Source organism: Pleuronectes platessa, chromosome 18 (genome assembly GCF_947347685.1).
Source record: "Pleuronectes platessa chromosome 18, fPlePla1.1, whole genome shotgun sequence".
Classification (NCBI taxonomy): Eukaryota; Metazoa; Chordata; class Actinopteri; order Pleuronectiformes; family Pleuronectidae; genus Pleuronectes; species Pleuronectes platessa.
This window is the reverse complement of record NC_070643.1, coordinates 12,735,358-13,017,728: the sequence shown is the minus strand read 5'-3', so window position 1 is coordinate 13,017,728 and position 282,371 is coordinate 12,735,358. Positions and strand designations below refer to the sequence as shown.

Genomic DNA, 282,371 nt, shown 5'->3' with positions numbered 1-282,371 from the left:
GTTCTCTGTCACCTCCAAGTTTCAATTAGAGCTCAGAGCAAACTACAGGTATTAGAATCATTATTTGCCCAGTAAACAACTGCTACTCCTGTCCTACAAAAATATGTGTAAAATTATTATGAGTTTGTATTGTGTAGGTTGAATAAACACCATTTACTTCAGCAATGTCAGCACAATAAAAAGTAAACAGTCAAATGAATAAATGGGACACACTGCCAAACTGGACTAAAACGTTACATGACAAAGCCGAGCCCACTTTAATCAACATTGTAGTTAACTTTAATTTTCCCTAGAACAAATACACCACTAATCAAATACCAAAAGCAATTACCATGCAGTGAACATGGGGATTTCACAGCCTCTGGGGATCACGGGAATCCAGCTTTGATCTTTTATATAACTTTGCATTTTTCTCACACGCAAGCGCTTTTCAGTGAATCCTCAATTCAATCATTTCATTTTACCAGTTTAATGAAGGGCTGTAGAAAGAAGGTCCTGTGTTTTTCAGTCTAGACCGAGAGGATTTTACAGAACTTTCTGGTCTCATGCCTAATGTCAGCAGGCACGGGCTCCATCCCCTGTGACCCTGCTCAAGGATAAATAAGTATTGAGAATGAATTAGGGGACTTTTGTGATTGGCAGGAATTACAGAGTTAATGTCACTAAATCAAATTTTAAGAAGGTCTTTCCACCAATAAGAAATGAAGAAATCCACACATCCTTTGAGGGTCGTATGAGGAGATGGGTCCGACCCCTGCTGATATTGGACGAGAGGCCCATAGAGACAAACAACCATTCACACCTACGGACAATTTAGAGTCTCCAATAACCGCTTAACCCCAAACTGGAGAACTCAAGAAAGACAACCGGGAAACTGCTGCACCACTGTGCTGCATTATGAAGAAATACGAAATCTGATGTTATATCGAAGAGCTCTACGGAAACTGAGAGGGGAAGCATTACATGGAAATATTGTCCGAATTTCCTTTTAGTGTTTTCACCACCTGCTACTTGTGGAAGCCTTAAGAGGAACTGCTTATGAGCTCTAAATTGTAGCTTTCAACACAATTACTCCCTATTCTCCTCGGGAAAGTCTATTGCTTTCATTAGCAGCACTCTCACCACCCCCTAATTAAAGATGCAGTTCATTTCAACATGGATTAATGTGTATTCATTGACTGAAAACGTTGGTTCACTGGAAACATACTTTTCTCACTGTGGCCTCTCGTGCTTTGAAACCACGCAGACCACGTCCAGTTTTGAGATCCCTGGCGTTTCTGCTCACAACAATTATGAAATATGTGTTAAATTCAGAGAACAGACGATGAACATTACACCTCCCCGCAGTTCCATCACGCTCTTTGGATAATCCAAAGTAACCAGGACATTGTTGCTGGTAAGACAGAATGCTGTTGAATTATTTAGCTACTCTCTTTTACCGGCGCCGAGGAGAAATCTCAGACACATATATCTCAAAACCTGGTGACCTATTTGAATGACAAGGTGAGATTATTCAAAAGATGTACAAAAATATATTGGTCTTCACTGTGACTTCTCTCCTGCTGCTGGATTCGGTTTAAACTTAAGTCCCCATTCGTTTGCTCACTGAGCAGTGAGTGTTTAAACAAGTGGGTAAAACAGGCGGCCCGTGTTGGAAATGTATTTTAGTGTTGAACATTTAAAAGAGCTCACATGCAGACATGAAGTCTCGCTCTGGTGTTATCACACACCAGCATTAGCATGGCCTACATACCATTTCTAACCCACTGACATTAAAAGCAACCCTGTGCCCCTCAATGCTACATATGACAGAGCTGCTGTGTGTGCGTGCGTGTGTGAGTGCCTGTGTGTGTGTGTGTGTGTGTGTGTGTGTGTGTGTTTGTGTGCGTGCGTGCGAGTGCGTGTGAGATTTTATGCGTGTACGATCACAGCCTCTTAACAGCCCATTTACACATGCGTAACTCAGTGAAACCTCGAGGGAGAAACAGCCAGAGATGTTATAATTCTTAAGTAGTCACATGAAAATGTGCTTATGAAATAATTAGATAAACTGTCCTCTGGGTTTTTTAGAGCACATAGGAAGGGGTATTATTCTCCTCAGTTTACATTCTTAGTAACAAACCAGATGAAACCAAGGTCACTGGGAGTGGAGGAGCACCAGTGGGTCTGCAGATGGCCTTTCCCTCGATCCAGAGACGACGACAACAAACCATTCTGGCCTTGGTTAGTGGGCCGCTGCTACGGAAATCTGCCATTACCCAGACGACAAGAGGGGGATGATGCATGAGCCTTCTTCTGTTTGGGAGAATAAAAGCTTTACTACTCCTGGGTTGGGGTAGACAGGAGGGGGTGCCTGGGGTCCAGCTCATACCCCATCTGGTGGGTGGTGGAGGAACGACTGCAGTAAAGGCAATCTGACAGAGAACCTGATTTTAACCTGTAACTATTTCAATATATTTAACTTTATCTATAAATATATGAATCTTTTGTGTCTGGGTTCATGTGTTTATAAGCTTGTATCTAGATTTAAAGTGCTATAAGTACAGGAACATACAGTATTAGTGTTTCAACCTTAAATGAGAATCCAGTTCACATTAACAGATATTAAAGAACTATATTTTTGCAATAATTCATACTTTGATATCATACATTTGATATCATACATTTGATTTGATTTATAAGAGTTTGAGCATTTTCTACTTAAGCCTGTACATATTTTAATTTTAACTGTTAAAATAGTTGATTGTGAAATAGTTAATAGATAGATAGATAGATAGATGGATACTTTATTAATCCCGAGGGAAATTCAGAATAATATATGATATGAGACACATACTACTAAAACCCTGATCCTTTCATTGATACATTTATTTATATTTGTCACTCTTTTATTCTGATGTATTTTTATTTGGTGTGTGTGTGTCTATGAATGTTTGTTATTTTTTAGGGCCCGAGCACTGAGAGGCACCCTCTTTAACATGCTCAAATTCTTACCAAAATTGCTGTTATTTAATTTAATATTTTTATTTACCTCCTGCGCAGAAGCGAACTGCGCACATCCTGCTTTTTTTATGTGTTATTTATTTTTTAATTTACATTGTGTAAATTATTGTGCAATTAATAGGTGGTTGAAGTCCTGCCAATTTTAGGAGTTCAGTATCTTGCCAAGGACATTTCGGCATGTAGATGGGGAAGAGTGGGGATTGACCCCAAACTTCTTGTTGGAAAACGACCACTCTACCACCTAGGCCACATCGCCAGCTCATTCACATGAGAAAATAAGCACGCTAAGAACATGGAAAAATTATTGTGTGTGTGTGTGTGTGTCTGTGTCATTCTATGCTGCTTTTGATTTCATTGACATTTTGAATTTTCGCTGTCCAATGGCTATTTGTCCCATTACATTGATGTCACTCAGTAAAGCACACGTCCAGCATAAAGGTGATAAATAACATTTTAAATAGATACATAGTTAAGCTTAGGTTATTGTTGCTACATTCAGCTATAGATGGAATATATAATTTGACATTAATGGTCAACAAAGAAAAGTTTTATATAGATGAATGTATGTATAGTGTAAAGATGTACATGTGTATATTCGAAGTATATAAGTATAGATGTGTATATTTGAAGTATATAAGTAAAGATGTGTATATCTAAAGTATATAAGCATAGATGTGTATATTTTGTAGTACATATTTGTATACCTGTGCCTTTCTCCCCGTTACATCCTGGTTGGCCTGTTCTGGTCGCTGATTGGCTGGCTCGGTTTGACCCTTGTCGCGATACTTCTGCTGCTCAGCGCTCGTGAGGAGCTAATCAATCAATCAGCGGGATGATTAGCCTCCCGTCGGGACCAGCGTTCTCCGCTCGGCCGCTCGGTTAATTGATTATTAGTGAACGTTTATTGGTGTTTGACAGCGGCCGTTAATATGGAAGAAGACTGTGATGTGGCAGAAGACGTTGGTAAGGACTTCTGGGACTTTCGGGCTCGAGCCATGATGTTCCGGTAACTTTTTAGCCTTCCGAACAGAAGTACGGCTTGAGTCTTTATCTTTATTGTTCGCGTTGATTGACTTTTGAAAACTCCGTGTGTGCATTTAAAGCTCCTAATCTTCCCGGTGAGGTGCAGCTCCCGGTGCTGCGGGACCCACGGAGACAATTTCCGAATGAAAAGCGGTTTATTAACACGGACGACCCCGCTGTTTGAGCAGTGGGGACGGGTTAGCCGGGGTAGCAGCAGCTAGCCGGCCCCGGTTAATTAACGCGCAGGTGAGGTGGCACGAGGCGCCGCTCAGCTGGGACACTCATTAAGTGGCTGCTGTCCGCAGATCCTCTGGGGACCATGATCACCAGACCTCTGACCAGCTGCTGTCCACTCGGGGATCAACCGCTTCTCCAACGTTAGACAACTGTTATTAGGATATAATCAATATATACGACCTCCCCGGGGCTTTGCCTCTATGTCAAATAATAAAAGTATATCTATCAGAATAAATTATAATCAATCAATCAAATTTTATTTGGGTTAGGGTTAATAAAATTACCCTGTATAGACCATATTCACAAATCACAATTCGTCTCATAGGGCTTTAACATGGTGTGACATCCTCTGTCCTTAACCCTCAGCAGGGGTAAGGAAAAACTACTAAAAACCCTTTAACAGGGTACAAATCTTATATATAAGCAAAAGTCTTTAAATGAAGTTTTTCTAGCTTATTTTAGCTTCATTCAGACAGAAGATAGTCTGTTTGTAGTAGAGCTGAAACCTGTTGATTTACTAAAACCATATATTTTTCTGTCTATAAATAAGAAATGTCTTAGTAAAAAAAAAAAAGCCACAATTCTATTCCTTTCTATAGAATTGCTACATTTCAATGGTAGTCAACTGAATATGTATTGAGCTTTGACTGGGAGTAGATTTTTAGATACTAAAACATTATTAAACTAGAACAGTTCAACTGATTTTATACATGCAAAGATATCTGTGCCCTAAATATGCAGGTTTTTCTTTTCATGAGGATCCATGAATTATTCCCTGGGAAATCTGAAAATGTAAAAAAAAATTTAAGCTTTATCTCACTGTTCACGAAAGTAATAAAACGTCTTCCCTTCTGCCCTCTTTATCCCGATCTGCCCCAAATGGTCTCCTTCTTGCCCCATGTCATGTCTTTTCACCAAGTTTCCTGGAAATCAGTTGTAGTTTATGCATTAATTACTCCTGCTTTAACAAACAAACGTTGAACAGGTAATTGATCAAGGGATTGATTCAAGCATTGTAGAAAAGCTGTTCAGGTTGTGTTAGGTCTTTATTGATCTGTGGGAATCTGGTAAACTTTGTACAAGTAGGTTAAAGTGTCTCCAAGTCTGTTTTACCTCAGTTAAAATATGCTAAACTTAACATAACCTGCACATGTAAACAAGCTCTCTCTTCACTCTTGCAGACTGTCCAAGTCTTCTGTGTGAAGGACTGGATGATCTGGAAACAAATAATGATCAAGGGAGGAGGAGAAATGGAGAGGAGGAAGTGTTTAATCAGAGGGAGGATGAAGAGGCAGGAGAGAAAACAGAGCGAGATGAGAAGGAGGGGGAGGAGGAGAAAGGTAAGAAAATGTCTCGAAGGGAACTTATGGCAACAGAGGGAGAAGAGGAGGAGCAGATGAAGCCAGAGAGTAGGCTGGAAGAGGAGGAGGCACAGGAGGTGCAGATGGAAGACAATGAGATCGAGGACAACAAGGAAACAGGTTCTCATCAGCAACAGAATAAAGAATCAAAACATCCAGTGGAAAAAGAGGAGCAGAAAAAGAGTAACAGGAGGAGAGGTAGGAAGCAAAGTGAACGAGTAAAAAACAGGAGAGGAGTAAAAGCAGTTGGTGAGAGGATGGCGGAGAAAAAGAAGAATCAGACACAGGAGGTGTCAGTGAGCTCAGAGGAGAGCTCGGCTCTGTCAGAGCCTCAGTTTGGACTGAACAGCAGTGACGTGTCCGACCCCATCGACCTGGTTTGTGGGGGTACAGGGATGTATGGTCCCACAGTTCCCATTCCTCTGCTCTTCTCCTCACAAACTCAAGTCCCTATTCAACCTGCACCACCTCAGCTCCACGGGACAAAGAGGCCTCACAGCCCCCTTCCGCCTCACACTCTCCCCCAGCAGGGCTCACAGCCTGTTGAGGTGAGGATGGAATAGAATACAGTAATGCATTTCTATAACATTATGAACAGCTGAAAACTAAATAATCTATGCAGCAAAATCAGATATCATCTTTAATCCATCCATTCTTCCCCCTTGTCAAAACTTGGTGCCTACATTACCCACAAAGCAACACTTCTGATGGGGCAAATATTTAGTTAGAAGACATGACTTCTATAGTCTCAAGCGTTTACATTTTATTATGTTCAGGTTTTATTGACAATGGCAGACAAACGATAGATGAGGTAATGTTTGACTGGTTCATGGCAGATGGAGATAACACAGGTTTACTCCACCCGACGCTCCATCCGCTACAGCACCAGGGGCAGAGGCCGGGCCCTCAGTTTCCCTCTGCTCCCAGGGCTAGAGACTGTGGACAACTACCTGCTGCCGCCTGCACCGAAGAAGAAAACACGGACACTCTACAATACTGGTAACCAAATTATCTGTTTGTCCAGGTGTTTTCATATTATGTAAATACTTAACTGCATTGTGCGTGCATGTGTGTTGTGCATATGTCTACAGATCAGTTAGAGCATTTAGAGGCCCTATTCCAGGAGGACCATTATCCTGATGCAGAGAAGAGGAAGGTGATTGCAGCTTCAGTTGGTGTTACCCCTCAGAGAATTATGGTAAGACAGTCATCACTTTTTTCACTTTTGATAATTTCGCTTTCTATATGAGTAAGAATAGAAAAAATGTGTCTGGTCTCGCTTTCACTCTCCTCTACCCCACTTCTCATTCTCTTTGTTACCGTCTGTCACTCTTTCTCCATATCTATGATCTGCTGTTCTAATCCTGTGTCCCAGGTCTGGTTTCAGAACCGCAGGGCTAAATGGAGGAAAGTTGAGCGCTCCATCACAGCAAAGGTTGAACATAGGCAAAGTAGAGTTGGATGCAGCATCATTAGCCCCCCACATCACCAAATGAATCCCACAACGCCCACATTGGCCCCTAATAGGTTAGTAAATCCCTTCAGCTATTGTATGTTCTCTTGTTATTTCGAGATTTCTTTTGAATACGGCAATGATCAATCAATGACTTATTACCTGCTATGTTTTTCAGTAAGGGGGATCCCTGTTATCCTGGTCACTTTGCCACAAAACTGCCCCACCTTGACCCTGCAGCACCTTCTTTGCCCACCCTGTCCATCCAGACCCCGACCTCTTACGGCAACCTGCTGGCCAGCCCAGGTACACCTTCTCCAGAGCTGAGGGTTTAGTTAATGTAAATAAAATATGAACGATATAATTTCCACATGCTAACAAAGGGCTGTGTATTCTGTGGTATAGAAACTTGTTGTTTATAAATTCTGAGGTCATGTTCAGACTAAAAAAGTGACGCCCACTCACTCATTTTAATGAGGCCACTGTGTTGGCACAGTAGGAACACAGACGCTTAGGGCTTTAGCTCAAAACACAGTGTCGTCCAGCAAAAATGTTGATAGTAGCTCAGTTTTATGCAGATGTCATGTTACCTTGCTAATCACTGTCTTATGACAGGATATATGCTAACACCGATCTGGTTGATTATGAAATGCTGTAACTATAGATACATACAAGAGTTGTTATTGAAGACATCAATGGTTTTATAATCACACAATTTATATTTTGTAGTGGGACCAACGCTACGTTGAAGCTCAGTGGGATTCCAACCTGCATGTTGAGATTGTACATTTTCCCAGAAACCAAACTGCAGCATTTCTTTAATCTCAGTGTTTAATTTCCAAGGTCATTCGAGAGTGAGAGACGGGGGCCTGCATCAGCTGTCATCTCAGGGAGGGCTAACAGAGTACCACCCTCGTCCCATGCACAGTCCTCCCCCCCTGCGGCGAGCCAGTCTTCCCCTTTTCGCAACGACGTACAACCCCTCCAACCCCACTACACCCCTCCTCAACACCCCAGATCAAACCCCACCTCTGTTTCTGGATGCTCTGGAGGGCGGCTCCTCCTTGGCCCATCGTGACACTCAGTCTCTGCAGACTGACATCAGGTCAGCTTAGCTCACAACACACTGTGACATGAATACTAGATGATGATTTGAACAGGGACAATGAGTTCGAGAGATGACAGAGGGACAGACTGCAGACACGACCAGGGATCCTATGAAATACTGATATAATGATGGCTTATGCAGAGCGTGTCGTGGTAGGAAGTCAGTTTCAGCTGCTGCTCTGAAACGGTTTTCAGAAATCATGCTGATTAACATCTCAGTTGGTAATTGCTTTGTGCAAAAAGATGTTTGCTTATTTAACCACATCAACCAATTGCAACAGTAAAAAGAATCCCCAAATTCCAGCCGATAATGAAACAATTAATGACTAACTTTCCTAGTGGTGCTTTGAAGACACCTGAAGGCGTATTATAAAATTTCATATTTCAGTCGAATAAACAGGCTGACTGTGCTCTGTAAATTAATTGGGACATCAACTATCTTGAAAACTGTGCCTTTGATCTGAAATGTCAAAGATGAGCCAAAAATACATAAATGTCCACATTTTTTGTGTGGTGGTAAAAACCAAACACCATAGACACATTACCTTTTTGTAGAATATATTTTTCTTGAGAGTTACTAATTCTCTGAGGAATCACAGCCCCAATGTGATGAATCAAGTCTCAGTTCTTCATGCAGCACAGAGAGAAAGCCTACATGGTTGTTCTCTGTCAGATTATCTTGTTTTTATATACCCTCAGAAGAACAGTTGCTGGCTCTTGACGAGGTTGATTCATTCAGACATACTTCCAGGTATTAATCAGGCCTTCCTCAGTACAGTGGCCTTTTCCGGTCGGTTGACGTCACCTGTCTCTCATCTGGACACCTTACGGCTTTAACACAGTATCACATAAGTTTCATCTGGCATAGACATAATCAGAAATCAATACATTTCCACCTGAAACTCCAATGTTCATTTCCCACACCCAAAGAGTAATTGCATAGCTACAGAGGAAAATTAGATTTTAGCTACGCTGGTCAATTGGCGCCATCATCAGGTCAGAGTGTTAATTTGTCTAATACTTTGATTTATGACTAAGAACATGAAAAGCAAATCCGGACTATTCATTAATCTTAGAAAGAGGGCTGTATAAATCAACGAGTTGGCTGTCTTACTACGAGCATGTTTGCATATTGATAATATAATTTTGCTTAAAGCATCACTGAGACTTAATACAACCTGACAGAGCTGCCAGTGTAGCTCTAGAGTCTTAGTTTTAAAGAGAGAGCTGTCAACAGTTTCTTAATGTGAGAATTTAAAAATGGATTATCGTATAGATCAGAATATCCCAAACTCTTTTTGTCAGGCCTCCAGTTATTTTTGACAATCCCTTCACTGCATTGCCAGCCGAGTATTATACATCCCTCATTGAACACCCTCTTGTATAATTCCTGGACTCCCTTGCTCTGCAACAGTGTGACAAAAGACTGGATCAGATATAGAAAGTGTCAAAGTGTGCATGATCATATACTGTAAGTAAAGTAAGTGAGTGTGACTGAATTCTTCTGTGTTGTCCCCAGTTCTTTGTTTGACTTTGGTGAGAAGCTCGACTACCTGACGTCCAGCCAGCAGAACAACAGTCTCTCCTACTTGCTTCAGAACTCCTTCCCCAGCAGCCAGCCCCAGCACCAGGCTCAAGCATCTCTACCTCGCATGGCTTACCTAACCCCCTCCCCCTACCTCACCCCCAACCCTCCAGATTCCAACCCCACCTCCTACCTGACCTTTGGCCCCGGAGGAAACTCCACGGGGGTGGTGACCTATTCCACTGGAGGGCACACCTATTTCCAGTCCCAGAGTGCTGGACAAATCCTTCTGCAGTCCACTGGTCATCATGGTGAGTCACTGTGATTAATTGATTTATGGGGCCACAAAATAACACCCATGAAGGATTAGTATGTAAAAATGAGGGTCACAAAATAAAAAAACAAATGCAACAAAGTTATATAATGTAAAATCATAGTCTTCATCAGTACAGTATAACCCACAAATGTACCATCCATATGTACAGTAGTAACTCAAATCTCACCTCAAGGCACCTCTTAAAATCCTGCTTCTACTTCTCAACTTGTCAGGATACCTGCACAAAAGGAGCATCTGGATGCATTATTTGCTTGTTTAAAATGTCCCTGGTTTTACAACCACAGCACATTCAGTTTGGATAAAAATATTCAGAAATGTGACAACACTCGTACTCTATTCTAATTATTGCAATAAACCTCAACACACAGGACTTTGGTTCAGTTCACAACAGTATCTCAAAATGACACGCGTAATTACTTGGTTGATAATTTTCTTATCAGCTTCTTACAAACCACTAAACTATACTTCATGTCAATGTTTTTGCTCTGGTTATTGTAGTTGACTTCACTCCTCATTTCTTTATTAAAGATCTCATACCTACTCAGCAATGGGAACTTCCCCGAACTGCAGTAACGTAGTCTAATCAGAAAATGAAAAGGACCTTTTCTTCTCTGTTACATTCAGTTGACAAAAAAGAACCACATCCAACAACTACCAAAACTGTTGAATATGAATCTACTCTACTCTTACAAGTAAAGATGACTTTAAAGTGGGAAAGGTTTGGCAGATGAGCTGCCATTGCTCGTGGGCTCAGCTGACTGAGAGGAGGGTTATGGTGGGACACAGAAAGTAGTTAGTATTAACTTGGTGTTTGTGCTGAATGATCTCTAATAAAGCTCAACTGTCACATGTCTGTTTGGATCTGTGTCTGTGTTGTCCCACCAGGTGGGCTCACTGGATACCAGTCGTACCCGTGGGGTAACGTGTACAACCAGCCGTCCATGCACCAGCGCACTCAGTGCCCTCCATCTTACCCTGCCAGCTTGGGGACTGCTAGAGATCGCCAACCACCCTCCTCCACTACGCTGCCTCCCTCATTCTACCCTCAGGGGGAACTGGGGCTTTCCCAGCGCTCATCACACTTCCAGCCACACACCACCTCCACCGACACCAGCAGCAGCAGCTCCACCGTCCTCCCTCCTGTGTCAACGCTGCGACCCTCACACCTCAGAGTGGAGAGCACACCAACAAAGGTTACATCCCTGTTACATTCTCAGGTCAGCCCTGCCTCTCCAGAAAGCCCTCCAGTGCCCCCTTGTGTCAAGATTGAGTACGAAAGCCCCAGAGAGATTCACAGCCACTTCCACTGCGACTTCTCGCCCATACATTTTTGACTGTTTTTGTGTGTGTGTGTGTGTGTGTGTGTTTAAAATATCTGTGTAAATATAACATGTGTGTTTGAGAGTGATCCTGCCATTTCTACCTAGTATATTACTATTATAATGAATGTCAGGAGGCTTGTTTGAGCTGCATTTAGCTGTGCTGCAATAAATGTTTTTTCTTCTGTTAAGCTTTTATTTTTCTGCATTTACTAAACTTAGGGGGGTTGTGTGTGATTGAGTGTGTGTGTGTGTGTGGGGGGGGGGGGGTCTTGACTGAGTCATGATTACATCCCAACACAAAAAACCTTGATACCAAGTCAGAGAACGAGTGAGAGAACGAGTGCTCTAATAGGATGAGAAGTAAAGCAGAATCTTAACTTGATTTGAATGAGGTTATTTTGCATAGTCTGTATATAAATATGGATGACTTGCTCCACTTCCTGCCACTATCCAGAAAATGAAGCTAGAATACCCTGAATGCAAGCACTGCCATCTTGCGCACTTGGAGCCGGGGTCTGTGCAGCAGCAGTTTCTGTAGATGGAGCCATGATAGCGAAACACACACTCTGCCCATCAGGAGTCAGACTGATGCTGTCAATCACATCCCCAATCACCCTGCTTTTATAGCATCAAGTAACTAATTAAACCCAAACGTAGTGGAAACACTTTAAGGTGAATCATACAGAAAGAGTTCCTTTGTCTGTTGAAGGTCCAAACCTCTGGTGTTGAGATCATCTGAGTGGCGGGAGATATGCTGCTGATATGACTCATATCAGATGCGTCGCTAGACCACAAGGTGGCACCGTCCTTCAGTGTGAGACGACTGTGACTCTAGTCTAGATTATTTACTGGTGTGTTTTTTCCCAAATGCCTCTCTGTGGTGGTGGTGGTGGTATGGAGCTGTGCGACAGTCTTTGACAGTCCAAACCAGTGAAGGAGAATTAAGACTGTTGTTTGTGGGAAGAGGTTTCCCAGATAATCTCTAATACATCCCAAATCCTTAATCTGTGTTGCCATCTGCTGTGTTTACACATGTACTGCACCTTCTGCTGATTTTATTCTTAGTATGCAAGTCAGTTGCAGCGTTAGTGGAAACCTAATCCCCATACGAAACCTTCGTCTCTGAAATTGCTCAAGGCTTTTTCCTGAGACTAAAACAGACATGGGACCTGGCGTGTCATTTCCCCCTCTCAGTAGTCAAATGAAAAACAAAGTTTTCTTGTTTTAACTCTAGTTAATATTCCTAGCTGGTAGTCCTGCTGTATATGAAAGTAAAGTTTGAAGTGACGCTTGGATGATGTGGGAGTAAGAGAAGGAAGTGTTTGATGAGAGCGACGAGGAGGAGGTGGCAGGGACCAGGGGAGCAGATAAAGGAGGCTGGAGACAGGAGTTGAGGCGGCAGTGTGTCGGTCTGGGGACAAGGGGGGAGAGCTGAGATGAGCTGTTGCTATGGGAAGAGGAGAGGATGATGGGTGGGCTCTGCCAGCAGCCGTGGGAGGGAGAAGAAGAAGATGGGGGGGGGGGGGATGAAGGAGGAGTGTGTTTGTAGCACAGGGGGATCTGGGATGAACAGAACTGTTGGTTATGTAAAGGCTGTATTTGGTTTTTTAATGAACCTCTCTCTTTCTGCTCACTGGCTACTGAGCTGTTACTGTTGGCAGGGGGGGTGCAGTATAAACACACATGCTCATACATGTGCTTCTATCTTTGAGGGGACACTCATTGAAATAATGCTTTAACCTTCTAACACTGACCTTAACATAAACGTGTCAAACCTGACCCTATGAAACAATGTCCCAAATAGCCTTTTTAACATTTGACATAAAGTGAGGACTGTCTAAAAAGGTTCTTACAGTCAAAGCGGTCCTTACAAAGATAGTACAAGCACACACTCACTCACACATACATAAAAACTTCCTTTGCGGCACAGAAAACACTCTTGCATAAAGACACACACACAACACATTCATCTGAGGAGTGAAGCCGTGAGAGTGAGAGCTCCTTTCAGAGCTAACGCAGTCAGGTTTCTACTCTGCTCTGGATTTTACTTCTATCCAGTGGTGTAGGTGAAGCCTGTCACTGTGAACCTTTCCCTCTGTGCGGCACGTGTTTCAGATTTCCTCTCATCCATGTGTCGGTGAACTGGTATATGTGTTTCTGAGGCGGGTTTCATGTAGGTTTAAGTTGGTAATTAATTTTTCCAGGGCTTCCCTGGTGTGAACAGAGAGCGCTCAGAGCGTACTTGCAGGACACCAGTGTGTGTGTGTGAGCATGTATGTTCATATGTGAGCGTGTTTAAGCACAGGTATGGGATGCTTCAGTCCCCCCCCTGTCCCACCTCGTCAATATTGACTTAGTATTCTGAGATTTGAAGAAAGGGAACTTGTTTCAATATTTATGGATGTGGTGAAATGTGAAATCCTTGCAGTTTTTCCACACTCAGTATGTGTCAGAATGTACGCACACAGGCACACTGGGGAAAAAGGTGAAAGAAAAGCCCCCTACTGCTGGTTTCCAGTCAAGTGAGGGAGTTTATTGATCTAAGTGATTGAAACTGATAATGTTGGTTGTTGGGACAAAAGTGAAACTGGGTTTGGAGACCCTCCAGTCCTCTGACCCCCTGGTTCAAATGGAGCGAGTGTGTTGGAGTTTTAGTTTGTTTTGAAAAGATAAGAAATAGACTCGTGTTTGAAGGAGAGGGAACACCAGGGCGAGCGGCTGAGGAACACAACAATCTATTTGTTGAAATAAATAACTTTGCCTATTTTAAAAACGAAGACAAACAAACAGATAAAATATCCCTGCTGTAACCATATTGATACTAAATACGTGCACTCAAATGGACGTTATTTGAATGTGGTTTAGTATAAAGATTCCAGCGTCATGCAGTGGGACCTGTTTGTTTGTTTTAAACATTTACCTTTTGGGTCTGGCAGCACTATTGTGATGAATATTCTCTATATTGAGCTCCTGGGACTGGTTGAGCTGTTGGCAATGAGGAGAGGACTTACAGGAACATTTCCCCTTTTCAGTCAGAAAACAAATATGCCTTGATGTCTCTATTAGATTTCTATTTGGCTAACAGAAGGTAAATGGACAAGGAGACCAATACAGAAAATGACTTGGTAAAAGCTGGAGCTCAGAGTTGCAGTAAATCTGCTTAACTCATTTGTGAAGGTTACTGCATGACTATGTATTTTTGAGTTAGTGTGTATGTGAGAACCATTGAATTAGAGTTTAAAATGATGATTTATCCTCAACAACGAATGAATAATGAATCCGGGGCTGCAATTGAGACTTTTTTCATTATTTAATAATATTCCAATTATTTTCTCTGTCTATAGTTTGACTTCAAGTAATTTGTTTTCTCCAACCAACAGAATAAATTCATCGTGGTCCAATTAACCACAATAGAAGATTAAGAAAACCAATAACAAAGTAACATTTGAGAAGCTGAAACCATAAAATGATGCGTGTCTTCTCTTAAGAGTAGACATAAGTCACATCATTGAAATTGATTAATTATTGATGAACATATATCAGTCGTTCAGGTCTAGATTCATCGTCCAATTTCAAATGTAGGAATCTGCTGTTGTTTCACATAATGAAAGTTACTTTTAAAGTTTGCAGCATTATCTTGACCAAATGATTCAAAATTTAGTCAAAATTGTCTAAGAGACAGTTTGATGAACCAGTTTAAACACAAAGTGAATAGCAAAGGTTTATGACATGTTAGGCCATAGATATTTAATCATTGACGGTTTAATCACTGTGGAGCTCATTACTCCAAATTATATGAAAACACGTGATGATAAATTTCATAGTGAAGTGAAAAAGTTCACAAATCCTGATGGATGCTCATCCAGCGCCTGTTTGTGTTTGTCCCGCCTGCCAGGAGACCAGGTTACCTAATCTGTGTGTGTATGTTTGTGTGTGTGTGTACTTTATGTTTGTGTGTTTACACAATTATGTTGTGTGCATTCTGTCTTCTCTTAGAAACTAAATAGCCCATTCCCAGAGATGGAACGTCGTCCAGGAAAAACATCTCTAAGCTTTCATCCCCAAAACTCATCACTCACACACACACACACACACACACACACACACACACACACACACCCACACACCCACAGAGTTGATTTTGCTCTGTCTGGTTAGTTACTGTACAGCACGCGCCTCTGCTCCTCTTCCCCTCCCAGACTAAACCCTCAATTGCGGCTTGTTCGGGTTGTGTGTGGATGGAGGTTTGTGTGTGGAGGAGGAGGAGGAGGAGGAGGAAGGGGGAGTGTATAGAGGAATGCAGGGTTGGGTTGGGCGGAGTGGGATGTCGGAGGGAAAAGAGGGGTCTCTGTTTGGTGTGTGTGTGTGTGTGTGTGGACTCTATAGAGAGATTAAAGCTGTGTATGTGAGCTTATTGATGAAAGTGTGTTTACTCCACTGGGGCCCACTGCCTACCTGACAGTGCAAAGGGGAGTTATGGAGAAATACGCAGGAAAAGGATTTATTGATGTGGTTGAAATCGGGTTATCGTTAACTTTAAATTGGCAGTTTGTGCACTAAAATCTGTGATAAACTTGCGACACTCTGAAATACCATAAAGTCAAATATGAGGCTCCCCGTGAAGGAAAGATGAGAGAGAATAAGGACGAGAGAAAACGACCAAACAAGCGACAGAAAGATGCAGAATGTTACGTGTGATTAAGGAGCTCTGAACTGAACTGAGGTGAACTTACAAAAACCAGGAGTTGGCGCGTGTGTTTCCAGTTCTACAGAAACACATGCTTATGCAGAAAGCCAAGGTGCGGAGCAGCAGGAACACTGTGGGCTGTGTACGGCGGCTCTCCTTCACTTCCGCACCATAAATGTGTGTTTGCTATATGAGGGAACGCTGGGAGAAAAGAGGAATTCATGTTGGTGTTTATTTGAGTTTTGGCCAAATCCAACCTGGGGCGAATGCGTTGGCGGCTCTCTGCACCAAACCCCAGCCGCTCCTGTACCCCCAGCCAGTCACACGCACACACATACTGTACACACTCAGGCCATCGAGCGCACACACACATCACCAATTTTTCTACTTTGACACGCACACACATACCTGTCCATCCTACCCATATCAAGGTGTGTTTGTCTTTCCCTGCCCACTGGTTTAGGTCCTCCCAGAGCAGGTATTTCCCTTTTTTACCCACACGCACACGCGCGCACACACACACACACACACACACACACACGCACAGGAGTTGCAGAAGAGGGGAGGAGGGTGGTGGGGGGGGGGCTGTCTGTGGGCCGACTGTGTGGACCACTTGCATTGATAACCTGCAGCTCAGAGTCACTCCGTCTCACTCTGTGGCCGTCCCCCTCGACAGGAGCTCCCTTCGTCCTGCTCTGTCTCTCTCTACCTTCTCACTCCAGGACCGTCCTCACGTTTAGTCGGTCACCCCCGTCGCTGTCACCATGACGCCTACCCCGCCGCTGTTCATGCTGCTGCTGCTCGGGCTGATGGGAGCTCACGCCACCGTAGACATCCGCACCGCCGCCGCCATGGGTAAGAATGATGACCTTTAACCCCTGAAGATGAGCCTAGTTAGATAATGGTGTGATGTGTGAATACTACATAAAACTCTGTGAAAAATGTAGCCCCAGTAAGAGGAGCATTCATGATGCCTGAGTGAAATCTGGTTTTAACAGACTGAGACTAAGATTAAAAACTTTGTCTTAGAAATTATTAATTAAATCTCGAAAATAACTTTATTTATAGTCTGTGCTTAGTCTATTCGATATATCCAAGATGACAGATGTATATGACCTTTTTGCAGTGTCAATTTTAGATCTGTAGAGTAGAATAAAGACAGAAAAAAGGAGGATTTTTATTTTCTATTATTCCGTATTTTAGTTTTATTTCAGAGCTCTTATCGTTTGTTTTGTTTTTATTGATCTAAATGAATTGATTTGTCAGTATTACACAATGGTTCATGTTGTTGCTGGTGTTTAAAAATGTAAGTCTTCAAATATGTGTGCACAATTTGGATGAATGCTTTAGTGTGGAGTGTGGCAGTTGGTGCCGTTTGTGTTTGTGTGTGTGTGTGTGTGTGTGTGTTTGTGTGAACTGAATGGAGGGAGAGAGGTGAAGGGTGAGAAGGGAGATCAGTGACAAACAGAATTTGGAAATTCTTGTGAGCACTAATTAGTTTAATAAGTTTAATTGAATGAATTAGACCACAAACAGCTGAATTCACAACGAATAGCTTAATTAATATCAGACACTTCCACAGGATCAGTTCATCGGTTTGTCGTTCACATCACACACATCATGCAGCTCTGTCACGTGTTAGTTTGATAAAGTAAAACGTAAAGTTGGATCAGCACAGGTTAATCACAATTTTATGAGCTTTTTCTGAAACATAACATTTTTTGAGGTCTGAAAAAAATTTCAATAGTTCATATTTTGTATGTAAGATAAGTTGAGATGCTTTAAAAAAACAGATTTAATTTGAGTGGCTTCTCATTTGATATTTTTTCTCCTTCATCCTCGTTTTTATGGCCGAGCTTTCCTTCACCTCTCCCTCTCTCTCCACCTCTGTTGCCTCTGTACGTCCTGTTTCTCTGTTTCCACCTTCATTCACTTCTCTCCTGCCTCCATCAACCCTGCCCCCCCCCCTTTCCCTCTCACTACCTCCTTTTTTCCTCCATGCTCCTCCCACCCTCCCCCTCTTCTTCCCTCTTCATTAATCCCTGTATCTGAACATTTTTTTATTGACTTTTAATTTTCATACCGTCTAATAAAACTTTGATGACACGATAATCACATTTCTTTTCCTGTTTATGTGCAGCGGCAGGTTTGTGCAAAACCCGTCCCACAGACATCGTGTTCATCGTCGACAGCAGCCGCAGCGTTCGCCCTGCAGAGTTCGAGCAGGTCAAGGTCTTCCTGGCCAAGGTCATTGAGGGCCTGGATGTCGGACCCAACGCTACCCGTGTGGGAGTGGTCAACTACGCCAGCCGTGTCAAGAACGAGGTACGGGCAATGATTTATTCACACGTTTTTGTCATCGGTTGAACCACTTTGCATTGCTGACCTTTCTCTTATGCACCTGCAGGTGTCACTGAAGACTCACCGCACCAAAGCTGGACTGATCAAGGCCGTGACCAAGATCGAGCCGCTGTCCACTGGAACCATGACTGGACTGGCCATCCAGTTCGCCCTGAACGTGGCCTTCAGCGAGGGAGAGGGCGCTCGTGTCAAATCCCCAGACATCAGCAAGGTCACATACACATTTTATATAACTTCGTAATCCTTTTCATTGTACTGTGTCTAACTTTGCATGTCTTCACGACAGGTTGCCATCATTGTGACAGACGGGCGTCCCCAGGACAACGTGAAGGAGATCGCTCTCCGTGCCCGCGATGCCGGCATTGAGATTTTTGCCATCGGCGTGGGACGTGTGGACATGAGCACTCTGAAGCAGATGGCCAGTGATCCTCTGGACGACCACGTGGACTACGTGGAGAGCTACAGCGTCATCGAGAAGCTCACCAAGAAGTTCCAGGAGGCTTTCTGTGGTAAGTCTGGAGGAGAGGTAAGGGGAAGTGAGTGGAGGAGAGGGAAAGATGAGCAGTGGTGTTTGGGTTTATGTTTAAAGTTAGAGACTGGGAGGAACCGAAGAGGGATTAGTTATCAGTGATAGAGGCATGGCCGAAATAAATGTATTCATAATCCATGCCTTCATCCCCGTGGAGTGAGCTGTACTGCACTGAGGGTAAGGTGTCAGGACTGTCATCTTTTCATTCCCGTTTATTGTTCCCTCCCTTTTGTCCTCGCCACAGTGCATTCATTCATTCAGACTCATTAAATATTCCCAGTGCACGAGGGCATCAGGGCAGGAACAACCTTTTGGAAACCAAATTTGCTCCTGGTCATCATCAGTCTCACATAAACTGAGAGGCGAGACTGATCTATCTGTAGTTACCGATCCATTAGTGACAATCATTAAACCTCTAATTAGTGATGTCCTTCGGCGCTCACAGTCTGCGGCGGGTTTGACTGCTGCCTGCGTTTCCTTTCTGCAGCAGCCAGTTTCGCTGCAGATGTTTCCGTCCGAGGGCGGAGCTGCATGGTCGCAGTGTTGGATTGTTATTGGATGAGCCTGAGCATTCAATTGAGAAACAGACACACAGATGTTGCTTATTTAAGGCGACTCCAATGTTTTCCACCTGTTCATTTTAAGGATCCACTGGATTTCTGCACCATCCACCCATGCATGTTAAACATTGTTGAGTCACAGTGGATCATTAAAAAACGAGATGCTAGATTTTCAAACTGACATAGTTTCATTCTCTCCTCCTAACCCCAACCACCCCTCCCCACCTTTGTTTGTGTGTGTGTGTGTGTGTGTACCTCTACACATTTACTGTGTGTACGTGTGTGCTCTGCATCCACACATACACACACACACAGTGTCGGACCTGTGTGCCACTGGGGATCATGACTGTGAGCAGGTATGCATCAGCAGCCCTGGATCATACAAGTGTGCCTGCAAAGATGGCTTTACCCTCATGGACAATGGTCGCAGCTGCAGTGGTGAGTGTGTGCAAGTGTGTATGAAGGAATTAGTCCAAGCATGTTCATTGTGCTCCCACATTAACATGCTGTGTGTGTGTTTGTGTTTGTGGGTGTGTTGCCAGCTTGCAGCAACTCTGCAACCGATGTGGTGTTCCTGATTGACGGCTCTAAGAGCGTTCGTCCTGAGAACTTTGAGCTGGTGAAGAAGTGGATCAACCAGATCATCGACAAACTGGATGTGTCTGACACTCAGGCCCACGTTGGACTGGTGCAGTACTCCAGCGCAGTCAAACAGGTAAGGGTCTGTATTTTGCTCACGGGATCACAAGAATGATCCACTTCCCTCCCTCTCACATCGACATTCCATTTCTGTCGTCCCACAGGAGTTTCCCCTGGGTCGCTACAACAACAAGAAGGACCTGAAGGATGCTGTGAAGAAGATGGCCTACATGGAGAGGGGAACCATGACAGGTCAGGCCCTCCGCTATCTTTCCGAAAACAGCTTCAACACAGGTTACGGTGCCCGACCCGGAGTCGCCAAGGTCGGAATTGTCTTCACTGACGGACGCAGCCAGGACTTCATCGGAGACGCCGCCAAGAAGGCCAAGGAAAATGGTAAGGAGGAGAGGATCATTAGGGAAGTGTAAGTAAACTCCTAGAAAAAGCCTTGTGCGTCAGTGGGATAAGGGACCCATATGTGTGTATGTTTCAGGCTTTAAGATGTATGCTGTGGGAGTGGGCAACGCAGTGGAGGATGAGTTGAGAGAGATTGCATCTGAGCCGACTGCAGAGCACTACTTCTACACCGCTGACTTCAAGGCCATGACCCAGATCGCCAAGAAACTGCAGATTAACATCTGCAAAGGTCAGAAGACATCATTTAGTACAGACATAATAAATAAGTGCATGAATGATTTCACTGTACATTCTAGTAGAGCAAGTCGAAACTTTAACTTGTGCTCTCTGATCCCACAGAGGACGACCCTTGCGAATGCGACACCCTCGTAAAGTTCCAAAAGAAAGTAGAAGATGCTCTACAGGCACTGACAAAAAAATATATCCTTTAAAACAGGTGAAAGGGTCCGAGGGTGTGGTGTGGGGAGGGAGGGGTTCGATGCTGTCGTTTTATTGTCTTGATTGTTTTCATCGTTCTCTCCTTGACAAAATCTTACTAGAGAGCATGTCGAAGAGGATCGCCATGCTGGAGAACAAAATCGTCTGAGGACTCAAATCCCACTTTTCCCTCTACATCTGCACACACACTCACGTACACACACAAACACACAAACACAAAAATGTTTTACTTCCTGTAAAATGCAGAAGAGGAAACCGTGCCTGTGTTTATGAAGCCTGACCCCCTCCGTGTATCCTGAAAATCTCCCAAACCACCTCTGCCTCCTCCTTTTCTTGGTCTTCACCTCTTCCACTCTTTGGTCTCCTGGGACAGGAAGCGCCGGTTGCCATGGGGACCACACCTCTGTGCGCTCTGAAGGTCATCCTCCATAGCCAGCCTGTGCGTTTGTTAATAAAACTCTTCCCTCATAGGGAAATGGTGACAGTTCGCTGAAGTATTTTTTTCTTCTTACTTTCTGCCACAATGTTGAATCTTTGCAAACCCCAGAGTCTGTGTTGTTAATGTCAATGGAGCAGCAGCACCTCGTCACCTTCACTAGTCTGTCTATATGTCACTGTCATCTTTCCTTCTCTCCCTTCACCTGTCTTCTCTTCCCCACACATGATATCTAATATAAGTGTTATATATATATATATACAGGTAAATTAATATAAGGTATATGTCTGGAAATAAGGGTACAACATTCATGTTTTTTTTTTTTCCTAAATAAAGGTGATTCAGGAAGTAAATATTTTAAACTTGTGACACTATTGTTTACCAAATTAACTCGATCGACACATGCAAAAACACTGACACAAAAGAGTACTACACAAATGTGCACGGTTTCAGTTCATATATTTGATCTCTGTGGTCTGTGGCTATTGGAAGGTGGGCTTCAGGGCCCAGGAGGGCTCCATGGACGCTCCAAACAAAATGGTGAATGGTTTCAATTCACTGCAGAGTTGCAGCTTGGTCATAAAAACTACTGTGAAATGTGAAACTTCCTCTCAAACTGCAATGATCAGGACCAAGTTTAAAGTTTGATCAAAAGTCTATAGCTGATCTTTTGAGTTTCTGATCAATTAAAAATCCTTCATTATCGTGCAGCCATACACACAATGTGAATTCGTTTTTTGTTAGTAATTGGTGGATTTAATTGTTTTTCAAGTAACTTATTATAAATGCAAAATATTATATGCTACAATATTTATTGAGTTTCATATAATGAAATCAAAGCTTTTTAGCTTGACAGTTTAGGCTGTGGTCGGTGTGATACACCACGTAATCAGATTCATGGGAAATCAGCACATTAACCTGTACACTTATATAATTTGAATATTGCAAACAATATACTGTGTAAAATGTTATTATATAATTAGTTCATTACCAATATTTGTTGTTTGAAGTGTTTATTTATTTGGCATTTGGACTTTTATTCTATCACGTGACAACTTAACAACTAATAAACTGAATAAAACAACTAGTCACTGAGCAGGTGTCAGAAGTTTAGGACAGAGACACTTCAAACTCTTTAATCTGAGTGTGTTGGATAATAAATGTGAGTCAGATGCTTCATTGTGTTGTTCAGCTCATCAGTGAAAGTTTGAACCGCGTCACTGTGACGTAGCAGAAGTGAGACAGCGGCTCTGATGAGCAGCATCAAGCAGCTCCTTCCTCCCGGAGCCTCGCGAAAAGCGGCTTTCACACCGGAATTAGTTGGATGCGGAGCTCAGGGAGTCCGTCAGTAACACAACCCGCCGGCTCGCAGGCTTTTTATCATCGACACACCGACTGACAAGCTGCAGCAACACCGCAGCATCTGCTCGGGCTAGCGGGGCTAACTCAGCGAGCTAACACCGGCTTCTAGCGTCAGGCAGCGGAACAGCCGCGAGTTCGAAAGCAGGTCCGTCTCCGTTCATGATCTGTGGAGCAGAGGACTGCGCAGTGACCCGGGACAGACAGCGGACTCCTCAGGTACTCCGCAGCGGAGCAGCTCCGAGCTAACGTCCGGAGTTTATAGCGACCAGCAGCTAGCGGTCACGGCAGGTGCCTCAGCCCCGGTGCTGCCACAGTCAGTCCGAGGAGCTCCGGGCACTGAGACGAGTCATGGCCGGTAACCACTCTGCAGGCGTCAGCTGCCAGGCTAATGGAGAGAAACCCCCGGGGCTAGTGTCCGGCTCCGGCCGCTCGTGTCGCTTCCAGTCCCAGTCCGAGTCCGACTCCGACGTTGTGCCGACCGTGAAGAGCTTAGCTCGGCTGTGCAGCCGGGACGAGGAGGAGCGGGCAGCGGCTCTGGAGGAGCTGAGCCAGGGGATCCTGGCGAGTCTGGTGCTGGACAAACCCGGCTCGGCACGGCTCAGTAAACGGACTGTCCTGCATCTTCTCCGCCTGTCCCGCTCGTGTCCGCTGCAGGAGGTGCGGGAGAGGGTAGCCGGGCTCTTGAGGACCGCACAGGTAATGTTAGGATCGTGTTTATCTGCCTCCATCATGTTTACAGTTCTGTAGGACCAGGTTGATGTCTGATTCACAACAGGCAGGAGTTTGACACATTTTTAGGGCCATTACTTTCGCCTTTTATAACACCAAGCAGGTGATTGGTTAATATGTAGGGTGATAAAACAGCTGATCGGCGATCGGCTTGTTATGCGTTGGGTTGCGGGTTGTTTCATCAGACAAACTGTGGGAGCTGACGCAAGACTCAGCTGCGGAGTGCGAAAACAAGCAGGCCGGACACGCCCCCTCCCGGTGCCCTGAAAAACACCAGACACACCCCCCGGTCCCTGCTCGGCTTCTGGAAGTAAAGAGTCAGTCAGATCGCACGCGAAGCTTTACACGAACGATCCCTTCATTCCTCTCGTCTGTTGGAATCAAGAAGCTGTGACTTCTCTTCTCCTCATGGCGTCTGTGAGTCTGTCGCTCGGTCTGTGGGGGATTCTATAAAACCGCCTGTTATGAAACGAGTCGCTCCGGTTACAGCTGCTCCGGTCAGAGTAGGTCTGGTCAAGTTCAACGGAGATGGAGGTTTTGCAAAAAAAAATTCTGTGATCACAAAAATGATCTACAGCAAATATGTTTAACTCTGTTGAGAAAACAAGTGATTTGATATTAAAGTTCCAGTGTGTAAGATTTAGGTCAAAGGGATCTATTGACAGAAATGTAATCAAAAACAATCCTAGTGCTGTTTTCACGAGTGTGTTTCATCTAAATTATACAAATTGTTTTTATTAACCCTAGAATGAGCCCTTTATATTGAAATACTCTATATTTACATCAGGAGCAGGTCCTCTCTATTGAGGCTGCCATGTTTCTTGTAGAAGCCCAGACTGGACAAACTAAACACCCTTTGAATTTTATTAAAACTGAAGGCTACCACAGTTTCCCTTTCTTGTTTGGAAGGGGAGGGTGAAGTGAGGGGTGTTCAGCTGCAACACGACACTTCACCACCAGATATCACTGGATTCCACACACTGCAACGTTAATAGCTCTAATAATAAATATTATTTATTACCTTATATAAATAAGGCTATAAATGGCTTAAAAAAAATACATCGGAATAAAACAGATCAACAGAAGACCAGGCTATAAATAACAAATAGAACATAAAAGAAAATACTAAAAACGAACAACATCCATTAAAATCTTTTAAGTGATAACCATTTTTTTTTTTTTTTAGGAGAAAGGAGTTGATGTACCTCGGGCTCTGGTCTCCGGTCCAAGTGCCTTTATCCCTGCAGAACAGGTATGTGTGACGATTAATTTATGGATATTGTATTGATATTATATTTACATATGAAACACACGACCTGTCTTTATCAATGTTAAAACGTATATTCAGAAGACCTTTTTTTATTATAAGAACAAGAAATGGCCATTCTTGTAGTGTAGTGTTGCAGGTCTGATAAACTGTCAAATCAGAATATACCGCTTGTTCCAGGTGTTGCTGGTAACACTGAACTGCACCTGGGGTTGTTAAGTCTGTTCCACGGCTCAAATGAATGATATCTTGGATTGGAAAACAACTAACTTCTTTCTTGGTTGTGTGTGTGTGAGACATATTTTATGATATTCAAAGTGAAAGCATTGACTGAGGGGTGTAGATAATTATTCTGCTGCAATATTGCGGCGCCTGTTGCTTCATGTCATCAAGAGAAGCAACACCAGCGATGTGTTGCAGAAGCTGATGACGGATCAAGCTGCTTTCATATGTGACTCACTCCAAACTTTCCACAGGAGAAATGGGAAGTGTTGCTTTATCGCCCACAGGAGAACGTGTCCTCAAGTGTATTTGAAACATATCGTGCGCTTAGCTGTGGAGGAATCAGTTGTCAGTTGTGAACATGAACTCCTCTTTCAGACGCTGAAAGGAGAACTGGACCAGGACATTCTGATCGAGTCCTTTCTTTCCCTGGGTCGCGCGGACCACGCCACCATGGTGATGGCGCTGCACCCTGCGTACCTCAGCTGCTTCCTGAGGGCCCAGCATGCTTTGCTGGAGCTGGACGGCCCCTTGCCCTGTCACTGGAGACATTACATTGCTGTCATGGTAAGAAAGACAAAATATATGATTATTAAACAGCGATACCTTTCAGAACCTTAACATCTACTTGACCTAGAAATAAAGATTTTTTTTGTATCTTAGTGTGTATCCATACATACACAATAAACCCCACAATAAAAGTGAATACAAATGCATCAAATACATATTTGTTGGCTGTGAAATTCCTCTTGGCAATAAACCGAGCAGTTATAGTGTAAATGTGCTGCAAGGAATTTATGGCACTTTATGAATCTTATAGACCATTCAAAAGGCTTCACACATCCCATTCCCACACTCAGGGCACATCCCTCAGGTCTGTGTGAGGAGGTTTTTGTAAGAGTAACAACCACGTTTTGGCCTTGTGTTTATTACCACATACATTTATTCTTTTTGATGAAATAACATCAACTATAAATGCTTTAAAGCCTGTAACTGGTCTTTGAAAGGCTACAGGTTCAGTTATTTTAGGCTTTTAAAATAAACGTAAATTATTACAGGACTAAGAGTTTAAATATTCCAAATAATTCTCTCAACAATTGGCAGTTACAGCAGAAAGAACTGATAGTAATAACTATTGTCAGTGCTGGATCTTAATGGAACTTAATGGAACTTGTCTATAGCTGTATTTACTCCTGTGTGGACAAACAAGTATTCTTATTGTAGCTGCACAGTTTGTACAGTTTGGGCTTTTACACTTCAGCTTTTACAACAAACCGATGTTGTGATGTTTTATCATTATGATGCTCCACTTTGGACTTGTGTGACAGGTCATTGACTCATTGGAGTTTCAGTGTCTATTGCACCAATGATGCTGGACTGATTCCCGGCTGAAGGAGGGACAGACCTATGCCCTATATATTGAAGGATTTAAAATGCTTGTTTTCCAGGCCTTAAAAATGTAAACACATTATTGTGTCAAGTTTACAGTTTTAATGGCTCTCATCATGCCTCATATATAGAGTCAGTTGTCCTTTCACTTCAGAAATGCCAGTCATGACATACTGTTGGAAAAACTCAGTTGTTTTGTTATCGTTTTGTTATTGTCCTCTGTATGTATGAGCACAGACAGCACTTTACTAAAATGTCATTCTTATAGTGTTTTCATTAAATGACTGTGTACGGACCGTGTTTGTTTCTTCATGTGTGAACTTCCTCTTGATGTCTCGCAGGCCGCAGCTCGACACCACTGCTCGTACCTGGTGCAGCAGCACAGCGCAGGCTTCCTGGAGGCTGGAGGAGAGGAGAGCTGGCTGAGCGGCCTGCAGCACGCTCCCACTAAACTGCGCAGCCTGCAAACGCTCAACAGACTGCTGGCCCACCGACCCTGGCTCATTACACAGCAGCACATCCAGGTCAGACACAATGCACGCAGCCCACTCCCTGTTCCTCTCTCATCATTAACTTTAACAGAAAAGAGATTTCATTTCTGACTCACCCACTTCTCCTTGCAAAATAGACACCCATGAGTTCACCCAGTTGTGAGTAATAGATTCACATTTTACAGACGCTGACTAATCATCTTTTTGTGTTTATATGTTACATTTGTAATTCCACATCTATAAAATGTGATTGTCGTCAGAAACAGTATTCAGACTTATAGAAAGATACTTGGTGTGCAGCATGAAACCCCCCCTCCCCCCTATCCCATCATCTACCCTCCTGTCTTGCAGGAGCTGGTGTGTCCGGGGGCGGAGCCTCGCTGGTCACTGGCTGAACTCATCCACGCCGTGATCCTCATGGCACACGCCCATTCTCTCTCCTCGTTTGTGTGGGGCTGCGGCCTGAACCCGGAACCCGACCACATCGGAGGTTACACCTTCCAGCCTGCCTCCCCTGGTCACCTTCCCCACAGCCCCCACAGCCCTGCTCCTGAGGACGGCAGGCAAGAGGTGAGTCAAACGACCAGGGACGAGGCCCACCCTACAAATACAAATGTCCGCGGCTGATGTAACGTTGCTCTCGTGAAAAGAATCGAGTAAGTTGCTGAATCCCGTCTCTCTTGTTCCCTTCAGTTGGTTGAGGGAGCGATGGAGGTGGAGGTGCTGATGAAGAGGATGGTGGAGCTGCAGCAGCAGGAGGAGGAGTGCACACAGGAGGAGATGGTGACTCGCTTTGAGAGGGAGAGGAGCGAGAGAATTCCAACAGGTACCAACATGCAGGTTTATCCCGTATATCTTCTCTGTCATCCACCCTGTTGATATCTCTTTACCAACTTCTTCCTGTTTGATGTGTTTTTTGTTTTTGTTTTTCACAAGCGGTGGTGCGTGGAGCTCCACCCGACCTGCTGCTGCATCTGGTGGAGGATCCAGAATTCAGATACGAGGATTTTGCCCCAAGAGGAGAACAGTCTCCGCCCACCATGAGAGCCCAGGTGGTTTGAAGCTTCTTTTTTTCCCCATTATTTTTGCAGATCGGTGATGGATCAAGTTTATTGTTGATATATTCATTATTTGAAACAGAGTCGTGCTTAAATTACTGAAATTAATTATCAGTTTTCACAATACTATGGGATTTCTGCTTTATGGTTTCAATGACCCAACATGAACTGAATCCACCTCCTCAAATGTGCTGATTTTCCTATTCGTCTCAGTTTTAAATTGAATATCATCTGGGTTTTGTGACTTTCCACTATTAAAGGACACTTTAAACATACATGTTAATACAAAAATATTTCGCAGGCCTAGTACAGTTAATTGATAGAAAATATCTTACCGTCTGATGTGTGCAGGACTATTCGTGGGAGGACCACGGCTTCTCTCTGGTCAACAGACTACTGCCAGACATGGGCCAGCTGCTGGATGAGAAATTCCAGGTACCCACAAATTCAATGTGACAGAAATACCGTCAGTATAAACTACACAAGGCTTCCGTGTAGATTACATGACAGGTCAGCTCCAGGATGTTGTTTTAAATTAGTGACACACTGTGTAAACAAACCGAAACTTGAGATTTGGAAGAAAGATCTCGGGGGTTGAATATTTGCTCCTGAAGATGTTCGACCGGATTCAGATGTGTGACTGTAGAGGACACTTCACTGAACTAATGTTCATGAAACCAGTTTGAAACGACCTTTGCTTTGTAACAAGGTGCATTGTCATGGTGGTAGTGGCAATAAGAGGCTGGTAAATTGTGGCAATAAATAGATGCACAGGGTCAGCAGCAATACTCAGATAGGCTGTGGCATTCAAACGGTGATAAACTGCTATTCAGGGTCCCAGAGATGAAAACATTCCACACACCATTACACCACCAGCAGCGGCAGCCTGGACGCTGACTGGTCAGGCTGGTTCTTGGATTCTGACTCGACCATCTGTGAAACCCAGGTTCACCAGACCAGGCGGTTTCCAGCTCTCACCTGTGTCGTCCTGGTGAATCGGTGTCGACTGCAGCCTCAGACATCTTCAACGTTTCCAACCTGGGGATTAATATCTGTGTGGAAAAAAAATATATATTTTCTTCTTTTTAGGCTCTTTGCTGCACTTAATGAGGCCTCCAGATTTTTAAAATGGAATAGGGAAATAGAGACTTCTTTCACACATCTTACCCATATATCTCAGACCTTGCTTCACACTAACAGATCAAAGTTTGTTACCGTCTGTCGGAGACGCAGCTTCTGCTCAGCTCCAAAAACAGATTGTCAGTTAACACAGAGAGAACTTAATCTAGTACAATGTGGGAAAAGTATTCGCCCTGGAAATTGCTGTTTTACATCTTGGTCATGGTTTGCTTTACTAAAAGACGGGAGGGATGTTAATTATTAATATTCTGCTCAATTGTCACATTAAAGGTGGTGAGCAACTTGACCTATCACAGGATGGCCATGCATGAAGGAGTGGACACGCACACTCTGAGGAAAGCTCTGTGGAACTACATCCACTGCCTCTACGGGATACGGTCAGTAAAACACACACACACACAACAAATGTTCCTGCCAGCCCCCCTAATAGAATGCCTGTTAGAATACAGCAGAAAAAAAGAAAGCTAATCTCTCACATACACGTAGAAGATGCTGTCGAAGATGTGGGAAAATAAAGGATTCAAGAGTTTTCAGTGGTGAGGGCAGACGCTGGTGTTGATGTGTAAACAAAAACACAAGGTTTGCCGCAGCGGAGCTCTTCCCAGATGCCCCCCCCCCCCCCTCAGCTGAACGTTTCTACACTCGTAAGGAACGGGCCTAACCTTTGTTTTCTACACACGCAGATATGATGATTACGACTACGGCAGCGTGAACGTGTTGCTGGAGCGCTCTCTGAAGTTGTTTGTCAAAACCATGGCCTGTCACCCGGAGCAGACCACGGCTCGTATTTACCATTCCTTCTGGAGGCACTTCAGACACTCTGAGAAGGTAAGAATCAGTTCAAACACGCCCCTGCCGCTGCCTCTTCAGTCACGATGCAGGAATCATTTGACATTTTAATATGTCGTCTCTCTTTGGTTCCTTTTGAACAAGGAATTCATCATTTGACATTAAGCTGTGTTGCTTTTTTATATCTTTAAATGTCAATATAGAGGGGAGCATTACAGACAGGGCTTGAATGTGTGTCACCCAGTAACCTCAAAGTAACGTCACATTATTCTCTTTTTCTTACTCTATTTCTCTTTGGGTTTTTTTTTTTTTGCAGGTTCATGCAAACCTAATTGTGATGGAGGCCCGGCTGCAGGCTGCCCTTCTGTACACCCTACGAGCCATCACACATTACATGAGATGACGCACTCACTCATGTTTTTCCGCAGACGCTGAGCCAGCTGTGACTTGTCCACGGCCCCTTGCATTTACACGACATCCACAGTAAAGCTTGCACACGCAGAGCACACACTACACCGAATGTTTGTACATGCATATCTTTAAGTGTTCATGTTTTCATGCTGATTTGCGACTGGGATATCTGATATTTAAAATGTGTTACTTGTTTTTGCACTGAAGCGCATCCGCTTTTGTTTCACTGCCTGAGCCTGAGTCAGAGAAACGTGTTCCTCTCGTGCACAGACACGTCCACGTGCTGCACGTCAAGTGTTCAGGTGGAATTAGGTCTGGTATCCTTTAATCGTCATCGTTCATTTGTTTCCTTTGCTGAACGTTGGTTGTTTATCTGACCGATATCTTTTCATCACAACCTGACAACTCATACCTCAGTCCTCTCTCTCTCTCTGCAGCACATGGAGGCTGAGATACAAAAATAAAATAAAGACAAAATAACTTGTATTTTTATATGCAATAAAAAGTTACTTTGTTATTTAAATCAAACGTGTTGTCAGTTTTAATCTGTTCCCCACTTTTCAAACAGAAGTGTCTATAATATTGTTTGTTGCAACAGTCAACTACATTGTTTATGTGTCTACACCGGCAACAGCTTGTGGCCGGAGGCATTATGTCTTCAGGCTGTCCGTCCGTCCCCTTCTTGTGAACATGGTATGATCGCCTTGAAGACAACTTTTCAAATATAGTACAAACATAAGTTTGACTCAAATTTTCACAGTGACCTCAAAAACGCTTTTTTCTTCTCCTCCAGTGCGCGTTGTCGTGAGAAGACTCGAGAGAATTTCAAAGTCGGCACAAATGTGTACTTAGACTTCCTTCATGTTTTTGGCCTCTTGAACACGATGACTCAAGTCTGGCTTTCGGGAATTTCTTTCAAATTCGACCGCTCAAAGATGAACTGAATGAATTTCAGTGGTCAGAGGTCACAATGACCTTCTGACTTAGACTGAAAGTGCACTTATGGAGGAGTTATGCATCAGCAGTTATAGTGATTCATTGACTTGAAGATGAATGTAAGAGAAGGTTCATGATTTGAGTCTAAATCTATCTATCCTCTTATTAAATGTCCATAATAAGCAATGAATAAGTCCAAAGCTGAAATGACCACCTTCTTTGAAGCTGCACTGACAGACCACAAGATGGAGACAAAGGCTTAAAAACACATCCGTCAAATGGTTTATCACACCAGATCAGTGTGTGCGGTGAACTGGTGGAGTGTGAATCAGTGTGTCCTCGGCCGAACGTGCACGACTGAAGAGAGTTTAGTTTTTTCATACCATCATGAAAAAATGGCCTCACCCTAGTTTTTCAACTGTAGAGGTGAAAATGATTATAAAACAATTTTTAATGTCCGAAATTCCGGTCTGATGATAAAAGTGTTTATTGTAAAATATCTGCTTATTTAAATACGTTATCATTAATATTTAAAAATTATATTATTTTTTACACTAAGTCTAATTGGTCCCTTTCCACCATGTGCACGCGTGCCTTCCTCTGGGGCTGGACTCTTCCGCGAGCCTTCCGGACGGGGCGCGCGCTCACGTTTCATTTCATTGTTGCCGCGCGCTGCTGTACTTCGTCCCCCCCCCTCCTCCCTCCACCACCACTACCACCGGTGCGTCCCGCGAGCCTCGATCCGGTCACTGCTGCTTATTCACCGGGATAACGACGACTTCACTGTCCGGTACGTGTTGCTGAGTTTATTATGTGTTATTATTAATAATTATCATGTATTGATGGAGGGTGAGTGGTCGTTTGATTCAGCATCAACTGTAGGAATCTCACTTGACACATGAAATATGGAGAAGTTGTTATCATGACATGTAGCGTGTTGATTTGAACTGTGTCATTGTTCCATAACTAAGAAGAAGTTAGTTGTTCTAGTTGTGTTAAGAACACAGCGGGGTGGGTGTTTCCAGCTGCCCACCACCACCTCAGTCCACTCTGTTCATCTGCATATGTTTATATAATAGTAATGTATGGGTTATACAAGACTGTACATATATAAAATAGCCAAGTTAGTGTGTGAACATGGGGAAACTGCACAGTTGAATAAAAGGAAGTCTAGCCCGTTGATGAAGTGAGAAGTTCATATATGTGTGACCTCCACCACTTCCACTCTTGTGCTGCATGCTAACGGAGAGAGAGGACGATATTTAGAAATCCAACCGCACCAAGAGGTGTGATGAAAGAGACAAAGTCCCCAGAGAGTTGTCTCAAGTCAGGCGAGATCTCTGCATCTTTACAAGACCTATCAGATTTAGAAGATTCAAAAAGGTTCAAGTGTCGAGCAATGCATTTGAATTGGGTTTGGGTCGGTGGCAAACACCTGCTTCATGTGGGATCATAGCTGTAAACGTTCTGTCCGATTTCTCTCAAACTTTTAACTCTAACTTCATGCTGTCTGTCCGTTCTCATGCATTCATGTTCCTTTAGTAAGCGGCTGTGATTTATTTAGCATCACAATTACAGGATATCACCTTGAGGAAAAGGCAGTGCTTCCTTCACATGCCCGTCTACTGTATCTGAGGCGTTTCTGTGGCCTTCTGCAGGTGTTTGTTTCCTCTCCCTGACAGAAGATAGATGGAGGCTGTGGGATCACACCTCCGTCTCCAAATCTCTAGAAAAGCTCTTGTGGGTCCGCGTGAAGGAGTTGTCGTGGAATTTTGAGGGTCGGATGTTGGAGGGAAGAAAATGCGATTAGACCGTCCAAGGCCGCACTTCATCACTTCCTGTTTCTTTACGAGGTCAGTTCCTGTCTTTAGCCACGGGGTTAGGCAGGAAGGAAGGGGGCGTGGAGGCTTTTCTGTTTTATTTTTTGTGTGGAAGGGTTAGAAATGGTCACAATCATCTCGAAGCTTTCCCAGCGGACTAATGTTAGCACCCATGGGCGGAGGGTGTCAGCTGAGAGTGCTGTGTTGATGAGGCGTCACGCATGACCCCAAAAAGTATCTTCCTCTTTTTAAAACATGCCTCGAAGCTAAAGAAGTCAGACGTGACCGTTCACTACCTTTGTGTTTTCCAACAAACCACCTCAGTCCCCCGTATCAAAAGGAAGTGATGACTTCATGTGGAAACAGGACGCCCCGGTGAACGAGACACTTCGCTTTTCCACTGCTAGAACTGTCTCCCTCTCTTTTTTTTCTGTTCAAGTGTGTGTATGTGCCCTGTCGTTGTGTGTTTGTGCTCTCCTAGTGTGTGTACGTGTTTATGAGTGTGTGTTATGTGCTGTGTGAGGGTTCGGTGACAGCCTGCTTCCCATTGTCCTATCATTCCTGCCCCACTCACACTCTGCATCCTGTCAGGCTTCCTGCAAAACCAGGGAGAGAGTCGGAGTGAAAGGTGGGTACGTAAACATCTGGAGAAACACTAAAAGAGGAGAATTGAAGGTAGAAATGATATAAAACTATTAACACTTTACAGATCTGAACAGCTGTGTGTCTTTGTGTGAGTAAGTGAGTGTGTGTGTGTGTCACCCTTGTGTTCCCATGGTGAATTCCCTGCAGGGAGCTGCAGCTTATCTGCAGTCCACGGTGCAGGAAAGGGTGTGTCCTTCGGATTTGGATGTTTGCGAGTGTGACGACGGAGTGTGATGCTATTGTGATTTTAGAAGAGTTCACTGAATGCATGTTAAAGCTTCGTAGGTCAGAAATGATTTGCTTCCCTGTATTGTTCATAGTATACAAGTATACACCAAATTACTTCTCTGCGATTGTGGAAAGTAAGTTAGTAACGGCCTGTTGTTGCACACAGACTTAGCAGAAACCAGTGCGGCACTTCTCCTCACCAGAAGAAACAGTTTCACTCTATTTAATCTGCATCATCTATGCAGCTTCTACAAAAAATCTGTAATGTCAGCATCTAGTCAGTGAAGTGAAGTTTAGTCTTGAACCCAATTAACTGAGGGTTGTGAGAGGGATGAGGCTTTCTCACTTTTTTGGACTTCAAACACATTTTAATCAGGAAAATCCTTCTCAGATGAACAAATAGTGAATCTTCCGTTGTGGCCTTGGTTTCAACTGTGTGGTTATTTTGTAGTTTCTAAAAGAACTAGTATGGACAAACAATCCCTTCATTTCCATCAAGGTGCAGCAAATTTGACACCTTCATAGAAATCAGTAACCTGAAGATAGTTTACATCAAGATCCGAGAATTGATTCTTTAGAAATAACACAACAATTTTGAAGAAAGCAAAAATAAATCTCTTCATCCGCACCAGAATTTAAAGTCTTCTCTCCGGACACAGAGCGCATCCTTTCACTAGGCGCCCTGGTACCAAGCAAACAGACGCAGACCAAAACATAACCATAATAAACCCCTGTCATACAGGGTAATTAAAAAGTATTTGTCTGTAGTATTAAGTTGTGATGAACAGAAGTAATATTTATTGGAGATTGCATCATTGAGCAATGACTGTTTCAATGTTGTTATGTCATATACAGATGTTGCAGCCGGCACAGTGAGCATGTGACTGAAGAGACTTTTACTTGATGATTCTTTTGTTTTTTAAGGGTAAACATCCAAAAAGCTGAATGTTTCCTGTATCTTGTCTTCAGTGATTAGTTTCGAGAGGCGAAGAGGAACTCGGGCTGCTCTTAAATATCTCTGGTGTGGTCACTTTGTTAAAACGCACACAAAAAATACCAAGAAATCTATACTTTCACACTTGCCTCTCCATACTGTACACCGGGCTTCAGTTCCACTGTTTTTTTCAAATAGAGAAGTCAGCTGCGTATCGAGGAGAATGTGCAACTCTTAAGGAAGACTAGTGTTTCACGAGGGTGTTTCTTGTCACCTCGTGTCAACTGAATAGTTCTGTGCTATTAAAGAATCACCACAACCTCGGTGTGAAGAGAGGAAGGCAGACGACAGAAACTGCATTTGGTCAGCAGGAAATCAGCAAAGGAGAAATGGCGGCGTGGCCTCTACCGCTACGTGCTCGTGTGAATACACAAGGTCCCCGTCGGTGGTCGTCTGCCACTCTTAGAAAACCCGGGAAAGAAGAGACGCTGAGCCAAAGGGCAGCCGTGACATAAAGGCCTCTTTTTCGGCCTTGAACGTTTATCCTCTCTGTTGTTAAATCTCATGGAGAACGAAGTTAGCAGCGGGAGGTGGACTGAGGGAATAAGAAAGGACAGTGTTGCTGGAGGGGTGGGGGCCAGGAGGCAGGAAGAGTAAACAGCAAACAGAGAGGAAGATGTGTGTGTTTGTACATGTGTGTATTTGTGTGGGTGGGTGTGTGTGCATGTGGATGGACCCTGTCCTCGGTTTCCAGGAAAAGGAGGGAGCCGTCAGAGGGGTGGACAGGAAACTCTAACAGGGCTAACTTCCTGCAGCTCTCCTGATGGCCGACCTGATAGTGAACGTGTGTGTGTGTGTGTGTGTGTGTGTGTGTGTGTGTGTGTGTGTGTTCCTGCACACGTGAAATTGTCGCATATTTTACTGTAAGCGAGCGACTGAAACGGCGCTGAGAGGAATTTGGTGGAGTTTGTTGTGTGGACGGAACAAACCACTGGAACACTTCCCTTCTACTGGGAGCTCTGGTGTTTTCTCCAAATGAAACTGGACGTCTTTTTTTAAAAACCTTTTCTTTTGCCGTTCAGCCATAATCTGTATTGTTCTTCCTGAGTGGGACTTCCCGCACATTCCTCAGTAGGGGGGGAGGCTGCAGGCCAGAGTTGAGTCAGAACGAAGAGTTGCCTGTTTGAATCCCAGGGCCACTCTAGATTCAGTTACCAGTTTATTAGGTACACCCTGATGGACACAGCCTCACACAACAGTGAATAAATAAATCTCATCCTGTCACAGGTTACAATGTTCATGACAACACAGTGGAATCTACGAATGCAACTGAAGATTATTTTCATTATTTCATAATCTGACAAAAGATTTTTCAACATTTCCTAAAACCCAACATGACATCATCAAGTTTCTAATTTTTTTTCAAAACCTGACGGAGAGAAGAGAAGAAAGCAGAAAATAGTTGCTGGTTATTTTTCTGTTCATTTACTAATCAATGAATGAACTAATCGCTTCAGCTTTTCAATCATGTGTATTGATCTGTCATTGTGTTCCTCATTGTGCGGGATTGTGTCGTTTGTCACTGTTGTCTTGTAGCTGTCTGTTTCTCTGACGTTTGTGCTTTATGGCAAATGATGCATTTCTAAAAACTACACATTGCAACCATCATAAGTGGATTTACCGCAGTAACACACTGCACTACAATATAATTAGGTATAGAGGCTTGAGTCCTCTACTACGGTGGCCACAGGTTTGATGCCGACACGGCCCTTCGCTCCCTGTCTTCCACTCTCTCCTTCTTTTATGCTTGAATAAAATATGTCTGATCAATTAAAAAGCTTGTTGCTCCCACTCTAAAAAAAATCAAGAAAAAAATGTATAGAATAGAATGATTGTACAAAGGAAATTGTACAATGCAAACAAACAATGTGATGTGTTGATTAATGATTATGGGGCGCGAAGGGATGGATTTTGTTTTGGAAAGAGCTGAGCCGTCTCTATTAATCTTCCTCCAACACTCTGATAGGGATATTTCCTAAGCTTTTGTTTTTTTTCTTTTTAGGGTGCACGTTATAACTTGAATGCCCTTGAGCAAGGCGCTTGGCATAAGCATGTTTCCCTGAAAAAAGAAAGAAAGAAAGCAAAAAGAAACAACTGCTTTCATCTGGACAACAATGATTTCTCCCTATTTACAAAAAAAGAATTCCTAAAGCTTTTCAGATGCACAAAAATTAGGACGTGCAGCTGATCTGGACCAAATGATCCAGAGCAGTTTAAGATCTAATTAGAGTGAAAGGGTTGTCTGGTGATGTTTCTCATGTAAGTTCTTATGCTTTCTCCAAAAGCACTTGTGTTGATGAGAAAATCTCTTGTTGACTGTACACAGGGGTTGCTGCGCCCGCACACACACCCACACACACCACACACACACACACACACACACACACACACACACGCACACACACAAACATACAGTGTGTTACAGTCCTGTCTGTGTGTTATTATTTCCTCTTGATGTTGGCAGCTGCTTTTGCTTTGTCAACACGCGTCCTATTGAAACAATGTGGTTCGCTCAAAACTGGAAGTCGAGAGTTGTGTACTTGTGTGCACGCTGACACAATGATCTTTGTGAAACGCAATTTCACATCTTTCGTGCTTTGAGTCACACGCATGTTCCTCAGCCCCTAATATAAACCATCTCATCTAATTGTCTAACCATATAAGCAAGTCCCAACCAAGTACAAGTACACACACACACACACACACACACACACCCCCCACACACACACAAACACATGCACACACACACACAGACAGCTGTTGACCAGAGAGAACGACTGAATACCCCCTCATGAAACTGCACAACAAAAGGGGAAGTGGCTAACCTCACATCTCTCTCTCTCTCTCTCTCTCTCTCTCTCTCTCTCTCTCTCTCTCTCTCTCTCTCTCTCTCTCTCTCTCTCTCTCTCTCTCTCGTCTCTGTGTGTCTCTCTCGTCTCTAGGTCTCTCTCTCGTCTCTAGGTATCTCTCTCTCTCTCTCGTCTCTGTGTCTCTCTCTCGTCTCTATCTATCTCTCTCTCTCGCTCTTTCGCTTTCTCTCTCTCTGTCTCTCACACTCCTCTCTGCTTTCTCTGACTCTCCCCTCACACGTCTCTTTATTCATGCTTTACTGCTCTCGAGCCTTTCTCGCACATCCTCCATCACCTTCTCCCTCTCTGCCTCTCTCTGCCACTCATCAGCTCTTTGCCCCGCTCTCTCATTCCACCCCTTGTCACTCATCTCCTCCCCCTTTTTTTTGTGTTCCAGTGGCGATGGTGATTGACAGATGATCTGACAGAAGAAGACATCAGGTGAGAAAAAAAGTTAACTTCTCCTTCCTGTCTTACCTCAGCCCCCTCCTCCTCCTCCTCCTCCTCCTCCTCCTCCTCCTCCTCCTCCTCCTCCTCCTCCTCCTCCTCCTCCTCCTCTTCCACCTTCTTGGGGGAAGTGGAGTTTTTATTTAAAGTTTGTGACTTCTCTTACTCTCTCACAGTTCTCGTTAGTTTCTGTAAAAGTGTGTTGCTTTCACTTTCAACCGGCTCAGCTCACCCACAAAGACAAGATACTAAAGGGGATTGATTACTTATTGAAATGTGAAACTTGATCAACTGTTGTTGATACATGCAATACTGTTATTATCAATACATTTTAATTGAAGTAATTCATGTGACTTCATGGGAACTCGACTGAGTTCACCTCAGCCCATAGACTGCATATGAAGATGGACTCCACCTTCTCGTCATAAGTCATCAGTTCTACTCATGCCTCGTTTTGGGGCGTGACACACGCTAGGGATTAAAGGTCAAGGTATCTTGGAATCTGCTGCTTTGATTTTGACAATACAATTTGTATTAATTACTGGAGAAGCCCTTCATACAGACTTTTAATTTGAGATATTTATTTTCCCTATTATTTTGGACTCTAAGGCAAAGTTGTTGTCTTCTCTGGAAACAAGCCTGTTGTTGCTATGAACTATTATACAAGTACCAGGTTTAAGAAAAGTCTTTTAAGCAGCAAACAGCCATAAGGCCTGTTTTTACTCTGCTCCTTTCATAGACGCTGTCGCCGTGCTGGTTATTATGGGGTGTGCCTGTTGCAAGCAGAAGAAGTCCGACAAAGCAGCGGCAGCATCAGCAGCAGCAGTGGATGTTACAGACCTATCTCTTAGCAACGCAGATGGAGGGTTGTCCGCAGCTTTGACTCAGGGACGTTACTGTCCCGACCCGACTCAGACCATCCCCGACTTCAACAAGGGCTTCTCCTGCGGCACCGTCTTCCTCAACACCACCCCAAACCAACGGCCTGGAGGCATAACAAGTACGACTCTGTGTGTGTGTGTGTGTGTGTGTGTGTGTGTGTGTGTGTGTGTGTGTGTCTTAAATAAACACATGAATATTAAGAGTGACTAAAAGAGTATTTTCTCCCAAATTCAGTTGAACACATTTGTATCTGTTGTAACCTTCTGTGTGCTTAACCACTGTTTAACTGCGCAGCATGAGGGATCCACCAACAGGACGCCGCTGCCTGTTAAAGGGGTTAAACGGTAACTGAGGGTTAAGTGGTTGTGACCAGAGTGTGCAACTTTAAAAGTGTCGTGTGGGGGTCTGTCTGTGCGTCTCTGTGTGAACAGGTGGCGGAGTCACTCTCTTCGTTGCTCTCTATGACTATGACGCTCGCACGGAAGACGACCTTACTTTCCAGAAAGGAGAGAAATTTCAGATCATCAACAATACGTGAGTGCAAACACACAAATGAACTGTGTTTTAATCACATTAAACAATATTGTTTTGATTTCAGATTTTAGCAAAAGCGAGAAAAGGGACTCAGTAGAGTGCCTACCTTCACCGAGGCCAAACAACCTGCTTAAATTCAATCAAGCTGCACCAAATTTCCCACACTCATAGATATCAGTCCCCTAAATAGGCCTGGTGTTTAAAAAACGAAGATCCTTGAATTACTCCCTGGGAAAATGGTAAAAAGATCAAAAAGTGCCCTATCCGGCAAGGTTCTGGGATCCGCCCTGTGCACCAACCTGTGATAGGTTCCCCCCTCACCCATAATGAATCCCTTCATCAGGTTTCATGGTAATCTGCTCAGTTATTTTTGTATCCACTTAAAAAACAAACACAAAATTTGTTTAATGAGATCAGCCATGACTCCATCCAGCCATTAGCTACACCACTTATTCTTTAAGGAGGGCTGGAGCCGATCCCCGCTGTCATTGGGCGAGAGGCGGTGTGCACCGTGACAAACAACCTGTCACTCTCACTCTCAAACCTCCACGAGGAATCAAGGGTCACCAAATAACCTGCACGTCTCTGGACTGTAGGAGCACCTGCATAGTTCAGTAAATGTTTCTGTCCCATTCTAGAAATCTAAAACAAGTTCGAATGAGGATGTTTAAATTTGCTTTCACTGCCTGGGTCGTCCCCTCATGTCTTACAACCAACTTCACACATGATCTTATCTTTGCTCTCATCTCAACACCTCTTCTAGTTTCTTCTAGTTTTGTGTAGATAAACATCTGCTTCTTAAACTGTTGTGTTAGAAATGAGGCTGGTGACACACGAAAGAGGTTTTGGCAGATGAACGCTTAAGTGGGAACAAAGAGGACATTTTCTACTGTTATGGTATAATTTTACAAAAATATTAATATGAACTCATGTTGCTTTTTCATAAGCAAACGTTTGTTTTGTGTCGATGTGTCAGTGAGGGCGACTGGTGGGAGGCTCGATCTTTGGACACTGGCAACTCAGGTTACATCCCCTCCAACTACGTAGCTCCTGTCGACTCTATACAGGCAGAGGAGTGAGTACACACACGCACACAAACACACACACACACACACACACACACACACACACACACACACACCTTGTAATGAAAGCTATACACTATATACTGCATGGTAAGTGCGGATAGTTTATGCTGACATTTTTTCCGATTATCGACATGAAGTCTGAGAGCAAACATCCCATGATGCTCAGTGTGGGGCTGTGGTGACCCATGTGATGTTGTCATGGTGACAGGTGGTATTTTGGTAAGATGGGGAGGAAGGATGCGGAGAGACAACTTCTCGGCCATGGCAACCAGAGGGGAACTTTCCTCATACGAGAGAGTGAGACCACCAAGGGTAAAGAGACCACACTCACACACACACACACACACACACACACACACACACACACACACAGACTCTCTGATAATAGACACAAACTTTCTGCTTTGTCTTTCTTTCACTATCTCTCACTATCTCTCACTTTGAACCTGCACAGTGTATCATTGTCTTCACCCTTCCTCCCTCCTCCCTCTTTTATAGGCGCTTACTCTCTGTCCATTCGTGACTGGGACGACAACAAGGGAGACCACGTCAAGCATTACAAGATCCGCAAACTAGACAACGGAGGCTACTACATCACCACGAGATCCCAGTTTGACACTGTTCCGGAGCTGGTTGAGCACTACACAGGTGACCCACACAAAAACATGCACGAGACATGAAGTCATCCTCTTTTTTTCTGCCTTTCGGTCAGACTGGGGAAACTTCATCACAACAAACTGTATTTATGTTTTACACACGTCTTAAATACCTCGATTCATCCAAATCTGTCTTATTCAGTGTCTGGATTTATGCTAAGTCAGTAACTTGGTACAATTTTGTGGTGTGAGTTTTTATTCACCCTTTCATTTTGATGCAACGTTTTCTGCTAATCTGCTTCATCTATTTGACGTCTCAAAGGGATAGTTCACCGAAAAATGGAAAATTCCCTCATTATCCAATCACCACTATGACGATGAAGGGGCGGGGGAAGTGTTTGAGTCCACAAAACACTTCTGGAGTTTCAGGGGCAAAGTTGTTTTGCAGTTTCAGATTTTACAGGATATAAGATATGATGAAACAAACTGCTACATCATTATAATGCTGCTTATGTTCATATAATAATCAACATAATCGTCATATAAGAGGAAATGAAGAAAGAAGTTCCCATCGAGTGCTTCTACTTTTATTAAGTACATGTTGCTCATTATACATTTATACTTTAAGGGAAATCAAAATTTGTAATGCAATGCTCTTACTTTGGGGTTTCACGTCTGTTTCTTTAGTAGATGATCTGAATATTTCTTTCACAACTCACCAGCTGTGACTTTTTCAGCCTCTCAGTTTGTGTGAAAAAAAAAAAAAGCCTGGTTCACACCCTCCACTTCCTGTGCTCTCTGTCAGATTAACTCTGCCCCCTTGTGGCTCGTGCAGATAATTCATTCTGCAGTGTGAGCACTTCTGATTGACCTTTTGTGTGTTTATTTTTCTTCACTACTCTAAGGTCCCTGTATCGTCTTCTTATGTGTCTGTACATGATGCCACTGCTTCTCAGAATCTGTGTTTATGTCTGTTGTGTTCAAATTTCTTTGTCTCATTGGTGTTTTGTTTACTTGTCAGCTGCATAAGTCGCACAAGCAACCTGTCTTGATCTTTCTTTATCTCTGCTTTTGCTCTTTTCCTCTTTGTTGTCTCCTTTTCCTCTTTGCTTCTCTGTGTCTCTCTTCCTCTCCGTGTCAGAGAGAGCGGCAGGACTGTGCTGCCGTTTGATTGGCAGCTGTAAACGGGGCATGCCTAAGCTGGCTGACTTATCAGTGAAGACCAAGGATATGTGGGAGATTCCCCGGGAATCCCTGCAGCTGATTAAAAAACTGGGCAACGGCCAGTTTGGAGAAGTCTGGATGGGTATGGACTGTGTTGCAGGGGGTGGGGAAGTAACAGCTGGAGCACACCTGGATAAAGGGAATATTACATCATTGGTTGTGTTGGGTTGACACAAACATCAGTAAAACATTTCCGGTGTAAAGGCCCAAACAGACACTCTGTAAAGTCCAGTTCATCTGATTGTGTCTCCTAATACCTGCCTCAAATATATGATAGGCCCACACATAGTCTAACAGCAGCTTTTAATTACAATAGTGAAAGTGTTTAATATCCAGGTTTGCAGAGCTGTTCCTCCTCCCCTGGTCTTGCATGTGCATGTTCCATCATCTCACCTCCCCTCTTTGTCACCCCCCCCCCCCCCCCACCCATCTTTTCTCCCACCTCACCACTGGTCTCCATCACCATTTTCCTCCTCCACCTCCATCCCTGGCTCCCATCTCCACCACCATCAGGCAGTAATGACGGGCTGTGTTATTACCTCACCCATGCCTGCGTTAATTCCAAGCCGCTCACCATGGGCCTCGGGCGGGACGCCTGGGAGGTGCTCAGGGAGACACTGATACTGCAGAGGAAGCTGGGACAGGGCTGCTTCGGGGAAGTGTGGATGGGTGAGACAGACGCCGCCTTAAAATTAGCTGCTCAGCGTCACCCGTTGAGGTGTCTGTCCTGTAGCCAAGATTGTAGCTCGAGCCGGCCGTGGCTGGCCCTTTATATCTGTGTAGGCAATAAATCCTTTCACATTCACATTCAACCAAGTTCTTGTTAAAGCTGTCGATCAGCCTCCCTCGGTAAATCGCAGGGTGTGAGCCGTGCAGAGTTTCTCCCAGAGACCAGACAAACTCTGGGCCTGTCCATGTAGCCCAGGTGCTGCTGATGTAAGGCCGGTAAACCTCCCTCTCTGCTAACATCCCCCTATCTCATGTCATGCATGCTCTCCAAGATAACAATCATTTGCATGCAGGAAGATGACCAAGTGTGTGTTTGAAACAGCATGCATATTGTGTGCCTTATTGTTTGATATATACACCTGCATGCATGGCTGTTTATGTTCCGGTATATGTCTGTAGCATGTAGAGTACAAACAGTCATCCACCTGTCAGTAAGCCTGGATAATTGTGTGTGCCTGCGCAGCGTGCCTCTGCAAGTGTTAACGCCTCCTTGTCTGTATGCCAGGCATGTGGAACGGCACCACCAAGGTAGCGGTGAAGACTCTGAAGCCGGGAACCATGTCCCCCGAGGCCTTCCTGGAGGAGGCCCAAATCATGAAGAGACTTCGCCACGACAAACTGGTGCAGCTCTATGCCGTCGTGTCTGAGGAGCCCATCTACATCATCACTGAGTTCATGAGCCAAGGTATCGGGCTGAGCCGTCTGTCATACCTGTGACTGTAGATACTGTAGGAGTCGCTGCTGTTTCAACAGCTTTTTAATCTGCATTAGGATAATTTTAGAATCATCGGACACATGGTCATATTTTTCTGTCGCAGTGAGTGCTGTAGTTCTTTGTTTCCATGTACGGGTTTTCAGTGAATACTCTGGCTTCCTCCTGCAGTGGGTTGTGTTGATTGGAGACACATAATGGACAGTGGATGTGAATGTGAGCATGAATGGTTATTTGTCTCTAAGTGTCAGCCTGTCCAGAGTGTGCCCCGCCTCTCGCCTAATGTCCGCTGGGATTGGCTCCATCTCCCCCCCCGCAGCAACCCTCAATATAAACAATATAGATAATGGATGGATGGATGACTTTGATACATGAGAAATTATTTTCTAATAAAATCCTCAGGAATACAAATCCTGGATCTGCACCAAAAATGATTCACTTGCTCCCATCTTAAATTTAAACCATTTAAAAATGACGACTATTTCAGATTTCCTGGGCATTTCAGGATTTAACTCAAAACGACAAGCAAAAACACAACTTTCAATCAGATCAGTGGGAGGGAGACTTTTCATGAATTGTAAGAACAAAGGTTTGAGCCTCTGTGCCTCTGTGCTGGGCAGAACTTTTGTCTTCCTTCTTAGTGAAGACCTTTGCCCTCGCTCTGAAGGTGGCCTAGGGGCAGGCAAAAATACTTCTTCAACATTCACAAAAAAACAATTCAAAATATCTGAATTTAAATGAGATCATGCCAAAGAAACTAAGATATTATAACTGTTAATGGATTTATCGACACCTATCTCGTTAATTAATAGAAAATGCATGATGTACCATCTATGTGCACGGTACAGTACATGGAACCTGTAGACACACAGCTGAAAACAGGCCTTGTTATGATGCCACATTTTCCTTTTCAGGAAGTTTACTGGACTTCCTAAAAGATGGAGAGGGACAGAACCTGAAGCTGCCTCAGCTGGTGGACATGGCTGCACAGGTGAGTGAGAGACACACACACACACACACACACACAAACACACAAAGTGACACTCCGAAAGAACTGTGTAACCTCCGCTACAGATCTGAGCTGTTTGTGCCTCGTTGTGTATGTGTGTGTTTGTGTACAGATTGCATCTGGAATGGCGTACATCGAGAGGATGAACTACATCCACCGTGACCTGCGAGCAGCAAACATCCTGGTCGGAGAAAATCTGGTGTGCAAGATCGCTGACTTTGGGCTGGCGAGGCTCATCGAGGACAATGAGTACACAGCCAGACAAGGTAATAGCAAGGGATCATGTGTGTGTGTGTGTGTGTGTGTGTGTTTAATTGTACTTTTATCCATCTGTGAGGATCAGTTTGATTATTAGATCTTACTGAAGGAGGATATTTTTTAAAACTGTCAAAAAGTTAGGGTTAGGTGTTTTCTCATGGGTGTGTGTGTGTGTGTGTGTGTGTGTGAGAAACCAAGATAGAGAGACACACTGCGATGATTAAGTGTTCCTGCCTCTGCCTCCGTTCCTATATTTTTATACATAACCTAACCTAATTATACGATTACGCATCTTCACTGTGTTGCCATGGTTTCAGGGGCGAAGTTCCCCATCAAGTGGACGGCTCCGGAAGCTGCACTGTACGGACGCTTCACCATCAAGTCCGATGTCTGGAGCTTTGGCATCTTACTGACTGAGCTCATCACTAAGGGACGTGTGCCGTACCCAGGTACTGGATGATGCCTGCTGAGCACGTTGTGATTTCACATGCAGCAGCGATGAGTTCATTCTTCATCGTCAGTGAAAAATTCTTTCAGCATTATTCTGATAACACAACAATCTGGAAGAGGAGGTTAAAATGAGTGGTGGAGTGTTGGGGAGTTTCTGTTAGTTTTGGCCAGTGGTCATTGATTAACTCAGAACTTGATGGGTTAAAGAAACAGTCAAGGCCTTTTGCAAAACTTTCCCACAGTGTACATGATGCCTGTGATGTCTGTGGTATTATAGTAGCAATTAGTTTTACATCAACCAGCTGAAGACAGGAGCAACCATAACAACAGAGAAAGAGAAGGTCAATAAGAGCTAGAGTCGGAATTTATAGAAGAAAGAATTAGAAAGAGAAGTCTCTGATGCTCCAGTTAAAAACTTCAGAGGAGGATTAGAGTCTCGAAAAGAGATGCTGAGGACATATGTCATAACCACGTGATAACAGTGTTTGTGTAGCTACTCTCACTGCCAGAGGGGGGAGACAACATTTGTGCACCCAGGTTTAAGTGCCTTGCCCAACAGTGCATTGACAGTAAGAATATTCAGATGGGAGAAGATGTGTCAAGAGCCTGCGACGGTGCTGTGCAGTTGGGGTTTCTGATGATGCCCTTAACCAAACACTGATTTAAATGTGGAACTCTTACAAAACGATAGCATGACACCTAGAATTTCTGATTTAAAAACTAATTTATTAAGAAATAGCATTTGTAATTTGTTGTTTGTTGCAACATTCCGTTACACCATTTCAGATTTGGAACTACTGCCTGTTTAAAATAAAAAAATATAACTTTATTTAACCAGGAAAGAGCGTCACGTTTTTACATACTGCTATTTTAGAACCATCTCTTATTAAAACTTAATCGAAATATTCTTAATGAATTTAATAAGACATTATCAAAATGATTAAAGAGGTAAAGAAATAGATGTATCTTGGTTAGTATTATAAAAGCCAATATTTCACATTTTTAAATTCTTAAATAGAAATAAAATAAGCTGGCCTTTTAGTGGCTATTTAATTCTTTATTTCAGTTGATATAGAACAGTAATTACTTATAATCTATTTTGGTGAAACCCTTTTGTCTTTGTGTCTTTGTCCATTAATTACACTTTTAAAGTTCTTCATAACTCAAAGTCTTTTATAATACAGTTATTTTAAAATATTTTGTAGAGATACAACCTGTCTTTTTGTTTAATTTTTATTTTGCAAGATTTGAAAGCCTTTTTTTCCATTGGCAGAAACCATATTGTGAAGTGTTCTAGATTAAACACAAAACTGAACTATTTCTAAGCCTGTGTCCATCCCCTCCACATTCCCCCCTCATCCCTCCTGCTAGGCATGAACAACCGCGAGGTGCTGGAGCAGGTGGAGAGGGGCTACAGGATGCCCTGTGCCCCAGGCTGCCCCAGCTCGCTCCATGAACTGATGGTGCAGTGCTGGAGGCGGGAGGCCGACGAGAGGCACACGTTCGAGTACCTGCAGTCCTTCCTGGAGGATTACTTCACCGCCACGGAGCCGCAGTACCAGCCCGGAGAGAACCTGTGACCACCCTCGTGTATATAGGAGAGACATGAAGCAATAATCGAACAGAGGGCAGACAGACAGAGACACACATACACTGACAGGCAGATTGTAGTACATGCACGTGCTGTCATTGTATTTGTTGCTCACACACACACACACATATGAAGATGCATATCATTGCCTTGTTTAATTGTTTAAAGGCAGTTCCTTCCTTTTGGTCAGTGATCCCTGCAGCCCGCTCAGGACAGCTCAGTCAGCCGTGTTGGAGAGCGGAGTCGGAGCTCTGCTGCTCGGGCCTTGCAGGAATGTTGCTTTACTCTGTAACCATGACAACAAGGAACTGAAAGAAGATGTAGATGGTTGTGCTGAGGTGGGGGGGGGGGGGGGGGGGAGTCGAGCTGGAACATGATCTGTTCAGCGACCATGTATGTTTCTTTTTGTTCCCACTGACAGGAGGGCTTTGACAGAGATTAGCTGTTTACCTAAGATAGATACATTATTATAGAAATGAAAATTGTCTGCAACAGGTTATGGAACAACAGGTAGAATACTGCTTTTGAAAAACTGTGAGAATGAACCTTGCGAATTGATTATGTACAGACACGGCCGCTCTTATGTAAGCTTTATGAAGATTGATGTTCCTGTGTTTCAAACGCTGTTTTGTTATTTAGGTAAAGAACCTGATCCAGGTCTGGCTTCATGTGCCTCAAAGTGGTCAAATAAAGGGCTGGTTTGGATTTTATATTCCCAATCATTTGTGTGCAATTTTGTATGAACTGTCTCCTCTGCTGTTCTAATTTAACTCAGATATATCTGTGTGTCACCACAACTTCTAAAACTATAGTTAACATGTATGCAGTTTTCAGCCATTGGGAGGGCAGGGGGAAGCGTTCTGCATGAAGGTGAAAGATCAGTGGAGAGGTAGTGTTTCATTGTGTTGTCTTGAAAAGAATGTAACCTTTACGTTGAGACTCCCCTGTCATTTTATTTTAATAAAGATAACATATCTTTTCCAAGTTAAGTCACGTCTCTTGTTCAATGTGCATTTGGACATTAAGAATGTTTTTTTCCTGTTAAAAAATCTATGAGAATGAAAGTCATTTTTCTTAGTCTTAGTGTGCTCTTGCATTCTTTTCATGATTTTACTGATTTATGAGGCTTATGTGAGGATTCATTTATTTATTATTATCATCATCTGTATGGCTTCTACAGACTGAATTGATGAATTTAATGGGGAACACAAGTTTAAAAGTACATGATTTAGAGCCGGCCTGAAGTGTCACCAAATAAATTGTAGCTTCAGTTTTTAATATGAATATTATAATATAAAATAAAATAAAATAGGCAAGGCAATTTCACTTGTATAGCACATTTCAGCGATATTTAAATCTAAATAAAAGGTGTGATTGTAAAAGCAACATTACAAAAAAGCAATTGGAAAATCAGAGAGTACAAAGAGCATAAACATAGATAAATAATATTAGAATAGAGAATGAAAGCAACAGTGCACGAATAGCATAGAATAGAATAATAGTGTTTTTCGGAACCCAGACAGTTGCTTTCTGTCCTCCCACTCTTTCTCTCTCTCCTCTGTCTCCATTCACACTCGCGCTTTCTCTCCTCGGCAGTAAACTACAGCTCCCATGGTTCCAGGGGTGTAGAGTGAGGCCAGCTACGGGTGCCCGGATGCTTTTGACAGTCAGGCACGTTGGAGAGGCTCAGAGGAGACTGGGGCGCACGAGAGGCAGAGCTGGAATCGCAGTGGCGGAGACGCACGGGCGCACGTCGGTTATTTGTGCCTCCCGCAAACCGGGGAGTCCCTGTCACTGAGAACCGGAGGACAGCGCTCCAGCGCGGCCGTGTCACCACCCGAGCCGAGGGGCAGACTCTGAAGCACCGTCCCCGCTCCCCGTTTTTTACATTTCTCACCCTTTCCCCTGCTTTTCCCCCCCTTCTCTCTCCATCTTTGCGGGCGCAGATGTCGGTTTGAGCCAGAGCAGAGGAGCGGTCGCACGAGACAGCGGCAGCGGCGGCAGCGAGGAGACGTTGACGCGGGAGGAGAACTGTCTCCCTCCGGGGCGACCAGCCCAGATGAAGCGGGGACATGCCGCGCGCTGACGGCTGCGGACGCCGAGGCAACGGCTCCGTGACCCGGGCGAGGAGAGGAGCGGAGCCCGCGTTGACACCGCACCGAGCTCCGGCAGCCAGCGCGAGCCCCCAGACTCTCTCTCTCTCTCTGTCTCCCAGGCGCTCTCTCCCCCACGGTGAGTGCGCGTGCAGCGTCTTGTATATGAACCACACAAGAAAAATGTGCTCGTGTTGTCCGCTCGTCCAGATGTGCTGCACCTCTGGCACGCGCGTGCTGCGGGGTCATCTGGGCTTTACTGTAGGTATGCAGCGTGTGTGTATCGATCTTAATTGATGATGGGGATCAAACGCACACACTCACAGACACACGCACACACACGCACACACACGTATACATGTGATTGCATGTGCGCGCAATGAACCCTGTGTACCCCCACCTGTTTGTTTGATATCCAGATGAAGTGTTCTCACCCTTCAGCCTCTTTATCCTATGTACAGCGTAGACAAGACAGTCACACCACTGACCCACACACGCACACGCACGCACGCACGCACACACACACACACTCTTTCTCTTGCATTGTTTATTTGCTGTCTATACAGATGAGCCCTGCATGTGCATGAGTTTAATGGCACTTTTCTAATAATGAATTTACATACCAGTGGGACACACCAGAGGCCTGACAGTGAGCCCAGTCTCTTATGATGGACAGATGTTTGCTTTAAGTATAAACAGGAGACATACACACAGGGAGAGAGAGAGAGAGAAAGAGAGAGAGGGTCCCTGGTGAGCGTCCCTGGGTTTCTATCCCTGGCAGCCCCCCTCCTCAGGACAGTTAAAGGCAGGACGCAGCAGCAGCAGCAGCAGCAGCACATCCTGCAGTGGCAACAGGGGCTGCTGAGCTTGGAGAGACACGGCGTACTCATGGTGGTGATTATCAGCTCTTGTCTGTGGTTTAGTGAGGGGGGGGGGGTTGTGAGGAGTGAGAGAGAGGGAGAGAAGGGGGGGGGGGCGGTGACAAAGGAATAAAGAGCGCATGAGAAACTGAAAGAGAGAGGACGGGGAGAGAGGGAAGTCAATGTCAGTGTCTGGGCAGTGACAGTTCGTTATTTAAGGGCCCCTCAGAGACGTGCACAGGCTGCCCTAGTGCAGGTGCTGTTGGTATGCAGAGTGATGCTTTGTCTGTCTGTCTGTCTCTCTCTCTGTCAGTCAGTCTGTCTGTCTTACACTTCACACACACACACACACACATACACACACACACACACAGTCTCACTCTCTCACTCTCTCAGTCGTTGCTTGAAGAGTGAGTTCTCTTATTGGCAGGTCCACTTGGACATAATGAATAATTTCAACCCTCTGAATGCTGGAATGAAAAGGAAATGGCCTCACTTTGGCATGCAGCTGCTCTGTCAGACTTGTCTTGAGTGCGTGGCCCTGTGTGTGTGTGTGTGTGTGTGTGTGTGTGTGTGTGAGAGAGAGAGAGAGAAAGAGAATGTGAACATATAACAGCTTAGGCATATTGTGCCTCCTACCTGTGTGAGCGGGGCTAGTTGTCATAGTAACGGCCTTGTAGCTCCGTTGATGTTCCGCCTGTCCTCATTGGCAGGGTCAGCGCACCTAACACACCACATCTCGTCTCAGAGCTGTGTGTGTGTGTGTGTGTGTGTACATGTCTACTGTGTGTGTGTGCTGTGGAACTACCTTTTGTTTGTGGCCTGCTGCTGTTTGTGCTGTAGGTGTGTGGGGGTTGATGGCACATCCAAGTCAGCGTCAGTGTGTGCGTGCGTGCGTGCGTGCTCTTGTGTGTTGCAGTGTCACAAAGATGCACCCTGCTGATATGACAGCCCACAGATCAACCAATCATCTGTCTTCCTCTCTCTGCCTATCAGCATGTGAGGTTGCCGGAGTCAGACGTCCTCTTGATATGGAGGTCGTCATGGAGAAAACAGAATGGACATTTATTAATGAATGCACATGCACACACTACTGCACACAAACATACAGATTGGTACAGTATTTATGGACGTCCGCTGATTTCCGTGTGCTTCTGGAAGTTTTGAGTTCACGATGGTGCAACCTGTTGAATGGCTGAATGGTGGTTTAGAGGAGGTCAAGTTTATTCTCGCATCAGGTCTTAATATGAACCAGGTTATCTTGAAAGATAGAATCACCAACAAACAGACACGGCCAACAGACGAGCTGTATAATCTGCATCAGAGGAGATCTTAACAGGGTCTGTTCAGATGCTGATTCTTCAAAAACAATCTCAGGCTTCATTTCACACATTTGGCTTCTGGCTGTGCACGAGATTCGTCAAACGCAAAAAAATTTTTGGGGTTACAGATGTTTTTTTAAAGATCATTCTGGGCCTCGTCTCTGTACTCTTCACAACAGATATTAATACTGCAATCCAGGAAAGGGGAATTTACACCGGTGTATGTGTGTGTGTGTGTGTGTGTGTTTGAATGAGTCAGGCCATTATTACTCAGCAATTGAAATGCCTCCAAAAATATACACGAGAAATTGATTTTTAGACCACAGATGCATGTAAACGATTCACCCTGACAGAATCTGGGTGGTTCGAGCCTCCGTATGAGAAACAGCTTTAAGCATAAATATGTGACATTATGATGCAAATTCTATCTCTGTTTCCAAGTCAAAGATTGTAAATTGAATTCTACTGCTCAAAAACAACCAACTTTACTTGAAAAACTTCAACAAAAAAAACTTTACCATATGAAATGAGCTGCTGGCAAAAATAATTAGCCATAACTTTGTCCTTGGAGTGAAGGGTACTGTCTTTTATGACTCCTATTAATCTAATCGTCACCTGAAGTGAAATAGCTTTCGCCACAGGCAGGTAAATGTGGTCCAACTCCCACACACACACACACACATGCAGTCCCTCACGCTCACAATTACAAACAGATGCACCCCCACACATACACACATACACACACACACAAATATCGACCATTTAGCATTAGTGTAAGCAGTGTTTGTATGCTCCATTCTGTCACCTCCCACACAATACATTCATAAAACTGCTCCTCGGCGCCAAAGCCACTGACTCAATAGAGGACGTCTCCCCCCCTTCTCTTTTCTCTCTCGCCTCCTTCCCTCTTTTAACCCCTCTGCCCCCCCCATGTATCTGTCCCTTGCCTCTGCTTCTTGTCTTTCTACCATTCCCCTCCTCGTCCTGCCTCACCTACCTCCTCATTCCCCTTACCCCCCCCCCCACTCCCCCACCCCAAGGGCCGGTTGCAGCCGGTTTGAGTCTGACAGTGGAGAGAGGGAGCTTCGACCTCTCACCTTCGGAGGATGGAGGGAGGGAGCGGAGGCGAAAGAAGAGGGATGATGGAGGGCAGCGGGGTGGAGGGATGCTGTGGAGCGAGGGGAGGGAGGGATGGAGGGGGGGGGGGTGCAACTGCAAGAGGCAAGGGAGAGGTCAAAGAACAGGAGGGATTTGCCGAGAAAGCGGGGAGAGCTGCTGGGGAAGGGACCGACTGAGAGCGAGAGTGAGAGAGAGGGAGAGAAAGAGGACAGAGGGGTCAGGAAGGAGAGGGAGTGATAAATGAAGGGAGAGTGGCAGGATGGAAGGAGGAGGATGAGGAGGGAGGGATGGATCGTGCGAGGGGATGAGAAGGAGAGAAAGACAGAGTGTGAAGCTGCTGTGTACCTCCCTAACAAGCTGGACAGAATCAGCTCAATTATTAAAGAGGAGCGAGCGAGGGGGAAAACACGCAGACATGCAGACGTACGCGCAGAAAAAGCATCTCTCAGTGTCTGGCACACAACACATACTCGCCATCTTTTCACACACACACACACACACACACACACACACCTACTGTACCTGATCTGCACAGATCAACATACTTACACACGCACTGTACGACTGATTTTCGTGTGTCTTCACACTTGTGCGTCACAGTTATCTGTGTTTGTAGCTGCGTGCAAGTGTGTCTGGGTTTGTGCGTTGAAAACAGTGAGTCAGAGGATAAGCAGAGACTTGTTAGTGATTCTCCTCAACACCCCCGAAACCCCCCCCTCCACCACACCCCCACCCAATTTGGCTCCGGCTCTGTCTCAACGTTCCAGCGCCGTGGCTCCAGTGTCGTCCCATCAATACGAACAGATAATCAGAGCACTAAGGGGTCTGTCTATAAACCCCCACCGTGAATATAGTTTGCACCTTCTTCCCTTCCTTCCTTTCTTCTGTACCTCCCTTCCTCTCCCTCTCCCTCCCTCCCTCCTCCTCCTCCTCCTCTTCCTCTCTTGCCCGTTTCACCCTTGTTTCTAGTTCTCTTTCTTCTTTCCCTTTTCCCTCCTTCTCTGAGGAAGTGTTGCCCCCAAGGGACAAAAAGATTCGCTACCTTCCAGGAGAGAAAGAGATTGTGTGCGTGCGTCTCTCTCTGTGTGTGTGTGTGTGTGAATGTGAATGTGTGTCTTCCACATGTGTGTGTGTGTATGTGAGAGTGAGAATACACACTTCCTGAGACAGAAAGGGAGAGAGAGGCAGGGATAGAGCAAGTAAAGAGCGGGTGAGAGAGTGAAAGCAGAAGGCTGTGGAGGGGGAGGAGAGAGAAAGAGATAAGAGAGAAAGACTGAGAGTAGTCGGGGAGAAGGGGGAAGATGGATGAATTCACTGCGCACTGTGTGGGTGTGTGTGTGTGTGTGTCTGTGTCTGTGTCTGTGTGTGTGTGTGTGTGTGTGTGTGAGAGACAGATAGTTAGACAGAGAGATGGTTGGGAGATGCAGGTAGATGGAGAGCGACTGAAGGGTTTATTCCTCTCAGCAGAAGTCATAATTTCTTAGAGCCTGTACAGATGTTTGTGTATGTGTATGTGTGTGTGTGTGCATGCACTTGTGTACATGCCTGATTGTGCTTGTACCTGAGTGTATTGCTTTGGCCAGGCTCCAGGCCCAGAACCGGAGAGGTACAGTGTAGCGTCGGCGTGTGTAGCGCGAGCAGCACGCGTGTGTCTGCGTGTGCTTCTCGAGAGGTGTGTAAGTTGAGGCTGTGGTTGATGAGCTGTCAGTACCTACAGTTGGAATGTTCACAAGGCGGCCATTGTTGTTCAAACAGCCAGCAGCCTTCTCCTTGGCAACGGGCGCTGCAGCAGCGTCTCCCACAGCAACTGTGGAACAGGAGTATGGAGAGAGGAGGAGGAGTCAGGAAGTCAGGGCCGCAGCACGGAGGCCCCTCTCCAAAACACTGGCCTCAAGGTCTGAGTGTGTGTCGGGGTCCAAGCATCTGGTGTGAGTGTGTCCTCTGTGTGTGCGGTGGATATGCATGACTATGTGTGTCGATACATGTGGTTTTTAAGTGTGTCTGTGAGTTCTCACCACCATGACTATTTGGATCGTGCAACTCTGCTCGGTCTCTGTCTATTTGTGTGTGCATGTCATGCCAGTGTGTATTTGTGTGTTTGCGCCTGTATGAACTCAAAGTGGGTGTGTTTTTGTGTTTGCCCCTCAGTAACTCGTTTCATCTAATTGCATTTGTGTGCTTTTTGTGTTTGTGTCCAAACTTATCCCGGTGTGTCCTTTGTCGTATGTAATCCTGTACTTGGTTTCGTGTGCACACATGTTCACACACTCCTGGCTGCTCCCAGCTGGTGTGGTTGGTCACATGACCCGACTGAGGGGCGGCCATCAGCAGTGCCAGGAAACCGCCTGCAGGAGAGCGAGAGAGGATAGAAAGTGTCAGGCTGAGTTGAAGATGAGGGAGGGGTGCGTGCATGTGTGTGTTGTGGGATAGAAGCGACGGTGGGAAGTGTGTGTGTGTGTGTTAATGTGTATTTGCATGTGTGTGTATGTGGGGGGCTGCTAGAGAGATGAGAGTGGGAACCGTGAGGAAGAAAAGTGGGGGGATTGGGGCGGGGGGGGTGAAGGAGGGAGAGGAAGGGGGAATACAGTCCTCCTCGCCTTAAAATAACTCCGGCATGTAGGTTCCTGCAGAACAGTCGGAGAGTGAGACAGTCAGATGAGGGTTGGGTGTGTGTGTGTGTGCGTGTGTGTGTGTGGGGGGGGTTATATGTTGTTTAAGGTTTGGAGCTACTTCTCTGGTCCCCTGTGTTCATCCTTGGCAGGGCCACCACTGGAACTGCTTTGTGAAGTCTGTTTATGTTAGATGTGTGCCTAAACTTCTGTCTGCCTTTTTGTTTGTCTGCACATATGGTTTATGTGTTGGTCTCTGTGCACTTATATGCTTTGTGTGTGTGCGTGTGTGTGTGTGTGTGTGTGTGTGTGTGTGCGTTCACGTGCTTGCTTTTGGCAGGAGCTAGAGCGTGCACACTGATGATGGAGATCATTAGGAATTTCCTGCAACTGGGGAGGTGTTTTTTTGGAGAGGGTGGGGGGGGGGAAGCAGCAGGATGGGTGGGATGCGAGTGGGTGAGATGGAGAGAGAAGAGGTCAGAGTGAAGGAGAGCGGGTGGGTGAGGGATGGGGGGGGTCTGCGTGTGTGTTTAGTCGGACCGTCTCCGTTTGAGTGACGTGTGTGATCCGCCAAAGCCCAGAGTTCACCTCTGCTCTGGAGGGTTGTCGGCAGTAATGTGTGTGCTGGCATGACGGCCCCCGATAGAGCGATTTGTGTGTAGATCATTCCTCGGCCCCTCTGGCACACTTACAACACCTCAAGCTCACCAACGGCCGAGGTCTGATGATTGGAAGAGTTCTGATGTGCTCGAATCTGAGCTGCCTGCTGGGCTGCAAATGCTCTGCGGTTGAGGCACGACCTCATAACTTCAGTTTTTTTTTTTTTTTCTTCATTTTGTTGAATTAAAACTTTTTAACAATTTGGCCAAGTAAATTTATTCCACACCGAGAAAAGAAACCCTGCCTTCACATCCAAAATGTCAACATGTCATTTCAAGATGTTAATGGTTGTGCTCATGTTAAATTGGCGGTTTCTGAAGTTGAATAAAGTTTTGCTGAAGCTGCCGTGAAATGACATCCATTAAATGTGTTATTGTTTGTTGCTTGTATCTCACTCCGCACACAAACCTTAGCTTGATAAGCTGCTTTATCAACCAGTTAAAAGTGATTCTGTACATACTCGATAACGTGTGAAGTCTCATCGACAAACTGGAATACAACATGACGCGCCATTTTTTTTTGACTAATGAATGACTTGAAAACACGTCGTCATCAGGTTTTGGTTCGTTGGCTTTCCCCGTTAATGGGTCAGTCGGATGTTTGTTCTGTTTGTGGAGGAAGTTGTGCGTCGTCACGTGTGTTGTGTGAAGGTTTGAGGCGGCGTGGAGGAACGGGAGGATGATGGTAGCTGAGTTTCTGCACGGTGTCACTTGGTCTCTGTGGACCCCCTGACCCACTTCCTCCCCCTCCCCACCTCTATTCTCTCTCTCCTGGCCTCACATACACTTTCTCCCTATCCCCCCCATCCCAACCCCACCCACCATCACCAGCACCACCACCACCACCAACAACCTCTTCTTCTTATCTGTCTAAACCTCTCTGTGGAGCACCCCCCCTACCCAACCTCCTGCCGTCACCACCTCTCTCTCTCTCTCTCTCTCTCTCTCGCTCTCGCTCTCTCGCTCTCGCTCTCTCTCTCACTACCTTACAATCTCTCCCCCCTCCCTCACACCACTCCCCCCCCCATGCTGTTTCGGTGCTGCTGCCTGTCTCTTAGCAACAACTGCACACCCGTTAGAGCTCTGTGAGTGCTTTTACAAACACACCCAGGAAGACACAATCGCACACGCGCACATTCACACACACACACACGTACGTGCCTGCACTGACACACACGCGCACGCACGCACACACACACGCACACACGCACACACACGCACACACACAAACACACACACACACACACACAGGGTCTAGTTCCTCATTGATGGCTGCTGCTGGCAGGCCTGTGAGTCTGCAAGCCTTTTGTGGCAGTGAGATAGATGGGAAGAGAATAGAAATGCTGTACAGCTACCACGTACAGAATGATTGTTCCTCTCACACTATGCACGACAGGGCAACTGTCCAAAACGTGAAAATGACAGGTTCTTGCCTGCGATTTCACACTGGCATACACTCTGTGTCAATAGTGTGCTGTTGTTTCCTTCCCTGTAAGCTCACAATAGCTCCCCCCCAAAAACTTTTGTGCGTAGACAATTTTTTTTTTTTACATTATCAAAACTTTTAAAAACAATATCACTCGTGTGAGAGCGGCTCTTTGTGAGACAGATTCAACAGATCACCATGTGGGAGCGTCTCGCACCATCGGCAGTTTTCACAGAGACAATACTACGCTGCTGAGTGTTCCAAAGCCCCAGAGCCACGCAGGGAAATGCACCAAAACCCTTTTCCTGCGTACGACACCGAAGATATTGGGACGGTGGCTGATGGAGTATTTGCTTAAACAATAAATCATAGTGGGAGCGTTTGATAGGCTGGCATCCAAGCCGCGTCAGGATGCCCCCTGCAGAGCACAGTAGAGGGATATTTGCATGTGTGTCTTTGTTTTGTGTGTGAGTATAAATGTTCATGGGTAGAAATATGTGTGTGTGTGTGATATGTATGTCTTTATGTGCAAAACGGTGTGTGAGTGTGTGGGAGGATGAAGCTGTGGTGGCATATTTCCATGTGTCTTTGTGTGTTGGTACGTGCCGCTTTGTGTGTGTCTGTGAGCGACAGTGTGTGCATGTATGTCTAAGCACATGTGCAGCAATGTTTAATTAAAGCATGTGTTCCTCTCCGTCTCGCACGCATCGGTCAGATGGAGCCTTAATTAATGAATACTGTTAATTAGAAGGAAAGAGAAAGTGAGAATGAGAGTGGGTGAGAAGGAAGGGAGGGAGGAAGACAGTGCTGGCATAGGAGGGAATGGGTGAGGGGGTTAAAGAAACTATGTTCTGTGTGTGTGTGCGTGTGTGCGTGTGCGCGTGTGCGTGTGTGTTCATCTCCATGTTTGTGTGTCCCAGTTGTGTCATCCCTCAGAGCAACAGAAAGTTGAGGTTGCTCTGCTCCATGTGATCAGTCCCAAACTCTGCTACAGCAAAACTCTCCCACTCCTCCTCCTCCTCCTCTTCCTCTCTCGCTTCCTTCTCTCCTTCTTTCCTCATTTCAACTCCCCCCCCCCCCCCCCATATACCTTAAATCAACGCGTCTCATTCAATCTGTCCACTCACCCTCCTTTCCCTATCTTGGCAATGTCTTTCACGTACCCGAACCTTTTCCGTCTCCTGCCATTTCTCAGGCTTTCTCACCAATTCAGTAAGTGATTTGCGTGTCTTTCACCCTCGCTGCTCCCCTCTTTCTTTTTTTTTTTCTTTCTTTCTTTCTCTCTCTTTCTCTCACTGCTCTGTCCTTCTCCCACCCTCCTAATCGGAACCATATGTTGGAGACGGAGGCAGAGAGATCTGACGATGGAGAGGATTGCGTTGTATGTGGAGAGTGTGCTGGAGCCAACAATGTGCGCGTGTGTGTGTGTGTGCAAAAGTGGGCACGCATACATACTTGGGTTTGTGCTTGAAATGTGTGTGTGTGTGCGTGGTCACATGGGAGTCTGATAGCACGTGTGGTCCAGATTTCATAAGATTTCTGTCTCCTCTGGCTGTCGGTCCTTCCGCTTCTCCTCTGCTCTGGGTTTTTCTATAATCCTCCAGTCGTTCCTGTCTTTCTGTCACCTTCATCTCTCCATCCTCTTAACACCTCTTTATTCATCACCTCTCTGCTTCCCCCTGGTGGCTGTGATTATTCACACATTATCGTTCGTCTTGTACCCGCCAAGTCTAGTGGTGCTTTGTAATGCATCTGAAGATTTTTTGCTGAAATGTGACATGCAGTGTGTGTATGTGTCTGTGCGTGTGTGTGTGTGCTGTGATTATTATGTCTATTAACTAAAATATGGTGGTATCTGAAAAATTCGGCAAAACGCACCCATCCCCATACACAGCACATCACTCTGTGTGTGGTCCTCATCATGTAGCATACATCAAAATCAAATAGAGTAAAGTGGCTCTGACTCACAGGTGAACCCACAATCTGCTGGTAAACGTGACATTTTAATTCCAAGTAAAATAGACTTCAAAATGTTATATTGCAAGTCATCTTCCAAAATAATTGTGTCTGATGTGAGATGGTGCAGCCCTCACCAAAATACAAATTCTTGTCTGGTCTGATGCGTGCTGTGACATCATACACTAATCTCTTATTCTTTCTGCTCCACCCTCCTTTTCCTTTTCTTCTCTCCCACTGCCGTCAACTCTCTGTCCCTCCCTCTGTCCGTCCGTCCGTCTGTCTGTCTCCCTCTTTCTCTTACTCCAGCAACCATGGGCAAAAGACAGGAGCAGAGGGGAGAGAAAAAGTATGTGAGCTCTCCACTGCAGTATTGATGACCCAATGATCCCCTGCAGAACAGAGCCAGTCAGGCAGACACAGCGAGGCTCAACTCAGAATCAAAATCAGAATCAGCGCCGCGACCGATCGGTGAAAGCAAGCGGCCGAACAGGATATGAATGGTAAATGTAATCTAATGTTGTAATGCTGCTGTGTGGGTGGCACAGTTAATAGAATAGAGTGCATTACAGATTAGGTTTATGGCCCAGTGCCAAAAACATTGTGGACGATTCCCTCACACAATTCCATCTGTGCTACAAATGTTTGATTTAGATTTTTTCCTGCATGTTTGATGCCTTAAATGAACAGTATATTTAGCAGCAACGAGTTTAGATTAAATGAATTAATTGCAACAGCGAAACTTATTTGCAGACTTTCTGTTCAGTTTATTATTTTTTTGTCTACCCTCAGGTCCTTGAAGCTTCTTGCGAGCTGCCAGAGGAAGACGGCAACAAAGAAAAAAAAACTCATCGACATTCAGCAGAAAAAATCCCCTTTTTCGCTCCCTCACTACCAGCAGGAATATACACTGAATGAGTGGCTTGTCAGATAACCTATTTTCAGGCCAGTCTGGGGCACCAGTGGGCTGTGGTAGAAATCAGACAGAGGAAAAAGGGTGCGTGGGAGGGCTGGAGGAGCTGGAAGGGCCTGAGCTCTGGACCAGGGAGCTTGGGTTCCAGGCGGAGTTCCAGGACCCTTCCAACAATGGACTGGCCCCGGTGACCTCTGACCCCTTTCCCGCCTCCCCAGCCTCTGCCCAGGCCAACGGCCTCCACCTACAGAGAAGGCTGGGGCTCAGCACCTGTCGGCGGAGGCAGACGCAGACTCACACCACTGCTGAGACACACACATTTGCAGAGACATTTAAAGAAATGCAGACACACATAGACCCAGATATGCATGCACACATGGATAATTGTGGACAGATGGATGTCAATGCACATACGGGTTCTGTTGGGCCTGAGCACTCCAGAAAACTCACACCAGAGGCCATACACACAAACTCACCTCAACTCCTGTCTTTGACGCTTGGCAATCATCCTGCCTCTACCAATCAGCTGGCAGCCCCAGTCCTCAAGGCAGAGACAGACATTCCCTCAACCTTTTTCCCTATCGGCCCAAACCAAACCCCCGGCTCCTCTCCTCTTCCTGTGGAGGCGGAGAAGAAGTATGCACTCCGCAGCTCTGGACGTCCTCGCTTCCCCTGTCACCTGCGCAAATCCTCCCGCCTCCGCCGAAGCATGGAGGACGGGGAGAAGAGGGCAGTGAAGGAGAGGGGAGGAGAGGAGGAGTTGCAAGCATTGGAGGAAAAGATCTGGAGGGTTAAAGAAGAGGAGGTGGCTGTTAGCAAGAAGGAAGAGCATTCGCCTGCTGTTCTTCGGGCAGCTGTTTTACCCGCAGCCCCCTGTCCTACAGATATCGCTCTCGCTCTTACTGTAGCCAAACCTGCTCCTAAAGCTATACACAAACCTGGGCCCAGACTTGGCCATAAACCTGGACCTAAATCTAGGTCTAGGCCTGCACCGAAATCTGTCCAAAAAGCAGCTCCTAAAAGCGTCATGAAAAAGCGGCAGGCAGCACAGTCCATTGCTCGTCGTGTCACCCCTCACCCCCCATTTATGAACACATCCACCATTGCTGCGTCTCTGTTAGCTGTTAAGGAGGAACCTGTTGCACAGTTGGGGGTATGTCCTCCTAATAACCGGAAGTGCAAACGATTTGTCGGCGTGAGTTAATTTATTATCACATATCACTGTTACTCATAACACTTTACACCATGTATCGTATCATATCGTAAAGGAAGTGCATATTTTAAGAAATCGCAATTAATTTGGCTTTTTATTGGTCTGTTCTTTTCAGGTGAGAAAGATTGTCGTCAAGGTGGCTCGCATTCCCGTCAGCCTCAGCCGCCGACAGAAGAGCTACAAGATTTCCAATCTGGAGACAGTAACCGGGACAGAGAAACCCAACAACGGCAGTCTGGAGGGCTCAGAGGCTGTTCGAGAGCCCACCGCACTTCTCCGCATGAAGAACAACGGGAAGAGTATTATGGTGATGTTCCCTCCTGGAGAGCTGCCTGTTATTCTCAAGCGCAGGAGGGGTCGGCCGCCCAAACAGCCTCTGCCAGGAATACCGGGAGAGCCTCCAAATGCTGGCAGTGCTAGTGGTAATGGAGACCAGCCCAAAAAGCCCAGGAGGCGTCGTCGGACTAAACTCCCTTCTCCTTATCCATCTTATGTAAATGATACTAATGATGTGAAAACAGAGTACGGGGATGTTCTGTCCAAGCTGGCTTTTTTAAACCGCCAGCCCCCTGCAACTGGCCGTTGCTCTCCACCTCGATGCTGGACACCCAGTGAGCCAGAGAGCTTTCATGTGCCCTTGGAAAACCCTGGAATATCCACCCTGCTCCACCGCCTCACCGGGAATAGACGCCCGCGGGGTGGCAGAGGAGGTGGCGCTGGAAGAGGTGGCGGAGCAGCAGGGGGTATTGGGGGCAGTGAGCACAATAAGAACACCTTCAGTGACTTCTTTGAATCCATCGGTAAAAATCGGAAACTGAGCCCCATGTCTGAGCATGGATTACCAAGGAAAAGGGGAAAGGGTGGGGTCGGTAGGGGAGGGGGTGTCGTAGGAACTGAGCCTGGCGTGGAGAAAGTAGTCAAGAGGAAACGTGTGAGGAAAAATGGTGCAAGTAAAGGGGAGGGGGTGTTCATGGGGCAGGACTGGCCCAATGGGGCAGGTGGCTGGGGGGAGGAGGGATGTCTGGAGAAGGAGAAAGGTCTGGGTGGGTTTCAGCTCTGTGGATCACCGAGGGGGGGCTTTTCATCCTGTGAGGTCGGAAGGGGGGGTGCCTACAGCAGTCCAGGGGGAAGCAGAGGTGTTGGCCCAGCGGGGGAGGACTCACAAAGCCTGTTCGCTGGATATTTCCGCTCACTGCTGGACTCGGACGATTCATCAGACCTGCTGGACATTTCCTCGCCGTCAAACGCCCGCAAAACTTCATCCACCCCTGGTTATGAGCCATCCAGCCCGGCTCCCAGTCACAGCTGGGCCCCTGCATTTTCCAAGTGGTGCTCCAAGGGTGCCAGTTCTGGGGGGGAGGGTTCAGCGCAAACACATTGCTCCTCAGCCAGGCCTCCATACAGCTACAGCAGCCTGGCCCAAACATCACCCACCACTTCTACCTATCCTAAATCCAACCCCCCATCTCTCTCACACTCTCCTAGCTCCCCACATCCTGCCTCTTATGGGCACTATTCCTCCGGCTACTCCTCCTCCTCTCCTGCAGTGTCACAGCGATCCTCAGACTGCAGCTTCGCTTACGGGTCCGGACACAGCAGCGGCAAGCCCACCCCTGTCGGCCAGATTGGCTATTCTAGCTACCAGGCAGCAGCCAAGCGGGGCTTTTGTGGATATCCTGCAGCAGGTCATTCCTCCATGGTGCGGGGGGAGACCACGGGACCCACATCGCCTGGAGGAGGGTACATGTCAGTGGCCAGAGGCAGCCCTTTTAGCTCCTCCCAACAGTACAGCTCCAATCAGTGGAACTACAGGTAAAGCACGAAATTTACGATTTTAAGGCATTGCTGAGTTGTTTTTTTCACACAAAATCTGACTTGGTGTAAATGAAATAAGTGATTTAATGTTTTCTTCAATTAAAAAGAGAAGTACAAACTAGTAAAAGTCTGATCATGGCAGGATCAAAGCGATGTGATTTGCCAAATATTAATGTGTAATTCAAGCTCATCATTTTTTAATGTCCACCATGTGCTAATTAACAGTCCATACCGGACATTAGTTAACTCGGGGCTAAAATGTGCACCGTGGTTATACAGCAGAGGAATGCATAATTTCCACCCACATACAGAGAGGTCTCTTCAGGTTTTTGATACTGGATCGTGGAGCAGCAACAAAGGGCAGTGAGAATCGAAACTTTTTTAAAAGATATATTGTGCTTTATAAATAATTTTCTTGTTTTTGTATTTCTTCAGACAAGGTTACGGCGGCTGGTCAACAGACGGCTTCGGGCCTCAGTATCACGGCTACGGTGAATATGGCTCCAATGAGTCCAAAGACATCCTGGACATCTCGAACTACACCCCCCAGAAGGCCAAGCGACAACCTTTCCCTGAAAGCCTGTCCGAATCCTCCTCTGACTCTTTGCATCTTGGATCTGCAGCCACCGGTATTGCACCGAGCCCCGCAGGCGGCACGTTCAAACTGGCTGAGGCCGTCTCTGTTAGCGGAGAAGGCGGTCAGTCGAGTCTGTCCAGCCTGGAGAAGTTGATGATGGATTGGCACGAGGGCGCTTCGGGGCCCTCGTATAACTGGAGCCAGAACGTCCTCTTTCAGGGAAGCGGAACCAGCAAACCTGGCCGCGGTCGCAGGAAACGGACTGAGCCACAATCAGAAAAAGATGGTTTTTCTACTTTACACTCTGATTCCCAATCCAGTCCCTCGCCAACGCCTATTCCTGGACCTAAGCGAGGAGGCGTAGGTGGGCGGGGCAGAGGGTCCAGAGGTGGTAGAGGGGGGCTGTCTCCATGTCAGAGAGAGCGGCCTAAAGGCAGGGGCAAGGCTTCCTCTACGTGTGGAGCAGGAGGAGTAGTGTCTGCTGGAGGCACAGAGGGTTCTGGGCTGTTCCAGGAGGTGCTGGATTATTACAGCGGTGACAGTAGCAGCCTCTCTCCCTTGGCCACTCCCAATCCCGCACCACCCTCCAGCTACCTCCAGGACCCCTGTGAGTACCCCTCCCCTTATTCTGCTCACCCCTCCACACCTTCCTCTGAGGAGAGATATCCAGCCTTATACCCTGGAGAGTCCTCCTCCTCCCTCTCACCCGGTGTCTCATCCCCCCCTTATCCTCCCAAGCCCACCCCTCCTCCTCCCCAGTCTTACCACCCAGTCCCATCCAGGACCTTCTCCCCCTCCTGCTCCCCCTCACCACGGGTAACATCCCACTGCAGCACTGCACTGAGTCCTTCTCATCGCCCCGCTCCGAAAGACCCACAGTTCTCCCAGTACGACTCCCCGAGCTACTGCAGCTCCCCCTATTGGTACGGACAGACATCGCACAGTGGAAGCCCCAGCCCACACTCGCACAGCACACACTCGAACACAGCTGTGCACGCACACACCAACCCGCATACAAGTCCTCACGGAAACGCACACGGCAATCCACTCGCTAAATCGAACGCAAACACACACACTCATATCATCCAGACTCCCCACGACACGCACCATCACAACACTCAGCCGCACGCAAACCTGGGCTCTCACACCAACACCCATCCCACCTCGCACCTCCAGAGCAGCCCCCTCACTCACGCCAACCCGCACACCAACAATCAGCCCCACCACAACGCACACACCAACCCCAGCACTCACCTCCCATCCCACACACACTCCAACCCCAGCCCCAGCCTTCTCTCCCACTCGACACCCCTGCTTTACGAAGAGCGCAGCCCCCCCTCCGCCATGAGCGCCCACAAGCGGGATCTGACCCCCCATCCCATGAGCACAGGCCACCGCCAAGGCCCCCTGCCTCACTCCTCATACCTCAAACCTCCCCTGGACTCCTCGCCCCATCAGGAGGACACTAGTGGCTTCTCCCTGTCCCACCAGTCCTACCAGGGCATGGGACACCGTTACCCCTCCCAGGTGGCTCAGGGAGGTGGGGTGTTGTGCCAGCTCTTGGACCCAGCCAATGATGAAAGCTTCAGCGTCACCAGCCTGTAACAGCAGGTGGGTTAATTTAACCTTCAAACAAACAGCAAGCCCATTAAAGAGGATGACCATTAGTTTTGATAAAAAATGTGTAGAAAAGCTTGCCAAGTGTTTTGAATGAGGTTCAATACTTACGATATTTAATTGGATGATGAAGCTTTGATAGTTCAGTCAGACAAGTCACGTTGTAAATGTTTATTGCAGCAGCAGAACAGAGTGAGAGTCTGGCATGAAGGCTCCTAAACCCAGATATGATTACACACAGTAGATATAATGGGGAGTGAGCTTAAGAATCAGAATCAGAATCAGAAGTATTTTATTGCCAAGTAGGTTTACACCTACAAGGAATTTGCTCTGGTAATTGGTGCGTACAATGAACATAGAAACATTAAAAAAAAACTGTTGGCCCCTACTGGTGGATGCTGGGGAGGTGGCGGGGCTGAGTCAACAGGCAGCAGAGGCACTGACAAACAAAGGCAGTGATGGGAAATCTTTGCACCTTGAATAGGCCACCAAATTGGGAGGGGATGTATTGAAGTCAACTTTCGAAGCAGTTTCACAGAAAGTTTTATCCTATATTTATATCTAAAAAGATCTTGTTAGAAAACGGCTTTTAATCAGCTTTTGCCAGATTATACGAGGCTGCAGTATGGATGGGACATGGACATAAATGTATCCGTTACATATCATGTTTGTATCTGAGGTGCAAAAGTCCCTGATTGGTTTGGTTTTAAATTAATTTGATGTTTAAAAAAGGTGAAATGTCAGGATAGACATCTGAGACTGACTGGCGATTGGTCAACCACGTGTATTGGCGAGGTCTCGATAATGCAGCTCCTTCCCCTGATCACTTCTGTGCAGACCCCGGCTCCAATTAGCGCCATCGGCCTAAGAGTGCAGTGTTTGTATCCTGGATATTTTATCTATTTTGTATAGTGAGAAGAAGTGGAGATGCGTCGTCCATCTTTATTTACAGCCTACGGTCAAAATATGTTCAGGCTGTGATACTCAATAAACACTCTTGAGCTAAAATGCAAAGAGGTAAACTGACTAACTGCATTACTTTATGCATCAAATCAACCTTTTTACAGGGATACGATCAAATATAGTCAAGGTGTGTTTCATTGAATTCATATTATAATGCTTTTCTTTATCTCTGTCTCATATTGCTCTCTTTTCCTCACCTGTATCTCTCTCCCTTTGTTTTTCTTCCAGGTGCATTCAGTCCAAGCTTTTACAGATTTGCAAACATTTTTTTTCATTTTTGTTAAGGAGACTTCTTTGTGAGAGACTGTGAAAATGAAGGTTGAGAATTTAGCTGCCAGCTTTGGACAGTAAAGCTTTAATTCTCCAGCACTGACAATCAAAAATCCGCCACAACTTAAAACACCCAAGCATGTGCACACAATTCACACACACACACACACACGCAGACACAAATACAGACAAGCATGTTCAGATCAGTTCACTACCTAAACATGACCACGTAGAACCATACATGTGTACACTCACTCCCACTCTGTGCTGGAATGAGGGACTGGCCAGGAGGAGCTGACGGATGAAAGCCAGATGCTGATGGACAGAGACAAACCTATTTCCTCATTCCGTTGGGTCCTGCTGTGGTACATAGAGGACTCCATTTCCCAGAAGTCTGTATCTCACCAAAATCTTTCTGGTCTTGTTCTGTACATCTGCAATATGGACAAACTCGGAGCATGCCGCTCTGCCTGTATCTCTCTTTCTGTTTCTCTCCTCTGTCCTCCCCTCCCCTTCTTTGCTAAACCAGCAACCGTGCTCTGCACTCGACTCACCGACACTGTCAGTTCTGTCTCGTGCTCCAACCTGAACCGCATCTGAGCCCAAAATTGACTTTTTGAATACCATGAGCCTTGCAAATGTCCTGCTCTGTGCACTCTCTCCTTGTGTTGTGTCCCATAAGAGAAAAAGTGGACAAAATAATGTTTCTGCTCTTGAAATACCAGCATCTGTACATACGACTCCAGCTCCAAGCCAGGGCCCCCCTCTTCACTCGGAGGGTCCGCCATCGCCATGCCCTCCTCAGCGTTCTGCCATGGTTTCTCTGCTCTGCGGGGGGGATAGGGTTCTGGTGAGGGGGTGGTTTTAGGGGGTGGAGGGGGGCTGCAGCATGGAGACTCAACATCATGTGTTTTGATGTTTTAAACTACAAGGGAAAGAGACATTGAAATCATAAAAATGGCCCCAAAGAGACTCTTGTTTTTCTGTGTGCAAATGTGAGACAGAGGGGGTTGTGTTGCGTGACTGCAGTAATGCATGTATCCGTGTGTGTGTGTGTGTGTGTGCGTGTGAGTGAGTGAGTAAGTGAGTATGTTTGTGTGTGTGTGCGTGCCTATGGGGTCAAAAGGAGTGAAGCTCCCCAGACACCAAAGTCTTGGCGGGGCCTCATTCTTTCTTTCACTCTCTCCCTTCTTTTTTCTGTGGTCTTGTGTTGTTTGGTGGTTTTTGTGATGAAAAAAAAAATGTATATCTGTCTGTTACATATCATGTATGTATCTGAGGTGCAAAATATTTAAATACACATTCTGTTCTTGCCATTGGTAATTCTATCAATAGCATACTGCTTCTTTAAGGGATTAAGGGAGTTGTGAGCGTGTTTGTGTGTGTGCGTTTCAGAGCCTCCCTGAGTATTGGGCTTTGCCCAGGCTGTCTGGGACTGCGAGCGAGAGAGTTCAGTCAAGGACACAATTCGACAGGGAGCGCAAGGGAGGGGAGGAGAGGAGAGGAATGGATGGCGGGGAGAGCAGGGGAGGATGTGTTGGAGGGAAAGAAAGAAACCAGACTCAGGAAATCAGAAAAGAGTGTCGTAGAGGTTTTAAAGCCACTGAAACAAAAATGCACAAAAATGTACTGTTGCAAGATTCCTCATCCAAATAAGGCATTGTACTAAAGCACGGCGTAACGGCTGCTGCAGAGAGCTGACAGGAAGTAGGGACCTATACATGTTGTGGTGGGTAATCATTCAATAGTATAGAAAATGTGTGTCTGACTTAGTGTGTGTGTGTGTCTCTGTGCGCCACACAGAAAGAGAAAGCAGATGGGGACAGTTTACTGGCTGCATATTGTGTACAGTTTGTCAACAGGCTGACTAAATAGACTCAGACATGCCCAGAGGAAATGTGTTTGCTGTGACATTCCCCTGTATGGTGGAAGAAGACACACACTGTCAACAACATGACATGAAAGAGAGAGAAAGAAAGAGGAGGAGGGGGAAGAGCAACAGCCCCCTCACATATATTATTACTTTACCGTAGATTTATGCAAATTAATGGCTTTTTTCATTTAAATATAAAACATAATTTCCTGTGCTGGACTCAACCGCCAATTTCCCCATAGTGGGACAAATGAAGGAATCTTATTTTTCCCCTCAGTATCAGATAATTTACCTAAGTAGGTAAAAGCAGAAATACAACAATATAAGAACACTCTGTTACAAGTCTAATTATCTCGTGCAAAAATCCAAAACGTTCCTAAAGCATTCATTATGCAGTAGAATGCCCCCTGCCTGTTATATATATATATATATTACATGACTTGATTATGGAATTTTAACAATGTCAGCAGCATTGTAACGTAGCTGCTTAACAGGGAGCTTCCACTTTCTGTACAGTTGAATTGTATAATCTGCAACTGTGCATCCGGCATGTGATGTTTTAGCTTAGTTTTTAATATCAAATAAATTATGTGGAGTAAAGGATAAAATATGTTAATGCGAGACGCTGTCCAATATACCAAATTCAAGCATTCAGCTAAAGTGATCCCACTACTTAAAGACTAGTTAAACACTATGACTAAAAGTACTTACAGGCCACCAACATAATTATTGTTTTTATATTTATGCATGATGAATGATCCAAAAATCTAAATTGGATTAATATAATATTTATAAAACCGTTAGAATCATTATGAAAATGTTCCACCAAAGCACTGGGCCTACATCTTAGACAAATAACATCAACCTATAAGATGAAATACACCTGGTTAATGTCCAGCCAAACATCTCTGTGTGTTTGCGGATCTAAAATTAGTGCAGGACTCTTTATTCACTACATACAGAACAGTAACGGGCCTGTGTGGATGTCCAGCTCTTTTTTCCTGGTTATAATTGGTTGATAACCTTATTACTTATAGATATTTAAGAGGAGGGGTCCACACTTGTTTTCAGGGGTTAACTTTTAGGGTCAGCTGTGGGCTAAATAAAACGCCTGTCACTGTGTCAACAAGGCCACCAATGACCGAGGAATGCGCCTCCTCATCGCAGCTCTCCCCTGGGGGTAAAGGAGAAGGGGGAGGAGGAGGAGGGGACATCTCAGGCGGGACTTTCCTCTTTGCCCCGCAGAGGGGGAAAAGTTGAATCACCGGGCACAGAGCCGGCGATGTTCCCCGGCGCGGTGCCACCACGGTGGAGGTAGTATGCGGACCAGTGCGCGGTGGAGGGGCCGCGGCGGCCGCCTCCTCCTCCGGCTCCACTGGTGGATCCCGCTCCTGCTCCTGACGCTGCCGGTTCTCGTCGCGCTCCAGCTCCTCGTCGTCGGGCCGCGGTTACCTCCATCCGCCGGGGCCGGGCCGGAGGAGCAGGAGGGCGCTGTCGCCTTCTCGGTCATTAGCATCGAACCAGAGAGGAGTAGCCCGTTCCTCCGTCGGGGAATCCCGTCCTCCTCCCCCCGCAGACCGGGTCCGGAGGAAGAGGAGGTGGAAGATGGAGAGAGGGGGGAGGGAGCCCGAGCCTATGAGGATGAGAACGAGATACATCAGGTAAGTTCAGCACGACAGCAAAGTAAAAAAGATAGAATTATAATTATAAGAACATATATTAATGACAAATTTTTATAATTGTGTCATGTACATTAAGTGTCCAGCCTAAAACAGGCTAATAAGACACCTATAGTTGTAACAAGAAAGAAAGAAACCAGAGCATTGAAAATATTCTGTTATCATCAGTGGACCATGAGGATGACTGGATTTTAACCACATGACATTTGTAGATATTCATCATTATAAGGACATAGCAGAAGAAAATGTTATTTTACAGAGTTGGGATTCTTATTCTCAGCTGTGCAACTAAGGGCCTATGATTCTATAAGTTTGCTATATAACATAAGTGCCAGCTTTTCATATATGTTTGTAGTTTTGGTTTTAACACAATATCTAATACTTTATCTTAAAGTTACTCAGCTAATTGTGTTCAAGCTGCATTAATACATATATTGCGATATAGCTTTTATTTATTGACTTACATATAGACCTTTGGAGGAAATCCAAAGGTTCCATGTTCCATGCAACTTCAGTATTTACATAGTCATTCACTCACTTATTAAGTCAATTCAATTCAATACCCGTACATATTCCATTTATCGGTGAGAAGGAGACAGATCGATGGTTCAGCCCATTAAACGTGCTCAGCTGGAGAGATCCAGATGTGAACAGCTGCTGTGGTTTCCTCTGTCGCTGTGTTCATTATGTGGGGTCAGCTTGTGCACACGCGGCCCTGTGAGTTATTACAGACATGATGGAACAGGTGAGCGCAGCGCTGACCCCAAATCAGAGAGCGGCGACAGCTGTTCTCTCTCTTTGGCCCTCAGTCACACATAGAGCTCCAGCCTTCACCTGTGCATGTGAGGGTGGGTGGGTGTGCGTCTGTCCCCTCTTTACCTCACACTCCTTCCCCTCACCCCCCTCTATCTCTGTCTTTAATTCTCCTCTTTTCTCTCACTGTCTCTTTTTCGGCCCAAGGCTAAACTCTCTGAATCATTCTGTGAATCCTCACCCCCCCCTCCCCCCATGACACCTCCTCCCTATGAGGGTTGCCATGGTGACCGCAGGGTTCAGCATGAGTCTGGTGGTGGGGGGTGGGAGCTTTCTTTTGGCACCGTGTGTGATTTTACGTTAAAGTGCCCCCAGGCACACATCTTATACCAGCAGGACTGAGGTCAGGGCCTGTGACCTGCGCCTTCTCAGCACATATACCTGGGGCAGAGGGTGGGGGGGTGGGGCAGACACACTCACACTCATTACTAGAATTCTCAGGCTCTGTATAATTACTCCCCCCCCCACAATCCACCTCCACATTACCATGAATATCAATATATTGATATGTATGTCCGTATGTTGCCAGGTTGGATCCAGAGCACTGGAGGTGCAGCCGTGGGCGGACAACAAGCCGTCATTCACGGCAGAGCTCAGTCGTCTCATCACATACATCACCAAGCCACAGGTAGGTTAGAAATAATTTCACATTAAACATATACTACAAACAAATAAAAACATCTTATCCTCTTAAATGATAAGGATTGAAATGTGTAAAACATATTACTGCCCTTTAAAGGCCCCAAACACAATTTTGATACTGAAATTTCTCTTTTTCAATGTATATGACAAATGATAACACTGTGAAATTGCCTTCCTTCAAAAAAGTTTTGAAGGAATTAGGTATAACATATATTTAAAGGTCCTCATTTTGTCGACCTCTAACCCTTAAATCAAAGCTATGGTTTGGTTATTTTTATTTTACAATATCTGACTGAGACAGAGACACTGGTGCTGACCTCCGTCATGGCAGGAACATTCATAGAATCACTTCCTCTGTAGCAAGTTGTCCTTAAAATAAAAACATAATATTCGTTTTTGGTTTTCTTCACTGCAAATTATATTGAATTGCAGTGATTTTATTTTGAAAAGTTGTGAGCTTGAAGATTGTGTCAATGCTTATCAGACCTCTGAAATAGCCGACATGCAATGTGTTGAAATGTAACAGCAGTCCAGTAAATCGTTGGAACCTAAAAACCACTCATGTGAACAGTAATAAAAGAAAATTCATTTTCAATTTAATACAAAACATTGGCTATAAAATCTCCATTGCAGATAAACCAGGTTGGATGAACGCAAAGTTTTGTAACTTCACTCGGCACTTTTCACTGTTTATAAAAAGCTTCAGCACACAAACAAAGAAAAAGTGACAGTACATTGTAGAGCTGTTTTAGGAGGACTCACTAATTACAGGGTATAATAATGAAGTAGCTCTGAGCCTTTAGCCTTAGGATAGTCTAAGAAACATACAGGTCTAGAACAGACACTCTGCACTGCTCAAAGAATTTGAACCGGCATGGAGAGGTCAAACTATCCAGTTATTTACCAAAAACACATAAAAAAGAGTTATGAGCTTTGTTTTGAGTTGTTTATTCTCTTTTTCTATTCCGTCTTTCCAGTCATCTTGTGACCCCTCAGATTCATCACGTGACCCCATGTGAGGGTCCTGATCCTGACACTATCAGGGGTCTAATATAATGGGCTCAGCTCAAAGGTCTCAGGTTCTACTCTAACTCCTAAGGGACTTACGTGCTGCAGCCAGGAGTTTAGAGCTTGCCAAGATGCTAATCAATAAAACTTCTACTACTACTTCTTCTGCACTCCACTTTTCCCACTTGAGCAACTGCAGACTTGCAGTGTGGGGGTTAACATAGCAGTAATATGATCAGTCAGGCACTGTCAATATGCGTGCGGCAGAATTCTGCCAAATCTGGAGCCAGTAAAGCCTTTCAGTTCCAGACTGGAAACTCCCAAACAAGACTTAAGACTCGTGTCACACCAAGTGCTGGGGAACTGGGAGGGAGAATGATATATCCACTGATAAAACCAAGTATACTGTGTGGATTTAGTTTTTTCCTCTTAATATAGAATACCTGCCATAGAGTAGAATCTACATTTGTTAGATGATCATCATCTACTTAATGTCCCATTTATAAGTCAGATTAGACAGAACCATCCAACTCTGTAGTATCTCATTACAACCCCTAAAATTATTGTTTATCCTTCAAAATTACCTCTGAACTAATCTCTCTCAGCTCCGCACTCCTTACCTAAGACAGCAGCTTGTACAAGACCACTAACCATGGGCATGTACAATGGACTTGTGCAGGCATCGCTCACATGCACACACACACACACACACACACACACACACACACACACACACACAAACAGACTACCCAGGCCAACGTTAGCTGGTTAACATGGCAACTTCAGTAGACGCAAGAGAGGAATAGAAATAGAAATAAGACAAACATGCCACTACACAAGACAGCTTTTGGAGAATAAAGTAATTACATTTTATATGGAACTCCAAAACCCTAAAGGCCCTTAGAAGCCTGATCTACACTCTGAATTGTTCTAGCATATGTCACGGGACAAGCTTTCACACAACTTCTTAAACATCTTTGACCTCTCTTTCTCTGTTCATCCTCAGCTGAACTGCTCCAGGGTTTTAACTCCAGGTCAGGCTCAGGCCTCACAGCCCCCCGCGGCCTCACACCACTGGCTGCTGTGTGCTGAGGACTGGCTCCTTCCAGTTGCACACAGACCATGTGTTGCATATTCCTTCAGGTGCGGCCATATGTTTGTACAGTATGTGCATGTGTCAGTGCATGTGCAGTGATGCTTATGCATTCACATTGCCTGCAAAGCTGGAACAAAAAACGATGCAATGCATATTTAATCATGCATACAATAATCTTCAAACTGCCTCTGTGCTCCCCTGCCTCTCTGTCTATCTTTCTGTGTTTGTGTTTGTGTTTGTCTTTGTCTATCTAGTATGGATGGCAGAGACGCAGACTTTCTCAAGACTGTGGCTGGGCTCGGATGTGAGGTGCACAGGTTTGATCCCAGCAACTCCAATACAGCTAATGGTCACCTTAGCAACAGTTTGGCTAGTAACCACAGCGATAGAGGTGTGGTCAGCCAGCACAAGATGTGGCTGGAGTGGCGTGCTCCAAGGAGGCGCAAGCGCAAGGCAAGAGGCAACCTGGGTAGTGTCTCACAAACACTGGCAGACATCATGGTGGCTCTCGGACATCACACGGTAAGACACAAACACACATGCAAACACACACACACCCAATGGCGAACAAACACACGCAGCAATTTTGAGAAACAGTGCCAAACAAACATACCTTAAGAGTCTTTCCACCCCAACATCCCCGGGAAGCTCTCTTACTTGTGTGTTCCCATGGCAACAGGGCTCTGCGCCATCCCTGGGTGCCATGGCAACTATTTCAGTGAGTGGCTCACACTGGCCCAGTTACATCCTGCTGCCACCAGAGGGAGCTACAAATCTATAGTTTGAGAAAATGTTGTCTGAGGAGAAAAGGGAGTCCTCCAATATTTCCATTTAAGAACATTTAATAATGATTGGCTATACTGCTTAACTATATGGAAATCAATAAGAATGGACGATATGAACAATTATATTGTATTCTTATAATTATAAATACAGCCATTAATAGGAATTGTTCTAAATATGGACAAAATATTCACAACATTTCCCTTAACTATAGCAGTTGCCTGGTATTTATAATCCTGCAGGACAATATTGCATTTTTATCTTCAATATATTCTTGTTTCTTTCAAGGTTCACTTTATGTTCGCCGACCTGCTCAGCGCAGAGTGGCGAGTTTTCCAGAACTGGATTGAGTCAGGAAGTCTGCAGAGTGTCCATCATCTGGTCGCCACGGTGCATCTGCAATGGGCAGGGTTTGAGGTGGGAGGAACCGATGAGGAGGTGCTGTGCTATTGGTTCAGCATCCTGCAGGGCCTCAGAGCTTCTGGCCTGAAGCTGGTCCACAGCTCTGCAGGAGATGGTCACAGTGTCCTGAAACGGACTGTGGGCGACGCTCACAGCTCTTACACACTGAGCTGGGTCAACACAAGACATTAACACACACACATGAATGGGCACAGGTGAACACACGTGACTACACATGGTGCATGGCCTCAAATGAGGTCCTACAAGGAACTCCCCCCCTACCCCTTTCATTTCAGGCTCACACATTTCTTAACTTGACATCGCCCTCTGGTGGAGAGGAATGGACGTTTCTTTCTGTGACTCCACCCTCAGAGGGAGATACTGACGTGTCTGTGCTAGTTTGACCAAATATGGAGAAGAAGGAGGTTTTCATGATATAACCTGGCAACAGCATAGTGATGAAATAAATACAGATTCAATTCTGTCGGACTAGCACATTTCCATTTCTTTTTTGTCCTCGTTATTTTTATGTATTTGAACCATAGATATTTTGATGATGTAATATTTTATGAATATCATATTCATACTATTATTATTCAGTGCAATCCATTTTGCAGCTTTTGGCTCCAGCAGTGGTTTGAACATAGATTGTGTGCATCTGTGTAGGCCTTTGAGAGCTTTTATATGTGCAATAATTGTTTAAATTGAAGAGAGGCTTTGGTTTTAATAAGACTGATTGTCCCTGTGGTAAAATATATAGAAATTCTTCTATGAAACTGATGTATTGTTTGCAATGTGCTGTACAATAAAGAAGAGAATGTGTCACAAATGTTGTTTTATACAGCAGTAAAAACCCAAAATAAATCCAAAAAAGCCTTTACTAAAACCTGTCTGTCTCTCCTTGGATAACACTGATCAGCTCCAGTAATAACAGGCTGTAATTCCATAATGAGGTGGGTTTTACTCCTGTCTTTGTAGTAAATTTTTTAAGGAAACTTTGATATGTAATTTATTTGAAAAGGAAATTAGCCAATTATATTACCTTCTTTTTGGATACATATTTTACCTACATGGAAACCAAGCCAAAGCATACTCATTATGTTTTGCCAATGCATTTGAACCATCCCTTCTCTTAATTAGAAGACATCCTTAATTCACAAGCACATACATCTTCTTCTCACTATAAGTTGAATACAGAGATTTCTTAATTTCTCCCAGTCTTTCTCCAGATGGATGCCTAATTAAAAGGTTTCATACACACAAACAGCCAAAATCAATATATTTTCACAATAAAATAAAAGGGATGGTATAGAAAACAAAATAAAACACATTTTCAACATCTTAAAAAACAGGGTCTCTTTTCTTCTCCTTAATAATGCACGGTTCAGTTTCCACAGTCTAAGGTAAAATAACTGCTCTCAGTTTGGGGACAAAGAGATATTTGCTGTTACAAGTAATTAATTCATAGTTAGATCTGTCTCATATAGAAGAAGAATACAAATATTTACAGACATATACTAGAGGAGGGGGCGCAACAGATATGAGAAAATGCAGGAAAATATGATGAATTTATGAGTCAAGTAAACCTCAAATGTATACCTGTGTGTAATTTGAAGGTAGTGTTAGTTTCGTTATTTATAACAATATTTGTGTTAAACCTGAAAAGTATTAAAAAAAAAAAAAGTGGCTGCAAAAGGTGGTGTTTTCACTAGTGTGTTTCGTCTTAATTGTACGATTGTTGTTTTCTTTACCTTAGAATGGCCCTTTATATTTAGATAATTAATATTTACATAAGGAGCAGGTCTTCTCTACGGAGGACGCCGGGTTTTTTACAGTGGCCCAAACTGGACAAACTACACCAAAACACCTTTCGAGTTTTTATGACAACTGAAGGCGACCACAGGTGATTTGTCAAAGGACCAGATATGTTGTATGCCTCTTGGATGGTTTACACTCTATTGGATGAAGGCTGGATTCTCCTCTCATAGACCCTCAGGTACTTGTTGTTTACCTGACACGTCACATATCGCTCATTTACTGCCTCAGTGTTTTCCTCCTGTTCTGTCATTCTTCGGACTCGCTCCAACTCGCTGGAGCGGACGCTGGAATGCGCCGCGTGCCCCCGCCCTCAACTACGCAAACTGCGCACAGATGTTCGGCCCCAGCGGACAGGGTGGAGTTGCGCTCTTGACGTTGAGGTCTCCACATTCTGTACTCGGCAGAAATCACACAACAGGTACGGCGGCCAATCAGCGTCGAGGAGCTCAGCCTCGCCGCCAATCAGAAGTTCGCGATCACGGGACTTGACGCGGGGATCCGAGTCGCTCCTCCGCAGACTGACGCGCTCTACGTTTCCTGAGCAAACCTCGACACCGGAGAAGAAACGGAGTGAACAGAGAAGACTCGGTTGTTCTCTTTGGTCGGTGAGTAGCGGGAGAGGACGCCGTGTTGTGTTCGTCACGTAAAGAAGGTCGTTGCTCTCTGAAGAAATCGGTTCCTTCGAGGTTTGAAGCGCCGACAAGTTACTTCCTGCTCCGACCAGGCCAAGATCCCAAGTTACATTTAGCCCTCAGCTAATGTTGTTGTAAAAAGTGTCGCGTTTACGAATTACTTTATTAACCTTTGGCTACTTATTAGAATGAAGTGAAGCGCATATTAAACCAATCAAGCTGCTAGTTAGTGAAACCACGCTAACTCGGGCTTGTCAGTGTGACAGAGAGCTGTCTGTCTCTACGTCACACACCTCGAACAGCCCCGAGCTGTGTTTGAGCTGGACACGAGCGTGACAAGCTTCTACTCACGAAGAAGAACGTGACAGTCACAGTAATCCCCACATTTGAAAGACTCATAACAATGTGGCTCAGCCAGCGAGAAGAACCGAGGTTTGAATCCACTGTATGTGTGTGTGTGTTTGTGCGCGCCGTGATTTCGCTGTTCTCAGAAGACCCTGCGTCAACATGAACAACTTATAATTAGGAAACCGAAATGGGGAATAGGAAGCAGCGCAGGGTAATACTTAAAGTTTCAGTGACCTACACTGTGTCTGTTCACGCTGTGCCGATAGCACCCATCAGCACCTCAACCGATCCCATGTGTTACTGTAGTTCCTGCAGATCACACTCTGTCTGTGATAAGTACAGTATATACTCTGTTAAAGCAGAATGGTGCTCAACCAAGCTTTTATCCCCTTCTTCTATAAATGCTTATTCCCGTTTCGTTCACATGAGCCGTGTGTATTTCAGATGTGACTGCTGAGTGGAGAAAAAGCTTCAGTTTTGCTTCTGCTTTACTTCTGGCTGGCTCAGTGGTTATTTACACACGCATGTCTTGTGTATCACACGACAATGATTATTTGTACAGGTAAAGTCACCGTTTTTTGATTACATTTTCAAGATAGTTTATCTATACTGTATTACACTATATAATGCTGAACAAGCTTAAAACGAAAACTAAAATATATAAATATATATGTATTATAACATTACAACCAGACAAACAAACTGCAAGGTAACAAAACTAAAAAGGAAAAAATAAAAGAACATTAAGGTCTAACAGATTTTAATCAACTCCGCAATCCTGTAAAGTATGAACAAGAATTCTGACATGTGGCAGACTTGTATTCAGTTTCAAGGTTTTAGCATAAAATGTTCTAAAACAACAACACTCAATAAAGTGTGGCCATAAACCAATGAAAGACTCCCAAAGCACAGGTACGTTTTCAAGAATCAACCTGAATTGCACACAATAGTGTTGAAGGCCGAACAGTCCTCTTAAAGTAAAAAAGGCCACAAAGCTAAGGCCAGCAGCTGAAAAAAGCCTACACCCCTGTGAAACCACATTTCAATCCACAAGTTCCATACTCTAAGTCGGAGAAGCACGATATTATTTAATATGTGATCCTTTTTTCATCTTTTCATCAAGATTTACACATAATTACCAAAAAATGCTCTATCTGGCAATGTCAAAGAAAGTGGAAGATCTGTCCAGCAGCTTTTGCGTATTCCTGCTAAGAAACAAACAAACCAACACAGCTGAAAACCATCTCCTCAGTAACTTATTTGTAAATTGTTTATGCGCCAGACTCATAAGTGTGACGGATGCATGTAATACATCTCGACATCAATGCCTCAGTGCTGGTCTACAGTCACAATGTTCCTAGATCTTGTCTCCACTGACCTTGCTTCTCTTTCCCTTCAGGGTTTGGGCCCCCCCGCCCACCACCCACCACACCCCGCCATGCCTTTGGTGACGAGGAATATAGAGCCGCGTTATGTGTGTCGCCAGACCATCCCTACGAAAATTCGTAGTGAGCTGGAATGTGTCACCAATATCAGCCTGGCCAACATCATCCGCCAGCTTGGCAGCCTCAGTGAGTGTGTGCTGTGTGTGTGCCTTGTGTCTAGATTCACTCTAATGTACTTGTGAATTATAAGTATGCATCTACTGTGCATGTGTGGGACAAATACATAAATCTGCCAGTTATAAATGCGTGTGTCGATGTGTTTGCAGGTAAGTATGCAGAGGATGTGTTCGGGGAGCTGTTCGTGCAGGCTGGAGCATTTGCCATCAGAGTAAATACACTAGGAGAACGAGTGGATCGTCTGCAGGTCAAAGTCACACAGCTCGACCCCAAAGAGGAGGAGGGTAGGCACTCCCCCATGATACTGTTACTATTACTTTGGTTTGAAATCAACTTTGGCATAATAAATATTCAGTAATATTTGTCTTTCTGTCTGTTTGTCTCAGTCTCTCTCCAGGCGATCACCACCCGTAAGGCGTTCCGTAGCAGCGTGACCCAGGATCAGCAGCTGTTCACCAGACCGTCTCTGCCAATGCCGGTCCAAGACACCTACACGACCTGTGATCCGCCTCCACCGCTCAACTACCTCAGCCACTACCGGTAGGACCTGGCAGACACACAAATACTCAGGGCTCATATTCATGTTCATGCAAGGAATGGAAAGGAACACGTGAATTCACTTGTGCTCACATGGAAACCTATTCAAGATATATTTTTGTCATGGCTACGTATTATTGAAACCCACTTCTCTGATGCATATGCATTCAAAGAGTAGATATCAAACAAAGGCTTACATGTTGGGTGTTGCTGAGGCAAAGTCTTCAATTAAATCCAGAATGGACTAATCCAGTATGACAACATATGTGATTTATCCGAGATGTTCCGATTTGAAACCACTGCATTTAGAAAACACTTACAACTTATATACGGTGTGTTAATAGCTTTAGGCTACTAACCCTGTAAGTGATGATTGTTATCATTGTTGTATGGCCTGGCTCAGGTTAAACTCTTTGAAAAACATACAACGATTCTTTTTTCTTGTATGACTGCCATAACAGAAAAATAACACAAATTAGCTGATTTAGGAACTCTAACTTAACTAAAGTCATGCATGTGGTTCACATCGCAGTTTCACATGTAGGACTTTCCAGCTTAAAAAAGTGTCTCAAAATTGCTGACACTTAATCTAGCTCTAGCCAACATGACACTACTGGAAATCACTTCTTCTTTGCTGCTCTAAAAACAGTACTTGCTGGTGGCAGTAGAGCACAACTGCTGTTTTCTGTGATCACTGGAATAAGAAAATTGCAGTTTTATCTGGGTGGAGCTAATATACTTGAAAAAACATGGTATCGGACACATACATTTATACTCACCAATTTCCAACCTGGCATTTTCTATGGCATTTTAGGCAATTCATTTGCTTTACATTTATATAATAAAATATAGCATAATATGATATAGAAAACATCTCTATTATCCATGTGGTGAAGCAAATTTATTTAGTTAAATGCAAATGGGTCTGAATCATTTTTTCAAAATGTAACTCTGGCTCTAATTGTAGGTATTTTGAAACAAATATATTGAATCAAAGCAGCAGTGAAGACATACTGTGGCGAAAACAATAACTGTCAGCAACCGACCTGATGTGAGATCCCTGATATAAATTATGCAAAAACCATGACATTACATGTAAAGTATGGTGAACTAGAAACCAGAACTGCAGGAGGTTATGGTGGTGAAGGGTGAAGTCTGTATAACCACTGCAGTGACAGGATTTGTTAAATTATATTTAAAAGACTCCATGTGACAAGTTTGAATGTGTACTTGGTTCTAATTTGACAAAGGGTGTTGGTGTTAAAAAGCTTTTTTTTTTGTAAAAGTCTTAAAGACTGAGCTGAAAGAGGAAGTCATATACCTATTAATACACAAAAGGTAGATAATGATCTGTCCTCAGACACTCTATGACATTAATGTGAACAAAGACAACATGAAGTGTAACTGACACACATATATAATTATAATGGTGGTCTACAGGGACGATGGGAAGGAGGCCCTGAAGTTTTACACAGATCCTTCGTACTTCTTTGAACTGTGGAAGGAGAAGATGCTGCAGGACACCAAGGACATCATGAAGGAGAAACGCAAGCACAGAGTGAGACGCATACACATGTTCACAACTACAGAAACAAGTTAAAACGGCTCAATCGAATAAAAAGCGTTTGGATTCTTTTCTCATCTTAATTATTTTCCTCTCCCTGAGTAGAAGGAGAAAAAAGACCACCTGAACCAGCGGACTCTCAACCCTCGCAAGATCAAAACCCGGAAGGATGAGTGGGAGCGTCGCAAGATGGGAGAGGAGTTTATTTTGCCAAAGAATGATTTGACGTGAGTTGAGAGATTTATTACAGGTTGATGGGGCTGTTTACTGGTGCAGCGTTGTGGTAGTCCGCAGACCCCAGAGGCTTTTAAGTGCATTTCAGCAATAACCTGAAATTAATGACTTTATGAATTCCGTATTTCTTCCTCCAGTTAACACAGTAAAAGCACAGAGCTCCACTCTCCCCTTGCTTATCAGCTTATCTGTACACAGTGATATGGGTGGTATGTCCTGTCCTGAAACATTCTCAGGGGATAGGGTGTAGAGCTGGCTGGCACTGGTAAACTGCAGTAAACGAATGTGTGAGTCATACAAAGGCCTATGCTTGATTCCATTTTATATTCTCGGATGTGACATAAAGTGATTGGTGAGGAAATTGAAATGCTGCTTTTAAATGTTTTTTTCTATATTTCTCTGCTTTTATGAGCCAGTGTTTAACCTGCTTTAATAGTGATGTAATATTGTGGCTTGCATTTAACTCACAGGCCAGGCTTGATGAGGAAAAACATTAATTTGAAGGACAAGCTGTTATCCTACTGCTGTGTAAGTTACTGCACTTTATGTGCTTGTTATTTTTAATAGCTGTGTGAACCAGTCACCACAAGCGGCAGCTTTTTCAAACGCACCGACGCTACTTCCTCTTAAAATTATTCCAATGTAAATGCTGCTGAAGAATCAGCACATGTCCCACAGCTGCTAATTGAGGTTGTAAATGCCAGGTAATGTTTCTCACGGTTCATGTGCGGCCGCGTTTAAGAGAAGACAGATGGGATGCTTTTATTCAAGGCAGATAGTGATGTCTTGAATTTGTTTTAAGGAATTCCACTGAGGGCCTGAATGGCAGTATGGGATCCGGAGAAGGCTTTACGTCTGAAGGCCTCGAGCTGAGCACCGGCTCCTACGCTTATGATCCCGGCTCCCCTCCCCCAGGCTCTGATGACTTCCTGCCTCCTCCACCTCCAGACATGGCGTAAGTAGCACCTTGCCTCACACATGCTGCCAACGCACTGCGGCCCTTTCCAACGTGTGGTTAACATACTGCTGCACAGCACTCCCATTCAAATCCTCTCAAGGCTATATGTGTAGGCACAGAAGGGATTAAACACGTCTGTAATAAAAACTTTAAATTGCCCCTTTAATTTACAAACAAGATTGAAATAAAGTGGCCATTTTGCAATTTCATTTTTCCCTTCATCTCTAACCTCAGCTCTGTCCCTCACAGGTACAATGATGGACAGTACGGAGGACAGAACCAGAAGCGTGTCAGCGTGCTGAGTCCGAGCCACCCACCCCCAGCTCCCCCCATGGCCTCTTCCCCACCCAACTCCCGCCCCAACCTTGCACCTCCCCCAGCACCTCCTCCCCCTCCTCCATCCTCTGGTTTTGGGGTCCCCCCGCCTCCCCCTGGCTTCGACACCCCGCCCTCCCCTCCTCCCTTCTCCTCGTCTTCCTCCGCCTATCCTTCCCCACCTGCTCCCCCTCCTCCCCCTGACATGTCTGCTGTTTCTCCTCCTCCTCCACCTCCACCTCCTATGTCCACAGGTGGCGGTCCTCCACCGCCTCCTCCTCCTCCGCCTCCCCCTGGCCCTCCTCCCCCATCCTTCAACAACTCTGCTCATCCTCCCTCTGGTGGCGGGGGGACACCCAGCTCTGCTTCTAAACCGCAGCCGGCAGATGAAGGGGACGAGTCCGGTGGCACTCGCAATAATCTGCTGCAGGCCATCCGACAAGGTAAAACACAACAGGAAACTGATTGGTATATATCTGGTATCTACAGTCCTCACTGTGCTGGATCAGAGTTAAACTGGGAACACAAGTAAAACTTTTTTCATGTGGTACAAAGCTACATGTTACTCTTCACATTCAAAGGTTTTATTTAAGGAATAAAATCTACAATGAACTTTTAAATATTTTTTTGTATGACACAGCAAGTTTTTTTTTGGTTATAACAATTTATTTTAATCAATAATTGAAGACAGAGAGAAATGTCCCCAACCTGCAAGCTCCCTGATTACCACAAGATGAAGCATAGTAATTAATATTATAATGTTTTTCCCTTTGTGTGTTGATCAAATACACAGCAAATGTTTACCGGCCTGCACTCACCCTAAACCTCTTGACTATGATCCCTTTTAGGTTTCAATCTGCGGAAGGTGGAAGCTCAGCGGGAGCAGGAGAAGAGGGATCACTTTGGCAACGATGTGGCGGCCATCCTGTCCCGTCGTATCGCTGTGGAGTGCAGCGACAGCGAGGACGACTCTTCAGAGTTTGACGACGAGGAGTGGTCCGAATGATCGCCGTCCCTTTTCCCCTTCACTACCACCTCTCCTCGACATTAAACATCAGATTAGCTTCATTCAAATTACATTCTAAAGTACCAGTGGGAACAGAGGTCAATGTTTTGTCTTAATGTCTGAGAGAGAGAGAGAGAGAGAGTTCAAAAGCGTGTCTGCACAGATTATGTACACGTGACCTTTTACTAATCACATTCCTTAGCTCCTTTATTACCGAAATTGTTTAAGCGATTCAAAGAAGCTAAATCTGAAGATGCGACTCGTGTGTGCGTGGTCGTGTTCCGGTTTGCCATCGCTCTCGCTGGGTAACAGACCGTCTGTTACCCAGTGAGAATGTTGTGTGATATGATGCATGTCTCCCCGCTGAGTCTGTGCGCAAACACATCGCCTCCGCCCTTCTTCAGTGTCTTTTAGAGTCAGGTGCCTGTTTGCTGTAAGCCAAGTGCCTGATTTTTATCTACCTTAGTTTATTATGGGTATGGATAATAGTGGGGGAGTACACACATTCACACACAGGCAACCTCTTCTATGTCCAGTATTTGTACTCAGTGGAAATACACAAGTTTTTAACGTCGAAACATTCTCACCCGTTCGTACATTGTTATATAGATGTAAAATTTATATTCCATATTGAATCATATTTACTGAAGATAATGAATGCAATCGCTTTAAATCCCAATGGTTTTATGTCTTGTCCTCTCCTCCCTTTTATATTCTTTTTTTCCCCCTGTGGTTGTCATGGGAACAATTGACTGGTTTATGAGACATCGTTTGTAGCTTATAAACAAATTCATGAATGAATTATTCAGCATGATAGGGGGAAGTATCGGCTCATGTCAGACACCTGGGGTGTTCCCTGAGATCATCGTGCAGAACATATGCAGACATTAGCACAAATATCTTGATTCATTTTGTACTGCATATTGGCTGCGTTGTGTATTTCTCCCTGACGCTTTTATTAATTTTGACATTTTCTGGGGAAGAACTAGGTTCTGATGCTTTAATCACCGCCACCATTTGCCTTGTCCTGCTGCCTAATGGGTGTCTTTCTACTGCTGCATTTCAGTGTTTATCCACACTGGTCACTGATCAGCCTCTCTAAAAAAATTATGTTACAGCCGCCATAAATGAGTCGGATGTAGAAGTGACTGATGAGTAGTGTGGACTTTTTTCTAAGTGCCTTTTATTTTAAGTCTGCCTGTGTTAAAGCACAATCACACATCATGCTTGGCCAAAGTTCTGCTTCTCCTGACTTAAATTTTCAAACGATTCTAGTTATTTCAATAAAGATAGTGTATTAACCTGATTGTTGACGCTTCTTCTTTGTGGGAATGTTTGAATAGTGTGGTTGCTCTGTTGTGTTAGATAAGAGGTTCCCCCAAGAATTTCAGGCTGTTTCCTCATGCTTTACCTATGACTCATCCCTGTCGGGGTTGGACACAGTGCTGACTGTGTGGAGAGTGTGGAAATAATACTATGGATAAAAGTAAAACAGAATTAGGAGGAGAGAAAAACCTCTAGCGATTGGGCAAGAGGGCGTTTTGTATCCTCATAGCAAGGTTGCTTTGTAGATCTTAAAAACACAGTGCACACAGAGTGACTGGTGATAACATTGAAGATTGCTGGAGCTGCAAAATAATTTAGGATACAGGCATCGAGAGCAGTGGTCTGTGCCTAATGGAGTTAAAGAGTGAGAGAGACACAGTAAAAGCTTCAGCAGCAGTGAAGAGATGAGCTCTGACATCACGCGGTAGGAAAAAAAGCATATTTTTATTCATTCGTATAAAATATTCATTCATTTCAAAAAAGGTTGTGCAACACGAACATATGGTCAGTACCTTTCAAAGTGCCTTTAACAGCATGTGCAAAATAGAATCTCAAAGATCCAGAACACCGTGTTTTCCAGATATTCAAGTAATTAAAAGTGGGCTTTGGATCTTTTCTCATTACACTGTGATAGGCTTTCATTTTAAAACCCATCCCTTATTTTGTCTTAAAGTGCCGATGGACATTAAATCCACTTTTATAAGAGTGGGGTTATAAATACAAGACCCCTGTGATTGTTTCTTTTTGGGGGAGCTACAATTGACTGTGGATGAGGCACAAAGTACACACAAGAAGACAGTACGTTTAATCTTTGTGGAAACAGCAGGGCTGTTCCATCATGTCTCTTTTCAGGACAGTCCAGTACATTCTGATCTGCAGGAGGACATCTGCTCTCATGGAATCACTGCCTGTGTGTGTGTGGGAGTGTGTGTGTGTGGATCTGGATTACAGTCAATGCAGCAATGTGTGTATCTTGGCACACAAACAGTGATATGTCTCGCATAGATTGTGTGTCGGTCAGACTGGCGAGGTTGTGCAGTCTACACATCCACTGGGTAGTGTATCTGTGCGTTGTGCTGGCATCTGTGGGGGCAGCAGGCCTGAAGCAGCACCTTGCGGATGTCTTTGTTCCTCAGACTGTAGAGGATGGGGTTCAGCAGGGAGCTGCCGGCTGCTGGCACCAAGGTGACATAGGTGTACAGAGGGGAGCTGGAGGCGTCTCCCAGCAGCCCCCAGAGGGAGAAAGGCATCCAGCAGCCCACAAACACACCGAGCACCAGGATCAGCCGTGAGAAGCCCCGCCCACTGCTGTGATGGCTTGCATATGAGTGGTTGGCTGTCTGGAAGTGCCTCTGGGTGGCGATGGCGTGGGCGTGCCGCCTCGCCACGCGGCAGATCCCGGCGTACAGCTGCAGGGTGACCATGACAACCACCAGGAAGCCCCCACACAGCAGCGACAGGTATGTCCGCGTCAGGGGTCGAGCCACAGAGCAGGAGTCCGGCTCCCCGAGGCAGTGCCAGCCCATCGCAGGCCCCGCTCCGATCACACAGGCGCCCAGCCACACCAGCAGCAGGAGGCCCGCGGCTCTGCGGCGGGATTGTCCCGATCCGTAGGTGAGGGCGTGGCTAAGAGACAGGTACCGGTCCAGGGCCACGCCCATCAGGCTGCAGAGCGAAGCGGTCAGCGACGTCACCAGCAGTCCCGAGGTCAGCAGCTCTGACCAATCACTGGGCTCCACACAGAAAACGAAGAGGAACTGGAGGACTAGGGCGACGCCCGCCAGGAGGTCTGCCAGCCCCAGGCTGATCAGCAGCAGGAACACTGGGGCGCGCAAGGACGGCGTGGCCAGGATGGTGGTGACGACGATGGCGTTCTCGGTGGCGATGAGAGTTCCGGAAACACACAGGGCCACGCCCCACACCGTGAGGGGCGGGACCTCGTATGAAGACGGGCCATCCAGCTGGTCCACGGGGAGGAAGGGGTCAGCACCTGAGGACTCGTCCCAGCCCAGGTCAGAGGCGTTCAGGATCATGGCTGGTCACACAAACGCAACCTAACAGAGACAGGAGAGGACAAACATGTCTGACATTAGCTCGGATGGGTCTCCATCAGATGTGGACCAGAGGATGTGACGCTGCAGGAGGCTGGATGTGTCAGAGCAGAGGAGAACTGAATGAGATGATGAAGTACTCAAGATCTCATAGCATGAAGTGGTGTTTGTAATTGTCAGGCCTACTCCTCATTTGTGGTATTGCATTATTGCAGTTATTTCTATCAGACAAAGGAATTAATAAAGATATTGATTTAGATTGTGAGTATTTGGAATAGATACACACAACAGGCATAGGACAGGCCTCTTAGATTTGCAGCCTAGCTCATTTTGTAAGGTCTCAGCCTTACGTAAAGTATCTAGGTCGTGATTTGATATTGTACAATACATTTATCGAACCAATCTATAGCCTAAACCAATCTTGTTCCAAATAGTTTAGTTCAAAAGAAAGAATGATTAAAAAGATCAAGTGCAGTAAAGAAAATATACACTATAGAAATATTAAGTAATACAAATTTGGACAATGGAATACAAAGTAAAATACTAGAAATTGCACCTCTCGTGGTTTATTTAGGCCTTAAATATGTTCTTACATGACCACATAGGGTCTAGTTTTTTTTAGACAAGAGCCTGCCTGTCTTTAAATGTCAGTGACGTCACCATACTGTATGGAGTCGTGCGGGAAGTCATGCAAAGTTAATCAATATGTCTGCCGAGTGGTAGCATTAACGGACCTATGCTTTACGGGATTCAACACACAGCTTCTGTTTAGCACGTCACAGTCAATGTCGGGATCTGGCTGCCTCCTGCATCCAGACATTGTAAGAGTCTGTAAACATAACTCCCAGATGAATCTGAGGAGCTACAGCCTGAGATTCACGAATAGACACAGTGTAAGCCTGGTACAGATTCTACATGTACTGCTGCTTATCTGCTGCACAGTTAATGAGAACACCATTAGGGCTACTTGAGGAATTTGCTTGTAACAAGGTTAAGATGCCTGAGCTCTGTGGCATGTCCTCATCATGTTCTTCACTGGGATACATTTCAAGATGTGCTGCAGGCAGAGTGACAGTGATATGTAGAATTCTATTTTGGGATGATTTTCGATTTGCTCATGAAGGAGATTCTTTCTTCCATCCTCCTCCCCCTCCGGCTTGAGGAGGTTCAGCCCACCTCATGCATGGTGCGGAGGACCGTCTTGTATAACAGCTACAATTGCGGGGTTCACTGCACCACAGAGGATGTCCCCAACACACGTTCATGCACACATGAACACGCACGCACCGCACAAAACCAATATGCATGTTGGATTATTCATCTTACCTTATTTATGCGTTATTGCTTCAGCGATGTTCTCTTATAAGATCCAATCCAAAAGATGGAGATGAGCGGATGCTGATGTCTGCTATTGTGCTGCTCGGCACCGGTTTAAATAGAAGGGCAGTCCTCGTGCTTGTGCCGCGCTCCGTCTCTCGCATCCCTTGTTCTCCTCGTTCGTCAGTCCCTCCGGAGCGCCTATGGGAGGCAGAATGGTTGCTCTTTCGCGCGGACTCCTCCACAAGAGCAGCTGTCTGACGTCAGCGACCAGGAAGCTCGACCAATCAGGGGGCCGGCACTGAGGATGCGGGAGGATGGGGTGGGTTGGGGTGTAAATGGAGTAATTTCATTCAGAAAAATGCGGCATCTCTGGCGCCCCTCCCACTGCGGCTCACTCCTGCTCGTTGTTTTTGGTATTAAATGACCAATAGACAGCCCCCACCCCCCCATCACAAATACACTCACACACTTATTCTCACAATACGACCCGGGGACCTGGTTGGGTGGTTGAAAGGGTGAGTCGTGTGGTTGATGCCGGGCACAGGCCCTGCGCTGTCCACGGTGCTGAAACGCATCTGGATGACTCATAGGGAGATGAGGAGCGATTCGTTTTCCCACTCGTTGCTTTTATGTACATTCAAAGCAAACATTTAAAGAAGAAGGGATAAAACTAAAAAAACAGAAGAGAGGCTTTGCATTTTGACATTGTGCTGGTTTTGTTGTACTTTATCTTTTATCAGGGTTTTTTATCAAATTATTTTTTATTTAAATAGTGTCATGTAAAGCTGATATCTCTAACCCTTATAATTTTTTACAGCTTTAGTTTTTATTGCTATTATCCCAGCAGATTTTTTTGTCATTATTATTTTTGATTTATTACGCATTGCTGTTTTCTTGTGTTACCTTTTATGCTGTGAAGCACCAAGTATTTTTAAATGTGCTATATAAATAATGTTGACATTATGCTTATATTCAAAACAAGTATCATATAGCATTGTATTTCATCTTTATCAGGAAATTGTATCCAATAATTTCTAAACCTTATCAGTTTGGTCTTCTATTACTCTTAGGCAATATTTTCCATCACATATGTTTCCTTTGATATAACAATTGTCTATATGGGTGTTTTCAGATCAAGCCAGTTTCTTGTGAGCTGTGAGAAGGATTTTGACCGGAAACTGGACTTCCTATGTGTGTGTATGAAGAAGGATTCAGCTTTAAAATGTGATATCATTTCTCATCTCCATTGCCAAATGTTGTGTGCAATCATGTATGTGCACAGGTGGGCAGACAATGGCTTAAACATAACACATCAGTGTAACAAAAGAACAGCATCAAAATAATCACTGGTTTATTTGAACACTTAATTTAGTAATTTATGTAATTGCCCCAAAATGGTTGAGAAATGTTATGGTAGAGTCTGAACAATTTGTGTGAGTCGAGTACACAGGTCCTATTTGATTTGATTATTGCCTTACATAATAATCTATCTTGTATTTCATCTGATTAATCTTGCAACATCAGTTGAGAGAGAGACAGGAGCCCCCTCCTTGCCCTAACATAACACCATCAGGGGGGATTCGTGGCTTCCCGGGTTTGATGGGGGAGCGTGGGCGCTGCATGCGGGAGCGTGTGCTGGACGTGGCCGCGCATTTCAATGCGTGAAAAGAGGGAAAGTCGTCCTGCTCGAGCCATATTAGGAAACGCTTCCGTCTGATAAGCCCCCCTACGTCACAAGGAGAGGATGTGAAGTGCAGCACTTTACACAGTGAAGCTGTTTTTTCGTATCATGACTAATAAAAGGATAATATCGAGTAGAAAATTATAAAAATAGAGGGATGTTGTAAGGATGTGTTGACCATTATATTCTTGTATATTATGTAATTCCTCTGGACTCTTATCTGTCATTCAGTAACATCATGTATTCTGTGCACGTATTTGTATTAACACCAACCAGTCGTCTATTCGCCCCAGGCTGTAAAATTCAGCATTATTTCTTCCTTTCTCGCCGGGGCATCGACTTTGGTTGAGGAGCATCAGTGGGAGTAAATCGTGTTCGACGGGACTGCGAAATTTCCCTCTGTCTATTTTATTTTCGTGTCTTTTTCATCCTTTTACATCACGCCGACACACCAGGTCCCCCGTGGGGCTCTCACCCAGCGCAGCTCTCACCCAGACAATATGTGAGAACACAGCTCGACACGTGGGCGCGCACACAGGATCGGTGTGATCTGAGAAGGCGGGTGATGCCGATGGAATTATCTGCGTTTAGATACTGCGGTCAGGCAAGCCGACACTCGCATCTCTGTGGTCAAATCAGCCGACACAGAAATTCTACTGCACTCATATACTGACACAAGAAGTATATATTGTCTTACCTGTGTCATTTTTATGAATAGCATTTTGACAATATCAATTATGAGATTTTACAAAATAAAAATCAAACATTTTAAGTTTCAAGTAGGTAATTTCAGGATACTTCAAAGCACTGTAAAAACACTTTGCTCATTAAATTCAGATTGAGACTGATATGCCTGTGTTCAGGACCTCCTTGACTACCAACATACTGAATATCAAACATATTTACAGTATAGATTTGGAGATTTTTCAAAGTAAAGTCCAACATTTTCACTGTGGAATAGATCATTTCAGGATACTTCAAAGTACTGTAAAAACAACTTTGCTCACTAAGTTCAGAGAGAGACTGATATGCAGGTGTTCAGGACCTCTCTGACTTCATACACATTGAATATCAAACATTTTTACTGCATAGATTTGGAGATTTTTCAAAGTAAAGTCCAACATTTTCACTGTGGAATAGATCATTTCAAGATACTTCAAATAACTGTAAAAACACTTTGCTCAAAAAGTTCAGAGAGAGACTGATATGCATGTGTTCAGGACCTCTCTGACTACCTACACACTAAGTATCAAACATTTTTACTACACGGATTTGGAAATTTGTCAAAGTAAAGTCCAACATTTTCACTGTGGAATAGATCATGGAGATTTTTCAAAGTAAAGTCAAAACACTTTGATCAAAAAGTTCAGAGAGAGACCTCTTAAGCCTGTTTTCAGGACCTCTCTGACTACCTACATACTGAATATCAAACATTTTTATTGCATAGATTTGGAGACTGGTCAATCACACAGAGAGCTGTTTGGATCAATCATAACATTGATAATGTTGATTAAACTGCCTTAGTCGAACCAATTTTACAGTTGACACCAGTTAAAATGAACATAGTTAGAGTCAAGTGACAAATTGATTCTTGCTGCTTCTAGTTTTGGTCTCAGGACAGTGAGACTTGTGACTGTTAAAAATGAAGCAACCCAGTGTCATGTTGTGGGCTCAGAGTGTTCACAAGTTTAATTGTAAGTGTTAGAGGGCTGGAAAGTGGGACATAAAAAATGCAGATAAACGTAATATGTCGTTTAACAGAAACAAATTTGTAGTAATGGTAGCACTGTCTTTCAGGGTCGTTCCTTAAGTCACTCCAGGACTTTGGACCTAAAATAGATCAATAGCCATATAACTTACTACAGATGTCACTGGTTCTTGAGGGGACAAATCGTAAAAACCCGGACTGCCTGACATTCTTTATATCCTAAGTTGTTTCGAGCACCAGGCTGTGATGCAAAATCCTTGAACAAACACTCACATGTGTGTAGGTCTGTGTGCATGCACTGCCTCCTGAGGTAAGCAGGTGTCACTCCGTCCTGACTGGTGTGTGTTTCAGGGGAGTTGAGGTGGGCCAGTTGGTTGCCAGGGAACCAAGTTTGGGTGTCGCTCATGTTACACAGATCTCTGTGTCTCCGGTTGTTTTCTCTGTCTCTCTCTGTGTCCTGGACAGGAACCGTCTCTCCGCTCGCAACTATCGGATGCTGTCTTGAGGACTTATCAAAGACATCTTTATTGAAAACATCTTTGTAGACACTCTAGTCGCCTACGTGTCCCAGCTGTCCTCTGTGGCTGTCAGGATGCAGCAGTTGCTATTGAAGGTCCTGTGTTCCACACTGCTGCTTCTAGCTGGGGTGCCCTATGTGTACTCACAGTCAGGTAAGGGGAGCATCCATATTTTACAATACTCTTGATTTATGATTGTTATCTTGTGAGAAACCTGTTGGTGTCTTCCTACTTTTTGTATCTTTCCTCAACTCCACCAGAGCCCGATTCAAGTCTTTCCACCATCCTGTCTCTCTGTTACCGAGAACGTGGTTTTTCTCCAGTATTTCATATAAACTGACAAAAAGTGTAAGTGTAAGAGGTGAATGAGAATCTAAAATCCTTCCTTTGGCACGACTCCTGTTTTTTCCCACTCAGTTTTGTCTATTCTGACACCGTCCAGACTATCCCACTTGTTTTCTTGCAGAAATTATGGTTTTAACATTTCTTTCTCTGCTGGGAGATAATTGTGCATCGGCCAATCACTTGGCAATGAATGACACTTCCAATTGACTGACATTTATTCCTCTTCCTCAGATTGTTCCCAAGCGGAGTCATGTGACTTGTGCGTTGGAGCCTCCATGCTCAACCTGACAGGCTGCGTCTGGAGGCTTTGTCCAGATGGTGACACACACACACACACACACACACACACGCAGACACACACACACACACACACACGCACAACGACCTGTGACCTCTGATAGTAATTAGTAATTCAATCATCACGGCTACTGTAACATGAGCTTCCCCAGTTTGTACACGATGACTGAATTATTTAGTATGCTGGGAATGCGCGCGTGACACACACACAAACTAAAATGCCTGTACTTTCTGTCTCAGGTAATGATACGGGGGTGTGTCTGACTGATGAGGGCGACTCAGCAGACACCTCAATGAACTGCAGCTGGACCAGAGTGTCTGAGCTGTGCACAGGTATCGAACAGCTCCCCCTGACACTGACACACATCACAGATCATCTCCCTGCATCATCTCTAACCCTCGTCTTGTTTGCACGTTCCATTTCCCAGTTGTAGAGGCGGTGGCCGAGGGAGGAGACGAAGGTGACTCAGGTAAATCATATCCGCTCCACTCCAGCACCCCCTCCCTCCCCCTTTCCTGCCTTCTGCGTCAGACCTTTATTCCCAGAAGGAGCAGAGTAAAATGTTCCCTGACGCCATTCATAAACTCACTCACTCCTTTCCACCAGTCAAGTGCCTTCTCAGATCCGGACACTGATTGTTCCTCTCCCTCCCTTGCTTTCTCGCAAATTCCCCTATTAAACCATAAACCCATTAAATCTGCCCTCTGTCTGCAGGTGATGGCAATAACCCGTCTTCAGAGTTCTCCCAGGCCAAGTTTGACATGTCCAGTTTCATCGGCGGCATCATCCTGGTGCTGTGCCTGCAGGCGGGTGGCTTCTTCGCCATGCGTTTCTTCAAATCCAAAGAGCAGAGCAACTATGACCCCATGTGAGTTACGTGCATGCAGGTGCCAGAGGGCAGAGCATTCAACTATGTGAGTGTAAATCTCTGTGTGCAGTGAGAGTGTGTCGGTGCAGCAGCAGCCTCCGGTGGCAGGAGTGACCCATAGCACCCAATAGAATAGATGAATCACCTTTAACATCTCTAAATGTAGCTTGATTTTCCCCACTAACCTCCTCCGTTCATATCAAATTATGTCTGTCTTCACACAGAGAGCAGCCACAGTGAAGTCAGGACGTGTGAAGGACGAGCAGATGAGTGTGCAGGACGTCAGAGCAGTGACTCATCGACTTGTGACTCCGGGATATTTTCTCTCTCTCCTCCTCAGCTCCTGTCATTTTCGGTGTGGTCCCCATGTGTACCCCTGGGGGGATGGGTGTGTTTATAAGAGGCTAATTTGTTCCTCGGATTGCCGCGTTGTGTAACGAGTGTGTGCATGTGTTCATTGTGTATAGCACCGCATTTCTACTTCAGGGAGATTTTGGCTGCAAGTAGTCGTACAGTAAGACAAATGGGAAACAAATGGGCTCTGACTGTTTCAGCGAATTAGCTTTGCAATCACAACCCAACATTAATCTTCACAGAAACTAATTTAACAAGTTAAGAGTTTGTCCTCTTACAACACAACAAGGCTATATCACATGTTTCAACTGTGTAAACATTACAGTGCAGTAATGGGAAAGTGTGATATGTAGTCAGGAGGTCAGACAAGGTTATCAGAGGCATTTTTAACCTTTCCCAAAATGAGATTGTGGAACTCAATTTAGTCGAGTCGTGTTTTTCTGAAAACAAAAGTTAAAATATATGCATCTTAGTTTTCTATGTATTAACTTGTAGTGAATGAAATGTTTTGTCTGGGGATTTTTAGGAGACATGAGGATGAAAGGTTTACATTTTCCAACCTATCTAGTAATTAGTCCTTCAAAATGGAAAAGCTCAGATCTGACATTAGTACTCCACTTCTTTTGATTTGTGTGTGTTTAAAAAAAAAAAAGCTCTTGAATTGTCAAGAGCTTTTTTGTAAGTTCAGTTTTGATTGCTCTGATTGACATACCATCTCTAACCATTTCATAACAGATCACAGAGATATGATGGGACACTGTTTACTTGTGTAAATAGTGATTAGTTTGTCGATATGTTTGGATTTTTTTGTGTTGACATAAGAAAAAAATAAATGAGAATGAAAAATACATCTCTCAGTGTGTTTGTGTCATATCTCCAGTTTTGTGCAAGTTCACTACTCTCATGACCAAGTTCAAAGTTCAGTTCATACAAGTAAACATGAATAGTTCACGTTCATAGTTCACCATTTAAATTCTGAACTAGTTCATATTTCAGTTTTAAGGTGGAAAGTGAGAATGAAAGACTTAACTTGTTAAAGAAAACCTTATCCATCACTACCCCTTGCCTTTACTGTCGGAATGTTTATCAGACAGTGTGTAAAAATCCCTCAGATAATAATAAGGTGCATCGGATCTCGGATGTAGTTGCTGAGTCTGCGTCTCTGCTTTCTCTTGCCATCTGTATATGAGACCGAGAGTTGTTGTGCTGCAGGTATGGCCTGCCCCTTTAAGGAAAGTTTGTAGTGTGTGACGTAGTGCACCAGGGCATTGTGGGAAAATACGCTAAAAGTGTTTTTATAAGGAGAAGTGACGGAGCACCTAGAGGTGATGCGAGTGTTTCTCCTGCTGTATATCCGAGAAATAAAGTGGCCGCATTCCAAGTAAAGAAACATCTCCTCCTCCTTCTTCACGGGGCGGTTCGGACGGCTGGTTACCGGCCAGACAGCGAGCCAAGATAACCAGTGACAGGGGCGGCTCCTGGTACAGGCGACATATGAGACTGATTTATCATGACGTGACACATGCAATGTAAAACAATACATTAACGTCACACCATCATCCTCTAACCCCGGGACGCACCGGAGGTGGAAGCACTGCGAAAAGCGGTCCGCCTCCTTTCCTCACCCATGTTTAATACTTCGGCTGTTCGCACCGGCAGCGTAGTGCCGGTGCGAACACAGAGTCTCCTGTGGGGGGGTGGCGGCTACAGGCTTGCGTAGGTCAGGCACGTTGAAGACCAGCATCATTTACCCCTGAACCAGCGCAGAGAAATGATGATGAAATGTAATAAAAAAAAATTTAATATAAAATTAAATAAAATGGGGAAAAAGAAAAAAAAAAAAAAAACTGCGTGCGCACATTCTGCGCAGAAGCCTATTGCGCACATTCTGCGCAGAAGGCCACTGCGCACATTCTGCGCAGAAGCCCATTGCGCATATCCTGCGCAGAAGCCCAATGCGCGCAGCTTTTTTTTTTTTTTTTTCTTAATTAAATTTTTCCCTGTTTTTATATTTAATTAATTGAAATTAACATAGTGTAAGAAGTCCTGCCAATTTTAAGTGTAACATATTACCAGCTTGAAAATGGTAAAGGGTGGGATTCAAACCCGGGTCGCTCTTGTTAGAGACCAAACGCTTTATCAACTAGGCCACTTCAGCTGATGCTTTCCACCCTGAACTAAGCAACTAATAACATGGACAAATTATCGTTTGTGTGTCGATGTCATTTTATGCTGCTTTTGATAAACACTTCAGAGAAAATATTTTCTACTTTACTACATATATTTGACAGCCTTACTTAAAAGTTACTTTTAGGCTTTTAGATACTGGATGAAACCTATTGTTAGAGAATAACCCAGTGGGGGGGGGGGGGGGGGAATATTTTTTGAGAGAAGATTCCAGATTCATTCACTATACGGCTCAACAGAGCGTGTCGTGTTCGCTGGACTTTAATAAAGTTACACATAAAGAGAGAAGTTTCCTGTCGTCTATACGCGAGGACGCTACAATATGAACGTGTTCACCGTTCAAATTCATTATTTGTCATTGAGTTGCGTTCAGTTCATCGTTCTCATAAAAGTGAACGTGTTAATTGAACGCGTTCTTTTGCGTTCGTTCATGCACAACACTGCATATCTCCTAGTCTGGATGCCAGTGAAGAGCTGGTAACAGAGTTTGTACAGTGCATTATGTGTTGACTGCGTATTTGCCTGCACCAGCAGAGCGAGTGAATCGATTTGACTGCAAACTGGGTGCGACCACAGACATGTGCGGATAAGACCGACCTATCCATGGATATGTCAGTGTGGATCGCAGCGTGCAGTGGGGACACAGCGATGGCGGAGGCCTTCAGGGGAGCAGCAGGATGGCCGGCTGGATGCACCGCTCGCTGTCAGAGCCAGAACCAGCAGGCTTGAATAAGCCCACACAAAAAAAGACTGTGGCTTCCGTCCAAGTCTGTTGACAAAAGACAGTCTTTTTTCCTCCACTCGGACCCCCCCCCCCCACACACACACACACAAAAACAAGAACAAACACATTTCCAGTGTGAGAAAGGAAAGTCCAGCAGCCCCCCCCCCCCCCCCCCCCCCCCCCCCCCCCCCCCCCCCGACAAGCACAAACATTACCACACTCTAAATTGTTGGCTGCTGGCTATCTCCCACTTTAAATCAAGCAGAAAGCTCTGTTTGTGCTTGTAAGTCTCTCTGTGCCTCTGTGTGTGTGTACGTGTGTGTGTGTTTATGTGTGTGTGTGTGTGTGAGCGCGTGTGTTTGTGTGTGTGTACAGAGGACTAGGTGCAGCAGTAGCCTCAGTTTGTGAGGCTACTGAGTGTGTGTTTAGCAGGTGTGGACGGTCATAAGCAGGAAAATAACATCCCACCTCCACCCTGCGGTTGGTGGTGAAACATCCGTGTGTGTGTGTGTGTGTGTACTTGTACTTATATCTTTATACAGTAAGTGAACACCGTTTTGAGACTAGGCTTTGAGGGAGGACATTTTGACCCGTCCTCACTTTTTCCAAGGTCTGTTGGAGGGTTGAGACTTGGTTTTAGGTTAAGAAGCAGGGTGAAGGTAAGGGTTGGGCAGGAAGTTGAGATGGTTAAGGTTATGGATCAGATGTGAACTGGGGTGAGGTTAATGGTAGGGATAAGGTTTTGGTGAGGCTGTCCACAATGAATGGAAGTCACACACGCACACACGCACACACACAAACACACGTGCACACATACACGCACACAAACACACACGCGGACTCACTGACTCTAGAGGGCGTGTTCTCTCAGTTTACTCTGCACACGGACCCAGACACAGACACACTCACACACACACACACACACACGTCCACGGCACTCAGGACAACTTTTCACCCAACTTTTTCACACATGGAACCAGCAGAAGCTGTCAAGTAAGGTAACGGAGTTTACTCAGGGTTAAGTGGGAGTGTGTGTGCGTGTGTGTGTGAATGTGAATGTTTGTGACAGAGTGTGTTTCCTTAGGAGAGAAAGTGGCGACAGGTGTTCTCTCTCTCGCGGTGCTCATGATGAGGGAAGTCTTACTCGGGACTATTTTCTCTATCCACACTTCCTGTTAATAATAATAATAAGGATAACAATAATGATAGTAATAATAATGATACTACTACTAATAACGGTAATAACAATTATGACCAGACACTTATCTTTCAGAAATGTAACACAAAGTAATACTGTCTTCTTAGCCTGTGTAAACAAGATCAGCAACTTGTTGCGTACATTCTGTGCAAATATGACTCTGCTGTAAGAACTTTGTCAGACTATTAGAAAAATGTCACACCGGCTTGCACTTTGTCTTCTTCTCTGCATTGCAATATATTTCCTGTGTTGGTTTAGCTGTCAGGTTATGAGATCTGAGGTGCACCAGTGTATAATATCCTGTTTGCTTAGCTTCAAACCGCTTGACAGGAGATTCGCTCTGCGCATGCGTTTACTGCTCAAACGGAACCAGCCTCCAGGCAGAGGAGAAACCTTCACACACTCAAATACATAATAATATATGTATGTAGTGTAGGAGGGAAGTTTGTTCTATAGTATAACACTTTTAAACATGTTCTCAGTATCAGTCCTGGACATGAGTGTAAAGTGATTCTATCTTGGATCCTATGGTTTTCAGGGATGTCGCAACAGTATAGGCAAAGCAAGTAGTTCCCCCGAGACTCTGAGCTGAGGATTGTGGTGGTTCAGCCCATTTTGCTTCAGGTCATATCGTATCGTATTGCGTATCCCATCCAATCCTGTTGTATCTGTCATGTCGCATTGTGTTGTATTTAATCATATCGGACTGAATCTTGTAGAGTATCTCATCCAGGGGTTTTGCAACAGTTTAGGCAGAGCAGGTAGTGGCCCAAGGAGTGTGTTTCAGTGTAGGGTCAAAGAAGTTCCTTTTGCTTGGGGTACCGACCGTCCCTTGAAATGCTCCTGATCGTATAGTACCGTACCGTATCGTATCGTATCCTATCCTACTGGTCTTGTTGTGTCGTGTTGTATTGCGCTATATCGATTAAAATCCTGTTAAGTTGTGTCCTGCCAAATCTTGTTGTGTCGTGCTGTATAGTATCGCATTGTATTGCATACTTCTATATTTTGTATTTTGCACCGACTGGATGACAGAGCTGATATGTTGTTAATGAAAAAGTTATAATTAAAACTTGTTATCACAGCTTTCTGTGATGTTAGTTGTCAGTCTACATTAGAGAGTGTTTAGTGCAGGAAGGGGATGAAAGTCACAGCAGTGGACGGGAATAGCCTGCGTGGACCAGCATGTGTCCTCGCCTGCTGAGCTCCCAGAGCCACAGGAGGACACTCGATTTTCAAAGTGTGCTGTATCCTCAAAGTGCACAGTGGTTACCGACCTGGGGCTCAGTGTCCCTCTGAGGGGACTTGAGAGACTACGAAGACAAAAGATGTGTATTTTTGTCTGACATTTTCTTTTTTCTAAATGTCTTGTGGGAAAACTAAAACCTGAGGCCTTAAGATTTATTGAATGATAATGAGAAGGGCAGAAAATCCCTCCTCGGTGTCACTACTCACAACTCACTGACACATGTAACATCACAACTGCGCTTCAGTGTAGAGCACCACCAATATACTGTCTTCTGGATGAGTCCAAGCAAAGAGGATAAATTGTTTATCTTAAAGTTAATTTAGCTTCCTGCAACATATCTGTAATATTACACCAGCCTCAGTTCAGAAAATGTATAAAGTGTGTGGACATGAATAGATTTAGTCTCTTTTTGAAAAGATTGTGTTTATGTGCACTTCTCTCAGGGATGGAGGGGGAGCCGGCTGATTCTTCTCTTGACCTGAGCCACCTGACGGACCAGGAGCAGTCACTGGTCCTGCAGGTCTTACAACGGGACGTGGAGCTGCGTCATCGCGATGAAGGACGAGTAAGGTCAGGAGGTGATTGTTTATCTTTTCAGGGGCCACTTCAGTCATGAACTCAGTACAGAAAGGTGACAACTTGATGGGGAAGTACAAATAGCCTACATTTTGATATTAGGCACTAACAAACTATCTCTAGCTTCCACAACAGCTGTAGTGGGGATACAAATACTTCTTTAACACTATATTCCCTCATCTGGTGCTTTGAGGAGGAGGATAAAAATCGTTAGAGATGTAAAATGGGCCTTTTCGGTTCAATTGGTTGATTTCTGTCGACTGTGACGACCACGACATTAGATTCTGCCCATTGTCATACTCATCAAATGATTCATAACCCTTTTGTGCACCATTGAAAAGGCTTTGTCTGAAGGTGACCTTGTAAAATGGGATAAATCACAGTGAAGTAAGAGAGCATGATGGGATGTTTTAAGAATTACACATCTAAAGAAACATCTGTAATTTCTTATCTTTAATTTGTCACCTCTATGTTGTTCTTACTGAGGACATGACTGTTGACATGATACTGTACTTTAGAAACCTGTTTATGAGACGTGTCTTAACATCTCAACCACTTGATGAGGAACCATCTGGACTCTAGACTCTAGAATCTAGATTTATCACTATGCTGCCTCTCCATGCTGTCGTCAATAATGGAAAATGGTTGTGACAGTGTCCTTTCTACTCTGATTGTTTTGTTTGTCTAGTTGCACACTGCAGTGGAGTATGCCACAGTGTCCTCAATCCCATCACAACCATATATTTGTATTGAAACTCGCCACGGGGGCACAGCTCAACATACTGTTAACTAGTGGCCTATTTTTGTTATCATCAACAAATTGATCACTTTTTCCTATCGATGTATCAATTAATTGTTTGATCTGTAGAACATCAGAATGGATCATAAATGCAGAGAGAACCTCACACTTGAGACGCTGAAACCTAAGAAGTTTAGACACTTTCAGTTAAGCTTCTGGTGTCAGTTTTACAGTCAGGGTGATGAATGTATCAAAAGGTCAACGACGTCTAATGCCATGTTGTTCCTGTAAGTGCAACCACAGCCTGTCAAATTATCTGTTTGTCTGTGACATGCTGACTGACGTTTGCAGGCCGGAGGTTGTGTGTGTTTGCTCTGTTAAACGCGGCCCTGTGTCCCCTCGGCAGGAACCTCCAGCAGACAGAGACCGACCCGACTCTTCTGCGCACGCAGTCGGGGGCATGGTTCAGCGAGGAGTGCAGCAAGCGCCATCGCAACCGGACGTCTGTCTGCGATCTGGTGCACGCCACTGTACGCCACAGGAAGACTAAGAGCAGAGGTCAGTTTCTGGTTATTGTAGAGCTGCTGTTCCTGGCTTGTGAGGCGGTTTGTCGGAAGTCGCAGGGATTTCCCAAATGATGGGTCTGTGGTTGTTGCCATGGTTACAGATGGGCCCCTGAGCGGACTGTTTAATGGAGATGCGACAACACGACTCAACGACGCCTCCCCTGATGCAGAGAGAAGACTACAGGACGACAAGGACGAGCATGGAGGGTCGGTGATGACAGAGAAACATCACATGACTTGTTCTGAGACTCGGGTGAAACTGAATTTCCCCTGTTCTTATTTGTGTTCTCAGGAGTCTAGGAAAAGCTAGGACACAAAGTCCTCTACGACAGGTCTGTGTGTGCAATAGTATGTCTAGTTTCCCTGCATGGATCTTTTCCCTATACCATCATCTAAATATGAATAAACAATCTTCAATTCCAGGGTCTCAAGCTCAGAAATAGTTCCTTGTCATCTAAAGGTATGAAAGCATCTATCTAACAGTCTCTGTACTTACATAACTGTCCCATTGTACTAAGGTTAACCAATCACTCTGTTCACAGACAGTGAAAGGAGAAGTGCAGACCACTCAGAGGAACCAGAGGTGATTAGAACACATCCACTTTCACAGATTCTCGTGACAAATAAATAGATACACAGTTTTGAACTGGCCAGTTATTCTAGACTCCAGATTCTGTATTATTTAAATGCATAGATCAAACACATGTTTAGTCAATAGCAAGATATATTAGAGTCTTTAAAGGACACGACATGAGGGCGTCATCTGATGGATGATAAGCTGTGACGTTGTATCTTAGAATCGTGTGTGTGTGTGTGTGTGTGTCTGTGTGTGTGTTAAGGATGACTTTGACTGCCACAACGGGGACACAGACTCTCTGAGCAGCAATCTGACAGAGCCAGCCTCTCTGAGAACAAGCAGCTCCACCAGCAGCCTTCAATCAGGCTACACTGTAAGCGGGCACGTATGCAGGCACACACACACACACACACACACACACACACACACACACACACACATATACGTGCATGCACACACTCACACCTGATTAATTTGCCGTCCAGTCACGTAAGATGACTCAGCTATGACGCAGGCTTTGTCAGCGTGTCTGTGTCTGTGTGTGTGTGTGTGTGTGTGTGTTGCAGCTCAGTGGGAGCATGATGAGTCTGTTCAGCTCGGGAGATTTCGGGATGGTGGAGGTGAGGGGCCGTATCCAGTTCTCATTGGTTTACGAGACGAAGAAGGAGGAGCTGCATGTGAAAGTTTTCCGCTGCGAGGACATCGCTTCGGGGCGCAACAACCGCTCTGACCCGTAAGTGACAGCGCATGCATATACGTGGACATGCATATCGCAGTGGCAACGTCATATAATGTGTGTGTGTGTGTGTGTGTGTGTGTGTGGTTCACAGATATGTTAAAACCTATCTCTTACCGGACAAGTCGAGTCACAGTAAGAAGAAAACTTCAGTGAAGAAGAAGACACTCAACCCGGTCTATGATCAGATACTCCGAGTGAGACCCTCTCTCATTTCCATGTTACACAAAGTCGCAGCCTCCATCAGCTGTTTGTCCTCCAGCAACTGTTTGCCCCGTAACTCTTCTCCACCTGTCCTGCAACATGCATTACAGCCACTTGAAAGGAGATGTAGTTCCAACAAATGATCAGATTTAAAGTCAATTTCTCGTAGCTTTTTAACTGTTGATATGTCGCAGAAGACTTTGTCCTGCCCTTCCATACTGTAAAGTATCTGTCTGAATCCAACCATATGATTTCAGTATAAAGTGAGGATTGGGGAGCTGCGGAGTCGGACCCTGAACCTGTCGGTGTGGCATGCCGAGGCCCTCGGGAGGAACTTGTTCCTGGGTGAGGTGGAGGTGGCTCTGGATCTCTGGGACTGGACCTGCACTCAGCCACTGTGGCAGGACCTGCAGCCACGGGTAGGGACCATAAACTATAAATGACTCGCATGCAAATACACACCCATGTAGTCACATAAGTTAGCATGTGTGATTTAATGCTCCCAGACTAATATTTACCAAAAGAAATATGGTGCCTGCGTGTACATCTGCTTGTGTGTCGGTGTAGCAGCACTTTGGGCAGCTTTGTCAAAGATGAGGAATACAAGGAGGAGCCTCTCGTGTCTGGTAGAGCTGAAGGGAGAGGAAGACACACTGTGAATATAAACTAAGGTTTTATGTAACCTTAATCTTTTACTGCTTCCACACTTCTTTCTGTGTGCCCTCCTTTTCCTCCTTGGTCTTTTCCTCTTCCCCTGGCATTTCTCTCCTGTCATCACAGGTTAATTTGAATCTAGACTCCATCAGCAGCCGCGGGACCATCATGCTCTCTATTAAGTTCATCCCAGACAAATCCGAGGGTGAGCAGGACGCATACATCATGGATGCACAATATGTCCCACCTTAATATCGCAATCATGTCAGTTTGATATGTTTTCTCTGCGTGTGTGTGTGTGTTTGTGTGTGTGTGTGTGTGTGTGCGTGTGTGTGTTAAGGTCATGGTCTTCCCCTGACAGGAGAACTTTACCTCTGGATCCGGGAGGCTCAAGGCCTCCTGACCAACAAAGGAAGCGGTATCGACTCATACGTTAGGAGGTGTGTCAGCTTACACATGACCATATTTTAAACGAGTCTCAGGATATACCATGGCCGTGATCTTTTCAAAAATAAAAACCAACATTTTGGAAAAAAATATACTCAAAGTTAAAGATAATGTCAGAATCAGAATCAGAATCAGAATTCTTTTATTTGCCAAGTATGATTACACATACAGGAAATTGCCTTGGTGTCGTGCGTTGGTGCACTGAACATAAAACAACAATATAAAAACAACAATATATAAACAACAATATAAAAACAACATAAAACAACAATATGGAACAATAATGTGCCCTTTATTGAACTGTGTGATTGACCCAAAAAAGTTACACAAAAATCTTCACTAAAACAAATGCACATGGTCATTCTGTCTTGTATTATGGTAAAACATAATGCATAACAGTGTTTCAGTTTCAAATTACAAAACAACACTGATCGTCAATGCATTTCTCATCCTCATTTTTAAACCCACAATTTAAAAACTCATATAATCCGTTTGTTTCACAATTCAACACCATTCTTAATCGTGTCGTCTTTTAAAATCCCACAAGCTACATACTCCCGGATGCGAGCAGACAAAGTGGTCAGAAGACGCGTGTGGTGAAGAACTCCATCAGCCCCACTTACAACCACACCATGGTGTACGATGGCTTCCACTCCAGCGACCTGAGAGAGGCCTGCGCCGAGCTGATGGTCTGGCAGCGAGAAGGGTTGAAGAGGCTCGTCTTGGGAGGGATTCGTCTGAGCTGTGGAAACGGTCAGAGTCTCTACGCTGTTCCTTTTAACACTTTTATTCATATTGTCATCGAGGTTAATGGCGAAAGAAAAAATTCACCTTCACATCCTCACATTTGGACATGTGACATCTTTGCTGATATACAGGTTTTTTTTATATTCAGTATAAACTGTTTGCATTTCAAACTAATAGCTGCTTTTGCCCCCATACATTTAAAACACATCCCAAACTCTTTGCAGCTTAGTACTTTTCTAAGGAGTAGAAGCCCACAGTGATTTAGAATATTATAATTAGTATAGGCTTACAAGTAGAGGCGGAAACAGTTGGCATGAGAAAGCAGTGAACCTTAATGCTTTATGATCAACTTACTGAGCGACTTCATCAAATCCACAGAGCTGCCTGTACTGCAGATACACAGGAGTTTCTATCAATCACCTGCATGTCTGGGTTTTTCCGGCATCATAATTATGCATCCGTGAAAAATGGGAAGGCCGACTCATTACAGAGACTTCCTGTTTTAGTGAGAATATTATAGTTATGAAGGGAACCATCACTCTTTTCACCTGCAGTCGTGTGTCGGAGTGGAAAGGGTGACAGTATTATTTATCCAGTGCCTCAGTTTGCTTTGCATTCTGTTCACTTGGCATTTCAGGCATTTCAGAGGGTTATGTTATCAGAGAGAGGTCATTTCTAGGTCTATTTTCTCAGTGGGACATGCACAGTTCACAGTTAAATAGTAATTGAAAATCACATTTTGCTCCAGTTTCATTGTCTCTATCTGTCTTTATGTCACAAACATAAATATTTGCAACGCTTCCTGCAGCTGTTTCAGAGTAAGAGCAGCATTTCTGTTGACTTGTTTTAACAAGGTTTTTATTGTTATTTCAGGACAGAAAGAAGCATAGCTTTATATTTATATTAAGTGGCCTGGCATTTAATACATTCCCATTAGAGTGCATACCCTACCTTTATTCGAGTAAATAATGAATGAGGTGGTGTTATTGTTTTGAACGGCAGGTCAGAGTTATGGCGAGGACGTGAGCTGGATGGACTCCACTGAACAGGAGGTCACCGTGTGGACGTCCATGATTGAAAACCCAAACCACTGGATCGACGCAACGCTACCAATCAGGACTAACCTCGCCCACCGGTCTGAGTGACTCAGTGACGCACACTGACGCACAAAACACACATTGACAGGCAAAAAACGGTCGGTCTGAAAGAACTCTCAGCACAAAAGCACATTTAACCTCTTTGTCACAATGATACACCCATACACTTGGTTATTTCTTCACTCACAGAGACAGTAGTGGAGCAATTTTGTGAATTAATGGCATAGATCAGAAATACCCAAACTGTCCTCGTTTCAAATGTCTTATTTGTATATTTTTCCCCTATTTGACAAAAGGGCATTTGTAATAGTGTTCTGATTTACTGACTTATATTATATTAAGGTGAAATTGTGTTTAGAAAAATGTTTAATGTTTAGAATTTAATTACCACATGCTAATTTACTGTTATTGTTTGATATTTATTTCTAGTCTTATCTCAACCCTTTCAATCACTCTCGAATACCTGTGTGTCAAATGGCACTAATAGCACTAATCCCCGATCTCTTCCACCCTGAGGAACTGTAAGGATTCATATGTTTAGGTGTCATCACTGTGAGAGGATGTGATGGAGAAATCTATTAGCTTTTGCTTTTAATGGAGTCGCTGACTACCACCTTGTGGTCAGACCTTGTAGGTATTCTCTGTAATTCATTAAGCAAATTAGAGAGAGAGAGAAAAGGTCAAGAACACAAAAAAAGAAAACAATTTCATGTAATTTGGACATTCTTTGTTTCCATCTTCCACTTCACTCATCAAAAGAAAGCAGAGGATCATTAGTGCACCATTTATCGTAAGGGCCAGAACTCCTGTCCCACAGAGGGTGTTAATTGGTTTCTAAATAAAGTCTTTCTAATGCTAAATGTGTTTGTGTCTTGTAAGTAATGAATCTATTTTAATGTAAGGTTACATCAGAGTTTCTTAGGATTCGTCTGGCTCCAGTTGGCAGCTGCCTACTTTGCCCACTCAGTTTTTTTCTTTTCTTTTATAGGTTTATACAACCTGATTCCAAGAACAATGAGTCAGTGTGTTTTTTTTAATACATTTTTAGAAATAACACTAAACAAAAATTACAGAACTTGTCTTGTAATCATCATAGACCATTAAAAATGAAAAATTCAAGGCGAATAACAGGAAAAAGGGTAAAAAGCAAAATAATAGGAAACAATTAAAGGCAACTTCACGAGCGATAGAGCACAGATATAGAAATAAAACATTTGACAGATGAGAAAAGAGGAAAAGCTAGATAAATCAAACATAATAAAATGATAAAAATATACCATAACTAGGAGAACGCACACCTATAAAAATGTGTTTAAGAGAGTTTAAATATCTGCTGGCCGGCTTTTTGTGAAGGACACAACAACTTACTTACGATATAAGTAAAAATAATTAAATGATGAAAATGCTATTTCTGTATAGTTCAACATTTATTTATTTATCTCTACATTTATTTGTGACTGTATTCATACTTATCTCACTTTTGTCCCAACTGTTTGGTCATTTATAAACATCACATACACCTTTTGCATAGAATCTGCTCGTTGTTTATGTTGGTGATGGTGACCTCGTGTGTCAACAACACAGCCTTCGGAGGAGCCACAGACTGAAAATATAAACTCTGGATCTCACGTGTCCTTAACTTTAAGCTGCTGAACTTGTCAAAGATGTCTGCCATGAAGAGAATCCACACTCTGGCTGAAACTCTGTTTAAACAAGTGCAACACTGGGATTTTTTAAATGGTCCTGAGAGCTAAAGCTCCCACTGGGACACTTCATTTATTTTTACACTGAAAAATTCGACGATTATTTTCACATTTTGAATGTTTGTCATCAAAAGTCTTTTATTTTTATTTTTCAACTATAATTTTTCAGTATAAATAACAGTTTGCGTCAATATCAGTTAATTTCACTTTATTTTAACAGGGTAAGCCAGCCTGTATCAATATTGCTGTCCATGCAGTCATGGTCAGTTAACTGGATTGATACAAATCCTGAAGACATGAGAATAAAACCAGTAGCTGCTTTTTGTGTACAGCTTTGTTTGTCATTTGTCTCGTATATGCACTGATGCTTTCACACCATAGAAGTTGAAGGAGTAACAATGAGTCTCTTTTAAATGTTCTTATGAATGTTAGTGTATTTAACTAAGAGGCCTTGGACAATGCCTATGAGATCCCGTCATAAGGAAAACATTTGGGCCAATGTCAACTTATAAAATTACGATAACAACCTATGATAGTAAATACAACTTTAAAGGGTTTATATGTGATGGAACAGTAACATTGTGTGTCTCTCTTTGCTCTCTTGTAACACAAAAACACTGAACACCTATTTTGAGCCTAGATAGAACATAACTATAAATGAGAGTGTGCCTGATCCTATTGTTACTAAAAGCTTTGTTGCTTTGAGGTATTTACATCTACTTTGGTACAGTTTTAGTCAATAAATGGCGACATGAGCAGTGGCATCTCTGGTCATCAATGCTATCACAGTTGTCTAAACAGTGTGGTGTCGAAGGCAGCTGCCTCTAAACAGTGTGGGATCAAAGGAACTTTGACTTTACACATCAGTGGCAGTATCTGTTGCCCGCCTGAACTCCCTATTTGAGTTTCCACTGCCACGAATTGAGTTTGCCCTTTCTGTTTCCAAACATGGCACATATATCTCTCTTGAAAAGAAAGGCGATCCATGCTCTAGCAGAAACTCTGTCTAAACAAGTGGAGCACTGTGAGTACAAACATCTGTCTGATAAGCTCAGGCTAGGCTAAGCTAAGCCATGGTTTCTGTTACACGCTACTACTGTGATTGTTTAAAATGACCCTGAGAACTGAGGCTAATTCTATCGATGGCAGGTGAAAAGTGATCCATTATTGTTTTGGTTGCAGTCAATGAGACAGAGGTGGAGGCTCTGATCGGACTGTACCATGAGACGCTGGGGGAGTCAGCTGCTCAGGGCGGAGCAGTCACAGGTCTGGACAGGAACAGGTTCAGGATGTTGCTGTACCACATGTTCGGGATGACTGACGACATGATCATGGCCGGAGGTATTATGTGTGATGCTATATATTTATATTTGTGTATTTGCTCATGCCAGATTTATAGCTAATGCCTGAGTTTACTTGAAATAACTAGATTTCTATAGTTCATGTTTTGAATATTACTATTTATGATTGTAAACTTTACTCTTCAGTTTTCCTTTGATTGTTTGAAGACTTTTGCTGGCTCAAGTTACCTGCTATCATCCTGATAAAAGTCTCAAGCTTTTTTTAGCTTAGCATTTAGAAATAACTGCAGCTGACCTCTCTCTGTTTGACCTATAATATGTACCAAACTACTGAGATACTTCTTAGAGGATTTGGAAATTAATTTAAATGAATCTATGGACTGGGAAATAAAGCGTTGCCCAAGATTCACTAATAACCTGCAGCACTTTGGATGCCACTGCGCTAGTGTCTGTTCGATGACCTGAGCATGTTCTGCATATCACTGATTATCTGTCCTGCAGTTTTCAGGACATTTGACAAAGACAACGACAAATTTGTGAATGAGAAAGAGTGGGTCAAAGGACTCTCCGTTTTCCTCCGAGGGACCTTGGATGAAAGAATTAAATGTAAGCTTTCAGACTCCCACATATAAAACTCAGTCTCAAGTTATTGTCCAGGTAATAACTCTTCTCTTTATGCAGACTGCTTCAATGTGTACGACTTGAACAATGACGGCTACCTCTCAAAGGAGAAAATGTTTAATTTTCTGAAGGACAGCCTCCTCGGGCAGCCCTCAGAGGAGGACCCAGACGAGGGAGTCAAGGAACTGGTGGAGATGACACTCAAGAAGATGGTGAGGGGATACGGTTACAGCTCTGACCCTACAACATCATGCTATATTGGTGTAATGTGTTGAGTTACTTCTGCAGACCACAACAACTCAAACCTCAAAACTAGCTTGAACTATTTTATAGGACCACAAGTCATTTTATTCTCAGTTCTCTCATTTAACAGATTTGGAAGATGGCAGTGTGCACAGATGCAGATGCTTTACTCTCCCTGAAGTGAATTTGTTTTAGACCAGAGAGGTCCTTAGAAACTTGCACTTCCAGACTGTTAACAAGCTTTTATCCAAGTGCCATTGCAATTATTCCATTTATTGCCAGTTTTTTTTATATTCATATATTACACTGTCATGTTTCTACTTTTCTATACATTATCTTGTATCTGGGACACTTAATTTCTTTGTAAACTCTAAAATGACCATAAAGTTATTTTTGTTTAACATTTTTTTGTTTAACACTTTTTGTTTACCTACGACTGCATGCTAAAAAGGCTGCTGTGAAATAACTCTATTGTAATTTTTTTTTCCTATGGGCAGGACCATGACCACGATGGGCGGTTGTCATTTGACGACTTTAAGAAGGCAGTGAAGGAAGAGAACCTGCTACTTGAAGCTTTTGGAACCTGCCTCCCTGACACCACAGTAAGAAGGAATTAAAAGATGATGAGCAATGTTATTAATGAACATTTTTTAAGTCAGAAGCTCACAGTCTTACTTTCTGTTTCTCTTCCTTTCCAGAGTATTGAGAAATTCGAGCATCAAGTATTTCCGAAACAAGGGAAACCATGAAGAAATTATATTCATGTTGGATTTGACTTGACATAGGATTGACTTGACCCCTTCCCCGGAGTCCCAGTGCCTTATCGCCCGCAGATCCAGGGCCGCAGCTGTGGCCACATCATCATGGATTGAATAAAAAACTATATCGCTGTTTGCATTGACATGAAAAATGTTTCAATAAAAAACTGTTGCCACAAGTTTACCAGCTGGTGCGATCAAATCCGACGACGTGGTTTCATCTTTTTCTTCACTGGTTAGACGTCAGGAACTGATTCCACCTGAGAAAGATGAAAGGGATTTAAACTGTTCTGAATCAGGAAATCTAGACTATGTTGAAGGAATAATGTCATTTGGATCAGTTCAGATTATAGGTTACCTGTTTCATTGTGGTTCTGATGAGGCTGACTGTTGTGTTCAACAATTTATCCTCCATGTCCAGTTTAGGTGGTTCAGGAAGCTTTGGCCCAATCAAAGGCAAACTTTTCCCAGAAGCATCAGTCTGTGTTTGGCTTGCAGCCTCTTGTATTTTGCGTTTCCTGACCGTTAAAAATCTAAAACCGAAGGCCAAAAATATGAAACGGGTTAAAAGCAAAACAATAAGAAACAATTGGAACCAAGTTCAGGCAGCAATAGAGCAGAGAAATAGAAACCATTTTACAGATTAGAAAAAAGGAAAAATTTGATAAAATATAGCATAATAAAATTATAAAAATAGACCAAGACTAGGAGAAAGCACCCCTATAAAAATGTGTCTTTAAGAAGGTGTCTAAATGTACATAAATTATGATATAAGTAAAAATAAATGATGAAAAAGGCTATTTCTGTATTGTTCCACATTTATTTATTAATCTCTACATGTACGTGTTGATGTATTCATACTTACATCACTTTTGTCCCTCATAGCTTGTAACTGTGTGGTAATTTATCATCACATTCCATACACCGTTACTTGCGAATCACTATCGTTGCATAGCGCCTGCTCATTGTGTACGTTGCTGCCATGGTGACCTCGCGTGTCTACAACACAGCCTTCGGACGGAGCCGCAGACTGAAAATATAAACTCTGGATCTCACGTGACCTCAACTTTCAGCTCCTGAACATGTCACAGATGACTGCTATGAAGAGGAAGTCGCTCCACACTCTGGCGGAAACTCTGTCTAAACAAGTGCAGCACTGTGAGTACAAACATCCGTCCAATCAACTAACTAGCCAGGCCAAGCTGAGCTATAGTTTCCGTTACACGCTGCTACTGTGATTGGTTAAATGAGCCCGAGATCTAAAGCTAATGCTATCGATGGCAGGTGAATATTGATCCACTATTGTTTTGGTCTCAGTCAGTAAAGCAGAGGTGGAGGGTCTGATCGGACTGTACCATGAGCTGCTGGGGGAGTCAGCTGCTCAGGGCAGAGCAGTCACAGGTCTGGACAGAAGCAGGTTCAGGACTTTACTGTACAACATGTTCGGGATGACTGACGACATGATCATGGACGGAGGTATTCTATGTGATACTATATATTTATATTTGTGCATGTGCCAGATTTATAGCTAATGCCTTACTTTCCTTGAAATAACAAGATTTTGTATAGTTCATGTTTTAGTTCTGAGACATATTTTATCTTAAGTCTCTTCTTAAAACTTATTTTTAATCAAAGTTTTAACAAATGAGTCACTACGGGTCCTATTTCCGATGACCAGTCTTATTATTGTAAACTCTGCTCTTCCTTTTTCCTTTGATTGTTTGAAGACTTTTGCATGTTCAAGTTTTCTGCTTTCATCCTAATAAAAGTCTCAAGCTTTTGTTAGCTTAGAATTTAGAAGTAACTGTAGCTGACCACTCTCTATTTGACCTATAATATGTACCAAACTACTGAGATACTTCTTAGAGGATTTGGAAATTAATTTAAATTAATTTATGGACCGGTGAAATAAAGCGTTGCCCAAGATTCACTTATAACCTGCAGCACTTGAACGCCACTGCGCTAGTGTCTGTTCGATGACCTGAGCATGTTCTGCATATCACTGATTATCTGTCCTGCAGTCTTCAGGACATTTGACAAAGACAACGACAGCTTCGTGAATGAGAAAGAGTGGGTCGAGGGACTTTCCGTTTTCCTCCGAGGGACCTTGGATGAAAGAATTAAATGTAAGCTTTCAGACCCACATATAAAAATCAGTCTCAAGTTATTTTCCAGGTAATAACTCTTCTCTTTATGCAGACTGCTTCAATGTGTACGACTTGAACAATGACAGCTACATATCAAGGGAGGAAATGTTTCAAATGCTGAAGGAAAGCCTCATCAGGCAGCCCTCAGAGGAGGACCCAGACGAGGGAGTCAAGGAACTGGTGGAGATGACACTCAAGAAGATGGTGAGGGGATACAGTTACAGCTCTGACCCTACAACATCATGCTATATTGGTGTAATGTTACTTCTGCAGACCACAACAACTCAAACCTATCTTGAAATGTTAATTTTTTTTTATAGGAACACAATTATTTATTTGATTTATTTTTTCCTATGGCCAGGACTATGACCATGATGGGCGGTTGTCATTTGATGACTTTAAGAAGGCAGTGAAGGAAGAGAACCTGCTACTTGAAGCTTTTGGAACCTGCCTCCCTGACACCACAGTAAGAAGGAATTAAAGATGATGAGAAATGTACGAAATTTTTTTAAGTGAGAAGTTCTTAATCTTATAATCTGTTTCTCTTCCTTTCCAGAATATTGAGAAATTCGAGCAGCAAGTATTCCAGAAACAAGTGAAACCATGAAGAAATCATATAATGTTGGATTTTCTGATATATATTTTTTAATAAAAAACTACATCGCTGTTTGCATTGACATGAAATTTGTATAAATAAAGTTGCCACAAGGAACCGAGCTGGTACGATCAAATCCGACGACGTGGTTTCATCTTTTTCTTCACTGGTTTGACATCAGGAACTGATTCCACCTGAAAAAGATGATAGGGATTTTAACTGGTCTGAATTAGGAAATCTAGACTATGTTGAAGTAATAATGTCATTTGGATCAGTTCAGATTATAGGTTACCTGTTTCATTGTGGTCCTGATGAGGCTGACTGTTGTGTTCAACGATTCGTCCTCCATGTCCAGTTTAGGTGGTTCAGGAAGCTTTGGCCCAATCAAAGGCTCATTTTCCCCAGGAGCATCAGTCTGTGTTTGGCTTTCAGCCTCTTGTATTTTGCGTTTCTTGTTCTCCAGGTTTGTGGTCCTCGGGACAAATCTGACTGCAGGAGCCTGTTTTGGAGTCAGTCTGCGTTCTGTGTCTCTTTCTCTGTCTGAAGAGGTTTGACTGGAACTTAAACCATGCGCCGGCTGCTGTCTCGTGTCGATTATGGCGTTATGTAATGTCCCCATTTTATCTTCTGTTTGTCCCGTCCAATTTTGATTTTGATGTCCATAATAATGACTTTCCTGAGGAGGTAATGGCAGTAACTGAAAGCCTGAATAATGGCTAAACTTTGTATTCTCTCCTGTATTATCATTGTTAGGCCTTCGATCGTGTCTGGGGATGATCTTCTCTGATGTGGTGGCTGTTCTTGATGTTGTGGGCTCCTCCTTTTCTGCCTCCTTCTGTTCCTTTTCTCTCACTTTAAATGAGAGGTGAAAAAAGACATGGCTAAAATTGAGGCTTCAATTAAAACTGGTAATTGGTGAAATAGACCGGGAAAATTTGAATGTACCAGTGTATTGATAGATAAGATTAAACTCTAAAAAAAACAGTTTAAAAAATTGTTAAAATTTCGATTATTATTTAGTAATTCCATAATTGATTTTGAAGTTTACCTCTATTCTGAGCAGCCCTTGTTATATATCTCCTTCGGTCCTGCAGTTTAAACCTGATATCCTCCACACTCTCATATTCTGGGACGTAGCAAACATGGAGCAAACCACCATAGAAACTCTTCTCATCCATGTGTCGTTTGGCCGCTCTGAAAAAATTAGAAAAGATTATTGGAACAAGGAGAAATTGCAGTTCTATTCCCCTTTGCCAGTACAGGATAACGATAAAAGGGTTGAGTCGGATCGTGAACCTGGCACTGGTGAGTTTCTGGAACTTGACCAGGTAGACCTCCGTAAACTCCTCAGCAGGGTACTCGTCCAGGGGCCTGTACTCCTCCACAGCTCCGTACAGGGCACATCGCTGGATCAGCTCCGGCATCACTCCGATGGCGGGGACTCCTTGGACCATCAGGTATCGGGACTCTAAATTGATGGTGTACACCTGATGATGACACACAATACAAGTTATCACACTATGCCATGTCCTCAAAACACTTGGCTGAGGTCTCTCTGTTTGCCCAGTAGTGAGGGGGATAAAGACGTTTTATTCTTTGAGCAACTGTTTTTATAATTTGGGAAATTCCACATCCACAAAAAGAGATGGAAAGACGTTCAAGTATCAAGAGCTGCATCAATATGGCACCAAGAGGAAAATAAGAAGGCAATTAAAACATGAACGAGAGTGAGGTGAAATATCTGTGTCACATCTCAAGTATTTAAACAAATATATAGATAGATAGATAGATAGATCCTTGATTTAATCTGGATTTTCACAAACGACAAAGCACATAACCACAGTGTAGCTCGGGGGTCTCTGATCTTGACACCCGGTGTTTTCCTTGCTGACATTTTCTCACCTTCACCGCTCTGTCGTTTCTTCCCTCTCGGTACTTTGGTCTAGAAATACAAACTTTTCTCTGTTCGTGATGTTTATAAACCTCCGGAGAGTCCCAACAGCTCGAACTGTTTCCTGATGATGCCGCCATGTTTATAAGAAACAAAGTTCCGTTCGGCACACTTCAAAATAAGAGCGCCTTCTCGGTCACCGACCGCTTGCCTTCAACGAGTACTGGCGTGAAATATCTTATTTTGAAAAGAAATGTAGCTCAGTGTCTTGTACTTTGGTCTGGCAGGACAGAGTCAGAGTCAGAGACATCGATCGAGAATGAACTTGTTGCACTTCTTACGTTAGCAGTGAAACCTGTCCGGCTGTCCCACAGCTGTTCAGGCGCTGCAGACATCATGTTCAGTAACCAGGGCATTCAACCGGTAACTGTTGTGTTTAACAACACAAAGAACTGCTTCCTGCACCTCCCACCGAGGCTGATATCCCACCTGTCCCTGACCGAGGTAGGTTAGCTCACAGCTAGCCGCACAGCTGTCAGTGTCCTACAGGAAATATCAGTGGAAGTTGAGTTTTGGTTAAACAAACACAGTTCACGTAAACAATCTGTCAGCGACAGTAGTGGGACTGTGTGTGTGTGTGTTGTCTGTTTCCTTTGTTTTTAAACGTACTTAAATTTACTGTCAATTACTTTCTAACAATCTAGTTAGTCATCTCTCACTGTCTGCGTTACAATATTATTATTATATATTTCTACAGCATTAAATTCATTATATTGAGACGTTTCAGGCTCCATTACATTTACCCTGCGACCTGCGAACATCATAGATTAAAGATAAACAAGTTTATATTAAAAGGAATTAATTGAATGTCACATTATGAGTTTGTTATCATAATTATACTACGTAATATCTAATTGTATTTTAATACTTATTGGCATTATACTATTTGCAGTGTGGCTACATAATTCATGTTCACATATATACCAACATATCAGTTAGATAAATGCATCTGCAAACATCTGGGGACAGATTCGAGTTGTCTCCTATCAGCCAGTGATTTCATTCATGTACATGTTTGAGGGCAATATAAAAGCGATCGACTATCAAAGATGCCAATCGTGTGGTTGTTGTATTTTCACTATTGGTTTCCATTTTGATACAAATGTTTTTGGAGTAGTTCTCCTGCAGCCTCACTTGGTGGTGACAAAGCTCTGCATCAGACACAGGGCAGCAGGAGACCTGGTGGATGCCAATGCTTTCTTGTATTCTGTTCTGGTCATCAGCATATTTTTAAAACCCTACAATGAACAATTAAGATTTATAGTACAAATGTACTTTGTCTGTGTTTCAGAACCAAGCTTTGGAGTTGTCCTGGGACCATGGGTCACCACTCTACCTCAGTTGGACACTAAACAGAACCCCCTCCAGCTATGACAGCCATGAAGTGGAGCTGTGTCGGCAACTAGGAGAAAAGTTTGGCCTGAAAGATGGAGAGCAGGTATTTCTGTGAAAAGAGGAATTTGTTCTGCACTATGCCCCCCTAAATAAATAGTTATTTCGTTATTTCTACACATCCTGACTGTCTTTACTTTAAAGTAATTGTCAATTGGTGACTATGGACTTTGTGTTTATATAATCTGGTTGTGTGGTCTCTCTCAGGGCTTCCTGAAACCATGTCACCAGGTCTCATCGGTGCATCAAGTATTTGTAGAGCCTCTGTCATCTGATGACTGGGAGATCCTGGTGGGTTCAAATTGTGATTTACAAGAATGTGGAACCTTATGTTTTTATACAGGGTTGGGACCCTAAATCACTCTAAGGAGAACTTATGTAGCATTGCTTTTCTCTGTTTTACACCTCCAGGAGCTTCACAGTGCTGCACTGGAGCAGCAGCTGTTAGATCAGATCAGAGTGGTGTTCCAAGGTGCTGTCTTTCCTGTGTGGGTGGACAGCCACACAGCCATCTACATCCGAATAGGTCAGAGTTAAAGCAACTATTATCTTTTGTCTTTTTATTTTCTTTGATTTATCCAAAATGTGGAAATTCATGAGAAGAAATATTGGCTTTGATAAATGCATGAGGAAAAATATAACGTTTCATCTTTTGATAATCCTAAAATAACGCAGCTAAGGTTTTAGTGTGTACTGGTGACTTTTTAAAGAACTTGTTCAGCTCTGTTGTGTTCATATCCATGGACAGCTTTCATTAACACAATTTGATTTGCCTCTTAATTTCTTCAGCATCACTTTCGCCTTCTGTGCCCTATGGTCGCCTGGAGCAGTTCACAGAACTAGTTGTGTCTCCGAAGAGCCGTTCTGGAATTAGTGGCCTCAGTGGTTCTCCTGTGAGGAGCAGTGTGGAATCGAGTCTACAAATAGAGAACACGGATCTCTATTCACCCTCCTCCGGACAGTCTTTAGAAAATAATGCTCTTGTCCCTCAAAGCCACCAGTGGGGTGGCATAGCTGACCTGAGGAGCCTCCTGCGCTATATGATAAAGGGAACTTGTGACCCGATTAAAGAGCCACCACCTGTCCCTGGCATCCCTGCTATCTTTACTGACTCTATCTACAGAGTATGTGGTGCACCTCCCGACTCCCTTTGCACCATAAGCCACGCTGCAACCAGTGTTATTCATTTATTTCCATCAAGGCACAGACTAAATGCTGGAGTCATCGGAGGTCAGTCTCTAGTGACATACGGTCTGCTCTCCAAAGTTCCAGCCCCTAAAGAAACAAGGGCCAGAGTCAAGCAGGCCATGGAGAAAAAGAAGAACACACGAGATACCAAAGTTGATGCCTCTATGGAAGGGGGTGAGGACATGAAAGAAGAAGAAGTCATGGTTGTCAGGGTGGTGTACCATTGTGATGAGAAACTGTACGGCAAACAAGGCAGTCTCAGAAAGGGAGAGATCCATAGTGGAAGAGTATGGGTAAGTTTCAGCAGCGTAACTGCTGCTTCCATTCAAGCACCACTTATCGATGGCCCTTCTTACTTCAAAGTGGCTGCTGCCTTATACATTTTCATTACTTATATGTTTTTTTCAGATCCCACAGCCTCTGGCCGTCAGGCTGAATATCAGCCCACATTCAGTGGTTAGAATTAAGCCTGTAAAATCAAGTATCAAGGTGGCCTCCGCTATTCGTCTACAGCCTCTGACACCACTGGTAAGTGCTGGAGTATTTATCTGCAGACACATTTGGGTGTGAAATATCAAGCAAACACATATTTCATTTGTTCAAAGCTGCATAAAATTGAATCTTCCTCCTTCCCTATGTTTTGATGAACTCTGACATTTACCCCTCAGCCTGAGGAGGACGATGAGGCGATCCAGACAGCTTTCCTCGGTTGGCTGCACACTCAGAGTCATGAACCTTTAGCCTGTCTGACTGCACGGTCTGGCACCATCCTCCTACTTGGAACTGATGGTGATTCATTTCTACTCTTCCTGTAAAAGGTTTCCAGTTATGCATTTACTAATTCCATAGACAAATCTGCACAGTGTTTCTAATTATCTTCCAAAAATATTAAATAGCAATCAGGCTAAAATCATAATTCACAGGTAAAGACTACTGAACATTCAGCTGCAATAATTTTGTCACTGTTCTCCCCCTTATTTTACATCTATAGCAAAGTTAGAGTTTGCTTTAACTGTACTGAAACCGGAAGCAGCAAGTGATCCTCCTGACCAGCTGTTTTTACTGGCACACACTCTCATTCAGAAGGAGCACATACAGGTATTAACATGCACATGTTGTGTTCAGCACATCAATAGTCCAATGCAATGCAAGTTTTTCTTTGCATAATGCCACGTACCTGATCATTAAACAAAGTCTGGTGTTGTGCACTGGATCACATTCAGGTACAGAGAGAGTCAGTGACCATGCCAGCTGTGAAAGCTGAAACACCAAACCCGGCACTTCCCTCCCTCAGTGTCCTCGGGTAAGTCTGCAGCTATTTCTGAGCCTGTGTATGATTTAAACAAGGACCTTCTCCAGGATTAGTTTCTCTTTACATCTTTCTCCAGTGGGATTGATGAGCTTAGTACGACTGGATTTGAGTTCATCTCCTGCTGCCTTCTGGGTAGTCCCCTTTCAAGAGAGCTTGGTACCACTGGTCAGGGTCTCCAAGGAGGAGCTCTACTTATCACTGGTGCTAAGGTATTGCTTTACATAACAATAATGAAAATATTTTAATACTGTTGCTGACAACTAAAGGGAATTTAAAGAACTTTATATCGTTATTTTGGCTCTCCTTACAGGGAAGTGGGAAGAGCACTCTTTCCCAAGCCCTCTGCAGAAAAGCTAGAGAAGATTTGGATGCCCATGTGGAGGTGGTGGACTGCAGAAAGCTACAAGGTCAATACTTTATGTAAACACTTGATAATGAAGATGATGTCTGTTTGTTCCAAAAACATTATTTAAGAGAAGCCATCTTGAATTGACATATATTCTGTTTTTAGGCAAAAGGGCAGAAAGTGTGAGACAGATGCTGCAGGACATTTTTGAGCAGGCAGAGTGGAAGCAGCCTTCAGTGGTTCTTCTAGATGACCTGGATCAAGTAACAGGGGCACCAACCTCACCAGAACACGAGCACGGCCCAGAGGCCCTGCTGCAACAGCACATCGCTCAGAGTAAACTATAAATCTTTCATTTGTATGTGTGACTGGGGGATTTCTTGTCATACTGTATGATCACAGACGGTATCGATAGATATTCCTGGCCTTGATATGAATTCTTCTTGTCTCTTTGTGGCTGTAGGTCTGAAGGATGTGGTGGATGAGGTGGTGGTTCACTCCAGTCTGGTGTGTTTGATCATCACCAGCCAGAGTGAGCACTCTCTCCACCCCTCGCTGACCGAAGTGCACGGGTCCCACTTCATCCAGAGATTTGTAAACATCCAGCCACCAGACCAGGTTATTACACACACGTATGCGCTCAAAGACATAGACTGATAAATGTTAAAAGATCAGACAGAACCGTTTGTGTGTTGTTGTTTTCAGGCACAGAGAGCAGAGATCCTGCGGCGTCTCATCCTCAGAAGGTCTGGCCTGTCCGAGGAGCCCTTACAGATTCTTGACCTGGGGGCTGTTGCGAAGGAGACGGAGGGCTACGCACCTCAGGATTTGGCACTTCTGTTAGAGCGAGCTGTCCATGCTAACACAGCACAAAGAGGACAAAGTGATCAGGGTAAGACACTAAAATCTATATATAATAAAGTCTTGTGTAGTTGTTCTTAAGCAAAAGCTAGTTTCTTGTTCCACTTTAACATTATTTGTCGTTGCTCTGCATTTCTCAGGTGTGTTTCTATCGTCGAGTGACTTTGCACAGGCTCTTAAAGGGTTCACGCCTCCCTCGCTGTGGGGGGCAGACCTCCACATCCCAAGTGGAACCGGGCTGGAGAGGGTGGGGGGCCTGAGAGAGGTGCGGCAGCAGCTCATGGACACAATACTGCTCCCCGCCAAGGTCAGCATCGGAGCAGCCGATCAAATCAGCCAGTCGCATGAATGGAAGCGTCACTTTATCAAACAGGATAAATAGACTTAATGAAATGGAATTGCTAAAGTTAATGTAATGACAATTTATTTTTCATTCAGCACCATAAATGTTACTGATTGTTTTCGATAAACAATTAAAAGCCTCAACATTAATGAGAGTAGCAGCAGATAGGATGAAAATAAACACATTCATTTAAATTAACTGATGCTAATTTGTTTAAGTGATTTATTTATGTCATTATCTTATTCAGATTACGTTTAATTTCAATTTATCAGTTTTATTTCTGCCTTTTACACAACAATAATTGTTTCAACAGTTTCTCTAAAGCGAATAAGGCAGAGTTTAGTCTTTTATTAATGGGTTCCAAAAATAGAAGGATCATTTATTACCTAGTTTCAATTTAATCCTCCAGTTTTCACATGAGCCACTGTAGTAAGCCCAGTTGGGATTTCTAGGAGTTGATTTGATCTATTTTAATATTTGATGCCGCCGCCCATCATGTTCTCTGTGAGTGTGAAATTAATTTATTTCTCTGTTTCGGGTTTGAAAGAGAGAAATAAATTAATTTCACAGTGGCTTCAAGTTAGTGATGAAAATGTCACAGTGCTGTTCACAGCACCCTGGGAAACAAATCCTGTTTAACCCTGATGCAAAGTATTATTAGGACCCGAGCACTGACTATTGTTTATATTATTAAAGTTTCTGATTTAACCATAGCCATTCTTTTTAATGTTTTATTATTTTAGGCGAGACACTGCAATTTTTCTTTATAAAGCACATGTCTTACATAGAGATAGTTTCAATATGGTTTTTTTACATTGCAATAGATGTTCAGTTGTCGTTATTGCAGCTCAACAGAAAAAAATATCAAAGTAAAAATGTCAACATCATTGATTAATTGTAGAATAAATGACTGTGTGTCTTTGATGTGTTACAGTATCCCATCCTCTTCTCCAATCTTCCTATCCGCCATCGCTCAGGAATATTGTTGTATGGAGCTCCTGGTACAGGGAAAACCCTGCTGGCCAGGGCTGTGGCCAAAGACAGTGGTATGAACTTCATCAGCATCAAGGTTAGCCGGACTTCAGCTCAGACAGTCAAACAGAAGGGTTTTTCTGTTGCAACACATATCTTCATTAACACAGGATATTCACGTCTCTGCAGGGACCTGAACTTCTGAGTAAGTACATCGGAGCCAGTGAGCAGGGAGTCCGGGATGTTTTCCAGAGGTTAGTGAGCGTTGACGCTCCTCCCATCACCACACTGACCCTCTATTATAAATCCCATTGCCAGTTATAATGAGCAACATCAAATATTTATAGTAATCATAAGCCCTGGTAACAACCCATTCATAAAATTTGAATAATTTACTTCCCATCTTCCTACCTGCTGCTCATCCTGTCTGTTCCAGGGCACAAGCAGCCAAGCCGTGCATCCTGTTCTTCGATGAGTTTGACTCTCTAGCCCCCAGGAGGGGCCACGACAGCACAGGGGTAACTGACCGTGTGGTGAACCAGCTCCTCACCCAGCTGGATGGGGTGGAGGGACTGCAGGGTAATAAGCTAACAAACCCTTGGCTCCAGCTTCATATTTAACACACAGATATGAGAGTGGTAAAGAAGTGAAACTATTCCTTCAAATCAAATAAATGGAATTCTTTCATGTTTGTTTTTGTAGGTGTGTATGTGCTTGCAGCCTCCAGCCGCCCAGATCTGATCGACCCAGCCGTGCTGAGACCTGGACGACTGGACAAGTCCCTCTACTGCCCCCCTCCTGACCTGGTCTGTTGCATTAGAATGATGACTAGCAATACCGCTGCACCATTAAACTCAGTTCATGGGCAGATCATCCAGCTTTTAGTAATCCAGACATACTCCTCGCCTCTTGTGTTGTATCTCCAGGAGTCTCGTGTGGAGATCCTCAGGGCTCTGAGTAGTGGTGTTCCCCTGGCTGCTGATGTGGACCTGGAGCAGCTGGCCGCCCTGACAGAGCGGTTCACAGGGGCAGACCTGAAGGCCCTGCTCTACAACGCACAGCTGGAGGCCATCCACAACAGCCTGGGCACCAGCACACCGAATGTAATTTTCATTATGCCGCCACTGAGGAGTTTATAGTGTTGGGTTGCCTTGGGCCACAGTAAAACAGGAAGTCAGGAAACCGTTGGCTAGTCCACTTTCAATTTGTTTATGATTCAGTCGAAGCAGCCAAGCAGGTATTTGTCCCTCGAGGCTAATTAAACAAGGAGTTTGGTATGCAACTCAGCGCATGTCAGTTGCTCTACTTATCACTCCATTATTAGTTTAGAGTATAAGTCAAATAATTCCCAAATGTGGTGCCATGGGTGTGATTAAATTACTTAAACAACAAAGGCTGTCAGTATCTTGAACTGCAGAAACACAGTGAAGCTATGTCTCTCATTCATATGTGTTTGGAGACTACATAAGCTTGTGTACTAGTGTATCTAAACCCTCTGTGTCTGTGTGACAATCAGGAGCTGACCTGCGGCTCAGACAGCGACATGAGTCTTTCCTCCATGATCTTCCCAAACAACATCAGCGGCTCAGATGATTCGGTCGGGGAGGGAGACCCAGCCACGGGTTTGGACCAGTCCATGGTTCTGCTGGAGCCCGATGAGCTCCAAGTAGAAAACGAGCACCATCGTAGAAACATCTGGAGACTGTACTTTGGAAGCTCCGACGAGTCCGAGTTTGGGAATTCACCGATTTCAGGACTGGTGAGCAGTGCTGTCAGGATACATACAGCAGTACATTAAATAGTAGAAATGGACAAAACAATCCATTCTCACTTTTCAAAAAGTAAACTATGCATTAAATGGCCCTACAAAACAATAATGACTTATCATAGACTTCTGTTATTTGAGTTTTTCCCCGTTAAAGCTCTATTGCTGAGATAAATATGAGAGGGTCATGATCATTCCATGTCTGTTTATTATATAGTATTAAGAACTGGAAATGCTAGTCTACCTCTTAATGGTGTAAAGAAAAAACAGCATGTAACTTATGTTAAGATATTACAACTGTTCATGTTGTCAGATTTAAGAAGAGCTCAATAAAGAGGTGAAATCAGAAGATCATTATTCAGGAGTTGCCAAAGCATCTGTGAGATTTCTAACATTCGTCCTCATAGATTTGGTCTGTAAATACTCAGTCACCCCTCTCATCCAGATAATGCACTTTATTCGTCTTGAGGAAAAAGTTTAGACCACGAGTATCTGCTCGTTTTAGCTCATATCCTGAAGGGGCCTTAACTCAGCAGCATCAGGTCGGCCCTTGACCTTTAATGAGCAGTCACACTTGTGGGTTGGCACTAATGTGTTTTGAAATGCTTACTCTGATTCTTAATTTATTTGGTCAGATTACTTCCAAAGTTGACACTGTTGTGTATTTGTATTGTATAATTATTAGCTGGGATCACACCAGGACAAATTCAAATCAATGTTCCATTGAAATTGCAATAAATTACTGAACCTTGAATAAGTAATATCCTGAACATCCTGCAGCAAATTCCTGAGGGTAAATCTTGATTTAACAAAGGATGATTATAAACAAGGTTTTTTATTTCAACCACAATATTTTAAAATATTGCAGAAGTGCTGCAAGCCAAACCCAAATTGTTATAACTGAACTGTAAGCAACAACATCTGTGATGCGATGTTGCTGTGAAGTAGAGAGAATTTACAAATTTTGTTTTCCTGTGACATTGATGTAAATTCACATAGACATGTAGAGTGTCTGCACACATTAGTGTTGTATTCATGTTGTCCCAAATGCCTTGATGCCATTCAGTGTTTTAGAAAACACTCTTTCCTCAGATAACGTTTGTGCCTATCCATTTCCCCTCTCCGGCCTCTCTTGACAGAACTCCCAGTGCGTCTCTGGCTCCAGCTCCGTGACCCAGGACTGTATCGGGGCATCAGCTCGTGACCCCAGCGGCGCTCTCCCTCCTGCCTACATGTCCTCCCTCCAGAGGGGATACGAAGAGCTGACCCCGGAGCAGTCGGAGCGCCTACAACAAGACGTCAACAGCATCAAGAACAACTACAGGAGAGCCAATGTAAGTGACGGACAGGACAGAAAGATGTTAAATCCTCCTAATTCCTATACAGCTCCACTCAATACTACAGTCTTTAATACCAAGTGTCATTTTATTATCCAGTTTGAATTACCTTTCTATTTCATTTGACATTTATTTAATTTTATTGCTAGTTTATATGATTCTATACTCCTCTACCTGCATTTGTGTGTGTCTGTGAAGGAGGAGTGTCCCCGGGTCCCTTCAGCCTCCACCCAGCCGGGCCTGTTGCTGTGTCTGGCTCACATGAACTCCGCCTTGGCTGCGACCAGACCTTCTCTCAGCAAGACCGACTGGAACAGATACACAAAACTGTGAGTAACACGACACCAGAGACAATCACACAGATGATGAACCGAGACAGTTTTATCTCTACACAAAGTAAAGAATTCATTTTACAATTGGCCATTTATTTTGGACAAAAATTAAATGTAGTTTCAAAACTGTAGCCAAGACAGAGTAAGATGAATATTAAACAGTAATACTATTCTTGCCACTATATTCAGGATGTTTTATGAAGACAAATGACTCTGTATTTTGAGAATTCATGAGAATTTGAGAGCTGGAGCAGAGGAATTGCATTTTTTAACTATTTATAGCTGCTGACTCATCTCCTGTGTCAAATGAATGAATAGATAACTGTTTTATGCTGAAAGAAAACTAAACAAACATTCCTTGTGATTCATCAGTTGAATTTAGTTGATAGTGTTTTATGATTATTTTAGAAATTGAATTTATCGAAACAACATTTTAATAAATTAATCTTTCTTTCTTTTTTAAGGTATGAAGGCTTCGGCGGTTCAGGCGACGGCAAATCTCTTCCCTCCGTCACATTTAAACCCGGACAACGTGTCACTTTAGCTTGAACAAACAAATTCATTTGACTCACTTAATTCCTTGTTCATTTTTTAATTAAAGTGGAGTCGAGCAGTTTCAGGGCTTTAAAGACAATGTAAATTAAAACAATTAATATATGTATGTTTTCTACTTGAATGAGACATTTAATTGTAGTTGAATGTAATTACTGTACATATGTATGATGGCATTATTAAATACAGAGTTTTGGACACTGCAGATTTTGCTGTTATTATTGTGTGAATTGATTGTTAACTGTTTTCATTTTTTCTGTTTACTGTGTCGCCCTCTACTGGTTCTAACATCTTTTTTAACACTTGTTTACTCAATAGTTCTGGTTTAAACTTTTTGGTGAGTTTAAGTATTGATTTTATGTCGCACAAATATTTTGCTAATCATGATTAGAATTGTATCATGTGGATAATTAAAGGCACTGGTTACAGATGGGTTGAGTTATGATAGGAATTATACAATGTCACCAAACTAATGAGAATGATTTATATGTAATTTAACTCTCTAATTGTAACATTTCAGGAGAGTCGGGGGGGAAAAGCAGTAGCAGCAAAGCCGTAAGAAACTGCTTACATCCACAGATAACAGTTCCCTAAATAGGATTTTTTTCATTAAAACACATTAATCATTCTCTGGAAAATTGAAAAAACATTACTATCTCAGAATGTTAAAGAAATGCTGAAAAATACATGGATTTGCACCTCTGGCCAGATTCTTTTTATGCTATATCCATTCAGTTGTTTCTTACAAACAAACAAATGCACAGGGACAACAACACGTCCTTGGCGGAGGTTTTAATAATAACTAATAGGCAAATATCCAAAGTAAAGATATTTCAAACACAGAGTAACGAGAGGGTCTTCATCTATTTAATCAGCTTCACTGTGACATTAAGGAGGATGTGCTGGAAGTATTGAGATGAAGTGCAGTCATGGTGATGGTAAAGAAAGAAATTAATTCTAATCTTCCTGTATTAAAACCCCTGGGGTTATTAGCGAGTGTGCTAAATGCATAACTGGACAGATACTTTCTCCTTCACACGCGGGGATTTAAAGTTGAATTTAGTAAACAAGGCGCAAACCACTGTCTGAAATAGTCACAGTCGCTGGGCACATGAGTTGTGGTTACGGCACAGGAGGCTGAATAACAATTAGCAGCACTTATCAGCAGTGTGAGGTCCAGGAATTAGCACATTAATATGTCAGCAAGTGTTTTTTTTATTCTGTGAAGCTTTTACTTTCCCTTTCTGACTGGTTTCAAACATTTGGAGCTGAAACTTTCTGAAGGTTCTGTCACTTCTCCACTGAAGGCTCCCAGGGCACGCACAACATCTGAGAGTCTTACCTGAGATGGCAACAGTCATCTTCATCCCATTCCCTTCCTTGGCAGTGTGTCGTCTTGACAATATTTGCCTATTTGAAGCACTATGCCAGCTGTCATCCTACACACAATGGCAGCGGCAGGTTCTGCAGATGGTAAATATAGACAGAGCTGCATTTGGCTCGCCTTTAAGTCCTGTGTCAATCCCACACAGTGCGGCTTGGAAGAAAAACGTTCCAAGGGGAAGACTTTTTCTCTCGCTCTCTCACTTTCTCCTGCAGACCTGTGCAGGATGAGACAAGGAAATGAGGAGGAGAAGAGAAAAGAAAGAGAATCAAAACCTGACAGGAGAACAACCCATTAGAAATGTGTGCACATCTAAATAAAAATCCTGAGCTAGTGAATTAAGGCCTGGTTTGAAAAGGGGACTACTGGGCCTGGGAGGTATCTGTCTACTGAGTGGCCTTCTTCATTCGATGTCTCCTTGCATGGGGCCGGCTGTAAAGGAAATCCAACAGATTCAGGTTGTGCATCAGACGTCCCCTGTGGTTCTCAGTGCATCATTATCCATTGTTCGTTTCCCCCCCATGTCTTCTCTGTCACAGCCCAACACTGTCAAACATGGTGACAATCTAAAAAAGGAAGCAAACCTCCGGGTCCAAAAAAAGTACCTGAGGTAAATACTCAGCTCATTTGTTGTCACATCAAAAGTGTCTCCTCTTCTTCTTCTTCTTCTTCTTCATCACGCTCCCCTCACCCCTCAGTGGTGCTCCAGCCCTTCAAAGCCACACTGAGTGATCCCAGTTAACAGCAAAGAACCCGTCCATTTCACGACATCAAGAGGCGCCAACCTTCACCAGACTGAGATCCCGGGCGACGCAGCGCAGAACAAGAGACTTTAAACATGAAGTGTTTACTTGCTCTCAGGGTTTTTCACCGGAATAGAACAGAAGATTATGATGTGTGTGAATTCAAGTGGGAACAGAAGGAAAGATGGGGGTGTTTATGGGATGTAAAGAGAACATCAGAAACAGGAAACGTCGAGGTAGGGTTTGAATAAAAGGTACATGTTAAAGAAACAGGTGAGAGGGGGAGATGACGGGTGACCGCGGGACAGTTTTCGTTCTGTTAGGTTTTCTTTCTTCTTGACAGATGTGTTTCCTGACACGCAGGGATACGACAAAAGGTGCAACAAAAAAAGTAAAGCAGCTAAGAAATACTGACACCATTATTCTTTATTCTAACTAGTTCTGGATGAGGAATTTTAAAGGTTTGCAGAACTTTACCGCAATGACATTTTTGATATCAGATTCAAACTTTGATGAGGAGAGAATTTGAAATATTTATTGCGCCAGGGGACTTTGGTCTCCAAGTTCAAGATTTTAAAAAATAGCAATTTATCTGCAAAACCAGTGAGATGGCAGAAAGCTCCAGAAAACTAAGAGACTATAACAATTCTGGGCAACAGAATATTTGAATTTTCCAGTCATACAGAGTGAATGCACCCTGAGAGATGATTCCTCCTGCAGCCTATTAGAAATGTCTTTGTGCTGCCACACCTGTGAACTCCAGAGCCTGTAAACTCTGTCTGTGAACACCTCTTCAATCATCACCACACAACCTCCACTTTCAGATTGAGATCACTGGGATTAAAGGCGACTGCTGGGGTGAACATACAAATCTATTTCAGAGTCGTATCCACATTGGTTTATCAGAGTTGCCCACTCTGCCATGACCATCTTTGTCTGGGTTAATGAAATCATCTCGCTCTGTTCATCCTGGCCCCGGGGCCTCAGGAGCCGCAGCTGGAGGAGCCGGAGCTGCATGGAAATGTACCAACTGTGAGGTTACTGTTACAGGGCAGTCCAAGCTTTTTGCAACTGTGACAATGTTAGTTTTATTCACAACAGCTGCAAGGTTCTATGCTGGTCAGTGGATTGACTGCTTTGCTCCAGAATAAAGTCTTTCTAGATGAATTACAGTTTAAGACTCCCCAGATGATGAATCCTACTGAATTTGGTGAGTTTACATCTAGCATCCATGAAGTTTTTTTTTTTTTAGTGAATCGATCAACTGTCATGAATTAAGTTTCTACTATCCATGGTGCCCAGAGAGTGAACCCTCAAATTTGTTTAGATTTGTGACAATTTTGACATATTTGGTCAAATGAAATTACAAATCAATGATTACTGAACTGGAATAAAACGATGCTGTTAACGTTCGCTCTACAGCGCCATCATGAGTTGACATTTTTCTTTGTTTCACTCTTTGTTTTAAGTGTTACTGAGCCTCATATCTTCCGCCCAGAGCTGCTGGTGTGACTGTGCACTGTTGGTTTAACAAATATATTCATCGAATTACCAATTGAAATGTGGGAGAATAAATCCCATTAATATCCTCTACACCAGTTCCTACATCAAAATTACATGAGATGTTAAATTTACATTTGCACAGTGGATACAAAGAAAGTGAATCTCACACCTACTGAATATTCAAAGAGCTGTTCCGAGCGTATTCTGTATTTAATCTGGATTGAAAAAGTTTCAAATATTTACACGTCTGTGGTCTATTTAGATTTCAACAGTTAATAAATCAATAGTGCGGACGTGTACATCACACTGACGCATTCAGCGCCAGCCGGTCTGTTTCACGCTGCCTGAAGATTTCTGCCCTCAGGTCAGGTGAATAATATATGGGTCTGTTCCTCCAGTCATCAATAAAATCAGTGTAGCACAGCTCGTCTGTGTGCCCGCTGATGCATCCACATTGGACAAATGTCTCCATTAATGAGGGACCAGCAGAGAACAAGCTGAGAAAACACGTCAATATAAATGATGAGCAGGAAAAACTTAGAGCTGCTCTCACACATAGTTTGTTTTGGTCTCTGCCTGGTGAGCAGATAGTCTGGCACCATTGGATTTGTGATTTACGTGACTAAGACGACAGTTTGTCAATAACGGCCTTTGGGAACAGCTGAACTGTGGCAGGACATTTGAAAATAAAAGATGAGGCAAGCACAAGGCCAGTCTCTTTGTTTGTGATGGTTTCACCCTTTGTCTTGTCCTACTTTCGAGACATTTTGGACAAAAGTGGAAGATCAAAAGGCCCTGAACCTCTTCAACCTAGGTCTGACGCTGCCAAAGAAGAAGCAACAAAAACCCAGTCAGGATCTAGTCCAGCTTTGAGGGAGGTTAAAGGATATTTTGATTATGCTCACATCACAGTGGTGAGAAATGTCCTGAGTAGCCCACAGACCTCACTCTCAGTGGGTTGGACTACTCGGCAGAGGGCTGACGAGTCTCTGCGACTTTCCAGCTTGTCTGAGAAGCTTTTGTGGAAGAGTTTGAGACCATATAATCACTTCTACAAACTTAATTGGATTTGATGAGTGTGTCCTGCTGGATGAGAAGAAGAGCTGCACCCTGCTGGCTGCAGCCCTCAGGCTGCTGTCACACACTCACTCAGCATGAAGTCGCCGAGAACTTGTAATGAGGCCGGCCAAGTCCTTTTTTCTGATGTCTCTCGCACACACACGCACATGAACGAATATGCGCACAAATTGCACACACACACATACTAACACGAACACACACACAGTCCGTCCTTCTTATTTCCTAAATTCTTTCATCTTTTAATTCTTATTGATTAGTTTATTTAGTCTGTTTAGATACTGTTTGATTTAATTTCTTAGCATTGATTCTTAATTATCAACCTCATTGTTTTTGTGATTCATGTGAAGTGGCTAATGCTACGATTTCCCTCTAGAATAAAATCCATGTGTCCTATGTATCTTGAGTACATTAAGAGAGCCACTTTGCACTGCACTAAAACTTTGCTAGAATGTTTTCTCCAGCATAAATTTCACCCATTTTCAACACACAGCTAAAGGATCGAACTAACTCTATCTAAGATTATAAACATATACAAGGAGGTAGTCTCTTTTTTCCTAACACTATAAATTGCCTTAAGGTACCTAATTGGGTACCTTGAAAAGCCCTGTATAAATTCAAGTTATTTCTATTAATATAAATATTGGCAGTATTTAAATCTGAGTCCATAGTGGATGTTAGATACATAAAGATATAATATGATGAATCTGAAGTTTAAGTTCCAAATGGTTGAGGATAGGAAGTTGATGTGTTGTAGTTGTGAGTTGCATTAGTGTTGTCTTAATATAAATTGTGTGTGATGTGGTATACTGTATTTGGTTTATTTGGAAAATAAATATTACACATTTTTATATATATTGAAGGATTCAGTTTATGGTTTATGTTATTTTGCTCAGAATGTTTCTGTCCTTCCTTTAAACAAACTCCTGGTCCCCTTGTCCCTCTCCATTGTTTTCTCTCCTTCTAACAAGCGGCTAATAGAGTCTCATCAAGCCCATCGGCTCCAGTGAATAACTCACTCCACAGGCTGGCTCTTCTCGGCCCATAACCCACCGCAGCTTCTCCTCCCAGGAGGGGAACCATTTAAATGTGACTGTTCAACTATCTGCAAGCTGTGTGGGAGAGAGACACGCGGCTAACTGAATAAAAGAAGGGAAGTTTCCTTGTTTTGCCCATGAGAGTGTGAGACAGATGCTGCTCGGCACTGACTTACATTTCTAATGAGCACATGGGGGCATCATCACTATACATTAGTAAGAGAACAATTCTTCTCTAGAAGACGGAGCCCAGTGGAGGTCCTGGGCCTGGTGGCAGATAGAGCCGTCAAGCAGGAAATGGTGTCACACACGGTGGAGTGTGGGGAACTGCTACGACCTGTATGTGGTGAAATAAATATCCTGTGACACAGTGAGGCTTGTAATGGGAAAACTCAGGAAGCAAATCCAGGGAAACACACACACACACACACGAAAACTGAGATAAACTCTGCAGCTGGAAAACAAAGGCAGATTCTTGTTCACTCTGGGTCATAAAGCTCGATACAGTTGGCAGGTTTTTTTCCGAATCAGTATTTAAAGATGATGCAGAAATGGATCTGAGAACAATTTAAGTCAGGTTCTCCTCCATCTACTGCAATGTAGAGCTGTTAACATTTCAAATGGCATTTTCTGCCTAACCTAAGAAGAATAGAGCCATTTCTGTTGAGATAGCTCAGCTCTAATAGTAGGCTGACATTTGAGCTTGAAGCTAAAATGCTTAAAATGTTTGCTCTCAGAGATTTAGGAGACTGTTAGCGTACACCAGGGTATCTTTATGGAGATGACAGGTCTAAAAGGTGATTTAGCAGAGGCTGGCAGGGATTTTTTACAACACATGCACTTGTTTTTCTCGGCCAGATTTTTCTGTTGTTTGGCTGCAGGAGCGGCTCACAGGACACCTGCAGCCTGCACGAGCTGGACAGATGGAGAGGAAGCAGGAGTTTCTGCAGGAGGAAGTGGTGGGATCAGGAACTGTGCACAAAAGCGCCCGCCCGCCCATCCAACCATGAGGTGTGTGTGATGTGGAGCACATCACTTCAACATGTGCCATAGGATTGTGTGTGTATCTCCTCAGTGTGTGAGTCAGTGAAAGAACACGTGCTGCTGAGATTTAAAATCAAAAACTTAAAAGAGCCAGTTTCCTTACATATGTTTTTCTTATGCTTTTCACTGAAATTTCAAATTCAATGAGTTTCGTCTATGTTCTGTTCAAGTTTAGAGTACAATCACCTCAGCCTTACTTTTAGGTTTTGTGTTGTATTTATTGAAATTTGATGTGATTATTTTCTGTAGTATTCTGTATTTTTACCTCCGTCAATATAAGTTAAATTAAGACATGTTAAGACAGGATGTAACGTTATTGATCCTCCATGAAAGAAATTTACAATTTACACAGCAGCGCAAGGAAGTAGCATTGAAGGGGAAAATGTATTAAGAATAAAAAAATAAAAATATTAAGATTATAAATAATAAAATATGAAATAATAATATATACATGGGCTGTTTTTCAAAATGGGAGGATTACACAGAAATGATTTAACACATTTCCACAGAACTTGATGGAACAATGGGACATGGGCCAGAAATATTTTTTTGTTCTCAATTCCCTTAACATTGCAAGAGAAGGTGTCCAGGTTTCCTGCGGGATGAAGCATGAAATCAAGCACATTTAGGAAACTGATGAATGTGCAGTGTGGTGCAGCTTGATTGAATTTGAGGGGACTGTTGGGCCTTAGCGGAGGTACGTGCACCACTGAGTGCCTTTCTTGTTAGATTTAATTTAATGTTGGAGGCAAGACGGAGCCTAGAACACCTAAAGGCTTTTTTCAAGCCTAGTTTTGGTCTTGGGCAACACCTCGGAGCTGAATGTGCACATCTCAGAATTAATGTTTCATTCATAATTCATGTGGACAGGGTGGATGATAAGAAACTTTAGATTAGAGGAGACTCAATTGAGTGTAGGTGTGAATGTGAGAAGGAAAAGTGGGGTAAATGATGGATGGATGTAGAGTTTATTTTGATTACATGATGGATGATTAAAGTGTTTCCAAAGTCACATGTTTAAAGGGACCATCTGTGCACACAAGTCTACTGGAGTGACGACTCAACACAAATTAAACTTTTCTGTGTAAGTTGTTGACACTGAAACTTGAAATTTTAAAAACAAATCAAGATTCACCTTTCACTTCCATGTCAAGAACACTCGATCCTGAAGGTGAACGTGCTTCATGAATGACGACAGGAAATGGAAAAAAGTGCTTACAGTTCTTAAATCTTTAATGTAAACAGCAGTTTTGAGGGGCTCGGAAAAATCTTAAAGAAAAAACAAAAAAACATCTGAAATTATTAAATAGGAAGGGGAAAATATATAACTCATAATGGAAATAAAAACCATGATCTGTTTTTTAAATTATAAAATACATAGACTTTCAATTTAGTGGCCATACAGTCCCGAACACACGCATGGAAAAAAACTTCCCTTAACCGAATAAAAACATCCTCAACTTGGCAGTTTCACAATTTTAAGAATCACAAAATTATGACCATCTTACAAATGACTAAACAAAAATAAGCTCAAATATTGCTTAGGAATGTTGTGTACAGCAGTTGTTACAACGAGAGAGACTCAAATGAGGGATAGACGAGTGTGTGTTTGTGTGTGTGTGTCTCACAATGGAAGTGATTTTATGGCCGTTTCTGGCAAAGCCACTGTGCAGGTGTGTATAATATATGCAATAAGCAGCGGTGGGGTAATAACATCACATTAGGATATTCAAGAAAAGAGGCTTTCCATTTAATGTGGTGCAGTGCCTGGATTTTGAGGAGCAACTTATCCTAACAGTCTTCAGTATATGTGTAGCAGGACAGAGCGGATATAAGAGACGATTTCCCCGAAGTGTTCGTCTTAAAATGTACTTCATCCTTCCGTTCAGCCTCGTGGAAAAACATGTAGCTGCCACAAATACTGTAAGTGAGAGCGTGACGGGAAAATACTGCTGGGAAACTGACGACAAAACACAAAACTCCCCCGTGTCCCTCCCTGCTCCTGAACCACATGGCCTCCATCCCTCCCCACACAAAAGCCCTGAGGAAAAGTAACAAAATAATCATAAACATGGAGGACAAGGAAGCTGAATCAAAAAAAGGAACTTCTAAGCATTTGTCTACAAGTTCTTCAAGCAAGACGACAGCGGGCAGCTCAGCCGAGGAGGAGGAGGAGGAGGAGGAGGAGGAGGAGGAGGAGGAGAAGGAGTGAAACGTTCAGAAATGTCAGACACGGGACGAGGAGAGCGGAGGAAGAAGAGGCAGGACGACCAATGTCAGGCCAAACCAAATACTTCCTGGTTTCTCATCTCCACGGCAACCCGATGACTCCTCATTGGCCCCCGGGTCCCTCCAGTGCACTATCCATATGCACCATTGTCTCTGTTATAGAGGTCAAGCGAGAAGCAAGAGGAAAATAGTTCAATAAATCCTATTTCTTTCAATCACAGTTCTTTTCTTTTTTTTTTTTACATCATATGGTTTTATTCATTTTTGTTCCAGTTTATAAGAAAAGGGGGGGATTGGTCCAGTGGGTACAGTAGGTGCTGGGTGGGTCTGGTTGGGTCTTGTACGGGTGGTGGTCTAGTTACAGTCATATACAAAGTCATAGTTGCTAGGTTCTTTGGGAATCGGGGGCGGGGCCTCTGGAATCTGGATGTTCTCTAGATCCAAGAGGCGGAGCTTCATCTCCATGGAGAGCAGGGTGTCCATGTCCGATTTGGTGTAATCGCTGGTCATCTCCTTCCCGAGGAGGGCGTTCAGACCGTCTGTCCACACGCAGTACTGCAGAGACACAGTCACACAACACATAACACACATCAGCACCGACAGAAACTCAAGAAAACTATAATTAAACATGAAAAGTTCCCAAACCTGCTTTAGAGACAAGCAGGCAAAAAAAGGAACCAAAGCACCGAGGGAGAAAAGACTTTGTTCACTGTGACTCAGGAGAAATAGAGCAGGGACACCTTCTTCTCTCATGTCCTGATTACAAACATCTATTCTATTTCAAAAAGTACAAGGTGCATCATCCTCCGTCCTTAACCCTCAAATAGAGCCAGGGAAAAATGATAAAAAAGGAGCCTTTTAACAGGGAAGAATCATAGAAACCGCAAATATATAATAATAGAATTGCAAATGAGGGATGTGTCTCCCAGAACGACAGGAGTGCTCCATGAAGGCGTTGAAAAAGAAGACTGCTCTCAAGTTAAGTTGACGATGATAATGCAATATTCATTACGATAGAATACATTTACATATCTTTCAAAGTAAATTCATTCTACTCCGTTGTGAGACCTCAACGATGCACATAGTGTGTTTCGCTGTGCAACATCGAATGCAAACCTGACAGTAAGTCTTGCGTGAGTTCAAGTCTCAATTACACATCTCTGGTTGTCAGAATTATGGATTTTGTACATTAAGCTTTACCTTATCTTAATTTAGTGCTTTTTTTGGATCATATTTATTCTGTGATCATATGTGCTTGTGTTCATTGTGCCAATAAAGTTCATGGACATTAACTACTATAGAAAGTGTTCAATGTGCATATGCTGTGTTGATCATTTCCAGTACATATCACTTATTCTCTGTGCAATCACGCAGGTTCATTCTGTGTGAAACTGTCAACGGCCGCAGGACCGGACAGCGCTGCCTTACCTCGTGCTTGTCAGGAGCGATAAAGTTTAAATACTCGTCGGACTCGTAGAGGACAGAGAAGGCCAGCTCTAACACCTCCTGGGGAGAGGAAAGTGAGGGAGGCAGGGAGGGAGGGGGAGAGAGAAAATGGTGCAACGTGTGAGGAGAGAAGAAGAGAAGGGAGAACAGGTGAGATTTGCATCGTAACACAACCTCCCTCAGCTCCTCGTGTCTCATCTCCATCTGTTACATCAGCTGCACATCCGGTTACTCAAAGAGAGAACACACACCTTTAGATAGAAGGTACTAAATATTACATTATTTTAGGTACATTCCCTCCAAATCCACCTCGGTCTCACTGGGGGAAATAAAATGGATGCAGTGTGAGCACAGAACGGGGACACAGAGATCCAGATTTGTATACATGAAAGCAATTCATTAAATGTGTGCTGGCAATCTGCGTGAAATTAGGGTCTGATTTAGTACGGCAGAAGGCAATTACACAATCTGGGCGCGCGACCTAGACTCGTTTAATGAGGCAGCCCTTAAAAGAGGCAGCTCAGTGGTGGGAGTTGTCTCAGATCAGGAGGATCGGAAAAGAAAAAACGAGGAGTGATGCTGATTGGAAGTATTTATCACTAAAGCAATGTGGGATCAAAACATTCAATGAAGGAAGAATAATACAATTTAAGAAGAACTTAGGTATTTGAGCATGTTCATAGAGCATCTACTAGTCTTAGAGTATTATAGTTCTATCACTTGTCATTTGAATGATGTGAACGGTTCTGTATAGAAGTTTTTCTGCCTGGTTATCAATTTATTTCAAACAGATGAAGAATAGTTTCCTTCAAGGAAAAACTGCATAATTCAGCTCTGATGTGATCAGCTAGTTTAATTCTTTGTGAGTTTTTAAATTATCAATAGAATAATTGCTTTTGTGTATTATTATCATTGTATGATTTCAAATATGATTATTGCCTCAGCGTTCTGTAAAGATACAAAATGTCCCGACGATCCATTTGTGGTGAAAAAGTGAGCAACCGACTGACTCTGATACTCCAAGTTGGTTATTGTTAAACTGATGCAGGTTAAGTCTGCATAGAAGCTCAACCTAACTCCAAACAATACCAACTTTTTCAGTATAATCCCCACATTGCATCGATGGGTTTGTTTGCAGCACAAGTCTATGACCACAAGGACTTTTCTCATTTTTTGGTGTAATAAAAAAGACATTGAGTTTATTTGTTAATGCTCTTTTTAAAGTGATGTCTTCTGCACCTGATCTTTATATCGCCGCACAGATCTGAGCCGCTGTGAACTTAATGAACATTCGTAAACCCGGCAGAGCGTGCGATCATCGACACTTTGAAAATGATCCTCCCATTTGAAAACGTACACATAAAGCAGAAAAGGGGCTTTGCTTCAGTGATGGGATGTGGAGTGCGGAGCAGATGACGGGCGAACTGCTCTTCCAGATCACTGCACCTGTTCTCTGAACCACACGCATTACTTGAGGCACAGGCGGCGTCTGAAACGAGGGAAATGTGGCTCCGAGTACATATGGCTCTCTCTATGATAAAAAAAAAACCACCCTAATGACGGAGATCAGGGTGCTGCGTATTATGAACACATTTTGGAGGAGATGGGAGTCGGAAGTTTGTCTGGAAAACACAGATGGTGCACAAGCCAGCTCGGCTCGGACGCCCGCAGGGGTGACTTTGGGCCGGCCTTGTAACAGTGAGTAATGAAATGTGGCCGTGCTCTCATTCACACGGCTGGGACAGGCCCGCTCGACGGCCAGCAGAACCCCCCCCCCCCCCCCCCCCGGGCCATTCTCCTCGACCTGCGCTTATCGACAAGGTAATAAAAGAGACAAAGCAGGAGGGAGGCATGCTACTTTGTCTTCATGGCTATTTATCCAGGATCCAATATATCACAGTCCCATGGGTGGGGGGGGGGGGTGATTGAAGGTTTGGAGAGGCAAAGTGCCCGAGAGGAAGAGCTGACGTGGACACAGACGCGGACGAGATGCATCTCTCATCCTGGTTAAGATACCGCTGCGTTACTCTCAAATTTAAGCAGCGCAAAGAAAAGATGTCAGCGGCCGCTCTTTGGTGATTTGCCTTAAAATCTAAAGGACGAGTTTGTGATTTATTTCCAAACAACGCCACCGATGGCTACGTCTTTCACTGCCGAGCCCCGAGACACAAGTTGTTGTGTTATTTCCCAAAGCAAAAGGATGTAACCGACATCTTGTTATGCAACTCTAATGCACACATATACACACTCTCCCGCCTGGATAAACGCACACCCCACAGACACACACACTCAGAAATGCATACACAAATGTACACACACACCTTGTTTTGCTTCAGGGCTCCCTTCTCCTTCATGTGAGGACAGTCTTTGCCGGTGATAACAGCTTTGATATCAGCCACAGGCACTGTAGAGAGGACAGACGTGAGTTCACCATAACAACAGGAGTGAGGACGACGACAACAACAACAACATCGCTGTGACAACTGTTTCACCCCAGGTGGACGTTTTGTTTATTCAAGTATTAAACTTAAAAGCCTCCTCAGTTCTGTCACTGTGAGTGTCAGTCAGTGGTGGATGCGTGTCACTGCCCAGACTGTGTTTAGGGTCTATGTATACCTTCAGTAGTATACACACCATAGATAGGCTGTATTTAAATATGGATGATGTGTTTCCACCCCATCCCAGAGTCAATCATTATGTTTGACCTAGTTTTTGAAGCATCAAAAAACTTAGTGTGTATTTTTCAAAAAGTGAACATGCATCAGTGTGATAAGAACTAACTCAAATGAAAGACACCATCTTTGAGAAAAATGTATTTGACGTTTACTTTGACTTTTTAGTTTGGCCAATGTCCCATCCACTAACAAGGAGGACGCAATAACCTACATTGCATCCAGCCACTAGGGGGAGATTAAGACACGTTGGTTTCACTTTTGGGGAGCAGTTGTCATCCATCTTAATATACAGTTTGTGTTATATACATATTTTTATAAATATAATGAGCCGCACATCAGCACTGCTAAAGACAAGGATGTCACTGAACACTCACGTTTGTCCTGTAAAGAGTCGTGGGGCACCTCGCCCTGGGGACTCTCCTCCAGATCTCCATAGTGCAGGACTTTATGGTTCGGCGACAGACGGCAATACCAAAATTTATCTGGAGGAAAAGGTCAAGAGAGAAGAGCAAAGGAAAGAGAGGAGACGGATTTAGAAGAGTTATCATATGACTCGCTGGTAGAGGACTTCATCAGAGGTTGGATGAGTCATCAACAGTGGAGGAAATCATCAAGCTCCAAAAAAAATTCGGTTACAAAAAAAAAAGGAAAAAGAAAACGGCCTTGAGGGAAATCCACAGATGGGCTGCAGTGCGTGAGGGAGGGCAACAAAACAGACAGTTGGCCTTCGTCATTTTAACAATGAGTCAACAACAACAACAACACACACGAGTAAAGATCAGGAAACAAATTCCAGGGCTTTGTCTGGCAAAGCTTAAACCTCGACTCTGAGTTGATTTAATTTTAAAAACGAAAGACTATTGATTGATTCAAATATGTAGTAACAAAATGTTAACTCTGTCGACAGAAAGCAACGACTATGGCTGACATCGTTTAAAGCTCTTCTAAGTAAAATAAATAATAAAATGCTGTTTACAAGAAGTTAAATAAAGGAACTAATTTAGAATCCTGTTAATACTTATTCCTATTCCCAGAGAATCTGAAAAGGATGTTCTGTGAGTGCCGTGGTATCAAACAGGCAGACAAAAATATGTACTTTGCTTTTGGTTTTTAAAAAGAATGATTTAGAAATCTATTTTGGAGTGTGTGCAAGTGTGAATAATGTTTTCGTTGTATTTTTCTTTGTGAAGGCCAGCAATTACAGTTAATACGCTTTTTAGTTCTACTGCAGCCTTATTCTGTTCCTCTTAAGACCTTTAACTTAAGCAGGACATTGTTTATAGTCTAGAAGACATAGATGTACTTTTCTCTGGGCTGATATCATGACTAATCCTCCAGCAGTGTGAGGTCTGCATCTACCAGCTGTGTCTATGAAGCTGCCTCATGCGGCCGACCCTGCTGCTCTTGAGGGGGTTCCCTGCCAAGGTGGGCACGGAGCTGAGCTGGCAGGGACCGGGGGAGGTCTGGCTGGCGTGTTGCAGGGGCGGCACAGTCCAAACCCTAATTGCTGAAAACAGCCAGTTGTTGTGGCCAGGCTGGTGCAGAGCGGTGTCAGTCCACGTGGAGCAGATAGAGATGTGAGCTGCGGCTGTGGGGGGGGGGGACGCAATCTGCTGCTCAGCTCAACCGATCGCTTGTGCTGTTGTGCATCTGAATCCAATCGCGTATGTTCTTCCCCCGCCTGGAAGACCCAGCGTCTCCAGTTTGGATGTTATATTAATTATTGTATCATTTCAAACTATGATCATCTTTATTTGAATCAAACTCCAAACTCCTTCCCTGAGCCCTGAATGGTGACATCTGAGAGTTCTCTGCACTTAAAGACGACTGTGCAGGTAGCACTCCGTCTTCCAAATATCAAAGCACCAATCAACCTGAGCTTTTAGAGAGGAGCTTCCCCTTGTAATGGCCGGACCGGCACTTTGAGAGAAGAGTCATCTGCAGCGAAGTCAGCTAAATTAATATTGGATGTCGGTGCTCGAGTCCCTGCAGGGTGGAGGACTTTGAAAAAGTAGTAAGAGACGCTCAGGGAAGAGAGAGGGAGCATTACATCAAATAGAGAGTTGTCATATGAAAGTGTATGAAAACCGTGAATGTTCTTCTGAGGAATGTAATTTTAAAGACAAGAGGAAAAAGAGACAAGGATGGTGGTTCATACCTCCACCAATTCCCAATCAGTTCCTTTATGAAACCACATTTAACTTCATCAATCTTACTCAAAAACAAACGGACAGGGGTGAAAGAAAAACCTCCACGGCGGAAGTAACAAACCAAAGTTCAGCTTGAATCCGACACCATCGTCTTGATTTAACTTCTCATTTCATGCGAGCAGGAACTTGCTATAGGGGCTCCTTCATTCACGTTCAGCCTAAAAGACCAAGTGCTCTTCACGCTGTGAGTACCAGCAGGAGAACGACGTCTCAGAGAGCAGAGGGAAGCGAGATCAGAGTGGGGGAGGTAGATAAAGGTCAGGCATGTGAAGCTGGTCTACATCAGCACATGCAGGAGGGAGAGAGAGAGATACAAAGCAAAATGGTAAAAAAAAAAAGGAGGCGAGGAGCGGCAGAGATAGGAAAGGAGCTGCAAACGAGTGATGTGAAGAAACAGCCTGTCCTTGAGTTTGAGTGTCCTCAGAGGGAAAAGGCGGCTGACAGCTCCCCCTCAGTCAGCGTTCTGTGGCAGCAGATTCAAGCCGGTGTAACCCTACAGGCTATTGTTCCAAAAATAAATCCAGCAAGGCTCATGAACTGCTTCATATACCGTGTGTGGGTCCGCTGTTCCTGAACGGCGTAATAGTTGTGTTTCTGTGTTTAGCGTGTGTGTGTGTGGCCGCATGTGAACGTGCGCACGGGCCTTTGACTTCATCTGGATGACAGCTGCCGAGACGAATCGTGATCAGGATTTCAAATGTCAGAACACGTTGATGCAAGACAGAACCCCCCCACCAGGTTTTATTCTCTATTTGATTTGAGTTATTGGAGAGAGCAGTACCTGCAGGGAGGCAGACGACTGAGAGGTTATGTTTTCACCCCCGTTTGTTTGTTTGTAAGTTGACGCAAAAACTACAGGACGGATACCACCAGACTTTGTGGAAGGACGAGATGGAAGAGGAAGATTCCATTAAGTTTTGGTGTGGATCCTGCAATTTTATTTTCAACATTTCCCAGTTTCAGGTGTGCAATGTGGTGCAGCTGGAGGGGCCTGTCGGGCCTTGGCGGAGGAATACCAACTACTGAGTGCCATTTAGGTTATTTAATATACTCATATACGTGTAGAAAGTGGTGCTGAAGAGAAGTGGAAGAGGGAGGAAGGAGGAGGATTGAAGAGGTCAGGTCTCAATCCTTTTTGACTGAAGTGCAGTGTAAATACTGTCACCGCTACTCCTCTTCTCTATCTCCTCCCTCCTCTCTCGCTTCTCCCTCCTGGCAGCCAGCGTGAGACACGATACTAGGCTGAATGAACAGGCGCTCCTCTGAGCTGGCTGCTGTGTTTTCCCTCTGTGCCCCCCCCTCCCTCCCTCCCTCCCTCCCTCCCTCCATATGTGTCACGAGGAAGAAATACATAAATATTTCCACTGAATTAAAGCTGCAGCAGGTGAGATCGATAGAAAAAGAGTTGATGTTGAGTCTCATCCACAGAACATTGAAGAGGTACTGCACACTTAGATGGGTTTTTTGAGCTGTAAGCTAAATTATGTGACTGTTCCTAGATGAAATATATGGTTTTGATATAACATGTATTGCCAAATTTATAAAAAACAAAAATGTATGGGTTGAACACAGCTCAAACCCTCTTGGACCTTGGAAGACCAATGCTTATGAGATTGAGATTTGACATGGCGTGGCACTGTCGACTAAACAGACACCACCAATGAATTTAAAACTGATTTGTGTCAAGTCAAGTTACACAACTTTCCACCAAGAGAAGGTGTAGAGAGCGACTAGAGTTCAACACAGTCTTCTCTTTTGTCATTCTTTCATTTCTTTTTCTCAAAGCGATCTCTGGAATCTGTCCAATGCAAAGTATGAATGTGTCTATGCTTCTCTTGGCTCTGCATTTCTTTTCATGTCATATCTGTGTGTGCAGGGGCGAGAGTAAGACAACACGATTGTGCATCTGGACACAGAAAGATAAACTGTATGTTTTTATGCACATGCTCAAAAAGTAACGGCGGCCTGTCTGTCTATGTCTGCGCCTGGAAGCCTGAGAGAGCCAGGGAAGCAGTGTGAGGAAATCAGGACAGCAGCTTCAAAGATCTCCTATGATATTATTATCTCCTGTGAGCTTTTGATAAGGCAAAGGGAATACAGCCGTGCGAGGAGGGGCGGACGGCAGGGATGAAGAGGAGACAGACAGAGGGAGACGAGGAGGAAGAGGAGAGGAGTTCAAGTGGACACAGCAGAAGGAGAGTTGGATTTCAATGCCTCTGATCTGTGGGTGAAGCTGGTGTCACATCAGGGGCGTACACATGATGAGGGCGTGTCTCACCTTGCCTCCTGCGACTGCTGATTTTCCTGAAGCAGGTTCCGTCACACAACCTGTTGAGCCGCTGCTGCTTGATCAGCTCCATGATCTCCGGCTGGATCTTCTCCCTCAGCTCCCTGCGGAGAAACACAACGCCGCGTTATTGGTTTAGGAGAATTATCGTAAATTTTGCAAACCGTACCCTCCCACTGTGGCGAGCAGTCAACAACAGTTAGCTACACGACTGCTCCGAGGACGGGAAGTGAATTCCATTACGGTTACCCTAGTTCTCTGGCAGCGAGTAAGATCCATCTGATAGCGAGTGTCAGGAGGGAGCGGAGGAAAAGAAACACACTCGCACACATGGACGCACACATTGAGGGAACACACTCAGAAATGTGTCATACAGCGTCTCAGCAGGCTGATCAGTGGAAATCTGTGCTGCTCCAGCTCCTGATTAGATCTCTCATTTATTCATGCATCTACATGTTTGCGTGTATGTGTGTCTGTGTTGCATATAAATGTGTAGCGCACAACACTAGTCAGCATGAATTATGGATATTATCTACCAGCAGTGCTGCTCCACATCTCGGGTCATTTCTCCTCCAATTTACTTATCATTCTTTTCTCTGCTGGAAATATGCAGGACGACTGCCTGAAATATCCAACAATGAACAAAAGATCCAGATGGGTGCTCAAGTAATTCAACATTACATTAAAAGGACCTTTAAGTAACCATTCCTTAGGATGAGGGTTCTGGAAGAAACGTCCATAACCTCTTAGCTCCTGCAGGAACCTCTGCACAACACAGTGAGCTCCTGCCATAGACTGTTTACTGTCTAAAGATGGATAACAACTGCTCCCCAAAGGCGAAGCCAAAGTGTTTTAATCGCCCCCTAGTGGCCGGATAAAGTATAGCTCATAAATCCCACCTCCTACAAGTTAGTAGATGGGACATGGTCCAGATTAAAAAGTCAAAGGACGTTTAAGGTAGGTCTTATCACGCTGCTGTTCGTCCGAGTGTTCATTTTACTTGCGTGTTTGGTTTTTATTCATAATTTGATTCTATATATAGAGTATGTTCCAGCGAGCTGTTTCCTGTGCTAGAGCTCAGTTCCTTAAAAAGGGTTCTTTAAGAACTCCGGATTTTACTGTTGGTACTAAATGACCCCTTCTGTCTCAAGGGAACTGCTGGAAGAACTGATGCTTCTGCATTAGTCTTCAGTGTCTTCCACTCCGTGTAGATGACTAAATGTCTCAATAATTAGTCAAAGGCTTTTCATTTCTAACAGGAGATTTCCATTTTCAATTTTTCTCTAACTGATGGTCATGATCACATTTTTCTCCTCCACTCCTTCAGTCTCATCCAATCCCCTTCCCTTCTTCTGTCTCGGCGCTCCCCCCCCCCCCCCCCCCCCCCGCTCTGTGCGTTTGCCTCATCGCTGACTCCGGTCATTACATTGATCTGTGGTTGAACATTCACCCTGACATCTAAAGAAACAGGGAGTGGGGAGGGCGTGGCTCATCGCACGAAGGATGGATGTTGATAATCGCTCGACTTTGCCGCCTCACATATCATCGCTCTGACTTTTGGTCTACAGACTTTCAGAGGATCCCGCTGCTCTGTCTTCTTAGTAGCTCCAGTTTCCATTTAAACTAATTCTTCACAGCAGATGCAGAAAGTCACAGACAGATGAATTAAAGGCCTGAGACGTTGCACTGGTAAAAGAAGCTCTCTGGTTGGTATCAGGTGTTAAAGTGAGGAAGGTGGTGAGGCACTAAAACCCATTTAAAACCTTGTGGAAATGTACAGTACCTTAAAAGTACATCAGTAAAACACCGCGGAGCACTCACAGAGACAGGAATCAATAATGAATTAGGTTAAACCACCTTTCCTCCTAATTTTCAGGGGATGCATTAAAATTAAGTCGAGTATTAAAATGTTCTCAATGTGTATTCTCATCTGCGTTTGTTTTTCAGTTAGCAGGATTACGCAAAAACTGCTGCAGGGATTTCCGGAAAACTCGGTGGAAGGAAAGAGTTTGATGCAGATCCCAATCAGGGGGAAACTGACGTATCAATTATATGTTTATAAGCTGTCCAATTAGTGAAATGTGACCATCACAGTTCTCAAAACAAACAAAGTTCAGATTGCACTGCGTTCAATTTAAAAAGATATAAAACATAGAAGAGCAGCAAATCTGATAAATAATCCAGCACATTAAGGAGAACTGATATATGCGAGTGTGGGAAATTTGGTGCAGTTTGATTGAATTTAAGGAGACTATTGGGCCTTGGTGGCATAGTGATGGTGATTTTAGCTTTTGTTGTAAGTAAGTGTCAGTGGGTTAGTGTTTAATTATATTAAAACTAGGGCTGTGAAATGATTAAAATTTTTAATCAAATTAATCACAGGTTTCTATGGATTAATCATGATTAATCACATTACCGATTTTTTCGGAATATTTTTGTGAAAACAAGATTTATGACATTTAACTTTTCTTTTGTGCTGCAACTCAGCAGTTCTTCAGCAGTTATCATTGCTTTTCCATATGGAACATTAATATAATCTTCATCCTAAACAGAATTCGGGTTCCTTAGCCATTGTGTGGTTGAATAAAACTTTTTTTTTTTAAATTAAACAGAAATTATTTGAGCTTCTTAGCCATAGGATGGTTGACATTTTTTATATTTTTTGTCACACAACCATTAACCACACCATGATACAATCTAATGCCTCTAAAGGCCCTCTTAGCTACTCGGTCTTTAGCCAGTTGGTGAGGCAAACTAACTTGTTCAAATTCTCTGACAGTAAAGCTGACCGCTTCTTTTGCACAATGTGTCCTGCGAGTGAGTCTGGTTTGGCGCATTTCACTTGAACGCCCCTCGCCGACCAACACATGCTTCGCGTTGCGGTGGTTAGGCGGGTATTGCTACGGTGAAACGATAACGTCTTCTCGCAGAGTGTGCATATCACCTTGGTTTTACTGAATGTTCGATCTTTGTTTTTTTGGAACACGATCTTCCCGTCCAGAAGGTCCTCAGGTTCATCAGAATTATCCATGTTGTTTGTTTGTTTGAATGGCAGCTGCCGTCTGACTGCATTACGCCGGGTTCACACCGGACGCGGAAGCGACGCCGAAGCGCCGCGCATTACTAATAATATCACATACTTCTGCTGTTATCAGCCTGTAGTAAAATCGGCATTTAATCATTTTTTTCAAGCATATACTTACTTGTTGCTCCAACATTAACTGCAACAGCGTCCCAACATGTGTCTTTTTTGGTGTTGTCTTTATACAACATATGCTGAGAATCAACAACTCAAGTTACTTCTCCACTTCAATTATTAATTTAATGTCATCCATGTTGAAGAACTTCTCCGCTGTTAGCTCCGGTAAATGTCGGGTGTCGAGGGTAAATTACGTATTCTCCACTCAAGCCTATGTGGAGAATACGTAGCCCCCCCCCCCCCTCTCTTTTTTATCTTTATGACTGCTTGTGTGGCTGTAGTGGATTGGCAGAGGGGGACATTTAATAATGTGGTTGGTAAAAGTGGTAAAATTAAAACTCCAAGACAACAGAAGGTGAATACAAAGTATGGGATGCATATTTGATCATTTATATCATATAAAATATGTCATCTATATCGTTTAAAATCATTTTTCAGTGTGTTTCCTGTCGCGATACGCTCGCGTCAAGCGGAAAAAATAGACTCGACGCCGAAACGATCGCTTCACGGCGCTAGGCAGCCGCGGCACAACGCAACGCTTCAGCCTCCGGTGTGTTCAGCGCTGCGGTTTAACATGGGAGTGGATGGGAGCCAGAGGATTGGCGCTGCGCTTACGCCTCGCTTCGGCGTCGCTTCGGCGTCGCTTCGGCGTCCGGTGTGAACCCGGCGTTTAGAGCGGCAACTAGTGCAGAGGCGGCGGAATTGGAAGGTCCTTCTGCGCATGCGTTAAATGCGTTAAAAAAAAAAACCGAATTAATCCTGTAATTTAATCATAACGCGTTAACGCGTTATTTTTCACAGCTCTAATTAAAACACCTCCAACTCGGGCCACAAGGAGTCAAAAGGACCTTTAATATATAATCAGCTCAGAGACACAACTTTGCTCTGAAGCTGTAACGGCTCCTCTTCACCTTCTCCTGATCTCTGAAGCCGTTCCCGACTTTAATTGGCTGCAGAAAATTGGCCGCAATTGTAGCAGGTAATACAGAGTGCCTTTAAATCTGCAGCCTGACATGCTGTGCTCATTAGGCTTACAAGTCATGACTGCTCTGTATTGATTAGAGGAAAATTCCATCCTCGGGTCGTCTCCCACTGCTGAGGAGAGACTCATCGGTCTGTGATGCTCGATGCTTTCCGACAGTGAAATGCTCAAAAGGACTTTTTTCATTTCAGCATCAGATTAGATTTCAATCTGGGTGTCAAAATGATGAATTCAGCTGTACTCTTAATGTATCATAGTTATTAAAGAAAAGATTAAAATTAAGTCATTTAGGGTTATATAGAATACAAATTTGATCATAGATACCAGTTCCCTTCATTTCATCAATATCCAAGAATTATTACCTGGAAAATCTGTGAAAATGTCCAAAAACTTTCTATGTAACTATGTTAAAGAAAATTTAAATATATTCGAATTTGCATCAAAATCGATTAGGTACTTCCCTGACCCATACCACATCCTTTCACAAAGTTTTGTGGAAATCCGTCCAGCAGTTTTTGAGTAATTCTGCTAATTAACAGACAGACAAACCGAGAGGAATAAAAGCGTAACCTCCTGGCGAAGGTACAAATGTACCTTGAATAAAAAACTACATTAGTTTCTTTTTCTTTCTTTTTTTTAACATGTCCACTACTTTCACTTCCTTCTCTTTTGTTCCGCTCTCACTATTGGGAACAATCGACTGCAAAAGTTTGGTCTCTACCCTTTCAGTATTGATTCAATAAGCCCTTGGCTCAGCATTGATTACTTCTCAAAGGGACAAGCTCTTTATGTGCAACAATTTTTCAATAGTGCTTGCTACTCCATTAAATACAGGCAAGACAAAAACAATGTTCCCCATTACAGAGCCTGCATCCATGATCAGTCAGTGAATGATCTATTGCAGTGGCTCTCCATGCTTAATGAGCTGCAGGGCTCTTAATGGAGTATTCACTGGGAATGCCATTTGCAGACAATTTGAATTTAATGCATATTTTCAATCAAGGGAAGAAAAGCACAGGTGCAGCCTGCATTAGGCCGGTAGCTGACATTTGGTGGACAATGAAAAAGATGAAATGACAAGCATATTAATGACCACGTCTCTTTTTGTAAACGCAAATGATGTCCTGGTTTCAGTCTTCAGACCTGATCAGCTGAATGAGAGGGGAAGATGCAAATAAGAGCTGAAATCTCACAAAAACAGTTTCTCCAGCTGTTCAGCAAATGTATTTCATTGTGTTCAGAGAAACTTTTCCTCTAATTTCACAGTTGTGGATTTTACACCATGACCTCAGTCTACTGGCTACTGGTTGGTTGACTCACAGGATCGGGCGGGACTGGAAATCTTCCTGATTCATTCTCTCGGACTGGCGAATCTTCAGGATCTCTGTGTAGCTCAGACTCTGCAGGCGACTCTTGAACTGGTCCAGGGAATTAGGCTTGAGAGTGAGCGCTCGCATGATCTGCTCCCTCACCACCTGCATTACCTGCAGAGGAGAACAGAGACACAGAGGATGAGTTAGAGGAGTCTTTGTATCACGCGGAGATGTTAAAAGCACAGTCATGAAGTTAAAACCCTGTTTATCTATTTTTTGGGGTCTTGGAAGCATAAAAGCTTCTGCTCCGTTCCAGACAGGATTAATGAATTGATTCTGCTTTTTTTTTTTTCAGAACCAGAGCCTTAAGAGGAAAAGAGCAAAGCAGAATAATTCATCAGTGGCTCCTCAACTGTTCGCCCCAGTATCAAGCGTCAGGGAAATGCATGACAGAACTTTCCTATAATACCCCGGCGAGCTAATACCATTAGTCTGGCTGCAGAAGCACGACATGAGCGATGTTCCAAGTCATCAATCCCACTCAAGGGCTCTTTGTGATCAACGGAGTTAACAATACAATGAGAAAGCGCTCCGCAACAACAGATAAAACACATCATGCGTATCCAGATCAATTAGCCCGGTGCATATGCATTACAGTCATGAGGTAATTAAAGTCTACACTCTCCCCAGTTGGACACTCTCTCTCACACAAACACACACACACACACACAAACTAAGAGGATAGAAATGATTGACTATATCGATCCTGCCAATTAACACAGACCATAAACTGCAAAGTGCATCATCTTACACTGAACCAGATAAAATACGAATTAAATTAGAAATCAGTGAAAAAATATGAAAAATTACACATTTTCTGTCATTTGAAGCATCAGTTAGCACCGAGCAGCTTCTCCAGTTAAGTAGAAATGGATATTGAGGTGTAATAAATTGTGACTTTCTTTCACCCTGAATGAGACCAGAAACCTGGGACCAAACAAATCAATGGTCCAGACAAAAAGCTAATTAAACTTATAACCTCCACCAAGGACGTTATGTCCCAACTTTTTTGACATGGCGAAATAGTTTTTTTTTTTTTAAGAAGTGAAATGGAATGAAAGCCTGCTTTGATATACTTTACATCAGCACCTCATTGATTTTAAAGTTATTAAAGGAGTGATTCTTTATATTTATGCGGGCACAAGAAAATAAAAGAACCACTCACACTTCAGCATGTGTAATAACTCCTGACCTTATATCTGCAATGACAGCTGCTCCCATTTAGCACTGGACTCTGACAAGTGATTTGCATTTTGCATTGTCACCACAGGACAAATATAACTAGGACAGATTCTTTATTTGTGAGGGTATCCGATTCAACTCACAAGAGACTTGACTGAGAGCGGACGTGCTTCAAACAAACCAAAAACAGCCCCTGAAAACTGCGGTTTTCTTGTAAAGAACTGGGGCCAGTTTACAGAGCTTGGGCTGAAGAGAGCCTGTAAATCCTGCAAACATTATATCTGATATTTGCCTATAAGAATAAAGTTGACCTGGCTTGTTCACATTTCTTTTGTCGAGCCGAGCGCTGGCGCTGCAGTGGCTGCAGACCGGGTGGTGGCAGACGTGACGAGCAGCCCTGACAGTGGATCAGCCTTGTTAGCGGCTGCCTCTGGGCCTGCGAATGCTGATTCACTGGATGAGATGATACTGAGGTGACAGAAAGAAATAGACCGCCGCCCCCCCCCCCCCCCCCCCCCGTTCCCTCTAAGTTTGCTCTCTTGAATTTTCTCCTCTCTCTGCATGCCTTGTTGATCAAATGCCCAAAGACCTGCAAGTATTTCCAGCCTCCGCAAACTCACTCTCTCTCACAGTTCAATGACTATTTTATTAAGAGACAACAAGGATGTGTTTCATGTTTGTCTATTTACACATGAGCAGAAAACTTCCCTTATAATTGGTCTGTTCTCCTGTACAATTCAGTTTCATCTCCTCAGCTTTTACAAACGTGCCAAAACCCAGTGAGCAAAGATCCCAAATAAAGTCTTATGTAATATATGTGTGTGTGTGTGTTTGCTGCAAGATGATTACTCATCAACTCGCAAACCTCTGGACACTCACAAGTCAGACTAAAGCCAGAGGCTGAGAGCATTAAAGATAGAAGCATCTGAAAATGAAACATCTCCAGCAAGGATCTGATTATGCCTGAGGTTATAAAGAAGAATAAGGCAATTTTCACAAAAGATTTAATTGAATCAAGGGATTAGCTTTAGACACGCAAATATGTTCAAAACCAGCAATCAAAGTGTATTTTATTTAAACAAATTTGACATTTGATCTTGGAAAATAAACACATGGTCAAACTAGAAGTGCTCATAAAGTACAAGGACCAAGAATTCCTTTTATGTCAATCAACTGCAACATAGATATCAATTCGCTAAACACAAAACACCCTCGTTTGAAAAGTTCTTCCTTGGCCCATGTACGACCCTTCCACAAAGTTTCGTGGAAATCCAATTTCTGAGTAATCCTGCGGACAAACCAGCAAACCAAACCAGCGGAAAACATTACGTTGATATACTTACAAAGCTCAGACACAGAACCAGACCAGTGCACATAATGTCTTCTCTATTCTGATCCCCATCACAAAGGTATTAAGGCTGATACAGAACATTAGGGACTGAGCACCAATGCGGATCAGGATTTCAGTTCAGAAGCACTTTTCTGTTCTGACATAAAGTCTCTGAAAGCAGATGTTTAACCTCATTATCATTCTCCGAAACAACCCTGATAGCATCGTAGAAGACATAATGAGATACAAAGACATGAGACGAGGGGGGGGAAGGAGGGATGTCCACCACTGCTGCAGTTTAACGTCTGACGAGTCAATCAGAGAAAAAGCAGAATCATTTATAATTTCTTCATCAAGACGATCCCTTTTACTTTGTTCCTACACTCACAGACCTTCCTCATGTTTCAGCAGCACAACAAGGTAAGAACACAGCCTCTAGAGGGTGTGGGTCAACACTTTCCCTCCCTACCGGTCCAGACTTGCTCTGGGTCGAGTGGCCCGAGACTCTGAGGTGAGATGCAGGCTTGTTGAAGCTGGTAATGAGAAGGAGGAGTTTGCTTTTCTCTCGTTGTCGACATGTAATGACCCGGTCAAATTCTAAATATTCAGTCGAGAAGCAAATCATTCAGACAGTCTGACATGGATTGTGTCGTACTCCAGCAGAGGGCGCTCACTATCGGCCTGACCTATTGTGTGCCCGCTTGACTTAAAGGTTCAGTTTGTAAAATTGAGTGACATCTAGAGGTGAAGTTGCATATTGCAGCTTAATACCCCTCACCTCACCCTCCCCTTCAAAACATGAAGGAGAACCTGTGGTAACCTTCAGTTGTTATAAAACTCAAAATAGTGTTTAGTTTGTCCAGTTTGGGCTACTCTTAAAAACATGGCAGCCTCCACAGAGAGGACCTGCTCCAGATGTACAGATAAAGTATTTAAATATAAAGGGCCCATTCTAAAAACTAGATCCCTCTCACCTAAATCCTACAGGAGGAAGGGGTGTATTCAAATATAATAGAGCGAATTAAGAGTCATGTCAATTCGTTCAAACTTTTTTTGGTAAATACTGATAGCCCTCATACAGACAGACATCCATTCCCTCCTCAGCTGTAACGACTAGGGACATATTTATCTAGACGCTCACCGCTGACTCTATGCAAGGCCGTTTCCTGTCCTCTGTCCGTGTCTGCGCCTTACTGGATCCTCTAAGTCATATTTTTCATGGTGAGAAACAGGTGTCCGCCTAGCAGCAGATTTACAACCCCCCGGGGACTGAACTTTCAGCCGCGGCCTCCCCGAGCTCCTGCTCCTGCTCCTCCCCCCGAGCTGAAAAACGTCCAGACGAATGGAAGAAGCCGCGGCTCGCAATCCAGCTGGGAGAGATTCATCACTCCTGTCCCGTCCACCACTTTTAATCACAGCTTCACCCAGTCACCGATCATAAATTTTCACACACACATCCCCTCGCTTACAATCCTGATAATTAAGCCTCAAATCAATTTAGTTTCCCATTAAGATTACAAATGGTCTGTCAGAGCATCCCGAAGGAGCATTATTCCCTTAAGAAGCCATTTAAAAATCATACGGCACTAAAAACAAGGGATGAGCCTAGACGACCTCAGTTTTCCCTGTAACGTGGCTCAGATTGTAAACAACAACAAACGCTCTACCGTTTAAAAAAGGCAGCTCTCTCATTGGTCACCTGCAGTTTCACTCCCAGCCGGATCCTGGTCTCCGGAGAGCGACTGACGCTCAGCCCCGGTGTTTCAGCGGAGGCCGTCCCGTGGGAATGTTCATTAATATGCCTTGTTTGCACTCATGTCTCTGGCAGGAACACAATCCTGTTGGCCCATGTGGCTGCACTCATGCTAATTAACACTGCGAATATTCATCACATTTAAAACGAACACATGGTCCTTTCACGGCGGGGGGGGGGGGGGGCAGTGGAGGGGGCCATTATGAATATTTTATCCTAGTCCGTCTTTTTCATGTGCTGATTGCTCAGAGAGCACCTTGGCCGAGGTGAGATGTCGTCAGCGCCGGAACAAACTTTCTCTCTCCCTCTCAGGATAAATCTAGGTTCCGGTTTGCCCCGGCGTCACCTTAGCCACTCTCCGAATGATCTATGTGAACAACTCTTTGTCTTGTGCTCTTCTCGTTGATCCGAGATTGATCGCTTCTATCTTGTCCACCTTTTATTTCTGCCTCTTTCCCGCGCACGCTCCCTAATCTCTCCCAGACAACTGGCCATCATTCTTTCTTGCAGGCCCTTCGCAGGGGGAAGTTAGGAGGCAGAGCGAGTGTCGGAAAAAGTAATTAAAACGCTGTCCCACGAGCCATCTAGTGCATGTAATGAAGAGATGGCCGCACCTACTCGTCAGACACACTCCCTCATCCTCCTCTTCCTTTCACTTTCTCCTCAAACGGGACAGCCGGGCAGTTCCTTTCTCCTGGCGTCGCCTTACCATCCATCATTGACAACGTGTCAGCCATAACAAATTGCCGTGCCCTTCTCGGCGACCAATCGACTGTCGCCACCGCTCCATTTACCTAAGAGGATGGTAATGACATCATTTACCAGCTGCCAGTCAAACGCTCGTCTGCCACTCAAAAGCCAGCCGGCGAAATCTGGGGACTGTGCTGCAGAGGATCTTTGGTGGGTAAATGATAAGGCTGTAATCACAGAGTAATGACTTTGCTGATATTCGCTGAAAGCAATCAAAAAGTCAATCTCACGTGGTGATGATGGGTGTGTCGTCGAAGTGAGTATAGACAAAACAAGCCTGCTTGCAGACATGGAAAAATAACACACATAAGCCCCCCACACACACACACACACACACACACTCGTGTCCGAGGCCTCCTTTTTCCAACATCCAGACAAAAGGAAACTGCAGGGAATCCATTTCTACGCTATTGAAATGGTAATTGTATGTTCCCTCCTCGCTACACAATGTCCCATATTGAATTAATAATTATCTTCTTTAAATCTGATGTCATTAAAAATAAAACAATACCACGGCGATGGACAGGAAATCACAACTGTGTCTTATCACGCTGCACAGAGTGAGACGAGGCTGCTACGTGCTGTATTAAAAGAAGAAAAAAAGAGACAAATTGGCTGTTGGAGATTTATGACTTCACCTGTAAGTTGCTATTAAAGCCGTCGAATTAACAAACAACTGGGATTTCAACCTCGGGTACAGCGTTGTCGACTCGAGATCAAATCCAGTATTTAGTTAAAAGGGACTCAAAAGCTATGGAGACACAATGTATCAGTTCCTTCTGGTTTTCTTTTTCGTGACACTAATCTATTCCAACAATGCCAACTGTGCTGGTTTGTGCCATCCATCACCCCCTGGTCTGTGCAAGAGGAACGTGTGAGGAGGCACAATAAGAAGCAGAGCTCCGTCTGACAGGCGATAGACACACACACACACACACACACACACACACACACACACACACACACACACACACACACACACACACACACACACACACACACACACACACACACACACACACACACACACACACACACACACACAGCGGCCTGGCTTTGGTCACAACACAGCGTCGTGCTTCAAACGCTTCCCACTGGTTTGGACAACAACAACAACAAAAAGCTTGAGCTGGAACAACAGCGCGACCTGCTGCTGTGCATGTCAGCCGGCGTGGGCGTCATAGATGTGATGGTTACGAAAAAAGAATCTCAGATGAGATGACGTCAAACCAACGACATGGAGGGAAATATCATTGTAGATGGTGACATAAGCCTTTAGCAAAACATCTATATGGATCAGTATAGTGTAGAAAATAAGTTTTTTCTTTCTTCAGTATCACTGAGACGATTAGTTTATTAGGTAGATCCAAACCGGGACGAGCTGGAGCCAATCCCAGTGGACATTGGGCGGGGGGGAACACATCGTTTCAGTTGTTGAAGCCATTTTGTTGGATCCACTCAATCTTTCTAGACCTCCAGTTTCCTCAGCTCACTTCATTTTCAGTTTTACAGGGCTTGTTCAGCCTGGAGCTAAAGCTGTCGCCCTCTTTCCCTCCATAATCAATATTCACATTCAAATTCAAACCTATGGTCATTCTAGAGTCAAAAATAAACCCGACATCAATCTTATGACTGTGGGAGGAAGCCGAACTTCCTGTAGAAAACAACACACAAAAAGGCCTCAAGGAACCAGGAACCTTCTCGCTGTGAAGAGTCAGTGTCTAGTAACCTATTTACATCTGGCTTTTATCTGCAATGGAAATGGTCAAATGACTCCGCAGTAAGCACGGCTCCGACCGGCAGCGACTGAAACATGACACCTAGGTGAACACGATAATTTGGCAAGGCAGTGAGGCGAGAGAGTGCCTCCGTTTTCCGTGCGTTCCTGCCGTCGAACCAGCATTCTGCCCGTGTAATTCCATGTCAAATATGTTTAAGCCTGGTTGATGTGCATATTGATGTTCATGCCGAGTACAAAGAAGGTGAAGAACCGCGAATTCTGCACAACAGCCAGATTCCCAGATTTACATTCAGTATATTCAGCTTTCGTACGTTAAGACTCCTTTGACAACGCTGTCATGGCTCAGCGTTGAGTCGGCTAAGAGCAATTGGTGAGGCGCCACTTTCATCCATTAAAATTTCAATTATGTATCTATCCTCCACAGCTCTGACGTAAGGAGTCCCTGTATCTGGATATTTCAATTAAATAGAATAGAGCGGTGAGGGGGTGAATGTAACTAAGAAAGTGCTGTGAAAAGCAGCTCTTCTCTCTCAGAGTGAAAGCCTCGGGGACCTGCTAAACAGCCTCAGTGCGCTACAAAGAACAGCACACACTGCACTGTAGGCAAGCAGGATACACACGCACTCAATGTACATACTCATCCTTCAAATACACTAATTTCTTCTTCTTATGCCTGCATTATGCAGAGTGAACGGGCGCCAACACACACACACACACACACCAAACAAAACTACTATTGACTATTCCATGTAAATTCCCAGATACACACACAAATCCCATCTGGAGATTCCTTCCATCAATCGTCTTCGCTCTGCATGAGTGATGCAGATCGATGCCAGCTGTTGCTGCTAAGTGTTGTTGTTGCCACACTTGGAGAGGTAGCACCGCACGGCCAAGCAAAATGTCACAGGAGCTCCTTCCCACAGCAACCCGCTCCACCTGAGGTGCAGTGCGGGCCTGTATGGAAGACCGGAGTGCAAAGCCACCTGGGAAATCTCCATTTAGGGTGAGCCTATCACGGCCCGCTGATTAAAGCCAAGTGGTGACCTTGGTTTGTGCAAAGCAGCAATTTAACGGCTGTTTTATTGTGACACAGTTGTTGCAGCGGGAAAAGAAAGAACATTCTATATTAATTGTCTCGGGAGGAATGAGCAAATTGGTTCTGATTAATCATCTATTCAAGGGCATCAAAACAGGTATTATTACATTATATGAAATAACTCATCAAGGAGCAGCAGCATCTTGGTGGTTTCAGATGGTGCAGCAGCCTGGTGGTAGAAAAATTATCTGAGGAGTCACTTTTTAATGCATTTTTATATGTGTTTCAAGTTGCCCTGGGAAACTAATTCATTCGGGTTCTCCATAAAAAATGCAAACATCATCCATTTAGGTCAGTTGCAGCTAAAGTGCAAGTTTGACATAGCATAGCGCGAGGCCATTCTGCTTCTACAGAGAGCTGCGGCATTTACCAGCAGGTTTTGCTGCAAATACATTGATTCTCACAGCGTGCAGTGGGACTCAGGGATTGTTCTGTCTGAGCCAACTGGGACTTGAGTAAGAATCTCAAACTATAGAATATCAAGCAGGACGAGGAAACCAGATAAAAGGAACAATACGTCTTCACTAATACTTCAGATTATTTATTCCAGTGCACGCCTCAGCATCCTACATTGTTAGCAGTTTTGCTAAATGATGTGTAAATCTTGATTCTGCAATCCATTTGCTCTAAAGTGTTAATGGCATATAGACTTTGGGTCCATGGCCAATATTTGGGGGCTTCCAGTGTAAACAGATATCCAGGCCAAGACTCTGTCTTCCGTTCACTGTACACTGTTTACTGTCCAACTAGTTTCTTTAATCACACTGGTCGAATATTTCTCCACACAAAACACAAACAGAGATTTAGGTCCAGGCGACATTTTGACTAGTCTCTATTAAGAGCTGTCAATGGCTGATAGACGATGCATTTCAGTCAATCTGCTCCAACTCATTTGCTCTCCAAACAAAGGTACCTGCGGGCAACCAAAGCCTGCTCAAACACGATTAGTCAAACTGAAAACAGAAACCAGGGTTCATGTGAGTGTGACTTTGATGCAGCATTCCTCTTGTTTTCGTTGTTGGTAGAACAAGTTCTGACTAATATACATGTGTGTTTGTCTCCCTTCCTGACATGCACCATTACCCAAACTCAAATATACATCCAAAACAGATTATTGTATCAAACCATTTCCCAGCATGCATCCACAATAGGTCCCACCCACACACAAGAGCCTTTGTGGAGACAAAAGAGTCTAAATACATATTGTGAACTGTGCAAAACGCGCACACACCATGCATACAAACGCCTTCATAAAATGCCTGCTTATTTATAAACAAAGAAACAGACCTAGAATAATTAAAAGATAGACAAATAACTCAATTAAAACAAGAAAATTAGACCTTACTCGTCTTTCCCCTGCTGATTTCTAGGGAGCTGCTGTGGCGATGAGAAAACAGCATCATTATCTTGATCCACAACAAAAGCAAAATGTTAGCTCTGCATCTCTGCTCGTGCGACTCTGATGGTTTGACGCTAATGGCTGACGATCTCCCTGGTCTGATTAGTAAGCGTGGCTTTGCTGTTGTCAGTGTGAGTGGGCCAACGCTGCCTGAGATCACAGATCCCCCCTTTAGGGCACACACAGAAACACACACTCATGAAAAACCCAAAGAGGTCCCTGCACAGACACAAAGCTTGGCATCCACCCCTCTGCTCTTGCTAAACACTTGCATGCAAACAACATACAGGCAAAAACAACACACACGTGGAACATGTGCATGCTCCCACAGTGCCGATACACATGTGTAGAAACACAACAAGGTTTTGCTTTATGTGGAAACATAAAGCAAAACCTTGTTGAGGGAGTGGGAGGGTGAGGCAGCCAGGCAGAGAGATATAAATAGCCTGTCTGAATTCAACAAAAGAGGTGGAGGGGGGTCGAGAGACACGGGTGAGGAGGTGGAAAGAGAGAGAGAGAGAGCAGGAGGGAGAAAGAGAGAGACAAAAAAGGCGAGATATAATGGACTGTGGGGATGGGAAGAGGTGTACAAAGATCTGGGCAGTGGGAGAGGTACATAAAACCAATATGGAATAAAAACAAAAGCTGCAGGTCTCCAGGAGAGGAGAGGAGAGGGGGATGGTGAACGGAGTCCTGATACGTGTCATACATTTGCCTTCCCATGCAAAGCACGCCAGCAGCCGTCACGGTTGTTGGCATATGGCGACATGTGCAGCGCTTTCACCAACTGTCCTTAGCTGCTTCCTGGAATCCAACCAGCGGCGTCCACCCAAAAAACCCTTTTGGCACCCGCTTGCATTCGTTTTTGTCACATCACTTGCGACTGGACGCACCAGCACCCATTTCATTAATCATGTATGCGTGCATGTTAACCTTCTGGCAAAGTGGGAGAACGGCCCAGATGCTAAAGAGCAGCGCTGGAAATCATTTGCATTAAGTTTCCTTAATTGATTTGCAGAGAACGGCCTTGAGGTTTGATGAGAGGGACACACAGCTTCAGTTCTGAGAATTACCCCGTTAATAATCCCACATGGGACAGGTTAGTCTTCAACATGGCTGAACAAAGCAGATTATCTACTCTCCTCTGTTTCACCCTAGTCTGAGCAAAAATGTCAAACACCAATAAAAAAAAGCGTTTACTTTACATGAGTACTTGTCTTATTTATCTGAAGTGCTCATCCAGAGAGACTAGCAAGATTCAAGGGTTCTTGCTTTTTTTTACAGGACACGTGAATGGAAACAACAGGCTCACCATTTGGGGGACACTCATTGAAGTGTGACCTCACCCCTCAGCTCTGAGCTTAACTCCACTACTCCATAATAGAGGTGAAGATCTTATCCCCTCCAGAATCCCCTGGAGCAGGCATTAGTGTGGTGGAGGACCATGGAGGTCCCGATGCGCACCACTTTAAGCCATCAGCTGCAGGCCCAGTTATGCCTGAAGACGGAGCTCCAGGACCCGAGCATGTTGCCTCATGAAAAATGCAGATTGCAAAAGAAGAAGAGGGGACCCTATCAAGGGACATGCTGCCATCTGCAACCATTGCTGGGGTATGAGGGTCTGAGGGAGGAGGACACAGTCCGGTGGAGCTGCTACAGCCGTCAAATGCACAGGTGGGAACCATTGCACCATAGATGACTTTTGATCAGGAAGAAGTATATTTGAAAATGAGCGTGATAGGGTTAGTACTGAGGAGGTTTACAGCGTAAGAAAGTCCCCTTGCTTTGGCCTCGCAGTTTCAGAAGGATTTTAAATATTAGGGGCTGCGTTGATCCATTTCCACCCCATGACATGCAAGAACTCAATATGAGCACCAGCGTTGAAGCGTATCATCACAGTACAGTCACCTAATTTGGGTTTCGGCTCAAAAGACATTTTTGAGAAATAGGCTCGTTCACTTTCTTGTTGAGAACGAGGAGACTGATATCACCTCATTCAGTATCTATTCATCTCTTCAATATGAAGCTGAATCCAAAAGAATGAAAGCAGCTAGCCTGGCCCTGACCCGGGCAAAACTACTGTGAATCACTTTCGGAAATGTTTTTGCGAGAAAAAAACAAACAAAAAGAGGAAGAGTAGATATCAAATTTTAATGTGAACTTTAAAAATGCTGGTAGGAGGTTTATTTCCTCACCTGCTTTTTTCTCCTCTTATATTTATGCTAAGCTACGCTAACATTCACTTGGCTGCACTTTCCTATCGAATGAACATAAACAATGTGTGAGTAGTGTTCAACTTCTGAACTAAATCACCACCAAAAAAACTATTATACATTCAATGTGTTATTCTTTTACTAGCTCAACCAACAAGGTTATGTTTCCACCCAAGTTCAATGGTTTGCATTTTGGTTTGTTTGTAAACAAGATAACATAAAAACAAATTGGTTCAGGAAGGAGCCCATTTAATCTTGATCAAGAAATTTCTTTTCAACATTCTCGTTAACTTCTAAGGAAATAATTCATGGTCTTGGCAATGATAATAATGCATTTGACTCTGTGCAAGTTCTAGATTGTTAATTTGTATTTGTTTATAATTTGTCAGTAAATACTGAAAGACCACAACGATTCTCAAAACTCAGATTGCACTGTGTTCAATTCGAATTGATAGAAAACATAGAAAAGCAGCTTCATAAATATTAAAGAATTCATCAATAATCAAAACAAATAAACTGAAGAATTCAGCACATGTTAAAATAGAAGGTTACCTGGTAAAAGAGTATAAAGGACACTGGCTGGATATTGATATACAGTGAATTGACCAAAACAAATGAAATCAGGTACTGGCAGGATTTCACAGAGTCCTGTTGTACAGTGTGGAGCTGACCTCACTCTAATCCTGTGTCAGACCCCTTTGGCTAAAACACTGGTTGAAGCTCATCCAGGGCTTGCACGCACATGTGCACGCATGCACAGACACACACACACACACACACACACACACACACACACACACACACACACACACACACACACACACACACACACACACACACACACACACACACACACACACACACACACACACACACACACACACACACACACACACACACACACACACACACACACAGTGTGGAGTGTAGAAGAGCCGTAGCAGTGGCATTGAATTCCTCTGGTGACAAATGGTGGGTGTTGGTGATGTGAAGTAATCCCATTCACAACAACAAAGCCCAACCCCCCACCACACACACACACAAGCACACACACAGATTGTACACTGGAGTACAGATGATGCCTGTGTGTGATGGGGGTAGGTGAACAGAGGATGTGTGTATGCATGCATGTAGTTGTGGGGGTAATCTAGCAGATTATGCGTGTGTGCGTGCATGTGTGTGTTAATGAAAGGACTGGGATGGGGATCCTTGTCTAACCTGCTTACGCCTCGTCGAGTCTGCATGGCCCCATCTGTCCCTTCCCTTTCTCTTCCGCTCTCCTCCAGTCTCATCCTCTCCATCTCTCCCTACCTTTTTCATCCTCACTCCATCCTCTCCTGCAGCCAGGCAACAACACAAGGGCTCCCCTCTTCCTCCCTTACTACCACAGACCCTCGCTCCATCCACCCAAGCCCCTCGAAAACCACTCTCTCCTTCTCATACTCATTTTCCATTCTTGGTACTTACACGTCACCTCCATGTTTCCCAGTGTGGTGTGATACTCTCCACAGTGACTGATGAATCCTCGTGCTTTGGCCAGAGAAGGAGTGTCCAGTGCTCGATGGGAGACAGGGATGGCTGGAAGGATGGATGGAGGGAGCAGATGGCTCCTTGGAGGAGCGGTGCAAATTATTGTGGGCAGTTAGCGTCAGTGTTAGCCACAATAAGGGAAGAGCCGTCTGTCAACACAGTTTGTGCACCTCTTCCTTTAGTCTCCTCTCTTCTTTCCTGGCTTGGTTGTTTGCTCCTTCAGTTTTCCTGCTTGAGTCTTTCTTTCAGCGTATTGTTTTCAAATGAAAACACTCCTCGCTTCTTCTCAGACAAACTCTTCTTATCTACCCTACACTACGATATTTCTGTCTGCCTCCCTCCCTCCCCCTGTGACTCTAAGAGCATCAGCCAGGCTGCTCAGCCTCTCTTATGTTGATCTCCGGGCTTATGCCCTGATTGGACACACGCCATGATCAGAGACGCCAATGGTGGTGCAGCAAGTGGATCACATGATTAGTGTGTGCATATGTGTGGGAGAGAGAGGTTTAGATGGAGGGGGAGGAGGGAAGGATGACAGAAGAGGTGGAGAAGAAGGAGGAGGGGTATTTTGAGTGGCTGTAAGCCGCTACATTGTTTTTTTTTGAGAGAGAGAGAGAGAGAGAGAGAGAGAAAAAGAGAGAGAGAGACAGAGATAGAGAGAGAGAGAGAGAGAGAGAGAGAGAGAGAGAGAGAGAGAGATATGAAGGTTTCCGTTTTCTTCCTGTGGGGAGGAAGAGGAGGAGGAGAAGCTCTCGGCGCAGATGTTTGGATGAAGAGACAGGCAGCCGTACAAGACGAGCCTCTGATAGACTGATGTGCACGTAAACCCGAGCGTGCCCACATGCTGCGGAGAGGCGGCTCCATCACAGAGAAACAGAACCGGAGTGTGGTGCGGCGAGGCAGCGGTAATTGGACAGGAGTTGCTATGGAAACAGGGGAAACGGTTGCTTGACGGCCGGCATTGTGCCCTGGGAGCATCACACTTGCCTCCATTAAACACACACTCGTACAGTATACAAATTGTATACAAACAGCACACACAAAAACACAGAAACAAACACAAACACCCCTCGTTCTTTACAACCATGTGTTTTACTAAACACATTTAGGAAACAAAAAGGACAGAGTGTATGGTGGCTTTACCAGTGTGTGTGTGTGTGTGTGTGTGTGTGTGTGTGTGTGTGTGTAGGCTTAAGAGCTTCATTGTTTGAGATGCATTTAAGCCTTGGTCAAAATGACAATGTTGTCATGTTAAGACTTGGTGTGTGTGTGTGCGCGTGTCTTTGTGTACATACAAGGCCGATGTTCAGTCAGCCGTGAAGAGCCAGCCAATGAGAAAGCCATCGGCGTCTTAGAAGTGTGCACACGCGGGGCCGCGTCACGTTGTGCACACCCAAACATTAATACAAGCTGAACAAGGTCTTTGAGTATTCCACACCTCAGAGGAGCTCTGTGCTTTTTGGATCTGGCAGCGACCGCAGGAAAATCACAGCCGTGCACTATCTGCATTTTGAAGTGGACGGCCTGAGAATTATCCTTGACACAGCTCATTATCCTCCCACACATCTTAAATGAGGATATATCCTCATTTACTGAATGCACAGGCACTCAATGGCAACACACATAATAGCTCCAGAGCAGACTAGTCCTTTCACAGCGCAGCCAGAATCCCTTTGATAAAAAAGATAAATCTGTCACATTGTGCTGTTGACATTTCTCTGTCGAGCTGAATGTTAATGCAGAGAAAAATCTCTCAAGATCGTGAGTGTTTAAAAAAACTGAAGCATATTTGTGCAAACTATCTTTTCCCGCTGGTGATTAACAAACTCTTGAAGACCAAGGCCTCGTCTACACCACTGCTGATATGTCTTTGAACAGATATTTTGCCACCCACGTTTAAATAAGAAATCTCTGTCCTCATGACCTTCGATTCAAAATATCTCCATCCACACGAGAACCCAAAAAACTTAGACTAACGCCCGAACAAGCATGGTGGGCCAGTAGGTGGCGCTAAAGACTACATCAACGATCCATCAAATACCACAATGTAGTAGGAGTAATATTGGGCAGGGATTTAGCTGTAAACTTAGAATTAGACTTAGCAGTGCAAACCAAACAGAGAAACCGGTTTATAGCCGCCATTGTTTTTGTTGGGTCTAGCAACAAAATAAGCTGTGATGGTTTCTCAAATGCTCCGTTTTACATGAACACATAAACACAACGAAACACAGAAACTGCAGCCATTCAAAATCTGCACTTTGGAACATTTGAGGTATAAACTGGAAATGTTGTGGGTAATTTATACTAACTGTTTTTACCTTGTCATATAAAGACATAAATATAAACATTTTGTTTTGTCATAAGCTGATTTGAGCCCTAAGGAAACTTTGGGCACTTGACTATATGCTTCTACATCTTTGTGTCACTCTTAACATAGGTCTTTGCACAGTATTTGAAAATGTACACAGCCCTTCCTTCTACATTGGCTGGGAAATGTCTCCACACATGAGACAGTGCACATGGAATTGTTCTGTAGAATAAGGATAGAAAAAAGTTTGTAAAAAAACACTAATGCAATGCCTGAGATATAAATAGTTGGCCAAACAATTGGAATCGTTTGTAAAAATATTTTACAATTGATTGATAAATGAATAGAAAGAGGCTAGATGCAAAGATGAACAATCCTCAATCAGCATGCTAACATATTTGCCCCAGTAATATCATCGAAACTTACCTGACTAGTCCAGCACACTACAGCAGGCCTCAATAGCCCTGCTGTAGTGTGCAGGATGCTGGGTATTATCTGTGCATGTGATGGAGAAATGCACAGTGCAGGGTTGAAATTCTGTGCTGCATTCCATACATCTTTAAAATAGAGTTTTGAATGATGTTTTTATTGCTCAGCGTTTAATTTGCGTAGTAATTTTTTTTTTCAAAATTCCCCAAATTCCCAAGCTTAACTTCCCATGGATAGTTTCCGGAAATTTACCAAAAATGTTCCGCCCCTTTGCAACCCTACTTAAGGTTGACAAGAGGCCCATCAGAGGATCAGCAGCAATAGTGTGGACGGGACGGGAGTGCCTTCAGTTGGTGGCAGTTGCCATAGTTATGATTATGTCATTCATCATGTTAAATATGTATATTCAAATCAATAACCTTTTTAAGATTCCTTTAAAACTTACAAACATGTTCTTACTTTTAAAACCCTCTCACCCCAAACCTATTATTTGCTTCTTTCCTGTTCTTATAAAGACATGATATAATGACAAATACAAGATAACTAACCCAGTGCATATGGTGGAATATATTGCATAAAACCTAATGCATTTGCCAATTAGGCCCTGGGTTGTCGCAGTGAACAGATAGATATCGTGGGCAGGGAAGTGTGTTTGCTTCTTTTGGCAACAAACATTGTTTACAATTCTAAAAGAGTTCGGACTAAATTATTCATGACTGCATCATTCTCTGCCTCCTAATGTACCAACTCAAGTAAAGGATGTGTGAGTGGAGCTCTGTATCGCTCTGTATTCACTAAGCCTTGCCCACATTTCAGCAACTGGGAATCTGAACAAATCCCCCTCCTCATTACAGCCCACACATCGTTTTCCATTTCACATGTTGTAGTGCGAAAGCTAAAGATGCTTTAATCTGATCTCATTTGACTTTCAATGTTTTTGTTTTGCATGTTCCTTAAACCTAGATTTGATGACTAGCTTTATCGACTATGTGAAGCACTTAAAACTCACATCCTTCTCATTAATATTAAAATTGAACAAACTAATGCTCAGGATTTAATGGGATCTATGTCAAGCTCTTCCTTTGTGTATTTTTCCGCCTCTCCATTGTTAAGATGTTTTACTTGATGGGATTTCTAGTCAGTGACTGTTTCGGATACAGACAAGCAACTCTGTGTCGTGTTGACAGAATTAGGTGGAAAATGACAACTTTCAGACATCATCACAGGGGCCGACGTCTCCAGAGTGTTTCCAAGTTCATAGCAGTTACTAACAGAGCCTCTTGTTTGAGGCAGGGAGCGCGGAGCTCGGCGCGCAACATTTAGCTGATAGGAAGCCCGAGAGACCAAACAGTCTTACAATCGACAAGCTGCTGCTGAATTTCAAACTCCCGAGGTACCGTGTGATGAAAGGGGAGGTTGGGGAGGAAGGAGGGGAGAGGGGAGGGAAGCATCATCTATCCCGGCCCGATCGAAATTGACTCTCGCCTTTTGAGGGAGGGGTGTGAAGGACAGGATTGGGTAATAGGATTGCTCGCTATAGGGAAGGTGTCTTCACACTATGTGAGTTTTGTTCTCAACCCCCCCGAGGCTGAACTTTAAGTGGAGCAGAACATGAGAGGAGGTAGTCTTTCTAAGCCTATTAGAGATGGTCTCATCACTCCTGGTACATCGGCCATTATGTAAACTCCAACTTTTGGGGCCATTTATTTTGCATTTAAATCATCGGACTAATTGATGTACATCACAAATCCCCCTGTGTCACAATGGAAATGGGGAAAAAAACAACTACACATAATGGAAACCCATTGCAACAGTTCTAAAGAATAATCCAGCCATTATCTCATCATCATCCTTTTACCTGCAGGTGATGTCCACTAAAACCCAGGACCTGTATCTCCATTTAGAGTGAACCACAGTCCTGTAATGTTTCCTTCCAACAATTCACAAACAACAACAAAACTTTCAGTTGTTTCAAACCAAGAAATTATTTGTGTTTCCCAGAAGCAAAATCTGAAGACTTACTTGAGGGACATTAAAACATCACAGCCGTTGCTCCAAAAGCTGAGCAACTAAAAAAAAAAAAATCAATCCACCATGTAAGACTCAACAAACAACAATAATCACTCCGACTCACCTTCATCCCTCTGAGGTTTTCCTTCACTTAACTCTCACTGAAGACAAAGCAACTCAACCATCACCAAAATCACTCCATTCACCAACAAAAATAAGAAGTGCCAACTCTTCAACATTTATCAGTAGGATGCTGGAGGCTTCATGTAGCACAGTTTGTGTCCATTTACAGTAGAGAGACCTCTTGGACCAAGAGGACTGAACCTGCAGAGCAAACGCAGAATGACCGACTGGCTCACTTGTGTGTGAGGCACTTTTCCAATGCTGATCAAAGCCTGTAAATATGAGTTTGTCAGCAGCGACTTGGACACGTGGTGGCTTGAAGCTCACCGTGGTCTGTTTGATGTTTGATTCCATAAAATAATCATAATTAGTTTAACAAAGCAGGGAAAAGCCACAGAGTGTCTGTTGACTGCTACAACTGATGCCCAACTGAATCCACAACACACAATATCTGTCATAAACACCCCATTACTATCACCGTCTGGCTCTCACACACAAACACACACATTTTTCCTTTGTGAGGCGAGTCAACGTTAGCCAGGAAGTTTTTCATCTTCATCCAGACTCCATGAACTCTAAATGAAGACATAGGAGCCTAATCAGCGGCTCAGCCAAAGGAGGCAGCTAATGTTTCATCTCAGGGGAACAAAAACAACAATGTATATAAATATTATAACTCGAAAAAGTCCATAAGATGAGCGTGAGCAGTTCCCCCTGTCAATGTGCGCCCTTTCACAGGGAACCTCTAAAGCATGTTCATCTGTTATGAGTTATATAACTGTATATATGTTGTGCTGCTTCCAGCCAATGATTACTACAGATATAAAACATCAATATGAAAAAATAGCTCCCAGTTTCACAATTGGAATCTTTTGCTTTATGGTTTCCCGCCCCCCGTATCCAGCTGTGAGGAGTCCATCAACATCACATTATGTCACATCACTCAATCATACGAACATACATAAATATATATATATGTGTAACTATCATGTATTCTTTAAACTGTCAAATTGCCAGTGTGAATGCTCTCCAAACTCGTTACAATTAGACCCTAGTATGTAAGATGACTGGAACTGGGACACAGTGATGGATTTTATTCAGCGGACCCTCCCACCTCCCAAACACACACACAAATATAGATCAAGCGTACCTTGTTGAAGTCTTCACTTGTGGCTCTCATCTCCTTCCAGGTCTTGTTGAGCAGCTGGATGGAGATGCAGAAGAATTCCTCAAAGGAGCGGTCGTGGGTGAAGAACATGGGGTGGAAGTCGTGGCAGTTTTCACTGGCTGTGGACACAAGAGAGATGCACAGATCACCTACAGCCGCAGTTTGAGTAAAACAATTTCCAGTGCTTATGCAAAAAGAGTGAAACCTGGTTCTAGTCCAGAACCTAATGCAAAATCTTAATACGTTTGGATTAAGTACAATTTTGAAAAACAATCTAATCCTGTGGTCATTAATATTCCAGTTTTTTTAGCTGCCTTTAAACTAAATCCATTTCCCATAAACTCAAGAGATTCATGGGCTAGAGTCCATGAGTTAGTCAAGGGGGTTTCAGTCAGTTCTGCAATAACTGAACAACTTGGAAGACACACACACACATACACACACACACTATGCTACTCACCCACGGCTACTGCAAGAAAATATCACTCAACCAGAAAACGTTACAGAGGAAGTCATCAAACAACTGCTGCTGAAAGGTTCTGGATTACATTTAAAGTGGTAAATGGATTTGAAGATCATACAAGATCATTCTGACACATGAGCGTCGACGAATAAATCAGCAGTCGGCGAAGGCAAGACTCATATTCAAAATAACTCATTTATTCAGATAACAGAGTAATATGAGATTAGAGAGACTTTTCATGGGAGATAATCTAATTGGCCTGGGAGGGATTCTCTGATTATGCATTACAGACGTGGCAGGAAGTTAATGCGTTTATAGGCCATTTCATAGACACAACCACAGAGAATGAGATATCGTTCCCCAACGAAGCACGGCTCTGTGTAATTGAAAATTTAGCTCCTCATCAACTTCAAAAACAAAATATTCCTCAGAGATAAATTGTGACCAGCGAACACTGTTCTAAATGGATTAAGTTGGGATTTTTCATTTTGCAGAGCCAGAGGTGGTTGATTTTATTTATTAGCAGCGTAACCGAGGCATTTCAGTCCCCGCTATTTGCGCGAGGGCGTGTTTGTAAAATCCGAGCGAGAGGAGAGAGGACCAGACAGAGCTCTTGAGTGCCCGGACCACATCAACCAGGAGATACGATCACAAGGCTTGACAGTCACTTGAACTAAATTTGTCCCCCTCTCGTCTTGCCGAGACGAGAGGCCGTCCTGTGCCAAAGGTTGGTTCAATTAAAGAGTTTCCACACGCCGTAGCGGGGCGTTGGCTCACCACGAGCAGCCATGAAATTGGATGGAAAGGGGGTCAGGCAGCAATTGAAACTTCACAGTGTAATGAGTGATGGCCGGAGGCGACCTGAGCCGTGATTCGGAGCGATGGATGGGAGATTAAGGGGAAGGGCGAGGTGGAGAAATCCAGGGGGGATGTGCTCCCAGTGCCGGCAGTCGATCAGGAAACTAATGGAGGTGAGCCAAAACAGATGCTGACTGGCTGCTTAGTCAACAGTAAACTGCGCTCAGGGACAGAAGAGGGGGGAAAAAAGCAGGAGAGAGACGAAAAAGGGCGAATTAAAGAAAAAACTTCCTCAGTCAAATACCCTTTCCGGCCGACTTGCAAAACTTCTCGTTAGGGTTGGAGTTTGTTGTGACCTCTGAGATACATGGACTGTTTGTTGATAGACAGCCCCCTGAGGTGGCAAGGTGAGTGGAATTACATGTCAAGGCTTATTTGGGAGATACGGTCAGTGAGCAATCTCGTGTGGCCTGAACAGATATTTCTCCATCCTGAGGTTCTGCGAGGCCCATGCTGAGCTGTAGACAGTTTTATTAAACTCTCACAGGAACCAGCAGGACGTGAGGCAGCACAACGATGAGACAAAACATCAATATAGTCTGTTGATGCTCAAAACTGCCGGTTAGAAGTCTGCAATCCCCAATTTTTCAATCTGGTATTTAAATTTACATAATTCACCGTTTGTGGTTCTGAAATGAAATCATAGAATAAACTACACTTGCTGTCCTGCGGTTGCATGCCTCCGCCAACCAGTGCAGACTGACCCACAGGAGGTCACGGTGAAATCTAATCAGTTCAACATTGAGTTCAATATTTAAAGAAATTCCCTGAAGGCAATCTTGAGATGTCCCATTCAAGAGGCCAGGAATATGTCTGGTGAGGCCACCACGACCTTGAACTTTAACCAACCAAACCTAATCGCTGGAACAGAGGCATAATAAATCATATATACGCATCACACTTGATATGTTCTCCCTTCAATGGAAATCAAATATTGTTCAGAAGGTTCCTCCTAATGGTGCTGAAATAATGCTGTTCCCAACAACGTACTGTATTGCACTTTGATTTCTCTTTCTGTCTAATTCATCTCAAACCTGCTCCATTGGGTTTTAGTCCGGAGACTGTGCTGCTCTTCAAACATGTGAAACCATTGTTTCCTCTAATGCTTTAGTCTCAATAAAAACAGGGAAAATCTGGGTTTTCTAAAACCTTTGTGCGTTTCACAAACAGTGTTGTGTATTCTAATAGTCTCTCCGCAAACTTACCCCAATGGTTCCAGAGTGTGGATCACTGCATATTTCATCAAACAAACATAATTCACCTGCACTGAGGAAATAATTTAAGAGGGGAAATCTGGGCGCAGCTGCTCTGCATCTTTCCTGCAGACTCCAGCGATGAAAACACAGCAGTACACTGGTTGTAGTATTTTTATCGATGGGAAAACTGTTGTCTAGGACATACAGTGTAGCCTGTTTTCTATTGATTTTTTTAAACCCCGACACTCAAGATATCGTGACACGTAGATGTTTCACTTTTACCCTTAGGGGTGAGAGTTAAAGAAGCTGAATGTGGATGTAAACGCTCTGGAAGTCAGCATTTTAACTTTATAGTTACACAGAAATACAGAGCCAGAACAACACCATCTCAACAGACTGCACTAGACTTCATTGGGCCTTGAGGAAACACCAACTGTTTGAATGTGTCCTACTATATAGCTCTTTCAAATAAGTAGTCCACATATGGGAGAACCAAAAATCAACAACTTCTTTTGCGGAGGCTGCAGCTTCTTTCCAGCCGGCTGGAATGTCACAGCTGAATCCTCCTCAACAATTCACAAATGCACTTAAAATGATCTGCCTGAGCAGAGATGGCACTAAGTGAGTGCAAAGTCATGTTGCTGTGATTAGGTAACTATGGCTTTAAGGCTTACAAGCCTTGGATTTTAACCAGAGCAATGCTCCAGCACCATCATGACTGACACGTAGGCTGCCATGATAAAACTAAACACAATGAAATTCTGTAGCATCCAAAACACTGAGTGACGCGGCTTTGTAGCTGGATTGACTTCAAACCGACGATCGTACTGAAGAAGAAAAGAAGAAAAAGGAGGAAAAATACAATTCTTTGCAACTCTTGCCCTAAATCATTAGTGACCTTAATCTGAGTGTGACTACAGCTAAATGTGTGTGTGTGTGTCACATTCAAGACTGCATGCATGTGAATGACAATGCAGACACACAAATACAAAATGTAGGTATGTATGAATGAATGTATGTATACTATAAAAGCAATAAACTTAAAATGCAAAAGATACATTATTGACTCTCTTTTTTATTGAACACTATTAGTACTACTACTATGAAGTACTAAGGAGTGATGAGTGAAGGAATCAAGCAGTGATGACCTACAGAGTAATTCATTGTCGTTTTTCCCTTAAAAGTTTAGCTGTATGATACCAACACTAGATATTGAAAACCGCATCTGCCGACACCCGTGTTAAATAAACAGCTACCAAACCTGCAGCAACGCAACTCGTGAACTGGGCTCCTAATTGGTTGAAGCAAGTTACGTAAAACCTCTTTTCATTCCTTCCACCTGAAATTACAGCCGTCTCCAGCAGTCAGGCTAACGTGGTCATCGCGATGGGCTGGACAACTGGACACATCGAGTGCCCGGGGAGTCTGACACTTTTTGATGGATGAGTCACACAGCCTGGGTCACGCACACAGACACACATGAACACACACATGTACACACACACACACACTGAATTCTGTTTGGAGCTGGATGACACACGCCACAGAGCAGCGGGGTAGATATGAACTCTCTCTCCGTTTAAATCACAATTTATTACGCTTTTCGGCCGAGCATATGGGTCCAGAGGAGAAAAATTTAGACGGTTGGAAAATGGGCTGCGATGACTTTTTCTTTGCCCACAATGGTTTTCATCCATCTGCACAGACAGATGTTGGGTCCCTGTACCACCCATGAACTAGGTAACACGACACTGCGATGACCAGTTTACGATGTGCTGGACCATATGTCTGCATGGACCTCATGAATCTTTAAAATCGATAAACAGAAAAGATTTCATGGCACATCTGGTTATTTGACACATAGGTGAAAAGAATTGCATTAATTTTCATCCTACTCAAGAGTTCCACTACAACTTCCCCTGGACATGGCAGGGAGTCAGTGTTTTGTAGACAGACATTTCAGAGTGAAAGCTTTTATCATTTATCTATTGAAAATATCGTTAACAAAATGCTGATTGTCACATGTGAGAATCTGGAACTAGCAGAAGTTTGACTTATCTTGCTTGATAATGATCAATATAAGAAACATTTAATATTGTTCATTGCAACCTCACTCCCCCCCCTTGCAAACTTTTGAAAAAGTTATGTTGTTATTGATGTGTGTACGCATTTCTTTTCAATGGAGAAAATATCAAGAGAGAAATGTCCATTATTCATATCTGGGAATTACAACTGGTAGGCTAACGTGAGGGTCTGTCTGCCTCGGTAGCTCAAGCTCTTCATCAGAACCACAGGACACGAATGCGTCATGAGCTCTGTAGGCCGAGTGTCGTTCCAAGTCATTGGTTTCAGACAAATTAGACACATCGGTGCAGTGATGCTCCACAACATCGCACTATATCATCATAAAGACAAAATGACTCAGAGGCTGCAGACGCTTCTCCTCTCCTGTCATTTCTCTCCCCTTCTACCCGTCCACCGGGACCTGTTTGTGTTCGAGCTGAGGTCAGGGGTCACGGCAATTTCCCCTGCTGTGGATATGTGACTTTGTTTGTGTGTATGTGTGTGTATATGTGTGTGTGTGCCTAAGTGTGGGACAGCTGTCGCCTGTCATGCTCCAACCACAGTCCGTTCAACGTGAGACCTCCGGTGGCTCGGTGACGTCAACTCAAGAGCTAATTACTCAACTGGCCACCACTCACATGACTCCTGGGCACGACAGAGGTGACTAATCATGTGTGTGTCTGAAAGTGTTTGTGTCTGTGGCTGTGTGTCTGTTTGTGCCTCTCCTCTGTATGTGTGAGCGAGACGTGGGGACGAATGCCACCCTGACACCTGTCAAGGTCCAGTGTGTATTTGTTTGTTTGTGGGCATAAAGTGAAACAACCCTCAGAATCACCTTGCAGCTATGCCACATGATGAATACACAGTGAAAGGTGTCATCCTCAGTCTAATTACAATACCAGCATGCCCTGATGTCCAACTGTGACGTGGGTGGGTGTGTGTGTGTGTGTGTGTGTCTACTATTTTGGGAAAGAGAACTTTTTGTTTAAGATTTTAGGTTTAGAATGAAGTTAAAGTTTGTGTAGGGTTAGGGTTAGCTAAGGGAGGCAGTACGTCAATGAGTGTCCTCACAATAATAAAATTGCAAGTGTGTGTGTGTGTGTTTTTTTCCTGGGAGCTGTGTCAGCACCATCTTTGCGTTCCAGTCACTGCTGTATGACTTCGCAGGCTGACTGTGTTATCATGCTGCAGCAAAAACACCACAGCATCACTGCACTTGCAATGCAAACTATGCCTCTTCCACATATAGGTATGCAGTTGTGTCATTTATTCATGATTCTTCTTTATTTTGAGAAGCGTAAGAGGAACTTGGACTGGACAAGGATGCAAACACTAAAAAGTCAAAGCCTTATTTCCCCTCTGCGGCTTCTAATTGCATAACTAAACCATTTTAGCATGCCGAGTACCCCACGATGGTCAAGATGCATTAGAGGACAGAGGGGGAGCAGCAGATGGAGGGAGGAGAAAATGAGACAAAGAGGGAGGCATGTGGAGAATCCATCAGCGCTCTGTGCCGAAACACGACGCCAGCAAATTTAGCATCTGCTTTCACAGGCACCTCAGATTCTCACAAACACAATCTGAGGCTTATGTAACCACACGTCCAGCTGTGAGTCTTCTATCGAGTCAGAGTTGCCCCTGGACGCATGTATCAAAGACCACATCTTAAACTAAAAAACACTTCATGGCGGTTTCTTCTGAAGGGAACACTCGGATCAGACGCTGTGAGTCATCGTTACTCAAACAAACACACAATCTGTCGGAGTTTGCACAGATTCAGAATCTTTTCATCGTAGCAAAACAAAAGAAAACTCTCCAGCTTACATGCACATACTGTGTTGGCTGATACACAAAAACACAGCTTATATGTAAAAAAAAAAAATCATAATTACACTTCTAAAAATAGACAGATTTAAGGGCTTTATCACAAAGTGCATGTGAGAAAGTATCAGATTGGTGTATAAACTGCAGCCAAACTGTGTGTATAAGTAGACAGGTCTGTTCTACCACTGCACATTTTGCATCGGTAGATATTATTTAACTATTCAGTATCATCGGAAGAGCCAAAGCTTAATTGTTTCAAATTGGTTTGAAACAAGTTATCAGTAGATCCCTATGGAGTTTGGTTTTATTCTCACAATCACCTCATGTTATCTAAGTATTCAAAATGTTGTATATGTATGAATGTTATCCTGTCAGACGTCACCCTACTGGTACTAAGGTGTCTTTAGGGAAGAAATAACCAAAATAAAGTTTGAGGGTGTAAATGAGGCAGACATGCTGGTGACAGCTTGATGGTAAATTACATCTTAGGAGCTCCAAGTACAAGTGAAAGTAAAACAAATGTGGCAGCAGTGTCATTAGGTGGGCTTTGGTTTCAACCATCGCATCCCTTCAGTCCACTGAGGGTTGCTGAGGAGTGACAGGGGCAGTCGGAGTAACTTCAAGGATGCTAAACAGTTTAGATTCCGGAGCGGCCATCTGTCAAGTTTGTTGTTATTTGTGCTCTTCGATTTAAAAACCCTCCACTGATGTATGCCTGAGGCGACCGAGTGGAAGAACCCTGCAGAAGGCTCGCCCTCTTGAACACAAGGCTGCAACTGCGTGAAGTGGCTGCTGCTGACCGCCAAATAGATGCTTGTGTCCCGACTTGAGGGATGCTTGGGTTTCTACACTTCGCTCATGATTTATGAAGGGAGGCCTATGGAGGAGGGAGGAGGAGGAGGGGGGGGGGGGGGGGGGGGGGGTTTGTTTAGTCTTGAAAAAGTACAAGAAAAATATAGAAGAAACAGAAAAGCTGGCTTGAGATTGTTGCTAACTATATACTTCCTTTGTCTAGTAATAGTAGTTGCCCTGGCACATACTACGTCCAGTCCAGCTGGAAACTATTATTGTATGTAATTACCCTCACATCGAGTGAATCATCTTCCTACTATCAAATATTGATAAAAGGGCATTTCTCAGCAAAACTACCCTGAACATAAACAAAATACAACACAAAGTACCTATAAAAGAAACCTAAAACATATTTTTTCTGATACGTTTAACATTGTGATTAAAAAGAAAGATACAATCTATAATACTGTCCTTGAGAGGAAACAAAAATAAAATCAATCCCATTTTCCACATGAAGTAGTATGACAGAACTGTCCATGGTGCTGAACGTGGCATTTTGTTCTGACCTGGGCTGATCGCCCACTAATGGAAGAGACGGTTAGAAACATATGTGACCGTCAGTCTGGAGCCTGCACAGACCTTATTTCACGTATGAGTCAGCCAACACGTGTGTGTCCGTTCACAGACCTGCCCGGCTCACCATCTCAGCCCTGAGACGCCACGCCGCGAATCACAGAGCGGGGCCATTACTCCCAACGACCGATCCTTTCTAAATAACTTCATAAATATTCCATGCTCAAAGATGAGAGTCAGAAAAAGTCATGGTTGGCGCCTCATCGACGCAGATTCCATTAAGCCCTGTGCTTCGACAGGAACACGGTGGGATAATTAATCTTTTAGGGTCTAAAGCAGGGCAACAACAAGTGCAGGAGCGGGAGAGAGAAACAGAAAGGTTATGAATTAATGGAAGAAGGGGAGCGGAGCGAGTGACACCTGGATAGTGGCATGAATTATGTAGGATCTGGCCGCGCTGACAGATGATTCAACCAAACAAGCTGCCTTACCTCTGTCCTCCAGAGCAAATCTGCATAGAAATATTTCAACAATGAAACGTCTGAAAGTGGGGAAGATGAATTAGAATGGGAGGGAATCGGTTGACCTGAAAGTGCAACTGTCACTGCAATGCTTGCCTGTTGTTTGTGAAAAAGTCAAATGCTCTTTGTATTGTGGTTTAACAGTGACAAATTCATGAGAAAGAACGCTGCAGCATGAAAGCACGAGCAACGAGTACAAGTGTGAGATGGACAGGTGTTCTTTAGACCAGCAGAGGGTAAATAAAAGCCCCGAACGAAAGAATGAGGAGTGAAAAAAATTTAGCAAGAAGAGCTGTAGGTGATGAGATGGGGGAAGAAAAGGCAACTTCAGCCTCCCGAGGGAAACCGACCATTCCTTGGTGTTTTAACCTCATGATAAAACAAGCAGAGAGTGTCTGGACCCTGCCGGAGCCAAGCTGACATTTCACATCGAGCAAATGAGCCACCAAGACATCACCGCCGTCACAATTAATCGGCTGTCTCTTTCTTCTGCCCTTGTGCACAGAGGGGTGTGAAGCAGAGATTGGAAAAATGTGAGAAAAAAAGAAATAAGAAGCGGCTGAAATTAAGTCTTCTTTTCTGCACCAGGGGTTTTTGGATTGGATTTATAGACACGAAATTTAAAAGACAACCATGACTTTTAAATGGAGAATTACATTGCTCTGGTGATCTGGTTGGCTCTGATGAAGTTTTCTGGAGCAGCGCTGGGTCTTGGTTTTTCTCAGCACTATGAAAGATTTAGTGGGTAGCCTACATCTCCACTGACAGTTGTATTACCTTGTTCTTACAGGCTTTGTATATGTCCTGCTTCGCTGAGACCTATGTGCAGTATCCAGGGTTATACGTGAGGAGTAAGATGATGTCAGACGATGTGTAAACAAACAAAACGAAAAAGTGTGAAGCCAAGCTAGCAGCTCGGGGAGGCTCTTACCACAGGCGGTAGTGGGGGTCCTGGATTTGGAAATGAAACATTCATGTGAGGATTTAAATTAGTGTTAGATTGTGTCACAAGACTAAAAAAGGTGTTATCATATTTACGTGGTTATGCCGTGGTGCTACTATGATGCTGCATCGCTTTAAATGTGAGTGCTGCAAGGAATTGTGGGGCAGCAGCTTCTCCTTTCATAATGGTCCAGTGTTTCATGTACTAAAGGAGATAATTCTGGATCATTGCACTCAGTTAGAAACTTTTCTAAAATAGACAAATTGGCTATTCGAGTGCATCCTATGACTCATCCTCAAAGGCTCACAGTGATGAACTGACTGATCGACCAACATTTCCATCCAAAGAAAACACATGCATCGAAAGAAAACATTGACACAGAAAAATTCTTCTTCTCGTGATTGGCTCATGCAGACGTGTTGTCCACACAGTGTGAGAACCGGTGCACTTGAGAAAAATAACCGGCTGGAAATGTCATTGTTACATGTCAAGTTATTGGCAAAATAATGTACCCCAGTTTCTAATATTACTCCAACTCAAATACCACGCTATCCAAACCGATAAAACATTACGGAGGCACAGACAGCCACTCCAACATCCTCATTAGTGTCAGGTATTTCATTGTTTCTCTGTGGAAAGGTCAACGCGAATAATGACAGTCGGTGCAGAGCTCAGACTCATTTCTCTCCCAGCCTTCCTCTGGGAAATGCACACTCATGCCCCTTGCATCAAGCACGCACACGCGCACACACACACATTCTCATGCTTCCCTCTAATGACCAGCCGTTACCCACGAAGCATTTACAGCACCTGCCAGGCCCATGTTACATTCATCCTCCTCATACATTCATTAGTGTGTGTTAATATACACGGGGCTAATGGGGTGTGTATGAAAATGCACTTAGCCCTCGACAAGAGAAGACGCAGTGCAGATTACGACTACTCTGGGACACATGAGGATAAGATGCATATTATGCTCTGTGAGTTTGAGTCTGTGCAAATATTTACTAGGGTCGGGACAAAGACAGATGGGAACATGAGGATTTGGGACAACATCAGTATGTGTGTGTGTGTGTGTGTGTATAAATATATATATATATATATAACTATATATCTCAACATGTCTTTCCTCTCCCCAGTTTCCTCCAAGGGAATTCGTTTTATTCCCCTTACATCTATTTTCTCTTGCGGCGTGCCCACAGAAGACCTACTTATGTTTACGGGAATCCTGTCACGTCTGAAGCAGGTGTAGCTGCCCTTACTGTGGCAGCAGACAGCATCTATGGGCAGATAGGTCAGGTGCTGCAGCATATAGGTTCACCTTACCAATTCTTATCTGTTCTTCCGTTTTACAAATGCACACACAAACAGTATAACACGTCATAAATATTAATAGTAGCCACAGTCTCCGGGGCTGACAGACACGGTAAAGAGGACATTATACAGCCACTGGGAAACGAGAGGCCCAGAGCTACGAGTCAAGGTCACCACCATAATACCACCCCAGCTTTCAGGCCGGCAGGGAAAATCATAGCACCATAACATAAGAGTATCTTCACCGGTGTAAAAATATTTGCAAAAATAAAGTAGGGTAGAAAATGTGGAGCAGATTTTGAGGTTTGGTTGCACATTCACATCCTTTGATTAAGTTTCCTGAAATCGTGCACTCTGCCCAGTCTCTCAGAAAGAATCTCATTCATAATGATTCCCTGGCAATCATCCCGGGGATTTAGCTCTATTGCAAAAAGCTTTCATCTACATGCTGAGGAAAAGCCAAAGAGATACAGATGTTTTCCCTGTTTTGGGACAGTTATGGTTGCTTATATCAGACATATATATAGCAGATATTGACATGAATGAGGTCAGCGGACATATCAAAACATTAAAGGGAAGCAATACTAGTCTGTTAAGAGCGAAGGTCAAGAGGGCGTGTGCAGTGGTTCATATTTGGATAAAAACTAATGAGATCCACTGGATCAAAGCCCTGAGGCACAAACACTTAGAACCAGTATGAACCAGGTCCCTGAGGCTACATCCATACAACTACGTTTTCGTTTTAAATGGCGTTTAATAACTAAAATGATTTCCACATCCGTTTTAATCCCTGTCCATCCTAACACATCTGAAACCGTGACAATCAACGTAAACTGGGCTGTTAGCAGGGACAAGAGGCTCAGAAACACTTGTAAGTGATTATCCATGTTGTGTTCTACACTGATAGCTGAAGCTACAGAAGATTGTTTTCTTCCGGAAGGGGGTCATGTGATAGGAGTCTGACGAATCAGGGAAGGCTACGTGGTGACCTAGAAGACCAAACCAGCAAGAGGTTGTAAGTAGCTTTTCCAGTCATCCCCCTTTCTGCCCGTCCAGACTAAACCCAGTGCAGGGCTTTTCAAACTAAAATGGGGACAGCAGTGTTTCCAAAGCTTGGAGTAGAGTGGACGCTGGGTGAGCATACGCAGCAGAGATGATGCTTTTTGAAACAAAAACATAGTAATTAGAATGTAGCATGAAAGAAGTCAAGCAAAGAACTCAGTGTCTGTGTGTGTGTGTTAAATAAGGTTGTTTCACACCACAGGAGACATGACTTGTCTCCTCACCTGAACTAAGACCCTCCACGCATCCCAGCCAGTTTTTCCAGGTCAGAGCCATTTTGTCAGGTAACAATGTTACGCTAACTAAACACTGCACACAGCATCCTTCCACTTAAAACTAAATATCTGTGTCCATTTATTTTTGCTGAGTGTGAGCTGAGAATTTGATTAGGACGGAGGGGGAGATGGAGGCATTTTGCATTAGAGCAAAGTCTGGCAGAGATAAGAGAATATTAAAAAAGGAGAGGCACATTATAATATGCTTGGAAATGTTAAAAAAAATATGACTGCACCTTCTTATCTTCTATTTGTACTGAGGCCGGGACTTTACGGTCAAACACAGAGGAGAGAATCTGGGTGAATTTCTTTAAATATTACTCAAAGACCGAGAAACAGAAGTGGACACTGTTCTTCACATAAAGTCCAAAACTGCAATTTACAAACAAGAGTGGAGAACGCTGCAATGTGGCCAAGTCTAAATCCTTTGAGGAGAAAAAAGACACACACAGATGAAAAGGGCAAGTGGGTTTAAAAGTGAGCTAAACATGCCCTCTCCCTCGCTTCGGATCAATTCGGAGTGAAAGCGGGCAGAGCTTCTCTGTCTCTGTGCAGCGCGCCCCCCAGAGGCAATATATTAGCCTGAGAGGGGCTAAATGGATTGAGGTGCATCACTGAATAATGAACTCCCAGCAGCACAATTACTGAGCATAATGGTTGCTTTCATCTTAGTGGGAAGGGGAGGATGTGTACGCAAAAGGCAAACAATCCATACGCACATGCTCAAGTACATACATTCATCTCCGTGGGTAAAGCAGTGCTTCTCCAACTGTCAAATGAGTGACGTAAGACACAGAAGAGACATCATCTGCTGTTGACTGAAGGTGGAGGGGGTCGGGGTCTGGGTCTGGGTGCTAATGTCCACTTACGGAGCTCGCCCACTTTGAGAATCTCACAGAGCATCTTCGTCAGCTCGATGCTGCTGCGGCCGAACGGACACTCGTGCTTGTCTTCTCGGCTGCTGTTCTCCAGGACGATCTAACAACACAAAGAATCAATGAGTCAGGACGAGGTACATCAGGAGCACATCTAATCAGGGGTAAATGAATAGTCAAAGAATTATGATTTTCACTTCTTACAGTCCAATCATTCCATTATATATATATAGAATAAACAGCATTTTGAAGAATTTCCAGACTTTGGATATTTCTTCCAACAGGCAAAAACATGTTTTGTGAGGCCATCATTACTTTGACCGTTGACCACCCAAGTCTAATAAGTTAATGTGTGAGTCTAAGTTTGTGCCAAATTTGGAAAGGACTCTTTTGAGGAGTTTTAAGATAACATATTCACAAGGTAAGGTCACACTGACCTTAACCTTTGATGACCAAATTCTAATCAAAACATTCATGAGTCCAACTGAATGTTTGGACCAAATTTGAAGAAATTCCCTCAAGGCGTTCTTGAAATATCATGTTCAAAAGGCCACTGGCTGTCTCCGTGCAGACGTGTGCATTATCAGTGTGTTCTGCTTTTACATTGGCATCCATTTACAGAACAACACTGGCTTACAAGGTCATTTTGCCCTCAACAATTCCATTATGGCTGATTCTATTAGTCATTATCTGACCTTATCTGACCCTCACAGGTATCTGATTGGAAGGCAAAACACATCAGTGAAATCTCTACAGCGAATGAAATCAGCCTAATTATGTAGAAGTCTGCAGCGCTCCCTAAATGAGGCTATCACGGTCCCAATCCTTCTCGCCGGTGACAGTTTAATTTGGGGAAAAGGAGGCTCTGCTTTCTCCCTCTGGTCGGCTGACTCGGCTCCGCTCAAACATCGCTTCTCTCAGGTCCGGAGACAGAGTTACTCACCAGCATAATGCCAGAGCGCACAAACAGACACATAGTCATCATCAATCTTGGCCTTGTGTAGTTTTACTGGGGAACATAATGTGTGAGGTATCGATGAATGGGAAGACTGTGGCGAGTCTGGATTGAACTTTCAAAGCATCGGTTACTTTCTTCCTGGGTAAAAAGAATGGATATAAACCAGAAACCACTTCTATATTAATAAATGATGTGTTCTAATCTGCAGTTGGTGGAAGCGGGGGTAATATAATAACAACAATAATAACAAGAACGAAATTTGTATGATTTTGTATGATTAATAACTTTTAAGCACATGTAGTGTCTGCATAGTACCTTATATACATATGTAAACTGGCTGACACATCACTAATAACAGTTAAGACTGACTAGCGATTGGTCGAGCATGCTACCATGAGTTAAGGGGCCAATACGATTTCCGCTGCCCCCCCCTGGCCCCTTCCCTGAATCTATCCCTGGTGTGTAGGATATTTTGGTTTCCCTTCGAGATGGCGGGAGGAAGTGGAGACATGTCGTCCATCTTTATGTTCACTCTATGCTAACATCCTATTGAAGACAGCAGTTGAGTTCATCACAAGTCTATTAACCAAAGCAGTCCTGCTGACTGTCAGTGTAAGAATGACTGAATGACACTGGAAGGAATTAAATCAGTTCTATTGTCTGGGCTGAGCAGCCTCATGAAATTCCATTTTTGCGGAAAGAAAATTTGTGTTTGAGCCAAAAACTAGACACAAGCGAAGGAGCCGGAGGGAAGGAAGTTTGTGAGGAGGCGGAGGTGGCGAGGAGAAATAACCAAAAATGGCGGGGCAGTGTGTGTGTCAGTGTGTGTGTTGGTGTGTCTACATGGGGCACAACCGCACATGAAAGTGTGCGAGCATTCTTACCCTGATGTAGGCGTCCTGGTGATGTCTGGCAAAGTATAGCATGTTATCCAGAGCCAGCATGCCTGGAGGGATCTGGGTGAAGTCCACAGCTGGATTCACATGGTTCTGAGAGAGAGACAGAGAGAGACAGACGGGGGAGACATTCACTTGAACACAATACTACAATATCTTTTTTTAATGCTTCGTTCTTTTGGGAGTCATCGGAAGAGCATGCTCTTTTTTCCTCATCCGTCATCGGAGTGAAACATGCGCTTGATTTTATTTTCATAAAAATGATTGAATTATGAAACAAGTTTATTACTATTATAGTCAGAAAATTGTGAAGTGTACTGTATATGATTTATAGCTCTCACACACACACACACACACACACACACGGACACACACTTGAATATACTATGGTATATACAGATACAGACTGCATACATTGTCCTTATTCCACCTTCGGTTAACAGCATGGATATATTTGCACACACATCACTCTGAGGAGGTTCTTGAGAGTAAAAGGTAATACGGGATGTTGAAAAGGAAAATCGGGAGGAAGAGGAGGAAGAGGAGGGAGCAGAGGATGAAAAGAGAACTGGAGGATCTGGCTCATCAGTTTTGTAACTCTGCCTGACATGAAGCGGACTTAGAGGCTCCAAACGGAAACAGACCAATACCCTCACTCTCATAAGGAGCCATGAAAGATATCCCAGCGTGTGCAGCAGTCCCCACTTAAAACACCTGAAGGCACTTAAAGGAAAATCAATTATTTTCGCAGTGATAAGGTCTTTCTGGATGATTACAAATTATGGCTTGCAGATGCGTGTATATACAATATGTTCATGTGTGTGTGTGTGTGTGTGTGTGTGTGTGTTGTCTAGCATGAAAAGCAGGCTAAGGAGGATTTTAGGGTTTTAGGGTTTTTCTCTACACTGGTGGAGACGAAGGCGTCCAATTGTCCTTATCTTGGCTGAACACTCTGCAGTGGGATTGTGCAGGGAAGAGCCCTGAGACAAATGTGAGCTCACACCAAGCCAGTTGAGTTGTTATGCTACAGTTAGACCAATAAGATACACACACACGTCCCTATGGTCCCCACAACATGAGTAATACCACACACAAACACACGCACGCACACAAACTTCCACATTTTAAAGTGAAGGACAATTATGTACAATTATCCGTCTCCCTTGTGGTCAGACAGTGTTTGTTTTCCTTGCTGATCTCCTTCTTGAGTCCTATGTGTGTGTGTGTGTGTGTGTGTGTGGGGGGGGGGGGGGGGTGTTCAGTATCAGTACTTTGAGGTTTTGTCAAACACAAACTTACAATAAAGCCGAGCTTCTTGTAGTCGCGGGTGTACATGGACTTGCGCTTCTCAATGCTGCCACTGTTGTTAGGATCACACTCCACGTCGAAGGCAATTCTCCGCAGCTCAAAGATGATGTCCCTCTGAGCCTGCACACGCAGAGAAGAATATTAAAGTGATGCTCATAACTCGATCCGTCTTCTCATCCTTTCAACAGGTTGTAAATTTAGGAATCAGTCTCATCTCCACTGTCTGGGGTTTTGCAGTGCCCAAGGCTGCCTGGCCAGCAGCCATGTCTCTCAACTGTTTACATTCCTTGGCCAAACCTAAAGTAAGGTTTTTTATTTCTTTGAAATATGGCCGGATCGGGCCCAAACCGCCCACAAGCTGTTGAATAAAAGATGAATGATTGTTTACTCTTGCAGCTGTAGCATGCCTGCCTGTCCTGCTGGGGGATCCCTCTGTGAGAAACACTTTTCTCTTTTTGGAAATTGTTCCTCGTATACCTGCAGGGACTGAGTTTTTTTGTAATAAAGTTACTTGTGCTGTGTTGGCTGTACTAGTCTGGACAAACGTGTTCTGAATACAATTCTGACATTCGTACTTTTGATTTGAAAAGGCTGGTGGTATTCTAGATTTCTCTTACTGGTAACAAAAATCCAACAAACAGACAAAAAAAACACAGTAAATTGAGCCTAATAACAAAAAACATGGATGTAGAGAAAGCCTGATATACCTCTATTGTACCCCATCTACATATATATATTTATTGGTTTGCCGTTAAAATATAATGAGAAAAGTACAAAAGCTTTACTTTATGTGCATTTCCGTAAAATTATTACCTAATAAAGATTACTTTATTTTTCTATATATTTCATACACAGAGTTGTAAATATCTATTGTGTATTCATATGAGCTTCCATTACAGAATTCACTCTACCATATCTGTGAAATTACATTCCCCTCTTTACCCTTCCAGCACGCCCTCATTTATCCACCCCAACTTGTGTCTGCACTGTTCCCAGTCCCCACCTGGTCCTGGGGATCCATCTTTGTCATCATGCGGTCCTCCAGCAGGTTGAAGGTGAGCACCTGCAGCACATACAGCTGGTGGGCCATCTCATCGTTGATGGGCGTGGGGCTCCGGATCACGTTCTGCATGGTGTGAAGGACAAAGAGAGGAGGGGAGAGGAGGTGGGACGGGAGAATGTAAGACAGAGGTGTCGGATGTGCAAAGAAAAGGGGAAGGAGAGAGGACGGGTTTTAAGGTCGGAGAGGCGAGACGTGGATTTTTGGAGGAAGACGGTGAGAGATAACAAAGAAGAATAAGAGGATTTGGGAGTGAATAATGAGGATTAGGAAGCCGAAGTCAGATGAAGGCAGAAGAGAGGGAGACATAAGATTTAACACGAGGGAGAGGATGAAGGAGGGAAAAGAGAGCAGGTGTGAGAAAGAGAGAACAGGAGATAATAAGCAGGGAGGTGAGACAGAGGCAGGAGTGGCAGGTTTCATTTCCCTCTCTGATATCACACTGGTGCAGAAGCATAAAACCAGAGGTAGGGAGACAAAGACAAACACGGAGAGACAGAGAGACGAAGACAAAAAAGAGAGAGGGACAAAGAGAGCGAGACAGACGGAGGGACAAACAGAGAGAGACATCGATAAACACAGAGAGAGACGGAGAGAGACAAAGATAAACAGAGAGAGGGACAAAGATAGCGAGACAGACAGAGACGAACAGAGAGAGAGACACAAACAGAGAGATAGAGAAAAATAAACACAGGGAGAGACAGACAGAGAGACGACGACAAACAGAGAGACAGACAGACGAAGACAATTAGAGAGTGCGAGACAGAAAGAGAGACAAAGGCTAACACAGGGAGAGACAGACAGCAACAAACACAGAGACAGACGGGGAGAGGCCTGGTTCTGACCAGGTATGAACATCCGTCCTGAGATATTGGATTAGAAGTGGTTCTTGTGAAGTTTGTCTGTTCACACGTGCAGCCCCCCCCAACCACAAATAAGGGTTGAGTGATTGGATCTCAGGGGAATTTAGGTACTCAGGGCTGATCATCAAGGCGAGCACCAGGCCTTTTAGACCTGGTATCAACCAGGTCTAAAAGGCATCAGAAGGACAACAGACTTACACTGGAGAGGAAGAGAAGTTATTACACTTACACTGAGAATGATGGAGCGCAGCTGTTTCTGGGCAAGAATATGGGCCATCTCCTGTAGAGGGAGAAAGAAAAGGGGAAGAAAAGAATACAAATTCACATATAGATAAATAAATATACATATATTTAGCTGGAGAGTGAGGGGGGGGGTGGATGGTGAGAAACAACAATATATCAGCAATAAATGTCTTTTCTGGGGTTCTCTATGTTAAAAAAAAAAAAGGATATGGGCAAAAAAAACAAAAATAAAGTAGTCACGGCACACGGCTGAGTCTGCAGAGACAGGTCCTGAAATAATAAGGAAGCCATCCCAAAGGAGAACTTAATCTTAAAAAGAAGGGGGGGGGGGGGGGAGATTACTTAATGCATTAACTACATCTACAGTGCAAACTACAAAGTGTGCTAATCAAGGGTGCACTTACTGTCAGGGGACAATTTAGGATGTCCACAATGTGCTCATCAAACTACCATATCGTGTGCAGTGAGGAAACAAAGTCAGAGACAGAGAGACAGAGAGGGTGAGTGAATGAATGTGGAAAAAAGAACAGAACGACTCTGACAGGAGGTAAAAAAAAGAAAAAAACTAGTATTTGTCAGCGGTGCAGCTTTTGGAAGGAAGGGAGGAGGGTGGGGGTGAAGGGGCAACCGAGTCAGCAGAAAAGAGAGAGAGTGGGGGACCATAATATTAGCTGAGACACACACACATGTCATCTATCTGAGAACTAAGATGGTGTCACTCGCTTCTCCGACCTCAAAGGGGAATTCCGGTATTTTTCCAGTACTATGTTTATAAACGTGCGTGTGTACATTTCATGGTACTTTCAGAAAAAAACTTTGGGAATCTGTCCAGTAGATGGCCTTCACTGGCAGCCAGGAGATGATGGCGGTAACTGCGATGTAATCTTACGAGGGAACTGTGACAGTGCATGAATTTCACCAATGAAAAAGCACAAATTGTGTGGTGTCATACTCTTAGCAACGACCCAGAAGAACAACTTGAAAAAAGTACTGAAAAAGGATATTTCCTGGACTTTCGCAGTTGCCCCATAAGATTTCATTGTGGCCACTGCTGCCGTATGACAGCTGCTGGTAAAGATGATCTTCTGGACGATTCTGAAAGCTTTTGTGAGTGCCCTTCATTTACACACAGACATTTATGAACGCAGGGCTGCAGGATGAAGAAAACCAGTATTCCCATTTAAAATGTGGCCTCTGTAATCTGTCTCTGTATAAAAAATAAACATGACATGATCAGCATCTCATTGTAAAACTGCCTCACTGCAGAAATAGAACAAGCTGTCGTTACAGCTGTTAAACATTTTAACAAAAGCCCTGCACTTGAGAAAGAAATTGTTCACCTGTCACATAAAACAACCTAATAAAGTTGAATCCAGCCAACCTCATGATTCTGATCTGACCTTTGTCAAATTGTTAATTTCACAGTGTGTGTTCAATTTGTATGCACTGGTGCGTTGTCGCTTATTTCTGCATACCATGTCCTTGCAGCTTTGTATGCTGCATGGGACAAATACTGTGGGTTGGCCCATTCATTATTAATGCCGAGGCACATCCCTGGACCCGACGGTGCCGAGGCAAGAAATTATGTGATTAGCTACAGGGCATGTGACATCGGTGAGGGAGCGGCAGAGAGAGAGAGAGAGAGAGAGGAAGGGGAGATGAGTGGAGGAATGAGAGCATGGTGGAGCTAAAACATCACTTCTGCAGAGGGGAGAGGAAAGAAAGATGAGTGGTGCTTTTATCGGTGCTTCACTGCTAGATGTTACTGTTGCACTGCACTGCGAGTGTGTTACAGACACACACACACACACACACACACACACACACACATGGTAGGTACTCTGTAACAGTACAAAACGCTGATGATAAAGTGAAGTACAGCTCGCTGCATCATGAACTGACACACACAGTCAGTATAGTGTGAGAATGATGCGTGTGCACACGGGGGTCTCACCTGTCTCTTCTCCTCAGGAGCCTTGAGGAACAGAGCGTTGATGACAGCGATGGTGTAGGTCTGTATGTCCTGATCAGTCCTGTAATTAAACAGCAGCACAATTAGGAGAATTAATTACGAAAACAAGCAATTCATTATTGTCAGCCCAAGTGGTTTCAAATGCACTCATCCCTGTGGGAATGACGCTGATAAATTACAATAAGTGAATCAACTTCACGCAGTCCACCGATCCACCCTCTTACCCCTGAAGGTGTGGGATGAGCTGTCCGATGGTGATCTCCTGCGCCACCTTGTGGTAAAGGTCCTGACTGTTGAGCACCATGGACTCCAGGATGGCCAGGGAGCGCTGCAGCACGGCCGTGTCCATCGCCGACTTGTTCACGTAGCCGGCAATCTGCAGAAGGGACGGTGCAGGAGAGATGAAGGGAGACGGCAGAGAGGTCTGAATCATTTATCAGCAGTAATGCTTTGGAGACACAGAGATGTGATAGTACAACAGGGGACAGATAAAATACTTTGGGAGCCTGGAAATGCACATTATAAGTACATTTTGGATTTGTGCTTGTAGCATGTTCTGAAATCTAATGGAATAACAGTCTGGGTAATAAACAATATCATCGCAATATAGACTTCATCAATAGAAATAATACAGACTATTTATCGTGATAACTATCGATAGCGCCGGATATGAACATTTTAATCGTGATATACTGTTTGGCCTCATCCTGCAGCTCTAGGGGGAAACCATGCAAAACTAAACAAAGTCAACTGTAATGGCTTGTGTGTTGTGCATTATTAATTTGAGATAATATGACTGCAAGATCTCCATTTAGCTGATGGGTTGTAAAGAACACTTCAATTGTGTTAATATACTGCCGATGCCTCTATTGTCATTTATACGTCGATGTAACGATTACACACGTACACACCTTGTAATGTGAAATGACATGGGAGCCTTTATTATAGACGGCGTCAAAACCAACATGTGTGTGTGTTAAATCAATCATTTTCAGCCAGTATAGTGTAATTGAACAGCAGCATTATGTCCGTCTCGAACCCCAGCCCTGTTACTGAATGAGTCATTTCCCTGGCTGACCTTCTTGATGAAGGCCACTGAGAACGTGTCCCAGGAGACGATGCCATGGTCCATCAGCTCCACAAAGGCCGTCAGAGTGAAGGACAGCAGGTCGCCAAAACTACGAGACGACACAGGGACACACACAAACCATAGGAAACTTCTCTGTAGCAGATGGCCTGGAGCAGTGTATAGCAGCAAAGCCCAGATGGCCGGGAACATAACGAGGAACGAGCGATCAGCGAGAGACAAAGAGAGAGGTGGTGGAGGAGAGGAAGAGGAGAGAGGACAAAAACAACAGAAGTTCAATGCTGCGACCAGGCTCGCTGAAGAGAAAGAAACCCAAACAGACAGGGAGAGAGCAAGAAAATGGGGGGAGAAGGTTTGTGATGCAGCGCAGACAGACTGTCCTCGTGGAAACAGCAGGGGCCTGCAGGGGGCCAGCAGGAGCCGGGCAGCACAGGGTGGCGTTCAATCAGGACCAGAAAGCTATATTACAGAATGAAGTCATGCAGTTACACAAATACAGGGAGAAATAAATCACGCCGCAGGGAGTCGCAGGAGGCCAAAGCAGGGAACGCATTATTAAATGTCTGTTACATCCAAGACATATTACAGCGGGAAATACTTAATGAAAAATGGAGGAACCGGCAACAAATATAAAAAGTTTTTCACTGGCAGACAGGTTGTGTTAAAAAAAATCTAAAAGTAAAAGTTATTCTAGCTGACGTGTTGAAAACTGCTCCGTTAATGCAAATTTGTCGACTGACTTGATGGATTGGTTTAACAACACTGACACCTACTGCTCAAGTTTGGAATTGCAGAACTGTGTTTTCAACTTGTGCTGAAGTGTGTATGTGTTTGAGATTGATTCATGTTGTTACTGTTTTAGTTAAATTGTATAACTTGCTATAATCTAACCACAATAAAAAGTTTATGACAAAAACCGTGCATCCTAAAAAAAATATAAAAACTTAATTCGGAAATTTTATCAATTGATGCATTTTACCACTAACGCTGAAAATTAAAATCTTCTTGAACGTGACCTAGTATTGCCACATATAGATCGACAGAGAGCATCATTGGTAAGTGTGCCGCGTGGGAGGTGATTAGTAAACAGTCAAATGGACAATTAGTAACTGACAGCTGAAGGACGAAGAGGCTTTTGCAGATGGCACTGGGCACTAAGGTGATACACTGGGGTTAAACTACTGGACTCTACATGAAAGAGCAGAACACTGATATTAGTGGATAGATCATTAAAGGCAGATGGAGAAAAGAGAACCTTGATGGTTTGCTGACTTTCCATCAGCTCGTAATGATGAAGAGGGAAAAACTGGCTCACAGTGAGCCCCAGAGAAAAATGCCCTCAACCCCCGAGCACCGCGTTGTAAAGAAAACCAAGATTTATTTCACAGTAAGCATTGACTTACACTAAAAGTCATGCTGCACCTTAAATTTTACTTGCAAAAACAACATTTCATCGACTTCAATGAGTTTTCTTAATTAATTCTTAGTAGATTTTTTTTTTTATCAATAAATCTTAGTCTTCTATAAGTTTAGTTAGATATTAAAGAGGTCGACTGATTCTGTTGCCCCACAACCACATGCAAAAAAAACAAAAAAGTCCCACACAGATTCTGTCATTGGAGCCTTTAAGTGGCTGTGGTATACAAGTAGAAATAATTTCCCATAAGGTAGTGGGGCCAAAGTCTTAATCATGCAGACTCGGTCAGCAGGTTAGGAAGAGCAGAGAGGCAATGACGTTACCCGGCCGGAGGGTTGGGGTATGTGGTGGGGGGGGGGGGGGGGGGGGGGGGGGGGGAGCCTTACCATGGCTTCATTATCTTCTGTAGTTTCTGATAGCGCCTGAAAAGATTCGAGAAACTTTGGCGTCACAGTTGGGAAATATAACAACCGACGACCTTTAGGTGTCAGCACAGAGCAGGGAACAACACACATCACAGCCAGTTGATAAGGTAAAAAATTAATTTCATCTTGCATCATAAATACATTATTTCTTAGTGTACAAATAGGACATAAGTTCAATTTACTTTCAAGGGTTGAGCAATCCTGCTTATTATTATTTTATTTTTTTCAGGGGCAAATGAATTGGCTTTTTGTTATACTTTGTTATACTTTGTTATACGAACTGCGCAGCTCCCGCGCAGTTCGTTGAATTTTTTTATTATATATTTTTTATTTAATGTTGGATTTTATGTTGTGTTTTTTTTCCTTGTGTTAACAGACTTGCTAGGTGCAGAATAGTTCTGATGAGTGGCCGGACTGGATTTCTGATTAAATACATACAATAGATTTTTTATGGCAGAGTGGGGATTAAACCCCCAACCGTATTGTTGGAGAACGACCACTCTACCCCCTAGGCCAAGGTGTCCATATGGGGTAGAGTGGTCTCCCCCATATTAAACACAAAGTAAAAGTACATTTAAACCTGCTTGTATTAAACAGGTATTTATACAGACAAGATATATATGCTTATACATAGACTTTAGAGCCCATTAGTAATTGGAAATTCTATATAATTATTATATTGATATATTATTATACTGATATATAGACATATATCTATATATATAGAATTATATAGAATTTCCAATTGATGAATGGGCTTTAAAGTTTATACAATTAGTCATCCAATAACTTTAATGCTATTGTGTGAATTTCTGTTCATCAGGCGACCGAAAGTTTACATAAGGCTTTCATTTAAACACTGTTATTTGTTATTTGTTATTTTAAAATGCAGTTTCATATTGTTTTTAATAATCTAAAAAAAAAGAAAAAAGAAGAAGCTGGTTGAACCTACACGACGCAATCTCAACAGTGGTTTCATATTTTAGTCAATAGAGGGCGGTATCTGCCTTCGCCTTGTGGGGCTGGTGTTGGCAGGAAACGCAGAACTGAGTTCCACATGAATACAGAATCTCTGGCAGAGGCATTGAATCACAGAGAGTCGTCAGCAGCAAGCCTCTTGAACAGTCACCGCTCACCAGGTTGGTTGTCAGGCAAAGTAATGAGTGTGTGTGTGTACGTGTCAGACACTGATATCTCTATTTAACACACACACACACACACTTGTGCACCTACGCACGGACACACACTTTTAAACTCTCCAGCCCTGAATAACCGATGCAACGGCAATTTACATAAAACCACATTTAACGAAAGAGCCGAGAGCCGAGTGGAGTCAACACCGGCGCTGCTGGGATGGCACCTCACTGGGAGATCAAACTGGGTCAAATATCTGCTCATTTCTTACATGCAGAAACGGAGAAGAGGCTTAAATGACTTGCTTCAAAATGGTAGAAGTGAGCGTTATGCTAGAGGTGTCGTCTGATAATACGCAGAAACAGGAGACGTGGTTTCTGCTGAGCAAGATATTTTAAATACCTGGGGGGGGGGGCTGTGAAACTTTATAAGAGACGCAGAATAAGACACTGTGCACGTTAAGTCTATCGATGTGTGGCTGTGTGAAGCGTTTTGGGTGTTCTTACTGACCCCTTGACCTTGTGTCAGTGTGTGGTTTCGGAGCCAAGTTGTTATGCAAATGACTTCAATCCATCTTTTCTTTCACTGGGAAAAAGGATGAATAATGAGAATTGCATGAGGCAGAAAAGGCGAGCGACCCAGGCGGCTGCTGCCCTCCCTGCCAGTTTGAACCGTGTGTGTGCATGTGCTTGTGTGTTGTGTGTGTGTGTGTGTGTGCGTTTTTACACTCCCACAGCAGCTCTCATCTGGGTTTAGCTCTGGCTGGCCGGCACCTTGCATTTACACAGAATGCTCCTGGCAGGCACACAGACACACACACACTTCCCCCTGGCATCATGGCTGAGAAATTCCACCTCAGCGAAAAATGTCCTCGCTGTAACCTTCGGATGAGACGGTCTCAAGGGACCTCCACCCCCGTCAACATACACATACACACACACGAACACGCACACGCACACACACACACACACAAAGACACAAAGACGCGTGCACAGACACTGAACAGACAGAGACCAGTGCAGAGCTCTCTTCTCAGTTTACTGTAATATCAGTGTCACGGTCAACAAAGAAGACGAGTAGGAGCCCATGGGCATGTTCTACGTCTATAATAAAAGCTGGTTCTTCTCTTTTGGGCCGTTATACTCATGGATGACATCTTTAGTGTGATAGAGGGTTTAAAGGTAGAACTGTGGATCCACTGTAGCTTTGGCGCAGACACATTAAACTGTCCAGTCACACACATTCTACATGGAGACAGAACAATCTGTGGTTTGTTGGGTCAAGCTACTTGTGTTTTATTGGACAAATTGTTTGGGAAATATTTCGATTGGAAACTGAATACTTTTTCCTGCCACACTTCATTACCAAGCTAGCTTATAAATTGTTTTAGAGCTAGACAAAACAAATCTAGCCATCATTGGTGTTCGAATGGGAGTCGCAAATTGCTATGTTAATCTGCAGCTCTAATGACTTTGAAAGTCTGACCTTGTATAAGAAACATGAAGAATATAAGAACATAAAAATGATTAGACTGAACTTCAGAATGCACAGTGCAATGTCCACAGAATATGGTCAAAGCTCAACCTGATCAGTTAAACCTATAATGCACCCGGGTCGTGTAAAGACGCATCACTGTAACAAATCCCTGGTTAATCAGAAAAGGTGGACAACACTGCAGAGATGGAGATGAGAGGAAATGGACGGACAGATGACTTACTCAGTCCCACTCTCCACCATCTGTGTGAGCAGGGAGATGCCGTCCAGGTTGATGAACTCCTGGGCGAAGGTGATGTCACGGGACGCGTTGGCCAGGTCCTTCAGAGACTCCAGCTTGGCGTCCATGCTGGACGACTGGATCCGCTCATGGAGCTGGACAGCTGTCTGGTACTGGAGAGGAAGGACCTTTATCTTTATCTGTGCATTCAGCCTGAAGGTCTTTTCATATAAAAGGAAGAGAACTTACAGGAGAGGTGGTCAAGCGCAGGATTGAGCCGTTCTTGATGTCATTGCGATTCTGTGGAGGGTTATGAAGACAAAAGCAGAAGTTGGAAAGGAAGTTTTTAAGGAACGTATTTGACTTGTCTGGAGGAAAAGCACAAAGGCAAACCTTTTCTGTGATGTAAAAATTTGTTGCGTCAGCGATCTGCAGAGCAAAGTTTTCATGGTTCCCCAAGGACCACCTAAAGGCATTGGATGGGGAGAAAAGATTTCATTGCTTGTGGAAACGTCTTCTGTAAAATACAGCTAGCAAGATTAAAGCACAGATAAGAGATGGAGGGTGACTTTTGCAGGAAGTATTATTCTTTAATTAATGTACACAAACACACACACACACACACTGGAAACAGAAAATGCAGACTCACCCTTCACACACTTCTTTAATGATGGCTGAGAGAGGCTTTTTCTGTGGAGAAAGGCAAACCTGCATTTAGTCCAGGGTCCAAAGTCAAGTTCCTAAAACAACAGTCAACTCAAGAGTGAGCTGCAATCATTTTATATTACTGGACTGACACAATGAGGCACTGTTCTGCAGGAGCCTGTATTTATCTTACTGTACAACTGCTGATGTGGAAGCACTGACCGTGTCTGTCGCACCATTTCATTCACTATTACTGTTCGTGGAACGATTTCTGCATCGGTTACACTGATATTCTGTGGCGGAAGCGGAACTTTTGTTTATAGCATTTATATTTATATAGTAATATATCGTTAATCTTACTCTGCACTACAAAATTAGCATAGAATTGCAGTTTCTTTTCACATAACAGTATATATGAAACAAGCTCAATGTTTAATAACTAAAATGAAATCAAAAGTTTTATGAAATATGTCATTAAATGATCAAATAAGTGGATGAACCAATTTGCCCATTAAATGCCCAACACTTGATACTGACCGTCTATAACCGTTACATTATGTTGCAATGTTAATGCATTAATAAAAAGAGTGTCATGAATTGTCGACATAATGCTCCATTTTCCTTCGACACTAAAAATACATCTTGCTTTTGCAAGTCTGTGCTTTTGCTCGTGTGAAATTCTGAATGAAGGACATTGATATTTTTCTTTAAAGGGACTCTCCTTCCTATTTTAAATGTGAAGGTCAGTTTACTCAGACAGAGAATATTCAGGCTGTGAAAACAATGGGAACATGTCTACTGGGGCTTTAGAGGAGGATTCCCAATGTGAGGAGGTGAGGAGTTAAGGTGTTAACACATTAGGCAGGAAGGGCCTGATGAATGTGTTTCAGTTGCATTATGGGACATAAACAAATGCATTTTCGGAACTAGAACTATGATAGAGACCAAAGTCAGGTTTTCCTGATCTCTGATGCCCCAAACCACTAATCAAGAGTATCCATTTGAAGTATAGTTGTTTTAAAAGTCTAAAAAAACAACTGTTCTTTCACCAGTGTTCCTCCACTTACTGGCTCAGGAGTCTTATCCACAAATCCAGTTTAGAGCCGGACTGAACCCCACAGTCTTTTCATAGCACACAGGCACCGGCATGTGCATAAAACCACACAGTTCTAACTGTGCACATGCACAGACAGCAATTTGGCGAGCATCTCTAACATTGTACAGAGCATTGCGGTTTATATGACGGCTCTCTATCACTACTTTCCTGCAGTCAGAGCAGAAGAGAGAGAGAGAGGCTGCTTCAAAGAGCACAAGCCGTGGTGAGGAGGATTTACAGAGAGAAGTTATGGTGGCAGGATGGGGGGGGGGGGGGGGGGGGGTGTTGTATGACAGGGAGGGAAAGACAGGGGGTGACAGAGAAGGAAGGTGGGCTGATATGAGAACAAAAGAGGGAACAAAAGATTAAACAGTGAAAAATAAAGAAAATGACATAAGATGAAAGAAAAGCAACAGCGCAAACAGGGAGAGGACGAGTGGAGGGGGCAGGAGAGCGGAGAACAAAGAGAAAGAGGAGTGGAGGAAAATGAGGAACTTTAAAAATGTGTGTATGTATATATAATGTGCGAAACATCTTCTATGAGTTTCAAAAAGGCGCGAAATGGAAAAAACATATATGATATGCTATATATAAGAAAAATATACTGATTCAGCATCACACGCTATCTTACAAACATTCAAGAGCCTGAATACCACTTGAAAACCCCAGATTTAACTCTAAATGTTTCATATTTCTTTCTTTCGTTTTCATGAGGAAACTATTAATATTCTCAACCCATCAAAGAAACAGTTAAAGCTCTGCAATATCTTAAAAGGATATGAAACCCCTAGTGCCTTGCTCTGAGCCATTCCTCCTTTCATCAAAGCATCATCCACTTTGGACATGTATTATTAATAAACTAATACATTTAAACATGTGGAGCTTTAACTAATAATATAAAAAGGTAATAATCTTTTACTACATGTGCAATTTTTTTAAAAGTTATGATATTTTCTGCTCCCTTAATTCTGCCATTTAATCAGCTAATTTAGATCTAATATGAAAGGGAAAAAATGGTAAATATAAGTTGACATTTTCTGAAAGAAACAAAGCGTCTGGCTTCTATTTTACAAGTGCAAACCTTTGGTTTATAATGGGGAAAGAAAGACCCATTTAATTTCTGTTATTATGTGTTATTATTATTACATTAAGTGCTCCACTTGCAAACTGTTGGTTTTTTTCAAAGATGGTTACTTACTTCTGAATTATGCTTATAGAGCCAGATTTTACCAAAGTTCAAACTCTCTTATAGATGATTCCAATTAAAGACCTGTACACCTCGGTACTACAGACAAAGTTAAGATGAGCTGGTAACACAGTGGAGCATTTATCAGACATAGAGCCAGATATGAACCTCAGGGGGGAGTAATGGACTAATATCAACATGGATAAAAATGTAACTTTCTGTTAAGTTTGCTTTATCAACGAATCATCTCAAAAGTCGATATGTCAGTGTTGCATTTACAATCTCGTTTCCACGGCTGCAAGAGGCCAAAAAACGTTTAATGCAGGATCTAAGAATGTGTTTGTAATAGACCATAGTCAGATATCTCTACAACCATTTAAGTGTATAATGACAAATCCATCTATTGCCTAACTGCTGCTTTACAATAGACCTTCCGTTTGATTTCTGTTTGTTTCTGCTGAAATCCTCGTGCCACACCCCCACACCCCCACACACACACACACCTTGTCCTCCCCTGTTATTGCATTTCTGACAACCAACAAAACTAAAGCTCTTATTGTAATTGTCTGCGCTCGTGCCAATTTACACAGCACACTGCACAGATCTTGTACTTGTGTGCCTATAAGGCACAGAGGATGTTTAGAAAGAGAGAAATCGGCGTGCGATTTATGCAGATACACAAACACGGAGGGAAATAGCTGCATCTTAACACAACGCGGCAACGAGGAACGCACGCACAAAAATACACACACAGATAGCCATATACAAATGGGCACAAGTACACATATACACAGCTGTCAGCAAAGAAGCACACGCACACTTTAATAGTAACAAGTATGCATGTTGCCACACAAACACACCCACACACCCTCGTAAACAAACAAAAAATACACACACAAATTGATATTCTTGCAAACACACACACACACACGCTTTCTCTGGGTCTCAAGACAGCGAGAGGAGCCGGAGCCCACTACCTATCGCATGACTCAGACAGCCATATGCTGCTGCAGGGCCTATTGTACAGAGGAGATGAAGAGGGAGGAGGAGGGGTGGAGGAGGAGGAGGAGGAGGAGGACGAGGAGGAGGACGAGGAGGTGGTGGGGATTTGATGGCGGAGAACAAGAGAGGAGGAGGAGGCACAGGGCAAGTTTCACAGATACAACAAAAGACGGGGAGGAGGAGTGAGGGGGGGAGAACGAGAGCGAAAGCAAAGAGGGCAGAGGAGGAGGAGGCGACAGATAGGAGAAACAAGAGGAAGAGGACAGGATGATGGGGGGAGACAATTAGAGAAGAGCGGAGGAAGGAGAGGAGGAGAGGTGGGTTTAAAGAAGTGAAGACGTTTTACTATTGCAAGAGGCATTGAATACACAAACTACATCCCAAAAATCTACACTCCAGTGTTTACAGAAAACCCAGAAGCACATGTCCTCTGGTGCTCAGCGTTTCATTCAGTGGTTCATCCATTGAGAAGGGCAATCATGGCTCCAGTTGCCACGGTGACTCATAGCTTGTACAATCATTAGTCCATCCATGAGTCACGCACACACACACACGCGCACACACACACGCGCACACACACTGTATCAAACCACGCAACAGTAAACAGATTATCCCACCTCACACACACACGAGGCTGGCTCATCATTGTTTGGGCTAATTCTTTTTTATTAGAATGTCATCCAGTGTTAGTTAGACCCAGACGTTCACTGACCCACAGTTATCACCTTTTCCTGTGGATTCATATTGATCTGAAACGCACTGTCCTCTCTTCTAAAAGCCACAGATCGGGGAATCAGAACAGTGTTACTCGCCCCCGGCCCGTACCATTACAAACAGGAGGGTGTGTGTGTGTGTGACATATACCGTACTTGTTTGGGAAGAGAGAGGGTTGTGTCTATGTTAGAAGAGTGATGACAACTCCTTTACACCAGTATTAGTGTGAATATCGAGGTTTTTTAAAAGCGGGGAAAGATGCAAAGACGCAATCGACTCATTTCTGAAAATAGAGTTGTTTTTTTCTTTTCCTGGTGCGTCCGGGGAAAAAAGTGCACTCTCACCTCAACTTAGCGCATTCACCTTGGTGTCAAGTTTCCATCGACGCCGACTGGAGCCGATAAAAAGCTCTGTCTACTAAAGATTCTGACCCGGGAGTGAATGCTGATTGTTACCATTCACGTTGTAGACAACAACCAGATGAAAGCAGGTGTTGGAGAGTTTTTTAAAACAGTTCAGTCTTGTGGAAAGAACGTGGTTGGCTCAGGGTCCAGCATTTGAAGCCGTATTATTGGGTCCGGGGCTGAAGTAGAAAATCTGATATTCATGTCATGCATCTTGATCATCAATTTCAGTAAACATATTGTGTAAATTACTGGAATATGATAGGAATTTGTTATGCTGCCATGAGGTAGTTTGATGGGATTCAATCAAATCCAGTGCTGAATTCCTTATCGAATCTAATTGTGTTTTCCAACATTTCCATGAAGCCGAAGCCATTAAAAGAGTGAGTTTAGATCTGTGACCTACATAAACACGCCAAAGTTTTTAGGTCTAATTAATGTCCAGAGCCTTCAGCTTGAAGAGAGACACAGTAATGTTTGTCATATTCAACTCATTGTGTGCTGGCAATAGGTATTTTTTTGGTGTTTGGTCCTCAGAGACCTACCTGGTCTATCTCCATGAGCTTGGGGAAGGCCCCCGGCCACTCAATGGCCACCTTCACGATGTCTGCCGGCGGCGGCATGGCTGCCGGGGGGGGGTGGGGGGAGGCGCTGTACGTCTCGCTGCCTCACACCTCTGTCACCACCACTGGAGGAGGCTCATCCAAACCTGCAGGACAGGAGTGAAGGGAAAAAGGAGGATGGACGGAGGAATGAAAGGGGAAAAGGGGGGAGACAAATGGAACAGACATTAGTAAAGATCTGGGTCTTAGCTTCCTTTAACATTTTAAGAATATTATTCAAGACTAAAGAGAAAAGGTGAAAAGGGGGCAGAGCCGAGTTCTGCACAGCTCTCGGGGGACGTTTAATAAACTACTGATAACTCCAGCCGAAACTAAAGTCAGCAGCTCAAACCAATTACTCACCCTCATATATCATTTAAGGGTTAAGAGGAAATGAGTCAACCTACTTAAACTGGTTTACTGTTATTTATAGAGATGTACACTCTGCACTCATATATTTTTGCACCTCGAAAATATCTGAGGTCAGGCTACAATGCCAGATGTCTGTATAACCACAGCAGTCGCCCACAGCTTAAACACTCTCTCCTGTTGACCCTAAAAACTTAGCTCTTCATGCAAATTCCAGCGAACACCACTTATACCAGCTCAAGTGGAGATACTGTTTATTTTTGCTATTTGTTCACGGAGATCCATTTTATTTGCAGCCGTTGCCCAAATTTAATTTGTAGTTGTTGACACGCAGAGCAGTTGCACGTGCTGCTGGGCCAGATAATTCAATAAATTGATTCAAATTGGAGATTATCTGCTAATGAGGTCACAGCAGGTAAGTGGGTTGATGGAAAGTCATTATGTTTTTAAGAATGTACGCTGTTCAGTCGGGTTCAGTCATTTAAATGCAGTCGCAAGTCACACAAATCACCCAGCAGCGTCTTCCTACAACTTCAACACTACAGACGCTCTGGCACCAAGTAGTTTTTTGTACGAGTTGTGACATTTGAACACACAAAGCAGCTCTCTCTCATTCATGAGATGCAGCAGCACTTATGTCACAATAGCAGGTGAGCATGCAAGGTACAGCAGCAGAAGCTTTAGCCGTCAGTCCAGAGAATTTCCCTCCAGTCGGTGGAATAAAGCGGCATTCCACAAAGATTTACACATTAAGGTCGGTTTATCCGTCACGAGGAACACAAACATCCATCAAAACACAATCTGTGAATCTGAAATATTTTAATCTATCTGAGGAAATCGGTCAATGACATCACCCTGGTATTTATGGCTTTAATTTGGAGACAAACTACTGTGTGGGCCTCCTAAGTCCTACGTTCTTTTAACTTTTTCTTTACTTCTTGTCTTTGAGGTTTTGTATCCTTGTTTATTTGTCCTCTTCATGAAGAATGGCTGTATTTAATGGTGCTATATATATTAAAGTATTATTATTATTATTATTATACCCAGGCCCAGAAATTAAGCACTAATATCAAAGCACTAATTTGATTTTATAGCCTTAGTTTTCCTTATGAAGTTTAATGTTTGAACAAGTAGGACATCCACTGTCCTTTATCCTCAGCTATAGGGTGAGGGGAAAATACCAGAGAAAACAACTTTGACCAGGAAAAGTGGAATAGATGTTGCACATCAACAAAATAAAAAATAATCACAACCTAAGTACCTAAAACTGTCATTTTCTATTTCTTTTAATGAGATACACACAACTGAAGCACTCACAAAGACCCTGAATCTGTATTTTCAACCACATGCACCGTGGTTGATACAGATAGCAACGAGTTCTGTAGCACTCAAGCCTCTTTCATGTGAACACACACACGCACACACATGTAACTACACTGAACTGAGCTCGTAATCCTGGGTGGCTCCTCCCCGGCTCAGGTCCCTATGCAGAGGACTCCTGAGAGAGCACAAAAAAAGCATGATATCTGACAGAGGAACAGGCAGCTGGATTGACCTGAAACCTTGTGGCTTTCTGAGATAAGCCAGCTGGATGTGATGGCAAAAAAACTTACCGAATCAGAGTGACTCTAACCCACACAGGGGGGTATCTGGTTAAAGGCACCTTTGTGTGCCTGCAGGGGTCTAATGAAACCCACCACTGCACAGTTATGAAATGGAAAATATAGCATCGATGTCCCCGAAACTGACTGAGGGAGGCTTCAATAATTTACCATTCCAGTCTGTCTAGAAATCTTGGATCATCTTAATTCCTGGTGAAGAAGCCTGTTTACGTATTTATTCTCAATCCATAATGCAACAACACCGGCTAAGACTAATTCCTGGGAGACAAGTATTGAGGAAAGAAAATGTGTGTCGATATATACAGCATGTAGAGAGAGGAGTGAGTAATTTAATGTGTTTGTGTGTGTGTGTGTGTGTGTGTGTGGACAAACAGTGTGCAGACATAGTTACTGTGTGATGTGTTTGATGAGCAGGTATTAAGTTGATGATACTTTAGTATATGTAATGAGAATAGCCTGGCGTTGTATGTGTGTATATAAGTGTGAGTCAACCCATAATAATCCAAATAGCCTTTATTCAAGGGCCCGTTGCCATGGCAGCCACTGCATCAAAAGCGGGAGATGTGGATGCATCCCTCTGTCTCCCTCCCTCTCTCTCTCCCTCTCTCTCCTAAGTGCGTGTCATAGTCAAGTCACATTTGTCACAACTCCACAAAAATGACTCAATCCAACCCTCTGCTTTGAATTTCAATAGGGAAACATGAACGAGTGTTTTCATTGAGGATTATAGTGCTTCAGTAACATATGTTAAATACCCCTATGTAACCTCACGCAGAGGGGGAGGAAAAGCTCATGGTGGTGAATGAGATGTGGCGAAAACACTAAGACAGATAAACAAAGCTACATGAGCACAATCCTGCAAACATTACAATTAATGAAACAAACGTGTATCGTTTAAAGAATAACAGCAGCAACATCCTGTTTAATCCCTGTTGGGATAATAATGGGCCTCACAAACACAAGCCTTATAATAGTCATCTACTGTGTGTACAGATTGTAATCCTCCAGCTACAGCTAGAAAGAATCGACTGTACACAAAGATGGTCGACGTGTCTCCATTTCCGCCCACTATCCAGCCATCTCGTGTGATTAGAACCGGAGTCTGAGCAGCATCATATCATAAGATGAAGCCACAGTAGCGAAGTCCTGTCAGTACATAAGCTCGACCAATCAAGTCACGTCACTCCATTTTATAGCTTCAAATAACTTATTACTACCAAACTGACTTAAGATCTGCTTGATAATAACTAAATTAAATGACAAAAAACACTTGTGAGAAACATTAACATGTCTATTTTAACTTTTTAGTACCACCCACTAACATGGAGGAGGTGGGAGTTATGACCTATACTGCAGCAAGCCACCAGGTGGTGTTTGCTAGTCACAATTCTTTAAAGAAACACTTTAAGGATCCTGTTTAAATGTCTATGTAATGCATTGATGTGGAAAATATAGAAATAAAGGCTTATGGTTTAGTTTTTGTGCACGCAAACAGTTTCCCTGCCACTGACGGATTGTTCCTAACGACTTAATCTCAGTTTTATCTCTAAATAATGTGATTCTGATCATCTGACAGAACCAATTTGTTTAATATATCTGTCTAATGGCTTGTTTTTCTGGCCCAGTCGGTGATTAGCGATGCTTCAATATTCCCGTATCTCAGTAATTCATTTTGTGAAAACAATGCAGACAGAGGGAAGCAGAAAATAACGACACAAATTGTGATAAACAGAAATTATCCCTTACAATGGAGAGAGGAAAGTTAATCTGTGTGTGAAGTCACTGTCCTTTTGAATAAGGGTTTGTGTTTTCCAGTAACGACAGTGTGTGTGTGTGTGTGTCTGTGTGCTCTTTTGTGTGTGTGTATTCCGAGCACCTTGTCATCTTCTTCTGAGAACTATATGACTCAGAGATGGACGGCCTTGAAGCTTATTGATTGGACTGAGACACGCACACGCACACTCACACACACACACACACGCACACACACGCACACACACAAGCACACACACAAGCACACACACAAGCACACACACAAGCACACACACAAGCACACACACAAGCACACACACACACCACCGTAAACCCCTTGAAAATGGTCTCAGCCGTAATTGAGAGACACAGCGGTTTAGCACACCGCCATGAGCAGCACCCATTGGATCAACATGTTTTTCCTGCAGTCGACACACGCTTGCAACAACAGACTTTCTCAGGCGTGTGTTTGTCTCCATGCATCCTCCACATGTCGTCAGTGAGTGTTTACTACGGCCTGCGTATCAATCTGTCGCTCTGGCATCTCCTCGCAGCCTCCTCACACTGTAAATGGAACCTTGTTATCGAGCTCGCTGCTGTCAGAACTCATCACGCCAGAGCAGGTGATTTGCTGCAACCTGGTTCAGCGCGAGTGCGAGTGAGCGCTGGGTTTATTTCTCCCTCTGCCAGAGGGTTAAACAGGCCAACGGGACACAGAACTCACTCCATCTCTTTCTGTTTCCAGGAGAACGCTCCTGTCAGTTTTTCAGGATGGGACCTCGCTTCCCTCCTCTCCTCTTTTACGCGTGCATTTATTTTATCTGACATCTTCCATCAATCCCTCCCCTCTACTAAGTGGTTTTCTCCACAGAACAAATTATCTTTCCAGATTATGATGAAAAAGAACATCAACCAGTTGCTCCACACCATGTCCAATCATTGGTTTAACAGGCATTTAAGATCCGGCTGCTGGCGTAATTGCACTTTTGCGCTTTACGCAATAACACGTTGCCAAAACCATCAAACCACTCGTTTAACTGGATCTAGCGGATCAGCAAGGTTGTAATTGTTCAATGTGTCTTCAAACACCTGCCGTAACCACAGAGCTAAGTGCAGCTGGAGGGATTAGTTTTAGTTACAGTAGCACATAATTCTAACGGATTGACTGCAAAAGAGTGGCATAAACTAAATCTCATGTTACGCTCAGGAACCTGCGACCTGATCCGATGCCAGAGGTCGAAAGCCAAGAACAAAAACATCAATAAACAGGGGAGAGGGGGAAAGAGGAGAGGTGGAGAGAAGTCCTGTGATTTGTTGGGCAGCAGAAGAAGAAGAGTGCTGGGTTTCACCTCAATAATTCATGATGAGTAATCTGAGGGTCACATCATCTGTGGAGGGGGGAGGAAACCCAGGTGATGCAGTGATGAAGGTGAGAAATGAAAGAGGAAGGTTGTGAAGAAGGTTAAAGTGAAATAATGACATTAGAAGTAGACTAAAGTAGAGGGTTATGTGATGAAGGAAAAGTATAATGAAGAGGGCGGCACTAGTGGAACAGTGGTTTGCACTGTCGCCCTCACAGCAACAATGTTCTTGGTTTGAATCGGAGTTCATTTCCATGTGGAATTTTCATTTACTCTGTCTTCCTCATGGACTCACACGTACGTGTTGGATGCGTCAACAGAAACAATGCTCATTAATTTTGAATGGGACGAAAGCCACAATCACATCATGTTCAAATCACGTTGATATGCGGAGCTATAGGAAGTTGCTAACCTTGTGTGTGTTCATGTGGTTGTGGATTTTTATTTCCCATTTACTCTTCTCCAGCATCGTATTGATAGCTAACATTAGTTTGAAATCCAACTTTGTGTGTCCCGGCCCCAAGCGGCGAGCACGGCCACCGTCAGGCTCTGACGCAAAACACAAACGTGCAAGTACAGCGAAAGTCCAAAACTGGAATCTCTCACTTTACCACGAAGGTGTGCATGTGATTTGTCTCTGTGTGTTGGCCCTGCGACACGCTGGCCCGTCACCCAATGTCTGCTGGGATTGGCTCCAGCCCCCTCACAAAGTTGAAAGAATAAACGACATAAGGATAATGAGGAGGAAAACAGTTTGAGAGAGATGAGGGGGGGGGGGGGGGGGGGGGGGGGGGGGGGGGGGGATGGAGAAAGACAAAGATAAAAGAGCAAAAGTAAAACACGCAAGAGGATAGAAAAAAAGAAAGAGTGTTGGAAGTGAGATGAAGCACGACTGTTCCAAAGCTATACATGCAAGTAATAAGCAAGTACTGGTTGGAGAAAATAAAATCATTATTTTCTACACCTGCACCCTTCACATAATATATTTTATTTCCAGCTGTTAATTAATCTATCAACACCACCTTCTAATGGGAAACTCTCGAAAATAATTTATAATTGTAACACAATGAAATAAATTAGGATGTACATTTGCTTTTTTTTAAAAGGATTTTTTACACTTTGATGTTCTTTTAATTAAAACTATAGCTGATAGAGCGATAGAGAGGGGGATGGGGGGTGGGGGGTTGGGGGGAGACAAACAGAGTAAGGGCATGAATATCAAGGGGAACGTGATCTAAAGTAAAGTGCAGCCTCTCCCACTCTGCTCCTCCTGGGACCTTTTAGCAGGAACCCTGATGGTGGGAGAGAACATGAGGCAGCAGTTTCTTACAATGTCAACCCTGATGAACCTCAGGCTTATAAAGGAAAGTCTTTGTTGGCACATTCCCTAAATTGTCAGTGTTTAAATTTTAGGAGATGACCTCAGGCATTTGCATTTAATTACCACTTCATTTGAAGCAGTCTGCCTGGCCTGAAACGTACGACACAGTTCAGACACTGGGATCCTCCAGAACCGCTCCACCCGTCGATTACATGATGAAATCACTTAGTTAACTCACGTCTAACTAAGACTAAAGCAGTTTAATACAAATGTCCTGCCATAGATCCTGCCTTGAAGGACTATAATGGTATATTCAATTCATAAACTAGTTTTTATTAGTGTATAATGGCATGAAAATGATACCTACAATAATACTACGTTTTCCAGTGAAATCTGGGTTTTCAAACTAAAGTCTTTCTTTCCAATAAAGCATTTTTGGCTCAGTATCAGTTTTAACCCCCGTCCATACTAACACGCCTGAAAATGCACATCATGTGACCTCTCATGTACACTGGGTAAGCACGAGCCCATCTACATAAGAGTTGGTGGAATAATATCTCGTCTCCTACGCACATAAGCAGCTGTATCATTGTAAAATGCAGAATTTAACTGCACAACAGTTGTCAACAGGGTCAGCAAAGCTTGTAATTGATTCTCCATGCTGCGTTATACACTGGTGGGTAAGCGAGAGAAGCCGGATGAATCAGTGAAGACAACGTTGTGACCAAACCTCTCAGTTTCTACCCGGCCAAACTAAAACAAACCCTGGAGTTTTAAAACTAAAACGAGGACAGGAGCATTTCGTGGGTGGACACAGATTTATCTGAAGCAGAGTTGCTGCATTTTCAAATTAGATGTAGTAGTGTGGATGTAGCAGAATCCTAGTTTTCATATCCTTAGAATAAGCTTCTGCAGTAGCCCAGAACATGTAAACTAAACACCAGCTCTTCAGTGGGTCTAATGCTTTTTTACAAAGTAGGTTCTCCTATACTACGGGTATAATAGAATAATATTTTAACAGAACTTAGTCAGTTTTCACATTGGATGGAGGGATACTAAATAAGAACTCTAATGTCAAAAAAACTACAAAAGAGTACAAAAATATTATTTATACAAATGTGCATCTTCGGTATTAGTTTGCAATATGCAACTTCACAGCTAGATGCCACTTTTTGACAGGGTCATTTCACAAATGGAAGTGCAGAAATCTGGGAGCATAAGTTCCCTGAGCAAGCAGAAGACGAGCCTGAGTGTGAGGAGAAGAACTCAAACCGAAGCACAGGTTGTTCATATCTGAGACAAACCATTTTTAACAGGAAATCTGACTATTTGAGAGAAACAGCACGGTTTTGAGGAAAAGCAAAACAACACCTCAACATGAAATCCTCCTAAAATGAGAAACCGTGCTCTCGAATAAAAATAGGAGAGAAACTCCATACCTATACAGGCTTATATGCAGACATCTGAGTGTGGGTGTGTCTGTATTAACCTATGCACAGGGTGAATTTCAAAAGGAGCCATTCTGGCTCTTCACCCGATGCCTCTACAAAGGGCCCGCCTCGCCACGGGGGCCCTGGTATGTGTAAGAGAGTGCGTGTGAAGCTGTGTGTGTGTGATCCTTTATCTGAGAGCTGAGACAAAAGACCACTGACAGGGTGCAGAGAACCACAAGTTATTGTTGCTCAGAGCGTGACGCCTTCACACACCTACACACAGACACACACACACACGAGCCACAAGGTGGTCATGTTACAGCCTAGAGGAGAGCTGTGTGTATGACAGAGACGAACAGACCTCACACACTCTCTAAGTCCATATAGAACAGTGGTTCGCACAACCCCTTTTATTCAATAGTATTTAATCATACATGATCCAAAAATCAATAGTGGATGTAACAGTATTTTTTTCATACAACCGCAACTGTATCAGCTCTGCTCTTTTTCTGCATTTGTTTGTTATTTAGCAGGATTATGCAAAAACTAATGGACGGATTGCAGTGAAACTCGGTGAAAGGATTTGGGTAAAGGGAGAAGGCATAACATTTCAGTGCGGATCTGAATCTGGGGGGTGATCCAGAATTTTTTTTTCCACTTTCTTTAACATTGTGAGATCAGGTGTTTTTAATAATTTTCCTTAATCTCTTGGAGAATAAACTGACTCGTTTAGGGGACTGATATTTGTGTGTCTGTTCAATTTGGTGCAGATAATAACAAACATCTGGATCTGGATTCACAAGGGGACTGTGGGGCCTTGGTGGAGGTATGTGCTCCACTGAGTATCGTTCTAGTTCAATATTAACTTCTATCTTATCACAAGGTTTGTTACTCTTTTCACCCCTGAAAGTGCAGAAGTATCTACAAGGTGCACAAGTGCTACTCGTAGAGAATAATAACACAAAAACACACCAGAGTGTCAAGACAAAAAACAAAAAGGCAGAAGGAGAGGATGAAAATGCTTCTGTGTTATGCCCAGTTCCCCAACACACCCACACCCACAGACACACACAGACACACACAGACACACACAGACACACACACAGACACACAGGAAACGGCTGGCTCGAAGACAAAGGGCTGACAAAACAGCTACAAATAAAAGGAGGAAGACAAAAGGAAAAGGGGGAAGGCTGAGGTCAGGGTTTAGAAATATGTCTTCTGCACTCAACCAAGTCAGGAACTCCAAGAGCCTCGAGATGCAACAATATTCACAATAACAAGAAAGAAACACAAGATCATAGAATGGAATCACAAAGCACCAGATACTTTTCATGAACTCAGTACGGCACCTCCTAAAGTTGCGAGTTCTCTCTGCGTGATTCATGCTGGGCCGCTCAGCAGGCCTCTCTCTCTGTGACAAAGCCGCCCTGGTTCTCGCTGCACCTCTGTAACCAGGATATCCTGTCAAACGTTGATACCAGCGGCTGGTGACATGTCTCTACATCAGCAGACATCCGCCCCCCCGCACAGGCGTGCGCCCTTTAGAAGCACATGTACAGGGGAATCTACTATACGTGTGTCCTTGCATCAGAATCTGCACACACAGGAAAACGGGTGAAGCATAGAGCTACAGCAAATTGCAGAACAAGGCAAAAGCCTGAGCCTAAAGAGTGAGTTTCAAGCAGAGCAAGCCAGCAATTTGTGGTGAGTAAGTGAGTCAGGAACGTATAGAGGTACTTGGATGGCTTTCTGCAAATGTTAGGAGACAAGGACATGAGAAAACCCCCACAAAAGCAGACACTCGCCAGAGGGAGAAGAAAAAACAAGGCAAAATTAGAGCTACAGGCGCACAGCTAATCCATAATGTGGATTGTGAAACATCCTTCATACTGCCAAGTAATTACTTTCCAACACAGCCAATTTATCAGCTGTGTAAGTATGCTCTCTTTATCCTTTTCAGAATCATAAACTACTGACACCACATTTCCATCCCATCAAAACCACAACGCTGGAGTGTCTTAAAAACATACATCCTCGCGACGGCATTTCCATTCTTTTCTGGTTAAATACGGAAAAAAAAAATCAGTCCAGTGTGGAGTCAGCCAAGAAGCATGTAGAGTATAAAACAAGACGTGTGTTACTCCAGGCTGCAAACATCGAACCACAATGTTACTGCCCACTGGTGACACAGAGGAGGCAGGAGAGTGCACGGAGCCTCACCCTGAGGCCTACTGCATCCTGTGGGGCACGAAGTGAGACTAACAAAAAGAAGTGAGGACTCACCCGAAGAACTTGTGTTTTCTCTCGCAATCAATGAGTTCCTTGAGCCAATATCTTTCCTGACCTCTCAAGTTTAGTCTGACTGTAGGTGGAATCTCCTCAGCATCATAAGCTACAGACAAATACCTCACGACTGTCAGTGCACCGTCTCGCCTCAGGCAAAACAACGACCAAGAGAGTGCCGAGAGAGACAGGCTGAAGGAGGAAGTAGGCGTTTGTCGAGAAAAGAGGAAACGGGTCTGCGAGTGAGAAGAAAGCGGCAAAATTCAAAGCGAAGATGACAAGTGAGCGGGAAGACGTGGCTGGAGTCTAAGGTTTAAGGTAAAGATGTGAAGAAAGATAAAGCAAACAAATCAACGCTGCGAATAAAAACATAATTGGCCTTCTGAGTCAGTCCTGCAGCCAATTTCATACATTTGTTTTCTGAAAATGTCAGGAAAATGTGTTCTGGACATTTTAAGGAGTTTCCTTTTCATATATGATGAACAGTTGAAGAAGATTGATGTTTTCCCAACATTCAGGTGACAGCATCTGGGTAGAGCACACAGGAGGGAGGACATGACGCATGATTCACGCCGTGGAAGTAACAGTCTTTTGTGTTTACAGCACATCTCAAATCTCGTTGTCGTTTCCAAGTTGACATCTTCATCCATCCTGATGAGTTTTTATTCTTCCAACTTCTCATCCATCACTTGTTAGAAATATCATCAAAATGCCGACTCGCTCTCTGTGAATTCTCCAGACAGTTTCCTGCTGGGCTCTCACATGGGCTTACTCAAAAAACAGACTCTGACATTTGCACATAGAGTCCCTCTAGATCATAAGCATAAAGACAAAAGGTTGGAATCAATGTCCTCAAAAGTACGAAAGTAAACAAAACAAGATGTACTGCTACTGCGCGTTAGAAATGCTGGTGGGAGGATTTTATTAAGAGCTTGTCTCACTTTTTCTTTCTAATTTCAATCATAACGCTAATCAACCCTTGGCTGCTGCGGCCTCAGATTGGCTGGACAGCGTCGTCTCAGTCATGCAATCCACAATTGGATTTCCCGAAAATGTTAAACTCCTGATTTAATTATTTACAGTGAAAATTATTCAACCCTATGTCACGCCCAGGCCACAATGGTAGCGTGTGCAGTGCGTGACTGCTGTAACGCTGATCTGCTGCGTCTAGCGAGCGTCTGCTGTTTACACAGGGAGCGTGTGTCAGCTGCATATTTGCTGCAGAGCTGCTCCAGGTTCCTCGTATGACGACTGCTTTTAATTGAATGAAAGCAGGTCTACGTACTCAAGTGAATGCCAGCACACTACAGTATAAAGCCTGTCCTGCAATAAACACAATTAAAACAAAAAAAAACTTGATAAAAGAAATGAATGGATTTAGTCAACAGAAACGCTAGAGTGCTTTTACTTTGAAACATTTACAGGAAGAGTTGCAAATATTGATGTTCCGTGCGGTACGCAGATAAAATGGGCACAACTCAGTGTGGCGGCTCCAACCTGATAACATTACACCCGATTATTACATTTGCACATTGGACCCTGTCGCAGCCAGTGAGGCCCGGGCCTTAGTCAGTGGGCTACACGAGTCACAGCAGACAACAAAGCTCCAAGACATCCAGCCAAGTAAGTGCTACAGGGAGGACTTCTTCAAGAATACACACATTACCCTGACGTTTTGTCACTACCACAGACAAGCTAGAATCAGTGACGCATGTAATACTTTCGTCTGAAGGTGATTACCACTTTCACTTCCACCTCCATACCGCCACACCCACTGCTGATGCAACACAAATCTAGGAGTCTACAACAAGCACCGGCAGAGTGACTCACATGATTTGTGCTGTCAAAAAAAAAGAAAAGAAAGTAGAGCACTGATCATGACCTAAGAGGCTAAAGGCCCAAATGAGACGCTTACTCGTTGGAGCCGGGCGATGACATCTTCGTTTCAGAGTCTGAGAGGCTCCGAGTGCAGTGTCACACAAAAACAGATGTTTACTCCACCCAGGCTGAGGTCAACTCTGCCTCATACGAGCCTCATAAATGCAAACGTCCCAGACTTTTAGTTCCGACTCAGAGTCCCAGAGAGCCTCGGAAAAACAAGTAACCAAGTAACGCAAACACTTAAAGGCACCACCACCAGTGTAAAGTAAACAAGCAAAGAGAAACATATCATAATATCATATCCCTAATGAGTCGTTGAATGTTAGAGAAAGACGACCGTGAGGCAAGATGCTCACTGAAACCTAAATGCCACTGAGAGCTGAGGAAGAGAAAAAGTTTAGAGGACCTCTATCACTAATGCAGTGGTTCTCAAATGGGGGTACGCGTACCCCTGGGGGTACTTGAAAGTACTCCAGGGGTACGTGAGATTTTCTTTAAATATATATTTAAATTAGCATCCATTCAAAAATCCTTTAAAAATTTTTCTTTAATAAATATTCAATCAAATATAAGTGTAAGTTCATCAACTGAATTTTATACTCAGTAGGCTATTCAATTTCATTATCCTAAATACCCTGAGTCTCTCCCATACCGATGGTTTGACCCAACCTGGCACATGCCACCTGTCATCACCAGTCATCACTGACGCCTTGAAAACCCAAACAATGTCGTGGTTGAAGCGCGCAGCAATGCCGCTGAGAACACGGAGGGACAAGTGCCAAAGAAGGCAAAACCAGAGCCGGCAAAATTCCGTCAATATTCAGAAGAATATGTTTTAATGGGATTTACGTCCACGAGTTGCCACCCACCCAAGGCTTTGTGTTTTTTCTGTGGGGAGAGATTGGCCAACAGTGGCATGAAGCCAGCACATCTTCAACGGCATCTCAAGACCAAACATGCAATTCACGTTGGTAAGCCACCTGAGTTTTTTACAAGACTGGACGAACTGAATATGTCTCTGCAGGGCAAGGACTCCAGCATTTTAAACCTGTATGACAAGGTGGGTGGCTTCCCGAAGAAAGGAGAGCTGTGGAGAAGGGCCTCTGCACAGGGGGATGTCACCTGCTTTCCACAGGTGGATAATTTTCTCTCTAGTGAGGATGTGGACAGAGCTCCAGTCAAGTCGGTCATAATGGGCCATTTGACCAATTTGATTCAAGATTTTCATTCCTACTTTCCTGACATGGAGGAGAAATCTGCACAGCTGGATTGGGTGAGAAACCCATTTCTCTTGTCCTAAGCAAACGGAAGCAAGCTACCGGTCACTTATCAGGAAAAACTCCTGGAAGTGTCATCTGACCGTGACCTCCAGATGAAGTTTGCCACATGCACACTTCCACAGTTTTGTGTGTATGTGAAGCAGGAGCACCCTGACCTTGGACAGAAAGCTTTGGAGCAGCTACTACCCTTTGCCTCAACATATTTATGTGAGGCCTCCTTCTCTGCAATGACTGTTATCAAAACAAAGCAAAGAAACAGACTGTGCCTGGAGAAGAGCTTGATCACAGCAGTTGCTTCCCTGCCACCAAGACTGACAAAGATCCTCAGTGAAGCAGAAGCACACGTTTCTCACTGAAATGTAAATGCAAAAGCAAAGAGGGCACTTTAAGTTGTAAATCATTTTTATGTGCACAAATCTTTATTTATAATTGAGATATTTTTTTTGTGAACAAGTGTTTAAAATTAAGTTCATAAGTTCAGTTTGAGAACATATCTTTGTTATGATCCCGAAAGAAGGCACTTTAAGTTGATAATTATTTTTATGTGCACAAATCTTTATTTATAATTGAGATAATTATTTATTTTTTAATATGTCTTTGGTTATTTTGATATCTTTTTATTTCCAAATTGTTCAAGAGAGACCACTACAGAGGAGAAATGTTATGCACTTTGATGAAGTTGTAATTTGAAAGTTTCTAGTTACAAAGTTTAATAAATCAGACACTAACGGCACAGCACTGTGTTTTACATCTTTTTTTCAACCAAAGATGCTTTGCGCTGTTTAGGGGGTACTCGGGTGAGTTTTCTTTTCAAAGGGGGTACATCACTGAAAAAAAGGTTGAGAACCTGTGCTTTAGATCATAGACAAGTCTTGAATCTCTGATAAACTGATCTTTAAAAAAACAACAGTTGCCATTTATAAAGGGTTTATTCTTTGTGATTTCCTAATGTGATCGCTTATATCAAAGAAAAGTCTTTGCAACCTAAGAAAGCCTTTGACTGATTAGGCAGGTAGTCGCCACCTCTTAGCTTAGAATGCAGTATATTCCATTAATACTATTTGATGTTGGTTGGAACCCGCCAATACACTCTCTAAAATGGCTAAACAAATAATGGATTTAAACAACAAGAAAAGACCTGATGACGTCAAACTTCTTCGTATGCCAGCATTAACCAATGCTTTCTACATACTGGACAAACTGGGCTCTGGGAGTTTTGGAGTAGTGCAACAGTGCTTAAAAATGGACACTAAGGAGATTGTGGCTCTGAAGACTGTCTCGAAAGCAGATGGCCAAAAGGAACTGGATATTCTGGAAGCACTCCGGGAGATCGGTCAAGACAAGAACAACTTCGTCAAGTTCAACGGGCATCACACACACTGTGACAAAATTCTTCTGGAATTTGAAAAGCTGGATAAGACTTTGTTTGAATGGATTGGAATGTCCGGGGGCAAGGGGCGGCCTCTGTCTGAGATTCAAGCCATCACAAAGCAGCTGTTGGTGTCTCTGACTGCCCTGAAGAGCCTCAATCTGGTACATGCTGACATCAAGCCAAACAACATAATGTTGGTGGATCAACAGCGACAGCCCTTAAAGGTGAAGCTGATTGATTTTGGCCTGGCTACTCGGGTCTCCGAATTGGAAACTGGACGTAATTGCCAGATTATTGGTTTCAGGGCACCTGAAGTCATGCTGGGACTTCCCCTGAATGAGGCCATGGATATGTGGGGTCTTGGTTGCATTGTGGCCTACCTGTACCTCGGCACATGTCTGTATAAACTAGGGACTTGCAAATATCAGGCCATGAAGAACTTGGTAAAGATAAATGGTCAGCCCAATGACAACCTGCTGAATTCTGGAAGGTACACCAATGTGTTTTTTACAAAGACAAAATATATTAAAAAAGAATTATGGAGCCTGAAGGAACATTGCTGCTGCAAGGAGTGTGCAGTACCAGGAAGGAAAAACACAAAGTCCTCGCAGAGCAGCAAGGGGAGCCCAGCATCCTCTACGATTCAGAAGCCCGGGCAGTTTTTCAGTCTTGATGACATTGTGGTGACTCGCCCAGGTGCGGCTGAAAATGAGGACACGCAGGCCTTTTTAAGCCTCCTGAAACAGATGTTGCATCTCGATGCAAAAAAAAGAATCGACCCCAGCGAAGCTCTGCAACATCCTTTCTTGACCATGAAGCACTTTCCCAGTGAGTGTGTCTCCAATCCCGACATGCCATCGGCCCCTAGGAGAGAACGAGTTCGCCCATCGGCAGGATGCAACTCAAAGGTCAAGAAAACTTGTGTAGTCGGGGTGAAAGAAAGATACGACTCATCTCCCAACACAGGTAAAGCTGAGGCATCACCTGAAAGGGCAAGAGGTGGTCGTGCTGAGAAAATCTCTTGCACTAAAAAACGAGCCAAAGGTGATGCTGAAATTAGCCCCCGAAGGAAGATTATGAAGAAGTTTCCCAGTGAGTGTGTCTCCAATCCCGACATGCCATAGGCCCCTAGGAGAGGACGAGTTCGCCCATCGGCAGGATGCAACTCAAAGGTCAAGAAAACTTGTGTAGTAGGAGTGAAAGAAGGTAACGACTCATCTCCAAACACAAGTAAGGCTGAGGCATCACCTGAAAGGGCAAGAGGTGGTCGTGGAGAGAAAATCTCATGCACTAAAAAACGAGCCAAAGGTGATGCTGAAATTAGCCCCCGAAGGAAGATCATGAAGAAGTCTCCCAGTGAGTCCTCTCCAGTCCCGACATGCCATCGGCCCCTAGGAGAGGACAAGTTCGCCCAAAGAAGATTATGAAGAAAGTTCTCAAATTTTTTAAAGGCCTGTTACCTTGTTGCTGATTAGACTCATGTCTGATGTAGAGATGTCACGAGAACCGATACTTACGATAGCTTTCGATACTAAAATAACCAAACACAGACGATGCCCATTTTTTTAAGCACCGTAAGCACCGTGAGCGACAATGCCAGCTGTTAGCATCAGTGCTGCGCCTCTTCTGGAGCTGCGGCGCTGATCTCTGAGCAGCTGAGACCAGAGAAACTGTGTTTTCACTGTTTCCACTGATAAGAAGCTGCTGGTCAGACAGTGAGCGGCTGCTTCACGTGAACGAGCTCTGATCTCACTGTGTGAGTCTCTGAGCATTTGAGAGGGGCGGGGGGCGGAGCCCCGGGGCCTGTGTGTGTGTCCGCTATCTGGGAGCGCGCGCACACACACACTTGTTGTTACACATTCCCCCGCTCCTGGTATTTCATGATGGCCTGATACGATGGTGATTTAAAAAATAAACGTGAACCTGACTTTCACTCAGTGTAACAGTGACTGCACTGTTATGTCCACTATTTTGTTTTGCACTGTTGTTGTTTTTGCACAGTACCATTTGAAAAGATGCCTGGAAGTCTGGAATGTGTCTTGGGACAGTAGTTGTTGCACTTTGACCATTAATTGCCCTTTATTATGTTGTGCAATGTTCTATTGCACATGATTTGTATGTCTTATGACATTTTTCTATTTTTCAAATATTTTAATAAAGAATTTCATGTTTCAAGTTCAAGTACATGGTATCTCAGAAAATCCTTTTTTTTTTACCGTGGTATCGAAATTGGCATAGAGAATCGTGTTATTTTACTGCTATTGGCACCGACTACTGAATTTTTGGTATCGTGGCACCTCTAGTCTGATGTGAAGAATAAAAAATATAAAAATAAACACAGTGCATCAAAATGTGTTACTGTCAACAGATACTGGAAATTCTGGATAAATTGATTCCCAATGTTCACTATAATCAATGACAACATTTTCATATCTCTGTAGATCCCAAGTGAAACATTTGAGAATTTTATATCAGTGACAGAATTGTTTCCGATGTTTTGAAATTTGTCATCATGTCACCATCTTTCAGTGAGTTTCTCACTCATGGAGCAATAAAACTTTTTACAAATATATTACAGTCATCCCTATACTGTCAAGATGAAGTACAGAAATCCATACAATTTTATCTTGATAAACGCATATTTCTTTTTTACAGTAGCAATAGTTAGAACCCTACAGACAGCTTTAGTTTGTCACGTCACATCATGAGTGAAGTGAGGTCACCTGGCAGGTACTGTAGGTACTGGAGCGTATTTAAAATGGGCCTGAATGGAGCCATCCCTGCCTTGCCCTGACTTGAACACTACTCTACACTCTCAATTAATTTAAGTTGAGAATATTGTTATTAGTTTTTGGTGAAATATCAGCAGGAACAGGTTGAGGGGCTGAGGAGACAGAGACAGACATGAAGGCAGTAAACACAGTGTAGTTTGGGAGCACTGGCAGGTAGAACTAACCCCAAACTGTCCTTCTGACATACAGCCCCATCTTTCTCTCTGTTGAGGAGGATAAATCCTGGGACCATATTCAAGCACAGTTTGTAAACAATGACCCTGAGCTGTTGTAATCTTGGGTTTGACCGGCACAAAGGAATTTGATGCTTTTATATTTGTAAAATGGCAAGAATCACAACACATAAAGCACAAGTTTACATATGAAATTATTTAAAGCAACACCATACAACATCAGCAACAGCGCCCTCTGCAGTCACACGTTATGATTGTTGTGCTCCGTGTCTGAGCGATTGTTTTTCCATGTAGACAAAAAACAATGTCTATCAATGTGTTGAGTGGAGCTCTGACTGTGTACGCTCACCCATGATCCCCGGCTTCCTGAACCAGAAGCGCTGCCGTTCAATTCCATTGTCAATATTTAAAAAAAATTCCACACTGAATATTGGAGATAAAAGCTGCTTTTAGTAACTTCTCACTTGCTTCAGCCAATCGACAGCTCAGCATTACTCTTGAACTTGCTGGGACTGATTCTGGCCATTTAAGCTACGACTATCAGTTAGTTACAGTCATCTGACTGAAGGTCGAAACCTACTCACCAAAGTAAGAGCACGGACAGGCATCTGGGGTGAGGAGTGGGAATGAAATTGGCCCCATTTTATCTCCCGATTCAAAGTCAGTGTACCATCAATCTAATTTTCAGGCGGCTATTTTAAGGTTAAAAAGTTGGATCGTCAATGGCTTTACTAGATTTGACAAACTAAAGGTCTTATGATGCTGATATTAATCTGATGACCTTATTTTGCTTCTCTTAGGGACACAGAAGGATGTGTTTGCAAAGAGATTGGTTATAATGTTCAGCTGTTAATGAAGTGTGAAGAGGACTCGAGTGAATCTCCTCCGGCTTTGAACTGGCCTGATGCAGGAGTGGGTGTCACCTGCACAATAGACCAATAGAGATTGCAGACACACACACATACAGAAACACACAAACAAACACACACAGAGAACAAGTCAGGGACAGAGGATGGGAAGGGAAAAGGATTTAAGTCTGTGAAAGCTGCAGCGTCATACGCTAGAATGAGTCCTTGCTGCACAAAGAAAAATATTTCTGCGAGCTCCACACAGCTGTCCGTCAGAGCCAACAGCGCTGAGTCAGAGAGCTCAGCGGGGACTCCATGTCAGAGCTTCAATAATCTATCCAAATTATCTCCACTCTCCCGAGGACGTCCAGAGTCTGTGTACGCCTTCAGCCTGACTGACCCTCCGGGCAGGATGCTGCACCATGTCTGTCGTCATTTCAGATTTCCCCCAGGTCAACTTACACCCCCCCCCCCCGCTCCTCCTTCACTCCCTCTACAGACAACTACCGCCAAAATTCAAAAACGTGTATGTTTGGGTACAACACTATTGCACTCCCTTAAAGCAGTACAACAATATTGGTCATATACAGACAAAAAGGTGTCATTTGAAATGATATTGCCAAACCCACCAAGCTCCAGACATCCCAACTAGAGGATAATGTCCGGGACCTTCAGACAAGTGGTGGTGTGAAACTGCCAACTGTCAACAGCAAATTTCCAACAAAAATGAGCGGGTGTTGAGAACAGATTATCAAGTCGCTTCTGGAAAAGCACATTGCAAGAATGGCATGTTCTGTTTACACAGTTTTTGCCATTTGATCGGGCTTTTACAAACTCCAATCAGCGGATGTGAAAAACATCTTCTCCGGAGCCGAAGATTGTCTAGGCGATAAACTGACTACAGCTGCTTTTCCCGATGTATGTTGTTCCAATCAGAAGCTATTCAGCCTTATTATGCAAGACTAGCTGTGCTGAAGCAACGTTTGAAAGAAAAACAATAGGCATGATCAGGGCTAAAACTGAGAAGGATGGAGATTTTCAGATATCATTGACGGGTAAATCAGGGAATCGTATATGCTACGGTGATTTAGAGGTAATTGTTTTATTTATAAAGACATGAAAAATTGAAATGTAAGTAGCAGTGTACATAAAAGTATATAGGATATAATGTCGGGCGTTGTATACTGTAAAGGTTTAGAGAAATAAAAATGTGGATCCTCAAAAAAGAGAAACTGAAATATCTATTTCAACTATTTTTAAATATTAAACTAAAAGTTACCGTATGTTACGTTTTTGTTAATGAAAAACATATCTGAACACATATCTGTAAGTGGAGTAGTGCAGATACATTCCCTTCTTAATTCTTCTAAAGCAAGTCTCACCCTACTAACCAATCAGATAAGGCCTAAGTCAGGGGTGGGAGATCGCAGCTGTCAATCAATATGTGAACATGCTTCTAGTCGACTACTCCTCTCACACCGAGGCGTCAGGCTAATATTAGCTGCTTTAAAATGTGGATTTAGCAGTTTAAGACGCTGAGACAGCAAAAACATGGAGAGAACGGAAGTAATCTGAGGAGAAAGGTGCTTTTGAGACTCATTCTAGATTTTAAAATCCTAATCAGGAGATAATCAATCACTGCAACAAAAGCCTGACTAGTCATGAAAATAAAGGTTTGTCATTCTGGTTTGTACTATTCAAGAGTCAGCTGCGGTTCTGACACTGGCCCACATTACTACTGTGTGCTGGCTCTGGATAAGAAAGAAAAAACAAATCTTAATTTGGATTTTGAATAATGTCAGAGGGCGATTGATGTCATTCGGTCGATTAGTGTTTCATAACCCCACCGCTCCAATTTCTTTCCTAAAACAAGAACTGAAATGTGCACATTCCCACAGTCGGCTTGCAGAGGAGGCTGTAAGTCAAAGATAATTCTGCACCTCAGGGGATCATCTATTATTCAAAACCACATTCAAATGTATTCCACTTGAAGAGCAGTAACATGCCTTACTTGTAATCATCAAACTGAGGCGCTTATGATCCATGCATTTCAACATTCACTCCAGTGGTTTGAGCAGACACCGGAAATCTAGGCCATATTTTTATCTTCCGAACTGCACCTCGTCTTTCTAAACAACACATCATGTACACCGGTGTATAATCACTCGGAATATCCTGCACAAAATAAACCAAAACGACCTGTAGCTGGTTGCAATAAGCTACCATTCAGTACTGCCTTTATGAATGTGATTTAAACACAAGCCATTAGCCTGCTGCAGATATACAAAGTTCCAGTATTTCCTACATTGAACAGGACAGATCTCCTACTCATTAGAGTCTAATGAGGAAGTCTGCAGTGGGTATGATTTACTGGTGGGCAACCTGTAATAAAATTATCACGGGTCATATGTGATTAAGAACCAATCCCATGGGCGGATGATCTCCATTGAATTACAGCTCAGAGTCCAGATCATCACCCCCCCCCCCCCCATCTATACATGTGCTGGTTGGCAAAGCATAGAAACAAACAAACAGCGATTAAGTAAGAGGCCATCGCAAATGAAGCATTGTGAGAACTCGACCGCAGAAAAAAGACGTGTAAATGTAACGTGACATTATCTCTCCTCTCTATTATCTGCACACAAACACGCAGACAGTTAATAATCAGACTTCTCCGGGGAAATGAAGTCGACTTTTCAGCAGCCTCAGTCCTGCGGAGGGGACCACAGAGGCAAAGTTAATAGGTACACTAGCTGCTGTAGTCGCAGCAGCTTCTTAATTGGACCACTCCTGAGCCCATCTCACTGCAGGAGATTTCAGGCAGAGCTACGCTGTTGATCGGGTCGGAAGCTGCCTACAGGTTGTGCAGGTATCCTCGAATTATCGTCCTGGAGAGTTAAAGACTCCAACATCAATAACAACAATAACAATAATAATAAGTACATGCTCAGACAGGCTGATGCGCTGTTGTGTCTTTGCTTCTCCCACTCATTTTCTATAAGACACATTTAATTGGATATTGAGTGAACCTGAGACAAAAAAAGCCATTTCACGTTTACCCATGCCGAGATTTTCCTGCTTTTATAAGAGTTCATAATAAGTTTGGACGTTTTATCCTTCGTTGCCTTCGTCTACAGTGATCCATGGTGTTCATTAAATAAACCTCACTGTATATGTCACAGTCAGAGAAGCACCAGCACTTTTTTGCGCCCCCCCCCCCCCCCCCCCCTCCCCAAGCCAAGGTGGCTAAACCATCTCGCCTCCAAAGCTCACTGATATGTAATTTCTCACAACTCTTTACACCTTGGATTACAGATTCAACAAACAAGATCCAACCATGGGATGTTTACACTTTTAATATAATGCAGAGCTAAACAGCTGCCAGCCTTAGCTTCAGTTTAATCATGCAAATAGTGATAGCAAAAAAAATTCCCCCAAAACTGTTATTTTAAGTAAACATGAGATAGAAAGTACTGAATAAATGTGCACAAACCCACAGTGGTAAAAAGTCAGAGAAAACACAACACTGCTCGTAAATACAGGTGAAATGTTTTGTGTTTTAAAGCCGGTTGCCATTATCTCATTATCTCCAAATCGTGTGTCCGATTATGACTGAATTCATTGTGTTTGTTTGTCTGTATTTCCACGTAATTAAAAGGCAGACAAACAAGGTGACACATTGTTCCCATGTGAGGTTCATCACTGATCACATCCAACTCATGATATGATATTCTGGGATATCCAAGTGCTTATGACACATTATCTGCTGCATTAAAATACCCCAGTGTGTATATTTTCATCCATTGCACTTAAAGGCTTGTGTATTCAAGGGCATTATGTAAGGTGATGATTGCACATGTTTTGTTTTTTTTCCCATTATCGTCCGGCTAACTGAAAGACAATAGGCTACGTGCATCGGTCTCAAACACAATCTCCTTTCTCTTTAGATATAAAAATAACATGCAATCCTCCCACGTTACATAACTCTATCAGTCAGCATCAAGGTCTGTAGTGAGAGCTTCACAACAGGAGGCAAAACAATTAGATGTTTACCTTGCAAGCCTTTTTACTGACGATTAGGACAAGTGTGTTTGTTTGAGTGCAACGGTGTGAGCTGGCACATTGTGAGGACCATTTTGAGCGAGGACCTCGTGGAGTGAGGACATTTCGGCCGATCCTCCCTTTCTGAGACACCTTCAAAAGGCCACTGGGTTAAAGGGACGGTTAAAACTGGGTCTAGGTGTAGAATTAGATTTGTGTTACTGTAAGAGTAAAGGTGAATTAAAAAGGTGTCTCTGTCCGCCTCGGTCCTTGTGATGTAAATGTCATCATCCATCCATGTCTGCTAGTGTAGGCATGGAACCCTATGGGGACCCACAAATGTATGACCGTGCACACTCTACAGATCAACTGTGCATGCAACTCCTGGATTGGAATGTGGGATCAGGTCATAGACGTAGAGTGCCAGGATGAATGGAATCGTGGGCTTGTATGTGTGTAACCCGAACGAGTATGCAACTCACAGCTGTAACGAAATGTGGAAAGTATGGTCAACCCTAAAGAGTAAGGGTTGGGCATTAAGTGATGCTGGCCAAGGTGATATAATAGAGCCCAAATAACCCAATAACAACCTCCAACCTCTGAATCGTCTGAAATGGGAATTGATACAATCGGCATTCACTCCCGGGTCAAAGGACTCAGTCAGTCGTGCAGCAGACACCGCTCCGATTGGCGGAGATGGAGACACGACACCTGGATGAAGACGCTTATGGCAAGACGGCGAGGTGAGAGACGTCAAACATGATGCACCGGGGGAAAAGCAGAAAGGCAAACTCCTCTACTGTCAATGAGGAAGGAGTTAATAGCCTTTAATTAGCAGGTTTACCCGCATTTCAAAAACTGCGTACACCTGCTAATTTGGTGTAAAAGAGGTATAAGATAGAAGTCCAGGAGTATATGTGTGTGTACTTCGGACACTGCAAGGGCCAGTGGTCCTTACAACTTCAAAGGGCTCTCTGATGGTAAAGGCCTGGTTGTAGGGTGGGCGTTAGAATTCAGTTTAGGTTAATTAGGCTGGGTAGGGGTTGGCCTTTGAGTTGCGATTGTTAAAATTAGGATAAGTGGCTCGAGAATACATTATGTCAACGAGTGTCCTTACAAAGCCAGTGTAGCCAGTATGGGAGTGTGTGTGCGAGAGACGGCAGGAGAGAGAGAGAGAGAGAGAGAGAGAGAGAGAGAGAGAGAGGCAGAGGGAACCCACAGGCTTAGTGAGTCACTAACAGTGTGACCTTCTGCTCTCAGGCTTCGCAGCCCTGTCGGAAACAGCCAATACAGGTTAAACACCCACTCTCCGCTGTGTATTTATTCCAAACTGACACGTACAATATAGGAGGACTAAATTATAGAAATACTGTCTGCTGCAATCTTTCTAAAGTTGATCCAGACCTTGGGAATTTCTGCAGCAGCTGGAAACATTAACATTGCAGGAGCTGCTGGATTCGAGCAATCGGTGAACCGTGTTGTGTGCATGCTGACTCGCGCAATTAGCAAATAAGACATCAGCAGCTATTGTATTGTGGTGAGCAGGCTGAGATCTTTAGGAATAGGGATTTACTGCATAATGGATACAGCTCGAGTTGCTATGAAAGACACGGCACCATCACAAATGTTCCTCCTAAGAAAATGTCTGCACACTCCATCACGTTTTCACCAGAACGCTTTGGGACCCCAGATTAAATTCTGAGGCTGATAACAGTGGTTTCTAAACCTTAAATTACCTCAGCTTCACCGAGAGGAAAGATGCGGGTAAGGGAGATAAAAATGTCAGCGATGCTTTGTGCGCGCTCTGCAGACTCCACAGTGGCTGGTCTGGCTGCAGGCCCGTGGGGTCTTTGGCGTAATCAACTTACATAGCTGGACCGTTGGGAAGAAGCTGGAAAGACGAGCCTGGGTGTTTGAAAGGAGCAGACTGGAGTCGGTGCTGCTCATAAACAGCGGCGGTGTATGGATATAATTGTCGTGCGGACAACCATGGAAGCAGTTATTTCGGTGTACATTTACACTGGTAATATGCTGTTTTATAAAGACATTTCTCATAAATCATTATTGAAACATAAAAAGTTAATGACAGGGTTTCAGCTAACACCAGGGAAAACATATCACAAGAGGCTCATGTCTGAATCCTTCTCATACAGCAGACTACACTTTAGGAAAAAAGTATTTCTGCCGAGAGTCTGATGAAAAGATTGATATATCTTTCATATCTGTTTGTTCACTATTTAGCATGTTAAATCCAATTTATTTAATACCAACAACAAAAAAAAGTGAGTGAGACAAGTTGCCAGGCAACCAGTGGCGAGAAAGAAGTCATTGCACCAAACCAAGTAGTCTGACTCATAACCCTTCATAAAGACACAACTTGTTCTTTTACACTTTGGTCTATATACGACTTGAGCAGAAAAAAAATTCTCGTAATATTTCCCTATTGGGTAAAAGAACAAATTTCATAAACTTTATTATCTTCAACTTTTTTATCATAAGCAAAGTTGAAATGTTTCTGATATCATGAAACATATAACTTTTGCAGGGGAAAAAACGGCGCAACTCAGACAAGTCAAATGAAATGCAACAAAAGCGAGGCTCGTTTCCAAAGACACAACAGTTGGTGATGTAAAGCGACATCAAAGTGTGACTCCTCACAAGCGGCGAGGAGTTTTGGGGGAGGAGCGGGGGAGGGTCTGACCAGAGGAACACAGACCCTCCCTGCCATCCCTCCCTCTGATCACTGCAGACAATGATCGGAGCCTCTGGGGCAACGCTGCAAGGAATGAGCCATCCTGAAGAAGCTCACTGGACCCCTTTCTGTCCAGTTTCTGTGTGTGTGTGTGTGTGTGATAGGGATGGGGGGGGTGTATAGAGGGCATGAGTTGCGACCACACAAAAAGCCTGCCAGGCCACGTGAGTGAGGCGGGGTTGAATGGTGCTTTCTGGTTGGACGGTGGGGGAAGTCATGGAAACAGGTCTATAGTTCCATTGTCTGACTGTGACGCCGGTATGCATGTTTATGTTTGTGTCCGTGTGTGTGTGTGTGTCGGAGGAGGCGTCGTTGCATCGGTGGGGACCAGCGCAGCATTCTTCATTCACAAGCAGAAGATAAAAACGCCTCCATCATAAAGTGACCTTGACTACACCAGCCGATCACAGAGCGCGTCCGAGCATCTCCATCACACCCCCTCTCATTCCAAGTGGGCGCATTTTCAGATAAGCCAAGCGAGCACATAAACATAAACTGCCTATCGTCTATAAAAACACTGACACAGTTATAAACCGGGGGCTGCCACTGAAAAAGCTAAACAAAACAGACATTACATTATAACCGGTTTCCACATTGTGTAACTAAACAGACCACGTAACTGCCGGGCAAATCAATAACTCTTCTCCTACACAGCAACTGGACAGCCGGGTTTCATCCACCACACACCCGCTGCCACTCTACCTCACACAAACTCCTGATACTGAAATGAAAAAATAACCCTTACAAAAGCAGCAGTCGGAAAAAAATCCAGTTTCAAAAGAGGAGACCTTATTTTTCAGCCAATCAGTTCAGTTGTGTAATGCTCAAGTGAGTTTCAGTTCTACTAAAAGTTTAGCCATATCGAAGAGACATAAAAAGCCACTTCCTCAAAAGTGCTAAATTTACAGCCAAGACATCAGACGGAAAAGTACCAGACAAAAGGTTATTATGGAAACGATGGGCACACAACCAGCAGCGGGCACGCCGGCAAAAGACAACAGACATTAAACTGCCTTTTCTATTCTCCTCTGTGGGGATTCTCATTCATAAGACACAGACAGCGGTTATCGCAACGCAGCTAAACGGATACAACTCCTGAGGGATCTTCCAACGCTCAACTGGATTAGAGGCGTTCGTGAGGAAGATAGTGTTGGTGTACGGCCCCCGTGTGCCAATTGAAAAGCATGGCAGGTGCAGCGGGAAGTCACTTCCACACACACACACACACACACACACACACACAAAAGCCCAAGAAAAGAGCCGTGCACTCTGCCGACCAAGCATGAGGCGCGTTTAAGTCCCAGAATAAAGCTGCGGCGATTATGCAAGAACAATACTGTAGCTAAAGGCTTAGTTTCACTCGTTTTAGAGAGAAAGGAGAACTTTACTGGCCCACAGCTTTGGCAGGATGACAGAATATGGTAATCACTCGGAGTGTATGGCTTCATGTGTTGCGGTGTCTTATTAAACATCCTTCTCTATGAAAATGAACACATGACACATTTGGGTTTTAAAAATGTAGGAAAATCTCTGTCGTGTAAAGTTTACTTGGAGCTTTGGTTCAACTGAGATTAAAACTGGGTATTAATACCACAACTTTCCATATGCAGAGAAAAAACAAGTGCATCCACTGTATGAGTGCTAACAAGAAAAGAAATTAAACTTTTAATTACACTTAACTGTGAGGTGTTATAACATGAAGCCTAAGGCACACTTGATGCTCCAGCCGTCACTGATGGTTGTTGCGTGGGCTGTAGCCTCTCGCCCCCACACACGTCTTAGGAGTAAAAATACTCTTCTTGGGATACAATCTGCTTCTGTAGGTCCCCCCCCCCGAAAAAAGAAAATAAGCCACCCATTTAAAAAAAAGAAAAAAGAAAAAAAGAAGTGTCTATGAATTCTCTGCGGATGTGTAGTGGAGGTTTCACTTTTGCACATCGCTCTTGTGTAACATGCATAAATGTGTTCAAACTAGTTGTACGGTCATAGCATCACGTTGATACGTCTTTAACTCGGGTTAACGGTGAGAGCAGAGAAACATCTTTCTGCGTCATGCTAAAAGTTGAAGTAATGTAACAATAAGAAAGTTGAATAAAAGACACCTTTGGTTGTATTTCTACTGAAAACTACTAATGTGTATATTGAAAAAATATATAATCCATTTGATTTCGATCCACAGTCCATTATGACCTTTTAAACAAAAACCTACACGATACACTGAGCATTTTCATTTCACTGCCCACTGTAAAAGCCATTACGGTTATGAATCCAGTGTTGGTGGGGTTTTAAACTAAAAGGTTAGTGGTACGCGGATGACTCGTCAGCTTTTGTTCAGGCCTGCTTTGTTACATTATAGCAGCTTAACTCGCTCTGTGCACAGTGCTGGCAGGGCTGCCATGTGCTCCACAGAGTTTAATGGGATTCGAAGGACTGGGCATCGCGGGTCAGGGAACTTCCTTTGCAAAAGAATGCTGAGCCACCAGGACCAGGCTTTTTCCTCTGCTCATTCTTTAGATAAACAAACATAACCAGGGTTTCTTGCAGACCGTTTTCATATCAAGGGAGACGCCTACAGACGTACACACTGGAAGAGAGTGTATGCTCTACAAAGTCTTTGTATTTTCCCACGAATCTCTCGGTTTCTGGGACTTTTGATGGTGTGGATCAGCCCAACACAGTATGACGAGGTCTACACCAAACCACCGTGCATTTACAATACATCTGCATACCAGTGTCAGAGCTATGACCACAATTGGTGTCATAATTACCTCGATCAAGTAAGTAATGCAATTTTTTTGTATTGCCGCTCGTCTGTGTATCTCTGCAGGATTATTATAAAAATTATGATTTCCCTTTAATTTTGAGGAGGTGTGGGGCATGACCCAAGAAAGACCCCATTACGTAAGTGGGTGACTTCAGCACTTTGGAGGAGGTTCATCCAGTCATGATGCCTCCTGGGAGCCTTCTGTTGGAGGTTTACCAATCTGCAGGAGACCCCAGAACTCGCTGGAGGGATTACACATCCCATCTGACCAGGAAACGCCCTGTATCCCCCAGGAAGAGCTGGAGAGCATAGCTGGGCATTGGGAGGTCTGGATGCCTGCTACCTCTGTGAACCAAGCCCGGATAAGCAGATGACAATGGATGGATGGATCCAGGACTTTCTTTAACAAAGAGCTTTCAAGTTCAAGACTGTCCATGGTCCTAGTCCCATGTATATGACGTGTAAAGCACTGCTGCAGCGGTTCGCGGCAGCACCAAATTATTGTTGGTTTCCTGTTTTTCAGCTTTTTTAATTAGAAAATATTCTTTATCTCTCTCAAATGCACATTACTTAAATTTTTGCTCCTGACCATTCTGCCTGTGGAACCCTTTCCTATGGTACAACATTGTGATGCTTATTAGGAGAGCCGGGTTTGATGCAACAGAGCTCCCTGCTGCTTCCTGCACACAGCACAAAATCAAAAACGAAACCACATCAAGGCAAGATAAGAAAGAGAAACAAACCATTAATGCTCGAGCTACAGAAACAGTAATAGCGGCATCTCGGCCAAGTCCAGGCTGAACTCTCAGCTGATGTATTGCTGAAGTGAGCAGCTGATGCTGACAGATCTGATACTGGGACTGAGATGGTGCCAGACTCTTTACCTTTCAACTGAGATTAATTAGAAAAACGTTCCTGGTATTTGTGGGGAGAAGAAAAAAATGAGGACAGAAGTAGTCTACTTAATGGGAACCATTGGCTACTCTTTTAGAACAAAATGTTTTTTGTCATTTGTGAATAGGTGGCTTGTGCATAGAGTTGAAAAAATGGAAGGAACATAAACTACATACAATATATGCTCGTCCTCGCCTGCTGATGAATCCCCACTACCCCTTAGCCCTGCAGGTCTTTTCACTTTGTCACATCGCTTGTGGAATAACACAACAGCGTACAGTGCGTGACATTTCTGTGCTAACAATTTGGTGCTGCCGCGAACCGCTGCAGCAGTGCTTTACACGTCATATACATCTCTTAATGGAAACACGGCCTCCACTTAGCTAAATTCAATAGCTCAGAGGATTACCATCTCCACTGGAGCATGTAATAACCAAAAGGTCATATCATCATCATAACTCAACAAACCATAATCTGCCGCTGCCTCTTTAATGGCTTTTAAAGTGTGTCGCAGCCACCAGTAACGTTTTTTAATGAACATGCCCGCCTCTCAAGTGCCAGTCTGCCAGTCACGCTGCCCGGTTCTGAATGCCGTGACACTCCATCCCCTGTTGGGTTCGCGTTAGCCTAGATCGAGATGTGCGAGGAGCCGGGGAACATTTGGGATTGATTTGTGGCTATTTATACTTGTCCTACTTGAACTAAATGGTTCAGATAGTCAGAGGAAGAAGTCAGGCTGAAAAGGCTTATTGAACCCTTGAAAAAAGAAGAAAAATCATTGGAAGGCTAAATGGTGGTGGAAGAGCGGAACACTTCAGTGTAGAGCTTTCAGGGGAAAAAACACCTTTTAATAGAAGAGGGGAATAAGCGATTACATCCTCCAACTTGGCGTACATTCAAAAGGCTGATGGCATTCTGAGGACTATTAACATGCTGCAGATAATAAATACCCATGTGAACACCGGTTACCAGACAGGTTTAATAACAGAAAATAGTATAAGGGGTCTCAAATGACCTTACACATCGATGAATTCGACGCACAGAGTAGCAGCATTTCCTCCAGAGCCAAGATTACTTGTCTTATTAAACTATAACTCAGGAGAGAACTCAGGCCCTCAACAACACTCATTACCTAAGCATATAGCAAACTGGCTGCCACTACAATTATGTTTGCACTGATGACTATCATCACAGAGTGTAATGAGCGCTTATATGGGGAGCACTGGCATTATGCTAGATGGTTTTGGGCTCTCTCGTAGAAATCTCTTGCTGCCGTTGCCAGATCTCGGTGGAAGAGAGTCATGCAAACGCGCTCAGACACACGAGCTGCGGAGTGCGGAAGGCCGATGTAAAGCTCGACTGTGTGTCTGGTCCGGGTGCCGTGAAAGGATTCAGTCACAGATCAGCCATCGACTCGCTGTGACTGGCACAAGTGAGTGGGAACAAAGGAGTCAGTGTGGCTGTCACACACACTCATCGTTACACTCACGTCCCTTTGCTCTGCCAGCTGTCTCTCTCCGCTCCCTCCCACAGCAACCCCGCTGCCCCACCCTCCGTCCCCCCAGCTGTGGCTTTACATCAAGCAACCCTCAATCCACACACACACACACACACAAACACACACTGTACATTACAAAGACACCCACCACCGTCACACATGTCTCGGTGTGGCGCAAGGACCGGGCCTCCCCAAAAACACTCCCTTCCTCCCTGCTGGGTGCTCTTTGTACGTCCGCCACACTCACTGACTTACTGCACCGTTGAAGGCACTGTGTTATTCACCAACCACTAACAGCTCATCAGCATCACACCGCTGCACACAGCCTCAACGCAAGTGCTCACGCTCGCTACGGATAACAAAACTTGAGCAGATCTTATAAACATTTTCCAAATTTCTTGTCTCGCAGATGCCTGTTATTGTTCCCCTGCTCTTGCTCCGAGACTCTGCCCAAGCTCCACTTCATGCGTGCCACACCCTTCCACCACAGTGTCCTCCCCTCTTTCCCGACAGTTGCCCCCGTGTCCCCAATCTCTGGGCTCAACCTTTCATTTGCTCTAACCTCTAAGCCCTGCCCTCAGCCTCTCACTCTCCGCTGCCCTCCTATTATTTATTTATCCCCCCACGTCTTTCTTTTTTCGCAAACCATATGCTACGCCCACGCCCTCCCCTCGCTGCGTTCACCCACGGACAGGCCCTCGCCCTGCCTCGCCTGGTCAGTCACAAGCCACCGCTGATGCCAGCTCAGCCTCCACGCAAGCAATGTGGTGACTGCCGCTGCTTCAGCTCTTTCATCCCTCCTGCGCGCCCAGCCCAAGCCCCGTAAAGCCATTCATTGGGGCTTTGCTCTTGGCTGCCTTATTATTGTGAAGTTACAGTACAACTGCAGGGAGGGGCTTCGCATGTGGAGAGGAGTCAGTGACGAGAGCTGAAATGAGGCTCAAGTTCGGCTATTTATGGACTAGGGACATAGAATAGAAAGAACTTGCGTTTTTTCCTTTTATGGGTTAATTGAATGTAACTCGAATTTATGTGAAACAGAGAAAGACAGAGGAGAGGAGAGGGGGGGGGGGAGAAAGAGGGAAAGAAAAACATCGGTGGAGGGCATTCCTCCGGCCGGGCTTTCATTGCTGTGGGTACGATGTCATTGAAATGATGTAATTGGTGCACAGCAGCGGCCATACATCTATTCACAGAGTACATGGAAACAGACATCCGACTCGACATGTTTCACTTGTCAGTCTGCCCTGTAATTGATGCAGGAAAACATTAACGACAAACCGCATTACATCAAGCTGTGGGCTTGTGCCTGCATTTCTTGCGATTTCTCTTCACACTTTCTGTCAACAGGAGACGGGTCAATTCACCTGCAGGTATCGGCAGGAAGTGGCTCAGCTTCAGCGCCGCCCATGGAACGTCTACGGCTTTGTATGTGACAAACTTTTACGACACTGTTCTGTCTCCAGTAGCTCCTCCATTATTGTAAAACATGTCATTGGTATTTCCTGTGCCTTTCCTCCGCAGAACCGTCCGGGCTGGAAAATGCAGCCAGACAAGTCCGACTCACACACACAAAAATACAAACTCAGTGTTACGCTTCCCCTTCAGAGAACAAAAGAACAGACACAGCAACAAGCCCCACAGGCAACATTAAACCCAGCTAGTCCGCCACTACAATACCGCTCTTCTCTCAATAGACTACCACACTGAGCCCAGCTAAGCCCGAGCCGTACCGTGTTATTCCTCCGTTTTTAGGATAGCTGGGAGTAAGATAAGGCCCACTGAGGAGGCCGAACATTCACAGGAAGTGGGAAAACACTGATGTGTGGCCAGCACAGGGTGACGCGAGGTAAGGCAGGTGGTTTACAGATGGTGAATCTGCTCTGGCAACAAACAGCAACAGAACCAAGAGCTCATCACAAAGGCTCGACAAGACACTCCTCGATGTCTGTCCTCAGATGTCCGACAAAACCTGAATGTATAGACACAACACCTTTGCTGCCAGGAATGCATAAACTTAGATAAGCACAAAACAGGAACAACTAGAATGGGACTCGGAGAACACACGTCGCCAGGGAAACAGTCCGCTTAAATCCGATCATGATGCACCAAGATTCACACTCTCCTTGATATCAGTTCCCAAAATGAAAATGTTGAAGAAAGAAAAAAAACTGAATCCGGCCCCTGATCCTAATCCATACCATTATGTGTTAGGGTCTTCTCTCCTGACCCATACTGCCTCCTTCTACCAAGTTTTGTGGAAATCTGTTGGATTGTTATTGTGTTATCTATTATAGAAACATACAAAACAAACGCAGAGGGCTTAAAACCTCACCTCCTCAATGGAGATTAAAACATTCAAACTGCCGTCCTATAGTCCTCCCACCAGATAGATAACACAACTACATTTTACCACGGTTAAAATGTATTGTTTTGGATTGTGCCTCATAGGCTGCTCTAATTACTTAGCTCCTCCTCATAAGGCACAAAATAGACAAATAAAAGGTTTGATGATGATGCATCTACCTGTGTATATTTATGCACGTCCATTAATTCATGTCTGATGTGCTTGATAAGCCGAACAGCCGGGGAAATTAACAAAATAAAACCTCAAATGTCCCCATAAACAACCATTATGGACAGAAAATAAAGGATTGGACGGAGGGCGAGCTGAAATGCCATGCCCCTTTTAACACAATAAAGAAAATACAAACCCATCCACGAGCTCTACGGGTTAAGCCTCTCAAAGAGATTCACCTGCTGACCTTGTTGTTCTTTGACAGCATCAACGGCCTCTGGCATGAGCCTAAAAGACGTCCTCATCATGCAGCGGTTGTTCTCCAGGCCACAGATCACTTTTAGTTGTTGTCATTAGGTGATGAAAGGCAGCAACGGGGTGTGAGGGTGAATATGGTTTGTTTTTCCTGGCCGGTTAGAGCCAACCAAAACTCACCATTGGCCCGCTACTGAGCAGCAGGAGCAGATACAAAGACTGGAGCTTTGGGCAAGTCGATCTTTTCCAGATGCCCTGGAGAACGCTGCTGCCGCTGCTGCTGGTCAACATGTGGGCAGCGAGAGTCAGAAACTGGGCTATGAGCTCCTGCAGGACGATGAAGGATCGAGGAGGAGGCAGAAGCGGCGATAGAGGAAGGAAAACGCAATGAAATGATAAATGAAGGAAAAGGGGCACCGGCTATAAAGTCTTACAGCAGAAAGATGAAGAGCTAAAGTAAGACAGCGAGAGAGAGAGAGAGGGAGAGAGCGAGGGAGAGGGGGATATCAAAGTGTCTTGTTTCAAGAATGTCCTTCTGTGTTTTGATTTATTCAGAGACTCCGAGGCGGCAGCACACCTCTAATCCTTGCAGTTCCCAAGCCGCAGCGAGCGAGCCGGTGACCTTGGCATGTTAAAGAGAGGCCATCCACTCCTCCTCAGTCTCCTCTCTCTCTCTCTCTCTTTCTCTCTCTCTCTAGAGGTAGCCTAGACTCTTCTAATGGAAAACACTGCCGCGCCACATTGACATCGCAGGGGCCGCCGTCGTGACAGAATGGGTTCAAATCCTTAAATCTCGGCCCTTACGTTAATTATGCAACGCGTTTAGCTTCATGTTATTCCACCTCTCTCTTTCACTTCTGCTCAAGTACTCCTCACAGAAATCAGCTGAAATGAAGAAGCTTGCTGGAGCCATGTACACAAACAAGTGTGTGCGTGTGTGGGGGGGAGGCAAAGGGAATTGCTTTCTATAAAAGGTGTCTACATGGTTTTGTAGTGACGCCTGAGGCAACAGCACCATCAAATATATCAGAGATTACACACTGTTGTTTTTTACTGTGTCTTCTGAGAACAGAATTTATGCTTCGCCTCAAGGGAGACCAGGTCTTAACAGGGTTGTTTTCTAATCAAGACATAAATCAACGAAAACGGAGACCCTGATGCATATTAGTTGTGGAAATTGATTCTTAAAAACTGAGAAAGAGGAGAGCACGGGGACACAAGGAACAGATGTTGACAAGTGGCACAGTCAGGCTAAGATTGAGATGATAGGTTTCCAAGAAACACGGTCATCCTCCTCCCCTCCCACACCCAGCAAGACCACAGGCTACTTTCACCTCCAGTCCACTGCCCTGGGCCTCCAGTCAGTCGTACGTCCTGTCCACCGTCATCATGAAACTGTGTCAACAAGATCCTCTGCTGCTTTCAGGCATGCACCGAGCTACGGACATTTTCAGGAATAAAAAAATCGGTCTGTAACACGTGATAGATGCAGAATTGAAAGAAAAGAATCCAAAAACATTATATGTAGAAAACGCCAGTGAAATTGTCCAATTAAAAAGATGACAAGATTCAAGAGCTTTTGGTTATTCGAGCCGACGCCAGTGTCTATTTGCCCGTAAACAAAAGCACATGATCTCGGCAGCAGAATTTACACATCATGTGGCTGGAATACCCTCAAAATGTCTGTGTTATTGTTAAGACACGTGACCTGGAAAAGCTCCTGCTGCGTTCTCCGAGTGGACCCTGGCTTTAACATGTAACTAATAGCTCACACAGACGCAGGCGGAGAGCCAAACCAAAACCTTATCCCTAACACATGACCTGGGAAATTATATTTTCCCTCATTGGGTTGCGGTTTTGGTCCCCATGAGGTCTACGGGTCCTCACAAGGTCAGTGTTAATGCTGGAAAAAGTCCCGAAGAGGTTACAAACACAATCACAGACCTCAGACCTTTTCGCTATGCAAGTATTTACCCTGATTCTTGAGCAGCTAACCCCAGAGATTTCATTGACGTAAGCTTAGGTCTCAGTGAAAACATGTGTACGCAGGGACGTGGTCCATTTTGTCAGATAACGTTACTTGAGCTAAGACAACACCTGTAGAAAAAGCATGAGGCTCATGTTTGCAACTACTTTTCTCAATTCGATGAAAACAAATCTACCTGGTTGTGTTTTATTACACTGAACGTGTTGTTCTTGGGTTTTCAGTTTCAATTCCTTGCTTTTAACAATATGAGTTGTCCAATTCCTTCACATAGTCTGCAGCATTTACAGAAAGATCATATAAAAAGGGCTAAAAAGGGTCCGCTAAAGAGCCCTTGAGCCCCTAAATCCTTCTCTAGAACAGCTCAGAAAGCCTTATATAAAATATATTCAGACCTCTTCCTGTTAAACTGGTGGAGTTCCCCTTTAATGGGTTTAACTCACTTACAAGATAAAGGTAAAACAAATCTGCCAGAAGTTGTTAGTTCTTATAATGTGAAGACGCCTGTGACCTTTATCTGCACTCGCCTCCACCTCCTTTAAAGTGCAGAGTTAAGCAGAGCAGTAAATCTAATTCTCCTAATTTGGTTATTCTGTGGCGTTTTTCCACCTGGGCATCCTGCAGCAGATGTGCAGGTCTTTTCTGCTCTATTCACAAAAACACACATTCTGTGACATTTGAATGTTTTTTTCTCCTCAGCAAGCAAACACCGTACGTCACGGCCCAAACGCTCCAGGACATCTCCAGCCCGATGCCCTTATAAACCTACACACATCATTTGGGTTGCAGACACACACACACACAAATACACAATTCATAAACTTTCCCCTCGACTCCTTCCATGGATCTAACATCAAACAGGAAAGACATTACCACATCAGACAAAAAAGTTGAGCTAATAGTTCAACATATCAAAAGTCAAGTGTATTCTTTGGGGGGAGCAGTGCAGGAAACTAGGGCACATCCACAGTGCACAGCGCTGAACTTACAGGGGTTCACGCTCGAACCTCTGAGCCAATACAAGCCATTGAGATCATGGAGGGAATCAGCAGTGATCCATGTGATCAGTCGTTTCATCACCAGATCATGTTTTTATAGAAAACCATGGCACGTTCCTGCCGCCAAGGTCGCAAATTCCCCTTATTTAACCACATTTAGATTTTCTAGAACCATATTTTTTAGTTTGATCCACACCAAATTGCTAACACTGATTAATACCAGTCCCCTAAATGTGGCTAATTGTTTAAATCAAGATTCCTGAATTATTCTGTGATAAATCAAGGATCAAATTGAAAAAGATCCTATTTCACAATGTTCGAGGAACTGAAAACTAAATTCCTTCACCAGCGTCCTTGCTGAGATCCCCACCAAACGTTACTGTGTACTTCCTTGATCCATACCGCATCCTTCCACTATGTGTTGTGGTCATAGAAACAAACCAACAAACAGACAACGGGGAAAACATAACCTCTGACGAATTGACAGATGACTGGATGTTTGGATGGAGAGATGCATGGATCATGGAGTGATGGACAGACAAGGGAGCATGACAGCAGCTCTCCATATGTGGAAAGCAACAAAGATCAAGTGATGACACACTTTGTTGCACGACATCGAAAGTACTGAGAGACCATGCCCACAAACTCACACAGATGTACACGCAAAGCTATGGGGAGAAGCTATAATTAGGTTTACAGCTGAATAAAACCCTGTGTTTAGCACCTGGGTCATACTGACGCACCAGCAAGCAGCTACTGTGAGAAGGATGCAGACGCGCCTCGGAGGGAAATAAAAACTGACACAGCAACACAGCATTGGAAATCTGCAAATCTCTGCAACACTCGTGCATACTTGGCATAAATCGTGATGTTAACACTCGTGACACATTTGCACAATCCCACTACAGCAGCTGCATACAGTGCAGCAGACCCGAACACCCACTACACAAATGGGCATTGGCTTTGAAAAAGTACCCGACTCGAAATGTGAGCCCGGCTCGAGCCTCTCGCGCACAGCTGGAGTGGGGGCATTATACTGGGCAGAGTGAGGGACTATCTCACCATTTATCACACTGGGTCAGTAGGCTCAGAGGCTGAGAGGCTCTTAGCAGAGGGAGATGCTAAATACCACACAGAGGCTCACATGGCCATGGAAGAGGGAGCACTACCCTCTCGCGCTGTGTTTACAGAGCTCCGCAGCAGTGCCACAGCTGGAACGCAGCGAGCAGAGCGAGCACACAGAGCGAGCCGTATCACTTTCTGGGTCATCTAGGGCTGCTTCACTCCACATGGGGGTCTAGACTTGGACTTAAAATACATGCCCACGGATGCTCACCGCATAAACGGATTCATATTCCAAGAATGGGTGGACTCACGTGCCCTGTGAACAAAAACATATAGTTATAGAAGTGCAGGGTCAAAGGTCGCAATGCGTTCGTGAGCGTATTCCCTTTACGTGACTGCTGAGAGATCACAGGGCGTCGTGAAACAAACCGTTTTATTCTACTTATTGCATCAAAGTCAAGGAGCTGCTTGGCTCCGAGTTTAGCCCGGAGGCGACACTCAGCAGACTAAAGAGCAGAACGTGACAGCGGCACCCACGAGATCGCTTCTCACCCACCTGTGTTTGTCTGGCACCTTCCCATTGCACCTTCAGTGCCTTGCAGCTGTTTTAATTATCCTCGTACCACAGGGAGCAATTGTGCATGGCAACATTCTTCTCGTTTGGAACCACAAATGAATCGAACCCCGAGCAGACATAAGGACAGAGGTACCAGTGTGTGGCGCGAGCAAAAATACCGGTTCTGAAAAAAATGGCAAGGTGATTGTTCCTATGAGCATCATCAATGGCAAGCGGATGAGGAGGGGGGGGGGGGGGGGGGGCTTTTTAGTAGGGAAGGAAATGTGGGAAATGAGTTCATTAAGATGGACCGATAGCTGGCTGTGCATATATCGCGGAGAAAACAATTTACATACCTCCCATTCCCTCCGGGAGCAAGAGAGGAGGTAAAAGAAGGGGGTGGGGATGCGGTGGGGGGGGGAGCAACGTGAGCAAATGATACGAAAAGTGGGGAGGTAAAACGAGAGAGAGAGAGAGGTGGCATGGTAAAGCCTGCGGGACAAAGCAAGTGTAAGAAAATAAGCTTGTGAGAGAAAGAGGGGAGGGAGGGTTGGGGGGGGGGGGGCTCTGACAGACGAGTTGAGAGACGAACGCGGCTCCGAAAACTGGCAACGGCTGCCCTTCTGGAGGTGGTGAGAAGATGCCAAACAGTAGGCCGTGTCGAGCAGGTGCACGCCAGCATCTCTGACGTGATGCAACCCATTAGAACGAGGGCGTACACGCATCTTCTCCCGGAAACGACTCTTGGACTGTGACTACCTCTGCCGCTTTTTCATCTATCTTGATTTCCTCAATAATGTTTCAGTATTTAAAACAAAAAGACACCCGTTTGATTCCATCTGCATATTTGGCTTTGACTTACGGTGCAAAACAGGGCTGCCACGGCTTCTCCTTCACGGCTGCGCTGCAACACGTTCCCTCGCCTGATTTTTAAGACTCTACTGGGATAATTATTCGGCTGAGCAAGTTAACAAGAAAATGAAGTTTGCTCGCTGGGACTAACAAAACCGTGTGTGAATTCCTGTTGACATAAACAGTGGGTCCCTCAGGTGCCTGTTAAACTGAACTATGCTTCTGGCATGCTTCACCTCTGACCTCGACGAGCTAGTGGCCAAAGCTGAAGAACGCAGGCTGATCATCACATACCAGTTTAATGGGAGAGTGAACTTAAGCTGGTGGTTTGTTCCAAAGTATGAGATGAACATTTTCGATCCTTGACGGCTCAAGCTTTGCCAGACCTGAATCTAAAACCAAACATCAATCTCGACGCCACAATCGACCGCAGTCTCACAGCAAAGCATTCTGCAGGAGACACAGAGGCCATTTCCTCACAGTTTATTCAAATATCTCAGTCTAGGGGCGTTTCAGTGAAAGAATCGTGGATTTTACACTTTATCCTCGTGGAGGACTTCAACAAGGGAGAACCAAACTGCCACAGAACACCACTCATTGTCAATTTCTCCAAAACAATTCACATCCGCTTGTCTGTGTCTGACACACGGCTGCGTATGTCCCTGCGTCTAGATTATGTTTGCCAGTGTTTGTTGTCAAGTTGACACAACGTGCGGCTCCATCACAACAGGAACGTCTCCGGTGGCTAACCATGCATATAAATGGGCTCTCAACCTCACAGAAGCCGCCTGGAGGGGCAGGGGTGGGGGGGTGGGGGGTCGACGGGAGAGAGGAGACGACAGCGTAGCCCCTGGACCGCTCCACGACTGATGTGAGGAGGAGAGCTGAGGCCCGCTGTGTGGGCCAGAGGCAGCTGCTGCCGCCGTGCTCCACCGCTGGCCACAGAGTGATCAGGGAATAGGGAGCAGAGGTTCCCAAAGGAGGGTCCACGGAGCCCCAGAGGCCCTTTTAAAAAGGTCCAGTGTGGGGCCATCGTTTCAGTTTGTCATGTAGAGCAAACCAAGTGTTTCTATAAAACATACATCCACAACCAGGCGTATAGAGACGAACAGGCTCAGGCTTTGAATCAACTGAATTATTCAGTGAACCCCAACTGTGGAACTGCAACAGTTAGGTCTACCACCACTTCTACTTAGAGTGGCTACATTTCCAACCATTTACTTCTAACTTGTAACAATTGACATTGACTTTACCTATCACTTGCTCACAAGTCTTCATGCTACCTCAACGGTTTAGGCTCAACCACAATATGACCAAACTAGTCTTGTTCCAGCTAGTAAGTTACTGGGGAAACAAATATCCCACAATCCACCACTGTTCCAATCCGTAAGCCCATTTGCAGGATTCTTCTTCATAGGTAGCCCCTGGGGTAAAAGCATTTAGGTTAAGAAATGTGAAACAATAGAATATTTTGGGGGGAATTCTGTTTAAAGCAAAAAGAAAAGGCGAAGATACTTCCAGACGTCTAATATTGATCGTACCTGAGAGTCAGAAGGTTCTGCATCAGTCAGCAGGAAAACAGACCCACTGAATTATTATACTCCAGAGAGCAAATAATATCTTAGTCTCATCCCAAAATACATATGTAAGCTGTATTGAATCTTACAATTAGCCATTACTTCATTTTCAGGGGTAAAATGTTGCTAATGCACATGAACTAGGCTGCATGAACACTTTTTGAGGAGCCCTGATGCACTGGTTTGAATAAAAAAGAAAAGTACTGGACCACAGAAAAGTGAATGGACAGTAATGTTAGGAGGCAGAGTGGAGCTGCTAGAAGATCAGACATCTTTTTTTTGTCATTTATGACAGCAAGGAGATTCAACACGCAACAAAGAGAATATAACAACTTCCACTAGTTTCAAACACAAACCCGCTGATTCACTAGTTAAAAAATATGATGAATCTTCATTCATTTGTTTTTCTGGAAGACCGCTAAGAGCTCTAAAATGCGTCAGAGTCGATCTAACTACAGCAAATAGCAGCTTGGTTTAACTAGTTTCAAACCCAAAAGTCAAAATTAGCCAATGCTTCATTTTCTGGATAAAATCGATCTAATGCACATGGCCTAGAGGTTGAATGAACATTTTCTGGGGATCCCTGATGCACTGGTTTGCAGAAACACAAAAGATATGTAGTGGACAACAGAAATTACAGGTACTTGTTATTCTAGGAGGCTGAGCTTGCACCTTCATAATCGTGGTTAACTAGTCTCAAACAGCTGCATGTGTGTATGAGACTTAGAATTAGCCAATCCATTCATTTTCAGGGATATATTGGACATAAACTAAAGGCTGCTGATGCTAAATCTAAAGGCAAATACATCTTCATATCTTTGTTTTTCATCTGGAAGACAGTAAATAAAACAAAATTGACCATTGCTAAATTCTCAGGGGTAAAATGGATCTAAAGAACATGGACTAGAGGTTACATGAAAACTTTTTGGGGACCCTGACGTACTGGTTTTTATGTGCAACAAGAAAATCACAGTGAATGGACTGTTATGTTAAGATGAAGATGAGCTTCCGGATGACTATGCATATCTTTGTTTTCTTCTGGAATAGAGTCTGTCCATCTTTCTCTCTCTCTCTACCTCTCTCTCTACCTCCTCTCCTAACCCCAGGTCCACGGTGTCGCCACAAAACGCTGGGGCTGGAGTTCACGTTAAAGCAGCTCTTTAATTACGGGAGGAGAGAGGGGGACAAGGAGGGGATGTAAAAAGATGAATATATAAACGCACCAGTTCGGTTTTTTCTTGCATCAAGCACAACAACAGCATGCAGTGAACCAACAAGCCTGTGGAAGCAGCCTGCAGCAGCCCCTCAGCTGCTTCTTCTGCTGCAAACACACAGACACACACGGACACACACACCCACACACAGACAACTTGATAGCTCGAAAAGCAGACCCCCCCCCCCCCCCACCCCCCCCCCCCCCCCCCCCCCCCCCCCCCCCCCCCCCCCAATGAAGTATCAGACGTTTTCACTGCAAATCCACGCGTGCATGTCAGGAGAGGACCAGCGCCCAAATCATCCACTTCGCAAAGTAGCAGAAAAAGACGAGGCGGTGGTGGAGAGAGGAGGAAACACGCAGCTGTGTGTGTCTGTGTGTATGTGTGTGTCTGTGTGTGTGCGTGAGTGAGTGTGTGTGCGTGGCTACAGAGGAAACACTGGGGATCACTGAGGGAAGGCACAGCGAGTCCCCAAAAACACACACACACACACACACACACACACACACACACACACACATACATACATACACACATACACAAACGCGCGCGCGCACACAATCGTGAATCCTCCACATGAGCTGAAACACACCGAGCAACAACATCCCTGCAGGAGAAATAACATGCGGACACAAACCTGGAGAGGCGAGGACACTTCTGCCACTGACGCGCGGAGGTCCGGAGTTTCTGTCTGTCCGTGTGTGTGTGTGTGTGTTGTAAGAGAGAGAGAGAGTGTGTGTGAGTGTGTGTCACTCAGCGGTGTTTTCTCTCTCCCTCCCTCCCTCTCTCCCTCCCTCTCTCGCTCTCTCTCTCTCTCTCCTCGGTGGTGGTGGAGATAGCGCTGATGTTTCCACTTCCTCTTTTCTTCTGCCGTCTGCTGGCTGCTGCCTCTGTGGTGCCACACCGAGGACGCATGGCTGATGACTGGGAGGGCGCAGAGCTGCACCATGGACCCGTGTGTGTGCGTGTGTTTGTGTGTGTCTGCGTGAGGAGATCGTCTCCAAATCGAAACGTGTCCACGAGCCTCTGACTTACACAATCAACCAATTGCTCCCCAAACTTTACTCATATCATGGTGGCATTTAATTTATAAGTGGATTGGATATCACCAAATATATTAAAAGTTTCAGTTTTTTTTTTTTAATCAAGTTATTGACCTTTATTTTAAAACCGTATTAACCTAATGTGCCTTTATGTATTTTATGCTTTAACTTTATTTTATACATTAATTCTGTCTTGTTCTATTTTTGCACATCAATTTGAGCCGTAATTATATATCAAATGTTCAGTGTTGTGCATGAACGAACGCAACAGAACGCGTTCAATGAACACGGTCACTTTTATGAGAACGATGAACTGAACGCAACTCAATGACAAATAATGAATTTGAACGGTGAACACGTTCATATTGTAGCGTCCTCGCGTATAGACGACGGGAAACTTTATTAAAGTCCAGCGAACACGACACACTTCATGTTCGTAACTCCGACACTCCTATCCAATGACTTTTGGACTGTTAACAGATGCACACACAGGCAGACAAATTTGTAAGCTATAAAAAAACAATACAAATATAAAATAAAAAATATCAAAAGAGTCCTGTACTGATAGCATATCATGTCCTGTCGACACAAATAAACATTAACAATGTCCACAATCGGGGTGATTCTTACCTCTATATTGTTCTTTCTTCTCCTCCTCTACTTTGCGGTGCTTTCTGAATTGTGCACCTGATAATTAAAATTTTTTTTTTATTCATCTTTGACTCTAACCTCAGTCTATCACCGCAGCGTGTACATCAGGGACACACCTGAAATAAAGTGGATTCACTTGGTCTGACGTTTTTTGATTACATCTTAATAAAACACCTCATTAGCTTCACACTACAAACCCTATGGGGGGGGGGGGGGGGGACGTTTTTTGAGAGAAGATTCCAGATTCATTCACTAGACTGGCACTCAACAGGAACGTATAGGTTTGTCTCTGATCCATGCAGCTTCCTTCTACCAAGTTGTAGTTGAAGTGTTTATCAAAGGACACGGACACCCACACACGATCATTTGTCCATCTTCTTAATGTGATTAGTTCCTCACGGCGATCAACAGGCGGTGTGGCCTAGTCGGTAAAGTGTTAGTTAGCCAATAGACTTCTGCGCAGGATGTGCGCAATGGCCTTCTGCGCAGGAAGTGCGCAGTAGACTTCTGCACAGGATGTGCGCGCGCAGTTTTAAAAAAAATGTAATTTAATTTAATTTAATTTAAAGTAATTTATCATCATTTCTCCGCGCTGGTTCAGGGGTAAATGATGCTGGTCTTCACAGGTGACTGACCTACGCAAGCCTGTAGCCGCCACCCCCCCACAGGAGATTATGTGCTTGTTTGTGTGTGTGGCCGCGGCGCTTCCTGGTTCTTCCCGGTACTACGCTGCCAATGCGAACAGCCCAAGTATTTAACATGGGCGAGGAAAGGAGGCGGACTTCTTTTTTCGCAGCGCTTCTACCTCCGGTGCGTCCCCGGGGTTAGAGGATGATGGTGTGACGTTAAGGAGCAACACTCGCATCATCTCTAGGTGGTCCGTCACCTCTCGTTATACACACACTTTTAGCGTCTTTTCCCACAATGCCCAGTTGCACTACGTCACACACTACAAACTTTCCTTAAAGGGGCAGGCCATACCTGCAGCACAACAGCTCTCGGTCTCATATACAGATGGGAAGAGAAAGCAGAGACGCAGACTCAGCAACTACATCCGAGATCCGATGCACCTTATTAATATCTGTGGGATTTTTACACACACTCTGATAAAGATTCCAACAGTAAAGGCAAGGGGTAGTGATGGATAAGGTTTTCTTTAACAAGTTAAGTCTTTCATTCTCACTTTCCACCTTAAAACTATGAAATGAACTGTACTATGAACTAGTTCATGAGAGGTGTGAACTTGCACAACACTGCAAATGTTCCATTCTTATTATTATTATTATTGCTGGTTCATTTACTCCTTCAGAGAAATGAGAAAAAGGCTGGTTTGTAATTTTGCACTTTACAACGCTTTTAAACTTCTTGGCCAGAATTGCACTACATTTTCAGTTTTCTTTGATTTCTTTTTACAAGAAGAAGAGAGAGGGGATAGAGAAAACTGTAGAAGTTCTGTAAATAAAATAAACTAGTGGCCAAAAGCCTTTTAACCAAATATCAAAGCCCAATTTAAAAGTTATATAAATATTTACTCAATATATAGCTCTAAATAACTTCTAATGGATTTTAAAAAGGTTAAACATGCATTAATGGAGGAAATACAGGCCTAATGATTTCAAAATGTTGATATTACAAAGTATATGTTCTGTATTGCATTTAAAGAACAGGTGTAAGTAAAGAACGAACAATGGGTTTTTGATGAATGCCTTTAATCAATTCAGTAAAATGCATTAGATTAGAACAACTGGGCACTGAGCTCCCCTAGTGGGCAGCACCATCGCCTACACTGTCTCAACCGATGTTGATTGATGCATAAAAGGGATTTATGATAAAATATCTCTGAGCAAACAAACAAACAATTGAGGATGAGCAGCTTTCTCCGATGGCTGCCTCCAATCTTGCAGGAGGCGAAGGAACAGGAACAGTGGTTTCAATAATTCATGGTTATTGAACTGTCTCGGCCCTTCACACACACACACACACACACACACACACACACACACACACACAAACACACAGCCACGGACACACACAGAGAGAGTCTGTAGGAACTAATTATGTCTGTCTACTGTTGCCTTATGTTGGGAACCGTTTTAACGTAGCTCAACACAACACAGCAGCTTCATTAGATTTCACTTATAAAGAACAGACTATAGGATGACATCACATACGACAGCAGCTCTGAGCCACATGAGGCCTCCTCCCTTTAATTTAGTCAGTGATTCCCGGCTGTTTCTTATATCAAACCCAGAGTGTGTGTGTGTGTGTGTGTGTGTGTGTGTGTGTGTTTGACAGTGAAAGAGAGAGAGAATAGTGTACAGCAGACAGTCCTGCAGCTCATCCATGTCTCCACTCAGCAGGAGCAGCAGGAGGAGGATTAATACAGGAGCCCTGTCCCTCCTAATAAATAATCTGGAGCGGCACATCCAACATACACCTCCCTTCCTCTCTCCCTCTGTGAAAAGCACAGGATGCACAGCCCTGACGGTTTAAATGACTGTTTGTGTACCCGACTAAATTATTAATTTGACTGTGTAAATGGGCTGTGAGGACAAACAGGATGGGGACGAAAATAACAGAAAACAAACCAATGAGTCAATCGAATGGAGCAGCTGTAGAAGAGAGTTAATCCTGATTTCTAATTGTTTCTCCTCTTCTTCGTAGAGAAAACTAGCAAAACAACTCGTCTGTTTCGCAGATTTTCTTGCTGTCACTCAGGAACGGTGACTCTTGGGTCCGTGGCTCCAGCATCAGAGGGGGTCGAGGCGACATCAGAGCACTCACACACCATGTAATCCTTTCATATGAGACAGCAAAGGGAGGGTGGAGTGGGTTTGTTAAGCCAGGCCATATGGCATCATGCAGGCTCACAATGCAGCATCACGTTCTTCGTATCATGCAAGGTCAAACCTTAGATCGGGTTCTTTGACATACGCACGCCGCTTGTTACTTTTACCTGCTTGTGTAACCCACTTGAATTTGGACACATCCTGTTTCACAACCTCTGGCTGAACCATTTGCACATCTGGTGTGAAGATGATACCACACAACCAGAATAGAAACACTGCACTGCATTAGTAGACCTCAAACTCCCAGTGCAGTTTCAGTCTACATACACCCCTAGTCTATGTAAAGATTTGTGCCAAATGTCATAGGATTCTCTTGAGTTGTTCTCAAGTTATCGTGGTCACAAGGCCACAAATGTGCTTTATGAGACCGCAGTGACCTTGACCTGCGACCCTTGACCACCAATATCATATCCATTTATCCTTCAGTCCACCTCAACATTTAGACTAAATTTAAGGAAATTCCTTCAAGACGTTCCTGAGGTATCCTCGTTTCTGCGCATTTCTCATTTGGCAAACCTCATTCACAAAATTAAATGCAGCCCGCTGGGTTTAACAGATTTAAATATCAAAGATATCTGCACACACGCCGAGCCCCCGCTACTATCGGCACAATCAGTCTGGAACTTACTGCGACCTGTCCCTTGTCCAAGAAGACAGACTGCTTCAATAAAGACTGAGCTGAACAAACTGCCTGTACGTGGCACAGCCTCCCTCTGAGCTGCTCCTGTGACTGGAACTCATCTGGGGAGATTCATTGTTCTACTCAGACAGAGAGAGAGAGAGAGAAAGAGAGAGAGAGACATGTCAACGTGGAACAGACGGTCTCAATAGAGCCGGTCCAAGCTGCAGATAAAGGATGGGCAGAGCTGCCAAAACAAGGAGAAAGAGGAGAGAGGGATGAGAGAATGAAGAAAATGATGCTCTCCATCAGAACTCTAATGCTTCCACGGCTGTGTAATCTGTCACTCTCTGATGGAATTGTAATTGCTACACAAACACACACACTCCCTAAAGCGTTTTGAGCAGCTCAGGAAGCCTAAGACGCAAATCTAAATGGATATCTGGTTTGCTTTTTCCCTGTGGGTCTACTGTAATTGTCTCTCTATCAGGGTCATTAGGAAGAGGGAATGTTTCTGGTTCATTTCCGCAGGGACTCTCCTCGAAATGTGCTGCTCGTGACGGAGAGCGGCCCAACACTTCCTCAAATGTGAGCTGAAGATCGAGCTTGTGTGTGAAGTGGCTGCTGGTCTCGGCCAACTCTTAATGTAAGTGCGGGCGGAGAAACACGATCTGACGTATGCATGTTACAGACTGTGAAAGGAGACTCGCTGCAGTGTCCTCCGGCCGCTAACGGGACAAGATGAAAAGGAAAAAATGTTATTCGTACGCTCTGGGAAGGTCAACCCGGGGCTAAGCTGTGTACTTTTTTAATGATCAGGCTTATTGTGTGTGGAGCTTTGGCGCACTATCCTCTCAAGATCTCGTTGTCACCGACATGAAAGACGGAGTCATGCCCATTAAGTCAGGGCCAATATGATAAACAGCTTTGTTTTTGCAGCCCAGAGTTGGATAAACAACGGAGGGGAAGAAAAAATAGCCGTCTTTATTCTCAGAATCAGGGAACACATTCACAAACATTCCTTCCCCATCTCTGTGGCTTTTCAGAAAAAAAAAAGAAGAAGCAAATAAGCATATTCCAACCTCAAATTATTCCAAATATTTATGTCCAGTCACAGACATTCAAACATTCTGGCTTGTGGGCAAACAAACTCGAACTGTACTCCAATTCCGTTTTTTTTTCCACATCAGTGTTAAATATACTCTACAATCAAAGTACTTGACACCAGCAATGGATAAAGAAAAGAAAATCTGTTAATGATAAACTATTTGCTGACATGCGACTGTGTCTTATTAGGCCCCATTAAAGAACATTAACTCTTACACCAGAGGGCTCAATTCATATCACTGTAGATTCATTACCCACACAGTTCATTCTTTTGACACGCATATGCACCGAGGCACACATACACACGCGGGAAACTGAAGCGGCTACTGAAGCAGCTATTCCATACGACCCGCTGCTGTTTGATCTAACATGACACGAGAGTATGCGAGTGCAAGTCGTCAGCCTGGAGCAAATCAGACGGCTGGGGAAAGTCACGCGCGGTGGATAATACGCTTTCAGAGTTTTCTCCCTGCAGAGAAAAGGCTTCAGGACGTCTCCAGAGAGCAGCTCGTACTCTGCAGTACACGCTTCACTACCGTGCAACATCTACCTCCGCTGCTACTTCACTCACAGGCTCTACTTTTAAAACAAGTAATTCATGAGCACTCGTTCTAATAACACTTAATCTGAAGCGTCACTGGTTTTCGAAGACTTGTGCTTTCGCTTGCTCTTTTTCTTCTTCTTGTCTTTCTTCTTTTTGTCCTTCCCCTTGTTCCGCTTCTTGCTGCGATGGTCGTCAGAGGAGGAAGAGGAAGAGGAAGAAGAGGAGGTGGAGGAGGAGGTGGAGGAGGAGGAGGAGCTGTCTGTATCAGAGGAGGAAGAGGAGGAGGAGGTGGTGTCCTGGAGCAGCTGCTGCAGCTGCTGGATCCTAGAAACAGGAAGGACATGGGAGGAGAGGAGGAGAGATTAGTAGTGCAGGAGGACAAAAAACAAACGATGCAGACTCGGATTCCCGGGGTTTGGGAAGCATGTCGAGTGTCCTTGAGCAAGTCACTGTCTTTGTCCCGGTGCCGACGTTTTCCAGACTGTGTGACACATGTCTACTTATGTCACGTATCTCCAATAACGTGGGCTGTCACCTCTGCAGGTGTGGAGACTTTTCAAAGCACATGGAGAGAAGGAGGTCATCCTGTCTCTTAAATATGAGGCTGGAGCTCAGATGGTTTTTTTCAATTTCTGTTCCAACACTTACCAACAAAGAAGGAGCAACCATTGCTGCACGTTACTTTAACCTTAACAAAAGGAGGCACGCTTATAATGGAGGACTGAAACATCACTACAATGGGGACGAGGCACCAAAAGGAAGAAATAAAGTGTTGCTGTTGGAGAACATGCCCTTTAATTATTTTAGACAAGTGAGCACCAACATCTCAGAAAAGTAAAATTTTTGGAGACATTCAGAAACGTAAGTATTCAGCCCGGAGAAAAGCTTCTTGTGTAACGTCCAGGCCTCATTACAGTGGGTGAGATCACACGGAGCAGAGTGATCATCTGAACGCCTGGGACGTCACGCTACTCCTCAAAGTGTCCTCGAGGGAAGTACATCATAAAAGCACTTTGTGACACACAACCCCGGCTTTTTCAAGACAAATTCCGTCTTTCAGCTTCAGTTTCCTTGAATGAACTCTTAGAATAAAAGTTTAAATTCCTCTGTAGTGTCGGCGCTCAGTCTGATACCTTCATCGGGCATCAAATTCACAGAAAAGTGGAAAATCTCCTATGTCTGACACAACCACCCGGTGTTTCTCATTCATTATCTACACTGGGCGGCTGTGGCTGAGGGGTAATTGAATGAAACACTGCTACAACATCCATAATGTGCAAAAGTAAAAATATTTGAAAGTAACATTTTAAATATCGAGAACTAAAATTATGTTGTTGGCCTTCTCTTTTTGTGGTTTGAATCCACGACTGTCCAGACTTGTAAGATGTTTAATAAAGACTTTGATCAAACGTATTTACTGCATTTTCTCATAATTACTATACGAGTTATGGCCAAAAGCAAGTTTTTTTGACACAGTGACATTTAACCTTTAATCACCAAATTCTAACAGGATCCTCCTTGAATACAAGTGTCCCAGATGTAGACAAATACCCTGAAGAACAACAAAGCATGGAACAGACGTTAGATCCTAATGACCTTGACATTTGACTGTCAATATCGAACCAGTTCATCTTTGAATCCAATTGAGAGCTTGAGTCTAATTTGAAGAACTCCTCTCATGACCTTCCTGGGACTTGTGTTTACAGGAAAGGGACGATTAAGCTTCTGAGTCACAGCCGTCGCCGGCACAGAAGCTTGAAAATGCATAAAATATTTCATGCAATAAAATCCACTGAGGAGGCGCACTGAAGACTGGCCGTCAAATATTTTTCCTCAATGAACCCTTTGTGATAAAGCTGCCATCTCAAGCAATACTTCAAACCCAATGGAAATGAGAGAAATTGTAACACAAGGCAGGGGTCGGTATGATTCACTTTCATTTCAAGGAGACTGAGGTTTATATAACCCTTGCAGTCATTCATAAAATCACACAGAAGCTGTGAATGTGGCTGCCCGGCATGTGAACACACACACACACACACACACACATAGCAACGAGCCCTCACCACGAACAGACCTCGAATTCAAACATCCTGGTGTCAAACACTATTTGCTAGAAACTGGCACAGAGATCCAGCCCCCGGGGGGAATGTTCCAAATTCAGGGAAATTATAGAAAGGGGCGTAAACACTTAAGAACGCTTACACACATACAAAAAAGGAAGATTGTATTTACCTGGTTTCTTTTTCATTCCTTTTGTTTTCCCGAATGATGTCGTACATTGGGTCTTCATGGGCCTAAAGGAATAAAACACAATCGGTCATAAACTATGAAGAAAGGAAAGTTTTAAATACTCACGTTGGATCAAGGAAATTATCTCAACACATGAGTTTATTGTCATGTCAGCACTTTTAAACACCTCCCTGTTACTATGTAAGCTGGGCAAATATAAAACAGTGGCATTTATGTTAATCATTGCAGAGGCTTTGTGCTCCTGCAGTGTGCTCTGTTCCATTTCAGGCCCACTGGAACAGCTTGTGCCCACATGTTCCACAGTATAAACTAAAAGTGTCCCAACCCTGTTGTTAACCTCCACCCAGGTCAGGACTCATATCTCACCTCGCAATACCCGGCGAGGTGAGTTTAACCATGTTGTGGATATTGTGTTGAAATAACTATCAGTGGCCCTTTTCCTGAAAAGCGAGCGAACTCACCACTCGGAACTGCTCCAGCTTCTGGTTGCCTTTGATGAAGAAAGGACACTCCTTGTCTCCTGTCCTGTGACCGTAACGCTTACATCTCCAGCCTGAGAAAAAACAAAGCAAATATCAATGGGTGTTCCCAAAGAAAATAGGATAACTGACATGTCAGGTTCAAGGCTGCAGGTTTATACCTTATTGACTGTACCAGCTCCTTCTGAATCTTTGAGTAAAATCTCATGACCTTCTTTTGTAAGCAAATCACGACCATACTGGGAATATCCATAACACCAGCAAACTTTTAGCCGAAAAGGCAAAAGCGCTGGAAAAATACCAGTCAGTGAACCTTATGTTACACTAATATGTGTTTTCAGGATTCTTATTGAGTAGATTTTCCTTTTAATCAACACAAGAATAGTCCTTCTGAGTTTTTCTTTCCTAAGCGTGATTCTTAATCTCAACCGAATTCTCCTGGAGTAGCACACTCAAACATTCTGCTCACGTAGAGATGTGTTGCAACATGTACAAATCAATATCAAGGACAGGCCATCTCTAATTCAGAGTCTTTATTGAAAAGAGGTTTCACGGTGGTTCAATGGTCTACATTCGTGGTGGAGCTGCCATGAACTACGTGAGAGTCTTTGCAAAGTGAGACCACACAAATTATGTTTATCCTGCAGAGGTAGCTGCGTGTGAAATTGTTTACCCAGGTCTTTTTATGCCCATTTCATTTACATTGAGGTCTTAAAACGTTCCTTTAAACAGGATCACATATTCAAACATTTCCTCAAAGGATGGCAGAGCGACTCATGCTCAGATTATGCAGAACAAATGCCAGTTTGTGGACAGGCCTGGTGTGTGTCTGTGTGTGTGTGTGTGTGTGTGTGTGTGTGTGTGTGTGTGTGTGTGTGTGTGTGTGTGTGTATGTATATGTGTGTGTGTGTGTGTGTGTGTGTGTGTGTGACTTCTCAAGTCCCTGGCTGTTCACACTGTATGAAAATGAGTGGGATGAAGGAATGAATGGACTCTGACTATAATGACAGTCTTTGACCAAAAGGGACAGAAGGTGATCCCCACAGCACCATTATTAATCTCTAGTCCGTCATGTTCATCATCAAGTCCGCTGCCCACTCATGAAGGGGGTTTACTCTCACTTACACTTCTTGAGCTATAAATGATACTTTTATTACAACTAATAATAATCTTTATATAAACACAGGATGCCTCCCACAGTCTGCTTACTGACCAGCGAGCTCCTGTTTATTCGCTCCTGCAGATGGTTGGTCACCTGCCATTCAGACTAATGTCCATCTGTCCTGAAACCACTCGGCAGGTCTGATACTATGACTGACGGCGAAGTTGGAAAATAAAGTTTTGTGGAATCTGTTACGGGGACTGTAATAAACACATTACATTTCCTGTAAAACAAGAACAAGCAGCTGCACGCCTGCCGACTGTTTACATTTGTCTGTTGCTCTACATCACACGTTTTGCTGCTCTGTCTCTGCGACCGCTCGACCCATTTGCTTAGTCTGGTGTCCTTGTGATGCCAGGCTACCATCAAGAGGTTGTTGATTTAAAGAACCTGTGTGGGGGATTTAGTGGCATCTAGTGGTGAGGACACCGATGCAACCACCTGAAAACCCCTCATCTGTTCATATGATGGCTGTCCAGTAAAATAAAAGGTGAGGGGTATTCAGCTGCAACATGACACTTCACCACTAGATATCACTAAATCCTACACACTGAGCATTTAAGGCCTTTAGTAATTAAGTGAGCTGAGCAACACTTATCTTAAAATAGGTATACACATGATTTAACCAAAAGAGATAATCTGACACTACAATTAGCACACAAGTATTAAAGAAAACAAAAGACAGCTGAAGTGAGACATTGACTACTGTGATGCACCTTTTTCTTACTGTACACCCCAGATCTGCATCCTGACTAATATTCTTGTATTTGACTAATCTGCTTCACTGAAAGATGAGGGTTTTTGAGAAATCTAGTTCAGGACTGACTCGCACAGACCAAAGTATATTGTTTTTATATAATCTGACTATGTGTCTGATAACTAGGTTTGTGTGTATGTGCGTGTAAGAGCATGCAAGAGAAAGAGAGTTTGCTGAATGTGTCGACACTGTGCATTCCTCTACTCTGAAGACAGATTGGAATCACCATGGGGTTGTCAGTGTTGATATTGTGGCCACAGATAAAATCAACGTATGGCCGCTGAGAAGAGAACAAATATATTTCAATCATTATGAAACATCAGAGTGACTTCAGCTGAGTGGGCGATCCTTCATATGTGGCTCAGGACACATTAGTGAAAAGTGTGCTCCCGTGCGTTCGAGACCACATAACAAAGTGGTCTGAGTGACCGGGTGTCAGGACGCCTTCACATGGGGTCAGATCTGCACTCAGTGCTGATCACTGTACTCACACTGCATCACCTTCACCTCCTTCCCCAGAGGCATCCACAGACCCCGGGTGGGGGCGCTTGCCAGGAAGGTCCTGGCGTCTTCATTTCCTGGTTCAGCAGGAATACAGTCCTCTGGCTTCTCATCGTTCTCCTGCAACAGAGACAACTGACTGACATGTGGCCATGAAGTGTTTCCACCGAGTTCCACACAACCTGAGACTCTCACGTCATCTGCACGTCCATCAGCTGCTGTGTCCACGTTACCTTTATGAGTCCTGGAGGGGGTTTCTCGTAGCTGCAGGAAGAAAAGTTGATTGTTACAGCAGAAACCTTCATTTTGAAACTTACCTGTGACAGTAACACAGTAGATAAATCAGCTTTACACATTAAAAAGGACTTTAGGGTCAAATGATCCTGCACGTGAGACACAAACAGTTACAAAGATTGAAGTCACATATTTATAATTCATGTCCAAGTTGACAGGCCGGAGCAGAGACGCTCTGACTGACATTACTCACAATGTCTCCACGTGCTTCAGCTTCTTGACTTGTTGGGTGAGCTTTTTGGAGTGTGTCTTGAGTTTCTCCAGATCCTGTTTGGAGGACTTGTGTCTCTTGTGCTCTCGTCTGTCCTCCTTCTCTCTCGCTCGCTTCCTATCCGACATCGTCTCGATATCGACGAACCGTTCGCCCGGAAAACCATTCACTCAGAACTAAAGCTGGATGAAGGGATCATGTTTCCATTTGCGACTCGTTAAGGAACCCCGGCTAACATGCTAACCAGCGGCTAACTAGCAAACATTGCTGTACTGCTGCAGTACTTCCTGTGCATCCGGGTTGGTTAGTTAAAGTCCAGCGCCACCTGCAGGACAAGTGAAGCAACACACAATGTGCTGTAACACTGTCCATTGGATTTGGTTAAATTAATTATAATGTATTTATGTATTTAATATTATTTGATTAAATGTAGTTATATTTAGTTAACAATATATACAAATAATCTTGGGTACTTATTATAACAATAATAATAAGGAAACACATACAATCAATTAAAGATAAATTGAATTTCAAGCAATTATCAGTTAAAAGAAGCAATATTAAAACAAAGAATATAAAAGAAAAGAAAATAACAAAAAAACACCTTTAGAAGAGAGTAATTGTACACATATGTGTACGTATTATTAGGCGAATCAAAAAATAAGGCAGTTCAGAACACCAGTAAAAGTACATTGATACAAAATACATTTTTAAAAGCCATTTAAAAGAGGATAATGTGCCAGGAAGTCTGATCACCTCATCAGTTTGTTCCATAGAATGGGAACCCTAACAGCAAAGGTACTGCCACCCTTGTTCCTCAGTATATACAGTAGCTTGTCGAAAACAGAGCAGATCCTTGGATGAGGGCCTAGGGTCGCCCACCAGGTATATGTTCTTATGCCAAACATCTTTCTTTGTATTATCTTCTGGTATGTCAATTATTGTTTCTCAGTTGTGGGCTGGGCAGGTAAGCTGAATATCACCTTTACTTATCCCTGCAGCTATGTTCATGGGTATTTTCTATGCATAACTGCATAGATATGGATATGAATTATGCAGTAACATAGCAGTAAGTTTAAAGCACTTGTATCAGAGGCACACAAAGTAAAGAAGAAAACAGTTGAACATACTGAAAGGATTTTATTTGAGAAAATCAGGATGCAGGTTGAATACAAATGTGAGGTATTTCAGGACCTAAACACACTGTACACTGAACAGCCACTGACAACAGGTAGGAAATCAGGCAGTACAAAATGCAGTAGATATTACATTTTTTTGCTCTTAACAAAAGACAAATACATACTCAAAGAAAATATATAAAGAAAAGTGAATGACGAAATGTCAATAAGTCTTGTGTGTACAGGCTCAGGCAGATAGGCCTAAATAATGTAAACAACAACTGGTGAGTCCCATTTTAATAATAATTACAAATATCTTCACTGGGAATTTTTCACAATCTAAATATCTTTTATTTAAAAAAAATGCAACAGCATTAACAACATAATTACAGAATATCGGTGAAATCAGTCATTTTAAGCCAGCGGCATCAAAATACAGACCCAGCGTCTTACTTAAGAGTAAAAATAAAGCAAGTAAATACATTCAAATAGAAAAGTTTTCACATCAAGTAGTATGAACACCAAATACTTATTTGGTTACATAAAGGTATAATTGTGACTTTAGAAAAGAAAATCCAAAATGGAGCAGGATATTGGCATGTAAACCTGCTCAACATGCCACCGGCCACCACAGAGCAAAGAAATGTTTCCTGTGATGTGTCAGCCTTTTGATAAATTCCTGAAAGAATTCCTCAGACCGGCCGCTTAAAGAAATATTCCCAGGGGATCATAAGAGGCGTGTGCTAAATTAGACAAAAGAAGCACGCTCCTCTGATAGGAGGATAAGATAGCGCTGATTTACAGTTGAAATAACCAGCCCCCCTCCCCCCCGTGCTGCCACTTTCTGCATTCACGTGATTCCGCAAGCGCCATTCCACACAGCCCATTAATAGTTGTGAGGCGGTGGGCAAACTGGGACTTTTCCCACACGGCCTCGGAAACCAAAGTTACTCTCTTTAGTTCTCCCTCAGTTACAAAACAGGTCAAAGCACTTGTTTGTTTTTGTCAGTAGATAAGAGATACTCAAAGTGAGGACAGAAAATCTTTCAAGCCGCCCTTCTTGCTGCTCTTGGTGTCCTCACGCAGGAGAATCTTGCTGAGACGCTGGACGACCCAGTTTTTGGATTTGGAGGGAGTCTTGGAAGCAGATGAGCCCGACCCTGAAGTGTTGGAGGAGGTGGATGACCTGGGGAGGGAGAGAGAGAGAGAAAGAGAGAGAGAGAGAGGGTGGAAGGGAAGAAGAAGAGGTGAGGGAGAGGAAGGAATGATTAACATACCGTAACTTGAGATTTTGTTGGTTGGCAGGAAATACTAAAAGTGTCCTGTCAACAAGTACATGATCTGGCGAGCGTGAATACCAGCACGTAGCACCTGTACGGCTCGCTGCCGCTCTCTTAATGTTGAACAAATAGAAACCTAATCATTCAAACGCTGACACATCATCCTAATGGACGTCTGCGACACCGACCAAGTAAAGTTAAGGATGGATATATCTCAAATTCTACTTCATGAGATATTAATACCAGCGATCTGAAATAGCTCACCTGGGTGTGTGAGCAGGTGTCTTGTCTTTGCTAGTAGTTTTCGGGGTACTCATGTTGGACCTGCTGGTGGACTGTGGAGTCCGGGGTTTGCTGGCGCTCCCCGGGGTGCTGTGGGTCCTAGCGATGGTGGCTATGAAGTCCCGGTTCATTCCTCTGTGTCTGGATGTCTGATTACAGGTGTTGCAGGTGGCCATCTGGAATAAGGAGTGGAAAGGAGAATATCGGTTATTTAAATTCCTCTGATACATAATTCGATTTTGAGGTGAACGCAAACAAGGTATCCCGACTGAGATACTTAAAAATAACACATATTGTGCTTTTATAAAAGGTCCTTGAAACTACTCGCATGAAAGTCTAGGAGAGGAGGTGAATCTTTCGTCATTCCAACCATTATTTTTCCTCAAACCCAGTATCACTACAGCTGCTGGACTTTCCCTGAGAAGCACAAACACTTCCTGCTGCTCCTATGCCCAATGGGACCTCACACACACACACACACACACACACAAACACAAACACATCTCACAGCTGAGGAGGAAGAGTTCACAAAAGAGTCCAAAAAAATATCCATGGCGGGACAAGGGTCACTCAACAGCTGAGATTCTTCCCATTGGCCCTGCCAAACATCCCTGAGATTATTTTACGTTTGAATGTTTGCATACATATGAAAATAACTGGATTAGTTAAAGCGGGAGGGGGGGAAACTTTAACTTTAGCCAATGAGAGGGCAGAGAAGAGCTGTTGCCATGCAGCTCCGCCTATTCAGGGTATGGATGCTATGGGAGCCGTCAGTCAGCTTATGCAGTTAACCTCTCTGAACCCAGTTTTGAACCAGGGTCATTTAGTCACAGCTGAATTTTGTCAGTTGAAGCTTTACAGCACCCCCCATGACAAAACACAAAACTATTTCCTGACACATATTACACATCGCATGCAAAGGGGAAATAATGAGTCCCTATATAAAGGCACTGGGCAGAGTTATGTGGCACAACTTCATGAGATTTTCATGAGTCTGTCATGTCCTGTCCCAATACACATGTATAGCATAGGAAGTAACTACACTGACTGGGACAAGCCACACTTTTGAACCACATGTTGTGATCTAAATAAAGCACAAATCCATATCCGCGTTCTGTGTAAATCCCCCAACTGGTAAATAAAATAGTCATCGTTACAGTCAATTAACGGAATTTGGCAGATGCTTCTATGGAACTGCTGACCAGTGTTCGCACGTGAGACTCCATCATTAGATCAAGTGACAGTAACTATTTGGAAACAGTCCCATCATCCCAGTGATGAGCTGACTCTGTGCATGAAACAAATCCCAGGCGCTAAGTTTCTGTCTCCAGAAGATCCTGTTACACTTTCCTCACTGTAGAAAAATGCAGTACAAAGTATAACATGTTATAAGTGTTGATATCCTCTTTCTCTAACGTTCCTCGTGACTGTAATTTACTGGAGCCCCCTCAACGACACAAGCCATCCAGAGTTGCACAAGCTAAGAAGTGGTTTAAACAGACCACCAGTGCAGAGATCAACAGGTCTGAGACGAGCTGTAGACAGCCAGGAATGCTGATGAGACGGAAAACTCACCGATACGAATGCAGCCATTTCAGGTTCTGACAGGTGTCTGCTGGAGAGTTGGGTTTCTCGAGGGTCTGAGGTCCTCTGTCTCTCTAAGTGACCGTGTTTGAAGTGTTTACTACAGCAGCCCCACACGTCCAGCTTTATACAGACCCAGCCCAGCAACTGACCCACCCATCTTTGCATAGGGGCGTGGCTCAGAGCAGGACTGACCAATGCACTGACTCAGCTCATCTGTGGCCCAGCCAGCACTCCACCGTGACTCTTCAACAGTGACACTTTAATGCTGGACTCATCCAAACACGTCCATGTTTGCAAATTGAAATTGCAAACAAAAACAAACAAAAATCGGAACTTGATCTTAACATCCAAACACAGAAAGGTACAGCTGAAGGTTGTGTTAGATATCCTTTTAGATAAACATTTAATTTTCTCCTCGTATTATATCATGATATAGTTTGTGTAAGATTTGTACCCACGCTTTGCTTGTTCAAATCGATGGGACCAAAGTCAACGAGAAAAGATCACAATACTGAATTATTAATGAGCTCAGCGCAGCACAGTCTAAACACTGGAGGAAAAGCTACAGGAAAATACTGTTTTAGTCATTTCCCCATATTGTGAAGTTATCAATATAACAAAGGCAGTTGTGCAGATTTCAGATTTTCGTTTTAATAACATTGTTATTGATTTACTTATTGATAATTGAAAAAGCCCTAATCATTTCCAAATTAACACAGAAAAGTTATCGGCAGTCTCACCAGCAAATCATTAACTCAGTGAAAAAGGTGTGCATTTCCTGTTTCTGTTCTGAGTTATTATGATCATATAAGTGGTTTAAAATTATTTCTTTCTGGCTGCCAAATAGGCATGACTATTTCAGCTGATGAAGCTTCAGCCTAAAAAAAATTCCATAGTAAAAGCCTTTCCATCAACCAGAAATAACTGCCACACCTTATGATAATAATCGCTGAATAAAAAGAGGTTTTAACAGATACATTAAGACGGATTTTATCAATAAGTATGTTCAAACTTATTATTCAAGAACATGAATATTTTCTATTAGCTTCAAAATGCACTAATATTACAAAAAAGTGGGCTTTCAGAGAAACAGTAGTCGTCGTTTATAATGAGTAGAAAGTCACTCCAGCCAAAGATGTGGGTTCACGAGTAAAGGAGGAAAATATCTATCATACTTAAGTATCCTGAAGCCCAAGACTGATGTTCTAATGTTTCTAGAGTTTTCCAGCAATCTCATTGCTCTGATTACCACTACACGGAGAAAGCTCAATACGGTGATTGTTTTTATATTGAGAAAATTTATGTTTGAAGAAAGACTGATCGAACCCTTCTTGCTTGCAACGGCCAAAGTGACTTTAAATTATAAAAAAAAAATTCAGAAAATAATTTTGAGTGATTTATAGGTAAAATGAATAATTCACCTTCTATTAAGATTTTAAACCTTGATACTGGAGTCCTGCTTCAAATGATGGTAGATGACATCATAAGCTTGTTAGCAGAGGTAATAAAAAAAATACGTTAACACATATTTCTATAAGTGAATGCATTTTAAGCCCACACATCTATAACATATCTGATGTCGTGTAACAACATGAAGAATGTAGATACACTTGTTCTGTAATTCAATGAGGCAGATCCAGTGATGCTTTGTAAACATGATTACACACCACATTCCTGTCCACATTATATAAATCGATAATCCACCTCCAAGTGATTTGACATTGTTGTTATGAGCAGTCTTGTTTTATTACCACTGTATTTGTATTATTGATATTTTTTGTCTTTTCATTACTTCATTCTGTTATTTCCTGCTACAACCAACCAATTTCCTCCTGCAGATCATTAAAGCTTAATTTCATCAAATCCAAACTGGAGTGTGCTGCCAAAAACACTGTAAATATTTGTTCACACGTTATAAACAGTGCTATAATTCCAGCTGTAGCAGTGCTGTGAGTCGAGGAGAAAAACACTGCGATGGCACAACAGGAGGGTTGGGTTGTTAGTGAGGTGGATCACACACAGACAGACGGGCAGACAGACAGATGTTGTTTACAGACAGAATGATCTCATGCTGTTTTTCCTCTGGTCCTTTTGTTACCACGAGTGACCCCACTATCATCAGCTGGCCCCGATACAAGAGACTTTATCAAAAGTAACTTTTCTTAGCCAAGGTGTGTGTGTGTGTGTGTGTGTGTGTACATGTAAAAGCATAGTGGACAGATTAAAGGACTTGGTCATCAGTATAAAACAAAAAGTCAACAATCCAATACTGTCCTCTCCTAAACAACACGTGTGATGGCTGCTAAACCTGAAATGAAATCCCTATCCATCGAATGTACTCGTTAAAATTTACACTAATCCTCAGACATGTAGTGTCTGCACTCGGAAGGACGCACATGAGCTGGTGCCGCAGACAGATTTCACTTTCTTATCTTGGGCTGCTGACCCTGGCAGCAGTCAGACCCACACAGGGGCCGGTCAAGCATATGGAAAACAGCAAGTGGATTATCTGTTTCCAAAGTCTGGCGATATGATCAGAGGAAGAATACAAGAGTTTTGGTTACAATAGCAAACTGCAGTAAAAAAAACTACTATTTCCACAGAAAAGCAGTTTAAAGTCAGATATTTCAACGCTTTCCTACAAAAATATGATTCAGGCAACGATTTCAAAACCGATGCTGACAAGTCTAAAAGGAGTTCCAGGGCCTCGGGGGCCTGATGTTAAGAGCCTGGTCAACCTTAGTTACCAAACTTGATTTATACGTCTTTTACACCATTACACTGACAAAATTGAGAAACTCTAAATTACCACCACCGCCGATTTCAGCCACAGCCGATCGAAATCCATGTCTACTGCAGAGCCATTTGACCCTGGAGTGAGTGCAGATTGAGTCCATTCCCATTGCAGACAAATGCCAGATGTTGTTGGATGTTAGTGAGTTTTTTAGACCCGTGGAAAAAGTGGCTTTAGGAACTACCAGCAGGAAGATTTATAATCACGACTTGCAGTATAGGGAGTAAGAAGCTCGGGCGAGGTGTGCCGTGCTGAGCTGTAAACGTTTTTAAAAGAATCTTAAAACCGATCCTAAATAGATAACAGGCTGCCAATGGAGGGAGGCAAGAATAAGAGAGAAACGTGCCCTGCGCCTGGTGATCGCTAGTGTGAGGCAGCGTTCTGCACTGTAGGTGAAGCAGAGACACTGAGGATTGACTGCTACAAAAAGAGGAAACAAAGGTGCGATAACTATAACTATCAACTATATATGAATATATTGTCACACTGGAGCAGCCTTGCCCTTTCATCATACTCCCATCCAAACAGTAACAGAAGCCTGGATTCACTTGCATGACAACTCACCAGTCACTCTTTGATTTAAGAGCTTTGCCATGCATCCAATTGCACTTTGCATGAATGTACAGGAATAATGGTTTGATCTTTAATTCATCAAAGTGTTGAAAAACTGTTCCAGGCCCGTCACATATATATATATTTCTTATGAGAAACATACATTTCTGCAGCCATGTGACATTGCTACTGATAAATACAATATCGGTTCTGAGATTTAAAAGGTGCATTTCATGTGAAAAAGTGAAGGGCCACACAACCGCAGACACAGCAACGCAGGCGGACCCACATAAATCAATTCTGCAGATGGACCCTTACGTCTATTAATAACCCCTGTGCCACAAATACCTCTCTTCCTTTTTCTCTCTCTCTGCTTCCAAAGGTTAGCTCGGTTTGATTAGTTTGACCTTGGCAGTACGATACCACCCGGGAGGAGGTAGTTGAGAAGAAGAGTGCGGTCAAATGTGAGGGAAGATGAATATAAGCCTGACAAAAAGTTTGTAAATGTTGGTGTGTTTTTAAAATGTTTGCGTGTGAATGCCTGAGCATCTGCACGCACTGTGTGTGAAAGTCATTTGAGAACACATCAATAGAACGCAATAGAGCTGAAAGCAGAAGAGCAGTTGGCGGATCAATACGAGGCAAGCGGGGTGAACTTTCCTCTAACCACGGCCTTGCACTGTGATGACACTGGCAGCCACTTAGTCACCGAGTCTGGAGGCAGGCGGCCCAGTGAATACACACAGACACCTGATATGAATGCAGAGCCACTACACGTTGCCATTTTGAAAAAATAAAGGTCACATTTTATCCTGCATCACACCAGCACGTTTACCTGGAAAACAAATAAAAGCACATGCTGGATGTCAAGATTTTACCTGATGATTTATCCCATAGCCCTCAACAAGCGGGTTTTACCCAGTTAACCTGATTAGATCTTAAAATAATGTTACTCGTGATGCTTCTGATTGTAATCAAAGGATGTATATCTGAGCTCTGTGACAAAAAAAACAATAAAATTCTTTCAGGTATAACATTGAAATTGTCCTCAGATGGACTGGAAGGACAAACTCTGCTTGAAATCACCCAGATATCATCAGTGGAAACTTTATCCAAAGTAAACTGTCATAAGTACGGTTTAAATTTAGAAAGTTAGCTCTGCTTAAAGGCCTGGAGCATTATTCATTCATGACATTTCAAACTGCAAATGTTTCCACTGAGTAAAATTGAAAAATAGTAATTTGTTATAAGCAGAGAGTCATTGATGTTGTTACTTCGCAGAACAAAGACACACGTGCCGGAACATATACAGTCAGTCAGGGGGTTTGCAAAATAACTTTGACAGTTGTGCTTCTGGTTGAAGCTGCACAGAGCTCATGTGGCAGTTTGCGGTTGACATTTAAACGTAACAATGGCTTAGAGTCAGATTTGGATTTGAGGATTCGTCTCTGGAAAGTAATGGCAGATGTGCGGCTTTAAAACAGATTTGTGATGAATGACAATAATGTGCACATGTGCTGACAGCATCAGTTGAGGTGCAACATACTGTAAACGCTGGTGAGCGAGGAACAAACTAGTTTCAGAGTTTACAGTTCCATCTACAGTAGGGTTTGTTACGCATGCACGAGAAGGGACGTCTAATAGAGCTGAGGAAGCTAAATGAAACGAGGCCCAGATGCTAATTGAGAGATGACATGCTGTTATGGTATGGCATCAGGTTCTCTTTATGGGGGTTTATGTGCTTATGTGCTCGTGAGCTGGGCTACAAACATGAAAGGGGGGAGCTGAAACTTCCTTTGACCCGAGGCCAAGGATCAGTGTGTCAGAAAACAAATACGCATTCATTCTGAATGGGACTGTTCCCCGACGACGTTCTTCTGTGCAGCAGCTCATCAAGTTTCCCAGCGGATATCGAAGTGTTAATGGGGATGTTAACATTCTTAAAATGCAATGCACACTTCGCTAAATCCCCTCAGACGTGAGTGACTGTTCCCACTTCCCAGCGACGCCACATTCCATCCTGGCCTTTTCTCTACACCAACACTTCCCACTCTTGTCCTCATGTCCCCCCCCCCCCCCCCCGAGTTCTCCAAACCCTGTGATGTTGCTGTTCCCTGAGAGCAAACAGGCAAAGCACCACCCAGACATCGCTGTCTCCTCTTTCCTGTCATCTCCTCAGGAGAAACATTCTCCAGCTGCATTAGTCTAGTAAAGATAAATATGACAGAGGGATGTGGTGAAGAGAAGGCCAAGAATGGAAGGAGGAGATAGAGGAGGAAAAAAACAAGGGGGAGCGGTCACGTAGATGAGTCGAGGTAAAAAACAAGGACGGGGATCGGAGCACACAAAGAAAAACCAGTAGGGAATGAGAGGTGGTCAGTGAGGTCAAGCAGAAATGGAGACATAAATTACCCAGAAAACCTGAACTAACATCAGAGAGAAATGGTCCTTCTGGGAAAAAGGGAAGTGAGTTTTCCAATCAATTATGTTCTGTCACTTTGTTATTTCGTGTCTCGTTCATCTTTTATTCTGAAAAACAAGTGGATTTTTCCAGAAAATGGCAACGTGACGAGCAGATTCAGTGAACGATCACATGCATTTGTCCACTAGTGAAATAGTTCAACTAGAGACTTTCCATTTACCTGTTACTGTTGAATATTGAACACAAAGTCACCCACGAATCATCCAGAATAAATGTTACCCTAGAACTATACTTTCTTCTCGTACTAAACAAGTGTGCTGGGAAATATAAATCTAGTCTTGGGGAGGGAGGAAAGGAAGAATGAGGAAGGTGGAGAGTGCACCATCCTTCGCTCCATTTAGGGGTCTCTGCCTCTCTTCTGTGGGCTACAATCCAGCTAACTTCAATAACCACTGCTAGATAACAAGGCACATGCACAAACACACCTGATTTATCTTACCTCTAAGTTATAAGAGAGCCAAGAGCTGAGGACAACATATCATGCACGGGCATCCACCCTGAGGCCAGCGCCTACGTACATCGTAAACAGAGAGCAATATGATGTGGAATGAGGGGCATTTACAACCTGGAGTAGACTATGGGTGTGAGCTTGAATACACATCTGCTGTCGTGTTTCCGTCTGGCGTTTGTTCTTAATGCATTTGTTTTACTTGTGACGGCACATATTTCAAGTTACATGCACACATTTACTGTAGATACGCTAGGTTACAAAGGATCAGTAAAGGAAATGAATTATGGTGGTATGAAGGCTGGGAATCGCAGGGTGACTCGTGATACGAAGGGCGATACATGGCACAGATAATCTCAGGATACAGTGATTCTGCGATAATCAATATATTGCAAGACAATCATATGATACATCAAAATATCTGTTCAACTGAAGAAGAATACAAAATGAAGGTTAGGTGCAGAATTTGTCAATTTATTCACTGCAACTCACTAAATATCAATATTTGGCACGATATTTGTATCTCGTGAGTGAGGACATTGATATATTGCGGTATGGATATTTTAAATAACAAAACGTTTCCCTCACAAAAGCTCAAATGACTTAATGAATTTGGCCTCGATAAACTACACAAAAATGGCTGACTCACAAGCAAACGTGGATCTCTGCATCTCATTTTAAATAGACATCCATCTCACGCTGTACACACTGGACATGAATGTGACAATATTTATATGGCTGTGTTTTTATTTTCTGTATTTCCCTGATAATCCCTTTGCTTCTTTCCTTGTTTTTCACGTGACTGCCAGTAAGGTGTACAGAGTGTTGTGTACACAACGATAAACCGATGACTTAAAACAGAAGTTTCATGGTCACTATGAGATAATGTTTTGATACAGCAGCATCTTCAGAAAATGTGAACTAGCACAACGATAAACAAAAATTCTTCTGAATCTCCTGTTATCCAGACAACGACCCCACACTTTCCTCCTTAAAGAGTCGAGTGGATGCTAATCTCTTTTCTCCTGCTCTTGGTCTGAGCCTCTCTCACTGGCACAGTGCCGTGCTCTGTTTATCAGCATGGAGCCGGGCAGGCAAAAGGAAGGGAAGCGGTCGACATCCCTCCTCTTATCTCTCCGCTCCACCGCTCTGCGTTCGGGGGTATCGCCCGTCTGCCGAGCACAGGTGTGTTGTGTTGTTGACTTGTTGCCCCTTAAACTCCCAGTATATGACAGAGGAGTGACTGTGAAAACAGAGGGTAAAAATACCTTGGTGGACGTGCTCAGGGTGTCTTGGTTTATTGAGAATTCACATGATGAACAAGCATCGACATTCTTCATCTGGACCAAAACACTGCTGACAAATGAGTAGGTGCAAGGATGCAGGCTCACAGCAGAGAGAGAGAGAGAGAAAGAGAGAGAGAGAGAGAGAGAGAGAGAGAGAGAGAGAGAGAGAGAGAGAGAAGTGTATGTTTAAGATTTCTGGGGGGGAGCATGTCTTGCTGCAGCTATTCACAAATCCATCATTAACTCTGTGTGTAAAGTTGTTCTTGAGTTCCGAGAAGCTGCTGGTTATTTTCAACCGAGTGATTTACCACTCCGGCTGCACCATTTCAACTGAACGTGTCTGTTAGTTAACAATTTAGTACTGTGTGTGTCGGTAGCTTCTCATCATCTGAAGCACTGTCTAATAACAAAGTGCTGTAACATCACACACTTTAACATAATAACCAAAGAAAACAGTCTCAGGAGGCGAAAGTCCACCAGTTCATTTGTAGAAGACTCTGAACAGACATAAATAAATCCTGTAACCAGATTAAAGTCTGGATTTAAAACACGTGGAGTAACTGATTGAGATTTTGAAGACTATCGATTGGACGGTTTCCTTCCAATAGTCTCTGCACCATGACACCTCACATCATTCAGTGCATGTCATTATAAAAAGGTCAGACATCTGCTGTGGGCAGACATCCTAATTAAATCATGTTGCAGAAAATCCATGTGGATGCTCAAGTAGGTTCAGATTCTGTTTTTTATTGATGGAATGTGGCTACAGTCTTACACACGTACACTTCGTCATCTGTATGCAAAACGATTATCAGGGGCTGAGTGAGTAAAGATTTGGTTGGTTCACTACGTCGTCAATTCTACCTGAATTGACTTTCAGCTTCTGACAGCTGTGCTCTAAATCAGTGGTTCTCAAATGGGGAAACGCGTAGCCCTGGGGGTACTTGAAAGTATTCCAGGGGGTACGTGAGATTTTTTTTAAAATATATTTATAATTAGGATCCATTCAAAAATCCTTGAAATTTTTTTATTTAATAAATATTCAATCAAATATAAGTGGACGTTCATCAAACGTGTACGGCTATTCAATCTCATTATCCTAAATACCCAGAGTCCCCCCCATACCGATGGTTTGACCCAACCTGGCACACGCCACCTGTCATCACCTGTAATCACTGCCAGGTGATGAAATCCAAACAATGTCGAGATTGAAGCGTCGCAGCAATGCCGCTGAAAACGGAGGGACAAGTGCCAAAGAAGGCGAAACCAAAGCCGGCAAAATTCCTTCAATATTCAGAAGAATATGTTTTAATGGGATTTACGTCCACGAGTTGCCACCCACCCAAGGCTTTGTGTTTTTTCTGTGGGGAGAGATTAGCCAACAGTGGCATGAAGCCAGCACATCTTCAACGGCATCTCAAGACCAAACATGCAAGTCACGTTGGTAAGCCACCTGAGTTTTTTAAGAGGAGACTTTGTGAATCCAGGTCATCTCAAGAGACGATGCGGAAAGCCTCCACGACATCAGCCAAAGCCCTAGAGGCCTCTTATGCGGTGTCTTTGCTCATCGCTAAAGCAAAGAAACCGTTCTCTATAGCCGAGACCTGCTCCTCTCAGCAGCTGTCGTGCTGGCTGAGACCATGCTGGACGCAAACGCAGCGGAGAAATTAAAGACTGTGACTTTGTCAAATGACTCTGTGTGCCGCAGAGTAGATAGAAGGGGAACAGACACTGTCGAGCAAGTTGTGGGAAAACTTAGCGACCCTTTTTCACTCCAGCTGGATGAATCCACAGATGTCAGTGGAAATGCACAACTTGTTGCTTTTGTGAGGTACATCGATACTGACGACATTTATGAGCACATATTATTCTGCAAAACTTTGGAGGGTAGAACAACAGGAGAGGACATTTTTGATGTTGTCAACTCCTTCTTCTGTGAAAACGACATGAGCTGGAAATCCTGCAGCAGCAACTGCACGGACACCGCAGCATCAATGACGGGCTGCGTGAGAGGACTCATAGCGCGCATTAAAAAAGAAAACCCCGACGTGAAGTGGACTCACTGTGTCATACACAGGGAAGCATTGGCGTCCAAGAAAATGAGCCCTGTGTTACATGACGTTTTGAACGACAGCATCAAAGTGATCAGCTTCATAAAGTCAAGGCCACGTAATGCACGCCTGTGAAAACATGGGAGCTGAACACACACAACTGCTGCTGCACACAGAAGTGCACTGGCTCTCTCTCTCTCTCTCTCTCTCGGAGAATACTCAACCGGCTGTTGGAATTACGATCTGAAGTACACACCTTTCTGATTGAGCACAGATCTCCCCATGCCACCTTGTTCCAGGACACAGACTGGCTTGAAAAGCTGTGCTATCTGGCGGATATATTCAGCAAACTGGACGAACTGAATATGTCTCTGCAGGGCAAGGACTCCAGCATTTTCAACCTGTATGATAAGGTGGGTGGCTTCCTGAAGAAAGCAGAGCTGTGGAGAAGGGCCTCTGCACAGGGGGATTTCACCTGCTTTCCACAGGTGGATAATTGGATAACGATGTGGACAGAGCTCCAGTCAAGTCGGTCATAATGGGCCATTTGACCAACTTGATTCAAGATTTTCATTCCTACTTTCCTGACATGGAGGAGAAATCTGCACAGCTGGATTGGGTGAGAAACCCATTTCTCTTGTCCGAAGCAAACGGAAGCAAGCTACCGGTCACTTATCAGGAAAAACTCCTGGAAGTGTCATCTGACCGTGACCTCCAGATGAAGTTTGCCACATCCACACTTGCACAGTTTTGTGTGTGTGTGAAGCAGGAGAACCCTGACCTTGGACAGAAAGCTTTGGAGCAGCTACTACCCTTCAACATATTTATGTGAGGCCTCCTTCTCTGCAATGACTGTTATCAAAACAAAGCAAAGAAACAGACTGTGCCTGGAGAAGAGCTTGATCACAGCAGTTGCTTCCCTGCCACCAAGACTGACAAAGATCCTTAGTGAAGCACAAGCACACGGTTCTCACTGAAATGTAAATGCAAAAGCAAAGAGGGCACTTTAAGTTGTAAATTATTTTTATGTGCACAAATCTTTTTTCCAAATTGTTCAAGAGAGACCACTACAAAGGAGAAATGTTATGCACTTTGATGAAGTTGTAATTTGAAAGTTTCTGGTTACAAAGTTTAATAAATCAGACACTAACGGCACAGCACTGGGTTTTACATCTTTTTTTCAACCAAAGATGCTTTGCGATGGTTAGGGGGTACTCGGGGGAGTTTTCTTTTCAAAGGGGGTACATCACTGAAAAAAAGGTTGAGAACCTGTGCTTTAGATCAAAGACAAGTTTTGAACCTCTGATAAACTGATCTTTAAAAAAACAACAGTTAACATTTATAAGGGTTTATTCTTTGTGATTTCCTAATGTGATCGCTTAGATCAAAGAAAAGTCTTTGCAACTTAGAAAAGCCTTTGATTGACTAGGCAGGTAGTCGCAACCTCTTAGCTTAGTATGCAGTATATTCCATTAATACTATTTGATGTTGGTTGGAACCCACCAATACACTCTCTAAAATGGCTAAACAAATAATGGATTTAAACAACAAGAAAAGACCTGATGATGTCAAACTTCTTCGTATGCCAGCATTAACCAATGCTTTCTACATACTGGACAAACTGGGCTCTGGGAGTTTTGGAGTAGTGCAACAGTGCTTAAAAATGGACACTAAGGAGATTGTGGCTCTGAAGACTGTCTCGAAAGCAGATGGCCAAAAGGAACTGGATATTCTGGAAGCACTCCGGGAGATCGGTCAAGACAAGAACAACTTCGTCAAGTTCAACGGGCATCACACACACTGTGACAAAATTCTTCTGGAATTTGAAAAGCTGGATAAGACTTTGTTTGAATGGATTGGAATGTCCGGGGGCAAGGGGCGGCCTCTGTCTGAGATTCAAGCCATCACAAAGCAGCTGTTGGTGTCTCTGACTGCCCTGAAGAGCCTCAATCTGGTACATGCTGACATCAAGCCAAACAACATAATGTTGGTGGATCAACAGCGACAGCCCTCAAAGGTGAAGCTGATTGATTTTGGCCTGGCTACTCGGGTCTCCGAATTGGAAACTGGACGTAATTGCCAGATAATTGGTTTCAGGGCTCCTGAAGTCATGCTGGGACTTCCTCTCAATGAGGCCATGGATATGTGGGGTCTTGGTTGCATTGTGGCTTACCTGTACCTCGGCACATGTCTGTATAAACTAGGAACTTGCAAATATCAGGCCATGAAGAACTTGGTACAGATAAATGGTCAGCCCAATGGTAACCTGCTGAATTCTGGAAGGTACACCCATGTGTATTTTACAAAGACAAAATATATAAAAAAAGAACTGTGGAGCCTTAAGGAGCATTGCTGCTGCAAGGAGTGTGCAGTACCAGGAAGGAAAAACACAAAGTCCTCGCAGAGCAAAAAGGGGAGCCCAGCATCCTCTACGATTCAGAAGCCCGCGCAGTTTGCCAGTCTTGATGACATTGTGGTGACTCGCCCAGGTGCGGCTGAAAATGAGGACACGCAGGCCTTTTTAAGCCTCCTGAAGCAGATGTTGCATCTCGATGCAAAAAAAAGAATCGACCCCAGCGAAGCCCTGCAACATCCATTCATGACCATGAAGCACTTTCCCAGTGAGTGTGTCTCCAATCCCGACATGCCATCGGCCCCTAGGAGAGAACGAGTTCGCCCATCGGCAGGATGCAACTCAAAGGTCAATAAAACTTGTGTAGTCGGGGTGAAAGAAAGATACGACTCATCTCCCAACACAAGTAAGGCTGAGGCATCACCTGAAAGGGCAAGAGGTGGTCGCAGTGAGAAAATCTCTTGCACTAAAAAACGAGCCAAAGGTGATGCTGAAATTAGCCCCCAAAAGAAGATTATGAAGAAGGCTCCCAGTGAGTGTGTCTCCAGTCCCGACATGCCATCGGCCCCTAGGAGAGGACGAGTTCGCCCATCGGCAGGATGCAACTCAAAGGTCAAGAAAACTTGTGTAGTAGGAGTGAAAGAAGGTAACGATTCATCTCCCAACACAAGTAAGGCTGAGGCATCACCTGAAAGGGCAAGAGGTGGTCGTGGAGAGAAAATCTCTTGCACTAAAAAACTAACCAAAGGTGATGCTGAAATTAGCCCCCGAAGGAAGATTATGAAGAAGGCTCCCAGTGAGTGTGTCTCCAGTCCCGACATGCCATCGGCCCCTAGGAGAAGACGAGTTCGCCCAAAGAAGATTATGAAGAAAGTTCTCACATTTTTTAAAGGCCTGTTACCTTGTAGCAATGTTGATGTTGCCCATTAGACTCATGTCTGACCTTGAGGATGTGAAGAATAAAAAATATAAAAATAAACACAGAGCCCACAGTGAATCAAAATGTGTTACTGTCAACAGATACTGGATAAATTGATTCCCAATGTTCACGATAATCAATGACAAAGTTTTCATATGTCGGTAGATCCCAAGTGAAACATTTCAGAATTTTATATCAGTGACAGAATTGTTTCCGATGTTTTGAAATTTGTCATCATGTCACCATCTTTCAGTGAGTTTCTCACTCATGGAGCAATCAAACTTTTACTAATATATAAAAGGGCATCCCTATACTCTCAAGATGAAGTACAGAAATCCACACAATTTTATCTTGATAAACCGAATTTCTTTTTTACAATAGCAAAAACCCTACAGACAGCTTTAGTTTGTCACGATACATCATGAGTGAAGTGAGGTCACCTGGCAGGTACTGTAGGTACTGGAGCGTATTTAAAATGGGCCTGAATGGAGCCATCCCTGCCTGGCCCTGACTTGAACACTACTCTACACTCTCAATTAATTTAACTTGAGAATATTGTTATTAGTTATTGGTGAAATATCAGCGGGAACAGGTTGAGGGGCTGAGGAGACAGAGACAGACATGAAGGCAGTAAACACAGTGTAGTTTGGGAGCACTGGCAGGTAGAGCTAACCCCAAACTATCATTCTGACATACAGCCCCATCTTTCTCTCTGTTGAGGAGGATAAATCCTGGGACCATATTCAAGCACAGTTTGTAAGCAATGACCCTGAGCTGTTGTAATCTTGGAAAATGGCTAGAATCACAACACATAAAGTACAAGTTTACATATGAAATTATTTAAAGCAACACCATACAACTTCAGCAACAGCGCCCTCTGCAGTCACACGATATGATTGTTGTGCTCCATGTCTGAGCGATTGTTTTTCAATGTAGACAAAAAACAATGTCTATCAATGTGTTGAGTGGAGCTCTGACTGTGTACGCTCACCCATGATCCCCGGCTTCCTGAACCAGAAGAGCTGCCGTTCATTCCGGTGTCAATATAAAAAAAAAATCCACACTGAATTTTGCTGATAAAAGCTGCTTTTAGTAACTTCTCACTCGTTTCAGCCAATCTACAGCTCAGCATTACTCTTGAACTTGCTGGGACTGATTCTGGCCATTTAAGCTACGACTATCAGTCAGTTACAGTCATCTGACTGAAGGTCGAAACCTACTCACCAAAGTAAGAGCACGGACAGGCATCTGGGGTGAGGAGTGGGAATGAAAGTGGCCCCATTTTATCTCCCGATTCAAAGTCAGTGTACCATCAATCCAATTTTCAGGCGGCTATTTTAAGGTTAAAAAGTTGGATCATGTTGCTTTAAAGAGACCTTTACCACAACCCACAGAATGTGAACAGCCGTGGGTACACAGACCTGCTGCATACAAAAATGAAACAAGATGACAACTTTTCTCTTGCAGTACATAACTTGACCTCTCCTGTTCCCCTGGCTTGTCCAGAGTATCTGTATTTTTTATTTTCGTTTCAAGTGTCTGTCTGCTTAATGTCTCTCACTACCTTTTTTCTATTCCTGCTTCCTCTCTCAATCTCCATCTGCCTCTTCTCCCTCAGAGGCCACTGATACATAGCAGAGTGGGCAGACAGCGGCATGCACAGCGATTACCTGCATACTAAACAAACCCTAACAGATTTGAATGAGCCAGCAGCACTTTGACTGGAGCGGCTCTTCATTAGGCTGATGTCAGATCACCAGGGGGGCACTTCAGTGGTTCTCTCTTACCACAACACCACAAGCTCCATCGCCACAATCTCCATCGTCAGTTTCCTCAACTCAATGAGTTTATCAGTGGGGTTGGTGGGTGCCGGCCGAAAACGTTCCCACTGGTGCTTTCAATTAACATGACAGACAAAAATAACCACTAAAACGATTTTAAGACGGAAATAATCAAACCAGACCCTTTCTCTGAAATAAATACAAATTTCTTAAGCACAACAATGGCCGGAAGCAAAAGATTAAGAGACAAAAAAGTGCATAATTTACAATAAATACTAACGTGTTACACAATTTGACTCCTTCATAGGTCGAAGGTCAACAACAGTTAAGATGTTTGCTTATGCAAGGGCTTCAATTCCAGGTATATCACATAAACTGCACAATTATCAGCTAAATATGTTATTTAAATGTGTAGTAATTCGGGACATAATAAACACAACTTGCTAAAAGGAAATTACTAACTAACTTTACAGCTTTTCTGCAGATGTAAGTCCTAATTAACAAATGTCAGCATTTTACCCACAACTGCAACTCACGTCAAGCTGTAAAAACTACTGCACCATCCATACTTCCACTTAGTTCAACACCACAACAGCAGAGGACAATGGAGCAGGCACATAACCCTGGTGTTTTGACAACAAGCTGCAGGATTACACAATGCATGACTTGGTCTGTGGGGGTGTATTGTATTGCTCTCTCACCAGAACTGAGGAGGACTTTTTGAAGCGGCGCAGCAGATGTTTCTGTGCCAGGCTGAGACGCTTCCCCTTGGCGTGTCTGCGCAGGATGCTCCACACCCGTGCTGGAGGACGCTGCTTCGGCCGCAGCCGGACCCGGTGATTGTCGGGCTGCAGCCACTGATAACAGTGCGAACACACCGTGGTGCTCTGCAACGGGCAGATGGATTTCTTCTGCACTGATGCTACGAGGAGGGAAAGATTTTTTTTTTACAAAACCAACAGACAAACTAGTCTTGAAACAGTCAGGTCTACTTTTTTAAGAAGAGATAAAACAGAACATTTTTTTCAAAGGAAATTCGGAGCCAGATATTGCTCCAAACTAATAAAACAATTAAGTATATTAATAGTAAGTGTAAGAGGAGTCAATGGAAGACGAGAGCCTAAATATATAACAACACTAGTGAGAAAAGATGCATAAATGTAAAAGAATGAACTAAAATAGAAAAAGTTGTAGAAATGACAAATGAGAAGAAATATTGCAAATGTTATTAAAAAGTACAGCACATGAAATAATTAAAGCAACTTTTCAAATAATTATGAGTGTAAATAGCACATGATACTGAAGGATGGATAATGTACAGGATATTGAGCAGTAATATTGAAAGTTATATTGAAAGATAATATTGCATGTGGTATTGGTATTATGGTTTTCCGTGTGTTAAGTTTCAGATGGATTATTTTCACCAAAAAAAAGCAAAGAGACAAAGAGATATGTGTTAGAAACTTGTAGTTAGAAGATCAATGTGGAGATTTGAGCAGCTCCATTGACACTCTGTGGTGAAACATCAATATAACATCCTATTTTTTTTTTTCTACATCCACAGAAATAGAGTCCACATTGCAATATATCTGTCAGTCCCAAACTAGATTCTGGATATTCTCTCACCATCCAAACATCATAAATCAAATTATCATGCTCCTCTCTTAGAGATCAGATATTGTGATATTTGGAGAAAAGCCAGAAGACACTTACTAAATGGAACCACTACCCATTGATGTGGTTTAAGCTGGCGTGTGTGCGCATGCATGTGGTGTGTGTGTGTTTATGATTGTGTGTTTTATCCCACCAGGCTGTCACACACAGCTGGTTGACTCAGTATCTTTGGCTGTGGGTTTACTGAGTATGTTTCAACCTTGACAAGGTCCTTCTTACTACTGCTGTATGTGACTGTAACACTCGTAGACTCTCAGTGAGGAAAACAAAAAGTTACAAAAACTGTCAATGGTGCACAAGTGCTTTAACTTACCCTTAGTATTTGCTTTTTCATACCCCTGCCTGGGGAAGAAGAGAGGGAACAAGATCAGACAGTTGAGAGTAAGAGTGAAATTTGTAACAGGATATCACATTTTATTTTCATAATTAAATGTACAGTATGTAACTTTGGCCGCTAGAGTCTATAAATCAAGACAATATAACAAAAGATTTAGTTTGGTGACAGAGTTTGTTTGTCTTTGCCACCATTGCCAATGAAAATCTATCTGACGGGACTCAGGCACGAATTATGCTCATGGATAATCTAAGTACACAAGTCAACTTCAAAATATAACATATATAGTTGTTTTAATGAAGAATTTTTACATTTTAAGTTATTAAATCTTTGTTTTAATAAAGTTTTTTGTTGTTTGCTCTAAAAATCTTAAGTAAACTGATAAGGAAAGAACGTTGTCAGTCACAACAACTGTTAAATCACATCCATGGAAATAAAACCTTAATATGACGAAAACAACAATTTATTAAAACAGGAAATTGGAACGGAGAGCCCATCCCATTATGTGTGGTGGAAAAACAAAATAGGTCCAAACAATATATGGAAAATCCTCCGCCTCTGCCCCCTCCTGCTGCAGGGCTGCCTCTGCCACTGCTAAAATTAGCTTTGGGATTAAATCGATAAGGGGAAATGTGTTGTCCGGCGGCAGCCCGTGTGACAAAGTCTGAACGGGGGTGGATGTTTGTGGAGGAAAGAGTTGGGAGGGGTGAGGTAATCTAGTGTCGACCCACTGGCTGCTGCTGTTGCTGCAGCAGCAGAAGCAGCAGCAGAAGCGGTAGTTGTCACTTTTCCACTTGCACTCTCGGCCAACCCGTATGTGATTTAATTATCAGTGACTGGATTAAACTGTCAGATTATTTAGAAGCCCTGTCAGAAAATGCTGGATATGAAGAGACGCCTGTGCGAGGCCGCTGTGGAGGAATGTGACTGTGCAGGACTGATAGTGACTCATGGATGTTGGGCAAGTCCCCATTTTTCTTTGTATAATCTGAGACATTTTCAACATTCTTAATTAGTGGAAAAATTGTGTGTAGAAAGTGTTGAACACATTTCCATCCCTTGACACCACTGACAGAAACATTTCGACAACATGAAACACATTTTTCATTCCTTTGCAATACTAGAAAGAAAGGAAATCCTCCAAAACTATAAACAGAAGGCTGACGGCTCGAGTGTGGAGAAGTGGAATTCCTGAGGGGTGTGATCACTGCTTCCTTGATGAGCTCGCTCTCAGAAACCGTACACCACAAAGACCTCTTCCACCGCACTAATCTCATTAACATACTTGACATGCATCTCCTTTTAAGTGCACACTTAGCTGTGTTGGTGAACTCTGTGGGCTCTACACATGGACTGCTGACAACAGGGAGGGGGGTGCAATTCAAAAAGCTCCAGAAGATGCAGAAGGGTGGAGGGTAGCGTGGGGGGGAGCATTATGATATTATGTGTTGACTACAGTGTGATAATGTGATAAGAGACAGAAGTGCTGGCTGAGGCAAAGTGAACAAAATTAAACACATTACTGATGTTTCATTGCCTCCATCGGGGAAAACAGCCTTCACTGTGACTAATGGACATGTAGACAATCAGGGCAATCAGTGAACACTCTCAACACTGCATCAGTCTACGACACATAGTTTGTGTGTGTGTGTGTGGGGGGGGAGGTTCCCGTTTATCAATCGGGTGGGACAGAGGACGAGGCCGGCAGGTGCCTCCCGGTCTGGGGCACACTTGGGGCGGCGGACTCTTGCTGAGAGAGCGACGAGTGGAGAGATACGGGATGAGGGCAGATGAGGAGCAGAGGCAGACCGATTAGGGAGTAAAACATTCCCTTTACCGATATATCAGCCAATATTTAAAAAAAAATGGGCAATCAACCAAGATGTCATTATCGAACGTGTATGACAAAGGATTTTAATGAAGGCTCGATATTTTTCAGTTTAACCATAAAGTTTAAATAACTATAAATAACAAAGAAAAGCACAACATCAAACAAATATATAGAGCGTGAATTGTTTAAGGTAAAATGTAAACATATTGTTTTGATGCATCACTTTGAAATACACAATAACTAGAACTCAGCACTCAGCAAATACCTCAGCCAAAGACTAACAGTTCCCTTAAAGTCAATCAAGCTGCACCAAATTTCACAGACTATATCTGTCCCCTAAATATGCCTGATTTATTTAATCAAGATCCATGGTTTATTCCCTGGGAACTTGATCAAAATATAGGAAAAAAATGCAATATTCCCAAAATAATGGCAAAACAATTGATTATCAGTGATAACGGTGTAAAAAACTAATTGTCCCTGAATAAAGAGCTGAACAAAGGCGCTGTTGGATATTTAAAAGTCCTCCTGTCACTGTTTGCCCAGCAGACATCCTGCATATTGTGGTTATCAGCACACTCAGTCAGGCTCCAGTTACTGGACACGCAACTATGATTATGAAGTTACTGGCAACGTGAGCCACAATAATAAAAAAGGGATGTCATCCTAAAAACAAGGACACAAAACACACACACACACACACACTTAAACTGCATAAGATAACAACAACAATAAACAATAGAATATATTGTCAATAAAAACCAATGCAGTTGCACTAGTGATGGGAACATACACACAGACACACAGTCATCTGACAGAAGGGGAGAGCGGTAACACGACCCCCAATAAATATGTGGAGTAGCGCGTACGAGTATATGACACACACCCACGACACAAACACTCAGTGACGCATCGGGCCGACGCCATAACTGGAGGAAGAGACGACACCGGAAACCACCAGAAGCAGACAGAGTGTCAACTGGGGATCAACAGGACCAAAAAGAAACATCAACAACCACACACACTGACCACATGTGCCAGCAGCTGTTTGAGTGGATGCTCACTCTTCGGTTAACTCTGGGACTGTGTATTCAAGACCTTGATCTGAAACATTAATTCTTCAAGGTAATGTTCTCCATAGCACGACTTGCCCTCAGTATCATCACTCTGGCTTCATTAGCTTGTCACACTGAGTGTTAATCTTGGATGTGGTCGCTAATCGTGTTCTGTCTGCCAGGCCCTTTGGCCCCAAACCAGGCAGGTCTTACAGCCCAAACATTTAAATGTGTGTGTTACTCTGAGGACAGATGGTCACAGTTGAATACGGTGGAAATGCTCGCAGCTCAGTGTAGCCAGGGAATCTGGGGAACAGATCGATGGATTAAAGGAGCAGCGGGCTCACACACAAATCCGTAAAATGATCCTGAGTCGGGGTTTCACTATTAAAACCTGTGTTTTTGTTTCCATTCATGGGTCTGCCTGCAAATTTCCTGGCTCAGGTGAAAGAGAAAACTAGCGGGAGGATACGTGGACGTGGCAGGAGCCCAAAGCAGGCATGGCCCACGGGAGTCTGTGCACACATTCACAGGCATGCACACATACAAAAACCACTGTTACACCTGTGAGGTGCATTAATCTCAATACAAATAGTTATAAAGAACATTTGAGCACCCACTGTACATGTAAATGTGCACGGTCCGCGTGCACAGACATACATTATTTCCCTTTCTTTCTTTCTTTCTTTCTGTCTCTCCAAGGCTTAGGAGGATTTTCTCTGAAAAGACTCTCCGCTTTCACTTTCTAAACAATACGACAATCACCACAGACACTTTTGGCACAAGCAACCGAACCAAAGCAGTGGTTCGCAAACAATGACGTAAATTAGAAATTTTACTATACGGTGCAATCACATCCTCATCCTGTCTTTAAAGAGAAGGACCAGAAAGGTCATCGAAAATGTTGAGCTGAATTGATTTTGTTCTGCTTTTTTGTGTGTGTTTTTTTTAACATCAAGCACCTTTCATTTCAGTTTTTTACACAGTCAAAACATTAGTACAAGTTATATAACTTCATAAACACACTCGTATAAACGCTGATCGAACGCTTCCCCCTAGCGTCCAGATGCCGCTACTACAACAATACAAGAGCGAGCGTGCGGACTCGGATGCGCTGGTGAGATTCATGAAGGGTATTTAAGAAGGTTGCTTACAGGTAGAACCGTGAGAGCTCCGGACACGTTTCCTTAAACAGCAGAGACGCGTTCAGCAGGAAGTTGGCGGATCTTTCGCTGATGAGAGTTTTCATTTTCAATCTGTTTCCTGCTATGACGTAGGAAACTCCGCATTTAAAATGTCTCCCTCCACGGAAAGTTGTAGACGAAGGTTAAAGAAGCGTCCGCACACGATATCAGAGCCGGAGGAACCAGGAAGTGTGAGGATTTAAGTCTAGTTTCATACCAACGTGGTATGTGTGTGTGTGTGTTGGGCTGCGACACCACAGACATCCACGTTGAGTCGCGACGTTGTGACGTATCCCGCAATGCATTTCGGGAAACTGAGTCACATACGAAATTGGTTGGTTGGGCAAAAGTTGGGCAGCACTTGTTTTATTGTCCTCATCTCAGCTGTTAGTGCCAAAAACAGTCTAAAGGCAAAAATATATAAAAAATTACATTTATAGGAAATAAATCAAATGAACGCAGTGTATTTATTCAGGATAATAAATCTGTTTCAAAATGAAATTTTAAGAAGCTTATTTATTAATCAGGTGTGAGGGACTACACAGGAGACAAAAGTTTAAAGAGTCATAACACCCAAATAATCAGACACTTATCACTATATATGTAAGTTATTAATTATAGAGCAATAGTTCAATTCAGCTCATTTAAATGCCCAGATAGTTATCATTGAATGTCGTCATTCCTTAGATCTTATTGGATATTTAGAATTACCAGTGATAGACGCCAGTGGGGCCTATATTGACATCATTGTCATCATGCTTTATCCTGCATGCGCACTGCCAATCCAGTTCTCCTGAGCCCCAGACACGCACGACATCCGACAGGGAGTCGATGGTCTGAGTCTGTAAAACTCCTGCTTGATCCTGTGAAGTGATTGCATCGGGTCTGGATGGGGATTGAGCAGAGAGCGCGTGAGCCCCGATGTGAAATTGGATCTTTAGAAGAAGAAGCAGCAGCAGTGAGGACGAGCCATTTACTGAGCCAGAGCCGGTCCCCTCTGGTGTGCGGTTATTCTAAAAGCGGCCACCCATTCAGCCACGAGCCTGGTGGGAGAGAGACGTGAAGTGACAACGGAGAGATGTTGTATTCACAGATGAGGAGATTTTCACTCAGCATCAGCAGGGACGGACCTCCTTGCTCTGCTTCCATCGTCGGACCGGTGCTTTTAACGTGCAGCTTTTCCCGGAATCGGACGGTAGGTTTTCACGCCTTTCATGTTATAACACATGCAACGATTTTAACCAGATGCAGACAATTTAAAGATATCATAGCTTATAGGAATTCACAAAGATCCCACGCGTGGCTGAGTTAAAGAGAGAAATAGGCTGTAATGCCGTCCTTTGTTTGGATAACAGGTCATGTCCATCACTCAGGCACATTTTCCTGTTCGAACTTTGATATAGAAAGTACAAATAATACAACAGAAATATAACACGATACACTCTGCTGCGTTTATTATGTGATGCTGATTAATAGCCTATAATTTATGTTTTGGTTATAATGGATGTTTAAGGGCAAAAGTGTGAGGTCTCTACTGCGTTGTTCTTTACAGATTCTGTCTGTGATGCGTGTCTGTGTCCGTGCATGGAGGGGGTCTGCCCCGAAACACTGAGGAGACATTAAATCACTGGGTCGGCACTGGGCGCACAGACACTGATGGAGTCAGCCTAAGTGTGAGGGATTTCTCCGCACTTTGTCCGCGAGTAAATCTTCACTTTTTCCGCCGCTGCCAGGCGCACCGCTCTCCGACGCAAGATTGAATTAGGCGAGCGGGGCAGTGAAAGTGTAGTTTGCGGATAAACGGATTTCACCTCACTACCAGGACCAAATTGAATTGAGCCAGAGAGACTGACATGCAGGCAGGGAGGCGGGGAGGATGATATGGTGCCACTCCGTCCTATTCCTGCCTTTTAAAGAGAAGGACCAGAAAGGTAGGATGCTTCTTCCTCACTGGTTCTGTGGTCTGACTAAATAAAGTGGCATGAATGAATATTATAACTGCGCACGATGAGGCAGAAATGCAGCCTTAATGAGCTAAGACTTGTCAAAGACTTCTCTGATCTGCACAGTTGTAAATGAACCTCATTTTCTTACAGGGCGCAGGGAAGCAGGAGCATATCATGTTACTACAAGGCAGTATTGAATTGCTAGTAAATCTTTGAAGATGGCCTGGAAGCGAGATGACATTCATTTCCGTGCAGTAACATTAGAATGCTTTGTACACTAAATCAGTTTGACCAGAGGGAAATTAAAACCCTAAAACTGTCTCATGAGCTCGGCTGACTCATATGAGGGAACCTGCAGCCCTCACTGTGTTAATGCACCGCTCACTGGGCCACACAGGACCACATGTGTCTCCTGCCCTGTGCCTTGGATGAGACATCAGGTCTGGTCCTTGCAAGACTCTTCCGTCAGCTTTAGAGGACCTCGCAGGGCAGCAGAGACATCCCAGAATCCCAGAGTGTCCTGTCAGCGTATGCAGGGAAAAGCCAATCCCAGTGCAGTGGTGTTAACTGCAGATTTGCATTTGTGTGCAGCTGTTATCTGAGGTCAGTCTCCTGCAGAACACCCTGACTTTACACATCTCCGGCGGGAACACTGCTGAGGCCAAAACTCTTTACCAAGTAATGAGTGTAATTATCCTCTTGGATTAATAATTAATAGATTATAATATAAGGTTGCTCGTGGTTCAGGTTTTATGCTGTGTGCTGGTAACTGCCTGCTTTTGTTTTAGCCTTTTGGGCATGAGCATCTTGTTAATACTGAGTTTTCTTCCTACCTTTCAGCAGCAGCAACCTCAGTCCTTCCTCTCACAGGGCCAACATGCAAAATGGCCACTATTCCCAGATATGTGTTTCTTAATAGTTATTCCTCAGTAAAGCATTTTAATTTCCGATGCATTATTTATTATTTATATTAGATCATTGGATGAATAGTCTGATGCAGTAAAGAGTAAAGACACGACCAAGGTCACAGCATCACTTATGCTCAAAAACAATTTTGTGTGTGTGCTGGTTGGAAGTCGTCTTCCCCACCCCGGGAACCATCACACACTCCCAGAGACAATACTTCAAGGACAACAGCACTCACCTTCCACTTCATTAAAATCAGTCGTCTGACGAGCCTTGCTTATTTTCACAAAGCCACTCGCTGAGGAAAATATAATTTTTTGTGTTCAACATTTGAAGTGATTACACCCTCCATGGAGATTAATGTGAAGAGAGCTGAGTCACTCAACTGTTACTGGACAACCCAGTCTCATCAGAAAACGTTCAATGGCAACGTTGGTCCACTTGGAACGACGTTACCATCTCACAATCTGGCCTCTCAGATTGTGAGATGGTAACATTTAGTCCTCCCATTGTTTTGCATTGGCGTGTTCTCAGGTCACGTGACTCTCAAGCTCCCGTCTGCGGAGAGGAAAACATGGCGGAGATTCCCTGTTTTTTCAGATAAAAATATAATTTTGTAACTTAGTTTGGGCATAAAAATACATTCTGACACCATTTCTAGCGAGAAATGTGGTCTTTGCTTCCACAGTCTTCAGCCAGTTCGTGCTTATGATAAATATTTTAATAGTTATCACGCATGTTTTTATCGTTGCTATGACGGTTGCCATGCCACCACGGCGCAGCTTGGTGTTTAAATCACAGTCCCTGCGTGGTGTCCTTCAGTGATCGTGAATGTTATTCATGTTATATAATAGTAATATTTGAGGCTAGATTACATCTCTAATGAGAAGGATCCTGTGAGTCTGCTCATACCGAGGCCGGCCCGAGTGCGCGAGCCGAGCGGCCCGAGTGCGCGAGCGGACCGAGTGCGCGAGCGGACATGACGTGTGGCTGTCGTAAAAACCCTATTTGTAA

General features: G+C 43.7%; 16 protein-coding genes across 26 annotated transcripts; 11 read left to right on the top strand and 5 right to left on the bottom strand.

Annotated features, from left to right (window-relative positions):
- The first annotated feature begins 16,819 nt into the window (after window positions 1-16,819).
- matn1 (matrilin 1) lies at window positions 16,820-21,486 on the top strand. Its single transcript, XM_053447465.1, has 10 exons — window positions 16,820-16,910; window positions 18,196-18,380; window positions 18,463-18,627; window positions 18,703-18,925; window positions 19,821-19,943; window positions 20,048-20,220; window positions 20,309-20,540; window positions 20,638-20,790; window positions 20,901-20,981; window positions 21,098-21,486. Exons 1-10 carry the CDS (start codon window positions 16,820-16,822, stop codon window positions 21,145-21,147), a joined length of 1,476 nt encoding a protein of 491 aa, XP_053303440.1. The 3' UTR covers window positions 21,148-21,486.
- A 1,165-nt stretch (window positions 21,487-22,651) lies between these two features.
- On the top strand, window positions 22,652-30,821 carry sesn2 (sestrin 2). 3 transcript variants are annotated; one of them, XM_053447194.1, is made up of 11 exons: window positions 22,652-23,493; window positions 24,713-24,778; window positions 25,394-25,582; window positions 26,746-26,928; window positions 27,247-27,465; window positions 27,589-27,721; window positions 27,832-27,947; window positions 28,305-28,388; window positions 29,364-29,470; window positions 29,777-29,921; window positions 30,199-30,821. In XM_053447194.1, the coding sequence occupies exons 1-11, from the start codon at window positions 23,146-23,148 to the stop codon at window positions 30,283-30,285; spliced, it is 1,677 nt and encodes a 558-aa protein (XP_053303169.1). In that variant the 5' UTR covers window positions 22,652-23,145; the 3' UTR covers window positions 30,286-30,821. The 3 variants fall into 3 exon arrangements, with proteins under 3 accessions (XP_053303169.1, XP_053303171.1, XP_053303170.1); XM_053447196.1 differs by lacking the exon at window positions 22,652-23,493 and adding an exon at window positions 23,788-23,943; XM_053447195.1 differs by lacking the exon at window positions 22,652-23,493 and adding an exon at window positions 23,893-24,029.
- Window positions 30,822-31,878: 1,057 nt separating this feature from the next.
- yrk (Yes-related kinase) lies at window positions 31,879-48,274 on the top strand. Of its 6 annotated transcripts, none has more exons than XM_053446423.1 (14): window positions 31,879-32,019; window positions 38,163-38,206; window positions 38,952-39,212; window positions 39,526-39,628; window positions 40,605-40,703; window positions 40,925-41,028; window positions 41,215-41,364; window positions 42,454-42,618; window positions 43,050-43,205; window positions 43,771-43,950; window positions 44,892-44,968; window positions 45,099-45,252; window positions 45,562-45,693; window positions 47,066-48,274. In XM_053446423.1, the coding sequence occupies exons 3-14, from the start codon at window positions 38,975-38,977 to the stop codon at window positions 47,272-47,274; spliced, it is 1,767 nt and encodes a 588-aa protein (XP_053302398.1). In that variant the 5' UTR covers window positions 31,879-32,019; window positions 38,163-38,206; window positions 38,952-38,974; the 3' UTR covers window positions 47,275-48,274. The 6 variants fall into 6 exon arrangements, with proteins under 6 accessions (XP_053302398.1, XP_053302397.1, XP_053302392.1 ...); XM_053446421.1 differs by lacking the exon at window positions 43,050-43,205 and adding an exon at window positions 32,888-33,082 and having other exon boundaries at window positions 31,901-32,019; XM_053446419.1 differs by lacking the exon at window positions 43,050-43,205 and adding an exon at window positions 37,859-37,877 and having other exon boundaries at window positions 31,930-32,019.
- An 11,389-nt stretch (window positions 48,275-59,663) lies between these two features.
- On the top strand, window positions 59,664-68,021 carry ahdc1 (AT hook, DNA binding motif, containing 1). The gene is made up of 5 exons (XM_053446913.1): window positions 59,664-59,832; window positions 60,122-61,437; window positions 61,571-63,267; window positions 63,706-65,458; window positions 66,656-68,021. Exons 2-4 carry the CDS (start codon window positions 60,244-60,246, stop codon window positions 65,450-65,452), a joined length of 4,638 nt encoding a protein of 1,545 aa, XP_053302888.1. The 5' UTR covers window positions 59,664-59,832; window positions 60,122-60,243; the 3' UTR covers window positions 65,453-65,458; window positions 66,656-68,021.
- A 1,868-nt stretch (window positions 68,022-69,889) lies between these two features.
- Window positions 69,890-76,112, top strand: LOC128461796 (probable methyltransferase-like protein 24). The gene is made up of 5 exons (XM_053446912.1): window positions 69,890-70,231; window positions 71,592-71,690; window positions 73,719-73,855; window positions 74,063-74,330; window positions 74,880-76,112. Exons 1-5 carry the CDS (start codon window positions 69,890-69,892, stop codon window positions 75,183-75,185), a joined length of 1,152 nt encoding a protein of 383 aa, XP_053302887.1. The 3' UTR covers window positions 75,186-76,112.
- A 1,184-nt stretch (window positions 76,113-77,296) lies between these two features.
- On the top strand, window positions 77,297-85,273 carry wasf2 (WASP family member 2). Its single transcript, XM_053446911.1, has 9 exons — window positions 77,297-77,416; window positions 79,191-79,362; window positions 79,503-79,637; window positions 79,740-79,893; window positions 81,331-81,448; window positions 81,560-81,681; window positions 82,491-82,643; window positions 82,896-83,404; window positions 83,810-85,273. The coding sequence occupies exons 2-9, from the start codon at window positions 79,230-79,232 to the stop codon at window positions 83,965-83,967; spliced, it is 1,482 nt and encodes a 493-aa protein (XP_053302886.1). The 5' UTR covers window positions 77,297-77,416; window positions 79,191-79,229; the 3' UTR covers window positions 83,968-85,273.
- Window positions 85,274-86,333: 1,060 nt separating this feature from the next.
- Window positions 86,334-87,326, bottom strand: gpr3 (G protein-coupled receptor 3). Its single transcript, XM_053447420.1, has one exon. It carries the CDS (start codon window positions 87,324-87,326, stop codon window positions 86,334-86,336), a length of 993 nt encoding a protein of 330 aa, XP_053303395.1.
- A 5,319-nt stretch (window positions 87,327-92,645) lies between these two features.
- cd164l2 (CD164 sialomucin-like 2) lies at window positions 92,646-94,941 on the top strand. The gene is made up of 6 exons (XM_053447340.1): window positions 92,646-92,724; window positions 93,148-93,234; window positions 93,454-93,546; window positions 93,642-93,683; window positions 93,929-94,082; window positions 94,307-94,941. The coding sequence occupies exons 1-6, from the start codon at window positions 92,646-92,648 to the stop codon at window positions 94,320-94,322; spliced, it is 471 nt and encodes a 156-aa protein (XP_053303315.1). The 3' UTR covers window positions 94,323-94,941.
- Window positions 94,942-98,217: 3,276 nt separating this feature from the next.
- Window positions 98,218-106,997, top strand: sytl1 (synaptotagmin-like 1). Of its 2 annotated transcripts, none has more exons than XM_053446551.1 (15): window positions 98,218-98,345; window positions 100,238-100,364; window positions 101,516-101,667; window positions 101,777-101,882; window positions 101,968-102,007; window positions 102,099-102,135; window positions 102,218-102,258; window positions 102,515-102,625; window positions 102,819-102,985; window positions 103,083-103,185; window positions 103,450-103,611; window positions 103,973-104,051; window positions 104,187-104,286; window positions 104,841-105,046; window positions 106,043-106,997. In XM_053446551.1, exons 2-15 carry the CDS (start codon window positions 100,240-100,242, stop codon window positions 106,183-106,185), a joined length of 1,572 nt encoding a protein of 523 aa, XP_053302526.1. In that variant the 5' UTR covers window positions 98,218-98,345; window positions 100,238-100,239; the 3' UTR covers window positions 106,186-106,997. The 2 variants fall into 2 exon arrangements, with proteins under 2 accessions (XP_053302526.1, XP_053302527.1); XM_053446552.1 differs by having other exon boundaries at window positions 98,238-98,340.
- A 123-nt stretch (window positions 106,998-107,120) lies between these two features.
- LOC128461572 (calaxin) lies at window positions 107,121-110,947 on the top strand. Its single transcript, XM_053446553.1, has 6 exons — window positions 107,121-108,864; window positions 109,023-109,181; window positions 109,643-109,747; window positions 109,823-109,974; window positions 110,503-110,607; window positions 110,704-110,947. The coding sequence occupies exons 1-6, from the start codon at window positions 108,789-108,791 to the stop codon at window positions 110,752-110,754; spliced, it is 648 nt and encodes a 215-aa protein (XP_053302528.1). The 5' UTR covers window positions 107,121-108,788; the 3' UTR covers window positions 110,755-110,947.
- Window positions 110,948-111,820: 873 nt separating this feature from the next.
- clxn (calaxin) lies at window positions 111,821-113,576 on the top strand. The gene is made up of 6 exons (XM_053446549.1): window positions 111,821-111,921; window positions 112,081-112,239; window positions 112,785-112,889; window positions 112,963-113,114; window positions 113,272-113,376; window positions 113,467-113,576. Exons 1-6 carry the CDS (start codon window positions 111,846-111,848, stop codon window positions 113,515-113,517), a joined length of 648 nt encoding a protein of 215 aa, XP_053302524.1. The 5' UTR covers window positions 111,821-111,845; the 3' UTR covers window positions 113,518-113,576.
- Window positions 113,533-115,563, bottom strand: rbm48 (RNA binding motif protein 48). Its single transcript, XM_053446548.1, has 5 exons — window positions 115,408-115,563; window positions 114,802-114,992; window positions 114,554-114,699; window positions 113,798-114,357; window positions 113,533-113,699 (listed from the first exon to the last, which is right to left on the bottom strand). Exons 1-5 carry the CDS (start codon window positions 115,534-115,536, stop codon window positions 113,637-113,639), a joined length of 1,089 nt encoding a protein of 362 aa, XP_053302523.1. The 5' UTR covers window positions 115,537-115,563; the 3' UTR covers window positions 113,533-113,636.
- A 106-nt stretch (window positions 115,564-115,669) lies between these two features.
- pex1 (peroxisomal biogenesis factor 1) lies at window positions 115,670-126,059 on the top strand. 2 transcript variants are annotated; one of them, XM_053446547.1, is made up of 24 exons: window positions 115,670-115,900; window positions 116,748-116,894; window positions 117,056-117,139; window positions 117,260-117,374; window positions 117,638-118,329; window positions 118,445-118,564; window positions 118,705-118,825; window positions 119,028-119,134; window positions 119,260-119,339; window positions 119,425-119,557; window positions 119,659-119,755; window positions 119,860-120,030; window positions 120,158-120,312; window positions 120,400-120,586; window positions 120,696-120,862; window positions 121,833-121,967; window positions 122,060-122,124; window positions 122,307-122,449; window positions 122,573-122,676; window positions 122,797-122,973; window positions 123,387-123,629; window positions 124,775-124,969; window positions 125,174-125,301; window positions 125,769-126,059. In XM_053446547.1, the coding sequence occupies exons 1-24, from the start codon at window positions 115,793-115,795 to the stop codon at window positions 125,851-125,853; spliced, it is 3,759 nt and encodes a 1,252-aa protein (XP_053302522.1). In that variant the 5' UTR covers window positions 115,670-115,792; the 3' UTR covers window positions 125,854-126,059. The 2 variants fall into 2 exon arrangements, with proteins under 2 accessions (XP_053302522.1, XP_053302521.1); XM_053446546.1 differs by having other exon boundaries at window positions 125,171-125,301.
- Window positions 126,060-133,851: 7,792 nt separating this feature from the next.
- On the bottom strand, window positions 133,852-241,783 carry elmo1 (engulfment and cell motility 1 (ced-12 homolog, C. elegans)). 2 transcript variants are annotated; one of them, XM_053446131.1, is made up of 22 exons: window positions 241,662-241,783; window positions 199,510-199,673; window positions 194,567-194,607; window positions 194,311-194,383; window positions 194,167-194,217; window positions 193,921-194,090; window positions 191,031-191,066; window positions 189,219-189,318; window positions 188,365-188,516; window positions 188,123-188,201; window positions 186,155-186,205; window positions 185,006-185,128; window positions 183,994-184,122; window positions 182,683-182,787; window positions 180,835-180,943; window positions 168,063-168,199; window positions 148,993-149,156; window positions 143,483-143,595; window positions 139,369-139,476; window positions 138,641-138,723; window positions 136,302-136,379; window positions 133,852-135,428 (listed from the first exon to the last, which is right to left on the bottom strand). In XM_053446131.1, the coding sequence occupies exons 2-22, from the start codon at window positions 199,585-199,587 to the stop codon at window positions 135,228-135,230; spliced, it is 2,181 nt and encodes a 726-aa protein (XP_053302106.1). In that variant the 5' UTR covers window positions 199,588-199,673; window positions 241,662-241,783; the 3' UTR covers window positions 133,852-135,227. The 2 variants fall into 2 exon arrangements, with proteins under 2 accessions (XP_053302106.1, XP_053302105.1); XM_053446130.1 differs by lacking the exon at window positions 241,662-241,783 and adding an exon at window positions 209,711-209,905.
- A 5,366-nt stretch (window positions 241,784-247,149) lies between these two features.
- rp9 (RP9 pre-mRNA splicing factor) lies at window positions 247,150-253,794 on the bottom strand. The gene is made up of 6 exons (XM_053446132.1): window positions 253,477-253,794; window positions 253,223-253,253; window positions 252,980-253,109; window positions 250,552-250,643; window positions 250,073-250,134; window positions 247,150-248,161 (listed from the first exon to the last, which is right to left on the bottom strand). The coding sequence occupies exons 1-6, from the start codon at window positions 253,620-253,622 to the stop codon at window positions 247,915-247,917; spliced, it is 708 nt and encodes a 235-aa protein (XP_053302107.1). The 5' UTR covers window positions 253,623-253,794; the 3' UTR covers window positions 247,150-247,914.
- An 820-nt stretch (window positions 253,795-254,614) lies between these two features.
- On the bottom strand, window positions 254,615-278,774 carry c18h18orf21 (chromosome 18 C18orf21 homolog). The gene is made up of 5 exons (XM_053447011.1): window positions 278,476-278,774; window positions 274,415-274,443; window positions 273,129-273,349; window positions 256,157-256,350; window positions 254,615-255,798 (listed from the first exon to the last, which is right to left on the bottom strand). Exons 1-5 carry the CDS (start codon window positions 278,568-278,570, stop codon window positions 255,636-255,638), a joined length of 702 nt encoding a protein of 233 aa, XP_053302986.1. The 5' UTR covers window positions 278,571-278,774; the 3' UTR covers window positions 254,615-255,635.
- Window positions 278,775-282,371: the final 3,597 nt, after the last annotated feature.

Excerpts from the sequence above, each read along its gene's own strand:
- matn1 (XM_053447465.1), top strand. The coding sequence starts at position 16,820 with ATGACGCCTACCCCGCCGCTGTTCATGCTGCTGCTGCTCGGGCTGATG. Across the intron at positions 18,381-18,462 it reads CCAGCCGTGTCAAGAACGAG|GTGTCACTGAAGACTCACCG; the intron begins GTACGGGCAATG and ends ATGCACCTGCAG. Across the intron at positions 20,791-20,900 it reads GCAGATTAACATCTGCAAAG|AGGACGACCCTTGCGAATGC; the intron begins GTCAGAAGACAT and ends CTGATCCCACAG.
- sesn2 (XM_053447194.1), top strand. The coding sequence starts at position 23,146 with ATGGCCGGTAACCACTCTGCAGGCGTCAGCTGCCAGGCTAATGGAGAG. Across the intron at positions 27,466-27,588 it reads CTGAGGACGGCAGGCAAGAG|TTGGTTGAGGGAGCGATGGA; the intron begins GTGAGTCAAACG and ends TGTTCCCTTCAG. Across the intron at positions 27,948-28,304 it reads CGCCCACCATGAGAGCCCAG|GACTATTCGTGGGAGGACCA; the intron begins GTGGTTTGAAGC and ends TGATGTGTGCAG.
- yrk (XM_053446423.1), top strand. The coding sequence starts at position 38,975 with ATGGGGTGTGCCTGTTGCAAGCAGAAGAAGTCCGACAAAGCAGCGGCA. Across the intron at positions 39,629-40,604 it reads TTTCAGATCATCAACAATAC|TGAGGGCGACTGGTGGGAGG; the intron begins GTGAGTGCAAAC and ends TCGATGTGTCAG. Across the intron at positions 42,619-43,049 it reads GTTTGGAGAAGTCTGGATGG|GCAGTAATGACGGGCTGTGT; the intron begins GTATGGACTGTG and ends CACCACCATCAG.
- ahdc1 (XM_053446913.1), top strand. The coding sequence starts at position 60,244 with ATGAGTGGCTTGTCAGATAACCTATTTTCAGGCCAGTCTGGGGCACCA. Across the intron at positions 61,438-61,570 it reads AGTGCAAACGATTTGTCGGC|GTGAGAAAGATTGTCGTCAA; the intron begins GTGAGTTAATTT and ends TGTTCTTTTCAG. Across the intron at positions 63,268-63,705 it reads TCCAATCAGTGGAACTACAG|ACAAGGTTACGGCGGCTGGT; the intron begins GTAAAGCACGAA and ends GTATTTCTTCAG.
- LOC128461796 (XM_053446912.1), top strand. The coding sequence starts at position 69,890 with ATGCGGACCAGTGCGCGGTGGAGGGGCCGCGGCGGCCGCCTCCTCCTC. Across the intron at positions 70,232-71,591 it reads ATGAGAACGAGATACATCAG|GTTGGATCCAGAGCACTGGA; the intron begins GTAAGTTCAGCA and ends GTATGTTGCCAG. Across the intron at positions 74,331-74,879 it reads TGGCTCTCGGACATCACACG|GTTCACTTTATGTTCGCCGA; the intron begins GTAAGACACAAA and ends GTTTCTTTCAAG.
- wasf2 (XM_053446911.1), top strand. The coding sequence starts at position 79,230 with ATGCCTTTGGTGACGAGGAATATAGAGCCGCGTTATGTGTGTCGCCAG. Across the intron at positions 79,363-79,502 it reads CCGCCAGCTTGGCAGCCTCA|GTAAGTATGCAGAGGATGTG; the intron begins GTGAGTGTGTGC and ends ATGTGTTTGCAG. Across the intron at positions 82,644-82,895 it reads CCTCCACCTCCAGACATGGC|GTACAATGATGGACAGTACG; the intron begins GTAAGTAGCACC and ends TGTCCCTCACAG.
- gpr3 (XM_053447420.1), bottom strand. The coding sequence starts at position 87,326 with ATGATCCTGAACGCCTCTGACCTGGGCTGGGACGAGTCCTCAGGTGCT.
- cd164l2 (XM_053447340.1), top strand. The coding sequence starts at position 92,646 with ATGCAGCAGTTGCTATTGAAGGTCCTGTGTTCCACACTGCTGCTTCTA. Across the intron at positions 92,725-93,147 it reads CTATGTGTACTCACAGTCAG|ATTGTTCCCAAGCGGAGTCA; the intron begins GTAAGGGGAGCA and ends CCTCTTCCTCAG. Across the intron at positions 93,547-93,641 it reads AGTGTCTGAGCTGTGCACAG|TTGTAGAGGCGGTGGCCGAG; the intron begins GTATCGAACAGC and ends TCCATTTCCCAG.
- sytl1 (XM_053446551.1), top strand. The coding sequence starts at position 100,240 with ATGGAGGGGGAGCCGGCTGATTCTTCTCTTGACCTGAGCCACCTGACG. Across the intron at positions 101,668-101,776 it reads CAGGAAGACTAAGAGCAGAG|ATGGGCCCCTGAGCGGACTG; the intron begins GTCAGTTTCTGG and ends CCATGGTTACAG. Across the intron at positions 105,047-106,042 it reads TCGTCTGAGCTGTGGAAACG|GTCAGAGTTATGGCGAGGAC; the intron begins GTCAGAGTCTCT and ends TTTGAACGGCAG.
- LOC128461572 (XM_053446553.1), top strand. The coding sequence starts at position 108,789 with ATGGCACATATATCTCTCTTGAAAAGAAAGGCGATCCATGCTCTAGCA. Across the intron at positions 109,748-109,822 it reads CTTGGATGAAAGAATTAAAT|ACTGCTTCAATGTGTACGAC; the intron begins GTAAGCTTTCAG and ends CTCTTTATGCAG. Across the intron at positions 109,975-110,502 it reads AGATGACACTCAAGAAGATG|GACCATGACCACGATGGGCG; the intron begins GTGAGGGGATAC and ends TCCTATGGGCAG.
- clxn (XM_053446549.1), top strand. The coding sequence starts at position 111,846 with ATGTCACAGATGACTGCTATGAAGAGGAAGTCGCTCCACACTCTGGCG. Across the intron at positions 112,240-112,784 it reads CGACATGATCATGGACGGAG|TCTTCAGGACATTTGACAAA; the intron begins GTATTCTATGTG and ends TCTGTCCTGCAG. Across the intron at positions 112,890-112,962 it reads CTTGGATGAAAGAATTAAAT|ACTGCTTCAATGTGTACGAC; the intron begins GTAAGCTTTCAG and ends CTCTTTATGCAG.
- rbm48 (XM_053446548.1), bottom strand. The coding sequence starts at position 115,536 with ATGGCGGCATCATCAGGAAACAGTTCGAGCTGTTGGGACTCTCCGGAG. Across the intron at positions 114,700-114,801 it reads CAGAAACTCACCAGTGCCAG|AGCGGCCAAACGACACATGG; the intron begins GTTCACGATCCG and ends TAATTTTTTCAG. Across the intron at positions 114,358-114,553 it reads AAGGGCTGCTCAGAATAGAG|TGAGAGAAAAGGAACAGAAG; the intron begins GTAAACTTCAAA and ends TCTCATTTAAAG.
- pex1 (XM_053446546.1), top strand. The coding sequence starts at position 115,793 with ATGTTCAGTAACCAGGGCATTCAACCGGTAACTGTTGTGTTTAACAAC. Across the intron at positions 122,677-122,796 it reads ACTGCCCCCCTCCTGACCTG|GAGTCTCGTGTGGAGATCCT; the intron begins GTCTGTTGCATT and ends TTGTATCTCCAG. Across the intron at positions 122,974-123,386 it reads TGGGCACCAGCACACCGAAT|GAGCTGACCTGCGGCTCAGA; the intron begins GTAATTTTCATT and ends TGTGACAATCAG.
- elmo1 (XM_053446131.1), bottom strand. The coding sequence starts at position 199,587 with ATGCCGCCGCCGGCAGACATCGTGAAGGTGGCCATTGAGTGGCCGGGG. Across the intron at positions 194,218-194,310 it reads ATTTTTACATCACAGAAAAG|AATCGCAATGACATCAAGAA; the intron begins GTTTGCCTTTGT and ends AACCCTCCACAG. Across the intron at positions 194,091-194,166 it reads TGCGCTTGACCACCTCTCCT|TACCAGACAGCTGTCCAGCT; the intron begins GTAAGTTCTCTT and ends CTTCCTCTCCAG.
- rp9 (XM_053446132.1), bottom strand. The coding sequence starts at position 253,622 with ATGTCGGATAGGAAGCGAGCGAGAGAGAAGGAGGACAGACGAGAGCAC. Across the intron at positions 250,135-250,551 it reads AGCTGGAGCAGTTCCGAGTG|GCCCATGAAGACCCAATGTA; the intron begins GTGAGTTCGCTC and ends TTATTCCTTTAG. Across the intron at positions 248,162-250,072 it reads AGGAATGAAAAAGAAACCAG|GATCCAGCAGCTGCAGCAGC; the intron begins GTAAATACAATC and ends TCCTGTTTCTAG.
- c18h18orf21 (XM_053447011.1), bottom strand. The coding sequence starts at position 278,570 with ATGAAAACTCTCATCAGCGAAAGATCCGCCAACTTCCTGCTGAACGCG. Across the intron at positions 274,444-278,475 it reads GAGCTCTCACGGTTCTACCT|GCAGGGGTATGAAAAAGCAA; the intron begins GTAAGCAACCTT and ends CTTCTTCCCCAG. Across the intron at positions 256,351-273,128 it reads AAAAGTCCTCCTCAGTTCTG|ATGGCCACCTGCAACACCTG; the intron begins GTGAGAGAGCAA and ends TCCTTATTCCAG.